Genomic DNA, 288,358 nt, shown 5'->3' with positions numbered 1-288,358 from the left:
GCGAAGCATCTCCAGACAGCAGCAGGGCAGCCCACCAGGAAACCTCCCAATGGGTGCCCCCCAGAGGCCGGCGCCCCAGGCAAATGCCTTGTTCGCCTTAATGGTGGCACCGGCCCTGGGTATAAATGATATATATTTAAAACAACAACAAAAAAACTCTTCAGTGCACATATATGCTGAAATGGAATGTTTCACAGCAGCTACAAGGACATAAAGTTCAAGGACAACTATTATGAAATTTTAACTTCTCTGACCCAACAAGGGCGCACAGCCACATAAAAAAAGTTCAATTTTCTCAAGAAGAAAAAATACATTAATATACATTTATAGATAGTCTGTCATACCCAAATTTTAGATAAGCAGAAACAGCAGGTGTACACACAGCCTCTTATCAGTAATCTCCTGCACTTTCTTAACCCCTAAAACTTAATATTTACCCTTCCTACTCCTGTTTTTGATATGTTTTTAGTTTTTTCTCTCCAAATTAACGCTTTCCCAGTTTAGCAATGCTCTGTCTTCTCCTCCTCTTCATTTCCTCCTTCTTCCTCAGTATCAAAATCTCTGCTACACCCACTTTCCTCATCTTCCCAAAAACGTTTACATTTTCCCCTCTCTGCTACTTGTTGTATAACCCTTCTCTCACCACCAATACTTCCAATTGGTATCCTTTTGAGAGAAATCCACTCTGCGTTGTGTTTTAATAGTGAATGTAATATCCCTGTGTCACCTCTTCCAAGAACTAACATATATCTTTATCCCCTTGTCCAGATAAATATATGACTAGCACTACTAAGGTATTCTACCCGATTTAACAAATAAACAGCCAACACCATAGTTCTTACCATCTACTGTCCCCCTTCTCTCAACTCATGCCCTGCACTCATTTTTCTGCTCCCTCTTTCCTACCCACAATCGATCTCATCCACAAAAGCCACGATCAAATCCTGTCACTATCTCTCCTCCTTCTTCTAGCAGCTGGTGATGTCTTTCCCAACCCAGGGCCCTTCGCCTCCTCTGCACACACTAAGACAACCAGAAACCACACAAACCTCATCACAATACGTGCCGTTTACCCTCATTTGCCAACCTTCAGTGTGAAAATTAGGATACAGGGCCGGTGCTACCATAAGGCAGAACAGGTGGCCGCCTTAGGGGCGCAGGATCCATTTGACTGTCAGGAAGGGAACGCACAGCGCAGTTTTTCCCATCCAGCCGTTTGCATAGGGCACATTGAGGGTCTTGCGGTTTCCTGAAAAGCCTGCTTCTAAACAACTTGATTGTGACATCTGGTCACCTAAGCCAGGTACATGTCTCCCCAACCACCATTCCTCTCTTAAAAGACTATTTTAACTACGAACTGACCTTCCAGTCCATGACCAGTCCAGTGCCTTTTCTTAGCTGCTCATGTGTCTTCCTGCACTGGCCAGGGGACCACTGAGGCACAGCCTTTAAACTTCACGAAACTTCAACAAGAGCGTTCTCGGTCCCAGAATCATCAATCATGGCACTTTTTGTAGGGTTTACAGAGGGAGTGGCAAGGCAATCGAAAGATACCAAGGACTTAGGAGAGCTTCATGTACCCACGGAACCACGCTGTCTTTTTCGGTGCCCGGGATCTCTTCCAAACTCTCTGCCGGATCGGAGGCTAGCCGCATCCCACTGAAACTTTGGACTTCCATCTAATTCGGGCTAGCCACATCCGACTGGGCTCTTTTTGGACAGAATGAGTGCTCCAGAGAGATCTTTCCGGGGATGGCACTGTTGTGGGGATGTGGGTATGGGAACCATGTATTGTAACCAAATTTTGTTAACCCGTTGCCAAGGTGTTTGGCCACTAATTCAATTACAGCTCAGACACAGACACCAAGGCACCGGGTATGTCAAAATTCCATATCCCAGGGATAACAGTGTGAACTGAATGCCAATAAAAAAAATCTTATTTACCCTTTACTAAGTCTCGGCTAGTTTGGGTGAGACAGCTATACACTCTGCAAGAGAGGCTTATTACTCTGGACCTTCTAACACAACCTTCCTGGTGGCAGCGGTTGGATGGTCCCTTTCCTTGGAGTGGAGTTAGCATCGCATGGAGCAGTGCTATGAGTGGTTGAATTGGACGACTCTTATGGCCTCCAGGAAATGCGAGGCAGACCCACCAGCAAGAAATCTAAAGTGGCACTGCGAGCCAAACTCATTGAGCTGGACAAAGCCAGCCCAGCATCATCGGTAAAAAGTATACACCAGAGGTGTCAAGACTCGGCAGGCCGACTCCCAACCCCTCACCGGAGATTGTACTGCAAGTAATTGCCAGTGTGAATACAGCGGTTAAAGCAAAGGGGGACTACGATTAAAACTGGGAGAAGCTCACCGCGCTATTCATGTCAGGCTCTGAAATGTAAGGCTCCATAACGATCCTCCAGAAATATTAGATCATTATATTTTATCATGAATCCAGCAATCCAGCCACTCAATATCCTCTGGGGTAGGATGAGGCCTTAAGATGAAGGGACTCCATAGCTCTCTCCTGGTTACACCACATGCATTAATCTATTTTTTTTTTTTGCTAACTCTTCCCCTGCTTGGTCATGGCTGGCCAGGCAGAGCTGCCTCTGTGGGCACATTCTCCCAGATCAGTTGCACTAACCTCTGCTGATGTATTGACTCTGAGGAAAGCCAATCCCTCTAACACGCTCCTCTGGAACTCCTTGTCAGATGCTGCACGGGTGCTAGCTCTATCCATCTCCCAGAGGTGTGCAGGGGTCCCGGTGCTGTTTGGATGTTTCCCAATAGCTAGGAAGCCGTCCCACATCTAGCTCCATGTGTGGCAGAGCTCCCGTACAATGACTGAATACCTCCGTCAAGTTTACATCCTCACTCTCACAGGGGACTCCGGAGCACTTCAGACCCAGTCACCGAAGCTTGACTGGGGTCTCTCAGGAACTATTCCACCTGATCAGTCTGCAGCTCTATTCTTCTAGGCAGGTATTGTCCCCTCTGCCTCTGCTTCTTCTGTTCCTCTAACAGCAACGTATCAACAGCTCTGCATGCAGTGTGATCAGTTGCTGTCTTTATAAAAGGCACTTGCAGCTCTCAGGCCTACCTCTTTTTGACCTGTCCCAAGCTACAGGGACCAAGCAGCCAGCCAACAGGTCAGAAGACTTTACTTGTCCCTGAACAAATCCACACAGGACACAAAGTTCCAAAAGGAACTAACATGCTATACTTTATTTTAAACAGGGACTAGCCGTTGCTGAGTTGTCCTTACGTATACAGTCTTCTATATTTTACCTAAGGTCCATAAGAATACGGAAAACCCTCCGGGACGACCTATCATATCTAGCATAGATTAAATTTCCACAAGAATCTCAGAATACATTGATACCTTACTCCAACCGATAGTCATCAAAAATCCTTCATATCTTAAGGACACCATCCGTATCGTACAGATTTTGGAAGAAATAAAATGGGTGGAAGGATATCGAATGGTCACATGTGATGTGACCTCCTTGTACAGTATCATTCCACACGACAAAGGATTATTAGCAGTCAAATATTTTTTAGAAAAATCCAATTTCAAGACGGAACAAATAAATTTTATTTTAGAAGTGATTTTACTCAATTTAACTAACAACTATTTTTGGTTTGAAAATACATTTTATCTTCAGATCTGTGGTACAGCAATGAGCACCAAGTTCGCTCCCAGTTACGCCAACCTTTTTATGGCACTCTGGGAAGAAATATTTGTGTTACAGGGAAACAGATGGGGGGCGAGCTTGGTGTCCTATTGCCGGTTCATATACAATATCTTTTTTATACGGACCGATACCACAGAAGTACTTCAGGAATTTATTTTATATTTAAATACCAATGACTACGGGATCAACGTAACCAGCCATGATAGCCACCTGGAGATCGAGTTTTTAGTTCTGCATATAAGTATCCATGAGTCAAAAATAATAACCAAAAATAATTTCAAACCTGTTGACGCAAACAGTTATATTGAAAAAACGAGTTGTCATTACACCCCATGGCTCAACAATGCCTCTAAAAGCCAATTTTTAAGAATTCAACGTAACTGTAAAATAGCTTCTGGTTACTTTGAACAGGCTAACTACATCCAAAAAAAATTCTAGAAAAGGGTTATGATAAAACAATTTTAGAGAAAGAAGTAGAGGAAGTAGGAAGATTACAAAGAAAAAGTCTTATACAATACAAGCAAAAGAAAAAAACAACTCAGACAAATGAAATCCCCTTCATTTGCAATTTTAATAGACATAATGGACGGATACAAATGATTATCAAAAAACATTGGCATTTGTTAAAGGATGACCCTATTTTAAGTAAGATTTTACCATCAAAACAAAAAATAACATATAGAGGAGCCAAGAATTTTAAAAGTATTTTAGTTAAAAGTAATTTAACCCGCTAGCCACAGAAGCAACCGGTCGCAGGATCTCGGAGCTTCGAGCCTTGCAGCCCTTAAGCAGCCAAAACAACCGGCAATCCTTCTTTAACGGACACGGAGAAAGCCCCCAGGCCTCTGTTGACCCAATGGGGCGAAAGACAAACAAAAAGAAGGCGATTTCACCGCCCAGAGAGGGACTCACAATCGGTGACCTATGGCGGCAGGCCCAGGGCGCACATGAACTTAAGATGGCGTCCCTTGCAGATGGCGGGTCGGACTTCTCGGACGATCCTTCTGTTGATACAGAGCTAGATATGCTACCTGCTCTGACCCGTCACGCACCGCACAAGCCAGCAGCCCCACGATCAAGTCCGGACTCCGCTCTGGTAACCGCAGCTGTCCTGAGGGATCTCCTTGCAGAACACCATGAAAAAATAGCAGCCGACGTGAAAGCGCTGCGGGGAGATTTACAAGGCCTAACGGGCAGAATCAGCAAGCTGGAACAAACCTCCCACACGGGAACACAGCACATAGCCTCACTGCAGCATGCAGTGAAGGAATTACAGCAGCAGAACCGCTCCTTTGAACACCGTCTCGCTGCCCACGAGGATGGCAAGAGGAGAAACAACGTAAAGATAAGGGGTGTCTCGGAAACAGTAGGGGAGGCTGAGGCGCCAAATTTTATCAAGCGTCTTATGGAGGCCCTGCTGACACAACAGGGTGCCAAATCGGTGCTAATCACTGGCATTTTCAGAGTGCCCCGACCTGCCAAAGCGCCAGACACAGCCCCGAGAGACCTGGTAGTCCAATTTCAACACACTAAAGATAAGATAGCGGTGATGACGGCTACCAGGGAGAGGCCATCTTACCAGTTTGAGGAGATGTTCTTATAATTCTTCACAGACTTATCGGGCAGTACAATAGCATGGAGACGCACTTTGAAGCCGCTTACCACCCTCCTGCGGCGGCAAAACATCCGCTATCAATGGCGCCCATCCAGAGCCATCACAATCTTCCACGGAGATGCCACATACACGATTCAGGAGCCAGACGAATGCGACTTGATCCTACATAAAATGGGACTTCCAGTTGCCGCACTAAACCAACAAGTCCAGGAGGCTACCCCTAGACAGAGACACCAATGGAATCCGGCAGGAGCCCCAGAGTTCGTACTGCACACGTCCACGCCGGAATCATATGTCTTGGCTACAACCTGAGCAACGGACATTCTTACCAGAGAAGGGGGAACGTTCTGGACACCTGTGGAGCTCACCACACTGGTGCAAGTTGACTTTCACATCGCCTTGTTTTTCGTTTTGTTTTCTCTCTTTCACCTAGTTCTCACTTCTTTTACCTCTGTTTTTACTGTCACATAACACTTTGTAGCTGAACCACGCACGCACATCACCCATGCAAACTATAGGATGAGAGAAAAGACGCATAGCTTCCACGACACTCAGCACACCATTACCATTACCACCGAGCCCCTCTCATAGTCCATCAGACTCAGCAGGGCGGTGGAGCAGACATCCAGCTCACCAAGGAGCAACAACTCGAGGGGCACATAGCACACGCGCCTACCTAATCACTTCTGACTACCCTTCTCCATACAGGGGACAACGTGATCGGTCGCCTCACCCAATGTATTCCTACACTCACGACTTCACAGGTGGGGAACATCCTTACGGAGCCTAAACACCCCATAGGCCACTAAGGGGATGCCAGATCCAGGAACACCTCCACGGGGAAATCCGGAGATCATGCAGAAGCCATGACACCCTAAATTCTAGCAAACTACAGCTATCCCTTGCGTGGTTGCCAGAGCCTACTAGACGCCACTACACGAGCCATAGCTCACCTAGCCGCAACATCTCATGACTTCAACTAACCTAGATCTCAAATAGACACGAAACCCAGACACTGAGAGCAGTGTAGAGACACAAACGCCACACACGCATGTTACTTCTGCAAAATTTAAAAAAAAAAACTGTGTAGAACCATCAGATGTTATGAGATATGTTATTTGTTAAGGGCCTTATTTATCCAGACACAGCCGGTGCGGCAAAATGCTTAATTTACTGAATATTTTATGTCCCTACCTTGCATAGAAGTATGCTCATGTAACCTTCAATTGTACTATTGTCTCTACTGTTTTAGTATGTCTTGTCAGGGATCCAGCGTAGGGAGGCGGCTTACCTTAACTAGCCTACCTCACTCTCCATTAGACCGCAATCTTTACCCAGCACGGTTAAAACAATCACCGCCAACAAGGATGTTATGCTTTGAACAGATACAGTATATACTCGAGTATAAGCCGACCCGAATATAAGCCGAGGCCCCTAATTTTACCCCAAAAAACTGGGAAAACTTATTGACTCGAGTATAAGACTAGGGTGGGAAATGCAGCAGCTGCTGGTAAATTTCTAAATAAAATTAGATCCTTAAAAAATTATATTAATTGAATATTTATTTACAGTGTGTGTATATAATGAATGCAGTGTGTGTATGAGAATGCAGTGTGTATATGAGTGCAGTGTGTATATGAATGCAGTGTGTGTATATGAATGCAGTGTGTGTGTATGAGAATGCTGTGTGTATGAGTGCAGTGTGTGTGTATGAGAATGCTGTGTATGAGTGCAGTGTGTGTGTGTATGAGTGCAGTGTGTGTGTATGAGTGCAGTGTGTGTGTATGAATGATGTGTGTGTGTGTATGAATGCTGTGTGTGTGTATGAATGCTGTGTGTATGAGTGCAGTGTGTGTGTGTATGAGAATGCTGTGTGTATGAGTGCTGTGTGTGTGTAGGAATGCAGTGTGTGTGTGTATGAGTGCAGTGTGTGTGTGTATGAGTGCAGTGTGTGTGTGTGTATGAGTGCAGTGTGTGTGTATGAATGCTGTGTGTGTGTATGAATGCTGTGTGTATGAGTGCAGTGTGTGTGTGTATGAGAATGCTGTGTGTATGAGTGCAGTGTGTGTGTATGAATGCAGTGTGTGTATGTGTGTGTGTAATGCAGAGTGTGATGCAGAGCCTTGGTGGGGGGTGGGCATTTTTTATTTTTTAATTATTATTTTAATATTTTTTTGTTTCATTACATTTTTTTATTTTATTATTTTTTATTTTATTATTTTTATTTTATTATTTTTATTTTTTTATTATTATTAATATATATATTTTTTTGTCCCCCCTCCCTGCTTGCTAGCTGGCCAGGGAGGGGGGCTCTCCTTCCCTGGTGGTCCAGTGGATGGGCACTGTGTAGGAGGGGGCTGTGGGGGCTGCAGAGAGATGTTACTTACCTTTCCTGCAGCTCCTGTCAGCTCTCTCCTCCTCCGCCGGTCCGTTCAGCACCTCGGTCAGCTCCCAGTGTAAATCTCGCGAGAGCCGCGGCTCTCGCGAGATTTACACTGTGAGCTGACAGAAGAGCTGAACGGACCGGCGGAGGAGGAGAGAGCTGACAGGAGCTGCAGGAAAGGTAAGTAACATCTCTCTGCAGCCCCCACAGCCCCCATTGTCTGTATTATGGCAATGCAAATTGCCATAATACAGACTATGACTCGAGTATAAGCCGAGTTGGGGTTTTTCAGCACAAAAAATGTGCTGAAAAACTCGGCTTATACTCGAGTATATACGGTAGATAGGAATTCTGAACATGTGTATGTCATTCTATAAAAATTGCGCTGATCAATCTCCACGCTAACCTACTGTTAACATATATCTGGTTATGTACTTGTCCATGCTGTTGGGGCATGACGAGTCGTCTTGTGCTGATAATGATTGACATATTACTGATAATACTGTTTTTAGCCTTTTATCGTTGTTACTGTTGTATATATTACTTTTCTGAAGCAATGACAGCATTTGTTTAGGGAGACCGTTAAACGCATGCTGGTTCTATTTTTCTTTTATTTTAATTTTAGTATACGATGCTTATAAATCAACCAGATTTTATAAATGACCTCTAGCGGTACCATATTGCATGTTTGCTGCAGCGGACATAATATTGTTATGCCTGTACTTAAAAATAAAACTGCCCCGGGGGCGGGGCCTGATACTCAAGCGGAGCGGTCGCATACCCGGCGAGCTCCTGCTCTAAACGCTGAAATAAGGCATTAAAAACGCCGACAATCTACAGATCAAATCCTGCAAAGCACCAACGTGAACAAGGGCATCCAGGCGAACCCACGAGTGTCAAACTATCTAAGTTAATCACCGGATCGCCCAAATCCTGACTTTGCGGCCTACAGGCAGACCTGCCGCGGGAGGGACGGCTGCTCTCCTAGGGATCTAGTCGGCCAAACGGACCGCGCAGAATTGATCTTTCCACACCCCCCCCTCTGGACCGGCGGGGGATATCCCAGTCCCCGCCTGGGAACACCACCACACCTTCCAGGTATTAAAGCTTTCAGCCACCACACTGACAAGGGGTGCGTGGCGAATCCAACATGGCCGCCGCACCGACCGACCACATGTCCTGCTGGGAGATACGGTTCCAGGCGGCTTTCGACGCCCTATGTGCAGCGTTTTGGTCCCGGATAGAGGCCCGCCAGCACCAAACCACCCTCTCCTCATCTAAGCCCACGGAGACCATGAACGGGATACCATCTCCCTGTGCCCTTGGAGGACTGAGGGTCAAGAGGAGCAAGTACCCCTCGCAGCCTACACCTGGGATTAAGCATACCCACAGAGCTCCAGCACGGACACAAACTCCCAGACGGAGACCTCGGCGACCTAGCAAGCCTGCAAGATGCTCGCACACTCGAGCAGCCCAGTACTTGCCAGCACCACAAAGACCCAGCCTGACTGCAGCGAGAAGAGCCTGTGACAATAGAAGATGGCTGACAGCGAAGACACGCGCCGGTTATTTGGGTCACAAACAGCGAGCGCAAAGAGGGTGTCCTCGGGCACAACGATAACACAGCCAAGTACCCCTACTCCACGTAGCCCACCTGGGCTGATGGCCACCAGGGCTAAAGCCCGAAAGCATCTTCCACAGCTGCGGAGGTCACAGCGCCGTAAGCGGCAGCAAAACACCAGACCCCCCAGCACTCCCACAAGAGGAGGAAACTCGGACTCTGGCAGTCACCGGGTTTGTGGCACAGTGATGCAGGCCTGCTCACCAGCCTGGGGCTGGAGAATCACCTCTTACCGCACCCGCACAGCAGCGGCCCTATACAGCCCGCCGGCGCACACCAGCGTTTTCCCAGAGACGAATGCCAACAACAAGAGGCACATTCCTGCACTGGGCATAGGCTGAAGCCGACTACTATGCCTCTCAGTGGACATGCAGTATTTGCACTCAGAGTAAGCGAAGGACCTCAGGACTCTACCTGCATATTAAGCGTAATTAACAAGGGCAACAGCTCAAGGGCATGATATAGCAACAGCCAACCCATGAGTGAATACCATAGTACTATAGTTCACAAGCTTGTGTTACAATAGAGAATTGATTACTAGTACTGTTTTCATGCTTACACGTATGCCTCATGCTATACTATAAAAGGTGCAATACATACTGCAACATCCTACGCAGGAGTGGTGTTATCAGTTCATCTAATTAGACCAGTTACCCTGACAAAGCAGATAATACTTATGTTTAGATTGTGCAGGGAAGCTACCTAGACCTTTAGGCAAGATGAAGCAATGTTTTACGTTAATTAGTATCTTGCAGCTTAGGTTTGTACAGAACAATACGTCCAGGCATCACACACAGACCAATTTCTGCTACACTATGAGGCAAGCTCCCACTCATCAATCACACTACCTTATCTAAACTAGAGATGCTGAACATCGCCTATCCTCCCTCGCACTACTCTACTCTACCACAAACACTGTTTAGTTAAGCTTGATATATATACATAAATTTATAAAAACATTTCACATAATCTTAAACATGACTAAACCATTCATAAGCTTGTCTAGTCTAGCGTGTTTAACCCTACCTACTATTGTTATAAAGCCAGTTATTTTCATGTTAAATCAAAACAAAAATGTGCAATCCTCTCATGCCACTGTTAATCCTATGTTTAACTATTCACGCACTCTGTTGTGGCGTATGTTATGCTCTGTAATTACCTGCACGACAAAAATAAAGAATTTAAAAATAAATAAATAAAACTGCCCCTGTTTAGCTAGTTTATATACATGTAAACGCTAGACACGCAGGGTCAGTCTACTTAATACCTTTAGCATATGTTATATTTTACTGAAGCAATGAAAATTTTGGCTAAAGAGGCCGCTTAACATGAGAAGCCAGGTTTTTATTTATTTTAATTTTAGTATCTAATACTTAAACATTATTTAGATTGTATGATCATTGACCTCTAGCGGTATTATAGTTGATTTCTCCTGTTACTAACGTAATTCTGTTAAGCTTCCACTTAAAAATGTAAAATGCGCAATTGTCCCTGCCACAGTTTAACTTGATTATACCCACATGTAAGCTGTTGTGGTGTTTATTGATATGTTGTACTCACATGCGCAATAAAAATAAAGAATTAAAAAAAAAAAAAAAGTAATTTAACCCCCAAAAAGCCTAAGCACTTTATTCAAGATCTAAAAGGATTTTATGGATGCGGCATGTGCCTTCCTTGCAAAACAACAAAAAGTAAAAAGAGACATCTAAAGGACATAGAAAATATTATTAAAAAAACATACACGGGGGCGGGGCCTGACCGCCAAGCTGTAGAGACGCGACTCGCATGAGCTCCTCACTACACTGGCAGAAAAGCAATTTATTTAAGCGGAATTAAAACAGACAAAAGCCTGCTACAGCCTTACCTACCTCGGAACAGAGCAGCGAGGTACTGCCGACGGCAGAAGCTCGACTGGAGCCAACAAGAGGCACACTCGGAGCAATGTGGCCTGCTGACCACCGGGCGGGAGGGGCGGCCGACCTCCCAGCTCTGAGAGGCACAGGGGCTTACAAGGTAGAACAGACACCCCGCTACCCCCCCCCCCTCTGGACCGGCGGGGGTAATCCCGGTCCAACCCTGGGGGAACACCCTCACCCACAGCACAGGAGAGACAGAATGTCTACAGTTGAGGGCACGGCCTCCGACCTAGCCAACATGGCGGATGCCACGAGGCACCCTGACACTGCAGCAGTGTGGGCGGACATCGGGGCCAGGCTGGACAGAGCCTTTGCAACCTTCTGGCACAAACTGGAGGAGAGGATGCAGCTTAATGCCCAACAGCAGCCAAACGAACACTCGCCTCCAACACCGCCAATACACAAGCGACGGATGCCTGTAGTCCAAGCACGGATGAAGGGCCCAAAATGGCCGCGAGGCTGGAAGTCCCCAACGCAACGGCTCAGAGCTGCACACAAAACACAGCCACTCAAAACCAAGCCTGGGACCCACGGAACATCCACAGCACTTGTGGTAACACCAGCAGCCACTGCGGCGACCCACTACCCTGGTACAGAGGCGAAACGAATACTCACCCCTCCGGCCCTTAAAAATCAACATGGCTCCCAAAACGAGAACTGGGGCTGGAGAGCGACCATGCGATGCCCCTGCCCAGCCCTGACATACTTCACGGAGCTGCCCAACACCGGGATACCTGTGACGGGAGTCGGCTGATAAGAGTCCAGGAGCCAGGGGTGCTGGGACTTCCTCTTAAATGTCTGTGCCCCTCTCAAACACACAACGCATAAAGAGAGCCCAAATCTTAATTTTGCCTCCCTGTCTCCCTGCTTCCAGGACTTGATATGAGGGGGAGCCCCCTGGGACATTTCAGAGACCTACCTACCTACCAATGCCTCAGCTGAGCAGCTTATCTTTAGGTGCACTACCAATCTGCACCTAATATGTCTCCCACGACAGCATGTCAACCAAGTACCATGTGTAATATGCCTCTGTTACCTACTATGTCTGTTTATATTATCAGTTAATCAACTAGCTAATCGAACCACTGTTTAAACACTGAAGTGATAACATTCAATATATGTGTTGGGCTGACAGCTAGCGATATAAAGCAAATGTCTCACTGTGGCAACCAGCGATATATTTTGCGCGTTTTGTAATCCTGTTCTCCTGTTATAATTCTATAATTTTAATTCTATAAGCCTGTTATTTAACTTCATTAAGCAAAATTTTCATTATTAAGCGATGCAAACACGCTACACATATTTAGCATATGCTGGATTTATACTCTACGGCTAGCATAACAACCACTTAGTCCATGCCTAACAAGACTAGAGATATGTCTGACCATCTCGCTAGTCAGCTTAGATTATGTTTAATTGTACAGCTTCGCTTGTATAACGATTACACGTGTCATGTTTTCCCTCTTTGCCACCCCTCTGAACACCCTCCTTTGACATGAGCAACTCGCTAATTCACTTAACCCAATTGTGAACCTAAACTACTGAACTATTGATATATAAAAAAAAAAGTGCCTGAATAGCAAATGCCATGACTTGTATTATCAATGTTTACTAACTGTCCCTGATGTCGCTGTTGTGGCGCACCAAGGCTACACGTTAACGCTGCGCACAAATAAAATAAAGAATTTAAAAAAACATACACTATTAATGACCATTTAACCTGCCATTCAAAAGGCATTGTATATACATTCTAAAATGCCCATGCAACTTACTTTATATAGGCAGAACCATCCGACCCCTGAAAGTTAGGATTGCCGAGCATTTAGAAATATAAAAAACGGCTTAGAAACTCACAGTGTGTCATTACATTTTAAACAAGCCCACAATCAAAATCCAGAAAACTGTTTTTTTGTGCAATAAAAGAAGTAAAAAGGGAGTGGAGAGGGGGGAATTATATTAAAACACTAGGAAAAGAAGAAATGAGTTTAATTTTTCATTTTAAGACTCTTATTCCTTACGGTTTAAATTCCCACTTTGAAGTTTGTCATTTTTAAAATTAAATACTTTTACCCTTTCAATATATATATGTATGATCTACAATATTTAAAATTCTTTTGAAAATTCTTTTTAATCATACATTAATTATTTTAAATATCTTTCCTCTCATCTTAATTTAACCAACAATTCCCGTCTTTTATCACCCATTTTTAGGCAATTTTACAGCACTCCTTTCACTATTCAAGTTTAATTTTAAATTGGTATGTTACTATAGGTTGGCTATACTGCCTATTTTCCAACAAATAATATTTTTTTTATTCACTCAGCACTTTTCATGAAGAAAGCAAGCATTATTTCACCATAGTAAAAGGCAATGTACCTTTAAAAAACAAATGTGCAAATATTTTTTGCTTTTATAATCATAAATGCCCACTTTTTGCCATAAAACACTCTTCTTCATGAATAACTTTAGAAATATATTGTTTTAAATTCTGTAAAAGAACGTCAACATATGAATGTTATATTTACACGTTTCTTCCCTTCTATTGTTCCCAATACATGTAACTATGAACTTTCCCAATGCTACATACCCTGAAAGATCGCATTTCCAACAAACTAACACCATGGAACACATGGATGCGTTCCAATACACATCACGTGACGAATCACGTGACGAATTAAGTACAAGAAGTGTCATGGTATACTCAATAATTGTCTCGTGGCAAAGCTCTGCAGCCTCATGGCTTCTCCAATATTTATTATAAAAGATTCAATGTGATCCTGGTTCCACATATGGTGTTCAACTGTGCCATGTATCTTTAAACTACACCAAATATGTTTAGAAATCAACCTGTGGAAAAAAAGATACTTTGATCTTGTTACAAATTACATTGCAAATGCAGTTGTATAAATTGTTATTAATAAGTCACCTAAAATTTCTGAGATCATTCCTGTCCCTGGCCAAGCCCTCACTCACTCACTCCCCAAAAATGAATGTGTCCATTTGAAATTTTGGAAGGTATGCCAATGGGATGCTTCTCATAGAGAAGCATTGGGACACTTGCTGTATGCACAGAAAACACTATGATACGCCGACAACGCTTCTAATACAGAAGCATTAAAAGTAAGTGCTATGAGAAGCACTCACTTCTGCTTTGAAAGATAGCTCAATGTGAGTGAGACAGGGAACCCTCCACGAGGATTTATAAAATGTAGCTCTCTGGCTAATTTTAGAAAAGTACAGATTTCAAAAGAAATCATCAAACAGTCAACCTCTAAAGCCCTTCAGAAACTTGAAGAACGTTTGGGGACTGGGCTGTCACTTTAATGTCTTTAAATAACAATTTTCACAAACACAGCTTGGAAGATGGGGGAAATATTTTTGCTAGACAAGCTGAATCCATTACCACTTATTAGAATTCCCAGAGGTTAGGTTAAACTTGGAAACGTCAACGTTATTATTAATAACATAATACCACTGCACTGCATTCCATTCCATCATTTTATCCCAGTTCGTGTTCTAACTTCACAGCCTGCGGTAATTCTGAGGTAATTTAGATTTTCCAAATATGCAGAAAATAATCGTCTATTGTTTTTTTCCCTGAAAGGAAGGAAAGCTTCAATAACTAAAGTATGCTATGTGTGACTTTCACAAATAATGCACAGTGGCTTTTAAAATTTTGGCTGTGTTTGCAAAGACCCCCAAATGTAGCATGCAGGCTGGGAGTACATCTCTTCCACATGCACCACCATCTTTCTTGTCTTGTCCTTCCATCAAGCACTTAATTTACCAGGAGATACATGAAAGCCATACTATCACTGATGTGGAAGAGTACAGAACAGGCTGTCCCCTATCCCCCCTCCTTTTCACCCTCACACTGGAACCGTTTCTGGACAGGATAAGACAGACACCAGAGATACAGGGGTACAAACAGAAAGACCAGATGCACAAGGTGGCCGTGTATGCGGACGACATGCTCTTTTTCATTGCAGAGCCCTGCTCCACACTAACAGCCCTCATGGATGAGTTCGAGAGATACGGCCGGATCTCGAGACTTAAGCTCAACCAGGCGAAATGTGAAATACTAGCAGTTTGCATCCCAAGGGACACACAGATGAGGCTCCAGCACAACTACCCTTTTCACTGGTGCCCGGAACAGATGCGCTACTTGGGAATATGGCTCCCCCGCGAACCGGGTGAAACGTTCACCAGGAACTACACGCCTCTCCTACACAACGTACTACAGGACCTAAAGAAATGGTCATTTGACTACATCTCCTGGCAGGGCCGCATAGCGGTGGTTAAAATGAATATTCTACCTCGCCTTCTCTATCACTTTGGCACCATCCCCTGGCACTTGCCCCCAGACTTCTTTACCAAACTCAAAACGGCAGTAACGAAATATGTCTGGAGGGACGGGAGACCGAGGCTCAGACACGACAGATTGTGCCTACCCAAACCGTGGGGAGGCTTGGCGCTGCCGGACTTTCGGAAGTACTTCCAGGCGACCGTGCTCCAGAGGATCCGAGAATGGCACACGGCACCCGCTAACAAGCTATGGACAGCTTTGGACAGGGAAAGCACGAATAGGGTGCTACACGCATACATCTGGCACCACCCGACAGGAGCTGCCCACGCTCTGGGGGTGGAATCCCCCATCGCGCAGACGCTGAAAACCTGGTCCACCCTGAGAAGGTGCACATTCATCTCTCCGCAACCTAGCCCCTTGATCCCTCTGACGCACAACAACGCCTTGGGAGGGGGACTGCGGATGACTGCGTGGCCGATACACAACGAAGGAGACTATGTACCCCTATGCTCCGCCCTGACCAACACTAGCCTATGCAGCCTCCGAGACTGGGCCACCATGTAATGCACCACGGTGGCCCGACGGTAATGCACCAATTTCACTACGCGCAGCTGAGGCACTTCTACTACAACTTACCCAATAGAGAGGCGGTACATAGGGAACGGTCCTGGTTCGAGCACCTATGCGACTCCTCCCCTGAGGCGGACGCTAGAGTGTCGGTCTTATACCAACGTCTACTTATGGGGGACTTAACCAGAAATACTGCCTTCCAGAGGCAATGGGAGGAACTGACGAGTCGAACTTTTACAGACGCCCAATGGACACAAATCCTCATTCTACAACATAAAAGCTCAATAAGCACCAGGTACCAAGAGGTGAACTACAAACTGCTCTCACATTGGTACAGGACACCAGCGAGGTTACACCAGATTTTTCCGGGGGTCCCGGATACATGCTGGAGGTGTGACACGGAGCGGGGAACGCTCCGCCACATCTAGTGGGACTGCTCAAAGATCAGACCATTTTGGGATGGGGTGAACCGCGAAATTGCCTCTATTCTGGGAAACTTACCTGACCTCACCATCGAGGCAGCGCGCCTCCATTTCTCTGCAGGTACACTAGCGCAATATAAGCGCTCAATCCTGCGGCACCTGCTGAATGCAGCCAAAGCACTGATCCCGGCGAAATGGAAACAACCCCAACCACCCACTACAGTGGAATGGCTCCAGAGAATTGAGGAGATCCATACAGCCGAGGCGAGATACGCTGACATACTCGGGAGGAGGGATAAACATCTTGAGCTGTGGATGCCGTGGTACCTGTACACGTCCCGACCGGAGACAGGGGGAGGTACACAGGGACACTAGCTACCGAAATCGACACGAGCACTCCGACAATGCCCCAGTAAGTTGCCTCGAGAGATACCCTAACACTATCAGCTAGTACAGTTCAGCTCACTCTTACCACTTCCCCCCCCTCTCTCCCTCCCCCCCCCCACCCCTCCCCTCTTCCTTTTTCTGGCGGAGCCGGGACCCACCTAGTGCAAATTGAATTCGACACTATGCGGCCCTAAAGGCTCATTGGGATCTCTAATAGAGCGTAAGGCTTGCGTGACGTCGCATTACGCATTAGTGAGGGAACCCTAGATTGGGGGATCACATAAACAGCACGGCAATCGACTGCCAACCTATGAGGGTCGACATGACCAAACACTGCGACATCACGACACATCAGCCCTAAAGGAGGCGGACACGTGAGACACAGCACGTATAACCCACGCAGCTGGTAACTGGACAACCACACTAAACACAACATATGAGGAAGCAAGACAACAACGCTGACTACACACTTTACTGAGCCTCCTCCATACGGGCAACATTCTGTGACTGAGAAGCAGACGGGGACACATACCAAGACAGTGGACACTCCGGAAATGGCCAGGGTGACCTCAGGGACGCGGGAGACGCTGGGGGAGGTCCGGGCATGCTGGGGGGACCTAGCCCTGACACGGAGCGAGGGGGACCTGACCCATACGCCCGACCGGCCCCTTGTGCCCCGCATAAGTAGAGACTGGCTAAAAACCCTGCCCCGCTATTGCACAACCCGTGAGAGACTGAGTACACGAATGAACGCAGGAACCATGTGTCCACTGAAGCTGTGGGCCAGAGTAACTTCATATTCTGAAACACTACAAAAAATTACACTTGATACTTGTTACGCTCACGTCATTGCTGTTAAGACGCAGGTTGAGACCTACGAGCCTCACTGTTGACATCTGCATAGATACCCAATTATGTGTGCACTACGAATATAGGCGACATTACACTAAACCTACTCACGCTCACCTCACAGCGCTAGGTTAAGTGCCCTTCTATATAGGGACAGGGCAGCTATTTGAACATATCCCCGCTAACATTGTGCTCATGTCCTGATCATATGTTACACCTTCTTATCTGCAATCACCTAAGCTGACCACGCAGTGGAATCTGATGTTTTGCATGTTTTATCCTGTTTCACATAAAATGGTAGTACACTTTGTACTTATTCTTGTTATGTAGTAGAATTACTATGCAGAGATGTTTACCTAACAATTGCGCAGTTCTCTCAATTGTCATGACACTGATTAACCTACATTGTTCTTAAATGCCTGTACATGTTGTTGTGACAGTACATGCCTGCTTGATTGATACTCTATGCACAAGAAAATAAAGAATTTATAACAAAGAAAATACAGTGTGAACTTTATAAAACTTCTCTACGGAGGGATTAAGATAAATTGGAGGACTGGGCTAGCAATGAGTAGATGAGATTCAATAGAAGTAAATGCAAAGTAATGCATTTTGGAATAAGGAACCCCCAAGAAGCCCACAAATTAAAGAGACACTATAGCATTAAAGGGACACTATAGTCACCAGATCAACTACAGCTTATTGCATTTGTTCTGGTGAGTAGAATCATTCCCTTCAGGCCTTTTGCAGTAAACACTGTCTTTTCAGAGAAAATGCAATGTTTAACATTACAGCCTAGGAATACCTCAACTGGCCACTCCTTAGATGGCTACTAGAGGTGCTTCCTGGGTCGGTGCTGCACAGTGTGCACTGACATTCAGAGTCTCCACCCTCTGCATGCAGACACTGAACTTTCCTCATAGAGTTGCATTGATTCAATGCATCACTGTGAGGAGATGCCGATTGGCCAGGGCAGTGTTTGGCTTGAGCTGGCTCTGTCCCGATCTGCCTCCTTGGAAATCTTAGACAATCAATTGGCTTTCATCAACACTTTTAAATATGTAAGCCAAGCAGGCAGAATAGGGGCAGAGCCAGCAGCAGCAGACTGGAGAAAATGTAATATTTTACTATATTTAGAAAGGATGGGGGTGGGGGCAATGGGGGTAGATGGTGGTTTTAACACTATAGGGTCAGGAGCTTAACTTCCTGTGAGCTTAACTTCTGTGGCTGGAAAAGTATTTGAAAGGTTAGTAAGGGATAATATTCAAGAATTCCTTGAGAAGAACATGGTTATCAGCAAAAATCAACATAGTTTTATGAAGCACAGGTCATGTCAGACTAACTTGATTGCATTCTAAGAAGAAGTAAGTAGAAGTATAGATCATGGTGTTGCAGTGGATGTGATCTATATGGATTTTGCAAGGCATTTGATACAGTTACACACAATAGATTAGTGTTCAAACTCAAAGAAATTGGACTAGATGAAAATGCTTGTTCTTGGGTAGAACATTGGCTTAAAAATAGAGTACAAAGAGTTGTCATTAATAGTAAATTTTCAAGCTGGGCAGAGGTGACAAGTGGTGTCCCTCAGGGTTCTGTTCTGGGACCCCTTCAATTTAACATGTTTATAAATTATCTTGAAAAAAGCATTGAAAGACTTGTTTCAGTGTTTGCAGATGACACAAAACTCTGTAAAGTAATACAATGTGAGCAAGATATTACTTTGCTGCAGAGGGATTTAGATAGACTGGGGGACTGGGGGACTGGGCACTCAAATGGAAGATGAAATTTAATGTTGAAAAATGCAAAGTTATGCATTTCAGCATTAAGAATGAACACGCAACATATACCCTTAATGGAAGTGAATTACAGATAACAACACACAAAAAGGACTTGGGAATTGTTATAGACAACAAACTATGCAACAATGTGCAATGTCAATCAGCAGTGGCTAAGGTAATGTATTATCGTGCATGAAAAAGGGCATTCATTCTTTGGATGAGAATATAATTTTGCCTCTTTATAAATCACTGGTAAGACCACATATTGAATATGCTGTGCAATTTTGGGCACCTGTTCTAAAGAAGGATATTATGGCACTAGAAAAAGTGCAGAGGCGGGCTACAAAATTAATTAAAGGAATGCAACATATCAGCTATGAAGAAAGGTTAACAAATTTAAACCTCTTTAGTTTAGAAAAACATCGCCTGAGCGGGGATATGATCAGTGGCGTCTCTAGGATTCATTTTTAGGGGGGGCACATGGTGGGCCAGGGACAAAAGTAGGGGGGCACATTTAACCCCGCCCTCACCGCAGTTTGACGCCGCCCCTGCTGCATGTTAAGCCCCGCCCCCGACACAATTGTTTTTTTTTTTTATAATCCCTTGTGGAGAATTCATTATTTTCCACCAAGGATTATTTAAAAACAAACACATTTCCCTTGATACAGTCCATACACACACACACACACACACTGCTGAGTCCTTACACACACAGAGAGACAGACTACTCACCATACACACACACACACACAGACTGCTGAGTCCATACACACACACACACACTGCTGAGTCCATACACACACACACACTGCTGAGTCCATACACACACACACACACACACTGCTGAGTCCATACACACACACACACACTGCTGAGTCCATACACACACACACTGCTGAGTCCATACACACACACACACACACTGCTGAGTCCACACACACACACACACACACTGCTGAGTCCATACACACACACAGACTGCTGAGTCCATACATACACACACACTGCTGAGTCCATACACACACACACACACACACACACACACAGACTGCTGAGTCCATACACACACAGAGACTGCTGAGTCCATACACACACACACACACACACTGCTGAGTCCATACACACACACACACACACTGCTGAGTCCATACACACACACACACACTGCTGAGTCCATACACACACACACACACTGCTGAGTCCATACACACACACACACACACACTGCTGAGTCCACACACACACACACACACACTGCTGAGTCCATACACACACACAGACTGCTGAGTCCATACACACACACACACACACTGCTGAGTCCATACACACACAGACTGCTGAGTCCATACACACACACACACACACACAGACTGCTGAGTCCATATACACACACACACACACAGACTGCTGAGTCCATACACACACACTGCTGAGTCCATACACACACACTGCTGAGTCCACACACACACTGCTGAGTCCACACACACACACTGCTGAGTCCACACACACACACTGCTGAGTCCATACACACACACAGAGACGGCTGAGTCCATACACACACACACACACACACAGACTTCCGAGTCCATACACACACACACACACAGACTGCTGAGTCCATACACACACACACACACACACAGCTGAGTCCATACACACACACACACACACACAGACTGCTGAGTCCACACACACACACACACACTGCTGAGTCCATACACACACAGACTGCTGAGTCCATACACACACACACACACACACACACAGACTGCTAAGTCCATACACACACATACACAGACTGCTGAGTTCATACACACACACTGCTGAGTCCATACACACACACACTGCTGAGTCCAAACACACACACACACACACACACACACACAGACTGCTGAGTCCATACACACACACACAGACTGCTGAGTCCATACACACACACAGACTGCTGAGTCCATACACACACACACAGACTGCTGAGTCAATACACACACACACACACAGACTGCTGAGTCCATACACACACACACACTGCTGAGTCCATACACACACACAGACTGCTGAGTCCATACACACACACAGACTGCTGAGTCCACACACACACAGACTGCTGAGTCCATACACACACACACACACACACACAGACTGCCGAGTCCATACACACACACCCACAGACTGCCGAGCAGTGGCGGATCCAGAACCAAATCTCGGGAGGGGCACTGGTGGTGGGCTAGAGCGGGGTGAAAAGGGCTGCAGCGGAGGAATAGGGGACTCTTGTTTAGGGGATAGGAGGCTGTACACATATGCGGCCACACACAATGATATGAAAACACAATAACACACTGGCACATACACACAGAGAAAAACATATACCTTCACACACATACACTGGCACACCCACAGATACAAACCTATACCTACACATTCACACACAGATATACATATACACACACATACCTACACATGCACACACACACACATCCCTAAATATACACAAAATGACACACATACCTTAACATCCACACACACAGATACAAGGCAATAGAATATACAGACAAAACTCCAGGTACTGAAGATATATTTATTGGAGTATAGATCACCTTAAAAGTGCAAACGTGAAACGTTTCGGCCCTAGAAGGCCTTAATCATGTTTAAGACCGTCTAGGGTTGAAAAGTTGCACTTTTATGTGGTGTTCTACCCTTCAATAAATACACCTTCAGTACCCAGAGTGTTGCCTGTATATTCTATTACCTTGTATTGTTGGACGGATTAGCAGTGTCTTTCTAATGCAGAACACCTCTGAGGCTGTGGTCCAGAGTGAAAAGCGGAACCTGAGTGCAGTGGTACACACAGATACACACTAACACACAAACATACTCACAGATACACACTGACACACCCAGATGCACACATACTCACAGATGCACACTGACACTCACAGATACACACTGACACTCACAGATACACACACATACACACACACATACACACTGACACTCGCAGATACAGATACACACTGACACTCACAGATACACACACATACACACTCACACATACACACTGACACTCACAGGAACAGATACACACTGACACTCACACATACACACTGACACTCACAGATACAGATACACACTGACACTCACAGATACAGATACACACTGACACTCACACATACACACTGACACTCACAGATACAGATACACACTCACAGATACACACACTGACACACTGACACTCACAGATACAGATACACACTGACACTCACAGATACACACACATACACACTGACACTCACAGATACACACATACACACTGACACTGACACTCACAGATACACTCACAGATACACACTGACACTCACAGATACAGATACACACAGACACTCACATATACACACAGATGTACACATACCTAAACATACAAACTGGCACACACACAAGTTGCAGCTTCCACAATATTACCACCCACCCTGCCCCTTCCATACCTTTTGGTTGCAGGGAGGTGACTTTCTGGGGCAGGCTGATCCTGGTGGGAGTCGAAAGCTGCAGAGCTCTCTCTCCTCCCTCCTCCTTCTCTCTCTCCTCCCTCCTCCTTCTCTCTCAGCTGCCTGCAGCCTGTGTCTTCTCAGCCCGCGCGGTCTGTATGCTGGGAGGAAGTAACAGTCACTTCCTCCCAGCACTCCCTGCAACTTTAAAGGGGCCCGGTCTGCCAAAGGGCTGCAGCACCCGACCAAGCCCCTAATGAGGTAGGTCCACAGATGGCAGCTGCACTATTTTCTGGGGGGGAGGGGCAAGTTGCTGGCATTTGAGGGGCATAAAGGGGGGGGGCACAGCATGATGTAGGGGGGGCCATGGCCCCCTCTGGCCCCCCCCCCCCCAGCGACGCCACTGGATATGATAACATTATACAAATATATTCAGGGCCAATACAAACCATTGTGTGGAAATCTATTCACAAACCGGACTTTACATGAGACACGAGGTCATGCGTTTAGACTGGAAGAAAGAAGATTTAATCTAAGGCAAAGAAAAGGTTTTTTTTTACTGTAAGAACAATAAGGATGTGGATTTCTCTGCCTGAAGAATTGGTTTTGTCCATACAGATGTTCAAACAGCAACTAGATGCATACTTGCAAAAACAGAATATTCAAGGATATAATTTTTTAATGTTGGGTAATAGCTGCTTGATCCAAGGATAAATCTGACTGCCATTCTGGGGTCAAGAAGGATTTTTTTTCCTAGTTTGTTGCAAAATTGGAAGTGCTTCAAACTGGGATTTTTTTGCCTTCTTTTGGATCAACAGCAAAAAACAAATGTGAGGAAGGCTGAACTTGATGTACGCAAGTCTCTTTTCAGCTATGTAACTAGGTAACTATGTAAGGAATACATGTTTTTGTTCCTTTAGGACTCCATAACTGAATTATCTGCCTGGCACCAGGAATCATTGCACAATAGCTATTATACAAAAAACTAATTAACTTCTGTTGTACCTTTTATGCAAAAACTCAACTCCCAGACACACAGGTTCTAATACAATTATCCCCTGAACATAATAAAAACCTTCTCTGTTTTACCTTTTGTACAATAATAGAACAATGACATAATGTATCCTCACATGCTATATCTTGTTTGAAAATCCTTGACCTAGCACGCATATTGTCGAAAAAGCGCCATGTTTAGAAAATCCTTGCCCAAGTTATTATTATTATTATATTTATATAGTGCCAACAAATGCTGTAGCGCTTTACAATGGATGGACTAACAAACATGTAGTTGTAACCATACAAGTTTGACGCACAGAAACAGAGGGGTCGAGGGCCCTGCTACGTTACCCTACTCCCACTAGCTTACATGCTAGAGGGAGTAGGGTAAAGTGACACAAAACGTAAGGGAAGTATTAGGGAAGTAGATTGGTAGAATTGTATTCAATGAAGACTTAGTGTCGGGTTTTGAAGTCATTATCAGTTTAATTGATATGCTTTTGTGAAAAAAGTGAGTTTTGAGTGGAGACTAGGAGAGCATCTAACGGAAAAGGGAAGGGAGTTCCACAGGAACGGTGCAGTCCTAGAGAAGTCTTGAAGGTGAGCATCAGAGGTGGGGGTACGAACAGAGGATATACGCTGGTCTTCGGCAGAACGTAGTGGCCTAGACGGGACATATTTGTGTATTAGGGAGGATAGGTAGGTGGGAGTAGCATTATGTAGAGATTTTTAAAGCAAGAACCAGAATTTTATATTGAGCCCTATATCTTATGGGAAGCCAATACAGGGACTGACAGAGGGGTGAGGCATGGGAGGTGCGGGCAGACAGGAAGATGAGCCTCGCCGACGCATTCATTATAGACTGCACTGTAAGACCACTGAGAAGCGGATTGCAGTAGTCAAGGTGAGAGAGGACAGTGGTATTTACCAGCACCTTAGCCGCATCGGTCGTTAAGTAGGAGCAGATGCACGCAATGTTTTTAAGATAGAAGCGGCGGGATTTAGCGATCGACTGGACATGAGGGGTGAAGGAGAGGTCGGAGTCAAAGAGAGCACCTAGGCTGTGAGCCTGCGTGGTGGAGCTGATGGTAGCACCATAAACGTGGAGGGAGACAGAAACAGGGGTAACAACAGTGGTGTATTTAGGATTTGTGCTGCCCTAGGCAGGACGGCTATCTTCACCCCTTCCTGTCAAGGCCGCACTTTGACTGACAGACGCTCACTCACTAACAGACGCACACTCACTGACAGATGCATATACTCATTGACAGATACACACTCTCATATACACTGAAGAACAATGACATACACACACACACTCACCGATTTGACACACTGATAGACAGACACACAATATTACTCGGACACACACTGACAGACGCATGCACTCACTGACCGACACATACACACTCACTGACCGACACACACATTCACTTAGACACACATTCACTCACATTCGCTTAGACACACACACACACACACACACACATTCACTTAGACACACTTACAGACACGCACATTCACTTAGACACACACACACACATTTCCACCAACACTCGCAAACTAATATTTTTTGAATTTTATTTTAAATCCACCCAGCCTCCCTGGGAGAGCTGGAGTGAATTGCTTACCTGCGGTCCAGTGGGGCTGCTGGTCAGGCAGGCAGGGGGCGAACAGGCTGAGTAGGCAGTGAGGGAGCTTTAATCTACCTACTCAGCTCCCTCGCACGCCGCTTAGTGATGCCGGGAGCCGGAGTGACTTCATATTCTAGCTCCCGGCTTCATTAAGCGGCGCGCACGGGAGTTAAGCATGAAGAGCTCAGTTGAGCATGCTCCCTTGCTGCCCGCCTTGGGGGGGGCTCAAAAGTGGCCAGCCGGCAAGCTCTTGAGCTCCCCGGGACACGAGGCAAACAAGTGATATGCCTGGGCGTTTGGGGGCGATTTTTTTTTGCCGCCCCTTGCAAAGTGCCGCCCAAGGCAGATGCCTTGTTTGCCTCGTGTAAGATACGTCCCTGGGTAACAACACTTGAGGAGGAAAGACCAGAAGTTCTGTTTTGGACATGTTGAGCTTAAAGAAGTGGGCAGCCATCCGGTTAGAAATAGCAGAGAGGCAGTCAGAGACAATAGTCAAGAGGGGAGAGATCAGGGGAGGAAAGATAGATTTGCATGTCATCCGCGTAGAAGTGATTTTGGAAGATAAAGGAGCTGATGAGTTTACCAAGAGAGGCAGTATAGATTGAGAACAGTAGGGGACCAAGGACTAAACCTTGGGGAACACCAACAGAGAGAGGTTGGGAGGAAGAGGCATAGCCATAGAGACACTAAAAGAGCGCTGGGTGAGGTAGGAGGAGCACCAGGAGAGAGCAATATCTCGTAAACCGAGATTGCGGAGGATGAGAAGAAGCTGTTTATGATCAACAGTATCAAATGCAGCAGAAAGGTCAAGGAGAATTAGGATAGAGTAGTGACCATGAGATTTTGCAGCAAGTAGATTGTTTGATACTTTGGTCAGAGCCGTTTCCACAGAGTGCTGAGTGCGGATACCAGACTGAAGTGGGTAAAGCAGAGAATTGGACTCGATGAAGTCTGTCAATCTCACATACACAAGTCTTTCAAGTATCTTGGACGCAAAAGGCAGTAGCAAAATAGGGCGGTAGTTGGACATGGAGTTAGGGTCAAGGTTGGGCTTTTTTAGAATCGGGGTTCCAGTTGCATGTTTGAAGGGTAATGGAAATATGCATAGGGCAGCGAGAGATTTAGAATTCGAGTGAGAGGCAAAGCAAGAGAAGGAGACAGAGTACGGATGAGATGTGAGGGAATAGGATCAAGGGAGCAGGTGACTGGAGCATATCAGAAACCTTCCGCGGGTGTGAATGTAGCGGGTGTGAATGAACATAGAACAGCAGAGGGAGTGAGGTTGGGGAAATTATTGTAGGGGGAAATATTGTAAGGGGAAGGAGAGAGATGAGAGATCTCTTCCCTTATTGCAGAGATCTTGTCAGTGAAGTAAGTTGCAAAGTTTGTGGCGGTTAAATCGGTAGGAGGAAAATGAGCAACAGGGCAAAAAAAAAAAAAAAACAGTTAAAAGTGTGAAATATTTGTTTTGGTTGGCGGGAGAGTGTGGTTATGAGGGTATTGAAGTAATTTATGTTTGCAGAGAAAAGAGCCAAGCTGTAAGAGCGCAGCATAAATTTATGGTGGAGAAAGTCAGATGCGGAGTGAGACTTTCCCCAGCAGCGCTCAGCAGTTCTAGAGCATTTTTGAAGGTATCGAGTCAGCTTGGTGTGCCAAGGTTGTAGTTGGGGCCATTTGCTGCATTTAAGTGTAGGAGGTGCATAATGTCTAGTTGAAAGGAGAGGGTGGAATTGTAGAAGGAGATTGCAGAGCTAGGGCAGATGAGGTTTGAGATAGATAAAAGGAGAGTTCGGAGGTTAGTGGAGTAGTGCTCTACTAGGTGAAGACATTGGAGTTTTCTGTGATATTGTTGTGCCGAGGGTGATGTCAGTTGGGTCCTGGGTGTGCTTACGTCAAAAGTCAGCAGATGATGGTCAGATAGAGGAAAAGGAATATTGGAGAGATTAGAGGCGGTACAGAGGTTGGTGAAGGCGAGGTCAAGAGTGTTTCCCGCTGTATGGGTTGCTGAATTAGACCATTGCGTGAGACCAAAGGAGGAAGTTACAGAGAGCAGACGAGAGGCATCAGTGCAATTGGGGTTGTTGATTGGGATATTAAAATCCCCAAGTATAAGGGAAGGAGTGCTAGAGGAGAGCAAGTGAGATAGCCAGGAAGAAACGTGCTCAATAAATAGCCTAGGATGACCGGGAGAGCTGTAGATGATTTCAATTCTTAAAGGAGTGGGTTTAATTAGGCAGACAGTGTGAACTTCAAAGGAAGTAAAGGATAGGGCAGGGGAGATTGTTTGAAAGGTACATTGAGGGAAGAGAAGGATGCCTACAGCCCTCATTTACAGTTGGGAGAATTGAAGCCCACCAAAACATAAAGAAGCAGGAGTAACACTATCAGAGGGGGAAAGCAAGTTCTCTGTGAGTGCTAGTAGTGTGAGTTTGAGTGGAAAAGATCGTATATGGCTGTTGATTTCAGATTGCTGCACATTTACTGTGTCGCGGCTGTTCTCTGATCTGGCCGTTTGTGCATAAGTCCCGATCATCCTCTCAGGTCTCTAGCGGGTCCAGGGCAAGCAGCTCCCTCAAGTCCAGGGTGTCCTTTAATGCCTCTCTTCCTCCCTGATCTATAAACAGCGCGTTAGTAGGTGGCTCTAGGATCGAGAGCACTCTCTACAACATTTAACTGGCAGAGGCAACTCCATGATCCGACCGCGAGTTCTATAGAGTTTGAGGGTTGCTCCCAGTCAGGTGCGTCGTGCCTTTGTAGTTGTGGTAACTCATGGGCCCCAGGAAAAAGGAGCTGCAAGGCATGGACTGGAAGGGAAATTGTGGTGACTATAATCCTTTCAGGAAGGACGTGGCTGGGAGTCCTGCACCAGTTGTTATATAGCAATGTGAACACACACAATGGATCTCTGGATCCAGGTCCCTAGTCTTTGGGCAGGAGGAAAGCTTTCGCCACAAAGATGTATTACATTGGCACTCACCTCTCTCAAGTGCCAGTTTTAGCATCATGCCATTTTCCTAGCTGTTATTCTATTGTAACACCCAATGTAACATATGTGTATGCACCATGAAATTCTCTCTGGGAGCATGTTGGGGTATCTCTGTGAGAGTGTATCGCAGTCTGGGAGTGTGTTGGGGTATCCCTGTGAGAGTGTATCGCAGTCTGGGAGTGTGTTGGGGTATCCCTGTGAGAGTGTATCGCAGTCTGGGAGTGTGTTGGGGTATCCCTGTGAGAGTGTATCGCAGTCTGGGAGTGTGTTGGGGTATCTCTGTGAGAGTGTATCGCAGTCTGGGAGTGTGTTGGGGTATCTCTGTGAGAGTGTATCGCAGTCTGGGAGTGTGTTGGGGTATCTCTGTAAGAGTGTATCGCAGTCTGGGAGTGTATTGGGGTATCTCTGTGAGAGTGTATCGCAGTCTGGGAGTGTGTTGGGGTATCTCTGTGAGAGTGTATCGCAGTCTGGGAGTGTGTTGGGGTATCTCAGTCTGGGAGTGTGTTGGGGTATCCCTGTGAGAGTGTATCGCAGTCTGGGAGTGTGTTGGATGGCACAGGCAATTGGTTAATAGGGGGCACCTAGAACTCTAATAGTGCTACTTGCCTGTTTTAATACACTTCTCAATGAGCCGCATTGCAGCTCAAATACATGACTGGTCAGTTGTGCTCATTTACAATTTTTCTGCAAGGCTTCTTAAAAAGAAACCTCTGCTTGGACCAATGTCCAGCACAGGTGAGGGATAACAGTAACTGTAAAAATATGCAACAACAAAAAATCTAATTAGTTTTTTTGAGGGGGGGTTTATATTAACTAAATATTTGGATTTTTTTTTTTTTTTTACCACATGGGGTGTTTATTTAATAATTACAAACAGGTGAGCAAGTATGCATTATGTCTAAATATGAATAACAACTAGACACTGTGACCCAGAGGGGCCCACAGACACTGTGTGATAATTGGCTGGGGGTAAAATGATGAAAATATCCAAATTAGACCATTATAATTCATTTTCTTTCTTTCTCTCTCTCTCTATTATATAACATTTTTATTTTGTCTCAGTGTTCTTGCGTATCACTTATCTTACATGTTTGTTTCTTCCCATAGTAGACTTGACTACCAGAACTACACGTCCCGTCGATCCTAACGCTCTGACAGGAAGTGATGTAAGGGAAGTTGTCCTTGGACTAGCCTAGCGCTGTAAACATGGCGGCGCCTATACAGAACCACGTGTGGGTCGGTACCGAGACTGGAATATTAAAAGGTCAGAGGTCACGATCACAATACCGATTAGTTGACAATATGAGTCTGGGCATGGTGATTGTAATTTCGTATAAATAAGGGGCATTTATATTGAGTATGGTATGTATGTATTCTGTTTTGGGAAGGGAAGGTGTATTCTAGATCATTGATGTACTTTTTACTTGTGACAGTTTATATCATTAAAGTGTTTAAGATTTGCGTTCTAAGCAGAAAGGTGTAATTACTGTTTAGACGCATTTAACTATTAGCCGTAACATGCTATACTGATAAATGCACATGTGAATCAGTGAATATCCTGTCTGGATTTGTATTTGAATGCTGTTCGTTAATAACTATATTCCTAAACATTATAAAAATCCTTTAAAATACTATGAGCTATAGTGTAAACATAACTTCCATGTGTATTACTCAGGCATAAACCTTGTGAAGAGACAAGCCGCCAATTACACAGATGTCTCATCTCTCACCCCTGGACAAGAAGTAAATGTTATGTGCTGGGGGGATCCTCAGGAATCCGAGGTGAGTTAAAGCAGAACTGTTGCTTGTGTGATTTTCTACAACAGAATAACTAAGTTAACTTTTCGTTGTGATGTTCCCATTTTTATATTTGCATGCCCAGTTGGGCATAGCTGTAATAGCTGTATGCACTAGCCATGTGCCCATAAGGCACCGCTGAAGGAATCCCTGAGTGCACATGCACTCAAATTACATTTCTGTGTAAATGCTCCAAAGGCATCATGGGGCAATGAAGTTGTCCACAAAGAAGTGCAGAGGAGGTAATTTTTTTAATTTTTTTTAATGGTTACTCCAGTGGATATTGCCATTTAGTGGCTGAGAGCATCAGCTGACCTCTCTCAGCCAATGAATGACATGCTGTGCAAAGCCTAGAGTTCAGGGTAGGCTTATGACACTAAGTGACACTGGCAGATGTTTTCACCTCCAGGACAACAGAAGGGTTAAGCTCAGTATGTGCGTTTCAAAGTTAAATGTTACACAGACTAAAAGCACTGTGAACACCTCAAATTACTGAAGTGGTCATGGCACTTGGAGTAACTCTTCAACTCCACTGTGTTTTTGTTTTTTACCTTGGTGAAATACTACATTTCTGCGGTGACAGAACAAGGAGTATCACTTTATAAGAACAGACAGTTCTGCTTTAAATGGGCAATCTCAATACACTTTAGTGGTTATGGTGCCAATAATTTAATTGCATTGGGTGCATGCATTAATACAAATATCAAATTGTTGTCACACTCTCCAATATTGGGGCATTCAATACCTTCCCTAGGTGCTTTATAAGAGTTTGGCACTTACCTAGGTGCCTGCAACCTCTCTCTTCTTCTGATATGGCTTGTTTCAAAGTTTCTGCTTCCACTTTAAATACATAAATTCTACCCCGTGTGGTTCTCATTCAATTAATTTTGTCCAAATAGAGACTAAATTGATATTTATATTGTGGAGGAAAATCTTCCATTTTAGACATACTAGAGAAGACTATAGAAGAAACAAAACAATCAAATTGTTCGGAAACAGATTGGATTATTACCCAGGAACATCTGGCATGCTATACTGGTGTAATACATGCATAAGCTAGACAATAAAATTGAATAGGGCTTTTATAGGTGTGTGCAAGCGTTTACCCAGGCACGCATAATTGTCCATCGTGCCCTGCTTAGGTCCCTATGCACATATATTTGAATTTGTGTTTGCGTGCTATGTTTTGAAGGAAAAAAATGTTTGTGTACTTCTGGTTCTCTGTAAAAATGTACCCAATTTCTTTAACCCCTTAAGGACACATGACATGTCTGACATGTCATTATTCCCTTTTATTCCAGAAGTTTGGTCCTTAAGGGGTTAAAGGATCACTATAGGATCAGGAACACAAACATGTATTCCTGACCCTATAGTGTTAAAACCACCATCTATCCACCCTGGGCCCCTCATGCCTCCATAAATATAGTACAAATCTTACTGTATTCAAGCTTGAAGCTGTAACTCTGCATGCTGTTTGACTCAGAAAAACAAGCAGTGTGCTGACATCATCAGAAGTGGTAGCCTGATCCAATCACAATGCTTCTCCATAGGATTGGCTGAGACTGACATGGAGGGAGATCAGGGGCAGAGCCAGCATGATTCAAACACAGCCCTGGCCAATCAGCATCTCCTCATAGAGATGAATTAATCAATGAATCTTTATGAGGAAAGTTCAGTGTCTGCATGCAGAGGGAGGAGATACTGAATGTTTGGATGCAATTTAGGCAGCCATGAGCCAGGAAGGATCTCTAACAGCCATCTAAGGAGTGGCCAGTGAAGTTATCAAAAGGCTGTAATGTAAACCCTGCATTTTCTCTGAAAAGACAGTGTTTACAGCAAAAAGCCTGAAGGTAATGATTCTACTCACCAGAACAAATTCAGTAAGCTGTAGTTATTCTGATATAGTGACGATAGTGTCCCTTTAAATTGGTAAATTGTAAGTAAAATTAAGGATGTGATTTTAAGTCTGGAGCCATCAGCATAGAAATCAGTTCTCCACATAGGTTACAGTGTCTTTCTCTTCCTTTTTTTGTTTTCCCGCCCTGCTAAATAGGTGCTGTAATGAATTTGTTGGAATAAGGCTCAAAAGTAGATAGCTGAAAAATGTTTAATGAATAGACTCATCTGGCGTTTTCACTTATCATTAAAATGTTGTGTTCTTGTTATGTTCTCAGAAGTGTCCTGTAAAAGCCCAATTCCTTATCTTTCCAGATCCTCATTGGCTGCAAAGATGGGACAGTGAAAGTCTACAGCGCAGAGAAATCTAAATTCACAGAATTTCATGATTGCGGAGGAGGAGAGGGTGTGTTCCGTGGCCTTGGAATCTTAGATAAGTGAGTCAGAGCGTTACTGTCCATTCAAAAGGGTGGCTAAACATTATGACAGTTGTAGTTCTATAGACTTGGTTCAACTAGAGTTTCCAATATTGGTTCCCTAGGTGCTGTTTGTCTACATTTCTAACAGTTTTTTTTATAGAAAGGGCCACGGCTCTGTACCTATTATCCAGTGGTGGGACTAATGTAGAGAGGGACCTGGTGCAAGAAATGTTTTGGGGAACCCCTCTAGCTTAGCACAAGGGTGGCCAAAGGGTAGATCCCCATCTGTTGTACAACTAGAGATCTACCATTTGCCCATCCTTGCAGGTGTGTAGTTGCAAGCAGTGTTTGCATTTGAATGTAAGCATGTTTTTGAATAGAGTATTTGTGTGCATGTAAGGGTTTGTTTGTGTGTGGTGTTGCCTTTTAAATGCAGTTGTTCATGTTGTGTGTAGTGTTGATGTTTGAATGAAGGGGTGTTTGTATATAATTTGGGCATTTGAATACAGCGGTGTGTTTTGTAATGTTTGCAATTTGATTGGAGGAGTGTGTTTGTGGTGTTGGCTTTCCACATTTGTGTATAGTATTAGTAATTTAATTAAGTGGTTTGTTTAGATATGTTTGGCATTTGATTGCAGGGCTTTGTTTTTATATGTACATGCCTACACAGATATAAATACATGCACACATTATAATTCTTATATGTTCACTCACCCTCCTGTTACATACTTTTGTGTGCAGTGGAGTGGCTTCACGTGGGACCTACTGATGGCTCAGGCTGATTGGAGCGTAGGGCTGGAGAAGCTCTGTCCTTCTCAGTGTCCTTGGTTTCCATTGATTTTCTATATAAATGCATTGGAAGGCTATTGCGCATGCGCAGCAAAACTCCATACTGTGCCATTCAGCATTTCCTTATATAGATGCTTTCAATCAATGCAACTCTATGAGGAACGTTCAGCGTCTCCATGCAAAGCGTGGAGACGCTGAACGTCAGTGCTGCACTTAGTGCAGCATTGACCCAGGATGCACCTCTGGTGGCTGCCATGGCAGATGACATGTCATAGTAAGTTTTGAGTAACCGTTCACCATGATGGAGTTAACCCAGCCTTGTCAGTAAGTGATTCTTTGCAGTTCAATGATGTTTCTCATTTTCTGTTTTAGTGCCATCATAACATGCGTGGAGTCAGGATTACTCAAGGTGTGGCAACAGGGATCCTCTGAGAATGTGAGTATTACTTGGGTAGCTAAGTAGTTTAGCTCTCTACGTGAAGGTTCTAAGGTTGAAAAATGCATCATACTAAACATCATATGATTTAAAAAAAAAAAAGTTTTAAATGAGGCATGGTAATTGTATTAAAAAAAAAAAAAAAAAGTGCAAAAGTAATTGTATGTTTTCTGCATGCAGTTTGCTCTGAAAGTGATCACATTGTGTGAAGGATACCGATCCAAACTGTTCTGGTTCTTTAGCATTTAGGATCTATGTTTTGCCAGTGATTTTAGTGCTGAGGGCACCTAAATGTGTTACATACAGCAGTGATGCTTAAAGGGACAAACCTATAAGTAGAACAATGAACTGTGCTTTCCCTGACCACTTAAAGGACCACTTCACTGCCCACATGGGAGAGAGGGGGGAGGAAACCACTATTTAGCAGATATACCCCCAATGAATATGTATGAATTTCCATACATGTATTCATTGGGGTATATCTTAAGAGCTTTCCAAGACTGCAGATCTTATGAACTGCAGCCATAGCAAGCCCTCCCCTTTTTTTTCCCTAAAGAGACTTGCTGTCTCTTTATAGGAAAATAGCCAATCAGAGGCTTCTCATTGAGAAGCCTCTGTATTTGTTCACACGTGTCGCACATGCGTCTGGTCTGAGGTCTAGAGCTGAGGAGCTGGTGAGTGGGGAGGCAGGAAAATGGAGCGTGCCTGCTACTTCCGTTGGCCCAGGGGAGCTAACGGAAGGAGTCTGCAAACCTCCCGGGCTGTTTGACAGCTGCGGGGAATGTTCCCTATAAAATTTATAAAAGTGCGGATTTCTCATAGAAATCAGCACTTTTATAAACTAGGGTTAAACTATGCTACTCACCCATAGAGCTCTTCAGCAAGCTTTTGGGGTTCGGAGTGGTCCTTTAAGTCAAGTCTAGCACATCAAACCTAGTGCAAGCGAGGGCATAAATCTGTTTCCTGAGAAATAAGCTTTTTGAAGTGTTTGACTTGATTTGCTGTTAGGTGCAGATTATGCCAAGTAAAAGTGTTTACATTTTGCATATTGTTATAATACAAGATTGGTATTTAAAGCACCTACAATTTTTTTTTCTTGCATGTCTGGCCTGGGACCAGTTATGTCTCAATGTGTAAATTGAGAATGGCACAAGGACAAAGACTTTGCCTAGGGTTTTTTATGGTTGGGCACTATTACAGTTTTAGAATCATGCAAGGTAGTAGAGTGAAAGGTCACGAGCTGGTGTTGACATCTTCTAGAAAGAATAATAAATAGTGAAGCAGCTATAAACCGGTGGGAATTAATGGAATAAATCGAATCTGTTGTGGTGTTTGTTCTGGATTTGTCATTTACTGCACAACCCTAATAGACGTGTATATTTTTTATTTTTTTATTTTTTTTTAGCTAGAGCTGCAGGTTGGGCCCGGAGTGAGGAAGATGCGCCAGTGTGATGCTGATCGTAACAAAGTAGGAACAGGTGGAAAAGAAAATGATTTGAAAATTTGGGACCTGCAAAGAACAGAGGAACCAATCTTCAGAGCAAAGAATGTGAGACTCCTGTGATGTGCAGCACAAAATTAGCAGCCAATGGATGATGTTAAATGTTGGCCAAAATTGATATTGCTTTAGTGAAACGGTTGCTTCCTCAGATGCTTGAGGGATTGAAATGTCAAACAGTTAACATGATTTGACTTCTTACTAATGGGTTGTATGTATTCCTAACCCTATAGTGTACTCCTCAACATTTGGATTCAGGGTCCTCCACTCTCAAATGAAATAATTGGAACTTATGCTTGTTCGAGTGTCAGGGCTCACTTCGTACAGCTACCTCTGGTGATATCTTCCTGGGGATTGGGGTGCACACCCAGAACATGTATTTCTCAGCAATGGCGCTGCTGTCCAGACAAAAAATATATATAAAATACAGATTAAATTTTACAAGGCTACTTAGTCACCTATCTTAGAAAACATATATGGGACTTGATTTACACTATTTGACATTGTGGTTGGCTTAACACAATGTGGCCAAAGTACCCCATTTACTATGATGAAGTACCCCAGTATCAGTGGAGCCAACACTAATTTAAACATGGAAAATCGTTGGATTGGCTGAGCTTGTTAGAGGCATATCAGGGGCCGAGCCAGCATAAGCCAAACACAGCCCTGGCCTACTGTGCAGTACTGACCCAGGAAGCACCTCTAGTGTCCGTCTGAGTGACTACCACTGGAGGTATTCCTAGGCTGTAATGTAAACACTGCCTTTCTCTGAAAAGAAAATGTTTACTGCAAAAAGCCTAAAGGGACTGATTGTACTCACCTGAACAAATACAATAAGCTGTAGTTGTTCTGGCGAGTAAAGTCAGGCTTTTTGCAGTAAACAAATACAATAAGCTGCATATAAGTGCATTTATTTAATTAAATCAATTTGGATTAACCCCTTAAGGACCAAACTTCTGGAATAAAAGGGAATCATGACATGTCACACATGTCATGTGTCCTTAAGCGGTTAAAGTAGTTGTTAAATGCCTTTCATCATAGCTATAATACAGCAACATATATGAACAAAAGACTAAAGAAATAGTGATGCTGCCGCTGCTTAGCTGGATTCTAGTAGGATATTAGGTTGCCCGTAAAAAAGGACTGCTTTGAGCATGGTGGTCAAATGATGGCTAAATCATTGTAGTACACATTGAAATTTGAGAATATTTGACATGTTTATGGGTGAGCGTTGAAGGTTGGGTTTATTGTGCTGTGAGATAGGCTTCTTGAAACAAACAAGTCTTATGGTTTTTCATCAAAGGTGAGGAATGATTGGTTGGACTTGCGAGTACCAGTCTGGATTCGTGACCTAGATTTCATTCCAGGAACAGACAAGATTGTCACTTGCACAAGTTACCATCAAGTAAGTGTCACTTTTGTTTTCTCTTTTATCTCGAAGATTTAGTTTGATCCATAACTTCTAATATTAACTTGTGCCTGTCTCTCTGTCAGGTTAGAATCTATGACCCCAGTTGCCCTCAGAGACGACCAGTTTTGGAGGCTTTATATGGTGAAGATCCTCTAACTGCACTGAGTGTCACACCCGATGGCATGTAAGTTCAGAGGTGTGATGGATCCCTCACGTCCATAACTTTAAGTAATGCTAACTAATACTTTTTTGTATGTTCTCCAGCTAGTTACAACCTCTTTTAAACTGTGTGTGACTTATGAGCTTGTAGTCTGCGTTTTCTCAAGGCGAATAATTTTTCACATCAGGTTTTTCTATTTATCATATTTTCCTTTATAGGTCTGTGGTGGTTGGAAATTCTCATGGTAACATTGGAGTGATCGATCTGCGGAAAGGTATATACTGTATTTATTAAAATAGTATATAGAGCTTGAATACGAGAATTGGACTCTGGGTAATTTTTTTTAAATCTTGACTTCAGATGTCACCTTCCATGAGATGACGACATAATGTAAACAATACCAGTTTAATTGCTGGAACTTGTTCGTACATGAACATGATGTGGAATACAAATGGAATGTTTTGTGATAGACTTTGTAAATGACAAAATTCAAACAAACCCTGAACATACAGATTCCTATCACCATAAAAGCAGAAGTGGCTATGGAGGTCTGAGTTAATCTTTTTACATAATTGATGGCAATATAAAACACGATGGCTTCAGCAATTTGAACATCCAAAAGTTCCAAGAAATCAAATCTAGCCTTTCCATTCACCATCTGGTTTCCTTTTCTTTTGGAAAATACAATGAGAATGGCAATCAGTAGTGCAAAAAGATCCTCCACCTGAGTATACATGCAGACAATGCACAGATGCTTCCAGTAGTTTGAACAACATTTGTTCGAGTAATCAAGACCAGAGAGAAAAATCTGTCTTCCACTAGAGGGCTCCACCACTCTATCAAAATGGATAACAAATGTTTTTAGCCTTAAACTGATAATTGAGGGGATTTGGGAATGGAGCTGCAAATCTAGGCCAAAATAACTGAATGTTTTTTATAAATTGTCTGATTTGCCCTAAAATTTGCAATCCTTGTATTGGTCCTCCATAATTCACTGTTGAATGAATAAACTGTAAAGTATAGGTCCAGTATGTCATCTTTGATATTTTCTTCACGTACCAGTGTAATTATTGTAATCTATATTAACAGAGATTTACAATTGGGATGTTTTTTTTTTTTTCTTGTTTTGTTTTTTTTTTGCTCCTGCCTAATTTCTTTCTTCGTTCTCACAGGCAGTCTTCTGCGTGCTCTGAAGGGATCTGCAGGCTCTATTCGTTCTATACAGTGTCACAAATCAATGCCCCTTGTGGCCTCGTGTGGTTTAGACAGGTTCCTGCGGGTACATCACTTGAATGACAAGGAACTTTTGCACAAGGTACAAATCTGAGTAGCTGTCCCCATATGTATCTGTATGAAGGGTGGATGAGTTTGTAATCTAGCCAGGGATCATCTAGAGTTGATGTCTTCTTTAGTGATAGATTAGATCTACAGATATAGTGTTCACACATCAGTAATGGTTTTAAATGGGAAACAGAGGAAAATTATCGCATAATGGGGGCATACAGATACTTGGCCTGCATATAGAAATGTTGCTTATAAACTCTGTAACTTCTCCTGACTACCAGATCAATTAATGACCTGGGTGTCTGAAAATGCCCTTCCAGTTGTTTCTACATGCATTAGCAGACTAACAGACTATGCACCCAATGAGAGGTGTGTGAATCAGTGTTTTTTTTTTTTTTTTTTTATCTCAATCATTACAAGCATTATATATATATATTAAACTTAACATTTATAATACAAACACTAAAAAACACATTTTGATCTACTGAAAAATTATTAAGATAACTAAATTACGAAGGATGATGAGTTGTATTATATTGGGATTTAGATGGCAGTGTCCACAATTTAGTTTGGCTTTGGGATGTGCCTGGTACACTCCTTGTGCACGCTAGTGCTCCCAGGGCAGTCACGTTTGACTGAGTTAATGAGCTATTTAAAAAAAATTCTCTGCTATTCTTTATTGGGCATCATTTAAAAAAAATAAATAAAAAAGGTACAGTTTGTGATTCTCAAATATATTACAGTTGACATGTAATTTACCTGAAATGCTTAAAATTACATTAGAGAATAACAAAAGTAACTTATGAAAAACCCTTTTGAAAGCCTTTCCCCCTAATATTTATAAATTTTCTTTTACTACGTCAGGTGTATCTCAAGTCACGGTTAAATTGTCTTCTCTTGACGTCACGTGACAAATGGGAGGTGAGTAGCGAGTTAAACTCGGGGTGGTGGGCAATAGGCAAGTAGCCATACAGTAGAAAGTGTCATCTGACAATTTGCTTAACCTTCAGGAAGAGGAATTGGTTGCAACTACTGAACAGGAAGTCAAAGATGAGGAGGATGAAGTCTGGGACGCTATGGAGACTGTGGTGGAGAAAACTCCAACTATACGGCAACCGGTCACAAGTGATTCTAATGCAGAGGATATAACTAAAGTCTCCACGTCCAAGAAGCAGAAAAAAAAGAGGAAAGTCATCTGAAATGTACCAAGCTCTCTTAAAGTGTCTACAAGTAAATGCTCAGCATGGAAGCTGTTGTGCTTTTCCCAAGTTGCTGATGGACATTGTTAGAGCAAACTGTCATTAATGCACTTTGCTCATTTTAGAACTTTGTCCACTTACAAGTACTGTAATTAAAGGATGGCGAATACTGGCTCTTCTAAGCTGCTGGGAGACCATCTTGTGAAGAAGAAACCTGTTGCAGATACTTCTGCTTCCTCTATAGGGACAGTGAACAATAATCTGACATATATGTCTTTCCTATTTTTGACTGGATCCCAATTATTTTATACAAAAAACGATAGAGGATAAAATATATATTCTAATAAATTGTTCCAGTCATTGGGTGCAGTGTTTTGTATTGGCATATTCCTAATGTTAAAGAAATACAGAGCAGGAGTGCTCATTGACTTTAGTGATTTATTTCAGAAAGGAAGCACGATTACAGAATTAAAATTAAATAAATAACTTTTTTTTATCAGGGTATAAAATATCCATGGATGGTTGCCTTGTAAATTTTAGATGGTAAACACAAAGATTTTTTTGTTTTTGTTTGTTTATTTGTTCCCACCACCTCCCCCCAATTGAAATGTTTTAACAAGGTCGCAATTCCATTCTATTGGCAAAACCCAGTCAAACGTTTACTGGATTTTGCTGATATTTTTATTGGGTTTTGACCGGATTTAATGCCAGCTGAATTTCTAGCAGCTGGACCTGATAATGAATTAGCTGCTTGATATATTTGCTTCTAAAATTTAAACTAGAACCTATGGTGTTACTATGATCCCTATATTGGTACAAGAGAGGTTTTTAAACCTATCACGTTGCCCTGACCTGCCAAGCTGAAAGTGGAGGCATGTCCACTTAATAGTGAGCAGCTAGGGGGTTGTGCTCTTTGATAAAGACTACTGGCCTATTGCTGCCCAGTCGCTAGTAATGGACAGGGGAGGACCTGTGTGGTTAATGGAGTTAAACTCTGTGAAACTCCAGTAAGCCACTAGTGGTGGTAGACCGCAACTAGAGGCAGTCTTAGTATTGCAATCTTTTACATTGCAGGACTAAGGGGGACAGGGACAGTGCACCCAGGGGGCTATAATAAAAATAAGCAAGGGGAAGACTCAACTGTGTACCCTACCTGTGGTTAGTGAGTTTGGGCTAAATTTTATAATAAACACTCATTAGAAAAAATGGGAGGCAGGTGTGCATTGGCTCTGTAGAAGTTTCAGGTGCATTTTACTAACTGAAGCGGAAGGAAAAACTCCTACCAGATACTTTTATAGACTGTCAAGAAATTGGCACACTCAAGACACATATAGCACTTTAGCCAGCTGAAGTACTTTGTGTGTAGAGTGTTTCTTTATTGCATTAGCTATATAACAGGGAGAACTTTTACCCCATGGTTTTCCTTTAATGGGTGCTGAGGGCTAAAATATGCAAATTATATGAGAGGAGACCATGAAATTTATACAGCTCAAGTTAGTGGAGATTGTGAAAGTGAAGCAGGGCTGATGGACACTACAGACACCGAAAATACCTAATCTCAATGCAGTGGTCTGTGTGCCATATAATACAACTAGGTATGTGCACAATATGGAAGTGAATCAAAGATAAAACAAACAGGGAGTAACGAAAGAGCCAAAAGAAAGGTACACTTTAGAGAACGGGGGGTAACCCCAAAAGTAACATAGCAAAAAGAGGGCAAAAAGTGTACCTATGTATACTGAGTTATTACTCAAAGATGCATAGATTCAGAAAGGACTTTGGTAAACTATACAGAATATTCAACTGTAAGACAGAGTCTACCACTGGTCAATTGCTCAGCAAATTAAGCAAAGAAAAACAAATAAATTTTATTAATTGATATTAAAACCACAACGTGCTAGTGTACATAAGTGTTAACCTAAAATGGTGATAAACTGAAAACCCAACATAGGTGTAATAAATATAAAGAAGAAAGAAGCGGGAAGCATTTGAATCAGCGACCACGCTATTTATTTCTAACTATATCCAATTTCGTCTCAATTTGGAGGTTTCCAGTGTGCCCATTGATCTCTATTGCAGCACACCAGTAGTTAGAATCTACTATTAGTTTCTCATTTATTTAATTTTTATGATTTGTATCTCTACCAGGGGGGTTAGATTTGAGGTGCCCTCGAAGGCACAGTTTCTAGCGTTAGCAGCAGGGCAATTTTGTTCAGCAGCGCTCTTCACTTCACTCTAGCTAAACCTAGCTCCTGCACCAACTATTCTTCCGTTATACCTACGATACTTTGGTTGATTGAGTGGAATAATAGTTAGGTGCCCATGAAGGCACGGGGACTAGCTTTTTCCTTTCCTAAAGACGACTTCATTAATACTGTTCTGTTTATCGTATAAAAGCAAGTGTTCCTTAGAGGAGTTCGTTAGGGTGCAGGTAGCTGATACTTTACGCTACATTAGATCACCCACGATTTCAGGCTGCTACTGTCATATGGGTAGATTTACCGCTGCCACTGCTATAGTATACGCAGAGACAACAGGTCACGAAGCTGTTAACACCACTGCTGGTATCACATTTGCAAAACAAGTTACTTTGCTACGGGAACCAGACCATGAATAATTACAAACTCCAGTTACATTGTGGTCTATAATACAGCCGTGACCGCCACTATCTTTCCGTGTTTACGGGGAGAAAGTGCTCTTTTCTCCTTCTATCCCCACCTATATATTCTTCATCTCAGGACGGAAATTTGCCTTATCGTATTGGCCTGTTCCCCCTACACTATACGTACTACCCTTTGTTGCCGCAAGTAGGGTTTGAGATTCCCTCACACCTACCTAGCGGCCTGGGGGTCACTTACCAGTCCTGATATTATTATTAATATTAATATTTATACGTTATTACGTTATAGATATATAGGTCCTGGCTGAGACTTTTTTCTTTCTTCTTTATATTTTTTTTTTGTAATTTGTATTTTATTGTTTTTTCCAACCAAATGGGATGGGGGAGGATACAGAAGGGAAGAGGGGGGGGGGGGAGGGGGATGATACAACTCAATACAATGGTTTATACCTTTATCATAACATATACATAGTTCGTACATACTGAGGTGTTGAGAACTTTGGTGCTACATTATACACATTCTACCCGCAGGAGCCTGTCTACCCATTCATCGCAACCTGCTGGTATCCCCCTGCCTTTCTTTGTCTCACTTCTATTTTCTTGGGAAGTACTCCACTCTCCCTACAAAAAGTTCGCCTATTAGTTCGTTTTGGTGAGTGCAGCGCACTGGTGCAGTGCTTCTGCGTTTAAGTGTCTTGTGTCTCGTCTTAGACTACGTCTAACGTAGTATTCCCCTGTTTGGTTGAGCTAACCCCTCTCCATTTGCGCCATTTTTCCCATGACCCTTGGACATGATGTGATTGGGGAGATAGTTTACCAAACTGTGTTTCGTAGGACATCTGTTTGTCTAGTTCTTGGACGAGGTGTGGAATCAAAGGGGCTGTGGTAGATTTCCATGATCTAGCTATTAGTTTTTGTGCAGTCAGTAGTATGTGGTATATCAGCTTCTTTGTTGTGGGGGGTATAGTTTCGGGGAAATCTAGTAACAAGCAAGTTGCGGGTTCAAAGTCGATTACTACGGTCGTGACCTCTGCTATAAGTTTATGAACTTCTTTCCAGAACCTAGCTAACCGTGGGCATCTCCACCAGATGTGCAAGACCGTGCCCTGTTCTCGGTCACATCGCCAACATGATTGGGTTGTGTTCGGGTATATTTTATGTAATCGTGTCGGAACCATGTACCACCTGTATAATGTTTTCTGGTGCTGTTCTAATAGTGGGGCGGATTTAATCAATTTCCTCACCGACGAGGTGATGTGACGGCATCTGCTATCAGGAATGTTTAGATTTAGGTCCGATTCCCATTGTTTAGCTTGGGTCGAACTATGGAAGGGTTGATATTGTTGTAGGAGTTTGTAACATTCTGAAAGTGGTTTAAACTTAGTTGGGAGTTTTCCTGCAATACCAATTTTTTCCCATATGGAGAGGATATTTGGTCCTTGTGTGTGTCTTATTTGGGGTTTTTCTTTGGGTTGCTTGTTGAGGAAAGATTGAAGTTGTACATAAGAGTAATGTGATGTGTTCGGGATATTATAGTCTGAGCTTAGTTTAGTGAAATCAATCAACTTGCCCTCTTTACATATCTGCGATAGGTGGGTGACCCCTTTAGCAATCCATGGTTTGGCGTGAAATGTCGGTATGCAGTAGGTTATGGCTTCTAGGGGAGTTGCCAAGGAGAGGGGTTGCCCAGTGTCGAGTTTTGTTCTGTGCAAATCCCAGGTGTGGAGGGCAAGGGCCAGTTGTGTAGGTATGTCTGGTGTTTTAGGTCTAGATTTTTTGTTCAGCCAAAGTAAGTTGGAGATTTGAAAGGGTTCTATTGAGTCTGATTCCATTTGCACCCATTGAGGTTGAGTCTCCTTATTAATGTGGGTCAGCAGGGAGGTGAGTACTGCTGCTTGGTGGTATGATTTGACATGGGGGAATGCCATCCCACCCTGTTTAATCGGGGCCATCAATACCTTTTGGGAGATTCTAGCTCGGCCTTTTCCCCAAATGAATTGCGTCAGTTTAGCTTGTATGTCTTTGAAATATACTTGTGGCGCTCGCATGGGGAGGTTCCTAAAGACATATTGCAGTTTGGGTAGGATAGTCATTTTTATCGCTGTTATGCGGTCCGACCATGTCAGGAAGAGTCTGTCCCAGCCCCTGAGCACTTCTGTGCATTCCCTCCACACCCTGTTATAATTAGAGGGGAACATATCTGCTGTGTTTTTAGTAAATGTAAGGCCTAGGTATTTTATGTTGTTCTTTCTCCATTCAAATTGGTATTGTTTGCGTAGATTGGAGATCGTTTGTGTGTCTAGGCGGAGACCCATCGCCTGTGTCTTGGTGGTATTAAGGGAGTAATAGGACAGCTCTCCATAGTCCTTAATGATTTTCATGATATGTGGTAGAGAGCTTTCTGGTCTGGAGACGTATAGCAGAATGTCGTCCGCGAATGCCCCTATACGTATTTGGCGATCATGCCAATCAACACCTGTGATCTCCGGATGGGTTCTAATTGCTGTAAGCAAGGGTTCTAAGGCCAGTACATAGAGTAAGGGGGACAACGGGCATCCCTGACGTGTGCCGTTTGTAATTTGGAATGGTTGCGACATAAATCCCGCTTGGAGTACTTGGGCTGCGGGGTGGGAGTAGAGTGCGAATATTTGTTTGATGAATTGGGGTGGAAGTCCGTATCTTTCTAATACCTGTCGGAGAAATGGCCACCTCAGACGGTCGAATGCCTTTTCTGCGTCTAACGCTAATAGCAGGCCGCCTGGGCCTGACCTCCTCATTCTCTCTAGAGTAAGGGATAATTTTCGGGTGTTGTCCAGTCCTTGTCTACCCAGCACAAACCCAGTCTGGTCGTCATGTATGAGTGATGGTAAGATTGGTCCTAGTCTTGAGGCCAGTATCTTTGCGTAAATTTTGGCATCCGTGTTTAGGAGTGAGATGGGTCTAAAATTTTTGCATTGATCTGGGGTTTTACCTGGTTTGGGTAGGGTAACTATTGTTGCTAGTAGCATTTCCGGGGGGAGCTCGCCAGTATTTGTCGTGGTCTGGAATATCTTTACTAGCCACGGACCTAATATCCCTGCAAATTTTTTATAGTACGCATTAGATAGGCCATCTGCCCCCGGGGATTTCCCTGTTGGGAGTTGGTTTATGGTGCGCAGCACTTCATCTAGGGTGATAGGTTTAACAAGGGCGTCAAGTTGGTGTTGTGTAATAGTGGGGAGGGGGAGATGGGTCAGGTATTCGTTAATGGTCTTTACATCCCGGGCAATGATTCCCGGTTGGTCTTTCAGGTTGTAAAGCCCCGCATAATAATTTGCGAATTCTTGGGTGATATCCGGTGGGTTCAAAAATTTTTTATTATTTGGGCCTAGGAGGTGTGCTATCTTAGAGGCCGTTATTTTGTCTCTTAGTCTGTTAGCTAAATATTTGGTGGCTTTTCCGCTGTGGTGGTAGGAGGTTGCCTTCATTCTGTGGAGGAAATATGCTGTCTTTTCTGCTTGTAGGTCCGTAAGTTGGTCGGACAAGGTTTGGATTTTGGTCGCCAGGGTTGGGGAGGGGGATTGTTTGTTTAGTGAATTGAGGATTGCCAATTGTTTCTGACAATCTATTAGTGTCTTTTGCCTGTGTTTCTTAAGGTAAGATGCACGTCTAATAAATAAGCCCCGTTCTACTGCCTTGTGTGCTGACCACACCGTCGTATCTAAAACATCGTCGGTCGCATTGGTGCGGAAAAATTCTGTGAGGTCTGCCCTCATCTGGTCTACGAATGGTTGGTCATGCAACAGAGATTCATTCAGTCTCCACTGACTCCTACCCTTAAATTGGAAGGAATCGTGCAATTTCAAATAGATTGGGCTGTGATCGGACCAAGTTATGTCTCCAATGGTACAGGCAGAGACCTGTGCTAGGGTGGGTTGATCAACATAGAAGGTGTCTATACGGGTATACGTGTTATGCACCGTCGAGTGGAAAGAGTAGTCTCTCTCGTTTGGGTGTAGTACTCTCCAGCTATCATACAGGTTATGCCTCGCCAATAGTTTTCCTAAAGTTTTACCTGCGGCCAGCATGGTTTTTTTTTCTCACCTCCTTGGGGAGGGCCGAAGTGTATTTCAGGAGATGTAAAAAAATTAAAGTCCCCACTCAATACCAGACCTCCCTGTTTGTGTTTGTCTATTTCTATAAGGAGCTGTTTAAGGTAGCGTTCCGCCCCTGTGTTAGGGAAGTAAACGGACACAAGGGTATATTGTACGTTGTTGAAAAGGCCTACTAGTATAATGTATCTACCCTGGGGATCAATGGAGCAAGTTTGTTCTTGGAATGCCACATCTTTGTGTATTAGTATGGAGGTACCTTTCGATTTGTTTTCTGAAAGGGCGTGATATTGGTTCGGGAATAGCTTAGTGAAGATTTCAGGGTTTTTTTGTTTTTTAAAATGAGTCTCCTGTATACAGGCAATGTCTATCGGCTGGTCTTTCAGTTCTTGTAACAATAATCTACGTTTGCCCGGGGAATTAAGCCCCTTAACATTGTATGTCAACACTTTCATACTAGGTTGATAGTGGGATAGTGGACGCTGAGTTTAGTCCCTGTAAGTCACTTGGTGGGTGTAATTGTTTAACATCTTGGAGCTTCGGCTCATGCAGATGAAATCTTATCTCGGTACATGAGAAAGGTATTTGAGTTTTTGGAAGGTTTGTGGGTTTTGGGGGGGGACAGGGAAAGTAGGGGTTAACCTGTGGGTCTCGTACCCAAATCGGCTCCCAGGAGAGGTGCCGTAACTCGTCGCCTGGTGGGCAGGCGCGAGGTGTGAGGGGGGTGGTGGTAACACTGACTATTGTGTAGTGCCAATCACCGTAAAACCTCGAGCATTTGCATCTCAACTATGGTACAACCAATAAACATGTCATGGTTCACAACTGTACTACTATTAAAACTTGAAACATTATTTTGCGGTGCTTATTTTCATAGTTATGTATTAATACTAATTGGGCAGTGCCGGAGTCTAGCCAGCGAAGTCGCTGCCTTCAATAAAGTTAGTAGTGTCCATGAGAATGTCTCTGGTGGGTTCTCATTGTCCCTGGAACTGGGCGAACGTGGCAGCCCGTAGAGAACTAACTGGAACAGTCATTAGTTTAACATGTGTAGTGTGTGGTTCATAGTTACGTGTCGATGAGCAGGAACGATGAACTTAGCGAGTCGCCCATTCCGGTGACATCCGCGAAACAGTAGTCGCATGGGTTGGGGCCGTAGCCGGGATTGGGAGACCCCAGTCCTTCAATCTCTGGAGTCCTTGCGTAGCGTTGTTAATGGCGTGTATTCCATCTTGATAGGAGATCAGCAGTTTGGCCGGGTATCCCCAGCGGTAGATTATGCTTTGTTCTCTCAAGATAGAGGTTATACCCGACATAGATTTTCTGAAGTGCAGGGTGTCCGCCGATAGGTCCGCGAAGATTTTAATGGTCCCATATTTTCCCGGTAAGTCTGCATTTCTGCTGGCCTTTATAATCCTCTCTTTTGCATGGAAAAAGTGAATCCTCGCAATCACATCTCTCGCCGCTGTCGGTGGAAGGTGTTTCGGCCTGCGTAGTCTGTGGGCCCTGTCAATGATGAGTTGGTCTGGGTGAATTTCGGGCGTGAGTTCGTGGAACATGTCTAGGAGGTAATCGTTCAGGTTAGCGTTTTGTACTGTCTCCGGGATTCCCCGGAACCTAAGGTTGTTCCTCCTAGATCTGTCCTCCATATCTGCTATTTTCAGTCTCTGCGTTTCCAGAGTTTCCTCCATTTCTTGGAGTTTGTCTGCTAGGCTGTTGTGTGCTCCAGCGTATTCGTCCATCTTGGTTTCAATTTGAGATGTGCGGTTACCTATTTCTTGTATATCTTTGTGGAGTTCAGTTGCCAGGGACTGGATCTGTTTTTGTATGTTATGTTGTAAGGATTCTGAGAATTCTGCCATGAGTGCACGAATTCCCTCCATCGTGATAAGTTGTTCCTCTGGCTCCCGAGTTGGGGACGCTTGTGGTGAGAGGGAGTGTTCCCGCTTGCTGTGTCCGCCGCCATCTTGCGCAGGCTCCAGTTCTTCTCTGAGCTTGGAGGCCGCATTCTTTGCCAGGAAAAATGAGGCACGTTCTGTCTTCCCTGACTTGGTTTTTTGGCGCTGGGACATTGTGGGATCTGTCTCCTAGCTGTTTAGGTTGGTTTTGCTCTGTGTACCGCTTATTTTCTGCTCGTTTTCGGTTTCACCGCCGGGAGCTACTCTAACATGCGGCTGCTCAGCTCCGGCGTCAGGCCACGCCCCTTTCTTCTTTATATTTATTACACCTATGTTGGGTTTTCAGTTTATCACCATTTTAGGTTAACACTTATGTACACTAGCACGTTGTGGTTTTAATATCAATTAATAAAATGTATTTGTTTTTCTTTGCTTAATTTGCTGAGCAATTGACCAGTGGTAGACTCTGTCTTACAGTTGAATATTTTGTATAGTTTACCGAAGTCCTTTCTGAATCTATGCATCTTTGAGTAATAACTCAGTATACATAGGTACACTTTTTGCCCTCTTTTTGCTATGAATCAAAGATAATGCTCAAACACCTAAAAAGTGGTATCCCGGGGGCGGAGCCTGGCTACTGACCAGACCAGAAGCATGCTACACGAGCTCCTGCGTTTGGCATCATAAAAGTTGTAAATTTACCGAGCAAAAAGAAATCCAGACACAGCACAATAAGCTCATTGTTCCTGACACACTGACGGTTCCGAAGATACCTCTCGTGGGCCGACCCGCCGCTGAGAAACTGGACACAAGGCTTTGCGGCCTACTAGCGACCGAGCTTAGGAGAGGCGGCCGCTCTCCTACAGCTTAAATCAGCGGTAGGAAATCCGACCTGAGTTTCCCCCCCCCCCTTTGGACCGGCGGGGGTTATCCCGGTCCCCCCAAGCTAGCCCTGTACACCTGCACAGCAACTTGCAGTTTGATACAGCCCACAGAACACACTCAGCCTACTTAGCCACGATGGAAGTGGGGAGCTCGACACAGAGGCACAAGCTGCACAGACTAGAGGCGGTCATACCGAATCCGGTGGACCTCATGGTCCAACGCCTAAACAAAGCGTTCCAGAGACTTTGGGACAAGCTGGAAGCTCAGATGGCCACCCAGCAGACCCCACAAAGAAGAAATGCAGGCAACGGCACAAACCGCAGAGATCAAAGGCCACCTCGTGGGAAGGCGACCAAACGAGTTTCGGAACAGCTTAACTCAGACCCACGAGGGCTACGGGCCCCCCTGACCACAACCCCAAAGCAACGACCGCGAAAGCGGAGGCCAGGTGCCCACAAACGACTGCGGATCATCCGCGACCCCAGCAAAGCCCCAACGAGTAAAGTTTCACCTCCCCAAGACGCCTATGTCCACAGACCCCAGAAGCAGACTTCCTCTCAGCCACGGGGAGAAGGGGGCGACGGTCCGACACCGCCTCAAATAACACGGCAAAGTGCACCCATACCCCGGGATGGCGGCGCCTGCAAGAAGGCTCCTAAACCGACTACACCGGAGCGAAGTAAGCCACGGAGGCAGCGCCCTGGGTTGGGGATACGGGCCGCAGACCGGCGTCCTGCCTGCTGTGGAGTGCGGAGCCCCACTATACCTATGCCCGCCCTATGCTACACGAAGGGACTACCACAATCACCTATGAACCGCCTCTCAGACGAACTGCGCCCGGGCATCACCTCACCAAGTGAATGTGCCGCCCTCAGGCGAGTCACCCTCAAGCTGGACAGGTCGGTACGCCAGGTGGGCATAGGCTGAAGGGGCTAACTTAAAGGGACATTATCACCGCTGGCAGCAGCCCACAGCCCGGACACCCACCTTGCAATATGTGTACCTATTGAACTGTAAATGACAAATCTCACCTGGCATTACTCAGACATGCATGTTACTAGTTTTATGCAGCATGTTTAGCCTGTGACTAGCTTAACTAACTCACCTGCACTAACCTGCTTAATTAACTAGCACACTGTACTCACACTTTGCATACTATAGCTAGAGCAGATTGGGTATTAGGAAGTGTCTAGCATGTTACTCAACATATAATTAATAACCTGTTACATGTTTAAGCTACTTTAACCCTTATAATGATCTTGACTTGTCAGAGTTTGCCTAGACCTTGCCAAAATGCTTAATCAGTATGTCTAAACTTAGCATGACTTATTATACAAAAACAACAACAAACAAATGCAAGGACTAAGCTAACTTATCCTCTATTTCACGACTTAAGTTTGACTATCTACGATTCTCATATTAACTAAATATAAAATGTGCAGTCTAAATAAAGCCATGTAACTGTTTTATGCCGATTGTTTGTGATGCGCTTGATACAGCTATCGTGGCGTTTCAAGCATGTTTGTCACCCTTTGCACGTGAAAAATAAAGAATTAAAAAAAAAAAAAAAGTGGTATCCCCTACACTACTTAAAAACACAATGATACATACATATAAAAAGGTGGAGCTCCTAGAAATTCAATACGGTCAATGTTCTGTAAAACAAAATTATACAGGCAATAGTGCAACACAGTAAACAAGAAATTAAAGTATGTAAAATAGGATAATATAACTCACAAGCCTAGAGTCATACCCTCATATGACTCAGGTGGTATGCGCCTCTGGACCATTCAAGGATGTCCAAATCCTTTTTCTTTCCTTAACCCCTTAAGGACACATAACATGTGTGACATGTCATGATTCCCTTTTATTCCAGAAGTTTGGTCCTTAAGGGGTTAAAGGCTTGGTGGTTTCTTTAAAAGTGCTTTGTGCTTTATGCTCCCTTTCTTGGAGTATTTGGTGGTCCCTTTTCCTTTTTTGGCTGGCTCTCAATAATAATGCCAGGTCCAGATGGGTTGGTTCCAAAAAGGTGCTTTATTGATAATAAAAATCAAGATATAAAGTAAAATCAAAAAATTTGTATCAGATTTATGTCTGGATAGTCAGTAACAGTAGTCCAATACGCGTTTCGCCTTATGAAAAGACTTCCTCAGTTGGCTGTCAGATATTTTCCTTTCTCCTCTTCTTGCTTTAAATTGCCTGCTTGCCAGGTTCAGTGCGCCTCACTTCCGCTTCTGGGTTGCGTCTCGTGGAACGCAACGTGCGTTCCAGCGTGTATATCGACTTCCGCGTTCGTCACTCCAGTGGAACGCACGTGCGTTTCCAGCGTTTCGTTGTGTGGATATCAACTTCTGCGTTCGTCATTCCTGTGGAACGCACGTGCGTTCCAGCGTTTGTGCTCAACTTTATTTGCAGAATACAATTTGTTACAGTTAGCAATACAGTGCAATTTTATTTCTTTTTTCAATCAGCATGTTTTTTTACAAAAACACAATTTTAAAGAGGAACAAGTTTTATATATTTTAGAAGGTATTCATTTAATTTTAACCAATAATTTTTGGGGGTTTAACGAGACCTTTTTTTTTTTTTTTTAATTCTTTATTTTGGTGTGTGCATGAAATAACATTACGCCTTGGTGTGCCACAACAGCGACATCAAGGTACATCAATGAACATTTGCGTTACATGTTGTGGCAATCGATTGTCAGGCACATTTTTTTTTTTTAGGTTGCAGAAAACAAAATTTTAACGGTTTAGATTCTTTTTTTTTTTTTTTAAATACTTTATTTTTGCATCCTGTCGGACATAGAGAAATGAAAACAATGCACAGGCTTACGCAGAAGCCATAAAGTATATATAAACTTGTAGAAATAACAGCCAGGAATTACTGTACATAAACTTTAAAGAAGAAAATGCCACTTGTGGCTTGACGTCATCACTATCTCAGTCCGCCAGGGGTTTTTGTCTTTTTATAAATCCGCAGGCTATCGTGGTGAAGATACCATTCGGAGAAAGGAACAACCGTGTAACACAACATAGTATACATAACTTCGTGCATTGTAACCAACGGTTTAGATTCTTAATTAGCAGTTATGTGCAACAAGAAGTACTAGCAAGCTGGTTAGAAATTGATACTGGCATGGTATGCACGCTTAATGAAAACATCTAAATACAATCTAGAACACATGCCGTATGACTGCATAACATAGGCTGGTCACATTTAAGAGTAAAGTTCTGCTGGGCGAACAACATAAAGGCTGAAGGCCTGTAATTATGAAGCAGTAGGAACACAGGAATATGTTGATGTGGCACAAAGAGAATGGCAGGCATGCATCATAGAACTGTGGTATAATAACAAAACATAAGAAGACCGCTGGTACTGCAGCTATAGCATATGGGAATGTCTAAGCCTGGTAGGTAGTGGTTAACAGGCTTAATAACAGCATGGGTCTATCCCAACCCATGCTAGCTAGGATTGCGTCCTGAGCATGAGCAGAGATCAGACCCAGAGGTACAGATGAGAGTAGTGAGAAACCTTAACTAAGGGGTTAGTCATAGTGCAGTACTGTGGTTGCTGTGTTGTTGAGTCCTGCTTAACCCTTGCCAGTCCTGGGCGTGATAAAGTCTTGTGGTATAGCTAGTGTCCAAAGAGCCCGTGGCTCAGCCATGAAGAGGTGTAAGGGGCGATCAGTAAGCTCATTGAGGTGTAGTGCTGGGTACTGCAGCTGTAACCCGGGATTTCCGCTCACCCGTCCGGGATTTGGCCCCTTTCTCTGGTATCTCCATGCTTTCTGCCTCGTTTTGGTGTCGCTCTCACGCGGGATAGCTGGGTTGTCCGGCTGGATTACGGCCATCCCAGATGCAGCGGGTACTTGTGGGATTCTCCTGCTTGACTTCTGCAGTCCCCTCCGCTTTGCTGCTTTGCGTGTGCGAGGTGAGTGTCGGGTCCTCTTCCGCCATCTTGCAAATTTGTTTACCACTGGAGTTGCTGGCTTTTGCTGCGGGGCTTGTAGTGGTTGTCGAGGTAAGTGGTTTATAGTCGGTTTTGAGGCCCCTTGATGCATTTTGCGCTCGAGCTTGAGCCAAAAGTCCGCAAATATTCGGTCTAGGTTGGACCTTGGGTGATATTGTGCTTCGCGGGCGTTTAGGGCCTGCATGGTCGCCGCCATCTTGGGCTGGCCCTGAGGCCCTCCGGCTAGCCTTCCCGGGGTTTCTGCCATGTTGGACAGGGCTCTCAAGGGCGGACCGGGATCACCCCCGCCGGTCCGGGGGGGGGGGGGGGTTGTGGGGTACCCGTTTGTAGCAGCCTGTCCCCGGGGAGCCCCAGGCTGGGAGGTCGGCAGCCTCTCCCATCCGGTGTCCGCCAGGTCGTTTGCCCTCATGGGTATTGCTGACTGTCTGGTGTCCGCTCATGGGCCGCATCACCGGTTCACCACAGGGATTGGTTTCTGGAAAGTCGTTTGGAGTCTTGCTTTTGTGGATTTTATGGGCGAGAAATGCCGTTTTAGCTGGATTTGGTGAGGAGCTCCAGCTCGGCACGTCTTCCCTCCATTGCAGTCAGGCCCCGCCCCCTAACGAGACCTTTTATCTACAGATCAGGGGAACTGCGATAGGCACCAAGTTTGCCCCAAGCTATGCCAACTTGTTTGTGGCCTATTGGGAGGAACAATTCATATATCAAGGACACCCATGGGGGGCGAACTTGGTGTCCTATCGCCGTTTTATAGACGATATATTTTTTATCTGGACGGGTACCAACACAGACTTAAACGATCTTATTATACATCTAAACAACAATCAATGGAATATTGTTTTAACCGCACAGATTAGCATGGTCAATTTTTTAGACTTCAAGATCAATATAATAGATACCAAAATTATAACTAAGAACCATTTCAAAGAAGTTGATGCTAATGGATACATCAGTAAGGAAAGCTGCCATCATGCCCCTTGGCTAATGAATGCCCCTAGGGGCCAATTCCTGAGAATTAGGCGAAATTGCACAAATGATCAGGACTACATAACACAAGCAAACAAAATCAAAAAGCAGTTTCTACAAAAAGGATATAAGGAAATAAAACTCCAGACAGCTTTAGAAGATGTCCTAAAAATTCCCAGAGAAAATACCTTGACCTATAAGGTTAAGAAGAAAAATACAAAATGGGACGGTAACAATGTTCCATTTATATGTAGTTTTAATGGAAACAATAGAAAAATAAACAATATTATCAATAGACATTGGCACATTCTGAAAGACGACCCTGTTCTGAAAAATATTTTACCAGATAAACCCAAAATAATTTACAGAGGGGCTAGAAATTTAAAAAGCACTTTAGTACAAAGTTGCAATAAAAATAAAACACCAGCCAATAAAACTTTCCTAAATCTGAGTAAAGGTTTCTACGGATGCGGACAATGTCTTTCATGCAAAAACACTAAAAGCAAGAGAAGACATATCATAGATATGGAACACATTATAAACCAAAAATTCCAGATAAAAGATCATCTAACCTGTCACTCAAAGGGAGTACCGTATATACTCGAGTATAAGCCGAGTTTTTTAGCACATTTTTTGTGCTGAAAACCCCCAACTCGGCTTATACTCGAGTCAATAGTCTGTATTATGGCAATTTGCATTGCCATAATACAGACTGGGGCTGTCAGAGCTGTACTTACCTTTCCTGCAGCTCCTGTCAGCTCCCTTCTCCTCTGCGCCGTCCGTTCAGCACCTCGGTCAGCTCCCAGTGTAAATCTCGCGAGAGCCGCGGCTCTCGCGAGATTTACACTGGGAGCTGACAGAAGAGCTGCACGGACGGCGCAGAGGAGGAGAAGAGAGCTGACAGGAGCTGCAGGAAAGGTAAGTACAGCTCTGACAGCCCCCTTCTCCCCCCACTGAACTGCCAATGCTGGACCACCAGGGAAGGAGCCCCCCTCCCTGCCATGAATCAAGCAGGGAGGGGGGACGAAAAAAAAATAAATGAATAATAATAAAATAAAAAAGTTAATTAAATTAAATAATAAGAAATAATAAATAAAAAAAATAAAATATTTTTTTTTTTAAAATAATAAAATTGCCCACCCCCCAGCAAGGCTCTTCAACACACACACACACACACACACACTGCATTCATACACACTGCACTCATACACACTGCACTCATACACACTGCACTCATACACACTGCACTCATACACACTGCATTCATACACACTGCACTCATACACACACTGCACTCATACACACTGCACTCATACACACTGCATTCATACACACACTGCACTACTACACACGCTGCACTACTACACACGCTGCACTACTACACACGCTGCACTCATACACACACTGCATTCATACACACACAGTGCATTCATACACACACACACACTGCACTACTACACACACTGCACTCATACACACACTGCATTCATACACACACTGCACTCATACACACACTGCACTCATACACACACTGCACTCATACACACACTGCACTCATACACACACTGCACTCATACACACACTGCACTCATACACACACTGCATTCATACACACTGCACTCATACACACTGCACTCATACACACACTGCATTCATACACACTGCACTCATACACACACTGCATTCATACACACACTGCACTCATACACACTGCACTCATACACACTGCACTACTACACACACTGCACTACTACACACACTGCACTCATACGCACACGCTGCACTCATACGCACACGCTGCACTCATACACACACAGTGCATTCATACACACACACTGCATTCATACACACACACTGCACTACTACACACACTGCACTCATACGCACACGCTGCACTCATACGCACACGCTGCACTCATACGCACACACTGCATTCATACACACACTGCATTCATTATACACACACACTGCATTCATTATACACACACTGTAAATAAATATTCAATTAATATATTTTTTTAGGATCTAATTTTATTTAGAAATTTACCAGTAGCTGCTGCATTTCCCACCCTAGTCTTATACTCGAGTCAATAAGTTTTCCCAGTTTTTTGGGGTAAAATTAGGGGCCTCGGCTTATATTCGGGTCGGCTTATACTCGAGTATATACGGTAATCTATATTTTAAAATGCCCATGCAATCTCCCATATGTAGGCCTAACAATTCGCAATTTAAACACAAGAGTGGCCGAACATGTAAGAAACATAAAGAGTGGTGTAGAGACACATAGTGTCTCAAATCACTTTAAGAGAGCTCACAATTCAAACCCTGAAGGAATGTTCTTCAGTGCGATTAAACTGGTAAAAAAAGATTGGAGAGGGGGATACTACATCAAAAAAATAGGAAGGGAGGAAATGAAATTCATTTATAACTTTAATACAATGATTCCACATGGATTGAACAATGATTTTGAATTGTCATTTTATGAACTAATATTGCTCTCCAAATATGTTTCTTCCCCCCTTAATAACTAGTTCTATTTTTCTTTTTAGAATAACTTTTCAATTTCTTAATTAACACCACTTTTTAAATTATGTATTCCGCTTTTTTAACTGAATTCAGTTTATATGCTCTTATATTTCCAAGTTTTACAAAGAGTTTGCACTGTTATTTTATGAATTACAGGTTTTTATATACTTATTTATTTCTTTAAAATGAGGATTAAAATGAATTTTATATGCCATCCACAATAGCCAAGAGATTGCTGCACTAATGCAGCCCGTTTCATGCTGAAGAAATAAAATTGCACTGTATTGCTAACTGTAACAAATTGTATTCTGCAAATAAAGTTTAGCACAAACGCTGGAACGCACGTGCGTTCCACCGGAATGACGAACGCAGAAGTTGATATCCACACAACTAAACGCTGGAACGCACGTGCGTTCCACCGGAGTGACGAACGCGGAAGTCGATATACACGCTAGAACGCACGTTGCGTTCCACGAGACGCAACCCGGAAGCGGAAGTGAGGCGCACTGAACCCGGCAAGCGGGCAATTTAAAGCAAGAAGAGGAGAAAGGAAGACATCTGACAGCCAACTGAGGAAGCCTTTTCATAAGGCGAAACGCGTATTGGACTACTGTTACTGACTATCCAGACATAAATCTGGTACAAATTCTTTGATTTTACTTTATATCTTGATTTTTATTATCAATAAAGCACCTTTTTGGAACCAACCCATCTGGACCTGGCATTATTATTGAGAGCCAGCCCAAAAAAAAAGGGACCACCAACAGGGCTGGATTAAGAGCACAGTGGGACAATTATGATGGGCCTAATTACGGAATCTTATCGACCACAAACACTAAAACAGTCATACCTCCCAAGCGTCATGTATCTGATGGAGATGGTGCTGGAGGGAAACTCATAGAATGCAGCTATAAGAAAACACATACTCTATGCTAATCTCTCTCTGATTTATGCTTTCATCTTTCAAGTAAATCCATAACCCCTAACAGCAGTGTCCAGTGAAGCAGGAAGTCAATGGGCAGGGTAAAAGGGTGGGCCACTGGTGTGAATCACGTGACCAGACCTGCCAAAAGGGGGTGAACATGCCCAAAAAGGGGGCATGTTTGTCCAAAGAATTGGAAGGTCAGCCTGGCATGAATGCATGTCAGGCTGCCTGCCAATCATACAGGCTGTCCAACTAAGGGCATACTATGCAGGCAGCACCCTGAACTTGACATAAATGCGTCTAATGATGCACTCACTCCATGCTTCCCAAGGACTTTACCCTAGCACTCGCTGGTCCACTTGTCTCCTTACCTTCTTACTAGCAGGCAGAAGTTCCTGGTATATAGTCTGAGACAGAGACAATGTGTATGTAGTGAGTATAGAAGAAAGGGAACATGCCACAGTGTTAGAGAGACCAAAGTCTGCATTACCTAAACTAATTTTGTCAGCCAGTCCACACAAGTTTGTTCCCATACATCCCTCTTAAGCTTCCAAACTTAAAGGGACACTATAGTCACCAGAACAACTACAGCTTATTGTATTTGTTCTGGTAAGTAGAATCATTCCATTCAGGATTTTTGCAGTAAACACTGTCTTTTCAGAGAAAATAACTAATTTGGCCGCTCCTTAGATGGCTGCTAGAGGTTCTTCATGGGGCAGTACTGCCTAGTGTGCAGCACTGCCATTCAGTGTCTCCACCCTCTGCATGCAGACACTGAACTTTCCTCATAGAGATGCATTGATTCAATTTATCTTTATGGGGAGATGCTGATTGTCCAGGGCTATGTTGGACTTGTGCTGGCTCTGCCCCTGATCTGCCTAGTTGACAGTCTCAGCCAATCCTATGGGGAAGTATTGTAATTTGCTCAGACCACCACTTCTGATGATGTCAGCAGACAGTCAGTTCAGAGGCAGAGCCAGCAGCTGCAGACTTGAATACAAGTAAGATTTTACTATATTTAGGGAGGCAAGGAGGGGCCAGGGTGGTGGTTTTAGCATAATAGGGTCAGAAATACATGATTGTGTTCCTGACCATATAGTGCACCTTTAAGCAAGAGTATGTGAAGAGTAGTTAAGGTTGCCACCTTTCTTGGAAAAAAATACCAGCCTCAATCATTGGTTTAATTAATTAGTTATGCGTGACATCACATGATGTAAATCACAAGGAGTGACATCAGAGACAATTCTGTAAAATCAACAACAAACTACTCACAGTTTGATTCTGTGGTATAGATGGATTGCTCCCAGTGTCTCCCTGTCTCCCAGTCTCCCATTGTCTCAGTCTCGCAAGTCACCCAGTGTCTCAGTGTCCCTATGTATCACAGTGTCCCCATGTCGCCCAGTCCCCTAGTCTCCCAGTGTCTCAGTTTCCCCATTTCTCCCAGTGTCCCAATGTCTCAGTGTGTCCCCATGTCACTAGGATACTGGGGACACTGAGAGACATGGGGACACTGAGACATTTAGGGAAACTGGGAGAAATGGGGACACCGAGACACTAGGGACACAGACACTGGGAGACATGGGGACACTGAAACATTTGAGGACACTAAGACACTAGGGACACAGAGATATGGGAACACAGAGACACTGGGAGACTAGGGGACACTAGCTGGGAGACCAACACTTGAGGACACTGGGAGGCATGGGGACACTGGGACATATAGGGACACTGGGACACATGGGGACACTGAGAGACATGGGACACAGACACTGGGAGACTTGGGCACACTAGGGACACTGGCTGGGGGACATGGGGACACTGGAAGACATGGGGACATAGTGTCTCCGTGTCCCAATGTTTCAGTGTCTCCGTGTCCCAATGTTTCAGTGTCTCCCAATGTCCCTATGTCTCACAGCATCCCCATGTGTCTCAGCATCCCCATGTGTCTCAGTGTCCCCATGTTTTCCAGTGTCCCCAAGTGTCTCTGTGTCCCCATGTGTCCTAGTGTCTCAGTGTCCCCTAGTGTCTCAGTGTCCCCTTGTGTCTCAGCATCCCCATGTGTCCCAGTGTCTCAGTGTCCCCATGTTTTCCAATGTCCCCAAGTGTCTCAGTGTCCCCAGGTCTCCCAGTGTCTGTGTCCCCATGTGTCCTAGTGTCTCCATATGTCCCCTAGTGTCTCAGTGTCCCCTAGTGTCTCCATATGTCCCCTAGTGTCTCCATATGTCCCCTAGTGTCTGTGTCCCCTAGTGTCTCAGTGTCCCCTTGTGTCTCAGTGTCCCCATGTGTCCCTGCTGCCTTTCCCCCCATCCCTCACTTACCTGAGCTGTAGAGCTGCTGTCTGGACTATGTGCTGTGTAGCTGCTCCCCCACGGATCAGTGAGTAGTAGAGAGAGGCAGGGATATGCTGTAACTTCCTATCCCTGCCTCTCTACACACACAGTGACCCCTACTGGCTGTTTTTATTTTTTATTTTTTTTTAAATGGGCCTATTCCATGGGCCTGGGCCTGGAGCTGCAGCTCCATCAGCCCCTATGTTAATCCGGCCCTGACCACCAAATACTCCAAGAAAGGGAGCATAAAGCACAAAGCACTTTTAAAGAAACCACCAAGCCTTTAAGGAAAGGCGCATATCACCTGAGTCATATGAGGGTATGACTCTAGGCTTGTGAGCTATATTATCCTATTTTACATACTTTAATTTCTTGTTTACTGTGTTGCACTATTGCCTGTATAATTTTGTTTTACAGAACATTGACCGTATTGAATTTCTAGGAGCTCCACCTTTTTATATGTATGTATCAGTCTCTGTGCCATGTACCGGTAGGCTGGCAGCTGCAAGCATTGTCGTTCCACAGTAGAACTTTATTTCTGTCAGATGGTAATAGAGATTTTGCCAGGTTGAAGGTGATTTTATATTTTTGCTTTTTTGACCGAAGTTTCAAGAGACTTGTTAAATCACTGTTTTTATAAATAGACAACCAGGTATTTTTTTGTTTTTTTTAAGAAAGAGATTGGGCAACATGGAAATTAGACTTTTAGAGTATAGTAACACACTGCCTAATACATACCAACTGACATAAGTTAGAGCTGGGGGCAATGGAAGCAACCCATTTCAGTCAGTGTGGTTGCTCTTGGTTGTCTGGGCATAGTCTTGAGGCAGTAGGTCAACAAAGTTGCTGCTGTTGCTTGTGTTCAGCATCCAGGGCCGGACTGGTAATTAAAAGCAGCCCTGGAAAAAATTCTATACCAGCCCAATAATGCATCGCGCCAGCATAGTGTGCTGATATAGAGGTGGAAAAGATAACTTCAAATTGAAAACTATTACTCCAACAAAAGAAAGCATTCATAGGGATTCAAAATAAACAAAACAGCGCCTTTATTTTAAGCAGACGTACATTTGCATGTAATCAATGTTTTAGTCCAACTACCTTGACATATTAAGGAAATTTTAGTAATGGGACTGAAATGGTGAATGTATGCGGTTGCGCAGCTGTAAGAATTAAGTTATCTTGTTTATTTTGAAGTCCTGTGGGTGCGCTCTTCACTTTAATCCCTTAAGGACAGCGTGCGTGCTATGCCATCCTTAGGGTCCTGGCTCTAAACGCCGGCGGGTGGCATAGCACGTTCCCACCGTCCTTTGTACTTTCCCGGTCGCTGGCGATCGCGGTGTGGGGTCTCACCTGGCATCCCAGGGAGTCCCCAAATGGCACTTACACTGCCGATATTGTAGTGATAGGTTTTACTGTTTTGAAACACTAATATTTGTGTTCAGCGAAGTCTCCTGACTATAACAGTACCCCCCAGGTACAGGTTTTATGGAGTTTTCAAAAGTTACAGAGCCAAATATAAGGCTTGCGTTTCAGTTTTTTTACATTGAAATTCGCCAGACTGGTTATGTTGCTGCTTATGTTGAGACCGTATGGTAGCCCAGGAATAAGAATTACCCCCATGATGGCATACCATTTGCAATAGTAGACAACCCAAGGTATTTCAAATGGGGGTATGTCCAGTCTTTTTTAGTAGCCACTTAGTCACAAACTCTGGCCAAAATTGGCATTCAAATTAGTTTTTTGCATTTTTCACACAAATATTAACACTAAATTTGGCCAGTGTCAAAGTGGCTACTAAAAAAGACTGGACATACCCCATTTGCAATACCTTGGGTTGTCTACAATATCAAATGGTATGCCATCATGGGGGTTATTCTCATTCCTGGGTTACCAAACGGTCTCAAAGGCAACGTAACCAATCTGGCGAATTTCAATGTGAAAAAACTAAAAAATGTAACATGCTATATTTGACCCTGTAACTACCCAAAACACCATAAAACCTTTACCATAGAGGGTACTGTTTTACACTTGAGACATCACTGAATACAAATATGTGTATTTTATTGCAGTAAAAGCAAACCGTATTATGACATTCACAGTTAAAATGTCACGAAGAACTAAAAATATTTTTTTAAATATTTTTTTCTCCCATTTTTTAAATATTTTATTCATATTAAATTAGGTTTTATACCTAAATATTTGATGTTAAATAAAGCCCCGTTTCCCCTGAATAAAATTATATATAATAAGTGTGGGTGCACATAATATGAAAGAGGTGAATTACGCCTGAACAGACATATAGCTCAAATGCCAGGTTTTGTTTACGTATTGTTTTGATCACAACGTGTACATTTGGCTCAGTCCTTAAGAGGTTAAATGTTATTGTGCTGGCGTATGCACCTAGCAACAAGACTGGGCCAATACGTGCTTATTACATATGTTATATATTAATTCCATTTCTCTGTGTATTATACATGCATATTAATATATGTGTAAATATTATAGGCATAAATATATATACATTACTAATACACACATTAATATACATACAGGTATATTACTGTCAATGACGTGTATCTGTACATTGTGTTAGCAAGATTGCTAGCAAAATGTATATATTGGAAGGAAAATCTATTTAATAGGAGGTCTCTCTCTCACCTGTCAATTAGCTGTTCAGCATAAACTCCTGTGCTGAAGAATTGAGTTACAGGGAGAGCAGGAATCACAGACAAAAAAAAAACACATGCAAAAATGCATCTTCTCTTGTGTTTCTCTTAACTCCCTTATGAATTTCTTGCCTTTGTTTTGTTTCTTATTCTGCCTTTGATTTTTTTTTTTTTAAACTCGTTTAGTGTATCTTGTCTCCAATTTTCTCTTTTGTGTCTCTTACAGCCACCCTTGTAATGCTCCCCTTGTGTGTCTTTTACTTCATCCCAGCCTCTGTATATCTCTTTCCACCAGCCCATGTTGTGTATGTCTTAGCCCCATCCCCTTTGTCTCCTTCTCCCCTTCCAAATCCTGTGTTTCTTTCTAACTCCAGACTCTGTGTGCCTCTTTCTCTTCTCCCAGCCACACTCTCCCCCTCCCAACCTTGTGTGTCACTTTGTTCCCCTTTCCCTTCTGTATGTCTTTGTCCTCCTAACAAATCTTCTGTGAGTCTCTTTGTGTCCCCCCAGTCCCTCGGTGTGTCTTTCTCCCCCTCACTGCTCCTCTGTGTCTCTCTCCACCCTTTCTCCCCCCTTTCCCTGTCACTTTCTCCCCCCCCACTGTGTCTCTCTTTCTCCCCCCCATGTCTCTCTTTTATCCCTCTCTTTGTTCCCCTCCCCCTGTGTCTCTCTCTTAACCCTCTGTCTATTTGTTCCCCCCTCCCCCTGTGTCTATGTCTACCCTTCACCACCCCCTGATGGCGGCAGAGCTGACTATCATGTCCCTTGTGGTTCCCACAATTCCCAGCATGGACATATCATAGAGTAATCACTACTCTATGATGTGGTTGTGCTGGGAATTGTGGGAACCGCGAGAGAGCATGATAGTCAGCTCTGCCTCCTCCCTCAGTGCTACTGTTCTGACAGCTGCACGGGTGTCAGCATTAGTGAGTGTGCTGCCAGACAAGCAAGGCTGCCACCCGACCCGGCGGCACCTCCATACACAATATGAGATGCGGCCACGATATTACTGAAACCGGCCGCGGGGCTCCCTATCAATAGGGAATTAGAGTTGTGTAGCCCCCAGGTGCCGCAGCCTATGGGGAAATTTCCTGGTATCCCGGTGGGCCTGTCAGCACCCCAAATTTTGATTCCATTCCACTTGATGTATTCTCACATAAGATGGTCCAGTTGGGCAGTACAGACACAGTGGGCACCACCTCTTAAAGCACACACTAGGCCTTTACCTAATTGAAGCTCTAGTCCTACTTCCTGGTTCCATATCCCAGGTCTAGATTCTGTGTGTGTATATATGTTTAAGGCCGTAAGGCCTGTATTTGTGGGAGGAGTTAAGCGTTCCATATAAACGCTACTCCCCCCCTTCCTACCTGCCGTACGCACGCTGTTCACCCCACCCACCTCTCCCTCTTATACAATTCATTCAGGGAGGCCCTCTTTTTCAGGCCTACCCTCTACGTCGGTTCCGGCACACCACACCGACTTAATTCCAATCACAAGGTATTTCACTATACGATATTAACCGACCACAAATATATATATACACACACACACACACATTTTTATTGGAAGTTCCGAATATGTTTATATTACTGCCTACACCCCCATTTCGGCATTGAAATTGCTATAAAGAAAGAAAAACAAATCGTAAATTTACCTTTATTCCAGTGTCAGGAGAGTCCTTGCTGCAACTTCTCATAGAGAAGCATTGAGACACAGTACATGCATGGCAATGGCCACTGTCAGGCAACAATGCTTCTTTATGAGAAGCTCTCACCTCTGCATTGGACAGAGTGTTTACATTACAATCTGCTTGCCAGCCAAGAGATGTGACTATGGTTACCTATTGATCTTGTAATGTAAAGCATTGAGCTGTAGTTATGTTGCTTAGAGTCTCTTAAGACTATCATAAGGGCTTTGGTTACCACGTATTTATTTAAATACAGTAGACATATGCACACAGTACTGGCCCCCCCACATGACAATCGCTTAATCACACAATTTAAGCTTTAGATCACTGTGTTGCAGTAACCAAGAATATGTCTCTGAAAAGGCAGTGTTTAAAGCAAAAAGCCTGCAGGGACATACTATACTCACCAGAACAACTACATTAAAGGGAAACTCCAGTGCCAGGAAAACAATCCTTTTTCCTGGCACTGCAGGTCCCCTATCCCTACCATCCCCCATCCCCAGTTGCTGAAGGGGTGAAAACCCCTTCAGTCACTTAACTGAGACCCCGCCGATGTCCCTCAGCGGTGGTTTCTTCTCGCCGCCTCTCCTCCCAGTCTTTACAGCGGCCGGTGAGCGAGAATGATCCCGCCCACCGGCCGGGGAGACCGCGGGGAGACCGCATGCGCATTAGAGCTCCCCATAGGAATGCATTGAAAATGCTTTTCAATGCTTTCCTATGGGGAATTGAGCGACGCTCTAGCACAGGTTTTCTGTGCTATAGAGCAGGAAGTGCCCTCTAGTGGCTGTCTAGTAGACAGCCACTAGAGGTGGAGTTAACCCTGCAAGGTAATTATTGCAGTTTATAAAAAACTGCAATAATTACACTTGCCGGGTTAACGGTAGTGGGAGATGGCACCCAGACCACTCCAATGGGCAGAAGTGGTCTGGGTGCCAGGAGTGTCCCTTTAAGTTGTTTTGGTGACTAGAAGGTCCATTTTAAGTGAGACCCTTCGAAACAACAGGTCTGGGCTGGAGCAGCCACGTAAATGTGTCTTACAACTTGCATTTACAAAAAAAAATAAAAAATCTTGTAGAGATATATAGGCACTCCTATATCCAACTACAAATGCCAAGCGGCCTCTTTAACTCCAGAAACACAACTTTTATTATCTCCAGATCAGTTATATATTTAAACATTGAGCAAGGTTAATGGTATGTTTAATTGTTGAAGAGCTACACGTGCATATTACAGAGTTAATTAACATGTCTCATACCTATGGCAAACACACTGCTCATGGAAAGTGCTGCACAGTTTCTATTAGCTCATTATCTCTTTGGATTATCAGGACCACAGCAGCTGCCAGCTGCCACAAAAGTAATGCTTGCTGAATCAGCATCTTGTTTTAATCTCTGATTATTACACAGCCATCACATTGATAAAAAAAAAATAACAACGTTATACTGGCTAAATCAGCATGGGTATCCTAAGCTGACAGGCACTAGCGATATGCATTGTGATTAACAGATTTATAGAGCTCTGTAAACAAGCAGATATATCTATGTGTTCAATAATATCAAATACTGGTCTATTTGAACTTTATTCAACACCCTTTATTCAAGGAATATTGAGCAGCAAAATAACCTGACATAATTTAGCTCCGATCGTTTCTTTTTTACATTTAGCCTTATTTTACCTTTTAGAAAATAAACTGAATTTCAGTAAAGAAACTTAAAAAAATGAAATATAAACCAAACATATTAACCCCTCAAGGACCAACATGTTGACAAGGAATTTGTGCCAAAAGGACCAGATCTTTTTTTTTTTTTTTTAATCACATTGGATGTATATTCCTTTCTCTCACAAGAGTTATAATGGCCACCAACCTAGGCAGGCACTGGGTAAATTCATAAAACTAAATTAAGGACACAACTTCTGGAATAACATGGAATCATGACGGAATATTTCCGTCATGTGTCCTTAAGGGGTTTTAAATTGGAGGTAATCATGTGTGGTGTTTTGGTTGTTGACCTGAAATCAGTTTGGTGAAGTGCCAGTTGGTAATTTTAAATGGTTACTCCAACCAAAAACAGTGTTTTAATAATACACTGTTTATGAATACAGTAAGCCTTGCTGGCATGGCCCTGCTTGTAAAGAATAAAAGGAAATAGAAGGCAAAGATCTCCATGAAGCCGATCTTCTGTGACTTCACCCCGTCTCCCCCCACAGGAGGAGAAGGTTGTCCCAGAGGACAGGCTAAGGGACAGACTTGGTTAACAGAGGGGGCGAGGGGTGGAGGTCTGTTCCGCCAGTGGACGTTGTTGTCAGCATCTATGCGTGCTGACAACAGATGCCCAATGTGCACAGAATTAACATTAGCCAGCCCAAAACTCTCATTCCAAGCTTGCTAATGACACTGCCGGAGGTGGACTTATGACTCTAGCAGGAAGCTGCAGTATTTCTCTGTGTGCATACAGACTTCGAGTACCATGACCACTTTAAATTACCAAAGTGGCCATGGTGTTTGAAGTAACTCTCTAAGGTTGAGTTAAGAGAGATTATGTTAGGAAGACAGAACTGCAAAAATTAAATTACAAGTAACTTGGCTTGCATTGTTATTTGTTTTTTATGTAATTTCTAAACCCTCAAGAAGTTTTTATTTGTATTTTATGTTGGGTTTTGTTATACAGCTGCACCAATAAATATTGTTTGTTTGACTGTTCTATGTCGCTGGAGTTCCTGTGAGCCATTGTCAAAGTTTTTATTTTGAGCTCCTGGCTGATGTGACCCCCACAATATAGGAAAAGACACCTTGGAGTGGCTCATATCATCACCATCCTGTGAAGGTATTTAAAGGACCACTATAGTGCCAGGAAAATATACTTGTTTTCCTGGCACTATAGTGCCCTGAGGGTGCCCCCACCCTCTGGGCCCCCCTCCCGCCGGGCTCTAGGGGGTGGAAGGAGTTACATTTACCTAATTTCCAGCGCCGGGCGGAGAACTCTCCAACTCCTCTCCTCCTCCATATCGCCGTCATCGGCTGAATGCGCATGTGCGGCAGGAGCCGTACGCACATTAAGCCAGTCCATATGAAAACATTCTCAATGCTTTCCTACGGACGCTGGTGTCTTCTCACTGTGAAAATCACAGTGAGAAGCGCGGAAGCACCTCTAGCGGTTGTCAATGAGACAGCCACTAGAGGCTGGATTAACCCATAGGTAAACATAGCAGTTTCTCTGAAACTACTATGTTTACAGCAAAAAGGGTTAAACCTAGATGGACCAGGCACCCAGACCGCTTAATTAAGCTGAAGTGGTCTGGGTGCCTAGAGTGGTCCTTTAACTTGCCTGCTATACACTGCTTTAACTAATATTTTAACTAGAATATTACGCTACTGTATATTCATTATTTTTTAGATTTACAGCTGTATTACCAGTTAGTGTTTTGTCATATATATGGTGCTTGGAGTGTTCCTTTAAGATGAAAATGAAGTAAAGACAGCTATACTAAAATGTAAGTTAGCAGGGAAAGCTTACTAGCACCACATCCCCTCCAACAAGCTATAATGGGGCTTGGAATTGTGGTGGAATCTCGGTAAAAATAAATTTAGTAGGCCGAGATTACCACGTGGCATGTGTACGTGCATATGCTGACGTATCGATCAGTTGGTTGCACGAGGCAAGATACGATCAGTAGTGTACGGAGCATGTGCAAGAATACAGGATGTAGTATTCCCCCTCCTCCATTGTGCTGGACAAGCCATGCGGTCAAGCAGGAAGTTAATTCTTATTTGTGTTGATTGGTTAAGAGAATGTGCGGGTGGAGCTTAATATGGGAGGAGTTATGTGCCTATATAAGGAGCCTGCACTATTGTCCGGGGCTCAGAACTTGCTGTATTTTGGTGACGCTAGTCCCTCTGAGTCCCGATCGGTGATCCAATAAAGAATCTCTTCCTTCCTGAAGAAACCTGTGTCCATCTCTCTGTGCTTGGCTTCCGTCAGTTTCTCCGGTATCATTTGGTGCATTGGCCGGGAAGCTCATCGTTCAACGGTAGCTGAGAGGCAGAGGCGTGAGACGGTCTATCTTTGCCCACGTTCTCTACGGCTGCACCCCTGAACTTCTGCGTGGACCTCCCTTCGTCTCGGCGCCACTGGTCTGTTGTCCAGGAGATCATCGGCCTCTACGTGAGAAGTGCTGGGGTGTCCCCGTCGATGAGTGTGAACTCAGGTTCAGGAACGAGGAGGTAAGACAACTGCTGTTTTAGACGGCAGGACCCACTAGGGGTATACCGATTGTGCGGTAGGCCCAAAGGGGTTTGAATCTGTGTATCTGCCCCCTCTGTCGGAGGGAAGGAGCGAAGGCGCACCGCTCGATCGAACGCTCTTTAGTCAGACCGTTTGATTTTGTTAGTCAGGCGGGGCTCTGGTGTAAATACCCCTAGCCGGACACCGGTGTCTTGTCTAGACTAGCGTTCTAGGGTGTATATTTTGTTCGCTAGGTCGGAGGGACCGGGAGACTAAGCGGCGTCTGTGTAAATTCGGTTCGCTAGCTCTCATCCTATCTGGGCTAAGTGGGAAGGCGTGTAAATTTGGAACCCACTAGACTTTTGATAGTGCGACTAAGAGGCGTCTGTGTAAATTCGGTCCTCTAGCTCGCTATATATGGTGATTGGGCAGTGTGGCTAACCAAAACGTATGTAGATTGTTTTTAGGTAGTCCATTCAAGGTACTGGCCAATAGTTTAGTTGGGAATTGTAAATGTGATAAAGATTGTTTAGTAAAGTGTATATCTTGTTAGATAGCGCGAGCTCAGCCGTCTAGCGAGAGTGTTAATAGTGTGTTGCTGTATTATAGTGCACGGTACCATAACCCTGTATATTTACTGACACTGTATATAAGTACTAATCATTGTCGTCCATTGCATGTTTAACACCATAACCACTAATAATTGTATTGTGACCTTAACTTGTGCTTTGACCTATGCTAACCGTACTGTAACCGCTATTTGTAAAAGACGATGTTACTGGGTGTGTTATAGACGGGTAATTCGTATATAGAGAATTATAGCGTGGGTGACTGTATAGTTACGCCAAAGGGCATAATATTGATTATCTAGTGACTGGTGTAACAGCTGTGTGTGTACGGGAATTCCCTGAGTGTTTATTGTGTTATTGTGTACGTTTCACTTGGTAACCGTACCACGTGGTGCTGTTGCCAGAGGAAACGGGTGTGACTGTTGAATAGTACGCGTGTATAGTATTCGTTGTCGACGACGTTCCATTGTTAAGTATGGGTGCGTCGCAGTCAACGATTCCGGATCCCTTAGGTTGTATGGTGAAGAATTTTAAAAAGGGATTCAAGACATGTGATTTTGGGGTTAAAATGTCTCCTGTACGTTTGGTCACTTTGTGTACTAGGGAGTGGCCCACTTTGGTTGCGGCATGGCCGCCACGTGGCAGTTTGGATCCAACTCTGGTACAGCGCTTACACGTGGCTGTATCAGGTAGGGCTGAACTTTACGGCCAGTTTCCTTATATTGATTGTTGGAGACAGGCCGTAAATGACTCGCCAAAATGGCTCCGGACATGCCACGAGGAGCAATGTCGCCTCATGGTAGCTAGGACTTGTTCGTCCACTAGGACTGGTGTTAGGCCCATTTTGGACACGCCCCCTGAGTCCGAGATCCCTTTGCCGCCCCCTTACTTTCCGTTAAGAAGAAGTGACGCAAATGCAGGAAGTCCTGCAACCCTCCCCTCATTACCCCCTTCCACTTCCGCTTCCTCCTCCAGCACAGGATCCACCCCCCCTCGTACTAAATCTCCCCTTCCTGAATCAGAACCAACCCCCATTAAAAACGAATATCCTGATTTGGCGCCACTTCAGACTTCCGGTCAAGCTTCATCTAGCTCGGCTCGAAGTGTTTTATTTACAACCTTTTCCCAAAACCAAGCTCCCACATCCCCATACCCTATTTCTCCCCGACTGGAACCTATGACTGACGCCCCTCCACGTAGCCCCATACAGACCCGACAGTTGACCGGTGCCCAACAATTAAAACACTATCAGATGCCTCTTCGTCTGAATCCTGGGTCAGCCTATATCGATGCCGCAGGCCAAATGGCACATGCTGACCCAGTCTTTGTATATGTCCCATTCACGACAACCGATCTCTTAAATTGGAAGACCCACAATTCCTCGTATACTGAGAAACCACAAGCTATGACTGATCTGTTCACCTCAATAGTACAGACACATAACCCGACATGGGCTGATTGCCAGCAGTTATTAATGACTTTATTCAACAATGAGGAAAGGACAAGGATTAACCAAGCGGCCATTAAAGCACTAGAGGATAAAGCCCGTACTTTAAACCAAGCCAATCCATCAGCATGGGCCGCAACACATTATCCCAACACCGATCCCGATTGGAATGTAAATGGTGCTGATATGGTTCAACTCAGAGCCTATAGAGACGCTATAATTGCTGGCATGAAAGCCGGAGGAAAGAAAGCTATTAACATGTCAAAGACAGTTGAGGTGATTCAGAAAAGTGATGAAGCGCCCAGTGTCTTTTATGACCGATTATTGGAGGCATACCGCTTGTATACCCCCTTTAATCCGGAAGACGCAGACAATTCCCGAATGGTGAACTCCGCCTTTGTCAGCCAAGCTTACGGAGATATTAAGCGCAAGCTACAAAAGTTAGAAGGGTTTGCAGGTATGTCAATCACCCAACTAATGGAGGTAGCGAATAAGGTTTATATGAATAGGGAAACAGAAAGTAAGAAAGAGGAAGAGCGCAAGATGCGTAAAAAGGCTGATATGCTAGCGGTAGCGATCGCAGGCGTAGATAGACGGGGCCCAGATAGAGGCTATAGTAGATGGAATGAGGAACCTCTAAGTAGAAATCAGTGCGCATACTGTAGGGAAGAAGGGCATTGGAGAAATGAGTGTCCTCGAAGAGAACAGTGTGAGAGAGACAGACCTAGGACAGGTTACGGAAACTTTAGAGGCAGAGCAAGAGGTAGAGGAGGCCCCGGAGGGAGTAATGGTAATAGAGGGAGTAATGGGAACAGAGGAAGTGTTAGGGAAGACAGGTATATTCCAGCAGCGCAAAGGTCCCGCGATAGAGAAGGTAGGGACTTTGTGGGATTGGCTGACACGGTCATGGAGGACTATTGATACCGACCGGGCTCCATCCCCCTTGGTCGAGCGGAGCCTATGGTCGATGTATCAATAGGGGGAAAAAGGAGTGCGTTCATGATCGACACTGGTGCTGAACATTCAGTGGTGACTAATCTAGTTGCTCCTCCATCTGGAAGGACTATTACTGTGATAGGAGCAACTGGAAGAAGTGCTGAAAAACCGGTTCTTAAAAGTCGACTCTGTACATTGGGAGGCCACGTAGTAAGACATCAATTCCTTTATATGCCTGAATGTCCAGTCCAATTGCTGGGACGTGATATGCTATCAAAATTACAAGCGCAGATTACGTTCCTACCAAATGGAACAACATCCTTAAAGTTTAATGGACCTTCAGGTATCATGACATTATCCGTACCAAAGGAAGAAGAGTGGCGACTTTATACAGTGTTGACTAGCCAAAACCCTAGGAGTGATGAGACATTATTTAACATACCAGGAGTTTGGGCAGAGAACAACCCACCAGGACTGGCCCGCAATATTCCACCTATAAAAATTGAACTAAAACTTGGGGTTTATCCAGTGAGCCTAAGACAATACCACATCCCGCAGAAGGCTAAGAAGAACATCCAATCCTATCTGGATAAGTTCATACGGTATGGTATCCTAAAATTCTGTACTTCCCCCTGGAACACCCCATTGCTGCCTGTTCAAAAGCCCGGTACAGATGAGTATCGACCTGTGCAGGACTTGAGAGCAGTCAATGATGCGGTTGTTAGTATACATCCAGTTGTACCCAATCCATATAACCTGCTTGCTTTAATTCCGGGCGGGGCTACCTACTTTACAGTCTTAGATCTCAAAGATGCCTTCTTTTGCCTCCGAATTGCCGCAGAAAGTCAATGTATTTTCGCTTTCCAATGGGAGAACGCTGTAACGGGCTCAAAACGCCAAATGACTTGGACAAGACTGCCCCAAGGGTTTAAAAATTCACCTACCCTATTTGGTTCAGCCCTAAGTCAAGATCTACTGGATTTCGAGTCCATCCCAGGAGAGTGTGTATTGTTACAATATGTAGATGACTTGTTGATAGCAGCAGTTACAAAAGAAATCTGTCAGCAAGCAACGCACGATCTACTACACATTCTCTGGAAGGCAGGATACAAGGTGTCTAGAAAGAAGGCTCAGTTGTGTTTGCCAACTGTCAAATATCTGGGATTCCATATCTCTGAAGGTCAAAGAATTATGGGGCCAGAGAGAAAAGAAGCTGTCTGCCAAATACCAATACCCAAGAATAGAAGACAAGTGCGAGAATTCTTGGGGGCAGCAGGCTTCTGTAGGATATGGATTCCCAGCTACGCGATACTGGCAAAACCTCTGTACGCAGCTATCAAAGGTACAGAGCACGACCCCTTCTTATGGACCCAAGAACAGCAAACGGCATTTGAAGATGTGAAGAAGGCTTTGATGAGTGCCCCAGCATTAGGTCTACCTGATCACACACGACCATTCTACCTGTATGTACACGAGCAAAGAAGAATGGCTGTGGGAGTATTGACACAGTACTTGGGATCATGGCAAAGACCTGTTGCCTACATGTCTAAGCAATTGGATGCAGTGGCCAGCGGACTTCCACCTTGTCTAAGAGCCGTAGCTGCAGCCGCCCTGCTAGTAGCTGAAGCCGATAAACTCACTCTGGGTCAAGAACTTTATGTACGAGTCCCACATGCAGTACAGACGTTGTTGGATTACAAAGGAAATCATTGGTTTAGTAACAGCCGTATGACCAAGTATCAAGCAATGTTGTGTGAAAACCCAAGAGTGCATTTAGAGACTGTAAACACCTTAAATCCAGCTACCCTTTTGCCACAACCTACTGAAAGTCAACATGATTGTTTGGAAGTAATGGATGAAGTATTCTCAAGTAGACCAGATCTTCGTGATTTTCCCATCCAGAACCCCGATGTTCAATATTATACCGACGGCAGTAGTTATGTGAAAGAAGGGATCCGCTATGCAGGATATGCAGTGACAACAATAGACAAGGTGATAGAAGCTCGGCCACTGGCGAAAGGAACATCAGCACAAAAGGCAGAATTGATAGCACTGACACGAGCGTTACAATTGGCTGAAGGTTTAAGAGTAAACATCTACACGGACTCCAAATATGCGTTTTTAACCACTCATGCCCACGGAGCTTTGTATAAAGAAAGAGGACTACTGAATTCAGAAGGCAAAGAAATCAAATACGCAGCTGAAATCTTACAACTATTGGAAGCAGTGTGGGAGCCGAAAGAAGTCGGTATCATACATTGTCGAGCGCATCTGAGAGGAGATGGTGATGTAACTAAGGGAAATCGGATGGCAGATAGTGCAGCTAAGCGTGCTGCTGAATCAGGAAGACAGGAGTATGTGGGGCATATAGCTGCTCTTATACCAACTCCACTGTCCCAATGGACTCCAGTTTATACAGCTCAAGAAGAGGAGTGGTTAAAGACTGAACCAGGAAAGTATTTGGAGAACAAGTGGTATCAGCTAGAAGATGGAAGAATAGTCATACCAGCATCACTAGCGGTAGAAATTGTCCAAAATTATCATAACGGGACACATTCTGGGAGAGACAGTACTGAAGAATCTCTCAGAAAACATTTCTACATACCAAGATTGTCCAACTTGACTCAGGCCATTGTACGAAGATGTGTAACGTGTGCTAAAAATAATGCAAGACAAGGACCAGTAAAGCCACCAGGAGTCCAGTTTATGGGGGGACTCCCCATGTCCGATCTACAAATAGACTTTACAGTGATGCCTAAATCGGGTGGACATCGTTACCTGCTGGTAATTGTGTGCACCTATTCAGGCTGGGTAGAAGCATGTCCTACTCGTACAGAGAAAGCAGGAGAAGTTGTGAGATTCCTGCTACGAGAAATAATACCCCGATATGGACTACCCTGTTCTATAGGATCGGACAATGGTCCAGCTTTTGTTCATCAGTGCCTACAACAACTGACTCATATGCTTGGTATAAAGTGGAGGCTTCATACTGCATATAGACCCCAGAGCTCTGGTAAGGTAGAGAGAATGAATAGAACTATTAAGAACCAGTTGGCTAAAATGTGTCAGGAAACCCAACTTAAGTGGAACGTTCTTTTACCCATAGCTCTATTGCGAATCCGCAGTACCCCTACCAGAAGGATGGGCCTCTCTCCTTTTGAAATCATGTATGGGCGACCACCTCCCGTACTTGGTAACTTAAGGGGGGATTTGAGTCAGTTGGGAGAAGGAATTACCCGGCAGCAGGTTGTAGAGTTGGGTAAGACTATGGAGGAGGTACAGAAATGGGTACAAGATAGATTACCTGTGAATATTTATCCCCCTGTTCATAGTTATCATCCAGGAGATCAAGTGTGGATTAAAGAGTGGAATAATGTACCGTTAGGGCCCAAGTGGAGAGGTCCTTATGTTGTTCTTTTGTCTACCCCTACAGCGATAAAAGTAGCCGAAGTGACTCCGTGGATACATCACTCCAGGGTTAAACCAGCAGCAGTCGATTCTTGGCAAGTTACAGCAGATCCAGAGAATCCCTGCAAGATCCGGTTAAAACGCACTACTCAGTCGGAGTAACGAGGAACTATTGTGGATTACAAATTTTATTATTTTTGGGATTTGGTGCGTGAGTGAGAAGGCCATAATAAAGCCTGTCCGCCCACCGACGTATAGTTTATAAGCCAGGGAAAGTCTCGAAGGGACTCCTGTGAAGACGAGCAGAACTCCATTCCCTGCAGCCCTTACATCCTGGAAGCTGAGGTGCCTTCGCACGGACGAAGACTGAGGATGACGGCGAAAGATGTGTTTTTGATAGTGTTTATTTATATGTGTTTTTATATTCAGGAAGGTAGAGGTACCGACACTCCTAGCTGTGAGGTATGCATTAAGACTACGAGAACAGGTAACCATATTTCCCAAACCCTAATTTGGCATTCACAATACGAGTGTAAAGGAGATGTATCAAGATGTAGATACTTAAATATAGAATATAGTGTGTGCCATTTAGGAGTAGGAGAACCTAAGTGCTTCAGTCCGGAGTATCAACCTTGTACAATTTGGTTGACTCTCAGGAATGGAGATCCTCAGGGGACCCTAATTAATAAGACGGTGTTAGAATCCGTACATTCTTCGGGTGTTCTGCTATTTGATGCGTGTAAAGCGATATCGAGTGGTAGAAAGCCGTGGAATGTATGTGGGGATCTTAGATGGGAGAGGACGTATGGGTCTAATGATAAATATATTTGTCCCAGTAGCAAAAATAAATATGTGAGTCCTAGATGCCCAAATAAAGACTATAACTTCTGCCCATATTGGTCTTGTGTGGGGTGGGCGACTTGGGGACAGACAGTAGACAAAGACATGATAGTGACTAAGTTGCCGACTAGCCCATATTGTAAGTCTATGGAATGTAATCCCATCCATATACTTATAAATAACCCCGATAAGTTCTTAGACAAATATGGCAATTTATTTGGGTTTCAAATATACGGGACGGGTTTAGATCCTGGGACAGTATTGTTCATAGGGATAGAGACTGATACGGTATCCTCCCAAACTCATCAAGTATACCATTCCTTTTATGAAGAGATGAGTATAGATAATAAGATCCCCCATAATGCTAAAAACCTGTTCATTGACTTAGCTGAAAGTATTGCCGGTAGTCTTAATGTTACCAACTGCTATGTGTGTGGAGGTACTAACATGGGAGACCAATGGCCTTGGGAAGCAAAGGAGGTAATGTCCGGTTCTGAGGCAGTTGACCAACTAATATCTACACAAGCCGATTATCATATGAGTGTTAGAGGTAAATCTGAGTGGAGATTAAAGACCTCCATCATAGGTTATGTTTGCATAGCAAGGAAAGGAATAATGTATAATACTTCTGTAGGAGAATTAACTTGTCTAGGGCAAAAAGCTTATGATGATGATACAAAGAATACAACTTGGTGGTCGGCTTCAAATGTCTCAGAACCATCTAACCCGTTTGCTAGATACGCCAATTTAAAGGATGTGTGGTTTGATTTATCCATCACATCTACCTGGAGAGCCCCAGCAAATTTGTACTGGATCTGTGGTAAGAAAGCCTATTCGGAGTTGCCACAGGACTGGGAAGGGGCATGTGTGTTGGGTATGCTCAAACCATCCTTCTTCTTGTTACCGATTGAAACAGGTGAGACTTTAGGTGTTAAAGTGTATGATGTGAATCATAGGAAGAAAAGGGGACCCATAGAGATAGGCACCTGGGAAGATAATGAATGGCCTCCCCAGCGTATCATAGATTATTATGGGCCAGCCACGTGGGCTGAGGATGGTACCTTTGGTTACAGAACCCCTATTTATATGCTCAACCGTATTATAAGATTACAGGCGGTGGTTGAGATTATTACTAACGAGACATCACAAGCGCTCAATCTTCTAGCGAAGCATAACACCAGGATGAGGACAGCAGTCTACCAAAATAGATTAGCCTTGGATTACCTTTTGGCAGTAGAGGGAGGTGTATGTGGGAAGTTTAACCTGAGCAATTGCTGTCTTCAAATAGATGACGAAGGGCAAGCAATAGCTGAGCTTACTAGCCATATGGTTAAACTAGCGCATGTGCCTACTCAGGTATGGAAAGGGTATAATCCAAGTAGTTGGTTTGGTAGCTGGTACGAGTGGTTTGGAGGGCTTAAGGCAGTGGTAGGTGGAGTCCTACTGATTTTAATGTTGTGCCTACTCCTGCCGTGTCTTATACCCTTAGTAGTTAGGTCTGTGCAAAGCCTGATAGAAAATATAGCAGAGAGGAAGGCTGCTGCACAGATAATGGCGATTTATAAGTATAAGGCTTTAGATCAGGGAGAACCAATGCAGGAAGATGAGTGTTGAAGATTCACATCATAAGATAAGTCTGGTCTGGTTCATGGTAACTTGCGGTGTATGCAAACCAAGGTTAAGTGATGCCTCAAGTAATTGTGAAATATCAAGAGGCATCAAAGGGGGGAATGTGGTGGAATCTCGGTAAAAATAAATTTAGTAGGCCGAGATTACCACGTGGCATGTGTACGTGCATATGCTGACGTATCGATCAGTTGGTTGCACGAGGCAAGATACGATCAGTAGTGTACGGAGCATGTGCAAGAATACAGGATGTAGTATTCCCCCTCCTCCATTGTGCTGGACAAGCCATGCGGTCAAGCAGGAAGTTAATTCTTATTTGTGTTGATTGGTTAAGAGAATGTGCGGGTGGAGCTTAATATGGGAGGAGTTATGTGCCTATATAAGGAGCCTGCACTATTGTCCGGGGCTCAGAACTTGCTGTATTTGGTGACGCTAGTCCCTCTGAGTCCCGATCGGTGATCCAATAAAGAATCTCTTCCTTCCTGAAGAAACCTGTGTCCATCTCTCTGTGCTTGGCTTCCGTCAGTTTCTCCGGTATCAGAATGTCTCTTTAAAGATATCAAGACTGTACTGGTTGTTATGACACTACAAGTTTGATGTTTCAGTGGGTGAATTGAGATAATGAATGCTTTGTGAACAAACAAAGTATTCAGGAGTCACAAACATTTTCATAGAAATTGCAAATCATACAAGACTCTTAAATGGTGTTTGTAAAAAGAACTGTAAAAAAGGCCATTGCAGTTTTGTTTAGTTTTTTTCTTCTTGTGTTAAAACAGATCTTGTACATTATTTTTCCTCATGTACTCAGACACACTGTAGCAACACGCAAAAGCCTTTGCGAAGAACATATATATCCCAAAAATATATAAAATGCAGTTATACCTTTGTGGGCAGAATAAAGTATAACAAACCGGGGTTAAACCTATACTTCCTAAAATAACAATTGTTGTTTTCCCCTCTTTCCACCCCCTTTGCCTTGAAAAAAAAAACATTAAGTAAAACAAAGTTTACTCAACTCCTTGAGGCCTTCAGTTCCACCTGTGGTGATATCAGCAACCATGCCAACAAAACAAGAGAGGTCCATGCACTCAATGAGGTGAAATTAACAGGTTTTTAATGACATATTACAAAAGGCAACGTTTTGGTCACCATCTGTGACCATTATCAAGCCACTTGACGAAACATTGCCTTTTGTAATGCTTCGTTAACCCCTTAAGGACACATGACATGTATGACATGTCATGATTCCCCTTTATTCCAGAAGTTTGGTCCTTAAGGGGTTAAAAAGCTGTTAATTCCGCCGGCTTTTCTCCATAAGAGAAACGTTGCAGCTATCTTGCCATTTGTTCCCAAGACGGCCATGCCAATGCAGACGTCTTCATCTACATCTAATGTGCCTTAGGGCGTTTACTTCTTTTTTTTGGAAGTGAGATCAGATCACTTCCTCCCAGCTACAGGAAGAGCCACGCAGGAGGGGAGAGAAGCCACAGTGAAAGGGTTAATGCTGTAATGGACTCAACTCCCCTCGGTTCTCGATCCCTCGGTCACCATAATCAACGTTGATGGAGAATCATTGTCAGCAATAAGACACGGACAAAATGCTTTGACAAGACTCTCAATCTGTATTACTGTTTTATACAATTTTGTTACATGAGTCATGAGATATGCCATACTATAAGATTTATTGCTTCCTTATAGAAAGATTATTCTGACAATGGAAAGATAATATTTGAATATGTCTGGGGAGGAATATCCTGGGCAAGACATCCTATAGAATTGTATAAGTCTGTCACAGTCAGCATTTCTAACACTGTCACACATCCTATAAGGAAGAATGTTATTGTTTAAGTCTTGCCACAGTTAGCAGAATTGAGTTTAAACTGTTTCATATCCTTTCAGTCAGCAATATTGATTATAAACCTTATAAAATCATAAAATACATATGAATAAGAAAAGGTAACTATCTAATATTCCTTACACACAGTAGGAGTGGAAAGAGGCAGCACAAGAGGAGGGGAAAAAAACAGCTCCAGACCCACACTCCCATCAGACTGAGCCAGCAGCAGCACTCTAGGTAAGCCTTAAAATTCTGACATATTTGTGTGTATGTATTTGTGTCAGTGAATGTATGTGTGTGCCAGTTTCTGCGTCAGTGTGTGTATCTGTGTGTCAGGGTGTGTGTATCTGTCAATATGTGTATGTGTCAGTATGTGTATCTGTGTGTCACAGTGTTTGTATGTTTCAGTGTGTGTATCTGTGTCAGGGTGTTCGTATGTGTCAGCGTATCTGTGTGTCAGTCTGTGTATCTGTTTGTTAGGGTGCTTGTATGTGTCAGAGTGTGTATGTGTCAGTGTGTTTGTATGTGTATCTGTGTGTCAGGGTATGGGTACCTATGTGTATGTCAGTATGTCTATATGTGTGTATTGGTGTACGTTTATCTGTGTATGTATGTATGTTGCAGTGTATGTGTGTATATGCCAGGGATAGACAACCTTCGGCACTCCAGATGTTGTGGACTACATGCCCCATAATGCTCTTACACCCATAATCCTAGTAAAGCATCATGGGAGGTGTAGTCCAAAACATCTGGAGTGCCAAAGGTTGCCTATGCCTGGTATATGCATACATCCCAAAAATCAAACACCAACACAACATGCAAACACACCCCTGCAAACACAAACATTACAAACACACCCCTGCATTAAAACTCCCAAATTATATACAAACACCCCTTCATTCACATACCAACACTACACACAAATGTACACCTGCATTTAAAAGCCAACACTGCATACAAACACACCACTGCATTCAAACACAACACTAGACACAAGCACACCACCACATTCCAATGGCAACAGTATATACAATTGCACCTATACATGCAAACATATACTCTATACAAGAACATGCTTAAATTCAAACACACAAACATTGCTTAGAAATAAAACCGTGCAAGGATGTACAAATGGTAGATCTTCAGCTGGCATAGCATCGTGGGAGTTGTACGACGAATTGGGGATCTATCTTTTACCCACCCTTTCACTAGTAGGGGGCCCAAAGACATTTCTTGCACCTTGGCCCTCTCAAGGAGTGGAGGCAGACCCTATATGATATAGCGAAATAATCTATATACAGTGGGGATTACATATGTGAAAGTTACAAGCACATCAAACAAGAACAGCACATATAGATTATTTTGTTATATCATATAGGGTCTGCCTTCTCTCCTTGAGGCAGCCCTTTCTGGGTCTCGATCTTGTATCCTGGCAAATATAGGAATATCATGCGCTGTCTGTGCTGCCATATGCACAAGACAGCACATCAGTAAATGTACTACGCTGTTAGTCTCGTCACCCCGAGTATATGACTCCTCCTACGGGGTGACGCGATGATTAGCCACCCCTCCCTAACCGCATATGCGTCCCAATGATCTATGATGCATACTGTTCACCGATATCGTGACGCGGAAGTAAGTTACCGCGCGTCAGGTGATCAACCTTTTATTTTAATTACCAATGTCTAAAATCTTCGTTTTCAATTATTTACAATAAGTATAACCCCCCAAACATATGACAATGATGACGTCATTTTTGCCAGAAATTTAAACTTGTAATGCAATTATATTTTCCCTATATAAACAGTGTCTGTCAGGTCCCATATTCTTATTTGTTTCTACTTGATGAAGCCTGCTGTGGCGAAACGCATCTAGAAACTTTTTATTTTTCTGTGTTAATAAAGGAATTTTTGCCTATATTCCTTTTTTCACTTTATTATTTTACCTATTTTTATTCTTGTTTACGTTATTTTTTTTCTTGACCTGACATCACTGTTTTATCATCTATAAGAAGTACCAAGAATCCCTAGGTGGGGATTGTACCACCCACACGCTGTACATCGAGCAGTGAGCCTGCTCAATATACTGTGAGTATATTTTATCCTTATTCTTTATCCTAATTAGAAATACAGGGAGCACTAAATATATATATATATATATATTTTTTTTTTTTATTCTTTATTTTTGCTGTGACGAAAAATACATAGTTGCCTGCAGTGCCACAACAGCATATACAAGCTCAAACACATCATAAGTAATGGTATATAAGCATGGCATCTGGAAGGACAGCACAATTTTTAAATTAATAATTAAGAAGGTAGGGGAGCACTATATTTTACTTTCTCTCATCCCGAGCTGGACTATTCTACTGAAGTACACACCTGAAAACCAGAGGAACTCTACATATCCTTGAGTGGGGATTATTCCACTTCACACATTCCAAACCAGAGCTGGATTTAAGCTCTGGATATTGTGAGTAGTTCCTTTTTTTTATATACTTAATATCCTATAAATACATACATAAAGGATGGAGTATCTTGGTTCTCGGTGACAGATGATATTTAAATACACAGATGGAATAACTGTGAAGACAAAAATAATACAACAAGCACCTAGTGCAATAATGTATGGTACATAAAATAAAGTGCAAGATGTGTAATCAGTACTCACAAAAGAAGAGCCAAAGGAATATGGCTCAATCTGGATGCCTGTGGTATAGTTTGGAGGGATCCCACTCCCTTAAGTTAAGTAGATGGTTCTTTGGAGTTACCACAAAGAAAATGTCCACACAGAAGGTGAGGACTATATTCCTTTTAATGAAAAATATAAGTAAAAGTAGATATAATTCTCTCCACACTGTACCCACTTTCGTATGGAAGCGAGAGGGGTTGGAATTAATAAAAAAACACTGTACCTATGGTGCAAACCTGTCTACATTTATCTTATTTAATCTATATTAGATAATTAGAGGTTAGAAGTTTAAATTAAGTTTGAATATTAACTTGTGTATCCTGAAAGTATCAAATTATTTAAAAAACATAATACGTTCAAAGATACTTGACATAATTAGATGTTATATCATTATAATACAATAATACTCTGAATATTATTCAAAAGGGAGCTTTGGCAGGACGTAAGAGACTAAAATATATATTGCTTCCCTTATATATATTGTATCCCCTATTATATTGATTTTAAAAGCCCCATTTCCCTTTTCTTCTTCCTCTACCTTCTCCCCTTTTTCCCTTCCCTTCAACCCTTTTGTTTTAAATGGATTTTTATTTTGTTTGCAGTAGGGTTGCATGCATAGTGCGAGATCCGAAAATTGGTGCAACATTGCCTACACAGAGGCTCAGTATTGCAAAGAATGATACATGCATATGTGCCTACGCAGAGGCTAAATACATTTTTACAATCCAATATCGGTCATCTGTATGTACTAAGCTTATAGGATCTGAGCCGCTGACCTGCGATGCTTATTGCCTAGTGATGTTATTGTTAATCATATGCAGTGCAAAATACAGGCATCGGGCAAGTTAGTGTGTGAAGCACTTGGTTGCCTTCACAGGAGCATATATATATATTTCCCAAGTAAGTGGATTAATCTCATAAGAGCAAGCATTAGGCTGCTAGAGTAGGACCTGCCAAGAATGGGGTACTTTGATGCAGTTGGCAGGCTTATGCAATGTATGATCATATAATGTAACCAAACCCCCATTATTTGTTGCCTAGGTGAGGTGTTTTTAAATAGTACTATGTAGGATTTGAAATCACTGTTTAGTTAATAAGCGAGTGCACTGGTTTGTGTATTTTATATATATATATATATATATATATATATATATATATATATATATATATATAGGGAGTGCAGAATTATTAGGCAAATGAGTATTTTTTTTTTTTTTTTTTGTAAATCTTTCTTTTATTAAGGCATATATGAGGGATACAGAATAAAGAGAGGGAAATGCATAAGTAGTACATATCTTTGGTGGTAAAACATTGAAAACATAGTTAGGTACATTTCCAGGAAGGTAGTGCCTTGTTTTTATATTTCGTTAGTCGCTTAGTAGAGACGTGTTTTAAGCAAGCTGAAGTAAGATGCAATACAGCAGGTAAGGGCTTTTCATTAGAGAGTATTATCATGTGGGGCATCTTTAGGTTAAGTAATATGAGTTAAGGCTTTCAACAGTGTAGGTTGTGGCTCATGTAACCGCGAAACATCATTGAAATAATACTGAGGCAATGCTTGTGACAGTACAATAAATGTTGTATCAATATAGTTTGGTGAAAAACAGTAGTAGTTAGCCACATATTAAAGGTACTCGTACCGTGTATGTAGGTGATAGGTCATCTTGTTGGGGCATACAGTCACACATAGTGTAGTAGTACATACAGGTACATTGCAAGCTTCTGTTCACATCTATGCGTGTGAAGGTGTATGAAATTATGCGTTGCCTAGCCGCTGTATGTGTGACATATTTAAACATGAAAACTAACAGGTAACTTGGGGGTGAGGTTACAAACATAAGTCCAGCAAAGAGAGGTCGTGTAGCTGAGCAGGTAATGTCCCAACAGTCCTTAGCCAAGTGTGGTGGTAGTGAGACTGTCTGCTAGGGGGGTTTGTAGGTTTGTTCAGCCTATACCGCTGCTTGGTGGTGCAGCCGCGCACGTCTGAGGATTGGGAAAAATGGCCCCGGCAGCTTGTAAAATCCACAGGGGTATGACTTGGTGCGGACTAGTGGCAGCCGTCTGCCAGCCCCAGGCCTCCGTGAAGGCCCTCACCTGTGTTCCACTGACACGGTTGCTCAATGAGGCCGGGTCGTCCCTTCTGCGGGCGTCATGTGGGGCTCGGATGTTCTGCCACCGCGGGCGGCGGGTGAGCCTCTGACGGTGTGGTCGGTGTCTAGGAGTCTGACTCCATGTGGTCTTCAGCCTGGGAAGGCATTGTGGGCGGCCTTCAGTACCGCGTCCCTGTCGTAGGTTGCGCTTTGGGCGTTGGGGCACATCTTTGGGCCTGGTAGCAATTCCGTCACCCAGTTGAGGTGGTTTTGAGTATGTTTTGTGCTTCACCCGTCCCCTCCGCCGCTTATCATGGTGTGTCTCAGGAGCTGTCTGGCAGAGCAAGCTTGGTGCGTAGCGGGGAGGGTACATTGGGTCAGGCGGCAGTTTCATGGTTCGCGGTTTGCTCTTAAGCCTCTTCCAGAAGGCTGTGAATAGCCGATCAAGGCGGACCTCCAGCGGCTCCGTTAGGTCCCATGTGGTGAGGGTCTGTGTGGAGTCCGCCATCTTGTCTGCTACTGCACAGAGTGGTCGTCGTTTTCGGGTTACCCCGTCATCGTTTGGCATCGGGTAATGGTTAGCTGGGACCGGGATAACCCCCACCGGTACATAGGGGGGGGAACGTGGGCCTAGTCTCTGTCTGGAAGCCATCGCTGGCGGCGGAGGAGCGGCCGCCTCCTCCGCGCTGGCCATGCTTGTAGGCCTCGGGTTGCTTTGCCGGGTGTGCTGCAGTCGGTGCCTGGTGTGTGGCACCAACGTGTAGCCCTCGTCAGCAGCTCTCCGTTGGTGGCCCATTTGTCGGGTTTTAATGTAGATTTGTGGCATTTTATTCGCCAAATTCGTCGTTTGGAGCGGGAGCAGCTTTGTCCCGCGCCCGCTCAGCTCTGCGTCCAGGCCACCCAAATGAGTATTTTGACCACATCATCCTCTTTATGCATGTTGTCTTACTCCAAGCTGTATAGGCTTGAAAGCCTACTACCAATTAAGCATATTAGGTGATGTGCATCTCTGTAAGGAGAAGGGGTGTGGTCTAATGACATCAACACCCTATATCAGGTGTGCATAATTATTAGGCAACTTCCTTTCCTTTGGCAAAATGGGTCAAAAGAAGGACTTGACAGGCTCAGAAAAGTCAAAAATAGTGAGATATCTTGCAGAGGGATGCAGCACTCTTAAAATTGCAAAGCTTCTGAAGCGTGATCATCGAACAATCAAGCGTTTCATTCAAAATAGTCAACAGGGTCGCAAGAAGCATGTGGAGAAACCAAGGCGCAAAATAACTGCCCATGAACTGAGAAAAGTCAAGCGTGCAGCTGCCAAGATGCCACTTGCCACCAGTTTGGCCATATTTCAGAGCTGCAACATCACTGGAGTGCCCAAAAGCACAAGGTGTGCAATACTCAGAGACATGGCCAAGGTAAGAAAGGCTGAAAGACGACCACCACTGAACAAGACACACAAGCTGAAACGTCAAGACTGGGCCAAGAAATATCTCAAGACTGATTTTTCTAAGGTTTTATGGACTGATGAAATGAGAGTGAGTCTTGATGGGCCAGATGGATGGATTGGTAAAGGGCAGAGAGCTCCAGTCCGACTCAGACGCCAGCAAGGTGGAGGTGGAGTACTGGTTTGGGCTGGTATCATCAAAGATGAGCTTGTGGGGCCTTTTCGGGTTGAGGATGGAGTCAAGCTCAACTCCCAGTCCTACTGCCAGTTTCTGGAAGACACCTTCTTCAAGCAGTGGTACAGGAAGAAGTCTGCATCCTTCAAGAACATGATTTTCATGCAGGACAATGCTCCATCACACGCGTCCAAGTACTCCACAGCGTGGCTGGCAAGAAAGGGTATAAAAGAAGAAAATCTAATGACATGGCCTCCTTGTTCACCTGATCTGAACCCCATTGAGAACCTGTGGTCCATCATCAAATGTGAGATTTACAAGGAGGGAAAACAGTACACCTCTCTGAACAGTGTCTGGGAGGCTGTGGTTGCTGCTGCACGCAATGTTGATGGTGAACAGATCAAAACACTGACAGAATCCATGGATGGCAGGCTTTTGAGTGTCCTTGCAAAGAAAGGTGGCTATATTGGTCACTGATTTGTTTTTGTTATGTTTTTGAATGTCAGAAATGTATATTTGTGAATGTTGAGATGTTATATTGGTTTCACTGGTAAAAATAAATAATTGAAATGGGTATATATTTGTTTTTTGTTAAGTTGCCTAATAATTATGCACAGTAATAGTCACCTGCACACACAGATATCCCCCTAAAATAGCTATAACTAAAAACAAACTAAAAACTACTTCCAAAAATATTCAGCTTTGATATTAATGAGTTTTTTGGGTTCATTGAGAGCATGGTTGTTGTTCAATAATAAAATTAATCCTCAAAAAGACAACTTGCCTAATAATTCTGCACTCCCTGTATATATATATATATATATATATATATATATATATATATATACACACAACATATCATGTTAATAAAATTGGAGCAATATGTTAAGCAAGCATGTGTGTGCTTTGCAGACTGACAGGCTAATTGCCGGGAAAAGGTAGAGCATGGTTCAGCACGTCTGGATAAATGTACATGTATACCTATTTCTTATGGTAAGGTCATTCACGTGAGTTAGGCGTAGTAATCATAGTGTGTTCAAAACATGCATCATATGCACGGCGACAAGTGGTCCGAGCGTGACTAATAAATCAAAAACTCAGCGGTCAGTGGCTATGCGGCAATAGTGTCTGGTAGTGATGCGTGAAAAGAACTCCAACGTTAACTGTGTATTATGGCAAGTATCTAATGGCCTGCATGTGGTGCCGCATGCGGAGAGATGACTTTAACTATTTAAATTAGCCCGTGGATAGCGCGTTGTAATAAAAAAACACATTAAGGGTCGTAAGAATAACGGCAATGCAGGTAATACAACTTAACAATTATGCGCCTATGTAGTTCAGGCAGTGGCCGAAGCAGGCCTCCGCAATGGGTAAGCTTTATACAGTTTGTAAGTTAGTAAGCAATAATCAACGACAGTAAACGAAATCCCCTGGGGGCAATGTAAAGCAAGAAATAATAAACTTGTTCGTATTAAAATGGCATTATCCAAAACCCCTAGATATGCATTATACAAAGCAGAGTATAATTGTGGAACTTCTTAAGCGTTCAGATATGCAAGTGAGCTAGCTTATATGGTTAGTCCCGTAAATTTTTGCATTGCAAAGATATAAAAAGCATATACGCCACTGTTCATTACACTTAGTTACTAAAACAAGAGGACAATTTAATCACACTGTTACTAAAGCTAAATATGATCTCATTGTTTGTACTTCTTGTTAAAAACCAATGAAAAATGGCAACAGCAAAGCGACTGTCCATAGAATATACTACGTTGTGAGCCTATGTTTTCTGTTCTTGACCCGAATACACAGTTTTGGACCACAAACAGGCTTTTGCATAAGCCACACTTCACAAAATGTATTACCCACCTTAATTGCAAAAATACAGAATTATAAAAAAAATCTAAAAAGCGTATACGGTGTTGAACTGGATTATAAAATGGTAAGTTGTCAGCATACAGGGCAGATAAAAGGTCCCTTAGGATGCCGATCCTCCATCTGTCCTCCCTGGGCTAGGCCCTTCTCCCAGCGGAGCGTTCCCTGACGCCATGGGCACTCCGAGTCCAGACCAGTCCATTGGACCCCCCACCAAAGGTCCAAGCACCCGCTGTCCCCTGCACCTCCCCAGCATCACTCACACTGCCATAAAGCACCTGGGCCCACATGTCACACCCAGCACCGGCCTCACACTTAGGGCTGGTGCACCCCCCTCTCCCCCGCGGCCACGAGTATACCGGAGTGGGTTAGTGCTCTCCAGTCCCACAGGACTCACTGCGCCACGAACATCCTTCTCAGGGCCCCCCACAAACCCAGATGCAGGGTCCAGTGCTGTTCCTGGGGGGACAGGCCACCCAGGGCATCCGTCCGCGGGTTGGCAGCCGTCCAGGCCCTCTGTGCTGCATGCGGAGGCATCCTCCTAAAGGCGCGTAAACTCCTCCATGCCCGCTTACAGTTCCGGCTGTACGCTTCTGCTGGTGGGCTGTTCTTGGGAAGCCTTTGCCAGTGTAGGCGATCGACTCGGTACTGGTGCGAGGGCTCCCGTTGAAGGTAGTCACCATGTGGCTGGATAACCCCTGCCGGCCCTGGGGGGGGGGGGGAGAGTGGGCCCGCGTCGCCGGCAGGCTTGGTCTGTGGGGTATCGGGCTCAGGGCTCTCTCGTGGCGTCCGCCCTACCGGGCCGCAGCATGTTTCAAGGCTCCCGGTCGTGTGCAGGCCGGGGTTGTCTGCTTACGCTCTCCCGGCGTGTAATCAGTGCCTTACGGGTATCTTTCTGATGCAGGGTGTGCACTCCACTCCTTAATTATGGAAATGTCCACTTTGGGATGGTTTACACCCGTTTTTAAGCCAGTTTCTTGTATTTTGGGCCGGAGCTAAAACTCATGACCGCCATCCAGCTTGGTGGCCCGGCCCCACCCCCGTTCTCCCCTTTTCTCTTTATTTTAAAGAGGAACTCATGATCATCCAATCCTTTAAATTTATCGTACTTCCCTCATTTTTATTGTGAAGTTTTACTCATTGATTTTATATCACCCAACTATGTTCATTGTAAACAATAAATTAACTTTTGTCTTAATAGCTCTAGAATAATATGAACTTTTACATCATACAGGTTATTAGCCCCTGTGACTACCCCTCTCATTAGGGTTTATTATGTATTATAAAACACGAAAACAGAAATGAAAAGGGTGCGCCTAACTTACATAAAAATAATATTATGCATGAATAAAATAATAATAAAATAATAGTCCAAAGTCCTACAATAAGTCCGAAGTGGTAAGTTCCACAAAGTATGGAGGATGCTTGAGGATGATGTCAGTCTTTACGCCTATGCACTTGTAGTTCGGTGATGATATGTGAAGATAAAAGCAGGAAAACGAGGGGGGCGGAGCCTAACTGCCGAGCCAGCCGGACGCTTCTTACTCGAGCTCCTGGGGAAAACTACCCAAATCAGCGTAAAACTACGAATTACATAAAAACAAAAGAAAACAAAGAAGATTGAACTGCTCACAACGCTCGTATGAACCCTCACACTTATTAAGCCACCGGAGTTTGACTGGCGTCTGGCGGTTCTGGACCGCGGGAAGATGGAGGCCTACTACATGAGGGAGAGGGGGAGGCGGCCGATCCCTCTACCCTCGAGCTCCCATGTCCTCGTAGGGCCCATCAGAGCACAGCCCACTCCCCCCCCCCTGCCGGTGAGGGAAATCCCGGCACCTACCAGCCTGCTGAGGGGTCTGGGGGCAAGCCTGCTCACCCACGAGAAGCGACAGATAGCCCCCGACAAATGGCGGTACAGACCTCCCCTGAGACAGGAGGACAGCTGTCTGACCTCGAGCTCAGACTAGACGAAATCTTCGCAAAATTTTGGCGCAAGCTAGAGAGCAGAATGCACCCATCTGCCTCTCAAATGCCCAGCAGCCATCCACACAAAAAGCAGCCTCGACAAGGGAGAAGGAATCTAAAAATCACAACAGCAAACCGGGCCTTAACATGGTGGCGGGCCAAGCGACGTACCCAACCCCTGCACAAGAAGCCAAACATCCACATGACACAGGGACACAGGGCACAACTTAAGAGCAAGACCACACAAATGTACCTGACGGCTCCGGAATCCAGAGTAGCGCAATGCCCCACACAACTCCAGCTCCGGACACTGCATGCAAGCCAGCCACCACTATTAACATACGGGCAGGGAAACCTTTACGGCCCGGCTACGCTACAGAGATGTGGGGTACCCCTGACAGGCATTGGATGAGCGAGCTACCCGGAACAGAGTACACAGCCCTGGCAGACACGCATTGCAGGGACCCACATGCAGCGGACGCCAGAGAGAGGTTCCATCGCACATACCACAGAACTGTATTATGTTTATGTCTATGACTAAGTTCTAGTTCACGATTTCTCACTCTGTGAAATAACGAACCATGTGCATCTTAGCCCCCTACCCCCCCAGTTTGGAATGACTAGCAACTACTCAGGGGCATAATGCCCTCATTTTAAGCAGATCACACCAGTGCTTCTCTTTAAAAATATAGTTGACCTAAAGTTAAAAAAAATATATATGCATAGATTTAGCATGATCTACTTTACCAAAATAGTGCAGTATCTCTTGATGTTTTGTGTATCACTGTTATGACTTGTATTGTCTCTTTTCTCACAAAATGTCCTTCAAAACTTGTATGCCTATCTATGCACTCAGGGCCGGTGCAAGGATTTTTTCCGCCCTAGGCAAAAGTAAAGTTTGCCGCCCCCCCCCCCCATATGACATCACAATGCCCCATGTTAACTAACGCAAGTGCTGCAGTGCCGCCGTGTTTACATTAAAAGGCCTGCAGGGACAGGCTATAGACACCAGAACCACTACATTAAGCTGCAGTGGTTCTGGGGACTAAAGTGTCCCTTTAATGTGAGGTAAATTAGAGATTAGTGCCACGAATAATATACTAGATTGCCTACTTACAATCAGATGAGGATGGTGATGGGCTCTAGCTGCAGTCTGGCTCCACTCGTCTAGTGTATAACAGGCTCTCTGGAGGCTGTTTGTGTTCTGGGAGAACGGAAAGCAGCTCCATTTTTTTAAAGGCCCTTTACACAGCTCATGGTCTGGGCCCCAGGGTCCACCTTCATGTTCCACCAAATAGTTTGTTCACAGGAGTAGGGGATGTCCTGATATGTGTGTAAGGAATGCATTGTGTGAATCTGTGTTTGTATGTGTAAGGGCTGCAATGTGTGTTTCTGTGTATGTACGGGATGCAGTGTATGCGTCTGTAAGGGGTGCATTGAGTGTGTGTAAGGGATGCATTGTATGTAAGGGTTGAATTGCTTGTGTGTGTGTGTCTGTGTGTGTAATGCATTGTGTGTTTTTCTGTGTGCAAGGGGTGCATTGTGTGTGTGTGATGGACGTCGATCTCTCCCTCCTCCCTTGTCACTCTCTTCTCCCCCTCTCCCTCCCTCGTCACTCTCTTCTCTCTCCCCCCTTGTCCCTCTCTTCTCTCCCCCCCTTGTCCCTCTCTTCTCTCCCCCCCTTGTCCCTCTCTTCTCCCCCCTTGTCCCTCTCTTCTCCACCCTCTTGTCCCTCTCTTCTCCACCCTCTTGTCCCTCTCTTCTCCCCCCTCCCTTGTCACTCTCTTCTCCCCTGCGTGTCCCTCTCTTCTCCCCCCTCCCTTGTCACTCTCTTCTCCCCTCCCCACTCTCATTCCCCCTCCTAACCCCGTCAATTCCACTCCCTGTCAATTACTTCCCCCCACCTTGTCAATTTATTTCCCCTCCCTTTCAATTTATTCCCCCACCCTGCCTGTCCATTTATTCCCCCACCCTCCCTGTCCATGTATCCCCCCCTCCCTGTCCACCCTTCCCCTCCCTCCCTGTCCACTTATCCCCCCCTCCCTGTCCATTTATTCCCCCCCCTCCCTGTCCATTTATTCCCCCCTGTCCATTTATTCCCCCCCCTCCCTGTCCATTTATTCTCCCTGTCCATTTATTCCCCCCCTCCCTGTCCATTTATTCTCCCTGTCCATTTATTCCCCCCCCCCTCCCTGTCCATTTATTTCTCCCCCCTCCCTCTCCATTTGTTTCCCCCCTCCCTCCCTCTCCATTTATTTCTCCTCCCCCCCACTCTCTCTCCATTTATTTCCCCCCCCTCCCTCCCTCTCCATTTATTCCCCCCCCTCCCTCTCCATTTATTTCCCCCCCTCCCTCCCTCTCCATTTATTTCCCCCCCCCTCCCTCCCTCTCCATTTATTTCTCTCCCCTCCCTTTATTCCCCCCCCCCCCCCTCCCCTACCTATGTTGTAGCGTGGCCGAGCTCTGTACTGTCCGCGGGTACAGGGAGCATTTGTTTCCTGTACCCGGCCGGACTAAAAGGAAGTGAACACTCAGTGTTCACTTCCTGTTAGTCCGTCCGGGTACAGGAGACAAATGCTCCCTGTACCGGCGGATCATACAGGGCTGGCCACGCTACAGTGAGGGAGTGACAGGAGGGAGCGCTGAGCGCTTCCCTCCTGTCAGCTCCTCTCTTCATGCTGCGCCCGGGCGGTGCGCCCTCATGGACGCACCAGCCCGGGCGAAGCTGCAGCTGCCTGAGGCTCTCTGCAGAGCGCTCGGGCGGCTGCAGCATTAGGGGGGCCGGCGCTCCTGGCGGCGCCCCTTCCTAAGGGGCGCCCTAGGCGGCTGCCTAGTCCGCCTTAATGGTAGCGCCGGCCCTGTATGCACTACAAAAATAAAGAATTAAAAAAAAAAAAAAAAAAAAAGCAGGAAAACAAAAATCCCAATGGTACAGTATGTCAGCAAGGTGAAAGGGGATAAAATAGTGATAATGAAAATTACTCACAATTTTCAGAGCTAAAATCCAGCTCTGATATTATATGCGTGAAGTGGAATGATCCCCACTCAAGGATATATAGGGTGACGCTGGTCAGCAAGTAGTGCAGGTGAAAAGTCCAGCGATGATCCGGCTCGGCCGATAATAAGAGAAAATATAGTGCTCTCTGTATGGCAGATAAAAATGCTAGAAGAAAATAAAAATATACTCACAGTATATAGAGCAGGCTGAACTGCTCGGTGTAAGCGTATGGGTGGTATAATCCCCACCTATGGATTCTTTGCGCTATTGCGTGGGTTATAAATTATAAGTAAGGTCAGGTTAGAAAAGGTAAAAAAAAAAAAGGATATTTAAAGGAATATGGCAAACAAGATATTTTGGTGCCAAAAATTCCTTTATTACAAATATAAAATATAAAATGTATAATATCTAGACGCGTTTCGCCTAAAGAGGCTTCTTCAAGTAGATAATAGAAAACATAACCTGACATACATGAACTTATATAGGGTACAATAGTATTAGTAAAATTTGAATATCCCGCCAAAATGGCGTCATTACCATAATTAGCATAAAACATCAAATATAATAAAAGTGTTTTTTAAACACAATAGGATAAAATATTATAAGAGGCCAATCTTATGGGACCAGAAAGAACAGGAAAAGAGGCTTTAATCCTGTAAAAAATGATATATTAAGAACGAATTCGGAAATTAGCATAAAAAAATAAAAATGACTTTTACAGGTATAAAAGTGAAGCTATAACCCAAACTAACTGAGTGGTAATATTGGTTTATAAAAACAAAGCTTGTAGCTTGATAAATTAAAGAAAGAAAACGGGTCATGTGACGCGCGACTAGAATACTTCCGCGTCACGTGACTGATGTTTAGATAAATTAGCATACTCCCTGGAGGGGATAATGGGGATATAAACAGGGAGGGGGGATAAAACTTAGGCACAGTGAGGGAAATTATAATTGTCAACAAATTTGATTAAGGTTAACATCATATATGTATATCTTGGGGAAGGTTAACTAAACTGTGAAATACAAAGTTTATAAAAACATAATAAAGATAATAAAATTAATAAAAATATATATGAAATGTAGTTAGTACATACTCATATAAGTAATATTTGTGTAGATAAACAATGATTGGAATGAGGAGCAGAAAGTAGTAGAAAAGTTATTGTTGCTGTGTAATAAAAAAGTTATTGTTACTGTGTAATAAAAAATGTATTGCTACCATCATTAATATCATAAAGGATTAGAGGGGCATTTTTATTTTTATAAAAAGTTAAAAAGGTCAAAGTCTATATTGAGACCTTTTGGAGTAAGGGTTTTTAGGTTATAGACCCACTCCATTTCTTTTTTTCCCAGAATCTTTTTGATGTCACCTCCTCTCCATGGGACATTACATATATCTATACCAATGCATTTTAAAAGTTTTGGATTTTTATCGTGTTTCAGAAAGTGCTTAGATACCGAATGGTTATCATAGCCTTTTGCAATGTTGCGACAATGTTCGGCCAGTCTTGTTTTTAGATCTCTAGTGGTCATACCTACATATTGTAAGCCACATGGGCATTCTAATAGATAAATGACGTTTTTTGTATTGCAGTGAATAAAGTGTTTTATCTGATAGTTTTTTTGTGTAATTGATGATTTAAAATAAGTAGTTTTAGACTTAATAATGTCACTGGTGCATTTACATACTATGCACTTGTTGCATTTAAAAAAACCACTGGGTTTAGGTAAAAAAGTAAGAAGGTTAGGAGGGGGTTTATCGTATTTTTGTTTGGTATAGTTAGTTGTGAGGATGGACTTAAAGCTGGGTGCCCCTCTGAATATGACATGTGGATTATCTGGGATAACGCCAGCTAGAGTTTCATCCTGTTTTAATATATGCCAATGTTTCTTAATAATCTTCTTCATAACATTGCTTTTGTTATTGAAGTCGAAAATAATTGGCAAAGATGGTGCATCTTTAGTGTCTTTTATTTTTGTATTCAAGAAGTTCTGATCTGTTTTTATCTTTAATATTCTTTAGAGTAAGGTCTAAATTTTGTTTGGGGTAATTTTTCTCAGAAAATTTGTCTAACAGCATCTGAGATTGGGCTTCAAAGTCTTGGGTAAGGGAGCAGTTCCTCCCAATCCTTGATGTAGAGATCAATGATCTAAAAGAAAAAATGTCATCATTTACAGAAACACAGGTCTTTAAGCAAAATTCTATCCTCATCCAAAATAAAATAGAGAAGGTGGAAATGGATACGAAACACATCAAGGTAAAAAAGTATATGAGAGACAAACAGGACTATTCCAACAATCAGATCCGTTCTTTTCATAAAAAACATACCCCAGACAACATTTCTTATCACCCCTCCAACACTTATCAAAACGACCGCACATTCAAATCCAACTATCCATCTAGAAAAGAATCGCACTACTCACTGATTCACTCTGTTAGAAATCAACCCTCTACTGTATCACACAACTATCACTCTTACCGGCCACAGAATATCCGGAATAACCACAACCACCACGCCCCACTTAGACATTCATACCCATCCCGGCCATACCAAAATGCACCCAAACCAAACACTCCAAATCACAATGTCAATGCCACTTACTCCCCTGGAATGTACCAAAATGAAAGAGGGGCAATACCTAAGACCCAAAGGTCTAGATATGCACACAAACACTTTGAAAACACTAAATCCCCTGTAAACTACATTCACAATAATAGATATCAACTATTATCTATAGACTCGGAGACAGACAATGATGACTATTTTTTAGAATTGGGGACACAAACAAATGTACATATGCAGACACCGTATCCTACAAAAAACAGAAAACGAAGTCTCAGTTTAGAGGAAGGCGAAGTGGCCGAAGAGTCCAAAAGGGAAAGACTAGAACGATAATAAATCAGAAAAACGAGACAGAATTAGGCATTTTTAATCTATCACAAAAGGCATTAACATCCACCCAAATGTCAGTACTTCAAAAAGGTCTTAAATATGCCCATACAAACCCATTTAAAGCATTCCAAGCATTTATTGATGTTAACAAATTTGTCAGGAAAGCCACCCTCAAAAGGTTCTTTGCCAGTAAAAATATAGAAAATTCTACCTCACAACCCCTGGCCACTCCACTCTCAGAACCCCCTAATATCATATCCACTTCATTAAAGAAAAAATCAACCTTTTTTCCCTCCAGTTTTAAATCTGGCCCCCTAGAAGTCTTTGAGAAGCTAGTTTTAAAGGATTTTGAAAAAATTCAAAAGAAAAAATATGATCAGGATAACCTTACAAAATTAGAACGAGAAGCACTACAACAATTGCAAAAAGATGATAACATTGTTATCAAACCGGCTGACAAGGGGGGAGGTATAGTAATATTAACTAAAGACATGTATATAGAAGAGGCTATGAGACAAGTTAAAGATACAAATGTTTATGAAAAACTTACACAAGACCCCACCCCAAAAAACCAACAAGTCTTAAACTCCTTTTTAACCAATGGCCGTGACTCTAATATTTTAAGTAAACAAGAATATGACTTTTTAAACGTATCCCATCCCAAAATCCCCGTAATTTATTTTTTACCAAAAATTCACAAAAATGTGACAAACCCTCCAGGCAGGCCTACTGTGTCAGGGATTAATTCTATTTTATCTAACTTATCTGAATATCTGGACATCCTTTTACAACCTTCAGTTAAACGTATGGAGTCGTACTTAAAAGACTCCATGACTCTCCTTCGCTTTTTAAATAATTTTACTTGGAAAAACACTTACTTTTTAGTTACATGCGATGTCCAATCTTTATACACAATCATCCCTCACAATAAAGGTTGCTATGCAGTTGAGAACATTTTAAGAACTGAAAATAATATTCCAGACCACCAAATTGATTTTATTATACAAGGTATTAATATTATTTAAAAAAAACAACTATTTTTGGTTTTTAGATTATTTTTATTTACAGAAACAGGGTACGGCTATGGGGACCAGGTTTGCCCCTAGTTATGCCAATCTCTTTATGGCAGATTGGGAATCCACTGCCATTCTGGGAGGGCATGACTGGCGGGCAAACTTGGTCACATATTTTAGATATATAGATGATCTGTTTTTTATTTGGGAAGGGACGGAGGATTCCTTGAACCAGTTTTTACAGCATCTAAACAAAAATGACAGAAGTATTATTATTATTTTTTTTTTTTTAAATTCTTTATTTTTGATGTGCACAAGATGAACAGATAGCCTTGGCACGCCACAACAGCGACACCTAGGTGAATTAGCAGACATTTGCTTTACAATGTGTGGCATTAGTTAGTCTGGCACATTTTTGTTATTTATCAAAGTTTAACATTGTAGTGTACATTGATGGAGAGGTCATAAACATTTTTATGAGTATAGTAACATAGGCTATGGTTATTCATGCTTGACCTGTGGCTAGACGTCGAGTACGTCAGTAAGCTGGCAACATGAAATCTAGATAACTGGCGCATAGCTGGCCTTAAGGGTAAGTAGTGTGGGCCACAGTAAATATTTACATGCATAGATTATGGGCTAGGCTGATTAGCGTTTGACTCTTGGTTAAATGTGGATTAAGACAGTAGGCTGGCTACATAAAACATAAATACGCGGCATTCAAACTGGCACAGAGGGTAAGAGTTGGGAACCACAGTAAAAAAGAAGAGAGACATAGCTTGCAAAATCATTTAAGCATCAACTGATGGCAAAGAGAACTGGGTTAGTTAGTCCTACAGCACTGGCATTGTAGGAGTGGTCTGCCCTGGCAGTAAGCCTGGCATGTCAGTACAGTCAAGCAGTCAGTCAACCAATTCCCTGGCTGGGCTGTAAGCTTCCATGTGAAGATATTTCGAGGGCCTTGGCCTTGCGTGTCAGGTAGGCTAGAGGGATTCCACCGCTGCTACCCTGACTTCTGTGGGTATCGTGGGTGGCGGTGATGCCTCCTTGGTGATGTGGCAGCCTCTCCGCTCCCCGTGTTGTTTTGTGGGTCTGAGTCCCTGTGTGTCTCCATGGTACAGAGGCATAGTCCTTCTGTGTTTGGTTTGCGGCTTTGCGTCGCTGCTTCTGGGCGGTGCGCTGGCAGGTCCTCTTGGTGTCGCTTGGTGCAGGCCGTATCCTGGCCCCTCGGGTGCGCTGTTTTAGTTGGTATGGCTGCAGGTCGCGTTCAGAGGCCATCCGAGTTTGGCGGGACCCGGGCCAGCGGTGTCGGATGCGCAGCCTGTGGTTCAGGAGTCTGGGCATGCCGCCCCCTGCTGTTTCATGCCGGTCGGTAGCTGAGCTGTACGTTGCAGAGTTGGTCTCCGTGAAGGCAGGGTAGTGGGCAGCCGGGGGACCTCTGTGGTTGCTTGGGTCCTCACCATTATGGCTTGCCACCGTGCCCAGAACAGGTTGAAGGCTGCCGTTATGCGGTCCTCACAGGGGGAGTCGCTTGTCCGTTGCGTTGGCAGGGGTTGGACGGGTGGAGACCCAGTGGCCCAGTCAGAGGACGCCATTTTGGCTTTTGGGTGCGGAGGGCTTGTGTTCTCTAAGGCTCGTAGGGTCCTGAAGCCCTGTGGATTTTGGACCGGGATGACCCCCGCCGGTCCATGGGGGGGGGGGAGCAAGGGTCTTTGTTCCATGTGGTAGCTTGTCGTGGCGGTGGGAGAGCGGCCGTCTCTCCCGCGCTCGCCACGTGAATAGGCCTCGACCGCCTGACCGGCGAAGGTAGCTTGTTGTGCCGCTTGTGGGGTACCATATTGCTTCGCTTGACGTTCCCTTTTGGTTGCTGCCCGTTGTGGCCCGCTCAGTTGCTGTTTGAGTCGTACAAGTAGGTTTTATCCGTAGATTAATGCCGGAGCTCTGGAGGTTCACGTCCTCTCGGCTCTGCGGTCAGGCCCCGCCCCCAGAAGTATTATTTTAACTTGGGAATACTCTTCCATTCATTTTTTAGATTTAGAAATTTTTATTAAAGATGATGCAATTAACACCAAAACTTTTTTTTAAGAAAGTATGCACTAATAATGTTATTGATGTTACTAGCTGCCATCATAAACCCTGGCTCCAAGGCATACCAAAAAGCCAGTTCCTCCGTCTTCGGAGGAACTGCTCCCTTACCCAAGACTTTGAAGTCCAATCATAGACGCTGTTAGACAAATTTTCTGAGAAAAATTACCCCAAACAAAATTTAGACCTTACTCTAAAGAATATTAAAGATAAAAACAGATCAGAACTTCTTGAATACAAAAATAAAAAAGACACTAAAGATGCACCATCTTTGCCAATTATTTTCGACTTCAATAACAAAAGCAATGTTATGAAGAAGATTATTAAGAAACATTGGCATATATTAAAACAGGATGAAACTCTAGCTGGCGTTATCCCAGATAATCCACATGTCATATTCAGAGGGGCACCCAGCTTTAAGTCCATCCTCACAACTAACTATACCAAACAAAAATACGATAAACCCCCTCCTAACCTTCTTACTTTTTTACCTAAACCCAGTGTTTTTTTTAAATGCAACAAGTGCATAGTATGTAAATGCACCAGTGACATTATTAAGTCTAAAACTACTTATTTTAAAGGACCACTCTAGTGCCAGGAAAGCATACTCGTTTTCCTGGCACTAGAGTGCCCTGAGGGTGCCACCACCCTCAGGGACCCCCTCCCGCCCGGCTCTCGAAAGGGGAAAAGGGTTAAAACTTACCTTTTTCCAGCGCTGGGCGGGGGGCTCTCCTCCTCCTCTCCGCCTCCGTTCCTCCCCGTCGGCTGAATGCGCACGCGCGGCAAGAGCTGCGCGCGCATTCAGCCGGTCACATAGGAAAGCATTCATAATGCTTTCCTATGGACGCTTGCGTGCTCTCACTGTGATTTTCACAGTGAGAATCACGCAAGCGCCTCTAGCGGCTGTCAGTGAGACAGCCACTAGAGGAAAAAGGGGAAGGCTTAACTAATTGATAAACATAGCAGTTTCTCTGAAACTGCTATGTTTATAAAAAAATTAGTTAACCCTAGCTGGACCTGGCACCCATACCACTTCATTAAGCTGAAGTGGTCTGGGTGCCTAGAGTGGTCCTTTAAATCATCAATTACACAAAAAAACTATCAGATAAAACACTTTATTCACTGCAATAAAAAAACGTCATTTATCTATTAGAATGCCCATGTGGCTTACAATATGTAGGTATGACCACTAGAGATCTAAAAACAAGACTGGCCGAACATTGTCGCAACATTGCAAAAGGCTATGATAACCATTCGGTATCTAAGCACTTTCTGAAACACGATAAAAATCCAAAACTTTTAAAATGCATTGGTATAGATATATGTAATGTCCCATGGAGAGGAGGTGACATCAAAAAGATTCTGGGAAAAAAAGAAATGGAGTGGGTCTATAACCTAAAAACCCTTACTCCAAAAGGTCTCAATATAGACTTTGACCTTTTTAACTTTTTATAAAAATAAAAAATGCCCCTCTAATCCTTTATGATATTAATGATGGTAGCAATAATTTTTTTATTACACAGTAACAATAACTTTTTTATTACACAGCAACAATAAATTTTCTACTACTTTCTGCTCCTCATTCCAATCATTGTTTATCTACACAAATATTACTTATATGAGTATGTACTAACTACATTTCATATATATTTTTATTAATTTTATTATCTTTATTATGTTTTTATAAACTTTGTATTTCACAGTTTAGTTAACCTTCCCCAAGATATACATATATGATGTTAACCTTAATCAAATTTGTTGACAATTATAATTTCCCTCACTGTGCCTAAGTTTTATCCCCCCTCCCTGTTTATATCCCCATTATCCCCTCCAGGGAGTATGCTAATTTATCTAAACATCAGTCACGTGACGCGCGTCACATGACCCGTTTTCTTTCTTTAATTTATCAAGCTACAAGCTTCGTTTTTATAAACCAATATTATCACTCAGTTAGTTTGGGTTATAGCTTCACTTTTATACCTGTAAAAGTCATTTTTATTTTTTTATGCTAATTTCTGAATTCGTTCTTAATATATCATTTTTTACAGGATTAAAGCCTCTTTTCCTGTTCTTTCTGGTCCCATAAGATTGGCCTCTTATAATATTTTATCCTATTGTGTTTAAAAAACACTTTTATTATATTTGATGTTTTATGCTAATTATGGTAATGACGCCATTTTGGCGGGATATTCAAATTTTACTAATACTATTGTACCCTATATAAGTTCATGTATGTCAGGTTATGTTTTCTATTATCTACTTGAAGAAGCCTCTTTAGGCAAAACGCGTCTAGATATTATACATTTTATATTTTATATTTGTAATAAAGGAATTTTTGGCACCAAAATATCTTGCTTGCCATATTCCTTTAAATATCCTTTTTTTTTTTTACTTTTTCTAACCTGACCTTACTTATAATTTATAACCCACGCAATGGCGCAAAGAATCCATAGGTGGGGATTATACCACCCATACGCTTACACCGAGCAGTTCAGCCTGCTCTATATACTGTGAGTATATTTTTATTTTCTTCTAGCATTTTTATCTGCCATACAGAGAGCACTATATTTTATTTTCTCTTATTATCGGCCGAGCCGGATCATCGCTGGACTTTTCACCTGCACTACTTGCTGACCAGCGTCACCCTATATATCCTTGAGTGGGGATCATTCCACTTCACGCATATAATATCAGAGCTGGATTTTAGCTCTGAAAATTGTGAGTAATTTTCATTATCACTATTTTATCCCCTTTCACCTTGCTGACATACTGTACCATTGTTTTCCTGCTTTTATCTTCACATATCATCACCGAACTACAAGTGCATAGGCGTAAAGACTGACATCATCCTCAAGCATCCTCCATACTTTGTGGAACTTACCACTTCGGACTTATTGTAGGACTTTGGACTATTATTTTATTATTATTTTATTTATGCATAATATTATTTTTATGTAAGTTAGGCGCACCCTTTTCATTTCTGTTTTCGTGTTTTATGTTACTTATATAAGGGGATTAGGGGAACTCCCCTTTTAAGGTGTGCAGCCGTTCTAAACTATATTTCTCTGTGGCTACGTAGCGCTGACTCTTCACCCCATTCCTTTTTATTATGTATTCCCTATTTTATTTATCACATTTTGAAAAGGGGGGGGGGCGGAGCCTAACCAGCGAGCTGGATGGACGTGCTCTGCTAGAGCCCCCGCTACACGAACCCTAAATCTGCGTATTACCCAGGCTGCAGAGCCCCAAACCCTCCATGAACAGGCCCACGGCATTGGGCAACCCTGCCAGAACCGAACGATGCCGCACTCGACACCGGGGATGACCGGGCACCGCCACGGCAAGCTGAGGCCTACCAAGGGAGGCGGAGAGGAAAGACGGCCGCTTTCACTCCGATCACAACCAGCTACATGCGAATATGACACACTTCCCCCCCCCTATGGACCGGCGGGGGATATCCTCATGCCCTACGCCCCCGGACCAAGCCTGCAAAACCTTTAAGCAAGGCAGGCTTTTGGGGCCTCCAAGATGGCGGACAAGCGTGACCTAACAAAACGCACTGAGCAACCACTACCTAGTCTGGGCACAGACATAATCGAGAGAGAGACTCAACTGACCTACTTTTTGATGACTTTTGGGCTAAGTTAATGGCACTCTTACAGCCAACTAGGCTATGCAAAACAGAGCATATGAGACGCACGGATCAAGTAGAGGGGAGACCGAGGAAACTCCCACGAGATGACTCGGCACCCCTAACTACAACACCCCGAATCCGGGGCCCCACCGCGCCAAGAGCATCGGGGTTAAAACACAAAGGGGGGCAACCACACCAGCGGAAGGTGGCACACCGCAAAAGCCAGAGACTGGGTGAAAATACACACCGCACCACCCCAACGGGGAAAACCCCGGGCCGTACTAGAACCCAAGCCCGTAGTGCAAGGCCACCAGCTCATGCACAGCACCAAGGCAGGACGATGCAAGCAGCCTACCACAGACCTAGGCAGCCCCCAGGAGCACTGGACCCAGGCTCCCTCCCTTCATACCAGGTCTTGGGCGCACTGACTCAGGCCCACAACGCAACATGGAGCACGGGGGAAGGCAAACCCGACCCACATCTACAGCCACCGCAGGAACACACCCAGTTGCAGCCGTTGGCGCCCAGGGGCCACACGACCACACCAAGCCGAGGCATTGGCTGACAGTGCCACATGTCCACGAGCGCGGTACACATGTACATACTCAAGGACTTGTGCCTCACTAGAGTTTGTCAGGTTATAGTCCAACTCCAAAGTTAATTTTGAGTTTTGTTATTTTTTCTGTTGTTTAAATCTCTTATAGTGAACAGCACAAACCTATGCTTACACCCAACATACTAACAGATCCTAGCCTAATGCATTTTATGCTAACATGACTGTGTAGCTTGAGGCCATCTTGTCTTTACCACATTATAACATGGTGGTCATACTTAGCAATTATAAGCGCAAGAAATTAATCCAGTCTACTCCTATTGTACTCAACACCAGACCAGGTGCGATTTTGTACAAGTTTCAGGGATGTGCTGTTTGCTCAACCTAAATGCATGACTTTACTTTAATTTTAATTTTCGTTTGTTTGACGTAGTCGAACTACATACTAGCTACTCGCACTAGAACTGACCTCACTTATTATCATAAATTGTGCAAAAGTTACCATGTACCCCATTGTAATAATTGTCGTTGAAGCGTACTTGGATTGCCGTTGGGGCACCACATACGCGTCGTTATATCTATATGCACTACAAAAATAAAGAATTCAAAAATTTTTAAAAACACGTGATCATTTAAATATATCTTACTACACACTTTTATAACATCAAATTGTGACTTTATGTGGCACATATATATACATTAATACTTTGTGTATATACATATTATTTTGGATCATTTATGTATTATGTTTTCTAACATATATGCAATATGATGGCTAAATAAGTGTCATTAATGATTAATATTGATTTCTATATTTTCTATATTCTATGCCCTCAACCAAGATGGCCGCCGCACTATTACTATTAGTATGGAGAGATGAGATAAGCCCACTCTCCATACTCTCTTTCTTGTGAAGCTGGCCACAAATGAGCGCTTTTGGAACGCAACGCACGCCGAATTATGGGCGTTACGTGCGTTCCAGCGCAATAGTATCAGCTAATGCCGGTCTCCAGTAAAACGCGAGCACCGCGTCATTTCCGGTACGACGCGAGTGCCGCGTCACTTCCGGTGCGCCGTATGCGTTCCACCGGCACCCGGAACCAGGAAGAAGAAACACACCAGACGGAAATCTGCCAATTTATCACCATGGAGGCGAAACGCGTTAAGTGGGACATTAACTTTTTTTTTTTTTTTTTTTTAAATTCTTTATTTTATTGGTGCAGTTGAAAGCTGCGCATTATATTGACTTTTACAGGAGGTAAAGCATATCGTTTTACAATGGTGTGTACATCGCAGTAATGTCAGGTGAAACAGCACACGTTTTTCTTTTTTCCCATGTTACATAACAATTGTCAACAATAGTGCTTTTGATCGCTCCTTGATTCACGGCCCTCCACATTATAGTGTCATCCTATACGTGGTGTGCTTGTGGTACTCTGGGTTATTAAGAGCAATCAATTGCAGATTGTGGTGTCAGTGTTTTTGTACAAGGTAGTGTATTTCCAGTTTTGCACTAGCCTTCCGTTTTGTGCCCTCTGGAGGGGGAGTTGGGGTCATGTGTTAGGTCCCGGCTACTGCTAGGGTTGTGATTGCCCCTGCTAGGGTTGTGATTGCCCCTAGGGGGCAGCGGGGGGGGGGGGGGGGGGAGAGAGAGTGTGTGAATCTAATGTGAATCTGTGCGGTTATCCCTGGAACAGGTCGTGGTGTTAGTCCTAGCCTCGTGAGGTGTGTCTGCGTACGGACTACGGCATTGAGCGATGAACGTTAACAAAAACAAAAACAATAGATTATAACAAAACAGCATGCAATAACAGTGGGTCCGGTTTGTCCGGAGTGGTTGGTTTCACTAGTCATGTCGCTAAGTCCTTGCGTGGGGTGCGGGGGGCAAACGGTATTGCGGTAGCTGGGTCCCCCATTTTGGATAGCCCCGTCTGTGCAGGTGTCTGGGTGGTGTCTGGAAGTCCTAGGCAAGTGGAGAGTGCAAGGACGTCAACCTCTGATGTGGCTCTGTGGGTAGTCCCGTTGTGGGTGATCAAGAGTACCCTCGGCAGTCCCCATCTATATTGTATGCCCGCCGTCCGTAGACGGCTTGTTAGGTGTTGGAGCGATCTCCGCCAGTGCAGAGTTGATCTGCTCAAGTCCTGAAAGAATTGCAGGTTGGATCCTTCAAATGGTAAAGGGGTTTTGCCTCTCACTGCTGCCATTATTGCTGCCTTCTCTTGGGAGGTGTTGCATCGCAGTATGATATCTCTGGCCTCCGCTGGGGCTGTGTTGTTCCCGGCCGGTAGGCGAAATGCGCCCTCCAGGGTTATTTTCCGGGCCATGTTTGGAGGCAAGATTGTGGCCAGAAGTCTTCTTGTGTAGTGAGGGAGCTCCTCTGAGGAGATGGTTACCGGCACTCCTCTGAGTTTAATGTGATTGCGGCGCAGGCGGTCTTCTTGGGTGGCCACCTGTATCGCCAGCGCCTGATGGGCTGACTGTAAAGACTGCAGGGTATCGGTAAGGTTCGACACGCCACCGTGCAATGTTTGAATTTCTCCCTCCACAGCACTCATGCGCTCTGTAGTTTGACGTACCTCCGTTTTCAGGGTTCCGAGGTCCGCGGCCAGCAGGGATTGTATCTCCTGCATCCAGTGTTGCAGGTCTTGTTTTGTGGCAAAGGTGCCGTCCCCAGAGCCTCCATGGGCCGGGGATGTGTTTGTTTGCGCGTCCTCTGCTCTTGTCTCTGGTGAGTGAGCTTTCTGCTGCTGAGCGGGGGAGGCCTCCGTGGCGGCCATTTTGGACGGAGCCTGTCTCTGTAACATCTCCCCGATGTTCGGCTGGTCTGCCGCCGCTGCCTGTTGCGGTTTCTGCGTGCGGCGTCCCATGGTTGCAGAGATGTCTGTGTCTGGTGGGATGGCTGTCTCTTCCCTGGCTGGGTGGTAGTACGCCCCTATGCCGTCGAGGAGAGGCTCCAGGCCTTGGGTCGCGGGCCTGAGGTAGGCCCGGTTGTATCGTTTCGCCTTTCCAGTCCTAGTTTGCTGGAAAAAAGGCATTGGTCGGTTCTGCACGGTGCCCCCGGTCTCGTGGTGTGCTAGTATCGATTGTGCGGGTATTGAGATTCGGGATATTTAGGAGTTATGTGCCGCAAGGTTGGGAGCCGATGGAGATGGCGTCCGTTCAGTTTCGCTCCCAAACCCCGCCCCCCCGGACATTAACTTTTTATACCTTTTATGGTTTTTGTTTATATTAAAGTATACTTTTAAGGTTACTTTTTATATTCATTCTTTTACCTCCTGGATCCTGTATACCCTTGGTGGGGATTATACCACCTAAGCTGACCACACTAGAGCAGGTTACATGCTCTAGCAATTGTAAGTACAATACTATCCATTATTTACACCATTACTGGTACTTACTTCACCATTGGCTGCCATTTTTCCTTTTTTTTGCATATACCACGCATATTGCACTTTGGAAGCACCTGTATATACCACAACAACATATCCCAAGACGGTGATTGTACTGTCCAAGCGCTGCACAGCTGAGCTCTGTTATAGCTCGTATAAATGTGAGTGGATTATATATAGCTGTACTCACCACCGTCAAAAATATTTTAATTACTGTATTGCACTATTGTTTTTTATTCTCTGTTTTATTCTGAGGTTCGGTTTCTTCTGGATATACTTGAGAACATATGTATGTATATTTTACACATATAATATACTAGGCGCGGGATACACCTTTCTTTTTTTTTATATATACATAGTGTATAATATAAATTAGCTTATATCCTAATAACCCCAAAAAGATAATCACTAAAATAATAATCCACATTATATTATAGTATTCATTATTATTTCCCTTTTCTTTTCATCGTGTACTCGCTATTATAGTCATGTATCAAACCTTTTAAAGAAAACACGTGATTATGTGATCATTTAAATATATCATACTTCTCACTTTAGTAACGTCAACTTGTGACTTTATGCGACCCATCTATATACATATTAAAGGACCACTCTAGTGCCAGGAAAGCATACTCGTTTTCCTGGCACTAGAGTGCCCTGAGGGTGCCCCCACCCTCAGCGACCCCCTCCCGCCCGGCTCTGGAAAGGGGAAAGGGGTAAAAACGTACCTTTTTCCAGCGGTGGGCGGAGAGCTCTCCTTCTCCGATCCTCCTCTTCTCCTCCCCGTCGGCTGAATGCGCACGCGCGGCAAGAGCTGCGCGCGCATTCAGCCGGTCACATAGGAAAGCATTCATAATGCTTTCCTATGGACGCTTGCGTGCTCTCACTGTGAATTTCACAGTGAGAATCACGCAAGCGCCTCTAGCGGCTGTCAGTGAGACAGCCACTAGAGGAAATAGAGGAAGGCTTAACTAATTGATAAACATAGCAGTTTCTCTGAAACTGCTATGTTTATAAAACAATTAGTTAACCCTAGCTGGACCTGGCACCCAGACCACTTCATTAAGCTGAAGTGGTCTGGGTGCCTAGAGTGGTCCTTTAAGTAGTATAAATGGACTTGTGTCCTAATAACCCTTATAATCCTTATAAACACTTAAAATAATAAGAATCCACATTATAATATAGTATTCACTATAATAGTGCCTATTAAACTATACATTTTTCTCTGTCTCTATAATTTTTCAAACATTTATCCTATTATATTCATTTAAATGCTGTGGCTAATACATTATCAATTTATGGCTCATAGATTCTTATAGAGACATAGAATTGTGATCCTCATGTGGCTTCACTAATTCTGAGAGGAGAGAGAGAAGAGAAAAAAAAGTCCAAAGTCCTTCCCTCTTCCTTGTTCATTTCTTCTTCTTCATCCCTAACTCTTAATATCTTCCTATGCTGCAGGATTTAGTTCCAACCATTTATGACCATCTTCCGCTGACAGTATACTGTGGCGTTGTTCTTCATGCCAGATTATTTTAGTAGGGAAGCCCCAAATATATTTAATATTCCTAAATGTGAGCCTTGCATTAAATTCTTTGAATGTGGATCTTTTCCTTCTTGTATTGTTTGATAGATCTTGATAGAAAGCGAAATTCTTACATTTTTCTTCTTTTGATATATAATTTCTTGAGGCATGGAGAATCTTCTGACAACTGTAGTACGAAGAAAACCGGATAATTATGTCTCTAGGGCCAGCTTCTGGAATAGCCTTAGGCTTTGATGTTCTATGTGCCCGTTCAATTGTATCTTCCTTCGCTGCTTCTTGAACTCCCATATCTTGAAAGAGATCTAGCAGAAATTCTGTTATTTTGTGGGGTTCAATATTTTAATTTATGACTTGAACCCTTAGATTCTTCCTTCACATTCTATCCTCCATGACACAGCTTATGTTTAAGAATAGATTATACAGTGAAGTAACCACTTAATGGATATGTCCCTCTTTGCTTTCCTTTTACCTCTAATTTTCCTTCTCCCTTTTTTTTTCTCAATAGAAACATAGGCATAGAATATGACGGCAGATAAGAACCATTCGGCCCATCTAGTCTGACCAATTTTCTAAATACTTTCATTAATCCCTGGCCTTATCTTATAGTTAGGATAGCCTTATGCCTATCCCGCGCATGCTTAAACTCCTTTACTGTGTTAACCTCTACCACTTTAGCTGGAAGGCTATTCCATGCATCCACTACCCTCTCGGTAAAGTAATACTTCCTGATATTATTTCTAAACCTTTGCCCCTCTAATTTAAGACTATGTCCTCTTGTTGTGGTAGTTTTTCTTCTTTTAAATATAGTCTCATCCTTTACTGTATTGATTCCCTTTATGTATTTAAATGTTTCTATTATATCCCCCCTGTCTCGTCTTTCCTCCTAGCTATACATGTTAAGTTCCTTTAACCTTTCCTTGTTTTATCCTGCAATCCATGAACCAGTTTAGTAGCCCTTCTCTGAACTCTCTCTAAAGTATCAATATCCTTCTGAAGATACGGTCTCCAGTACTGCATACAATACTCCGAGTGAGGTCTCACCAGTGTTCTGTACAATGGCATGAGCACTTCCATCTTTCTACTGCCAATACCTCTCCCTACACAACCAAGGATTCTGCTAGCATTTCCTGCTGCTCTATTACATTGTCTGCCTACCTTTAAGTCATCAGAAATAATCACTCCTAAATCCCTTTCCTTAAAAGTTTGAGGTTAGGACTCTATCAAATATTCTGTACTATGCCCTTGGGTTTTTACGTCCAACATGCATTATCTTGCACTTATCCAGATTAAATGTCAGTTGCCACAACTCTGACCATTTTTATAGTTAACCTAAATCATTTGCCATTTGCCTTATCCCTCCTGGAACATCAACCCTGTTACATATCTTAGTATCATCAGCAAAAAGACATACCTTACCATCAAGACCTTCTGCAATATCACTAATAAAAATATTAAAGAGAATGGGTCCAAGTACAGATCCCTAAGGGACCCCACTGGTGACAAGTCCATGCTTCGAATATACTCCATTGACTACAACCCTCTGTTGCCTGTCACTCAGCCACTGCCTTACCCATTCTACAATATTGGAATCCAAACTTAAAGATTGCAGTTATAGATAAGCCTTCTATGTGCAACAGTGTCAAAAGCCTTACTGAAATCTAGGTAAGCAATGTCTACTGCACCACCCTGATCTATTATTCATGTTACCCAATCAAAAAAATCAATATGATTAGTTTGGCATGACCTCCCTGAAGTAAACCCATGTTGTCCCTGATCTTGAAATCCATGTGATTTTAGATGTTCAACAATCCTATCCTTTAACATGGTTCCCATTACTTTCCCCACTACTGAAGTAAGGCTTACTGGCCTATAGTTGCCCGACTCCTCCCTCCTACCTTTCTTGTGAATGGGCACAACAGTCGCTAACTTCCAATCTTCTGGGACTACTCCTGTTAACAATGATTGGTTAAATAAATCTGTTAATGGCTTTGCTAGTACACCACTAAGCTCTTTTAACCCCTTAAGGACCAAACTTCTGGAATAAAAGGGAATCATGACGTGTCAGACATGTCGTGTCCTTAAGGGGTTAATAACTTTGGGCGTATTCCATCAGGTCCCATTGACTTATTTGTCTTTACTTTTGACAATTGAAATAGAACCTCTTCCTCTGTAAACTCACATGTAACAAATGACTCATTTGTCCTTTTTCCTAACTGAGGTCCCTTTCCTTCATTTTCATCTGTAAATACTGAACAAAAATATTAATTGAGGCAGTCAGCTAGACCTTTATCCTCTTCTACATACCGTCCTTCTTTTGTTTTTAATCTAATTAATCCTTGTTTTACTTTCCTTTTCTCATTTATGTATCTAAAACATGTTTTGTCCCCTTTTTTACTGATTGTGCTATTTTCTCTTCTGTATGTGATTTGAAAGCTCTTAGAACTTGCTTAGCCTCTTTCAGCCTAATGTTATAGATCTGGCTATCTTCCTCACTATGTTTTTTTTTATAATTACTAAATGCTAACTTTTTTATTACTATTTTGGCCACATCAGTGGAGTACCACAGTGGTTTCTTGATTTTTTTGCTTTTACTGAGAAGCCTAATGCAATGTTCTGTTGCCTTCAGCAGTGCAACTTTCCCATTTCTCTTGGACTCCATTTAACCCCTTAAGGACACATGACATGAGAAATGAAGCCAAATCCTTGCATAGACCCCCAGAATGGGTTCTCAATTCATTACATACAGATCCTGCCCAGGCGCATTTGTGTCCGGGAGATAATTGATTCAAGGCTCGCTAACTTCATGAAATCACATAAAAACCATTAGGAACCCCCATAAATCTTATATTCCCTGATAGCTCTGAAGGGAGCGCAAAATGTGGCCAAAAAGCACCTTGATCCATGTAGGTTTGTGGAAATGCTACCCCGTTAAAGTTATGGATATTTGCCGGTACTTTAACAGGGTCTCTCTGCTCCAGACACTGTTCACCAAGCCACAAGTTAAAGTCCCTAATATGTATCCGCCTGTCGTTCTGAGTGTTATGCACAGGCAGAACTTCAGAGAATGACAGTGTGGAAGCAACCTGTCATATATCATTGGCAAAAACACAAAAAACTTCCTTTACCTCTTAAACCTCATTGCAAGCCAAGTCATTTGTCCCTAGATGGACAAGTACATCCACGTCCCCTTCCTGCTTTGCTCGCTTAACAATGTTATAAATATGTCTCCTGTCTCTGTGAGCAGTAGCTCAGGGAAGACATCTCACAAGACCACTATTGTCCAGCTCCACAACTCTTATGATAGAATCCCTCAACAACAACTGCTTTCTATTAGGCCTCACCATAGTGTTCAAGTCTGTCTCCATAATACACTATGGCTTCTGCTTGTGTGCCATTTATCCCTCACAGTGTTAATCAGTTTTTATAACTGCCAAGCACTATATTTCTCTTCTCGTCAGCTCACCGATTCTCCTTATTATCAAAAGAGCTTCAGCAGTGTTTCACCCCTCCTGCCTCCAGCGTCCACACTCTCCAACTGTTTAAGCTTCTCAGGCTTTCCCCTTCTCTCTCAAATCCACATGTTGAGCTCTTCCGCATGAACTACTTAATGTCTGCTTCATGAGCTACTTACTTGGGGAAAAAAGTCCATCTGGAGTTCTCTGCAGTACAAGGATAAAAAGGGCCCAGGGATGAGGCACCTGTGACAGGGAGGGGTGCAAAACCACAAACATCCATGGCTTCCCTTGAAACTCTTGAGTGCGACCTATTTTTTGACCGAGCTGAAGAAGTCATAAGGGGACCAATAAGCTAAAAACAAAACAGCCAATTGTGGCGAATACCACCAATACTACACTAAAAACTATAACACTACCCTGGCCCTCTGTCCCTCCTCCGCTCCACAGGAATTCAGCATGAGCCTCTCTCTGCCCCCGTTCCCAGCTCATCTCCAAAGCTGGGATATACCAAACGCATCAGCAGGACTTATCTGTTGTTGCACTGTAACTCCGGCTCAGCCACAAGTATCACCTTGTCCCGGTCAACTTGCACCCTGGTTTTCACCCCTTTCTCAATGCCTAATGAGAGCGCTCTTTGGAGGGGAGTTACCTCAGGAGGGACAATCGCTACCAGGGGGGCACCGTTACCCGACTGACCAGAGAGACCCTGTTAAAGTACCGGCAAATATCCATAACTTTAACGGGGTAGCATTTCCACAAACCTACATGGATCAAGGTGCTTTTTGGCCACATTTTGCGCTCCCTTCAGAGCTATCAGGGAATATAAGATTTATGGGGGTTCCTAATGGTTTTTATGTGATTTCATGTTTCTGGCTCTCCGTATCCGGGAGATAACTAATTTAGCGAGCCTTGAATCAATTATCTCCCGGACACAAATGCGCCTGGGCAGGATCTGTATGTAATGAATTGAGAACCCATTCTGGGGGTCTATGCATATAAGGATGCATTTGGAGCAATAAAATCAGATATACTGTCGGAAAATAAAATCAGATATACTCTCGGAATAATAAAATCAGATATACTCCCAGGACTATGTGTCATCTAGTTACTAGGAGAACAGAGTTATATTTACTGAAGCTTCCATTTCTGGCTGAGAGGAACCGAGAGCACAATATACAGTAAAAAAACTGAAATATCCTGTAGAAAACCTATCTAAACCAATACATTTTTGGATAACAGAAACTCTGTTTTAAAAAAAAAAAAACTCCCAGAAAAAAGGCAAAAAACATGAAAACTGCATTGAAATATACCAAGCACTGAAAACTGGTACACATAAAATCAACAGCAACTTAAAGGGACACTATAGCCACCAGAACAACTACAGCTTATTGAATTTGTTCTGGTGAGTAGAATCATTACCTTCAGGCTTTTTGCTGTAAACACTGTCTTTCCAGAGAAAATGCAGAGTTTAGATTACAGCCTAGTGATAACTTCACTGGCCACTCCTCAGATGGCTGTTAGAGATCCTTCCTGGGTCATGGCTACATGGCTACATTCAGTAACTCCTCCCTCTGCATGCAGACACTGAACTTCCCTCATAGAGATTCATTGATTCAATTCATCTCTATGAGGAGATGCTGATTGACCAGGGCTGTGTTTGAATCATGCTCGCTCTGTCCCTGATCTGCCTCTTTGTCAGTCTCAGCCAATCCTATGGAGAAGCACTGTGATTGGATCAGGCTACCACTTCTGATGATGTCAGCAGACTGCTTGTTTGTTTGTTATTTTAGGCAAACAGAATGCAGATCTACAGCTTCAGACTTGAATACAGTAAGATGTTGCTATATTTATGGAGGCATGATGGTCCCAGAAGGGCTAGATGGTGGTTTTAACACTATAGGGTCAGGAATACATGTTTGTGTTCCTGACCCAATAGTGATCCTTTAACAAAGGCTATGAAAACTGAATTCACCTAATTAGATCGGATCAACTAGAAGGTCAGACTTAGGCCAAAATAAAAAAAACTCCCCCCAAAAAGAACAAGTGTGTGTGTGTGTGTGTGGGGGGTGAGGTGGGGGGAGGAGAGCAGAACGTTTAGTCAGCCAGAGAAATGCTGCTGAAAGGAGCTGAAACAGATGCTAATGATGCGCCCCGTAACAATTATACAAGAGGAGGAAAAGGGACCCATAAACCTCTTCTTAACTGGTAAATAAATATAACAGTATGAATAGGACTCCTTAAAAGGACTAGAGGATAGTGTGTATATTGTAGCAAAAGAAACAGTCTGTTCCTGTGTACAAAGCAGGCATTGTTGTGCTGTGCCTAATGTACACTGTGTCAAAACCAAATGTTGCAATAGGCAACACTAGGGGGAATTATATATAGAACAATTGATACACCAAGTGTAAAGAAAAAGTGGAGATTTGTAATTTCCCTCAGAAAACACCATGAAGATCAGCTGCAAGGCAAATTATATCAATATATGGATATCTAATATAACTACATATAGCTCAAGTAAATCTGAGTCATCTAAATAGTCAGAGAGATGATTAAATAAATCGCCACACCTCTGGGGTAATAAACAGACTAGCATAGAGATAGGATGAAGATGAACAAAATTTCTCCTATAGTCCTCAAAGGGTAAGGAGCTGTGGGGTACAGGAAAGGCATCTTAAACCAATGTCAATAAATATATATACTCCTAAAGAAATTATAAAGTTCCCTCAATGACCACAGAACCCAGACAGGGGTACAATCCGGCGCGAACCCTTATTGGTGGGGGTGGTCCCGGTCCTCACCCTGTGGCCCTGACCGTGACACCGCAAACAAGGCCGGAGAGCCTGACCGCCGCAACCAAAATGGCAGGTGCCACGTGCGCAGACGGCAAGGGGAAGACCTGCTCCCTCCTCGCGCTCACAGCTACTAAGGCGGCTCTTACCTCCCGATCCTACCACACAGAGAGGCGGCAAAAATCGTGCCTAACCTCGCAGTCACTCAAGCCAGCGCTGAGCTGCTCAGGCGACACAAGTAAGCAGAAAACAACGGCTGCACTGAGGGGAAGGAATACCGGGAAATGACTATTCCCGCCTGGGGCAACCACGCCAACCGCCAAGCGAGACACCTCTGCAAGTGTATAGGCCCTGCACTCACATACCACCCAGCCTGCAGCAAGACGATCAGGAAAGCGGCAAACTCACGTGGGAAACACCCGGCTCCAGACCATGGCGGACACCAGCCTGCGGACAACCGAAAGCGGCAAGCCCAACAAACCAAAGCGGCAGCGGGGGAAAACACAGCGAGGACTGCAAAATACAACAGGGACACACTATGTTCTGATGCCTGCTCTGATGGACGCTTGCCCCTTTCTAAACAGACACAGCAGAGCAGGTATTGGATAAATGCGGGACAATCCCTATCTGAAAGCTTTAATGTCTCTACAATGACCTAACTAGACCTAGCTTAAAAGTTATACTCTTACTAGTCCTAATTAGTAACCACATGTTCGTGAATCATATATAGCACTCAGTCAGCTGTTATGCCTATCTCCTAACTAATATGTCTAGCGTGCAAAACACTAGTTAGTTCTATTTCTAAAACTTACACTCATATGGTCAGCCAGTATAGCCTATGTTTTATCATTTGCAGAGTTACAGCACCACTGACTATTACCTTGCTTTCTTCTGAGGTCTTTATTAGATTAAAAAAAATAAAAATAATGTGCACTCATTTTCAATGCCACAACTGTCATGCTTTGTTTCCTCTAAAACATGTTACTGCTGTTGGGGCACGACATGAATGTTTGTTATGTTAAACTCATGCACGGAAAAATAAAGAATATTAAAAAAAAAAAAAAAAAAAGTTCCCTCAATTAAAATAATAAAACGTAATACCTCGGTTGTTGACAAATATAGAGCAAGTTAATACTAATCTATATGTAGGAAAGGATATATAGACAAAGAAAAGCTGCAAAAATCCACTGGTAAAAAAGATACAAGAAGCCTAAGTATCTCGGTTGATGTATTGACAGCAACCTACTAACACTTAGTCCTAACCTATTGCTACATCAGATTACACTATTGCCAAACTAAATATCCATAGTGAACTGTCACTTGTGCAAAAGTGAGGTAAAATAAAATAAACAACCCAACGCATGTTTTGGTGCGTCAATGCATCTTTGCATCAATGCATCTTTGTCAGGGGCTAAACAGAGACTGAGGGGAAAAATGCAGATTCAAAAGGGGATTCAATTCCCTCCTACTTGGGTCACCAACCTATCACATCCAACAGAACAACGTAATGGTGCATAAAAGTGCCTCCCACAGACATGCCAAAATCCATACATGTGTGGCAGCTTCTCCTCTGTATGTGCAGGAGCAAGGGAAATACTCGCTCACCCTCCAAAGGGGTGATCGCCAGGCATGAGTCCACCCATATCAATAAATGGCAGCACTCCAAACCAAACCACAGTTCAAAGGGGGTGCCGTTCCATTCCTCAGCTATGTAAAAACAGAGCACCGCAGCACAACAGATATATATAAATATACATAATCAAAAGGGTTGTGCTGCAACCCACACTACCATCCCTTGAATTTAATTCAAGGGTGTGACGAGCCACTTGGTCACCTCGCTAGGCTACAGGACTCCCCAACATTCCACCTCCTTTCAAAAGACTAACATCACTATTCCCTAACCCTCCAGCCTGTGGCCCCAAGCCCAGCGTTACTTTCTTGCAGACTCAGAATCACCAGTTGTCCGCCACTGATGTACAGTGCGCTTGGCCGAGAACTACCTTGAACTACCTGGAACGCAAATCGGATTGCAGCGACTAAAATTAATAACTAATTGAACAGAACGTTCTCTGTCCCAGGACCATCATTTAGAGCACTTTTTGGAGGGTTAACAAAGGAGGTGGAGAAGCATCGAATGACACCTAGGACTTGGGGGAGCTCCTTCTATTCGCAGAAAGCACCTTGTTTTAAGGTGACCAGGAAACTCTACCCAACACTCTGGAACTCTGCGCCGGATCAGAGGCTAGCCGCGTCATGTTTAACTTTGGACTTCCACCTAATTCAGGCTAGCCATTTTCAATCCGGGCAATTTTTGAACAGATTTGGTTCTCCAGAGAGACCTTTCTGGGGATGTATGGCATGTGGAGGTGCTTTACTCTATTATGTGTATTTTTGCATGTTTGGCTTTCTGTGTCGAGGAGATAATGAGTTTAACCGAGAGCTGACACAATTATCTACCAGAAACAGAGAAGCCTGGGAGGGCTTATGTTACTTAATAGAGAACCCATGCTGTGGGTCTGTGTATAAAGTCAGTGATCCTTGCCTTAATAAACCAGTTCTAATTCACCCTTCACTAAGCCTCGGCTAGTGTTTGGATGAGACAGCTATACAACGGTGACCTGTGCAGGAGGGTATAATCACTCTGAGCTAAACACAACGTGGAAGGGATGACCTAGGCCAGGGGTAGGGAGGGGTTGTGTATGGTCGGTTTGTATTATTTGTATGAGAAAGAGGCATCTTCTGCAGCTCTGTGTATATCTAGCAGTGTGGACTACTTTCCTAGTGTCCATTGGGAAGCTGGGCTGACCAGGTACAGGTCAAGGAAGGAGCTGCGATGGAGTAGTTGTGATAACTGCTGTGGGCTACTCTACTACAGAGCATATTTCCTTTCACAAGAGCTTGGAGGAAATTATATGAGATCACTTCCTCTAAGTGCTGCAATGTATAGATTGAGTATTGTATCTGCATTCACAGGTCGGGTTGCACTCGCAATATATGAAGTCCCACTGGGACTCCTGATTTACTAGAACCTGTTTGTCTCTGGCAGCCTTGAGTGATGTGCAAAGGCACCTCGAGTGCCATAGGTTGCGGACCCCTGACCTAGCCGGTAGTAACCATAAAGGGATAGTATTGAGATTTGGTGTGAGGCTCCTCTAGAAACCTGTAAATAGAAAACAGAGAATCTGGTGTCCTAGTGCCAAAACATCCCCTTTGAAATGACGTGCCTGAAGGGGCGTGTCGATCTCAATGGTGTGCCTGTTGAACTAGGGGAGAGATTTGCTATACGGAATGTGTGGGTTTATACAAGACACATGAAAAACCCAAATTGTTGAGTTATAATGTTTATGTGCCAAGATTCTACGGAGAAGGTAGTTGCCATTTAGAAGGCTTAAAGAATACAGATGTGGGCATGATTCAAATCCCCAAACATAAATAATACTTGACATATTATGATCACCTATTTGCATGAAGTGGATTGAAATATATGGTAAATGGTAAAGGATGTAAATGCACATATTTTGGCCTGGATAAATCAATAAAAGAAACTGCATATTATAAAATTTCAAAGGTATTAGGAAGGTTCTAAGTTTGGTGAAGGAGTAGTTCTTTAATCTAAAGGAAGTAATTTATTTTGTAAAGAATTACACACATAATAGGGTGTTGTGACTAATATAAATTATGTAACCTATAGGAGCTGAAAAGCTGTGTGACTATAAAGACCTCAATCGTTAATAAATGAAGCATTAGAGAAACCTACATTAAAGCCGAAGTGCCCCTAACATCCATGGCAAAGTGCACAAAATTGGAACCCTAATTCTGCGCATGCACAGAATGGTGCCCTGAAGATTATACAAAAGTACAACATAAAAACATTTCCCTGACTTACAACCACCACAGAGGAATGGAAAAAAATCAATCAAAAATAGCATTCCACCGATGAAATCAGCGACATATTACCCAGCACTCCCTGCTAGAATACATTGCAGCAAACAAGAACGTTGAAAGCACAAATAGAGAACAATAAAGCATTCCTGGAACTGCTCTCAAAGGCCACATGAGAACCTACAAAGACTTACCCAGACCATACAAGTTCCATGCTGCCACTCACAGCATTAGTGCAGCTTAGCCCCCGGCCACTAAGGGGAGCATGTACTGCAACTCACAGAAGAGAGAGGCTGAACGCCCCCTGGGTAAGGAACTAAAATGTTCACAAGGAAAATATGGCAGCCTAAAATCTAGTGTTCAAGGGGAATGTAGACAGGACAAACAAAATAATTATTTTAAGTATTCCTGTCCAAGGGAGTGGTGGAGTGAGTGCTGCAATGACCAGGAAATTATACTCCTAATATAAAGGTTTTGTTTTTTTACAGAGCACAAAGAGAGAAACTGCTATGTTTACATTAGGGTTAATCCAGTCTCTGTGATTTTCACAGTGAGAAGACGCTGCCGTCCATAAGAAAGCATTGAGAAATGCTTACCTATGGACTGACTGAATGCGCTCACGGCTCTTGCCGCACATACGCATTCAGCAGATGATGTCGGAAGAGGGAGGAGAGTCTCCAGCGCCGAGGAAGCCCGGCACTGGAGAAAGGTAAGAATTTAACCCCTTCCTCCCCCTTCAGCCTGGCGGGAGGAGGGGACCCAAAGACCCTATAGAGCCAGGAAAACGAGTTTGTTTTCCTGGCACTATACTGGTCCTTTAAAGTCCCTTTGAATCCTGGAAGCGCCTCTGGTGGCTGATAGTGCTGCAAAATAATTATTGCAGTTTCTAAAAATCTGCATTGTTGTATATTACAGGACTAAGTGGGACAGGGACACGGCACCCAGACCACCTCAATGAGATGACGAGACCTGGACACCTATAGTGTGCCTTTTATGTTTGGTGACCAGTCCCCTATATCCATATAAAGCGTGTACTAAGCTCAGTATAGAATACAGTGACATACGCCCCATATTGTACACAGGGTGAGATACTAATCCTATCAGGACCATCACCCCATAGCAATGAGTTATTTCTGAGCCAAGCCCTTGCCATGGACACACATTCAGCCTCACACGTACAAGCCTCAGTTTGTGTACGTTTCCAAGAGTGCAATGCCCTGCTCTTCCGGTGTACGTCAGTGACGTCATCGGCGTGCGCCGCCGGATGCATGGAACCTGGTGACGCGTGAGTACGTGGCGCTGACGTCAGCGATTTCCCCGGCTCAGACGGAGAGCAGCTGAACTGGTGGCCGGTGAGCTAGACGGTGAGAGAGAGCCGGGGGGTGGGGAGGGGGTCTGACGGTCCCAGTGTGGCCCCATAGTCAGGGCCCCTGGGTCCCATGTTATGAGAGCCCATAATAACGGGCTGGGGGCAGCCTGGGGCCACAGGGAGAGAGGTTGTGGTGACCAGTGATTGGCTCCTCCAGTGACGTCATGATTGTAGGGCTCTGAGTGGGTTTTAGTTGTTTCCAGGGGCCGTTTTATAATGTGGGAGGGCGTGGGGGCTCTCTGTGTATTAATAATAAAATGTGTAAATCCTTACATTGGTGTCTGTGCCAGCAGTGTGTACATAACTGCAGAAAGTGTTTATAAAAGTATATGGAGAATTCCCAAGCCTTAAATTCTTAATAATCCCCTCAACCTGGGTAAATATTAAAGGGTGCCCACCCTTACAGAGGTTGTAAGATCATGAATCTTAAAACAAGTCGAAAGCAATGTTAATTTCACTTTTGGTTACTATACTAACACAGCTTTACTTTAATAATATTTATATAATATTATTATTATTTACTGCTCAGTTTAATTCTGGGAGGTCTTACGTTTGGTTTAGTGCTTTTCTTTTCTCTCATCAGTCAAGTTATTTGTTAACAGACTGAAAATATATATATATATATATATATATATATATATATATAATTTTGTAGGGTTCAGCAGGCATGTTAATCATTTTTAGAGGTTAGGAAAGAAGATTATTAATAGTGGTTGTTAATAAGGCTTCATCATAATAAAGACAAAAACGAGGTACTTTACCAAATATTTTGGGTTCTTCTATCTTTGTAGGTTGCGAAGCCCTCAATAAGATGTATTCATGTAATCTCACTGGGCCTTATGCTGATTTATTTTTATATGATCTGGTACTATTTGGAGAAGTAATTAAATGTCTCTCTGGAATTTTGCAAACACACAAACATCTGGAACAGTTATCTATTTGCTATAGTCAGACTAAAGAATTTAGTCTCCTATCAAGTAATACTTAGAGGTCTATTTGTGAAACCTAGAATTTTACCAAATTGAGATACAAAGCGCAAGGTTTAAGGTAAACTAGCCTATCTTCACGTATAGCTGAATTTAATTTTTTACGGAGTACAAATTGTTGCCTAAACTGTGTCATTTTAATTTCAGTTTGCTGTATTCCAGCTTTGTATTCCTGTCACTTTAGTATCACTTTAAGGCAGCTCTATTGCCCTCCCCCCATCCCCCAGTAAATAAAGCATAAAAAACCCTTTATTTGCCATTTGCTTACCTAATCCCAGCGTAGTTGTCTCTCAGCGCTGGGCCAATGCTCTGCCTGCTCCGACGGCCCACGGCGAGCTTGCACTATAAAAACGGTTTCCTGTGGGGAAAAATCAGACGCTTAGTGTCCTCATGCAGAACGTGAGGACGTCCAGCGTCAGATGCCAGACCAAAGGTCCGTTTCAATTCAGGAAGCCCTCTAGTGCTGATGTAGTACTGGAATGTAAACCTTGTAGTTTCTCTGGAACTGCAGTGTTTAACATTGCAGCACTAGGTGCAAAAGGGACAGTGTACCTAAACTACTTCAATTAGCTGAAGTGATCTAGGTTCATACAGTGTTTCTAAGTCTCAACATCTAGGGATACATGTTAGTCATCCCTACTTTACTTTTTGTGTAAATTTGCCTTACTTCCTTTAGTCTGTGAATTTGCTAGTGCAGATCCTTCATTTCCTCTTGTTCCTGTATGCCAAACCTGTTTTGTCATTCAAGTTCTAGGAGCTATAACAGAACGTTTAAGTCACAGCTAATGACTAAGTAAAACACCTGACAGTCTGGAATCCCTGGTACATTTTTTCAGTGGGTTACACAATGTGAGTTTGTGTGAAACATGGCAAACCGTGTAATCTGTCTGTCTCTAACAATTCTATTACATTGATGTTATCCCACAGATTTTTGAAAAGATTGAAATTTTATGACCGCATTCTATGTCCTATGTTTGAGAGATCTGTGAATAGTGCTTAACTAATGTAGAGAGGGCCCTAATGCAAGACTGTTTTTTGGGCCCCTCTCTATTGCAAGGTAAATGTTGGATCCTCAACTGTCTTCCACTCCCACGGTGCTTTGCCAGCTGAGGGTCTTCCATTTGTCTATCTTTACAGGGTTGTGTTCTGCAGTTTTGTGTGTTTTGAATGTAAGCTTGTGTTTGTATGTACTGTTGCCATATGATTGCAGTGGTTTGTATTTGTGTGTAGTATTGGCGTTTAAATGCTGAGATGCATGCACGTAGAGTCTCACTCTCCATGCGGCGCTTTTAAAGCTGGGAGAAAATGGGTACAGGCCACAGCATAGTAGCAGATCTGACAGGGGCCCAATTGCGCTGTTAAAGCCGGGCCCCTGATCAGACATACCCATCATGTGACTCCAAGTACATGGACCACCCAATGACTACCTTTAGTTTGTGGGCCGACACAATCCCCTCTGAGACACAGAACACCCTGGTCCTGGTCACACTTGAAACCGTTGCGACCATGGAACACTTGTCTGTGTCACTGTTGTGTATCTCTTCCAAACATAGCATGGAATGCTATGTTTTTGAAAACAGTGTTAATACTCTCTGAGCATGATCTGCCACATTATTTCCCTTTTTACTATATTTCATAGCTATAGGATTGCCAAAATTTGAAGGTTGGAATTGACAGTCTATGAATCATGGGTTTCTCCAATGTCTTGTTGGTTGATTCAACAAACTCCCACTGATGACAGGCTCGTCACATTTTTTACTACATTGGATAGACCTATTTTTGTATTAAGTTGTTATTAATTATATATAATGACTTTTCCAGATACCTTGACAGATCATAGGGGGTTAAAATCATCTTATTTGTAAGGTTATTTACTAAAGTGAGATTTCAGAGTGAATGTCAACTGAATTTCAAATTTTAGGCCAGAGAAGCCAAACTAAGAGCATAACTGACTGAGATAACTTTTCACTTATGGCCATTTTGACCTAAAAGTTTAAATTTACCTTGAATTCTCACTTTAGTGAATAACCATTTTAATGTTGGACATAAAGGAAGGAAAATATAGTTCTTGAAATGCAAGTGACAAATTTGTTATATGACAACAGGCTTAAGTTTCAAAAAGTGTAGTTTTGCAGGAAGACGGGATGTTTTACAGCATGTTAAAACACCAGAAAACACACTTCACAGTGAGCAATTGCATTTTAAAGACTGTAATTGCAATTTACATAACCTGTTGGTTCCTAAATTCTCACCTTTCCAGACATATATTGTAGTGAACAATGGGGAGGTGACTGAACCTAGAATGAAATTCAAACAGTGCAGACATACCCAGTCCTAAATGGGATATCTTATTCTGCCATAAAAGGGGAATCCTATTTTAAATAGGAAAGCATATTGTTTCTTTATTTTGAAATTAGATAAGTGTTACATGAATGCGTTTGCAATCTTATTATGTCAGTGGTGTATTGCAGATATTAAGAATGAAAACTGGAATAGACAGTGGTTTATGGGTTTCATTGGGTTTTTGTTTTGTTTTTAATTTCTTTCTATATATAATCTTCAACATTCCTGTGTGCAGTGCAGTAAAATTGTACTGTTTATGCTAAAGAGACAATAAGCCGCAAGATTTTACTTGACTCTCAATGGTTTAACAATCTGCCAACTTTTCCTCGCCAACCCCACTCAAAAAAACCCAAACTATCTATAATTGACACCATCTTGCAAATTTGCAAGATGATTTCCTCTTACCAAGTTAGTATACTCAATTTCCCAATGTATTTTGTACACATGGAGCGAAGTTTTAGTGTTCTCATCCTTGTGTGAGAGGGCTTCAAGCCATTGAAGGCTTAGAATAATTTGGAGTGAACAAAGGCATAGCTTGGGGCATTATCGTGAATCCATTTGTAAAGCAAAAAACTCCTGGTTACCACCAAGACAACTTTTTTACTTCTTAATATTTTTTAACCCCTTAAGGACCAAACTTCTGGAATAAAAGGGAATCATGACGTGTCACACACGTCATGTGTCCTTAAGGGGTTAAAGGAACACTCTAGCACCATAACTGCTACACCACACAGTAGTGGTTTTGGTACTAGAGTGCACCGACTCCCCCCTCACCTTTTGTAGCATTTTAGAATTATTATTTTTCAAGCGGCAACTAATTCTGATAAGCTTTACAATGGGACTTCTTCCGTAGGGTCTGCTAGGTGGCGCTCCCCATCTCCACTACCTCAGCCAGAGATCTGGAAGCTCCTGTTAGCATTCTTAATGTAAGCCCTAATTTCAGTGCTAGTTCATTGGCTTTGAGCGTCAACTGATCACTCTCAGCCAATTAACTAAACCCTGCACTGCTGAACTTAGCTCAAAAGAGCTTCTGGCTCTCTGTGACTAAGGTAGAGGAAGCATGAATCAGCATCCAGCAGACCCCAGGTAAGAAGTTAATCCATTCGATGCTCTATGTTGTGCTGTAGTAGTTATGGTGCTTGGAATGTTTCATTAATGGAATTTTTGTGATATATAATTTCTGTCTCTGGTGTAATGGGGACTTGGGAATATAAAGTATTGTTAAAATGTGTTGTGACATCTCTCCTTAATTGACTTACTTTACAGAGATAATATGCCACTCATTATATATATATATATATATATATATATATATATATATATTATATATATATATATATATATATATATATATATATATATATATATATATATATATATATATATATATATATATATATATATATATATATATATATATATATATATATATATATAATATATATATATATATATATATATATATATATATATATATATATATATATATATGTGTGTGTGTGTATATATTTCTCAGACTATGCCTTGTTGGCACATGTACTTACATGATTATGTAGTTCTTCTACTGAGACTAACATTCTTACTGTCTCCTACAGGTGGTCCAGGCCCCATGAACACTCGCAAACGTCACGGTTCCCGTAACACAGAGAACGGAGTATACGTAGGACCACCCCAGACCCAGGTCCTGCCCTCCCAGATCACTTCAGAAGCACCCACCCCAGTACTTCCTGTTCCTCCTGCTGAAATTATGTCCTGTCGTGACCGGACTGCGGAATTCATCTCAGCTTGCAAGTCTTTACGTGGTCGTCAGGTTAGATTAATTACCATGGGGAAATTTAGAGGTTTCCATTGCATGATTAGATGGTTAATATTACGGTTGGTGACTCGGGCATGTAAAATAGATCTGTGAAGTGGACAGGCTTTCACCAGTTTCAAAGTCTTAAAAATATGGGAGGTTGTATGTAATTTAAACTTCTTCATGGTCTAAACATGATTCACAATTTAGACAATATTGTCTTTTTTTTTTTAGAATGGTGTTCAGTTGTCCACACCTTCTCAAAATGCGGTTAAACAGAGAAGCGAGTTCACACTTATGGCAAAGTAAGTTCTGATTAAATGTTTTCTCCTGGTAGTCTGCTCTTTCTGTCATATCCCTTTTTAATTTGTTCTTTGGGTACACTTGGCCCTGATCTCAGAACTCCTCATTCCATCACACTTTTCTATGTCTTTACTATTCAGAGAACCTCACTCGCCTCACCCCACGCCTTCACAAATGGCCTTATTTACTAGTGGAGAATTGCATAAATTCGGTCAAAATAGCTAAGATATAAAATGCCCATGTTCACTCTGTATGCTCCTCTGATAATCTTCCTCTAGCTCACACCCTGTAAACATTCTCACTTCCTTACCATTTGTTCTTCACTCTCTTTATCTACTCAAGCATATAGTCTTATTTTGTCTCCTCACATTGTGTATTATAAATTCCTTTATAGTCATTCACCCTTTCTCTCTTCTGCAGACGCATTGGAAAGGATCTTAGTAACACATTTAGCAAACTGGAAAAATTGACAATATGTAAGTATTTCTTGCAGAGTGTGTGGTTTTTTTTTTTTTTTTTTCGAGGATATATGGACAGTCGAGTTGTTTGCTTTCAGTATTTAGAAAAATAATGGAACATGTCATTGGATAGGCTTGTTCTAGTCTATCTAGCCAGTTGTTTTACTGCTAGAATATCACACATTATTAGTTTGGGCAAAGTACTAGTACATGGTAGAAAAGAAGGCTATTTATAATTTGTCTACTAAACAATTGCATCCGTTAAAAGTATAATGTAGTCGGTAGACCTTTATGGCTGCATAACCCTTCTTCTGGGATCTGTTTACATTTTGTTTTCTTTTTTTCTTTACCTTAGTGGCAAAAAGGAAGTCTCTCTTTGATGACAAAGCAGTGGAGATTGAGGAGCTGACCTACATCATTAAACAGGTAAGCAAATGTGTTTATAATTTCTATCTCTATTTTTGGATTAGACGACCAGTAGCTGTCATTGGTAAACTCGAGATTTAAAGTCCCCCAGTCAACCTTGCCAGAATTAAATATTTATTTTTATATGAAATAGCATACTGGGATCAACGAAGGTGAAATTTAAAAATAACGCCATTAGCAGGCTATTCATTTTACTTCCGCAGGAAATGTTTGATTTCAGAGAGGGGCTACAGGGAGGATGCTTATAGACTATAAATCCTAGTCAGTAACAAGAAAATCCCTAGCTTGATGTTAAATCAATGGCAGCCCTTGGGATGTTGAAAGGTGCAGACTTCCTTGGACAATAAAAGTACAAAAAGGCGACAGTGACATTGTTTGTAATGCCCATAAATGTTCTCTTTTATGTCAAAAGAATATAGATTGAAGTTTTGCAATTATCTTTAACAAAAGTTCTAGCTGTTGGATGCCCTTGGTGCTTTCAGTCATTCTCACATTTTTATTTCTCTGTTTTCAGGACATTGGCAGTCTCAACCAACAAATTGCTCAGCTCCAGTCATTTGTCCGAGCTCGGGGCAGTCAGAGTGGACGACATCTTCAGACTCACTCGAACACCGTAGTAGTCTCTTTGCAGGTGAGAGAGGGATCACAGAGTGTGACTAATCTGGAAACCGTCTTCCATTATTTTGGTGTCCTACCAGTGGTTCCTATCAACTTGCAGCTAGCAAAATATTTAAAGCATTATTGTCAGTTGTGTATATTCTTATCCAAGAGGCCTAATAAAATAGGTTTAACATAATGAACACCAAGAAATGCTTAGGCGTGTGGTCACATATTAGTAATATTTGGCCTTTTCTTACACATAATGATTTACTGCTCAGATGGTAGTGGATTTAATTGGTCTGTTGCTGTTCTTCCCCACAAACACAACTCTTTTTTTTTGTTTTTCCTTATGCAGTCTAAACTGGCGTCCATGTCGAACGACTTTAAGTCTGTATTGGAAGTAAGGACAGAGGTGAGATGCTTTGGAGAATTCTTGATAATGGATATAGACCATTGAATAACTTTAATAAGAGGATTATGCTTTGACTTTTTTTTTGTTTTTGTTTGTTTCTTAGAATTTGAAGCAGCAGAGGAGTCGCAGAGAGCATTACTCTCAGGGCCAGGTCTCCTCTCATCCCTTTCAGCATAATAGTTTGGGTAATATGAACTGTCTGTCTGTTTTATGCTTTCTGTATCTATATACATTTTCTTAATTTCTTTGGGTAATGGTGTGTAATTGTCTCTTTTCCACTATTATTGCTGTTGTTGTTTTACCTTCCAAGCAGATCTCTCTCTATTTTCAAACGTGCACTCCTATCCCTGTCTCTCTCAAGTATCCTATTTATTCAAATCCTGTTAGCTATGTTTTGAGCAACAACCTCCCCTTGAAGTTTTTTGGTGTTTACGTGTTTCTTTGATATTTTCAGGTCCCTCTGTTCTGTTACAAGATGATTCTCGCAGACATGGTGAAGTGACAATAGAAATGGATTCGAAAGTCAGCCAGCAGTTGCAGCTCATAGATGAGCAGGTAAGACTTGTAATAAATAGTACACGGTTTCAATATGTAGTAACATAACTGAAAAGAGAAATGTGTCCAAGTTCAGCATTTCTCACATTTGTTTTGAAGCACTTCCAATTTTGCAACAATCTAGGAAAAAATCCTTCTTGACCCAAGAATGACAGTCAGATATCTCCTTGGATCAAGAAGCTATTACCCCACTAATTAAAAATGATGTCCCTGATTATGTTTTTGCAAGTATCTATCCAATTTCTGTTTAAACATCTGTATAGACTCTTGTAAAACAACCTCTTTAGGCAAAGAATTCCACATCCTTGTTCTTAGTGTACAAACCCCTTTCCTTTGCCTTAGACTAAACCTCCTTTCTTCCACTCTAAATGCGTGACTTTGTGTCCTATGTATAGTCCTGTTTATTAATAGATTTCCAGACAATGGTTTGCATTGGCCCTAAATATATTTGTATAATGCTATTATACCCCCTGTAAAATCGTAATGTTTATAGTCTAGTACCCATTCTGGAAATATGCAATAAGTTAGTCCAGACTAGCAGAAAACTCTGACTTTGCCAGAAAGCCAACTATAAACACACCTTTAATTTTTTTTCATGTATCTCCCTTTATTAAGGACTCTTATATTCAGAGCCGAGCAGACACTATGCAAAACATAGAATCCACTATTGTTGAGCTGGGTTCCATCTTCCAACAACTGGCCCACATGGTGAAAGAACAAGAGGAGACTATACAAAGGTGAGAAATTCTAGCTGTGGTTCCTCCACTGAATCAGTCACTAATATGATTACCAAACCTATATTTAAATAAGAAACTCAATTCAGAGAAGTTACTTGTCTTCTTGTCTTACCCGTTTTCATTAACACTCCAATTTCCTTCCATCTGCAGGATTGACGGTAACATTGAAGACACCTCATTAAACGTGGAAGCTGCTCACTCAGAAATCTTGAAGTATTTCCAGTCTGTCACATCAAACCGTTGGCTCATGATTAAGATCTTCCTTATACTCATTGTTTTCTTCATCATTTTTGTAGTTTTCCTTGCCTAAATCCACACTTACAAGATGAACTCTCTGCCCACCTCCATTAACACAACGGATTACATACTCTATTTTTGCTCCACTGGGAACTCCGCTACCAATTAGAGGGAGCCCACTGACCAGCTATTGTCACTGTGTGTTTACATAAGAGCTAGTGTGGTAGAAGGCAAAGTCACGAGGATGTGTGGGGTTGTACAGTGTACATATTTAAATATATATATGTATAATATACAGAGTGACAGTATGATCTAGATGCCGAAGAAAACAGTATGTGCTATCCCAGTTGATCTTTAAACCATGCCAAATTTTAAGCAATCCCCTTTATTTAGTATAGACAGCTGGAATGCCACATGTTGTTTGTCTATGATCTAAACATTATATACGTAGATTGTGCACTCTTTCCAAGCTCTATGTATGCACAGAGTTGAGTGTAAATTTGGTAATGTGTGTCCTTTGCACATGTATATAGGCGAGTATGTATTCATGCATACACAGATCTTACCTAAGTTGGCTGTGCTTGAGGTTTTAGCCAAATATACACAGTGATATGAGCACATCCAGACCACTAACGGCGTGTGTTCACAAGGTCATCTATCTTGACACTCTTGCTGGAACGCCCCAAAGACTGATCCAAGGCAAAGGAAATCTGGCAGAGGAGCTGTGATTGCATTCATATCCCTCGTAATTATTTTAATCTATTGTAAACATTATTATTTTTTTTTTTCTTCATTTTTTTTTAAATTATTATTCTCTTGCATTAAAATGCCCCTCAATCCACAGAGAATTGGGTCATCTCTGCTGGGAGAGGGCTTGATCACTTTTTTCTCAGCAGGACTACATGTTATGTTGTGGGAAGGGTTTTTATAACACATTCTGTAACCCTAAACACAAAAGGACTGTCACCCTCCCACAACCTTTCTGATTTGGTCCTTCTGAGTATGGCTTTTGGCCTTAGCCCAATGTAAAAACTGTATATAGTGCAGAATGCCGGAATTATACTCAACATTTCAATTCAATGATTTCTGTCTGACTTTTGTACTGTTTAAATTGTGTTTGTTCGGATGGGGATGGGGTGGTTAATGTGCATTTGTGTGAAGTATGCATGCATGTCTCTGGAATGTATGTAGGTTTGTTTGTCTTTTGTTTCGTGTTTAAGTACATTTTATTGTAAATTTAACGTATTCTTATGGGTGTAAAATTAGAGTAACATTTTGGTTTTGAAAGAATGCCTTAAAGTGGTTGTTTGATGCTAAAGTGTTAGTGCGCGTGTGTAACACTAAACTCTAAAATGCTATTTGTCTACTCCCTGATTGACCAAGCTTTTAATACTCATATATATGACCTTTTACATAAATAGGCTCCTTGTCAATTTTTGTTTTGCCCTTTTCTGTCAGTGAGCACAGTATGTGAAGGTGAAGACAATGAAACTATTGTTTTACTTATGGCTAGCCATTCTATTGTTTTTGTACATTTTGGGTGCAGGAGTGTGGCTTTCCTGGGGTCCAGCGGTAGCAGGCTGGCTAAGACTGATTGGAGTTTTGAGGTGACATGCTTCCACAGTGTCCCCCCCTCTTCTCTCTGTGTCTCGTCTACCTCCCTGTGCGGCTCTCTGCAATCTGGGAGGAGGTGACCTGAACTCACTTCACCCCAGCAGAGGCTCAGTCCATTTTGCTATTAAAGGCCATGGGGCCTGTCCGATCAGAGATGCCCAACAGGTGGCCCTAATTGTGCGGGACACCCAATGGGGTCCCCCAGATGGGCCTCTTGTGAGACCTGGAACACCTTGGGCCTGGTCGCACTTGTGACCTTTGCGACCCTGGGTGTTCTGCTCCTGCCTCCCATGCCTTTTTAAAATTTTGTTTCTGTAAGCAACTGATTCTTTTTAACGTGCATAAGGAATGAGTTCTATGCTTACACAAGATAAATTTGTATTGATCTTGTATAATGGTGTGATATTACACATCATGATTAATTAAGACTGCCCCTTGCAAAGAATCAATATCCTGCTTAGACTTCATTCTCTCATCCAGGCCACCCACTCTTCTTGATTTTTGGAAGGGCAGTCCTGATTTTAGATACCTGTTCCAACTTTGTTCCTTCTGGGTATCTTCAAATTTGTATGGTGGTGAATCCATATGGAAAATATGAAGACAGAAAACAGAATATAGTGTAGTATATTCTATAGGTGATGAAGTAAAATAAGAGAGATACCACTTACATTTTTCTTGAGCTTATGTTCAGCTCCAGATATATGCACCTGGGTGGTATAATCCCTGCCTGTGGATATGTCACTCAGCCATTGCACGTATTTAAATGTTTGTATTGTTTGCCTATTGTACAGCGCTGTGAAATATGTTGGTGCTATATAAGTAATTGTAATTGTGTTCCTCTTTTGGGGACACAAGGAAAATGTCCCTGAAAAGCGTAATGTGAGCACATTATTAGACGTGCTTAGGGCATTAAGACACTGCATAGAGCACTGACACCGTGCTCTCTCTCAGTAGTCAGCCCTTAGTTGGCTGGCCTGGATAATTGACAGGCAGCCTGGTGTGCAAAGTTGTCCTTTCTAGGCAACCTATGGACAGAGCCAGTGGCGCGCATCACTTCACAGGCATGATGGCTTTTACCTACCCACCTGTGTCCTGCTTTACAGTATGCCGAGGTTCGGGGTGTGCCTTATCTTATTTTTGCCTCAACTGTACATACTTCGTTGTGGCCTTCAATGCCCTTTGAAGGACCGGCCCAGGCTGTGCTTATGGCTGTTTGTGTAGGGTTTGGTACTGTGAATCCTGCAAGTAGCTTTGGAAATGCTGTATGAGGCTCAGGCTATAAGAGAGAATTAATAAACAAATAGAAGTGGTCCCTAGAATGGATCCTTGGATACAAAACTTTCACTGTACACAACCTTTATCATCTTTAGCAATTGCATTTTATCTCCACTGTTTGTTTCTGCTTTGGGCTTACTTTGCACTTTCTGCATCCTGGAACTTTACATTGGTTTCCTGGTTGGTTTGCACATATACAGATTTATTCTGCAGCTGAAACTTATAATGCACGGCTATTACATGGGAAAATAAATATTACAACCTTTACATCATATCCAGTTACAAGCCAACCAGAAATCTTTGTGACACGGTTGCAGGTCTAACCCTTCAACTTCTCCAGGAAGTACTACAGACTTCCACTAACAATCTCTACTTGGCATTATTTATGCGCAGGACTATTTGCTAACGTGAGCATTGAAAGTAAACTTCAAATTTAAGATAACTCAATAGAAATATTTATCCAACTCCGTTATGTTTCTATTTTGGCTACTTCGGTCATAAATTTGAAATTAACTTTAAATTCTTGCTTCAATTAATAACCCTGTTAATCTATTTTTCTGCAATAATGTAAAAAAATATAGATTTTTACCAAAATAATTTTGAAATAGAGACTTTTTTTTCTCCTATATTCAGCAGACTTTGTCTTGTTCAGAAGAGCTTTAACCCCTTAAGGACCAAACTTCTGTAATAAAAGGGAATCATGACATGTCACACATGTCATGTGTCCTTAAGGGGTTAAAAGGTCATGAAATAGTCTATGAAAAAAAAAAAATATTGGCAAAATATCACACGGGACTTAGACATTTCTTTCTTTATACCCCAAGGTAAAGAATTGTATATATGGACCTGTGCCTTTTTTTTTTTTTTTTTTTAATATATTTAAGGATTGCATTCAACAAAGGAAAGTGGGTCCAACTGTTTAAATGTGTTTTACCTCATACATAAACTATTAAGGAATCTATTAATAGCAGCTATCACCTAAAGTTTTAATTGAACCTCTGGGAGTAAATCTCAATTCAAGATTGCTTTTTCAAGCCACAATTGGGTATTTCATGTGTCTTGCTCACTTTTTATACTCTCTCTGGTACAATTTATTTCCCTTATTTGTGCCTAAATATTCCTTCCTGGAGTGAGCCATCTGCATTTTCCAAAATGAAGAACACTTATGTATTTCAGCATGCTCCATTCTAGGGCAGAGTTATGGTATGAGTGAGGAGCAAATTGTTTCCCACAACTATTTTCTAAGGATAAAATGAGAATGTAGTATAGGTCTCCAATAGGTAATTGGTTGTCCCCAAATGATAAGCAGTCAAAGTACAGGGAATAGCTACCAGGGAAAAGAGGAAAAGATGGAGAGGTGCTGGCCCGCAAACTGGTGGTACACTGGTGTAGGTTTACAAGCCAAGGAATGCATCCATCGTCAAGTAGAATATTTTCTTTTAATCTTCTCATGGAGGCATACAAGATCCTCCCGATGTCATTCTTAGACTCATGCTGCCTGTGGATTTAAGGCCCATGCATAGGCCTGTGAAATGAGAATGAAGTAGATGACTTCAATTCTGTTATAGTGATATCATATTTCTATGATTCCCCTCCCAAGAAGTGACGATGGGTGAGCTCAGCAGAGAATTTGTATGTGCTACTAGTGTCACTCTTTACTGAAGTAGTAGTGCAGAATATTCAAGTAGTGTCCCCAATGGTTGATCTTGCTGGGGCTGAGGAATTTAGTGAGGATATTGTTTTTTCCTCCACCACTCCAAACATTTGTTGGTCTGTCCCAGGAGGAAATAGACTATGATACAAAGGAATTAAGAGTCTGGAGAGCAGAGGCAGCAGTCCACTATTTTATGCACCTACTGTGCACTTGCCACTTTGTCTAAGTCCATCTCTGCCGGTAGTAGAAATAGCCTCTGTGGCAAATTTTCCCATGGCACAGACTCCTGGACGTGCAGGTTAGCCTCCTGTCCAAAGACTATGGGCCTCGCCCTAGAGACTCCTCTCCCGTCTAAATTATACTAGTTTCCCTGTCCGGTCCCCTTACCAAGCTATACCAACCTTCCACCTCCTCTGGAAATAGCTATTCAGAACTGGACAAACTCAAAGTGCCACTGTTTTGGGTGACTGGGACTTTAACACCATCACCATGGAACTCTGCACGCTGGATCGGAAAATAGCCGCAGCCTGCTAAAACTTCGGTCCAGCCACCTCTGATCCGGGCACTATTTGGACAGATTGGGTGCTCAGGGACGAGTTATCTGGGGATGTATGACCTGTGGGGGTGTTTGCTTATATTGTGTGTGTTTTAGAGTATTTTGTGTGTTTACACTTTCTGTGTCCAGGAGATAATTAGTTTAACAGACTCAATTATCTCCCAGTCACAGAGGCGACTGGGCGGGCTTATGCTACAATGAATGTTGACCCGATGCTCGAGGTCTGGGTATAAATCTGTGGGCTTTGCTCAATAAAAATCAGTTCTTCACCCTTGAGTAAGTCTTGGCTAGTGCTTGGGTGAGACAGCTACACACTCTGCAGGTGTCTGGGGGCTAAAGTGCTACAGGTGTCCCGGTTACAGCTAGGAAGCGTGCGTGGCGGTGGTATCAGGCAGTCCGGCTAGGGTTGAGGCTAGCAGATTGCACAAAAGCAGTTTTGAAACTACTTTAATAGTGTGACGTTATGCTTGGCCTTAGTCTAGGCACTAAAGAAGCTCACCCCCTACCTCTAAAGACGCTACTTTACCATTATTACAGAGCACAACCCGTTGGTATGGCTGAGTCGATGAAGACAATGCACGGTTGCTGCAGTGGAGCCTAGACTTTACAATACATTATTGACCCAGTTAACAAAACTGGAATCCTGACAGGTAGGCCTTTCAGACCGAGCTTGTGACCCAGGACTAGAACTACCCGGACATTCCCAAGTTCACCCAAAAAGGACCTTCAGGTCACCTAATCCCGGTGCTTTTCTCCTAACCCTCACCCTCTCTAAAAAAACTATTTTCACTAGGTATTGACCCTCTATCCTATGTCTATCGAGCCAACTAGACTTGTTTGGGGCCCCAGAAGTAGCCTCTACTGGCCAGGAAGCCAAGAAGACATGGTACGCCTGACCGGGAGTATCTCGTAACTCATTTGCAACTCTAGAGTGGATTGCTGAGTTGACACGGTCCACTGAAACTTCAATCAGAGCTCTCTTGGTCCCTGAACTAGCAAACAGGACACTTTTTGGAGGGTTAAGAGAGGAGGTGATGAGGCATCCAACGACACCAAGAACTTGGGGGGAGCTTCATGTACCCATGGATAGCTCTATGGTTTTAGGTGACTGGAGATCTCTACCCAGCACTCTGGAGCCCTGTGCCTGATTGGATGCTAGCCGCATCCTTCTGAACTTTGGACGTACATCTAATTCGGGCTAGACCTATCCGATGAGGGGACTTCTTGGACAGATTGGGCGCTTCTGAGAGACCTTTATGGGGATGTATGATATGTGCTTCACTGCATTTTATATGTTTTCTGGATTTTTAAATATTCGTCTTTCTGTGTCCAGGAGATAATTAGTTTAACCGAGAGCTGACACAATGATCTTCCAGACACAGCGGCACCTGGACGGGCTTGTGTTACAGTGAATGGAGACGCCATGCTGACCTAATAAAACTGTTCTTCTGCACACTTCACTAAGTCTGGGCTAGTGTTTGGGTGAGACAGTGGTATCCTGTGCAGGAGGGTATAATCACTCTGGAGTTATTCACAACTGGAAAGGGACAACCTAAGCGGTAGTAACCCATCTTCTCGAGGAAATACTGCCATGAGCAGCGTCCCAGAAGAGCAAATTGTACAGCAAAGATATTAGGAGGAGAGTGAAGAATCATCACCCTAATGTAGGTCTGAACCAACATATGCAAAGACATCACAAGTCTATATTACTGAAGGAAGAAGCAGAAAGAGGAGGTACTAAGGCAGCCAGCAGACCCATTGGTACTGTATATGATTCTGCACAAAATAACCTTCAACCATAGGTACCTGATTTACTACATCGCCCTTAGGCAAACCACTAGGCAACAGGAACAAACATACATTCCACATTATGGACACTAATGGAGGTGTCAGTCTTGAACATTTTGTTGTGTATGTGAGGGAGGTAGATATATGTGGATTTGTATTTTTTCCTCTGGTGGTCCACTGGTCGTTTTGGCATTGAGATCGCAGGAGGGTGATAGTGTGGGAGATTTTCAGTATTGGGTTGAAAGATTATAAGAGGTTTTGTCCCATACCCATGGTGTAATAAGAAGTATGGGTACAGTGTAGTGCCTTAGGGAGCCATGAACCCATAAACAACATGGAGAGGCTCATCAGAAAGGATGGGGGCCACGAGTTAGACAGCATGGCCATAGGTGTGTGCTGTGGGTTAGACAGTGATCTGTCCACCTCCCATTATTTAATTTACAGCCTCATGTGCAAGGTCCTTTTTCATTTTATTAGTATAGTATTATAATAGCTGCCCAGTTGCCATTTTTTTTTGAGACTGTAAGTAGGCACTGCCTGCTCACTGTTTAGTAGACATGCTCCTACCCACACCATGGTGGGTGGGGACATAAGGCAGGATTAAAATCTATCTAAGCTATTATTAAAAAGGCCAATAATAAACACTTAATATATTGTTCAAGATTGGTGACATACCATGTGGATGATAACTATAGGCACTGTATAGGAGTGTCAGAACATATAACTAAAAAAGGTAGTGACCACGAGTAAGGCCAACGCCATATTGAAACGAATTGTTTCATAATGGAATGTTCAACAAGCTCATATAGGTGTGATGGTCAGCTGTCCACATACCTTTGACCATATAGTGTGTATGTATAGCTACAGAGCAAGGGTGGCCAAACAAAAGCTAGATCATCAACTGTAGTAGAACTCCCACAAAGCCAGCTGGGGTTCTACGATATCTCCATCCTTGCATCATATTGATTGATCAGGGTGGTGCAGTAGACATTGCTTACTTAGATTTCAGTAAGGCTTTTGAAACTGTCATACATTGAAGGCTTATCAATAAACTGCAAGCTTGTGTTTGTATTCCAAAATTGTTAAATGGGTTAGGCAGTGGCTGAGTGACAGGCAATAGAGGGTTGTAGTCAATGGAGTATATTCAAAGCATGGTCTTGTCACCAGTGGGGTACCTCAGGGATCTGAACTTGGACCCATTCTCTTTAATAACATTTTTATTAGTGATATTGCAGAAGGTCTTGACGGTAAGGTGTGTCTTTTTGCTGATGATACAAAAATATGTAACAGGGTTGATGTTCCAGGAGGGATAAGCCAAATGGCAAATGATTTAGGTAAACTAGAAAAATGCTCAGAGCTGTGGCAACTGACAATTAATGTGGATAAGTGCAAGGTAATGCATCTCAGACGTAAAAACCCAAGGGCAGAGTATAGAATATTTTAAAAGGTCCGTATCTCCAGAAGGAGATACTTTGGAGAGAATTCAGGGAAGGGCTGCGACACGGGTTCATGGACTACAGGATAAAACTTACAAAGAAAGGTTAAAGGATCTTAACATTTTAGAGGAAAGACGAGACAGGGGAATATGATGGCAACATTTTAAATACATAAAGGGAATCAACACAGTAAAAGTGGAGACTATATTTAAAAGAAGAAAAACTACCATAACAAGAGGACATAGTCTTAGAGGGGCAAAAGTTTAAAAATATCCAGAAGTATTACTTTACTGAGAGGGTAGTGGATGCACGGAATAGCCTTCCAGGTAAAGTGGTAGAGGTTAATACAGTGAATGGGTTTAAGCATGTGTGGAATAGGCATAAGGCTATCCGAGACTCAAGATAAGGCTAGGGACTAATTAAAGTATTTAGAAAATTGGGCATACTAGATGGGCCGAATGGTTCTTATCTGCCGTCACATTCTATGTATTTCTATGTTTGTTTATTTGTTCAGTGTCTTCAGATTGATGCATAACTAAGTTTGCTTGCTACTAAGTAGCTCTCTCTACAGTTTCTAATTAACTATAATGTTGAGTATGAGACATGTATAGCTTTTAAATTGGGTTCAATTAAAGGTAAATGACAGTCTGTATCTACTATTAAAAAAAATATTTTATTAAAAAAACAGTAACAATTTGTTAAAATAAAAAAATACAGTAAATCTATTATCTACAGATGGAGGAAGCAGCGACATTACATTAGAGCTTTGCGTCCCAACAAGCAATAGCGGTTATATTTTATAAAAAAATATTTTACATATTCATTGTTAAATAGATTATTGCATTTCTGAAAGTATAATAACGGATTTCTTTGCGTATTTCTTTGCGCAGTCATGTTCTAATAGCGTGCGTTTATCTCCATAGAAAATAAATGATTATGCGCAAAGGGTAGGACATTATAAAACATTATATGTATGCATTCACATGCTATTGCATTATGTAACATATGTGACCAGACACTTAATGTCAGAAATACATATTAGTTTCTGGCATTAAAGGGACACTATAGTCACCTGAACAACTTTAGCTTAATGAAGCAGTTTTGGTGTATAGAACATGCCCCTGCAGCTTTACCGCTCAATCCTCTGCCATTTAGGAGTTAAATCCCTTTGTTTATGAACCCTAGTCACACCTCCCTGCATGTGACTTGCACAGCCTTCCATAAACACTTCCTGTAAAGAGAGCCCTATTTAGGCTTTCTTTATTGCAAGTTCTGTATAATCAAGTTCCCCTGCTATGTTAATAGCTTGCTAGATCCTGCAAGAGCCTCCTGTATGTGATTAAAGTTCAATTTAGAGATTGAGATACAATTATCTAAGGTTAATTACATCTGTTTGAAAGTGAAACCAGTTTTGTTTTTCATGCAGGCTCTGTCAATCATAGCCCGGGGAGGTGTGGCTAGGGCTGCATAAACAGAAACAAAGTGATTTAACTCCTAAATGACAGTGAATTGAGCAGTGAAATTGCAGGGGAATGATCTATACACTAAAACTGCTTTATTTAGCTAAAGTAATTTAGGTGACTATAGTGTTCCTTTAATTTAGATTCTAGTTCAAGAATGTTTGACATAAAATCTTTCAGGGGCGTTTTGTTTGTTTTTTGTGTTTTCATTGTCGTTGACCGTATGTTTATTTTACATGAAAACAAACGTACAAATCAATAATACATTGCTTGTGGATGTAAATGTTCATTAGATGTAAAAATAAAGTATTTCATATGCTATCATAATACATCAGCAATAGAGAAGAGGACTGGTGGAAAGGTAGTGTCCGTTAGAGATGTACGTGGTGTATTTGAGATTTCTGTATGTACTACAGTAACATCTTCTTCCACAAGTTAACATGAGCAAAAAACATTTATGTGCATATTAAGTGCATTTGTTTATCTATGAGAAGTGCCTTTTAGGAAGACGATTACAGCCCAAAGGTGCGTTTTTTAAAAAAATACATGAAGTAAGCTCTTTGCCTAACACACAACATTTTTAAAGGTGTCACGCCATTCAGGACATGCCATGTCATTTTTTTTCCAGTAACAGCAGCTAACAGCTCTTGCTGGTTGCAGAATAGTGGGATTAGGACTGAAGAGGCTCTTCATTTATTTATCTATTTTAGTGGTACAATCTACGTAGCTGTCAATATGAAGACCATCGTTCTTTGTTCTATACCTAAAATACATTATCGTTTGGGTACCACAGCTAAATAGGAATTGGCTGGCATACAGGTCTAAGTTCAATAGGCTTCTTCATTCTTCTCCTGCAAACAAGGCACCATGGTAAAAGCCTACAATTTTACTGGTAGCAGCTATTTTTTTTTCTAGAGGATCTTGAGGAGTCACTGCTACACTAATTTACTGCCAACGTTTGGGAGCCATATTATACAGATAACCTTTTCGCTTTGGTTTAGCTTGTGAATATATGAATACTGAGCTCACGCCTTGTACACATAGTTTACACATACACAAAAAAACATTTCTGTGCTGGAGATGTGTCCATAGAGAATTGTACATGCAGGACTTCTTAATGGACCTCCCCTGTGGTACTGAACTCTGGCATACTTTTGCTCCTTGCTCTCCCAGAAGCAGCTAGCTCGCTCTCTGTATCGGAGCCATGAGCATCCTCCAGCTGGAATGGGTTGACGCGCAGGCGAGGAGGGTTGTAGTGGACTGTTGCCAGACTCTTGGCTCTTCTTCGTTTCTCCCATGGACCTTCCAACATTTTTTTCCTCTGCTCCTCCTCCTCCTTAGACACAAAGTCCTGTAGTACTGATCGGAAGAGACGTGGGATCTCAGCACCCTCGGGCTCAAACTCTAACATTAGACGGCGGAACCTGCAATGGGGAAAAGTCTAGTTTACATTGCGTCTGTTACCTTTATTTTATTTATCGCATTAAATTCTGTTTCTTTTGCAAATGGTGCCATTGCTTAGGGTAAATTATAATTTTGCTAGAATTATAATTTTTGAGAAACATTATAGGACATTTTTATCATGGAAAAATATCCTATAATGTTTCTCACAAATGCAACAAAAATATAAATGAATGTGTTCTGAGGTCAACTTTCTTCTACTCAATCATCCTTCTGATTCCAGCTAGTCACTTTAGTTTTAATCAAATGAGTGAAATTGAAATATTGGAACCAACAATCATGCAATTCAAGGCAAGATGACTTTCTCATTACCGTACGCATTTAGGAAGGACGGGTGTACTTTAATACATTTTACTATTTTAATACACTTGTAAGGTGAGGATATCCCTGTAGAAGATTAACAGGACCCTCAAGAACTGGCCATAAGTCCTTTTTTATTTTTTTTATTTTTTGCACAATTGCAATGTTATATTTGGTGCATAGGCTTACGTTGATAAAGAAGAACATAATGGCAATAATGTTTTTTTTGCACAGATACTTACCTGCAGAGTTATTCTCTAAACCAAGAATGTTGTGCACTGACCAGAGAATTTCAACATTCAGGTAAAAATAGGCAAAATGCAAAAAGAGCTGTGTTCAAGAACTTTTTTTTCCAAATTAAGTGGGCTATTTTGGCATTAAATGTGTAATTCCTTTGATGGGTCGTAGCAAGTCCTAGTTTGGTGAATAATTCTGATTACATTTACCTGTTATTGACTACTATTGCATCTACTTAAATAAACGTAATGGAAATGTTAACATGTTTGATAAGCATCCAAATAATAATAATAATAATAATAAAGTATTTAACCAGATAACCAGATGTCTCTGGTTTCAAAGTACATCCCGGGGATGTTACTTTTGCCCAACATCCAGGGGTTGTTACTATTATCCAATTTAATGGTACTCATTTAAACTAAGTCGTAAGGATGAAGGGCTGAATGAAACCTGCTGGGATTTGAACCTGCGACCCCCAAAGGTTGAACAGACTCTACTGATGATGCATTAGCCCACTTTATTTAAGAATTGTGGTGAACACTTTCACTATTGTTGAACATAATAAATATATTTACCCATCTCTAGTGGGATATCAATCTGTGGGTACAGTGTTTGTGTGCTAAAACAAACTTTCTGTATTTATGATACATCGTGGCATAGAATTGTCTCTATAATTTTTTTTTTTAAGACAATCTTTATTTATGTAGTTGTCCGTTTTCCAGTGCATAACAAAGAGTGAGAGTTAGTCAACAGTGGAACATCGGGTTTGGTGAATACAACAATGCAATCATTAACATTTAAATATTTATGGTTATTGAATAGTTTTAACTTTGAGGGAGCTCCTTACTTTAGATATTTGGTGGGTGGGCTTTGTGTGGTTAGTGTTGTTGGTTGTCGTGTGTGGTGGCACTCCGTTATGTCGTCGTGTGGGGCGTTATAAAGTGGTTGATTCCAATTGTGTGTGTGGTGTTCGGGAATAGGTACACAGATCTGGTTGGTGTGGTTCTTTTTCTAGGTAGGAGGCTTTAGTATGTTGGGTCGAGTACCAGTCCCAGGGAGTCAGAGTCATATGTTTGTCCGCCTGGGTCACGAGAATTGTCTCTATAATCTTTTTGCTTTTAAGATTTCCTAATTATGAGGATCCTTAACAACTATTTTTCTCCTGAGTGATCACTTTTACAAATGTTTTTATATATATATATTGGCAGGTTTTGGGCCTTGGTTAAAAATGAAATATACATATTTAAAGGAGATATATTAATATGGAAAGAGCAATATATAAAGGTGACGATGTTGGATACCAAGTGAGATAATAGAGCCATTGCAGAGATTGTGCATTGCTTATCAAACTATGACACTATTAAACTGATCACTGTGTTTAAAATCCAGATTTCCTTATATATTAAAAAAAAATCTTCTGTATTTACACATTCCTGACACCTACAGGAATTACTGTATTACTACATTGTGTGTTCACCTGCTGAAGCAGATTAATAGTAAAAGATCCCACAAAAATACACTAATCTGTATGTCGTCAAGATACCTTAAACAGCATTGTTATATTTTTTTCGCAGGGTTACCAGTGGATAATTCTCTGCAGGTATATCAAAACACTAGTAGGATGCAAATATTTTAGTACCTGAGTATAGCAGGTCCACACTGCGATGGATTGATTTTAGAGCAAATATCCCTGAGTTCCAGTTCGTCGCCTGGACTTATTTCATAGGCCTGACGTGGGATAGATGCCAGCCATGTGTAGTCCACCCCATTTTTGACCCGTCTGTACTCAATGAGACGCTCTCGCTGATGCCTTTCTGAGCGTTTTAGGTGGGAGTTCAGTTCCAACATCAGGGTCTCTGTTACTAGTTCTGCACTGCCTCTTGGTGCCAATTTCATGACAGACCCACCTGCGTCATTCCAGCCAAAGAGACCTGCCAGGAACATGATGGACCCCTAAAAGAAACAAAGAGGCGTATAGAATAAATAATGTATATAGATCCACTCTCTAAATAAACGGTAACATATTAAAGTGATCTAGCATTCCCTTTAATCCAGAGACAATAGGAAAAATGATTTTTTTAAAATCAAGTTTCCTACTACACCTTGAGATGGTCCATTTATCGTGGTGGTCTCCATAAATAATTTTATTGTACGATTCCACCACACAATACAAAACATCACAAGAACTAAACCAAACAGAAATAAGATTCTACCTACAGTCTACCACTGTTTTAACCCATACACACAAAGCTAGCTTTACAGTGCAATGGTTGTTTTATAACCTGTTATGTGTTTGCTCCTTTCAAATGATTGTCCTTCTTCTTCTTCTTCTTCTTCTTCTTCAGTTACAATTTCCAAAGCTCAGTTTGTAGTCTTCCTTTTCCAAATCAAAGATTCTCTTGAACTTTTTTTTTCTAATTCTCAGGCTCTTTTTTCAGTTCTCGTCTCCTGTGTGCCTTTTTTCTCTCTCTTCCCCTAGCTCCTCTCCCTCCCCTATACTCCTGTGAGGATGCTAACACTAGCTTTATTAAAGCCTGAGTTAATACTCTGTAATCCAGGAATTCCACACTGTCAGCATTATTCTCATTGAGACGTGTGGACAATCTTATATAACTAAAAGATGATAGGAGGTCATATAGAGAGCATTTTGTTTATATCACACACGCAAGAGTTTACGTCACTACTCTCTAAATGTTACTGAAACTTTAATCCAATAAAAAGGTCACACCATTATGCAATTTTTTTTATCAATACAGGATTGTCTATTTCATTAATAAAAAAATAATAATAATAAAGTAAATAGACAAATATTGCCAGTTAGCTGAAGGGTACAATGACTTTAAATGTGGTACTGTCATAGCATACCACCGTTGCCTCAAGTTGGACTGTTCTAGTAGATCTGTCATAAGTGATATTATTGTCAAGTAGATGCACCTAGACACAACACCCTTGCCAAAAATGGTAGGTGTAGAAAGATGGACCGAAATTGAAATTCACCTATTTTTATTAATCTTAATTTTATATAGAAAATACTGATTCAACTGACAGGAACCAACACGAGAGTTGACCCAGACGATTCATTGTAGGCGTCCCCCACGGAGTAAATGCCAGATGCCCCCCTCTTTCTTCTCTTTCCTTTTCTTTAACCTTTTTCATCCTCCACGGACGATAAGTCTTTCTCTTTACTTTTTTTTTAATATCTTTCATTTTTCTTTCTCGTTTTTTCTCTCTCTTCCCTTGGTTTTCAAGGGAATGATGTTTTTATCCTTTACCAGGCACGACGCAACTGCTGCAGGAACAGGGAAACCTATGAGCAAATGTAGTCTTTGATAAGTAAGGGCTCCATCAAGTCGCTTACCTGCCTGGATATAAACAGGTGTGTATATATAGGAGGAGTTTATCAATAAAAACCCTCGGTGGGGGGGCGGGGCCGGACCGCCGAGCTGGCCGGCCGCAGGAAAGCTGAGCTCCTGCAAATTATTATGATTTAAGCCTGTAACCTACAATCCCCGACCCAGAAAGAAACCCGGCAGCACTGGACCTCTGTGCAACGGGGCACTGGATCTAGGGAGAGGCTGGCTCTCCAAGTTGCAGTCCCCTGGAGGGGAAAATGTTCACTGCCACAGCTGGGGCCTTCCCCGGCGGTGAGTGGGGCAGACGGCCGCTGCTCCGCTATCCCGCCTGATAGTGCCCAGCCGGAGGCCCAAATCGACGTGCAGCTGGCCCTATTCCCCCCCCTCTGGACCGGTGGGGGTCATCCCGGTCCTCACCCCATGGCCCAGACTGCTGCAAAACAACTAAAGCCCAGTGACAACATCCTGATCGGCGGGCCGGGCATCTCAACTAAAATGGCGGATGCCATGTGCGCTGGAGATACACCTTACAGTAATGGCGGACGGAACGCTTCAGGTAAGAACCTCCCCTCCCGAAGAGACGGGGAACCGGTCTCCCAAGCAAGGTGTCACATACTTACTCTGGATTGACACAGCACACCTCCCATCCAGCCCGGACAGAGCCGTGAAGCACACCGACAGCTGGCTACCAGCAGGACCACGCTAAGCCCACATGGGATAATGGCCAAGCAGAGTCATAAGCGGACTTTAGTATGTGTGCCCCACTGACCCAAACATACCCAGCACGGGTAGAGCACCAACGAGATCCACCTAATCACGCTCAGCCACCCTCATCAGCCATACCCAAGCGAGGTTATAAGGGCATGTAGGGTGACTCACTGCCCCTAGCGGTTAAAGCAGCCACCCAGCCATACATAAACAGCATGAACTGCCTCTATATAACGTTTTGAAGCTGGAAAGATCAAACTACATTATAGCTTGTAATCAACCTTCCTAGCTATCTTTTAAGATATCTTGAGCTCACCTTCATCTTGTGTAACATGCTTATAATAATCTGAATGATAGGACCATTTCAATCTTAGAGAGCCCTCATCGTTCTAGCCTGTACTACTGTTGTCCTAGCATAACAATTAACTGAGAATTCACTAACTAGAGTACCAAACCTAGATTTACCTAGGAATGCCTTATGTCTGCCTAGAATGTAACAAAACTTGCTATTTCATATAAAAATGTGCTGTTTCTGAATGCCACTCATTGTAATGCCATGAAAATGCCTGCAGTTGCTGTTGTGGCCCTGCAAAATTGTCTGTAACTCATATGCACATGCAAAAATAAAGAATAAAAAAAAAAAAAAAAAAAAACCCTCGGTGGGCTGCAAGTCTAGAAGGCTAAAGGTGTTGGCTTGTTTATATTTACTTGAATTGCATTGTACGTTGTAAAGAAAATACTCATGTTAAGGCTTCTGCGCAAGCCAAAAGTTGCTGTCTACTTGCAATGCCTATCGAGTGAAAAATAAAGAATTGAAAAAGGAAAAAAAAAAAGAAAATACTGATTCATAGACACTTAATTTAGGAATCTTTTAACACATAAAGGTCAAATGAGGTAATGTTTTCTTAATAACCATATAACAAATGATAAGATAATTGAATCAAGACTTTTTAATTCACCTTTGGTATTATTGATCTTTTACTGCACACTTAGTAGGGCACTGTTGTTTGTCTGATTAGAGTCAAATTGAGAGAGTAATTTCCCTATACTTTACAGATAATTTACAGATATATTAAGTATCACATTTTGAGTGACATTCATGCACTGTTTATAAGTATTTAAGGGAAAAAGAGAAATCAGGATTGGTCTGTAAGATTGCTATTTGTAAGTTTAAATTTATGAGTTCACAGGTATAACAGCTTTAAAGATAAAAGTTAAGTGTATAAATGGGCATCAGTTTTCTACAGTCCATTTTTATTTGATGTCGATAAATAACATAAAAAGCAAACCTGGAATTAAGATCAGCACGGTCTGAAAAAGATATAGAGAGCAAAAAGTAAATTAGAGGTAGATGTCATATAGATAAAGAATTTACAATAATGTGCCAGTAGAGGCCTGTATACACCCTTAATTGGACCTAAGGCAGCATTAGGTGAAATCAGAATTAGCTGTTTTGGATTATACAAGGAGTCACCTTGTAGTATGAATATGGAATGAGAGATTTGTATGTTTTGTCTATTATATTGATGTTGGTCATAACAAGAAATAGAGTTCAACAGGCGTCACAATGTAGGGTAAGGCAAAAAAATATATTTATTGGCGATAAAAAAAGACAACAGAAGATACAACGTTTCGGCCTAAAGGCCTTAGTAATCATACATACATGTTGATCTCCAATAAATATATATTTTTTTGCCTTCACCGTACATTGTGATGCCTGTGGAGCTCTATTTCGTGTTGTTCCTGGTGGGCTGCCCGCTTTACAGAGCTCCCACGTAAACGTATTTGTGTGCAGCACTCCTTTGACTTTATGCATTGATGTTGGTCACAGATATTCAAAGAAATGTATGTCAGATGGAGGTGTAGCAAGTCTAGAAGGAACGAAAATGACACATAATTTCATATCGATCAAGGCTCAGGGTATGAATACAAATACAAAAAGAAAAGTCCTGGGCTCACTCCCATCACTCCTGGGCGGCAGCAACGACCACAGTACACATCAGCCCCAATACATACAGTAAAAAACAAAGAAAAATTTACCTGCACTCGCTCCTTAATCCCTATGTATATTTAAACAAATGGAGGTCATTTAGTTGCTCCAATGGCCATTGGAAGGAATGCCTGCCTGCCAACGTCAAGGCAGACCCACCTAGGGGGGTCCTACACTGACCTTTCACCTTCCTTCCTCGAACAAATTGGCAATTAAATGACTTTATGCTCTTCTGGACAATATACGGAGGAGTTAATAGAACATGCAAAATATTTTATTCAGATTAGTGTTGGGGAGAGAGCAACTTCAATATGGTGTACCTTTAAGTGATTTATGCACGGTCTTTTCATCAAACTCGGATCCCATCTAAAAAGAGGTAGTGGAGAATCCCTATCGAATCTTTATATTTAATTGGCTAAGCAATAGCAAATAAATGAAGCAGTTCCAAATGTAAACACTTCTAAAATCATCTCAACTATTCAAAATCTACTTACCGTGACTTGAAGAAGGATACTAATGAATTTACGCAAGACAGTCTCATTAGAGAGTTTCTGCATAGATGGCATCTAACTCCACACAGAATTAAGAACTTTCAACGCATCTATTCTGACTCCTTTTGAGGATGCACAAATTCTAGGAATACAGATACGTATTCTTAACGCTACAGTGTTCCTTTAAGACTCCTCCATCAGTGGGAGGGCAATTCACAAGGCACAGTAAAACCCGCAGCAAATCTGAAGTGCCTAATTAGATCTGCAAGTTCTGACTGAGAACTGTGTAGGATATTATAAATAAAAATACAAAACATCAAATATGGAAGCACAAATATAAACTCTGACAACTTGATAGCTACAATGCAAAAACTGTCCAAAAGGCCAAATTTATTTGCGTAAGTAAAGCCTCATAAATCAAGGCTGTAAGGAGTAGAGACTTTGCCCTACATATTTTTTTATAACATATATTTTTTTATTGAAGTTTTCAAATACATAATATACAGTTCATTATGTCATAGTGTACATTTGAGTTTAGGTTTTAACCCCTTAAGGACCAAACTTCTGGAATAAAAGGGAATCATGACATGTCACACGTCGTGGGTCCTTAAGGGGTTAAACCAAAATCACATAGAGCAAAATAAAATCAAAATCAAAAAAGTCAATAATTAGTTAACAAAAGAAAAAAATTAAGAAAGATTAAGAAAAAAAATGTATATTAGATTTTACATTTGAATTTGCATCCTGTGTTTCTTTTTTTTATTTCTTTTCTTGTTTTGTTTGCATCCTGTTCTTTTAGTTTTTGTTTTTTTTTGTAGTCTTATTAGTTCAATTTTATAAAACACAATCTGTCCTTTTCTACATTCCTATTAGCTATAGTGCTTACTTTGGCCATCTCCCTGGTTAATTCTTCTCCTCCTACTAGAACTTTCCCCCAGATTCTTCGGAATGCTATTAGAGTGTCGCTGGCTTTATGTGCCATATATTCCATTTGGCAAATATATTGTAGCATATCGATCAGAATATTTTTATTTGGAATCTTTTCATTTTTCCAATTTTTGGCAATAAAAGTTTTCAATGTCAGAATAAAGAAAGATATTAATCTTTTTTCATATAAACGTATTATGGTTGGGTAATTGTTCAAGATCACCACTTCCATTAAGAAGAGAATCTGGAAATGTATTTTAGATTCAATCATATCACATACCATTCTCAAGACCGTAGTTATTATTTTGCATGTCCACCATATATGAATTAACAATCCAACCTCTCCACATTGCCTCCAACATTTGACTTTGCTATACATATTAAGATACTTAAAGCGGCACTGTCACCCCCTCCAAAATTACTATTTCTTAAAGATAGAACTTTTATGAAATACCCAGATTCACTGTGTTGGAATTTCACTGAAATTCCAACCCAGCCAAGAGATTTACTGAGACAAAATAGGGACTAGCCACCGGACCCGGAGCCACAATATCACCATCGGAGGTCTTTCCAAATTATGCAAAGACCCCAGACTTGGCAAAGGCAAGACCACCTCTCTGTAACTGGGACAGACCAGACTGTAAGAGATATGAAGCAGCTGGTTGCGTACAACATCATAGTGGAAGGGCGCCGGGAGATCACCAACGCCGAGAGGTGAACTTTCTCACACCACTCGGGAGGGGTGAACACCCCCACCCTAATCTGGCACAGGTTAAGGCCAGATTATCACCTTATGTTTATTTTTCATGTTTATTTCTATGTATATTGAAATTGTTACTTGTTACTAATTTTCTTTTTTTCTCACTCTCTCTAATGACAAGTACTGATCTCCAATCCCGTTGCGCCGCCTGGATGCCGCCCGCGCCGCCGAGGGTAAACCCCACACCAGACCCCACACACAGTGCGCACAACAGTCCCCGGATGCCCAGAGAACCTGTAACACCAGCAACGCCGCCTATACCTCCTCATGGCTCTTAAGGTACTATCACTTAACGTCAAGGGCCTAAACTCCTCAAACAAACGAAGATTACTAGCGAGAGACTTAAAGACTAAGAAAATAGATATTGCACTGATACAGGAGACGCACCTCCCCAGGTCGGCACTCACCAGACTGACTGACAGGACCTACTCGACAGTACATGAGGCACGCACACTACGTAAGCGAGCGGGGGTGGCGATCCTCATCCATAAAAACTGCCCGCTACAAATAACTACCACCCAAACTGACCCGGAGGGGAGATTTCTATATATAGGAGGCACCCTCTTTACTACAAAAATACATATCATAAATGTCTACGCACCCAACGAGCTAGACCAGCAATTCTGGAGGGCCTAGAGGTACTGGTAGCCGGGGTTAGGGGGGGGGGTGTCTTGCTGGTGGGTGTTGACTTTAACGCAGTGCCAAGCCCAGCAGCTGACAGGAGCTCAAAATCTGGCACTGTGAGATCCCAGGGCAGAGGGGGACAAGACAAGCTGCTACACACATTTTTGGCACACACGGGCCTACTGGATGTATGGCGACTGCAACACCCGACCACATCTGACTACACATTTTATTCCGCACCGCATAACACATATTCCAGAATAGATAACATTTTCCTCAATGGGGCGGTGATGGATGAGGCGGTTTGGGCAGCACACAAAGCAGTCCTGCGTGGGCACTTTATAAAAATTGCCACGCATAAAAAGCGAGCTAAAACAAAACGGCTACTCGAGCTACAGTCAGCCCTACGTAAGGCAGAGCAACAACACAAAACCAACCCGACTGAGGGGGCGGAGTCTAACTGCAAAGCAGAGAGGTCGCATGGCGCCGGAGCTCCCGGGCAACAAACGCGAAATAAGCTGCTACGGACCGACAAAACCGCCCAAAATAGTTACAGCTACCGGCAAAAGGTTGCAGAACGAACATGGGTCGAAAATAAAAAAAATGAAGCCACATCGGCCAAGCCAGAACCACGATATTGGGACAATGTGGAGACAAGCCCATGAAGCCTCAGGGCCCAAGATGGCTACCTTCACCGACACATACTCCGACCTATCCGACGAATACTCCCTGGAGGAAGACACGCTAGTAACACCGAGACTACCGGTGGCCGTGTCCAAACCCCAGGACCCTGATGGGGCACCGATTACAACAGCGGTACTAAAGAATCTGCTGGCAGGCCTGCAATCCACGCTCCAAGGAGACATAGCCACCCTCCGCGCGGAGCTACAAGGTATCACCTCAAGGCTGGACACCCTGGAAGTCACCTCTGCAGCACACGACTCGAACATCACCTCCATGCAGACGGAGATTGCTAACCTCAAGCATAAGACCGCAGCCTTCGAGCGGCGGTTCGCCGCGGCGGAGGATGGGCGCAGAGCTGTCAACATAAAGGTACGGGGGATACCCGACGACGTGCCCACCGAAGAGCTGCCTCACTACGTGCGCAGGCTACTAACTGACCTACTCACACCAAAATCAGCCAAAGCCATCCCACTCAAAAGCATATTCCGGGTCCCAAAGCCGGCCAGAGCCCCAACAACAGCTTCTCGCGACCTTATATTTCGCTTCCAGTTCCGAAAAGACAAGACCGCAACCATGGCAGCGGCTAGGGACCGGGCGCAACTCACGTTTGAAGGCCACCCATTATCATTCTTTCCGGACCTGATGGGCGACACCTTGGCCTGGAGAGGTTCACTAAAGCCCTTTACCACACTCCTCAGACAGAGGGATATACCACATAGATGGCGCCCAGACCGCTCCCTTCTCATCGTGAGGGGCGAAGACAAACACGTGGTCCACGACCTCCAAGAAGCACGAGACATACTACACATCTTAGGCCTACCCCAGGACACCATGCACCGCACGGAGCCCCAGAAGACCACAAGACCTACACATAGCTGGAACCCTGAGTGTGTTAAAACTTTTGTGCCGCGACAACCCAGGCAGGAACCCTCTGACGGGGATGGTGCACGGGGACCCTGAAGGACCCACAAGCCGCGTCCTGACTTTAATGGGACACTGCATAATCTGGTGTTTAACCACAACCCCTTGGCACCTTGATCTGCCCTCTCTCTAGCCCATCACCTGTTTTTGTTACCATTACCGCTCAGTAGATACGGGCCCTACCTTGGCTGGGAGTCCGTACGCACAGATGACTCTCTGCTCCCACCACACAGAGCCAACACGTTAGGACATACTCAGATACCCTCCCCCTCCCCCCCCCCGTTGGTCAAGAGGACCCACGGGGAGACACACGAGAAAATAGCAGTAAGACGCACTACCACTACTCATGCAAAGTAGCAGGATAGACGGTAGAGTTTCCACATGACCGCCCATACAGCACAGACGCACACTATCATTTTAAAAAAATCACCGACCCATAGTATGCAGAGCACTGACACACTAGCCCAAACTGAGCACGACTGAACCCGACGCATATTGCACAGTCTAAGTCTCACTCCCAACATATTATGATAGCCAGCAATGACTGCACTACAACGCACACAACCGCAAGGCAGGATTGTTAACAGCATTAGATTGACTAGCCTAACAATGATCAGCTTTGCTGCCTGTTCTTCTATGCTCTTCTTATCCCTCCACAACTGCCCTCACTATTTAACCAAGCTGACACTTTAGCCTAACTTCAGCTACCACTGTTACTTGTATTGAGCAACAAATGTTAACTCATGTTTAGTTTCTTATTTTTCATTACATTAATATAAAAATGTGCAATGCCTGTATGTCACTATTATATTACACTGTGAAATGTTCAGGCTTACGATCGCTATCGTGGCAGAGTAAGCAGTGATGTATACCCATGCACTCAAAAATAAAGAATTTAGGGGGGCGTGGTTTGCAGCTGGAGCAAGATGGACGTCTCCATGTGAAGCTCCGCTGGGACCACACAGCCAATAGCCTATTTTAGCGCATAAACTCACGAAGAAATCTGGGGTGCTATCGGGGGAACAGTCATGGAGAAGCGGGCCCTGAAGAAACTACCCAAAAAGCAGACGGAACAGGGCACCACCGTCTCTGAAATGTTCGCGGCCTCCCGCGCCATGAGATCCACGCCTCAAGATGGCGGACGGGAGAGCCCGCGAGTGTCCCACTCACCTTCCAGCCCTGGAGTGGCAGCGACGTCGGAGGTCTCAGACACAAGCGCCGCACAGATCTTGGCGAATCTGGCGGAGGTACGTAGCTACCTAGCCACCGAAATCGCCAGAAACACGAAGGAAGTAAAAGCGGAAATACAGGCCCTAGGCGCGAGAACGGCCGAGCTGGAAACGCGGGTTGAGTCCACAGTAATGGCTCACAACACTGCTACAGCTCACATCAACACACTGACCTCGCGACTGACTATGGCAGAAGCTGCCCTGGACGACATGGGGAACAGATCCCGCAGGAATAATATCCGACTGCGGGGTCTGCCAGAGAAGGAGGGTGAAGGCCCCCTGTTGGAGGTCGTAACTGAGATATTGAAGCCGCTTCTCCCCGGGATCCCTGACTCCCAATGGCATATCGAGCGGGCACACAGGGCACTTCAGCAACAGCGGGCTGACGATAAACGACCCAGGGACATCATCATTAAGTTTATGTTCTTCCGAACGAAGGAGGCCCTTATGAAGCGCAGCCGTGAGGGCCCTATCAGACATGGCGGTGTTGAACTTACCCTTTATCAGGATTTGACGCCGGAGACCCTGCAAAAACGGAGGCGGTGGCGGCCGGTGACAGAACTCCTCCAGAAACATGGAGTGCGGTACGCATGGGGCTTCCCTTTTCGGCTGCTGGCGTTCCGGGACGGACCAGAACCCTGTACCCGGAAGGAGATCCGGTTGCCTTCTTGCGGAGCGTGGGGATCCAGGACGACCTTGAGGCAGCAGCGTTGCCCCCGGTGGCAGAGGAGCTCCGACCCCTCCCGCGAGAATGGTACGCGGCGGGTGACTGAGGCCAGACGGGATAGCGGTCGGCGGAGAGATCCCGACTGCATTATTGGCTGGGTCGGGTAGGTGAATGTCCGTTGGGGGGGCTCCTGCAGGTGTCGGGCCTGTCCTAGGGGGCCCCAACGGGTAGGGATCCGATTTTTTCTTTTTCCTATTTTTAGGGGGGGGCATTTGGTAGAGCTCCTGGGGCTAACGGGTGGGGCGTACCCGGGCCATCGGATCCCGTTTTTGGGTGGGCTAGGGTTGAGATCTTATGCTACCTGCTGCCCACATGGGAGGGGGGGCAGCCCCCCCCCCATTGTTTGGGTTTTTGGCCTGAGCCGTGACCTCTTTCCTTCGTTTGGGGGGGAGGTAGGCCTCGGGGGGGGGGGGTCCCTCCACCTGCTGGTATCATCCCCGCTGGGCTGCCCCCACATTTGGAGGCCTAAGGGGTTTTATGTGGACTGAGACTTCAGAGTCCTTATTCCCTGGCGGTGTATTTACTATGTTTATGCTTGTTCTCTACTTAACCCTGCGTGTTTCTCTTGGGATTTCTCTCCCTTTCAGCGGGAGGGTGGGGGCGGAATGGTAACCGAGCAGGAGTTGTGGTTCTCACGCTCGGTAACCCGCAGTCTTTAATGTCATTTCGCAGGCCCAGACCTCATGGGATACACTGGGGTTTTCCTAATGCTGCTTGGTTCCTGAGGAGGAGGCATGTAGGGTTTCGAGTAGACGGGGTCACGGGCCAGGGGTGGGGGTGCGGGGGCGGAGGCCTGACACCCCGGGCTCTATGTTTTAGTGCAGGTTTTCCATGATGTTCGGGATGTCTGCTTAGCTTGTCGGGGGGGGGGGGGTCGAGGCTTTTGGGGCCCGGATTATCATTATCATCAATATAATTTTAGCGCGGGAGCCCGCTAGGGGGCGCCTGCTTACTCCGGGTCCCGAGGAGGGTCGGGTGGCATGCCGGTCCAGGGGGGTCACGGCGGATAGGGTGGACGTGCCTCCCCTCCATTACGGATCGACACGTTGTCACCTGAGTTTACCGTATCCCCCTGAATCGCCTAATAATACAACAGCGCGGACTGCCACCACCGCCGCGGCTAGAGGTCGGCCACCCCGATGGGGGACCTACATATAATTATTTGTGGGAATGCATAATATCGGGGGTGCTGCAGAGGGTGTCCGGACGTGTTAAACAAGGGACGGCCGAGCCGGCGACAGGCTTCTCGCATGCTAATTTAAATGGGAGATGGTGGTGGCCGGCTTGGCTGCATCCCATGAGACTGCACTCCTACGCGGCGGCTCCTCCTCCACGCTAGCGACTTACCGGCAGCACTACCAATATAGCGTGACTTCCCATCTGGTCCAGCCCCTTCAGGAATGGGCATTAAATGTTTTCTCCCTATTTCGGATATAGTTTCTGTTTGCCTCCTACATTGTCGGTCTGGCCAGGGTACTGCTGCTAAAACCAAATCTCTAACGGTGCAACAGTTTTAGCGAACGCCATGCCTTATCGCTTCGTTGATATAAAAGTGTATAATGTTGAGGCGTTTGGTGTGTGTTTGGTGCAATAATGTGGATGACTGATGCTTCATGACACCTCTCCTACATACCCGAAGGCATCACACATGGTTGTAGGTCGCATGCCACTATCATATACGTTTTTCTACTTTATGAATAATTGCATTTGGTTCGACTGAGGCTGCCACCTCAGGCATGGACTCTTGCTACCCAAATTGTGGAGTTTATCTCTTTAGTTTATAGCTGGCACTGGAAAGTGCCCGCATTGGCTGGTCCATGCTCCTTCTGCTCCAGGGCTTTCTCTTCAGGCGCTGGGTGGAATGGGACATTTACCCCAATGTGGCCTGGCTGCAGGTAAGACCAGGCGATTTCTGTACAAAGTTCTAATTTCTCTTTCTCTAACCCTCTTCTATTTTTCCTTTACCCTACTCTCTTTCTCCTTGACCTTTCTCTCCCTCTCATTTCTTAGGGGGAGGCGGGAGGAGGCGGCCCGAACTCATAGCCAAGAAACGGGGAAGGGGAACGGTCTATACATAGCGGTTCACCATAGACGGACACATGCCCATTAAACTGGTTTCACTTAATGTTAAGGGCCTCAACGCACCTAAGAAAAGGCGGCTCTTATTTAAGGAACTTAAACGTTTAGACCCGGATATAGCTTTTATACAGGAGACACATCTCCCCAGATCGGCCAAATTTGCACTTAAAGACCACACTTATAACACCACTTTTGAATCGAGAGCCCTCAACAAGAGGAATGGCGTAGCCATCCTAGTACATCGGAGATGCCCGATTAGCATTCATAGGGTGAATACAGACTCAGCAGGGCGTAGCGTACACCTGTCAGGCTCCCTGTTTTCCCACACGATTCACGTTTCCAACGTTTACGCTCCCAACGACCCTTCCAAAGAGTTCTGGGCAGTCCTCGCCAACGTTGTTAATACACTCCCGAATGGCATGGTGATAGTGGGCGGAGATTTTAATGCAGCTCCTTCCCCGGCGATAGACAGGGGGCCATGCAGGGGACTCCCACGGTCCCATAGGAGAGGAGGCCAGGACAAGCTGCTTCACACGTTTATACAACAGTCGGGCCTTATAGACATCTGGAGAGCCCAGCATCCGGACATGAACGACTACACGTTTTACTCGCAGCCCCATGATACGTATTCCAGGATCGACTTGTTCCTAGTTAACCCCCAGACTGTTTCTAGGATTTCGGACTCCACGGTGGGGTCCATATCCTGGTCAGATCATGCGGATGTCTCCATTACCCTGGACAAACTGAGCGCGGCAACACCATGGACGTGGAGACTGAATAATTCCCTGTTGCGGGACCCGGAGATAGTTGAAATTGTCCGCAGGGAATTAGTCGATTACTTCCTTAGGGAAGCCGCATCGGGGGTATCTAAAAACCGTAATTTGGGCGGCGCACAAGTCTGTCATCCGGGGTATACTCATCAGGGAAGCGACCTTAAAGAAACGCTGAAAAACCCAATTGCTGACATCGCAGATGAGCGCTCTGAGATCGGCGGAACAGAGACACAAGTCGGACCCCACGCGGGCTAACTTGGAAATAGTACAACGTTTGAGGCACAGCATACGCGACATACTTATGGATGACACCACGAGAGCTGTCTTGTGGTCCCGGCGGTCCTTTTATGAGAAGGCCAACAAAATGGACACCTTGTTGGCAAGATCCCTCAGGCCGCGTCCGCGGAACACGCATATTACAAGGCTTAAAGATGCTACGGGAGTTTACCGGACGGACCCCGATGATATCGCCAAAATATTCTCTGAATTTTACTCTGACCTATATAACCACTCAAGGGGTGAAGACACGGAACCTCAAAGGCGACTGGAAGGGGGGGTCTGGGGCTGCCAAATCTTTATTATTACTATGTGGCGGCCCAGTTAGCCCAGATAGCGTTGTGGCATACGCCTCCTGGCGAGAGGCGGTGGGTGGACTTAGAGTCCTCTTTGTTGAGCCCGGACCTCCCCCAATTCCTCATATGGACCCAAAAAGAATTTAGACCTCTAGACAGAGTCCCGTGCCAAGCGGTTCAGACCTCTTTGAAGGTCTGGGACACGGTCGCCCTTAAACATGATCTGACTACCGCTTTATCTCTGATGACTCCGTATTTGAGAAATAGAGATTTCCCCCCAGGTATGCAGGCCCGAGACTTTAGAGGTTTGGAAACCGCGGGACTGCAGAGACTGCACCACTTATATGTCAACCAGTCTATGGTCTCCTTCGAGGATTTAAATGGCAGGACCCCGCTGAAGCCTTTCGACTACTTCCGTTATATTCAACTTCGGGATTATGCCCGAGCTGTCAGGATCAAACAAGCGGCACAGACGCCCTTTACATTCTTCGAGAAGATGTGCTCTAGGGAACAGTTTCCGAGTGGACTCATCTCCTGTATATACGCCCACCTGAGTACGCACACCTCGGAATGGGGGACCATAAAATACACCGATCAATGGGAAGCGGACTTAAACGAAGTGTTGGGAGGAGTCGAGTGGCAAGAAATATGGGAGGCAGCCGCGACTTCTTCGGTGTGCGTAACCCTGCAGGAGCAATCGTACAAGATCCTTTTTCGATGGTATACCACCCCGGCGACACTTTTCCGCATGGGTAAAGTTCCGACGGACGTATGCTGGAGAGGCTGCAGCCAGAAGGGTACGTATATTCACATGTGGTGGGAATGCCCGATAGTGCAGACATACTGGAAGAAGATAGCGACATTGTTAGGAGACGTATTTGACAGGGTAGTAGAGCTAGACCCGTGGGTGTTCCTGTTATCAAGATCCCTGGAAAATTGGTCATGAACAGAACAAACCCTCCTCCACAAAATAACCCTTGCTGCAAGACGAGCCTTAGCGCAAACGTGGCTACAGAGTGACGCCCCTACCATGGCATTCACGAAACATAAAATAAAGGACACTTTTTTGATGGATAAACTGACGGCTCAGGTCAGGGGGACTATCAGGAAATTTGAAAAGATTTGGGATCCGTGGGTTAATAGCATAGTAAACGACTGAGACGCGACCTGATTCGATCGTTCCTGACCTGGGCCTCACCACACTGACGAAGCCGGGGGGATTGGACTCCCACCACCCCCCACGCGTCTCCCGTGCCACAGTGGGATTGCTAACAGTGGCGCCTAGGACGGGTGGATGGTGGAGGGGGTCTCCTTCCCTCCCCCCAGTATCGCTAACGGTATAGAGGTGCTGCTCGGATCGACCTTCCTCCCATAGTCCGCCCCATTCGCCTTCCCTCCCCCTCCCCTTCTTCTTTCCTCCCCTCTCTCTCTCTTCATATCTCCTTTTCCTCGAATCTTCGAGGTAACTTACCCTCTTTCTTTCTCTTGAATTTCATATATTTTGAACTATCTTACGTAGCCGGTATAAGGGATTGCTGGCAACCGCCGGGGTTATGAGGGGCTTGCCGTACAGCTAGAGAAGCAAATGCGATTATTCATAACCCCCCTAGTGGTTCGGAGGTGTGAATAAGTCATGATAGTTCTTTGTTTGATTTTATTTTGTTGTTTCAAGATTTAAAAAAAAAACTAAAAACACTTTGTGAGATGTACAGCGATACTCAAAAACGCTTCAGCATGACTGGAAATTACGGGCACCATCATGTTGTACGAGCAGGGACATTGGACTGTGACACACTCGCACAGTGCGTCTTCACGGAAGCGGTTTTCATGGAATACCATTACATAGATGCATATCAACATGCCGAATTCCTGTACTGTTTTGTTGTTTTTTTATGTATGATATGTATCTGCTGTCTCGCAAAGCAAAAAATAAAGAATATATAAAAAAAAATAAAGATTTTAAAAAACAAACAAAAAAAAAACAACCCGACTGAATCCAAACTTAGAGAACTTAACGCCCTTAGACACTCTATTAGGGACATATCCCTGGAGGCGGTGTCACGCTCCATACAATGGTCAGAAAGGCTCTTCTATGAGAAAGCTAATAAAACAGACACACTTTTAGCCAGAGTGCTCCGCCCGAGACCACAAGGCAAAACCATCACGAAGATACGCACGGTAGCCAATACGCTAGTAGAGACCCCCGAGGCTATTAACGAGGTATTCACCTCCTACTTCTCCGGCCTCTACAATCACTCCCCCCGCCTCCAAGCCAATAACACCACTTATGTAGCGGACATACAACAATTTCTCTCTGAACTTACCATACACAAAGTGAGCGAGGCAGAAGCAGGCTCACTACGCGAACCGATCACACAAATTGAGGTAGAATCAGCCATAGCATCTCTTAAGGGTAACAAGGCCCCAGGCCCAGACGGATACGATGTCAATTATTACAAACAATTCAAAGAGATACTGGCCCCTCCCCTTACAGCACTTAGTAATCACTTTATGCAAGGTGTGGTGGCCGACAGGGACATGGCAACAGCAAATGTGGTACTACTGCCAAAACCAGATAAAGATGACACACTAGCCTCTAGCTACAGGCCAATATCACTCATCAATACAGACCTCAAGATCTTTGCTAAAATACTAGCATCCAGACTCACCTCCCTACTCCCGCACCTGATCAACAAGGACTAGGTGGGCTTCATGCCCGGACGCCAACTATACAAGAATACCAGACGGGGGGTGGACACCCTATGGTACATGACGGAGTCCAAAACGCTTTCTCTAGCACTCTCTTTGGATGCGGAGAAGGTGTTTGACAGGGTGCTGTGGCCTTACCTTTTTGAGCTACTCCGGTTCCAGGGGTTTCCGGGAACCATTTGTGACTGCAATACAAGCACTCTACACAGACCTGAGGGCACAAATACTTATAACAGGGGCGCACAAAAAGCCATTCACCTTAGGCAATGGCACCAGACAGGGATGTCCATTGTCCCCTTTGCTCTTCGCCCTAACCCTAGAGCCACTCTTACAAGCTATCAGGCAACACCCATACATCAAGGGAATAGAGATCAGTGGCACACCATTCACAGTCTCGGCGTATGCCGATGATGTCATGCTGACACTCCGGGACCCACTGGACTCCCTGCACCACCTAACACTACTACTAGAAAGATTTGGGAACATCGCAGGCTATAAAATAAACTACTCCAAATCAGTAGCAATGCCCTTCCATCTACAGCCCCAAGACATAGCGCACATACGCAGCCAATATCGCTTAAAAATAAACACAGAGGAATTTATGTACCTAGAGGTCCGTCTAACAGCAAACGCATCATCTCTCTATGCCCGCAATTTCAAACCACTGCTCCGGACCCTGATTACGGAAATGGAGCAGTGGACAAATAGACCCATATCCTGGCTGGGACGCATAAACACTATAAAAATGAATGTGATGCCGAGGCTCCTGTTCCTCTTTCAGACACTCCCGGTAAAAATTTCACGGGGGGACCTGACGGGCATACAGCGGGCAATAGACTCATTCATTTGGCACAACAAACGTCCGAGAATGGCACGCACCCTCATGTACAGACCAAAACCCAGGGGCGGACTGGGACTACCTAATGTATATAACTATTACTTAGCGTCACAGCTAGCTCAGGTCATACAATCGCACACAGCCCCCGATACAAGACGCTGGGTCGACATGGAGTCACTAATGACGGGACAGGACCTCCCACAATTCTTCATATGGGCACCGAAAACACAAAGAGCCATGCTGAGAACCATGAATCCGGCCATACTAAACTCCATACAGATATGGGACCAAACTAAAACAAAATACTCCCTAAGCTCCCCGTTGTCCCCCATGACACCGGTCTTTCAAAATAGGGCGTTCCCACTGGGAATGAGGGCCCGGGACTACAAAGGGATAGAAGCCACGGGGCTACAAAGATACGTCCACCTATTCATAAACCAGGAAATAGTCACATACACTCACCTGAACACCAAAGCCACACTACAAACTAGAGACTATTTCAGGTACTTGCAAATCCGAGACTTTGCGCAGAGACCTGACGTAAAGAAGGCAGCCCTGACACCACTAACCTTTTTCTAAGACTATGCTATACGGAGACTACACAATCTAAGCTAATTACATTACTGTACAACCACCTCAACATGACCCCAGATACAAAGGGCGCACTACGATACGCTGACCAGTGGGAAGCCGACCTGTGGGAGGTCCTGGAGGGAACGGAGTGGCAAGATATTTGGGAAGCATGCACCAAAACCACTATCTGCGTAACACTCGTAAGAACAATCTTATAAAACGCTATTTCGATGGTACATGACTCCAGTGAAACAAAAACACATGAGATTGAGCCCTACAGATGATTGCTGGCACTTATGCGGGGGGAAGGGCACATACATACACATGTCCGAGGGTTGCGACATACTGGCGCAGCATAGTAGACTTCAGCTCCCAAATCTTACAAAAACGGATGACATTAGACCCATGGGCATGCCTTTTGTCTAGACCCACGGAGGGCCTCCCAAGACACGAACAGAAACTCCTCAACATGATTTACCTAGCGGCCCACAGGGCCGTAGCACAACACGGGTCATGCCCGGAACACCCGCAGATATCTCTGGTCAGGACAAAACGACGTGACAATTATCTGATGGATAAACTCACGGCCCAAGTGCGGAACACATTGACCACGTTCCACACGGTGTGGGATCTATGGAAGCAATACAATACATAGAACCAAGGCCCGGGGCGAGGGGCGGCATCCACGTGGTACATTTCAGTGGCGATAACTGGGAATCACCCAACGGCCACTGTCATACCAGAACCCGGACGGGTGGAAGCGGCACCACTGCAGAACGGGTAGATGGTTAAAGCCAGAACACGGGGCGCAGTCCACTGAGACGGGCAGTGCCTGGTTCTAGGCCCCCAGGAGATCACTTCATCTTAGAACTTCACTAATTTTACTTGTCTCTACATATCTATCCTTTTCTTGTATGTTTTTTTATCTATTGCAAGCACACTAGACCTGTAAACAAACAGGAGGAGAGAAAGGCTCAAACATGCATGAGACGCGCGGACAATTTCAGGGGATGGGGGTGCGTTGGCACGCGTAACTGGCCGGCGACACGTACCCCCACCAGCACTACCACACTATCATGCTCTGCCTGTCTGCGCACCTAGCGGAATGGTGGCACCCAGGGGGTGGTATGGACAGAGCAGACAGGAGGGTCATAACGCCTGAACTAACCAGGCAAGCTCAGAATACAACATACATACGCTCGGGCCACAACAGCATAACATACTCATCAGGGCCAACTTGAGAGTTCATGACACTCCACCTACAAAGCCCACTCCTCAACAATACTACCACTGTACATAGTTACACTTTGCTTGCCAATGTAAAAGAAAAACTCTGACGGCAATACACACAAAGTGCACAGTATGTGAATGATGCCTGTACTAACCATCCTACTCTGCATTCTGTAATACATGACAAAAATTGTACGGTTATCTCCATGCCTATGTTTGCATTATTGTAACAATGCTTGACTGTCAGAACGAAAAATAAAGAATTAAAAATAAAAATAAAAATGTTCCTTTGCTTTAGACGAAATCTTCTTTCTTCCAGTCTAAACGCATGACCTCGTGTCCTATGTAAAGTCCGGTTTGTGAATAGATTTCCACACAGTGGTTTGTATTGGCCCCAAATATATTTGTATAATGTTATCATATCCCCTCTCAGGTGACGTTTTTCTAAACTAAATAGGTTTAAATTTGTTAACCTTTCTTCATAGCTGATATGTTCTATTCCTTTTATTAATTTTGTAGCCCGCCTCTGCACTTTTTCTAGTGCCATAATATCCTTAATATGTGGATTTGCTGTCCCTGGTTCCTCCAGATAGGGAATCGGTGGATAGGCCGCAACGTGGTGACATTTCGGATGGGGAAAAAGGTAAGCAGCTGCCACGTACCTTTGGCAACTGGCTGCAGGGGTTCTCCATGTTTGCAAGCATTTTAACATTGAGTTTTCCAGAGAAGGCGCCAGCGTACCTAGACCTGATTTGGGGCTGTATAAGGTATATGGGGGTCAATGCTGGTTTAAGCATACACACATACATACTACCCCCATACAGACACTGCCTCCATTCACACACACACACACACACACATACTGCCCCACACACACATACTGACCCCATACACACACACACACATATTCTGCCCCCATACACACTACCCCCACACACTGCCCTCCTCACACACACACTGCTCCCCATACACACACACACATACTGTCCTCACACACACATACTGCCCCTTCACACAAACACAGACACACTGCACCCCTCACACACACATACTGCGCCCCATACACACACTGCACACCACACACACACACACTCACTGCACTGCCCCATACACACACTGCATCACTGACACATGCATGCTGCCCCCATGCACACACTGCACCCCTAAACACACACATTGCCCTCCATACTAACACTGCCCTCCATACACACACTCTCCCTCCACACACACACACTGCCCCTTCACACACACACACACACACACACACACACACACACACACACACACTGCTCCCTATACACACATACTGCCCCCATACACACACACTTCCCCCTCACACACACACACACATACTGCCCCATACACACTGCCCCTACACACACACACACACACACACATACTGCCCCCATACACACACTGCCCCTTCACACACACATACTACCCCCATACACACTGCTTCCCTCACACACACATACTGCTCTCATACACACTGCCCCTTCACACACATACTGCCACCTCACACACACATACTGCCCTCATACACACACTGCCTCTTACACACACACACACACTGCCCCTACACACACATATACTGCTCCATAACACTGCCCCACATACACACATACTGCCCCATACACTGTCCCTTCACACACACACACACACACACACACACACATACTGCCCCATACACACCGCTTCCCTCACACACACCAACACACACACATACTGCCCCCATACACACACTGCCCCTTCACACACACATACTACCCCTATACACACGGCTACCCTCACACACACATACTGCTCTCATACACACTGCCCCTGTACACACACCCTGCACACCATACACACACTGCCCCTTCTCTCTCTCTCTCACACACACACACATACTGCCCCATACACACACTGCCTCCTACACACACACACACTGCCCCTTCACACACACATACTGCCCCATACACACTGCCCCTACACACACACACACACACATACTGCCCCCATACACACACTGCCCCTTCACACACACATACTACCCCCATACACACTGCTTCCCTCACACACACATACTGCTCTCATACACACTGCCCCCTTCACACACACACACACATACTGCCACCTCACACACACATACTGCCCTCATACACACACTGCCTCTTACACACACACACACACACACACTGCCCCTACACACACACATATACTGCTCCATAACACTGCCCCACATACACACATACTGCCCCATACACTGCCCCTTCACACACACACACACACACACACACACACATACTGCCCCATACACACCGCTTCCCTCACACACACCAACACACACATACTGCCCCCATACACACACTGCCCCTTCACACACACATACTACCCCTATACACACGGCTACCCTCATACACACATACTGCTCTCATACACACTGCCCCTGTACACACACCCTGCACACCATACACACACTGCCCCTTCTCTCTCTCACACACACACACACACACACACACTGCCCCCATACACACACTGCCTCCTACACACACACACTGCCCCTTCACACACACATACTGCCTCCATACACTGCCCATTCACACACACACACACACTGCCTGCTACACACACACACACTGCCCCTTCACACACATATATTGCCCCATAACACTGCCCCACATACACGCATACTGCCCCCATACACTGCCCATTCACACACACACACACACACACACACATACTGCCCCCATACACACTGCTTCCCTCAAACACACATACTGCCCCCATACACACTGCCCCTGTACACACACACTGCCCCCCATACACACACACATACTGCCCCCATACACATACACTGCCCCTTCACACAAACACCCCTCACACACACACATACTGATTTAGATCAAAGCAAACTTTGATTAATTGTCTATCTACTCCTTTCTAAATTGATTGTGCGCATGTCTTCTGGAAGTAAATCACACCGGACACATTGCAGGTTTATGAAGAACTCCAGAGTGGCCTTTATTGCAGGGGGTGCAATTCCCTTTTAAAGCAGAAATACGTCATGTACAGAGTCACAGTTAACATACAGTATACATTCATCAATTGGTTAACAGTCTAAGGGGTCTTGTCTAAACCCACCCTACTGGGTGTGACCCCAGCATCATCAAATGACATTTCTTTGTATCCCAGCCCCATTCCAGCTCCATTTTACTACACGTGGCATGTTTATATAGAGCTTTTAGTTGCACAAAGGAAGTGGGGGAGGAGTTAGTAAAGGAAGCTGTTCCTTTAACACAGGAATTTGTTACACGAGGCTTGCTCGATGGGAAGGGGGAAGGGTAGCCGGATGGGAGGAATTTACAGAGGAAATAGTTACTGAGCACACATGTGTAAGAAATTATGACCCTCTTACAAGGATATTCTTTTAGGGAATGTGTGACAAAATAAGATATAAACACAAGTGTATAATAGTAAAAAAGACATTTTAGTATTTTGTCCATAACAGTCCCCCCTTAAAATGACTATTTTACTAACAACTACTATCTCTAACGCTAATACTGTCCCTATAGAAAAATAACAAAAAGGCTATCTTGCACATCTGTCTGAACAGGCCTCGAACGCTTCACTGCGCGGGTGACCCGTAGCAGCTTGTCCACTACTTCTACCGCGACAGACTTCTGCCCGTAGAGACAGACGCTATCCCTGAATGTCCTTAAGAGGAAGTAGCTGTTGATTTAGTGCGGTGGGACTGTAAGGGTGTACGTGGTGTATCACGGTCTATGTCGTCAATCTCTTGGTGAAGGAAGGTCGGGGTGGTCTGGTCGATTGTCTGATCAACTGTCTTTTGTAGGCATTTCTTAAGACAGGGTAACACACAACAAACAAGAAGAGCGAGGATGATTATCGTTATTAAAAATGGCAACACCTATTTGGGCCAGAGCACCTTCCCATCCAGTCATCCATCCAAATCATCTTTCCCATTGATCCGTGGCCCCAAAATTTTGTTTCAGCTCATTGGACAAACTCTTTAACTTTTCTATTGCCAATGTTACGTTACCATTAGGGCCTGTATTTATCTGGGATATAGGTACAGTATGTCATGGTGTCTGGGAGTATTTTACATACTCCACCTTTGTTCGCCAGAATCATGTCTAAGGTCATTCTATTCTGGAAGGTCATCTGGGAGGTGGCTTGTAACCTCCCTATCTCACCATATATCCCATAACAAGTAATGCCTTCATCTGGGTTAAGATTTTTAGTAATGATTGGGTATTCTTTTTCCATAACTCGCATGCTGACCGATTAGGTTTAAATATAGTGTAGAGACTTAAAAAGCATACCTCATATCCGGAGGAAGGTTCAGGGATACAGTACCTGGGTGAGGCCTCGCTCCTCCGCAGACATAGCAGTTAGACTTGTTATGTTTAGTAGCATTGTATTTCATCCATTCAAGTCACAAGTTAGTGTCAGAGAAACCTGTCTCTACAGCCATAGTATCCTCCATAGTATCCTCATATATGGGATGACTACTGTAACAGATCCCTGTTTTGCATTGGATCTGCAATCTATGTTGTATCAGCCAACGTCCATGTTACCTGGGAACCTCTACCCTTTGTTTTATTCTATGATGTCCCATCATCCACCTTGCCTTGCACCTAAAGACAAAAACTGTTTCTGGCCCTTTAATTGTGTTGTGCAAAGAATGGGTACGTTTGATATGGCACTTCGGATACAGCCAAAGTGCCGAAGTAGTCGAAGTGGCCGCCATTAGACAGTCGAACACGTGGCGGCGGCCATTTTAATGCAGTCTAACGCGGTCAGCGGTGTGTGCCGTCAAATCCCTGGAACGGAAATCGGCCACACATTTGAACGAACGCCGCTGACCTGTACCTTCCCTTACCCTTCGACACTGCAGCTGGAGACTAAGTCCCGTACGAAGATTCGAACACCCGTTCGAATGGGACTTTGTCATCTTTTCATGGGAAATAGACTGCCACTCGACTAACGACCACTGCAGAAGTTTAACCCCGGTCTACTTCGATGCTTCGACAGAAGTCGAAGTGCGTTCGACTAGTCGAACGCCGCATTCGGGTGGGACTTTGTCAATTTTCAAGGCAGAAATAGACCGACCACACAGCCTGAATCTGTGGAACTGTTTTGGGCATGCAAACAGGCGTGCGGTCGGTCCAAAGAGACTTTTTCAATAACTCTGGAACCACTGAACCGATTTATATGAATTTTTGATATGTTTGTCCCCAAGTTGTGTGGTTCATAAAAATATAAGTTTTATTCATGTGTGATACAAAATCATAAAGTTATAAAAATTTATAAAAATGTATAAGTTTTAGCTTGGAGATAATTGAGTAGATACAGTAAGAAACTCAATTATCTCCCAAGCAGGGGGGAGGGAATCTGTGGGATGTAACCATTGTCTCATTGGTTAATGCCTAATTGTCTGTGGGTGTCTCCCTTGCAGGGGAGCACTGCATAAAAGCAGAGTCCCTGTCATTAAACATCAGTTCTACTTCACCCTCAATCTAGAGTCCTGTCTCTTATTGGGGGTAACCGCTATACAGCTATTCACTCTAGCTCTTGTAAGAGCTTCTTCACTTGGAAAATGACTGGATGCTGAGAATCCTCCTACTGATCGAGAAAAGGACACCCTCCAGCGGTTGAAACCCCTCTGCTACACGGGGTAACTGCTACAACTACCATGTCTTTTAAAGTCCTAATGTGTGGTTTGAGGGGATTAACAGTCATGTGCATGGCACCTACCCATTCAGGTGAGTCCTTCATGTCCCATAAGTACAAGGTGGCCTGTTTATTGTATGAACCTCCTCCCTTACAATTCAGATTTTATTAGCTGTAATGCTTGGGAGAATAGATTCAAACTTAGTTTCTTACCTTAAAATAATTTGGTACCCCCCTTGATTCCCTATGGCATTAAAATATGTGTGTGGGTAAAACCGCCCTTTATAGGGGTGCTCCTTTTTGTCATGAAGCATGAATGTGGTGTGTCAAGAATACCTTGGTGATTGTCATGTATTATGTCTATGGACATAATAACCTTGGCTAGGGCACATTTACTTATTCTTAATCTTATAAATCTTGTCTCATGCTACCCTAGTACTGGCAGACTCAGATCATTTAAAAATTCAATATTAATATCACCAAGTAATATGCTACTTCCCATGAAGCAGAGGCAGGCTTGATTCTGGAATGATGAATCCACGGGGTGATCTATGTAACTTTCACGGTGCACTACTCAGCATGTGGTCTTGGTTATCACTTTGGTGGCTGGGTAGGCCTCTGGCCATCCTGAAAACATGTCTACTATAACTAGTGCATATTTGAACCAGCCACTCTTTGGCATTCTGGATGTAGTCAACTTGACTCCTCTGGAAGAGATAATGAGGTTTGGCTAGATGTTTGGGGCTTTCCTTCATTCTTCCTGAGTTGCCCTTGGCACAAATGGCACAAGATCTACAGTAACTGTTGGTCAGAGAGGCAATTCCTGGTACTTCAGAGTATTTATTGATCAAAAGAGTTCATGAGGGTTCTGGACATGATGCTCTGTAGGCCCACTAGGCCCACTGGACCACTTCTGAGTATATGTTCTTGGGTAAGCAGAACTTGAAATTGTTGGGGTACCGTCTGCAAGGGTTGCCCTTTTCTGTTTCCAGCTTGTGTTTCTTCAGGGTCAGTAGCTGCTTGTTATTCTTTCAGGAGCTTGAGGTCTGTGGGTAGGATCTTACATGGTGAATATGGGAGTTTCTTCAGCAGACACTCTTCTGTCCACTTCCCTTAGTGCACTTACAACTTATTGGACAACTTGGTCAGCCAGATAGTTGCCACATGCTTCCTCTGAGTTCAGTCTTCTGTGAACCTTTATCTTCAGTACGGCCACTTCTTCAGGAAGGTGTAGGGCATCCATCAGCTCTTTTTAGCCGTGCTGTACTTAACTGGTGTGCCAGTTGCTGTAAGAAATCTTCTTACTTCCAGATTCATTCCAAAGTCATGTGCCTTGTGGCAGAGTAGATATTGGCGTGTCTTCCTTCAGAAATCTTGCATGCTGTGCCTATAGCTCAGCTTCTTGTGCAGACATTGTTGAGGTGAGATACTTGGTCCACTGTAGTGACAGTGTAACGGACCGTTTCACTTACAAGAGGATAAAACCCAGTTTAGGCGATAATCCCCTTTCCAGATGCACAGGCAGCTACTGCAAACACCATTCTCCCGACTGGAACCACACGAACACTGGAACAGCTGAACAAGAAAAGCAGACATCGGCTTACACTCTTGGCAGTCAGCATACAATCCCATTCCCCCAAAGACCGAGACGACACATCGCTTTGAGGGTTAAGCAAGAACTCTGGACTGGGACACCCAGTCTGGCTTTTATTACAAACAAGTACATACAGGACACTCCCAGGGGGAGGATGAATTTAACCAATCACATGGATGTACCTCCCACACATTTCCTCCCCTTAGATTAGCACTTAACATAATTATACCGTACACCCTTTTCCCCAATTCCTGGATGTACCCCAAATACATATGCTACACCTCCAAAACAGGTATCCCCTGATAGCCCTTATTCAGGGGGACAACATATCCAAGAATCAGGTCAATCGGGTGAATGGTTCGGGAGATATGAGGTTCCAAAGATTTGACCGACCGCATGGGTAAAGTATCCGAAAACAGTTCCATGCATTTTGGCCCTGCGGTCGGTCACAAACAAGTGAATGAAATAGACGAATTACTGGTGTTATAGAGACTAAGGGGGATTCGCATGAATCCCCTAGTTCGTACGTTTCTTTCTACCGAACGGCGGGCCGTTCGGTAGTTTCCCCACGAAATCCTGGAAGTCTGGAGGTCTCAGCGGTGTTTGCCTAGTCGAGTGTCCGATTTCAGTTCCAGACACTCGACGGCAAAACACCGCTGTTCGGTAGGTTAAGATGGCCGCCGCCACGTGTTTGTTTCCCGAATGGCGGCCACCCAGAGGACAAAGACCACACTACACTGATTGCCAATTACCCGTTTGCAACATTGTTGCAAACGGTAATTGGAGGCACACTTAGTCCTGGGTGGTCTGGTTGTTCAGTAGTTTCCTCAATACAATGAATGGAGTGATTCTACCGAACAATCAGATGAATGCTGCATATATATATAACCCAGGTTAACTGCATCCAAAAATTCATACATGACATTAAAGTATTAAAAGGCAGGATTACTGTACTACGCTCCACAGTCTTAAAGGTACAGTATCCCAAAAGTCCCCATAGATCCACGGATGGCCCTTAAAGGCCCAGTAGCAGTAATATACATTATTACATGCCCAAATATAGTTTTTCCAGTACAATATGTCCAGGGGCCATAGTCGCAGGGCAGGAGGCTAGCAGCCAGGCCTCTCCAGTTCACAGTGGCGAAGCTGGTTTCGCCACAGACAGCAAATCTGGAACAGATCTGTTATGGTGAGTTGCATCTCCACCAACTGAAACAGGTCTTCTTCATAATGAGGTTCAGGTCCTTGTATATTTCTGAACCACAAGATGCAATGAGGAAAAGGCTGAAAATATTAGTCAGGGTCTAGGTCTAAGCCAAGACCTTATCATTTCCCCCCCTGGGAAGTGGCAGAAGAGTGGCCAGGTAATAGAGTATCATCTCTGCAGGGTGACAGTATCCTGCACAGAATTCGTCTATTACAGGGAGAAGTGGGATATTACAGGGAGAGTCTCAGGGAACAAGGGCACCATTTGACACCAGCGCCTTAACCTGTTAGGGAATAGCAGGAATAGCAAGAGCTTGGACAGGCTTGGGGGGGGGGGGGGTGGGGGACGTGGGGGGGGACATGGAGGTGTACAAAATCTTCGGGGCCTGTATAATTCAGGTAAAGGTATTGGGGGAACTAGCTAGGACCCTTGCCTCCTGGTCAGGTTTCACTGTGTGGAGCAGAAGAAATAATAAGGTGATAGAGGCCTGCAAGTGGGGGAAGGACATCTGCACCTAGCAGATTGATTGGACAGGTGGAGGTAACCACAAAGTAAGGCTTAGTTAACAGGGTACTCCAAGGAGAGCCATCTACACTTATGCAGGAGACAACAATATTAGACAGGAATGAGGAGTCAGGCAGGCCTTGCTTGCTACAAATAGATTCCATGTGGCCTGCTATACAAGGCCGCATATAGCCGTTGGGTATGGGCCTTAATATGTACTAAAACCTAAGTCAGAGGAAAATGTGGGACAACCTGAAGTCATACTTCTCCACGGATGCTAACTCATCGTGGATGACATTGGTAATACAGGTAGCCTGATCAGCCAATTTATCTTAGGCTTAAACAAGTCATGCCATGTAGTGGAATGGGTCATTAGGATTCGGCCAATTCTACAGTAAAAGGGCATAGTAAGAGTGGAAGTGATGTTACGTTAGGAGTAGGCGTGGCTGTGGATAGTGGTAAATCTGCCTTATCCATTCTCATATATTATTCCTTTTGTCTGCTGTATATCCAAAACACGTGTATGTCCAGGCGTTGCAATATACAGTAATCCATTATCGGTCATGATATTAAAATTTCATTCTCATGAATTAAATCAAAGATTTTAATTCAACCCCAGAAGTAACAAGGTTTTCCTTCCGTAAAAAGGATTGTAGTTACTGTATAATCGCGTACACCCAATATAACATACATTGCATGTTCCTAAGAACTGCTACATTAGTGTATTTCATTCTGAGACACTTGCAACCTCAATGTAAATTTATTTTAATTAATTAACCTAGTACTTTCCTATAACATACATAAAAACAATAAAAAAAAAAAAATACAGTACAGACTAACAATTTAGTAAAACAAACAAACAAACATAGATCTCTATTCTTGTGCTGGTTTTAACTCTGGAATCAAATATCTGCAAGATCTTAAAAAATGTTGGTTATTGCACCAAACACAAATAACTGTAGTAGTTATAGTCTGCCTTCGAGTGTTAACTCTGCAGTTTATAGTTGAGGCAATTGGGAGTGGCTCAGGTGTCTGTATCGCTCTTTCACACAGTCCTAGGGAAAAAAGGAGGGGGTCAAATCTGCACTCCTCTCTCTGCCTCTGACAAGTTAGTGTAACCCCTTCATTTATGGATACCTCCTTACTTTATGTAAGAATAAAGCAACTTCCTTCAAAGTACTTTTTTCTCTAGCAATTACAATTAATTAATTAACTGATCTTCAGGTAAATTAGAATCATTCCCTGTTGTTAATTTTATTAATTGTGTTACAATTCAAATAAACATACAAAAGTCAACCAATTCTTTCTACCATTCAACATCCATTAGCTTCTCTCCATATGCCAACCTAGTTATTCCAACAAATTCCCCTCTCATCCATTTAGCTTATAATTCCAACAAAATCTCACTTGCCTTGTTTGCTTTCCTTACTCCAATATGCCAATAACCTCTTACTTAACAATATATACACGATTACATAAAATTCTTAACTAGGATATTTGTCCAGCAAAAATCCCTTTTTTTTTTGTTCAGCAGCTAATAGGCATGTCACGTTTAAACATTTGTTATGAAGGAATACAACTGCAGATTTCATATAGTTTGGGTCTTTATTATAAAAAGTAAAAGGTATTGACTTTAAGTCCAATTTACAGGTACTGTAGCTTTAATTAGTAAACGATAACTGAAGTTTCACAATTACAGGTACTGTAGCTTTAAGTAGTAAACGATAACTGAAGTCCACAATTATAGGCACTGTAGCTTTAAGTAGTAAACGGTAGTAATTAGCAGACACTGAATCAGAAAGAGTCTCTTAGTAGTATTAATGAATTAGTTGATAAGAAGTTACAATAGCTGTTCCATAGACTTTAACTGAAGCAAGACAGATGCAGCTAACTAAGATAAAGTATGAGTTGAAGTTAGCTGTAACGGGTTTGTTTTATCGAAAGACTTTGGAGACAGAAAATAACAGCTTTGAGATGCAACGCTTATCACAGAGGTTTTACTTAGCTTCCGGCACATAGAACACTGGTTCCCGAGATCTCCTCAGAGGCGGTTATCCTGGAAGGAGAGAGTTCAGCTTTAGTCGTGGATGAGGAGAGGTGAAGGGAACTTGAAGTCTTCCAGTCCGGTCCGGTAACAGAGGGCTTTCACAACGATGTTGCAGCCGGTTCGTGAGTACGGAACGTAGTTCAATAATCCAGCGTCGCTCAGCTGGTGCGGTCGGATTAAATAAGGAGACCGTGTCATAAAGGGGTGTGGCTAAGCTCCGTGGAACCAGGAAGTAAGAGGATACCATAGTTAAGGCATGACAAGGCAGCAGCTGGAAGATTTCCCCCACATTCCTCACTGAGTTTGACAAGCATATCACCCATTCACCCCCCACCCTGTAGCCAATAGTCAGAGCAGTCAGAGCACAAGAGAAAGCGAACAAGGGGGGGGGGGGGGAGAGAGTGAGGAAGGGGAGAAGACTTGCAAGTACGAAGTTTTTTAACCATGTGATTGCCTAAGCACAGTTCTCCTTAGGACAAAAGATAGAAGAGGAGAGTGACAAAACGTAGATTTATAGTTCACAATTAACATATATTGTACCCAAAAAGACAGATACAGGTAAAAGCACAATATACAGAAGTAATTAAATCACAAATTCCTTAAAATAAATGCCGGCTAATAATAAACTCTGGTCACACACATAAACACTCAATCACATATACAACAACTTAACTCTTTGTTTTTTACCAAACTAGCTTAGCTAAAACAAATTACGCCAGTTTCTTTACCAAAGCGTAGCTAAAACAATTAATTACGCCAACTTCTTTGCCAAAACTTAGCTAAAATAACAAACCAAGCCAGCTTCTTCACCAAAGCGTAGCTAAAACAACAACAAAACAAAACCATTAAACTCTTTATAGAGCATGATAACGCCAGTTCTTCACCGAACTTGGACTTGCCGGGCAAGCTATTCACCTGTCATTTTTTTTTTGGTTTACCTTTCGATAGCAGTCATGGACAGGAACCAGGCCAGCCCCGAAGATAGGAGATATATGCAAGTTGCTTACGCATTCCTTACCATATATATATAGAGGTGATCAATCTCGTCCCATCAAGGGGGGGGTCTGCTCTTCGGTGTCCCCAAGGACTGCTATTCGCCAGGAAAAAAACGCGGAGTGTCCCTGTTCGGGCGACAACTGATTTAGATCAAAGCAAACTTTGATTAATTGTCTATCTACTCCTTTCTAAATTGATTGTGCGCATGTCTTCTGGAAGTAAATCACACCGAACACATTGCAGGTTTATGAAGAACTCCAGAGTGCCCTTTATTGCAGGGGGTGCAATTCCCTTTTAAAGCAGAAATACGTCATGTACAGAGTCACAGTTAACATACAGCATACATTCATCAATTGGTTAACAGTCTGTCAGGATCGGGACAGGGATCCAACACGCAAAGTACAAACAGGTACAGGGTACGTATACCGGTCCTTAGAATGGCCGGGCTAACGTACAGAGAGTATAGAGAATGGTCAGAGACAAGCCGAGGTCGAGGGAACGAGAAGACAGGTAAGCGAGGAACAAGCCGGGTCAAGGATAACGGAGGTAAACAGAGTAAGGAAACAAGCCGGGTCGAAACCAAAAGGATAACTGAGAAACACCAGAGCACTGTGTGACTAGACAGGCTAGAACCACGACAGGGCAATGAGCAACAGGGCGAAGTATGTTTAAATACCCTGGCTAGAGAGGATAGACACGCCTCCGACGAAACCTGATTAGTCTGTCTCGGACTGAGTGACAGGTCGTTCCGGATTGGCGTGATGACGTCGGCCTCCGGGCACCATGCTACAAAAGGAAGAGACTCCCTCGCGGCCGGCGTTTGTGTGACCGGGTCGACCGCGAGGAACAGAGGAAACATGGCGTCCGGACGGATGAACGTCTAAGTCTCTACCTCTCTCGGAGGTAGAGACTTCAGGTACCCTGACAGTACCCCCCCCCTCAGATACGCCCACCGGGCGGAAAGAACCGGGACGAGATGGAAAGCGAGAGTGATACGCCCTGCGGAGACGAGGAGCATGAACATCCTCCTGAGGTACCCAACTCCTCTCCTCAGGACCGTATCCCTTCCAATCGACCAGATATTGTACTTTCCCCCGGGAGATACGAGAATCAATAATAGAGTTAACCTCATACTCCTCCTGACCCTCCACCTGAACAGGACAAGGAGGGACTGTTGTGGAGGAGAACCTGTTACAAATAAGAGGTTTCAGCAACGACACATGAAACGAGTTAGGGATGCGTAAGGTATCAGGAAGAGCTAGACGATACGCAACTGGATTGATACGAGACAACACCCTGTAAGGTCCAATATAACGGGGAGCGAACTTCATGGAGGGCACCTTTAAACGGATGTTCCTCGTGCTCAACCATACCCTATCACCCGGAACAAAGAGCGGAGCCGCCCTTCTACGTTTATCAGCATGTTTCTTAACCAGCATAGAATTGTGCGTAAGGATTTGCCGAGTTTGATCCCACAACTTCCTCAAATTAGCAACATGAACATCAACCGACGGCACCCCCTGGGAAGGAGAAGCCGAAGGAAGAATAGACGGGTGAAAGCCATAATTCATGAAGAAGGGGCTTGAACGAGTAGAATCGCAAACGAGATTGTTGTGTGCAAACTCTGCCCAAGGAATCAAACCGACCCAATCATCCTGGTGTTCGGAAACAAAACATCGCAAATATTGTTCAATTTTCTGGTTGGTACGTTCAGCAGCTCCATTAGACTGAGGGTGATAGGCAGAAGAAAAGTTCAATTTGATACCAAGTTGCGAACAGAAGGACCTCCAAAAACGGGAAATAAATTGGGAACCTCTGTCAGACACAATTTGAGAGGGTATCCCATGTAGGCGAAAAATCTCCCTAGCGAATATCTCGGCCAATTCGGGAGAAGATGGAAGTTTAGGCAGAGGAATGAAGTGTGCCATCTTAGTGAATCTGTCAACCACGGTGAGGATAACAGTCTGTTCTTTAGAGATAGGTAGATCGACAATAAAGTCCATGGCCAAGCAGGACCACGGCTTCTCTGGAACTTCTAAGGGGTGCAGGAATCCACAAGGAAGCGTATGAGGTTGTTTGGTCTTAGTACAAACCTCACATGCAGCGATGAAATCTTTAGTATCCCTACGTAAAGCAGGCCACCAGAAATCCTTAGAGATCAACGCAAAAGTCTTGCGAATACCAGGATGTCCCGCCATCTTGCTGTTATGGAAACACTGCAACAGTTCCAGTTGAAGAGCAGGAGGAACGAAATGTCGACCCACAGGAGTCTGTCTAGGTGCTAAATGTTGTAGCTTAACGATCTCGGCCAGTAACGGAGAATGAATCCTGAGATTCGTATTAGCAACAATATTGCATTTCGGAACTATAGAGGAAAGAACCGGCTCAGGTACAGTAGAAGGTTCATACTGGCGAGATAAGGCATCGGCTTTAGAATTTTTTGAACCAGGTCTATAAGTCAGCACATAGTTGAAGTGAGTCAGGAATAAGGACCAACGAGCCTGCCTAGAGGACAGGCGCTTAGCCTCCCCAATGTAGGACAAGTTCTTGTGGTCCGTCAGGATAGTAATAGGGTGTAAGGTTCCCTCTAATAAATGTCTCCATTCCTTTAAGGCTTTAATGACTGCTAAGAGTTCTCTGTCGCCGATGTCATATCTGCTCTCAGGGCCCGAAAGTTTCCTAGAAAAAAAACCACATGGGTGCAATGGTTTATCTACCCCCAATCTTTGTGACAGAACCGCCCCAACTCCTGTCTCAGAGGCATCGACCTCGAGCAGGAACGGTAAGGTCGTATCCGGATGGACTAGTATTGGAGCAGAAGCAAAAAGTTCTTTGAGACTCTTGAAAGCAGCTAGAGCATCAGTAGACCATGTCTTAGTATCCGCCCCTTGTTTGGTCATATTGGTGATGGGCGCAATAATAGACGAGTAGCCCTTAATGAAGCGTCTATAATAATTAGAGAAGCCAATAAATCTCTGAATAGCTTTGAGTCCCTGAGGCAATGGCCAATCTAAAATAGACTGGAGTTTGTCAGGATCCATCTTAAAGCCCTCCCCAGAAATCACGTATCCAAGAAAGTCTATCTGGGTCTGGTCAAAACTGCATTTCTCAAGTTTACAGTACAAACCATGTTGTAAAAGTTTGTGTAATACCTGTCTGACTTGTCGATGGTGGGTCTCAATCTCTTTAGAGTGTATGAGTATGTCATCCAGGTAGACAATAACACAATCATGTTGAAATTCCCTAAGAACTTCGTTAATCAAATCTTGGAAAACTGCAGGTGCGTTACAGAGACCAAAAGGCATGACCGTATACTCATAATGACCATAGCGGGTATTAAACGCTGTCTTCCACTCATGGCCTTGCTGAATTCTCACCAAGTTGTACGCCCCTCTGAGGTCCAACTTGGTGAAAATCTTAGAGCCCTTTAACCGATCAAAGAGTTCTGTAATCAAGGGGATAGGATAGGCATTCCTGATGGTTATTTTATTCAACCCTCGATAATCGATACAAGGTCTGAGTGACCCATCCTTCTTCTTAACAAAAAAGAACCCAGCCCCGGCAGGAGATGAGGATCTCCTGATAAATCCCTTGTCTAAATTCTCCTGAATATACTCCTCTAAAACAGCATTCTCTTTAGTGGATAGAGGGTATACATTGCCCCTAGGAGGCATGGTACCAGGTAATAGGTTAATTTTACAATCAAAGGACCTGTGTGGAGGTAGAGTATCAGCGTTCTTTTTATCGAATACTGCCTTTAAGTCCATGTACAAAGGAGGTATCTGTCTCTCTTTAGGCTGGGTAGTAGTGTCAGGTGTGTAAATTACAGCCAAAGGGGATACCTTCTGTAAACACCTCTCCTGACAACCCTGACCCCACGAGAGTATCTCCCCTAACTCCCAATCGATAGTAGGGTTATGTCTCTTTAACCATGGATACCCTAGGACTATGGGAACGGAAGGGGACGAAATAAGCATAAGAGATATACTCTCCTCGTGTAAGATACCAACAGACAGGCTCATGGATATAGTCTCACGAGTAATAACAGGCTCGAGTAGTGGTCTACCATCAATGGCCTCAACGGCCAAGGGGGTCTCTCTTAACTGGGAAGGAATAGTGTGCTTAGTGGCAAAGGCTTGATCGATAAAATTCTCAGCAGCGCCGGAATCTATCAATGCCACGGTCTTAAGTACTTCCTTCTTCCATGTTAAAGAAACTGGTAGTAAAAGCCTGTGATTTTTGTAATTATGCGTAGAGGACAAAATAGAAACACCCAAGGCCTGTCCTCTAGAGAAACTTAGGTGCGGGCGTTTCCCGAGCGAACAGGACAATTCAGGCGTAAATGACCTCTGACTCCACAATACATACACAATCCCTCCCTTCTCCTGTACAGTCTCTCCTCTTCTGAGAGATGAGTATTGCCTATCTGCATAGGTTCAGGAATCAGTGAGGTATTGGACTCAGGACTTAGAAATGCGGGTGCTAATTTAAAGGCAGGTCTTAGGTTCCTCTCTCGAGTGTTCTGTCTTTCTCTTATACGTTCATCAATACGAGAAATGAACGAAATTAAGTCCTCTAAATTCTCTGGTAGCTCCCTAGTAGCAATTTCGTCAAGGATAACATCTGATAACCCGTTCAAGAATACATCCATATAAGCCTGTTCATTCCACTTAACTTCTGACGCCAGAGACCTGAACTCTAGTGCATAATCCACTAATGTTCGGTTCTCCTGTCTCAGGCGCAACAGTAATCTGGCTGCATTGACCTTTCTACCAGGGGGGTCAAAAGTTCTTCTAAAAGCAGCTACAAAGGCAGTATAATTGTATACCAACGGGTTATCGTTCTCCCATAATGGGTTAGCCCATCTCAGAGCTTTCTCAATGAGTAAGGTGATAATAAACCCAACCTTTGCCCTATCGGTAGGATAGGAGCGAGGTTGCAATTCAAAGTGAATGCTGATCTGGTTTAAAAAACCACGACACTTCTCAGGTGACCCACCATAACGTACAGGTGGAGTAACACGGGAAGAGGCACCTACAGTAGCTACCTCTAGGCCTGAACCTACAGAGGAAATAGGAGTAGGACGCGTCTCCTCTGGAGGATTATTAGCACGAGACAACAATGCCTGTAGTGCTAAGGCCATTTGGTCCATTCTGTGTTCCATGGCGTCAAACCTGGAATCAGAGGAACCAACCTGACTGTTTGTACCTGCAGGATCCATTGGCCCTGTCGTAATGTCAGGATCGGGACAGGGATCCAACACGCAAAGTACAAACAGGTACAGGGTACGTATACCGGTCCTTAGAATGGCCGGGCTAACGTACAGAGAGTATAGAGAATGGTCAGAGACAAGCCGAGGTCGAGGGAACGAGAAGACAGGTAAGCGAGGAACAAGCCGGGTCAAGGATAACGGAGGTAAACAGAGTAAGGAAACAAGCCGGGTCGAAACCAAAAGGATAACTGAGAAACACCAGAGCACTGTGTGACTAGACAGGCTAGAACCACGACAGGGCAATGAGCAACAGGGCGAAGTATGTTTAAATACCCTGGCTAGAGAGGATAGACACGCCTCCGACGAAACCTGATTAGTCTGTCTCGGACTGAGTGACAGGTCGTTCCGGATTGGCGTGATGACGTCGGCCTCCGGGCACCATGCTACAAAAGGAAGAGACTCCCTCGCGGCCGGCGTTTGTGTGACCGGGTCGACCGCGAGGAACAGAGGAAACATGGCGTCCGGACGGATGAACGTCTAAGTCTCTACCTCTCTCGGAGGTAGAGACTTCAGGTACCCTGACACAGTCTAAGGGGTCTTGTCTAAACCCACCTTACTGAGTGTGACCCCAGCATCATCACATGACATTTCTTTGTATCCCAGACCCATTCCAGCTCCATTTTACTACACGTGGCATGTTTCTATAGAGCTTTTAGTTGCACAAAGGAAGTGGAGGAGGAGTTAGTAAAGGAAGCTGTTCCTTTAACACAGGAATTTGTTACACGAGGCTTGCTCGATGGGAAGGGAGGGGGGTAGCCGGATGGGAGGAATTTACAGAGGAAATAGTTACTGAGCACACATATGTAAGAAATTATGACCCTCTTACAAGGATATTCTTTTAGGAATGTGTGACAAAATAAGATATAAACACAAGTGTATAATAGTACAAAATACATTTTAGTATTTTGTCAATAACAATACTGCCCCCCATACACACACTGCACACCTCACACACACTGTACTGCCCCCATACACACACTGCATCACTGACACACACATACTGCCCCCCATGCACACACTGCACACCTCACACACACTGCCCCCATACACACACTGCATCACTGACACCCAGATACTGCCCTCAATACACACACTGTCCCCCCCCCCACACACACATACTGCCCTCCATCCTAACTCTGCCCTTTGTACAGGCACTGCCACCTCACACACACATACTGCCCCCATACACGCACGACCTCCTACACACATACATACTGCCCCCATACACATGCTGCCCCCCATACACACACACTGCCCCCTCACACACATACTGCCCGCATACACACACTGCCCCTTCACACACACACACATACTGCCCCCATACACTTTGCTTCCCTCACACACACATACTGCCCCCACACACTGCCCTACACACACACACACTCAGCCCCTGTACACACACACACACACATACTGCCCCCCATAAACACACTGCACTGCCCCATACACACACTGCATCACTGACACACACATACTGCGCCACATACACACACACTGCCCCCATGCACACACTGCACCCCTAAACAAACATACACACTGCCCTCCATACTAACACTGCGCTCCATACACACTGTCCCCCTCACACACACACACACACACACACAGACTGCCCTCCATCCTAACTCTGCCCTCTGTACACACACTGCCCTCCTCATACACACACATACTGCCCCCCCAAACAGACACTGCACTCCTCACACACAGACATTGCAACTTACACTGCACCCCTCACACAAACACTGCAGTCCTCACACGCACACATACACACTTCCCCGCTCACACACACATTGCACCCCTCACACACACATTATTGTCCCTATCCCCTGCTACAAGCCCTATCCCGGCAGACCCCAGGTATGTTGTCAAACTGTTCTTAAACGGTTTGACTGCTTACTCTGGGATGGTGCCACGGCACTCCTGCAACCATAACCATAATACGTAGTTTAGTTAGTGTCTTTATTCACACTTTCTTTCCTTTCTTTCCCTTCTTCTTTTATCCTTCCTTCCCTTGCACTTATGAAACCCAAATGAGTGAAAAACAAACATGGCAAAAAGTTAAATAAAATGAAAAGGAAACAGTCTCATTAGAGGCCTTTAGCACCTGAGATGCTTACACCTGCTCTGCCAACTAAACAACATCTCCTATAGGATTTGGCACCTTTAGCTATTGTTGCTGCTTTGCCTGTTATTCACTGCTTAGATTAATATTGACATTTTATAGCTATGCATTGGAAAAGGGGGTGAGAGGGAAGATATATGTAACTTTTTCATTTTTCCTTTGTTTTCGGTTATTATTCTGCTCCCAGCACTCTTGCCATTATCTTGGCATCCAATAGCGCTGCTCGGCATCTTTCATTGAGAGTTGCTACTGCTTCGTTTGCAGCTGGGTCTGGGCTGAATCCCAAACATTCGTAGGTACACATATTCTAAAAAAAAAAAATGAAAGTGTAGGTACACTGAAAACAGAGAGGGGTGTGTTAGTTAATGAAGACCAGTGTCGAAAAATTGTGATTGCATGACTCAAGATAAGGTGCTGCAGCAACAAAATAAATTAATGTAAACAAACCTCCGTACTTCACCTACGGGTACTTAAGGAGCTAAGTGTGGAAATAAGTAAATCTCTGTTTTTAATTTTTCAAGATTTTTTTCTTTCTAGAATTGTACCTGAGAACTGGAGGAAGGCAGATGAGGTTTCTATATTCAAAATGTGTTTAAGGACAGCCAAAAGCGTGAAACAAAGATGGCGGACGTGCTCCCTGAACAGGGGCGCAAACTGCATAAACTGGCGGATGATCGGCCGGGCTCGGCAGAAGGCATGTTACAACGCCTTGACAAATTGTTTGAACAGTTCTGGCAGAAGATAGAGGATCGAGAGCAGCACTCAAACCCCCAACAACAAAGGAGGAGGCGAAGCGACGGGAACCGCAAAACGCCTGGGTCTCCCATGGGTGATGCACCCTCCAAAGCACCAGGGCACCCTCAGCCTAACTCACCAAGACGAAAGGCCGCTCCGGTAACAGCCACAAAGCATGCCCCACGACGACAGGGTCACAACACCCGTGCCCAGAAGCGGACCACTCCGGGCCCCCGCAGCTTTTTAGCGGAGAGGGACCTGATGCATCCCATAGCCAGGCTCCACAGATCCCGAACGTGGCCCCTCCAACAGACATGGAGGGAGAGAGGAAACAAGCCGGCACACCTACCCCAAATATCGACACCCAGAGACTCTCCCAAAACTCTGAGCCGAGGCATTGGCTGATCTCACCATACCACCCTGGGAGCGGCACCCGTAAAATCTGGGACATGTCTCCTGGTGCAGCACCTCCATACCAGAGCTGCTGATGCCGCTAAACCAATTTATTTTCTTGTTATGCCATAACTGAAGTTCTCTTTACATGCCTTCACTTGTATGTACTCCATGACACTTTGGGACAGCCCAAGGGTTTGCTTTACTGGTATCATTGTATTAGCCACCTTAAAAGCGACTCTTATAATCAGGGCCGGATTAAGAGCCCAGTGGGCCTGGTGCTGATAATTATGATGGGCCTAATTACAAAATCTTATTGACCAAAAACACTAAAACAGTCCTACCTCCTAAGCGTCATGTATCTGATGGAGAAGATGCTGTAGGGAAACTCATAGGATGCAACTATGAGAAAACACATACCCTTTGCTAATCTCATGCTTTCATCTTTCAAGTAAACCCATACCCCCAAACAGCAGTGTCCAGTAAAGCAGGAAGTCTATGGATGCGGTAAAATGGTGGGCTACTGACACAAATCACCTAACCAGAACGGCTGAAAGGGCGAACATACACAAAAAGGGGGAATGTCTGTGTCCCTATGTCTCCCAGTCCCTTAGTGTTTGTGTCCTCATGTCTCCCAGTGTCCCTATGTCACTAGGGGACATTGAGAGACATTGGGACACTGGGAGACATGGGGACACAGATACTAGGGAACACTGGGAGACCTGGGAAATCTGAGACTCTTGGGGACACTGGGTGACAGACACGAGGGGACACGGGGAGACATGGGGCACTGAGCCACTGTGATATATAGGGGACACTGGAGACTTGATAAAAACCTGGGTACAGGTCAAAATGTTGCGGTGTCCAATAAACCTGCTTAAAGCTATCACAGTGAGTGCCTGAGATTTTTTTTCTTTTATACTAGGGGACACAGACACTACGGGCACAGAGACACTACGGGCACAGAGACACTATGGGCACAGAGACACTATGGGCACAGAGACACTATGGGCACAGAGACACTATGGGCACAGAGACACTATGGGCACAGAGACACTATGGGCACAGAGACACTATGGGCACAGAGACACTACGGGCACATAGAGACATGGGGCACTGAGACACTGACATAGGGGACACTGATACATAGGGGACATTGGAGACTTGATAAAGACCTGGGTACAGGTCGAAACGTTGCGGTGTCCAATAAACCTGCCTAAATCTATCACAGTGAGTGCCTGAGATTTTTTCTTTTATACTAGGGGACACTGAGACACTAGGAGACATGGGGACACAGAGACATTGGGAGACTAGGGGACTTTGGGAGTCTAGGGAACACTGAGACACTAGGGACACTGGCACACTACAGACACTGAGAGACACCAGGGACACATGGGGATACTGAGATACTAGGGACACTGGCTGGGAGACATGGGGACACTGCCATGTCTCCTATGTCTCAAAGTCGCCCAGTGTCCCCATGTCTCCCTGTGTCTCCATGCCTTTCAGTGTCCCCATGTCGCCCAGTGTCCCCTAGTGTTTGTATCCCCATGTCTCCCAGTGTCCCTTAGAGTCTGTGTCCTCATGTCTCCCAGTGTCCTGATGTCACTAGGACACTAGGGGACACTTAGAGACATGGGGACACTGGGAGACATGGGGCCACTGAGCCACTAGGGACAGTGGCTGGGAGACATGGGGACACAGACTAGGGGCCACTGGGAGACATGGGGCCACTGTGTCCCTAGTGTCTCAGGGTCATGGGCGTCCGAATGGGGGGGGGGGTAAAGGGGGGTACTTGCCCCCCCCCCCGGATTTTTCAGCTTGTGCTGCTATTTTTCATTTTAGTGTGAGAATACAGTGCAATACCAGCGCTGGCCAGTAGGTGGCGCTGTGAATTGAGAAAGGCAGAAAGCTACAGCTAATCCCTGCCTCTCTCTCATGACTGAAACCGCAGGGGAGCAGCACAAAGGCAGCCTACAGAGCAGGTAAGTGAGGGATGGGGGGGTGGGGGAGACCGCATAGAGGAAGGTAAAGTAGAAGGAGCAGAAAGGTTCTGCAAGGGGCAGGAGGGGTCAGCAAGGAATAGAAAGGGGCAGCAAGAAGCAATAAGGGGTCGAAAGGTTTTCATGGAGCAGGAGGGTAAAGTAGAAGGAGCAGCAAGGAGCAGGAGGGGTCAGCAAGGAGCAGGAGGGGTCAGCAAGGAGTAGAAAGGGTCTGCAAGAGGCAGGAGGGGTCAGCAAGGAATAGGAAGGGGATGCAGGAAGGGGTAGGGACAGTCTGCAAGGAGCAGGAGGGGTCACCAAGGAGTAGGAAGAGGCAGCAAGGAGTAGGAAGAGGCAGCAAGGAGTAGGAAGAGGCAGCAAGGAGTAGGAAGAGGCAGCAAGGAGTAGGAAGGGGCAGCAAGGAGTAGGAAGGGGCAGCAAGGAGTAGGAAGGGGCAGCAAGGAGTAGGAAGGGGCAGCAAGGAGTAGGAAGAGGGAACAGGAAACAATATCAGTGTTAATGTGTTCACTTTTATTTACTGAGTGTCAGGAAACACAGAGGGCCGCTGGGCAGGGGTTCCGCTGATTGGCTAAAACATTGTTGGCTAAAACATTTTTATGAATCGGGAACTAGCGATTGGCTTAGAGTGTCAGCTGACCACTCTAGCCAATCAGCGGCACCCATGCCCAACGTCAATCTGCACTTCCTGACACTCTGTTTCAGAAGTCGAATACCACTGAGCGACCTGGAGATCTGGAGCTGAAGGAAGCCTTTGGGGGTAAACCATTTGAGAGCAGTTTCACCCCTTCAAAGAAAGAGCACGCAGGGGCCTCTTTGCATCACAGCATTTTCATTTAGATAAAGTTGTTATGGTGACCAGAATGTTCCTGTAATTTGATGAAAGGAACACTATAGTGTCAGGAATACAAACATATATTCCTGACACCATAGTTGTGAAAACGCTATTCATCCTTGCTTTATGTGAAAATGACTATGCTCCTTCCCTTTCATGACACTGTCAAAAAGGGGCCAAGCATGGATGTCATTACAATTATGCCCCCCCCCCCCCCACGGAAAAATTCCTGCGGACGTCCATGCTCAGGGTCCCCATGTTCCCCAGTGTCCCAATGTATCAGCGTCCCCATGTCTCGGAGCTGCTGTCTGGACACTCTGTGCAGAGCTGCTCCCCCACGGATCAGTGAGTAGAGAGAGGCAGGGAGGGAGATGCCGTAACTTCTTATCACTGCCTCTCTCCACACAAACAGCGACCCCTACTGGCCGGCGCTGGTATTGCAGAATAATCTATGTTTATACTGAGACAGACATTTGTGTTGCCGGTATTACTGCAATACCGGCACCAGCTAGGCAGCCTCAAATACCTGAGAAATACTTCTGAGAAATACCTGGAAACCCTAAGAAATACATGAGAAATATCTGGCAACCCTAAGAGTAGTGTGTAAAAAAAAAAAAAAAAAAAAATGTAAAAAAAAAGATTTTTTTTTTATTTTATTTTTTTAAACCAATGGGCCTATTCCATGGGCCTGGGCCTGGAGCTGCAGCTCCATCAGCCCCTATGTTAATCCGGCCCTGCTTATAATATATTCTATAGATACCTGCACTATGCTATAATGATTTAACTGTGTCATGCATTCGCCCATACTGACAAACAGCCACGCAGGATACCATTTAAAAGCTTGTAACCAGCCTAGTTAACATAAGCTACTACCGTGTAATATTCTCTTGTATCATATATATACTAAGGAATCTCATTAGTCACCACAAGCCTGTTCATAACACTATTGAAAAGCTATCTTGTAATCTACAATATGCCGAAATAGCATGATTTAAGCCTGTTTATATGCCGAAATAGCATGATTTAAGCCTGTTTATAATTATAAAAATAGTGCATTGTACTACCATACCCTAATGCTTTCCATGTTACACACTCTCTGTTTTGAATATGCATGCGGATTGCCTTTGGGGTACCACGTGCCTGAATGTTACCACCATATACACTGCAAAAATAAAGAATTCAAAATGTGTTTAAAATCTTTGCCTGGAAATTATAGACTTTTGTGCTTAACTTCTGTGGCTGGAAAAGAATTTGAAAGGTTATTAAAGGGATTCTATAGTGCCAGGAAATCAAAGCCGTTTTCCTGGCACTAAAGATGTCTACAGTGCCCGCCTCCCTTGCAACCCCCTCCTGCAGCATTGAAGGAGTTAAAACACCTTCAATCACTTACCTGAATTCAGTGCCGATGCCCCTCGGCACTGGGTCAGGGTCCACCCACACTCCTCACGTCCTCTTGATGTCGGCAGGGTAGACCTAATGCACATGCACGGCACTGGCCGTGCTCGCATTAGGATTTCTCTGTAGGAAAGCATTAATCAATGCTTTCCTATCGGGATTCCGGTGACACTGAAAGTCCTCATGCATAGTGTGAGGACGTCCAGTGTCATTTAGACAACCAAAAGTCGTCTACGCACCCAGAAGGTCCTCTAGTGACTGTCTGGTAGGTATGTGCATGGGGAAAATATTTGGTTCAGCATTCCGAAATTCGGCACTTCGGGACTTCGGCACTTCAGGTAAGTGTAGGGTTAGGTTTGGTTTAGGGTTATGGGTACGGTTAGGGGTAGTTTAGGAGTAGGGTTAGGTTAGGGTTGGGTTAGGGCAGGGTTAAGGGTAGGGTTAGTTTAGGGGTAGGGTTAGAGGTAGGGGTAGGGTTATGGTAGGGTTGGGATAGAAGTAGGGTTATGGTAGGGTTAGGGGTAAGTTTAGGGTTAGGAGTACAGTTAGGGTTAGGGCTAGGTTTACCCTACCCCTACTCCAACCACTATCCCTACCCCATCCACTAACCTTACCCCAACCCTTAACCCTACCCCTAAACCTAACCCTACCTTTACCCCAACCACTAACCCTACCCCAACCCCAACCCTCTTCTGTTTTGCCACTTTTCAGAAATCCAAAGCACTTTGGCACTTCCGAAATATGGCACTTCGGTAATTCGGTTCAGCATTCAAAAATTCGGCACTTCAGAAATTCAGCAGTATTCCGAATTTTCCGAAATTTGTCCGAATTTTCATTCGGAACGAAACAAATGGCACATGTTTACTGTCTGGCAGACAGCTACTAGAGGTGGAGTTAACCCTGAGAGGCAGTTATTGCAGTTTCTCAGAAACTGCAATAATTACCACTGTAGAGTTAAGGGACATGGGACATTGCACCCAGACCACTTCAAACGCTGAAGTGGTTTGGGTGCCTATAGTGTCCCTATAAGGGATAATATGCTGCAATTCATTGGGAAGAACATTGTTATTAGCAAAAATTAGCATGGGTTTATAAAACATAAGTCATGTCAAACTAACTTAATGGCATTCTACTAAGAAGTAAGTAGAAGTACAGATCAGGGTGTTGTAGTGGATGCGATCCACTTTGATTTTGCCAAGGTGTTTTACGGTTCCACACAATAGATTAGTGTTAAAAGTAAAAGAAATTGGTCTAGATGAAAACTCTTGCTCTTGGGTAGAACACTGGCTTAAAGATAAAGTACAGAAAGTCACTGATGGAAAGTTTTCAAGGTGCACTAAGCTTGCAAATGACACAAAACTCTGTAAAGAAATACAATGTGAGCAGGATATTACTTTGCTGCAGAGAGAATTAGATAGATTGGGAGACTGGGCACTCAAATGGCAGATGAAATGTAATGTAAAAAAATGCTAAGTTATACACTTCGGCGTAAAGAATGCACACGCAACTTACACCCTAAATGGTAGTTGTGACGGACCGTCCGCCAATCGATGCTCCTAGCGCTTACCATCAGTAACGCACCGGACATCATAACCACCGCAGACTCCACGAACCACCGTAGCTTAGTTGGGGTATCGCTGACTACTTCCCACCCTGGTCTAACCTCTGGATCCAGGACCGTGTGGGAAGGACCTCTCCTCCAAGAGAGTATAGCTGTTTAGCTGAAGAGAGGTCTTACTAGAGCTAGCAGTGATATAGCAGTTATAGCCGTACAACACGAGACGAGGCTGCGAGTTGAGGGTAAGAAGGTCTGGTTTATTGAGCACAAAGGCATTTCTTTTATACACATTTTCAGCCCAGAGGCACACCCCCTGGACCTGATGGAAAACAAAGACAAAAGGGACACAAACCAATAGGAACACTAATTATCACAATAACACTCCCACATACAGTCAGCAAGCCCTCCCTTCTGCCTGTGATATAATTAAGCTAGCTAATGGATTAACTCAATTATCCACAGGCAGAAAATATAAATTTTCACACAAAGCAACTCCCCAACAACTCTCGTGGGACCCGGAGAGATCAATCCCGTTCATGCCGACCGGTTGCACACCTGACCCGTACGTGGCACTCACTACTTGAACGAATACACGGTCTAGCACAGAAACGAACTGCAGACCTGATAAGCTGCTTGCCAAAGCAAAAATACCTTCATGTGAGGGACATTGAACCTAGAGACTTTGGTATCAGAGACTTTGACAGGTATCCGAAAGGGACTCAACCCATGCACCAAACCCCCACTCTCTCAGCATATATATTTCAGCCGACATACACACCTAGCCATGGCCTCCACCCCTTCCAGCACAGGGACACACGACCCCATTCACACACAACACACCAAGCTATATACTCACTCTCTTTTACCCAGCAAAGAATACATAACACTCACGGCACAGATCAGACCCACCATATTAAACTCATAACAGGGTGCAATCAGACGTGAAGATGGGAATGACTAGGTCTGATGTGCCATGCAATGCCTTAACCTGACTGTTCACCTTAGGGTGGCTACCGGGTAACGCGAGCCTACGAGCAACGCAACAGCAACCACTGTAGCCCTGAAATACCAAGATGTCATGGTCAAACATAACAGTGCTTACACACTTATTTGCTGGTTTTACACCTACCCATCAAATTCGTGATCATGATTATAAGTAGATTCCTTTTCCCTACCCAAAAATGCAGCATTCTCCAGACAGGAGCCGTTACTCTCAGGAAAAAACCTTACTTTCCCGCCTTACTCACCAAAGACAACAGCACCGCTTCGCCACAACAAAGTAACCCACTTCACCCACATTACACGTTACCCAACAACAGCAGTTTGAATAACTCCTCTCTCCTACACAATATGATTACTAAGCTTAGGTTTCACTATTACTATGCTTAATTATTCCAGCATGTTACACTATATATGCAAGGTTTTATTAGCCTGTTATTTTCTGGTTTAAAAACAAAATGTGCAAGTTATCTAGCATGATATATGCTTCATTAAAAATGTGCAACTTATCTAGCATGCTATATGCTACCTTAAAAAATGTGCAAGTTGTCTAAAATGAATGCTCACTCGAGCGGTGCTAGCACTGCCAGCCTGATAAGCAACGTTTTAAGTTTTAGTATTAATCTTATGTTATCCCATGTTGAACTGTTTTACCTAACCTTGTACCACATCTTTCCTGATCAGAACTGGAGAAACTAATAGACAAGTGACAACAATACATATAAAAATGTGCAGTCTCCTCTAATGCATAACAATTGTAACAATATGTTTGAATATCTGCTTACCCTCGCTGTTGTGGCATCGTAAGCCTGATGTGACATAACCTTGCACAAATAAAAGAAAGAATTATAAAAAGAAAAAAAAAATTCACACAAAGTTCAGATACACCCCAAAACTCAAACATATCCTCATAAATTATACATCCCTTGATAGCTCTGATCTGGGCGAACAACATATCCAAAAATCGAATTGTTGACTCTCGTCGAAGGGGCGAAGTTCTGGAGAAGGTAAAGTTCAGCGGTGTTTCTGCCGTCGCGTGTCTGATTTAAGTTCCATGAACTCGACGATCAAACACAGCTGAACGCATTCGACTGAATTAAAATGGCCGCCGCCACGGGTTCGTATGTCGAATGGTGGCCACTTCGACTACTTTGGCACTTCGGCTGTATCTGAAGTGCCACTTCAGAAGTGCAGATCCTTTCCAATAGAATTTAAAAGGGGCAGAATCCAATATGCCCAAATAGTGTTTTTAAAGGGCAATCCATCCCAGGGGCCATAGTCACAGGGCAAGAGGCTGGCAAGCAGGCCTCTCCAAAACCCAGTGGCGAAGTGCAATTCGTCACAGTAGTACATAAGGTATTTCAACACACAAGAAGGATTTAGGAATAGTTATAGATAACAAACTAGACAACAATGTGCAATGTCAATCTGCCCTCGCTAAGGCCAGTAAGGCATTTTCATGTATAAATAGGGGTATTCATTCTTGTATAACAATATAATTTTGCCTCTTTATAAATCCCTGGCAAGACAACACCTTGAATATGCTGTGCACTTTTGGGCATCTGTTCCAAAGAAGAATATTAAGGCACTAGAAAAAATTACAAAATTAATAAAAGAAATTAAACATTGTAGCTATGAAGAATGGTTACAATTTTTAAATCTCTTTAGTTTGATAAAACGGTGCCTCAGAGAAAATAGGATAACATTATACAAATATATTGGTGACGAATACAAAGCATTGTCTGGAAATCTATTCATAAATGAGACTATAAATAGCACACAAGATCACACATTTAGACTGGAATAAAAGTGATTTAGTCTAAGGCAAATTAAAGTTTTTTTCACAGTAAGAGCAATAAGGATGTGGAATTCTCGCCTGAAGAAGAGATGGTTTTATAAGAGTCTGGACAGATGTTTTAACAGCAACTGGATGAATACTTGCAAAAACATAATATTCAGGGATATAATTTTTAATTTGTGGGATAATAGCTTATTGATCCAAGTGAGAGATCTGACTGCCATTCTTGGGTCACGAAGGAATTTGTTTCCCAGTTTATTGCAAAAGTTTATTAACAGCAAAAACAGATGTGAGAAAGGCTGAACTTGATGGACACACATCTGTTTTCCGCTATGTAACTATGTAACAATATAAAGTGCAGAAATTTGATTAGTGGTATGGAGAGGAGGTGGTTAGGATGGCACTCACAGACAGAGAGCAGTTATATACTGCTCAGAACAATGCATCTCCTCAATGAATTAGATTTACATGGACGGTTGTATAGGAAATTACCTTTGTTAAAAACAGTCAAACCAGGACAGCCCACAATGCGCCTCCAAATTCAGTATAATGTTCACCTCAAAATTCAGCATACAGTTGGGTGAATGTGAAAACCAGAAAAAAGGAAGAAAAGCCACAAGGCAATTCACCTATCAGAGTGGAGAGTATGGTGATAAATTGGACACCTACCCTGTGTAGGGAGAGAAAACATAGAAAGGGATAATAGTGTGTAAATCTGTGTGGTTGACCTTTTCCGTGAAATAGTTGTATAGATTGTCAACTCACATGTTACAGAGCCTAGGGTAGGATAGGCTCAAATCTCTTCCGCTTTAGTGCCGTCTGGTGGCACTTTCCCCTTTAAGAATATCGGCGTTTTTTCTCAATATGGGGAGACAAAAAATGGTACAATAGTAGATAATCTAGTGTAGTATATTTGGAATAGAGGTGAGTGATATGTAGCTTTAAATCAGTGCTCACCTTATCCAGAGCCCAAGTACCTGGCTCTGGGTTGAACAGCTTGGGTGTCTGTAAAGAGGACACCACCCTTCTTGGAGCAGATTTATGAGGACCAGGAACGGACTTGAATAGGAAATAAAATGTATTCTATTAAAAACAGTAAAAAATACAAATAAATATGTGAAGAAAAATGTACAGCAAGATCCCTGTCATCCGAGACGCATTTCACCCTTCCTGAGGGCTTTCTCAATCGGCATACTCTGCTCCACTTCATCGTTGGCTTTAAATGTGCCGGTCTGGCTTGCCATTGGTGGGTCATGTTAATCATCATCTAATCAGGCGTGCCATCCGAGAGGTGTGTGTGTAAAGATAGGTCCAAACGACCATTGTACGGCTTAGGTGTCCAATTTATCACTATACGCTCCACTCTGATAGGTGATTTGCCTTGTGGCTTTTCTTCCGTTTTTCTGGTTTTCATATTTAAGGTGGGTGAAAGGGATCCCCACTAGAGTGTTGTAGCGGTACTCTATTTGATATATCTGTATGTTTAAGCTCCTCTATTACATAGATACATAGCTGAAAGGAGACTTGCGTCCATCAAGTTCAGCTTTCCTCACATTTTCTTTTTTTGCTGTTGATCCAAAAGAAGGAAAAAAAAAACAGTTTGAGGCACTTCCAATTTTGCAACAAGCTAGTAAAAAAAAAATCCTTCTTGACCCCAGAATGGCAGTCAGATTTATCCTTGGATCAAGCAGTTATTACCCTGCATTGAAAGATTATATCCTTGAATATTCTGTTTTTGCAAGTATGTACAGCAACAATAGGTACAAATACACCTGTGTGCAGATAAAACACACTTAGTGGGTAATGAGTGAGAAACACACAAAAAATTACCCTTTGTTATATAGTATTGTAGATAAAAGGACTCCTCATATCCTCATAACAAATATTGACAAAATACCAGAACGGCAATCTACAATACAATAATAGAGGCAGACACAGGGCAATATTGTTTGCAAAAAAAAATATAGGTTTATAAATAAATGTTGATTGCACTCACAAACCCAGTTTGATTGTAGGCATATCATAAAAGATAAATGCAACAGCTTCAGGACTTTGGAACATCAGTGGCATGTATAGGAAAAAGAAAGAGAATAATAGTGCAGAGTATCTCAATAAAAGTTAACACGTTTATTAATAGTAACACTTACAAAACCGAAGTGTAAAATAGGCACATCACACTCAGGTGGAGGTATCTCTTATTCCAAGATCCACAGGAGCAAGAACAGCCAGATGAATAAATAAACAAATAAAAACAAATAGAAAACAAATACTCTGTACACTACCGTAGTAGCCCTACGCGTTTCGTTCAACGTTTGAACTTCCTCAGGGGCACCTACTGGGGTGTTGTCCTCATGCAGGCATGAAGTGAAGTCCCAGTCTTCTTCTTTTAAATCCGTCTTTGGCGCGAAGCGATCAGCTGTGCGCTGTACTTCCGGGTCCGGACTTCGGCGCACTTCCGGTTACGTCCATATTACGTTTAAAAGCTGTTGCATTTATCTTTTATGATATGCCTACAATCAAACTGGGTTTATGAGTGCAATCAACATTTATTTATAAACCTATATTTTTTTTGCAAACAATATTGCCCTATGTCTGCCTCTATTATTGTATTGTAGATTGCCGTTCTGGTATTTTGTCAATTTTTGCAAGTATGTATCTAGTAGCTGTTTGATAGGCATGTGCATGGGGAAAATTTTTGGTTTCTCAATTCGGAACTTCGGCAGTTCGGCACTTCAACACTTCGGAATTTCGGCAACTTCGGAAGTTCGGCACTTCGGCAGTTTGACACTTCGGAAATTCGGCAACTTCGGAACTTCGACACTTCGGAACTTCGGCATTTTGGAACTTCAGAATTTCGGGACTTCGGCACTTCTATTGCAGCCGCTTAGTAGATAACTCCTTAATTCCCACGATATTAGGGAGTTATCTACCAAAAGGCTGAAAGACCTAAATTGGTCTTTCAGACAAATTTACTAATACTAAGTAAAAATGACTTAGTATTAGTAAATTTTGCCCCTACTCGCTATAACGCGAGTAGGGGCATGTCTAGTAAACAGTGAGCAGTTTAAAAAAAATAAAAAAAATAGGCACCCCCCGATGGGTGGGGGCCCTAAAGTAAAACGATGGGGGGGGACCTATTGTCCTCTCCCCCGGACCCCACCCCTAAACGGCAGGTGGGGGCCCTAAATTGGTATAAGGGTGGGGGACCTAATGTCCTCCCCCTGGCCCCCACCCCTGAGCGGTGGGTGGGGGCCCTAAATAGTAAAATGGGGGGAACCTAATGTCCTCCCCCTGGCCCCCACCCCTGAGCAGTGGGTGGGGGCCCTACAGTAAAATAAGGGGGGGACCTAATGTCCTCCCCCCTGGCCCCCACCCCTGAGCGGCGGGTGGGGGCCCTAAATTGGTATAAGGGGGGGACCTAATGTCCTCCCCCCTAGCCCCCACCCCTGAGTGGCGGGTGGGGGCCCTAAATACTAATAAGGGGGGGACCTAATGTCCTCCCCCCTGGCCCCCACCCCTGAGCAGTGGGTGGGGGCCCTACAGTAAAATAAGGGGGGACCTAATGTCCTCCCCCCTTGCCCCCACCCCTGAGCGGTGGGTGAGGGCCCTCAATTCTAAAAAGGGGGGGACCTAAGGTCCTCCCCCCTGACCCCCACCCCTGAGCGGCGTGTGGGGGCCCTAAATACTAATAAAGGGGGGGACCTAATGTCCTCCCCCCTGGCCCCAACCCCTGAGCGGTGGCTGGGGGCCCTAAATACTAATAAAGGGGGGGACCTAATGTCCTCCCCCCTGGCCCCCACCCCTGAGCGGCGGGTGGGGGCCCTAAATACCAATGGGGGGATCTCTTGTCCTCCCCCTGGCCCCCACCCCTGAGCGGCGGGTGGGGGCCCTAAGAAAAAGGGGGGGGCCGGGGGGGAGGACATTAGGTCCCCCCCATTATTAGTATTTAGGGCCCCCACTCGCCGCTCAGGGGTGGGGGCCAGGGAGGAGGACCTTAGGTCCCCCCCTTTTTAGGATTTAGGGCCCCCACCAGCCGCTCAGGGGTGGGGGCCAGGGGGGAGGACATTAGGTCCCCCCTTATTTTACTGTAGGGCCCCCACCCACTGCTCAGGGGTGGGGGCCAGGGGGGAGGACATTAGGTCCCCCCCTATTACTATTTAGGGCCCCCACCCGCCACTCAGGGGTGGGGGCAAGGGGGGAGGACATTAGTTCCCCCCTTATTAGTATTTAGGGCCCCCACCCACCGCTCAGGGGTGGGGTCAGGGGGGAGGACCTAAGGTCCCCCCCCTTTTAGTATTTAGGGCCCCCACCCGCCACTCAGGGGTGGGGGCCAGGGGGGAGGACCTTAGGTCCCCCCCCTTATTAGTATTTAGGGCCCTCACCCAACGCTCAGGGGTGGGGGCCAGGGGGGAGGACATTAGGTCGCCCCCATCGTTTTACTTTAGGGCCCCCACCCGTCAGGGGGGCCTATTTTTTTTATTTTATTTATTTTTTATTTATTTTTGAGCCACTGACATGCCCCTGCTCGTGGTATAGCGAGCAGAGGCAACATTTACTAATACTAAGTAATCTTTACTTAGTATTAGTAAGTTTATCTGAAAGACCAATTTAGGTCTTTCAGCCGTTTAGTAGATAGCTCCCTAATGCCGTGGGAATTAGGGAGTTATCTACTTATTCATTCCTGTCATTACATTGACTGGTCAAGTAACTTACAATTTATATGAATGTGTGTTACTTGATTGTTGTAAGTGTTGCAAATGCTTACAGGTGAATCCTGGGTATGTTTGTATACTTTTTATGTAAAATTGTATACAATGTAACATTTTTCTTCTTTCACTGGGTAAGTATATTAGTACTTTGGTAATACTGTGCTTCGGAACTTCAGCACTTCGACACTTCGGAACTTTGGCACTTCGGAACTTCGGGACCTCGGCAATTCGGCAATTCGGCACTTCAGCAATTCGGACATTCGGAAGTACCCGAATGTCCGAAATTGCCCGAAATTCGTCCGAATACATATTCGGACCGAAACGAATTGCACATGTCTACTGTTTGAACATCTGTATGGACTCTGATAAAACAACTTCTTCGGGGGGGGCGGAGCCTGACAGCCAAGATGGCCGGTCGAGTCTTTTAAGAGCTCCAGCACCGGGGGGCTAATAAATGCCAATACTGGCCAAACTACAGACGAGACCGACCCACGGTGACCAGAAAGCGACTAAGGAAGCACCGGGGAGCAGGATGATACCTGTCCCGGCCCAAAACGAGACGAAATCGCCTGAACCGGCCATGCGGCCTAAGCCAGAGCGGAGCCAGAAGCCTGGGGGAGGCGGCCGATCTCCCGGTGGAGGGCACGCTCACAAGCCTGACACAGCTCTGCTACCCCCCCCTCTGGACCGGCGGGGGTCATCCCGGTCCCCGAAGCACACACTCACTCAGCCACCCAAGCATACGGTGGAGTTTTTCGACCGGCTTTGCTCCTACCTCTGGATGCAGTTCCAAGCTCAGAGACGGTCCTACAACAAGGCCGTGAAACAGGCGGCGGCGTGGATCCGCCCGGCTACCCGGCGCTACCTGCGGGGAAACCCCCCTCATGTCTCAAGAGCAACCTCACGACGGCACCCTCGACGGAGATCGGTGAGGCGGGAAACTGCACCAAGTTCCCTGGACAGCAGCACTCACGCCATCACCCATCAGGGTAGGACCCGCCAGCATCCCCGACCTGCCTACCGCTCCGCGTTCCCAGCAACGGTCGACCACCTCAGCGCAGCCCAGCACAAAGGCTTAACTACTGCGACACTGTTCATGATGCAGCAGGGCCGTCAACCGAGGAAGGGGCCCTGGGGAGACACCTGTCCTGCCGCGCAAGCAACCTCTCCACCACCTCACCAGGCGAGCATGCCGCCCTTAGACAGGTCACCCCCATGCCGGACAGATCTGCACACCCAGTGGGCATCGGCTGACGGAGTCGTTTTGAAAAGCATGCAGTGCTGGGCTCCAGCCTCTACAGTCTGCACCTGAAGGGACATTGTTACTGCTGGTAATCACCCAGAGACTCGAATCACAGCATATGTCTATGTCTATACTAAACTGTGCCAATATAACTAATCTTGAATCACTAGAATGGTGCCCGGATAGGTCATACAGCTATAGAGTGTATTACATGTTAGCTATAACTTCACTACACCGTTAACTGAGCTTTATACATACTGGATCTAGGACCTATGCCTATACTTAATGATGCCCACCATACTTTATTTTCTTGTTGTAACAGATTACTTATTGTTTTTATAAGTCTACATAGCCTTTATATAGAAAAGTTAATTTGTTTAGCGGGCAATTTGTTTAGCGGGCAATGTGTTTAGTGTGAGATTTCAGCGAATAATGCACAATGTACCAATACCACAGATGAAAAGCAAAAGCCTAACTACTATATATTCTGACAAAAACAAACGAAGTAACTTCTTAATGTTGATACTGCTCTCATGTTAAGCTTTATGTGCTCAAGCTACACACGTCTGAGTGCTAGCATGATGCGAAACCATTTACCCACTTGGGCAGACAAGTGAGATGTATCACCACCCGTTCCTCAGCTTAGCGAGAGCTACCTAGTATAATATTGAACGTAGATTGTATGCTCAAACCTTGTTCTCCTCCTTTGTCTCTCTTCTACCAACTTTTCCATGATATGTACGTTTTAATACGCATAACTTTCAATAATTTGCACACTGTTAATGTTGATTGCATGTACTAGTACGCATACCTACTCTCAAAAAATGTGCAGATTAAACCTGTCATGACGATGTTAACGTTGATATACCTGTGACTGCTGTCGTGGCATAACAGGCTTGCTTGTAACCCATCATGCACAACAAAAATAAAGAATTAAAAAAAAAAAAAAAAAAACTTCTTCAGGCAGAGAATTCCACATCCTTATTGTTCTTACAGTAAAAAAAAAACTTTCCTTTGCCTTAGACGAAATCTTCTTTCTACCAGTCTAAACTCATGACCTTGTGTCCTATGTAATGTCCGGTTTCTGAATAGATTTCCACACAACGGTTTGTATTGGCCCCGAATATATTTCTATAATGTTATAATATCCCCTCCAGACGATGTTTTTCTAAACTAAATAGGTTTAAATTTGTTAACCTTTCTTCATAGCTGATATGTTCCATTCCTTTTATTAATTTTGAAGCCTGCCTCTGTACTTTTTCTAGTGCCACAATATCCTTCTTTATAACAGGTGCCCAAAATTGCACAGCATATTTAATATGTGGTCTTACCAGTGATTTGTAAAGAGGCAAAATTATATTCTCATCCCGAGAATGCCCTTTTTCATGCATGACAATACCTTACTGGCCTTAGCCACTGCGGTTGACATTGCACATTGTTGCATAGTTTTTGGTCTATAACAATTCCCAAGTCCTTTTCGTGTGTTGTTATCCCTAATTCCCAGATTTTACTATCAACATGACGTAAAGTCATGATTTTATTAAAGACACGGAGGCTCCTATTATGCATATCTCTTTCTTTATTACTCTCAGCAGCAAAAAATAGAGATAAATAAATAACTGAAATGAACAAAAAAATACAGTGCTCAAGCAACCAATCACATAACACAGGAAGTGACTATAATATGCTTGAAGCACCCACAATCCCCCTCTTTCTTGCGGATAACGAAGACCAAAATGTAGAAAAATCAAACTTCAGCTAACGTAGCCAACAGCATCTCCAACATGGAAATCATGAGAAATTCAGGCTAAAGGAGACATAGAAAAAATATGGTAATATCTGGGCTCCAAACTGTATGTGCATACCGACAATCAATTAAATCACTAAGTCAAGCCCAACTCCTCACACCCAAAATATGTTAATATATCAAGCGGTAGCATAAACGTATTTCTCCAATACATATAATGTCAGATACTGAAACATTAGAACCAAAACTTCCAATAGAGAACTTACCATACTTACCCACCATACCAGCCAATTTCCAACCACAACCGGGTGGGTGGGAATAATACTCGCCTCCGTGTCTTTAATAAAATCATGACTTTACGTCATGTTAATAGTAAAATCTGGGAATTTTATTAAAGACACGGAGGCTCCTATTATGCAAGTTCAAAGCTTAGAAACCACTTGAGATGCAAAATGGTCAATCGGCTTGAAGTAGAAATCACGAAAAGTCGATTCCCGTGACCAATCCGCTGTGCGTAGAATATCTTCCAAGCGGCAGCCCATAGCCGAAGCCTTGGAGGCCATAGCTCCACGGACTGAATCAGGGGTGAATCTGGACGTATCGATCCCGGCCAGAGTCAACAACTCCCGTACCCATCTTGCCAACGTAGGGGTAGACACCGGAAGGTGTGGGGCTCAAAACGAAATGAACAAGGGGCATAAATCCGGGGATCGTAACGGTCGAGTAACCTCCAGATAGGCCTGAAGGCATTCAACTGGACAGAGAGCAAGATTATCCTGGATTCTAGGGTAGACGAACACTTTTGAAGCCGACTTCGTCCTTCTGGATATGTTAAAGGAGATGCCAGATGCCAAGTGCTCGAACATCCGACACCCTCTTACAAGAAATCAAACATAACAGCATGACCACCTTAGCCGACAGCTGTTTCAGTGTCAGATCTGGATTTGGATACCAAGATGACGAAAATCGTAGAACCACATTCACGTCCCAAAAGGCAGTGAATCTCGCACAGGGTGATCTAGCGAGACGAATCCCTTTGAGTAGCCGGCATACGAAGGTGTGACGCCCTACAGGCGAACCATCCAAACCTTGATGCCCAGCTGATATAGCGGATCGGCATAAATTAATGGTGCGATAAGCCTTCCCAGATTCAAACATCCCAGTAAGGAATTCCATGATCATATGCAAAGGGGCAGATACGGGATCCACTGACCGTCCCACGCACCAACTAGACCAGATTCGCCAGGCGGATCGGTATGCCACTCGAGTACCTGGTGCCCATGCATTGTCGAGGAGGTTGAGAGTTGATTGCGGAACTCCCGCGATAGTCCAGGCTCCCCTGAAAGGGGCCATGCCATCAGACGTAGAAGGCCGCGGTCCACTAACTCGTGCGAGTTGCCATCCGGATCCCTCAGGAGATTCGGGAAGGTTGGTATTAGTCGTGGGTAATCTGCGGTCAACTCCAGTAACCGAGGGAACCAAGGTCGAGACCGCCATAGTGGCGCGAAAAAACGAATTCAAAATAAAAGCAGTAGGCTCCCAATAAGCCCAAGGGCTAAAATCAGGAGTTTATTTATCTCTATTTCTTTGCTGCTGAAAGTAATAAAGAAAGAGTGTCTTTAATAAAATTCGCTTCCATTAAGGGTATAAGTTGCTTGTGTATTCTTTACACCGAAGTGCATAACTTTGCATTTTTCAACATTAAATTTCATCTGCCATTTGAGTGCCCAGTCTCCAAGTCTATCTAAATCCCTCTGCAGCAAAGTAATTTCTTTCTCACATTGTATTATTTTACAGAGTTTTGTGTCATCTGCAAACACTGAAACGTGACTTTCAATGCTTTTTTCAAGATCATTTATAAACATGTTAAATAGAAGGGGTCCCAGAACAGAAGCCAGAGGGACACCACTTGCCACCTCTGTCCAGCTTGAAAATTTACCATTAATGACAATTCTTTGTACTCTATTATTAAGCCAGTGTTCTACCCAAGAACAAGCATGTTCATTCAGACCGATTTTCTTGAGTTTGAACACTAATCTATTGTGTGGAACTGTATCAAATACCTTGGCAAAATCCAAATAGATCACATCCACTGCAACACCCTGATCTATCTGTTATAAACCACCAAATGTAAATATTAATGAGGAAGAACTGCTGTTAGAGCAAATAGGTAAAGTTGCAAATCGGGGTAACACGTTAATTATTGGAGATTTTAATTACCCGGACATAAATTGGGATAGAGGGACTAGTACTTCAGCTAGGGGAATCCGGTTTTTGAATGTGTTAAATGACACGTTTATGTCACAACTGGTACAAGCACCAACTAGAAAGGATGCTTGTCTGGATCTCGTTATAACAAACAATGTTAATCTTTTTTTTTATTTTTATTTCTTTATTTTTCACTTGACAGAGCTTAGGTGAACACAGTTGCATTACGGCTTTCACCGACATAGATAAAACACAGTTGCAATATGGCTTTTGCCAACATGAATACACACAGTTGGATCATGGCTTTCGCAGAAGCCCAAGTAATCACGGTTCTGACCAGCATGTGCTTTTCCATAATATAAACCTTAAGCTGTGTAGCTGTAAGTTCTCTTGTCTCCGTGTCAAGGGTTTTTTTTTTTTTTAAATAAACAATAACTGAATAATATCATACATAACTTGTAAGCGCTTTATCATTAATATGTATAATAAACAATGAAAATCAATAAATGTGTCACATTTGCCGACCTCGAACGTGGGCTTAATATAGTGTACAGGTAGGCTTATAACCTACTTTTGCTTAGCATATTTTAATTTATGTTGTCACCCTGAGTATATAGAGAAAGAATTAAGAAGAGTAGGAAGTTAAGTATACTAGTAAGGGGCAGAAGAGAAGATTGAGTAGAGGAAGAGTGCAGGGAAAAAAGGGGGGGGAGAGAGGGGGAGGGGGTCCTGCAGCGGTGCAACGCATCCATATACGTTATCTATGTCCGCGGTGGTATGTCCGGTACTTAACTGGGGTGCTACTTGTGTTCTGTCCTGGGTCGTTCCCCCCCTTTACGCAATTGGGTCAGGGTGGGTGGGTCAGACCACGTCACTACTGTGCCATGGGTCCCATAATTTGTCGAAACTAGGTAATGTTCCCTTCAATCGAGCGGTTAAGTTGTCCATGAGGTGTATTTCTTTTAGGTTGGATATAACCCTCTGTATGGGTGGTAGTGTCGTTTGTAGCCAGACCTGTGCCATTGCTTTCCTTGCTGCTAGAGTGATCTTATGGATCAGTTTTTGTTCCCGCCGTGTCCACCCATCAACCGATCGGTTCAGTAAGTACGTCCAAGGGTTCAGGGCCGGCGCTCTGTGGAATATCCTTTCTATTAGGTGGCGTATTGTTAACCAATAGGAGTGTGCTAGGGGGCATTCCCACCACATGTGGACATAAGTACCCTTTATTCCACAACCTCTCCAACAAGTGTCAGTGGGTGTTTGTCTCATAGAGTGCAATTTAGCAGGTGTGGTATACCACCGAAACATAGTTTTATACGCCTGTTCCTGGTGGGTGACACACATGGATACCGAGGTGTTGGCCTCCCATATTTCCCTCCATTCCACTCCCTCCAGCACCTCCCCCAAGTCTCGTTCCCATGCGTCTGTGTATTTTAGGGTTCCCCATTCTCGTGTTTCTGAGCAGAGGTGTGCATATATAATAGTGATGAGTCCTCGTTGTGCAACTTCTTTAAGACACATCTTCTCAAAGAAAGAGGGGGTACCTCGGGCTGCCTGCTGTATTTTTGGTTGTTGTACGTAATCCCTAACTTGCATGTACCTAAAGAAGTCTGTGGGGGTGAGGTGTGCTAGTTGTTGTAATTGTGCAAAGGGTACCAATTGGTCTCCGTTGTACATATGACAAATTCTTTGTATGCCCACCCTCTCTATGTTCTTATAATCCCTTGCCGACATTCCTGGCGGAAAACCCCTGTTCCTCAGGATGGGAGTGAGTGGTGATGGGGACGATGCCAATTTGTATTTTATCGCCGTCTGGTCCCAAATTCTCAGGGAGTTTAAGATTGCTGGGCACGTGGCTCTTAGGATAGGCCTGTCCTGCTTTGGGAGCCACATGTGATATTGTGGGAGATCTAGGCCAGTCATCAGGGATTCTAGGTCCACCCACCGTCTCTCCTCCAGAGGCGCGTGCCACATTGCCACCTGTGCCAGTTGGGCTGCTAGGTAGTAATAGTATAAGTGTGGTAGGCCCATCCCACCTCTCTGTTTATGTCTGTACAGGATATTCCTGGATATCCTATGGCGCCGATTTTGCCAGATGAAGTTCCCTATAGCCCTTTGTAAGTGGCCAAGATCTGATTTTAGGATCTTTACCGGTAGTGCTTGAAAAAGGAACAATATGCGGGGGAGGACATTCATCTTAATGGTATGCAGGCGGCCTATCCAGGATATGGGTTTATCCTGCCACTTATCTATGTCTTGAATCAGGGTTTGTATAAGTGGGGCGTAGTTGAGGTTATAAAGCTTATCCGGGTCACTCGGTAGTAGTACCCCCAGATATTTAAGATGATCTTTAGCTATGGGTATATGGTAGGTGTCCCCCAATGCCGCCACGTCCCCCGCTGGAATCCCCAGCGGGAGTGCGCTGGATTTGTCTAAGTTGGCTTTGTAGCCGGAGAAGACCCCAAATCGGGCGAGAGTTTCTTGTAATGCTCTCATGGATTCCATCGGGTCTGTGAGGGTCAGTAGGACGTCATCCACATCCGCTGAGACGAGAAACTCACTGCCTCCCACCTTTATCCCTTTGATGTGTGGGTGTAGCCGTAATGCTTGTAGTAATGGTTCCAGAGTGAGCACGAACAGGAGTGGTGATAGAGGGCATCCTTGGCGTGTCCAGTTTCCCAGTTTAAAGGGTTCGGGGTTTGCACCGAGTGTTTTAACTTGGGCAGAGGCATGGGTGTACATCGCCTTAATTGAGGCTATGTATCTGTCTGGGAAATGCAGATGTTCCAGGAGGCCGAAGAGGTAGGGCCATGCGACCCTATCAAAAGCTTTTTCCGCGTCTATAGATACAACCAGGGTTGGCTCTCCAACTTTGTTTTGTCTCCATATGAGGTCGACGTTTCTCCTGGTGTTTTCGAAAAGCTGTCGATCAGTTATGAACCCCACTTGATCTGGGTGTATCAGTGTCTTGAGATGGGGGTTGAGTCGGTCCGCCAGTACTTTTGCTAAGATCTTAATGTCTTGGTTAATCAGGGAGATGGGTCTGTAGTTGGTCGGTTGGGTTTTTGTAGGAGGATTATGTTGGCCATGGCCATTTCACCTTCCGCCGTTCCTCCGTCCATGAAATGGTTAAAGAGTTTTTCCAGTCTTGGTGATAATTCTTCGCGGAAAGTTTTATAGTACGACCCATCAAAGCCATCCGGTCCTGGAGCCTTATTGCCCTTCAGTCCCGTGATAGCCTTATCAATGTCTTCTGTCGTGATGGGTTCGTTTAGTTGTGCTGATGCTACTGTGGGTAATTTCGGTAGCTCCAAGTCGCCTAGGAAGGTTTGCATGTTTTCGAGCGATTCGGCGTGCGCGCTCGTGGTCCCAGGAGAGTGGTTATATAGTCGTTTATAGTAGTCTGTGAAAATCTTGTTGATATCTATGGGCGATGTCTTAGTCGTCCCGTCAGGGTGTTTGATCGCTGCGATGGGAGTTAGGTTTTGTCTGGGGCGCAGGGTTCTGGCGAGCATTGTGTCCATTTTATTGGACTTCTCGTAGTATGTCCTTTTTGTCCACGCCATTGCCCTAGCCGTATCATCCAGGAGTAGTTCTGATATGGATCTCCTGACCTCCTTCAGTTGTTCATACAGTGGTGGTGTAGGTGCCGACTTATGTTTATGTTCAGTCTGTCGCAGAGTCTCAAGGAGCTGTTTCAGGGTCTTCATTTTTCTTGCTTTTTTTCTTGTTGCTAGTTTGATGCAAGTGCCCCGGATCACCGCCTTGTGGGCCGCCCATACAATAGCAGGGGCCATACCTTCAGTGTCATTTTCTTGGAAGTATGTGTTGATCTCCCTCCGGATTTCTTCCTGGGTATTCTTGTCTTGTAGTAGACCCGGGCTCAGCCTCCAAGTCCATGGGGTTGCCGTTGTTAGGTTTCCCAATGTGAGAGATACTTCTGCGTGGTCAGACCACGTGATTGACCCTATCTCCGATTTTATCGCTCTTGCCATACCAGCGTTATTTAGAAGGAAGCAGTCAATCCTCGAGTAGGACCCGTGGGGAGCAGAGTAAAAGGTGAAATCTCTCTCACTGGGGTGTTGGGCCCTCCAGACGTCCATAAGAGCCGTGCGTCTAATGAAGTCGTGAAGTAGTTTGTCCTGGCCCCCTCTGCCCTGTGATCTCAGTTGCCACCCCGGGAGCTCCTGTCTGCAGCTGGGGACGGTGCGGCATTGAGGTCCCCCCCCAGTACAATCATTCAGTGGGGCAAGGCCCTAATTTTAGTGGTTAATTGGTCCCAAAAGGCAGCTACCGGTGCGTTGGGGGCATAGATATTAATCAAGTGGATCAGGTGGGAATGGAGGGTGCCTGTTACTATTACATATCTCCCTTCCTCGTCTAGTTCGGAAGATTGTATGAGCATCGGGCATGTGTTGTGTATAAGTATAGCCACCCCATTGCGTTTGCAGTGTGATCTAGCTTCGAATGAAGTGGTGTATGCTCGGTTACTAAGGTGAAATGTTGTGCGCTTGGTTAAATGTGTTTCCTGCAAAAAAGCTATATCCGCCCTCAGCCTTTTCATTTCCCTAAACATGAGCCTTCTCTTTTTTGGTGCATTAAGTCCCTTCACATTCAATTATGTTAGTTTTAGAGCCATCTACATGGGTCTGTATCGTGCTGATAGTAGCCTGGGGATCGTTTGCCCCCGTTCCGTGGTCTGTCAATAGGAAGCCTATAAGGTTCCTGTCGTGGGTCTATGTCATTTTTGCTCCCCGCCGCAGGGTAGGGGTCAGGAGGGGGAAGGAGATGGAGGAAGAGGGAAGAGAGAGAGGAACAACAGAAGAAAGAGGTAGAAAAGAGACTGGTCTTACTAATCGCCAGTCCGATGTGGTGCGTGGGACCCAGATCCATTCTCCCGTTATACCGGGGAGTATAAGACATGGATACCTGTACCAAGAGGGTGTCTACACCGGTGAGAAAAAGCTAATCTTGAGCAAGTTAGGGAGCTATTGGTCGAGTGTGGAAGGCGCAATTGTGCCCATCCCCGTGAGTAAAATCCCCGTGAGTAAAAGGCTCCGAGATGGCAGGGGGTGGGAAGGGAGAACAGGGGTGTGGGGGTGCAAGGGGAGAGGAGGTGCACATGGGGATCACATGGGGGGTCCTCTGACGTTCCTAGGTGATGCGTGCCCTGACTTGTGCGAGTATGGGGTATCCCCTCCATGGGGGCCTCTGTGAACGATGCCCACCCTAGCACTGGGTTGGGATGTACCCATTAGGGGGCGCCCGCCTCTGGTTTAGTGGTCTCAGGCCATAGCTGCCCATGGACACTGGATATGTTAGTGCGTGAGCGTGAGAGAGAATGTGAAACATTATCAATTATAACAATTATAACAAAACTGTGCCCCTCCCCCAGCTATTGATATCAGTTTTGGTGGACCCCAACCGCTACCGGGATTTATGGTTCCTTTACGTGTCCACCCTCCGTGTCCTGAGGGGCCCTATGGGGCTGTTGAGAGATATCTCTGTTTACACTTAATACCACCGTGAAGTGGGTAGTATAGGTAGTCCGATAGTGGGCACCCCGGACTCCGGGGGGCGTCAAGTCTCAGTGTGCCCACGGTCGGAGTCCCCAATAGGACCGAGAGAATTCGCTACGTATGCATACACACCCGCGTCTAGTACGCCGTCAGAGTACTGTAGCTTGCTGTGTGCGTATAGACCTCTCGTGTACCTTAATCTATCTGCACGGTTGAGCATGCTGCGTAGGCCTAGAACACCTTGCGTAGAATACTCTAATATAACCAGATGGCTTACAATGGATGCATAAAGTACTAAATGCGGAACATCCCCTGAAAACAACATAACATGTTACGTAAGCATGTGTATAATATTCTGACGAACTCCTTGTAGTCTGCTATGTTATGCAGAGACGTCCCGCGCTGAGTATGCTACCCAAGCAGTCTTTGCTGCTATTGATGTATATAAACACTCCGTGTAATAGGAACAGTCTAAGCAATATATCATGCTGCAAGGCCCGTGTGCATAGCAGTCCACCTCAAGACAATGTACGTCATTACGCCTGTATGGTTACTATGTGCGGCAAATTCCATCTAGTTATCCTGCCAGGGAAGTATAAGAGCACTATGTGCAGCATGATTTTCGGATAGGACAGTTTATTGTGCAGGCCCGCATATCTTATGCTCTTTTTAAGCTCTCTAAAACCATAAACTATACCACGTGTGCATAAACCCCATGAGTATTTTATCTAAACAGCCTATCCCACAATGCATGCTTGCGCACCAAAAGCACAATATGTGATTTAGACAATAGAGCTGGCTGCGGGGGCACACGGGCCGTGTGCATAACATTCTATTTACAATAGAGAGCTTGCTACGCCTGCATGCCCTCTTCGTACAGAAATAGTAGTTAAACAGTGCATCCCTTTAGTCATGCATGAACCCCCGTGTATAATAGCACAGTCAAAAAGCTCAGTCTACTAGGTAGGCTCACTTGGGAGCGTATTGAGTCCCAGATCCATGACAATCGTTGCCCAAGCCATGACCCCAGAGTCCCAGAGGCTGGTTCCTGGTAGGAGGCGAAGACTGTGATATGTCCCCTGTGGCTTTTGTGAGGCCCTCCCTTCACAGTCTCTCTAAGCTACCGGGTGACCCTGTGTCCCGGCCTGTCCCTCCCCCAAGACTCCCCCCCTCCCCAAGTCCCCGTAATGAGGGGCTCCGGTACCGGACCGGTGAATGTGTGCCCTTCTCGCATAGGGAAAAAAAAAAAAAAGGAGAAAAATGAGAAGTAAAATAGAAAAAGGCAACTGCGGGGGAAAAAAAGGGTCCTGGCGGCTGCCCCACGCCTCCCTCCTTGACATATGCATCCCCACCCCCCCCACCCCATCCAGCACTTGACCCCCCCGCCATTGCCACCAGGCTCACAGTCCCCATGTGTGTGAGGGACACAGAGTTCCTCCATATAGTATGTCCCCGTTACCTCATTCCCCGACGGTTTGCCATTCTACAGGTAGAGGCTGGAGTTCAGCGGTACTGCCGAGCGTGGAGGGCAGTCTTGGTGGCGTCTGGATTCCCAGGTCTGCAAACAGCGCTGAGGCCTCATCTCCTGGCTGTAGGAAATGGGTTTTTCCCTTGTGAAAAGCCAGCAGCTTAAATGGATATCCCCATGCATATCTTATATTCGCCGCTCTTAGTGCTTCCGTGATCGGTTTCCATTCCCTGCGGTGTTGCAGCGTAGTTGGGGCGAGATCTTGGAAGAGGGTCAGGTTGGCGCCTTGGTAAGTGATAGGGCCTTCCCTCCCCCGCTGAAGCAGCGCCTCCTTGGTTTGGAAGTGCAGGAATCTTATGATGATGTCCCGTGGGACATTAGCATCTGGTCGCCGGGTACGTAGCGCCCTGTGCGCCCTCTCAATGTGCCACATGTGGTCGGGTAGGCCAGGTAGCATGGGTCTCAGGATGGTAGTGACTATCTCCGCTACTGGGCCCTCCCCTGTGTTTTCAGGCAGGCCTCTGAGGCGCAGATTATTGCGGCGGGTTCTATTCGCCATATCTTCTACGGCTAATTCAGCTGTTCTCAGTCTTGCCGTAAGCAGGTTTACATGCTGTGTCATTGTGTTGTGAGCCTGGGTTGCCGTTTCTTGCCTTGCCTCCAGCTGCGCGGTACGGTCTCCTATGGCGTGGATTTCTCCCCTCAGGACCCTCATGGAGCGCTCTATTTCCCCTGCAAGGTAGGCTTTTACCTCTGCCAGGGTGTGCAGGATTTGCTCCGTGTCTGGGGACGGATTGTTAGCCCCTGGGGACCTCCGGTTCAAGGCGTCTGCCGGATCAGGGTGAGTAGCTCCGCCATCTTGGGAGCCCGCCTGGCCGCCACGTGGAGTAGTGAAGAACTCCGCTACGGAGGCTGAAGCTCCTGCCTCCGCGCCTTTCTTTGGCGTTTTTTTCCCCGGTCGCTTCTCCATCTCTCCCGGGCTGTTCAGACGGTAGGTTGATGGGTTTTGCAGTCTTTCTTGCTGGCTAATGTGGGCTATTCTCTGTGTAGACGGAGCGGAGCTCTAGAGAAACGCGTCCAGCTCGCTCCGTCACAATGTTAATCTTTTAACCAACATTCAAGTAGGGGAGCATTTGGGAAATAGTGATCAAAATATGGTAACTTTTGAAATAAACTCAAAAAAGCAAAAGCACGTGGGGTATATTAAAACGTATAATTTTTAAAAAGCCAATTTTAATAAGATTAGGGCAGCTCTACAACATATCGACTGGCATAAACTCCTTAGTGATAAAAACACTGAGGAAAAATGGAAACTATTCAAACAAATATTAGAAAGGTACATTTCACAGTATGTACCATTGGGTAATAAATATAAAAGAAACAAATTAAAACCAATGTGGCTTAGTAGAGAAGTAAAACAAGAGATTAAAAATAAGAAAAGGGCTTTTAAAGCATTTAAATCGGACAAATCAGAGGCCTCCTATATAAGATATAAGGAAGCCAATAATACTTGCAAAAAGGCAATTAAAGTGGCTAAACTAGAAAATGAGAAATTGATAGCCAAAGAATGCAAAACCAACCCCCAAATTGTTTTCAAGTATATTAATTCTAAAAAAATCAAAAAATGACAGTGTAGGTACACTGAAAACAGAGATGGGTCTGTTAGCCAATGAAGACCAGGAAAAGGCAGAAATTTTAAATAACAATTTTTCTTCAGTATATATTAATGAGGATCCTATGGCAAGAGATATGCAAATGATTGCTGCAACAAACTTGCAGATAACTTGTGATTGGAAAACTCGAAACAAGGTGCTACAGCTATAAAAAATTAATGTAAATAAAGCTCTGGGGCCTGACGGTATCCACCCACGAGTACTTAAGGAACTAAGTGGGGAAATAAGTGAACTTCTGTATTTAATTTTTCAAGATTCTTTTGTTTCAGGTATTGTACCGGAGGAAGGCAAATGTTGTTCCTATATTTAAAAAGGGTTCAAAATCCTTGCCTGGAAATTATAGACCTGTGAGCTTAACTTCTGTGACTGGGAAATTATTTGAACGGCTATTAAGGGATAATATTCAGGAATTCATTGGGAAGAACTGTGTTGGGAATTCATTGGGAAGCACCCCTACCCCCCCACACAGCAGCCCTACCGCCCCACACAGCACCCCTTACCCCCCACACAGCACAGCACCCCTACCTCCCCACACAGCACAGCACCCCTCACACACAGCACCCTTCACACACACACGGACAGCACCCCTCACACACACACACAGCACCCCTCACACACACCCCCACAACACCCCCCCACACACACTACACACACACACTACACACACACAGCAACCCTCAGACACACACAGCACCCCTCACACACAGCACACACACAGCACCTCACACAAACACATACATTACACCCCTCAATGCAGTATGTGTGTGTATTCAGCAGTCTGTGTGTGTGTGTGTGTGTGTATTCAGCAGTCTGTGTGTGTGTGCGTGTATTCAGCAGTCTGTGTGTGTGTGTGCGTGTATTCCGCAGTCTGTGTGTGTGTGCGTGTATTCAGCAGTCTGTGTGTGTGTGCGTGTATTCAGCAGTCTGTGTGTGTGTGTATGTATTCAGCAGTCTGTGTGTGTGTATTGAGCGGACTGTGTGTGTGTGTATTCATCAGTCTCTGTATTCAGCGGTCTTGTGTGTGTGTATTCAGCAGACTGTGTGTATGTATTGCATTTGTTGGAGATACTAATAAATATAAGCTTAATTTTATCTATTTATATCATTATTTAAAATTTGTATCATTGAACTCTCTGTTGTTGTGTTCTTTTAAAACAAAAGTTGTTAATTAGTTTGGACAACAGTACGAGTTGTTTTTTCTAAACTTAAACCTCAGTATTAAGGTTTAATTGCCACTTGTTGGCACTTTAAGGAAAAAAAAAGTTGGCATATATTGCAGTTTGGGCACTCGAGCTCAACAAGGTTCGCCATCACTGGCTTAGAGGCTTATGCCAAACTGTATGCTGAATTCGGAGACATTCACCGAACTGCATATTGAATTCAAAGGCGAAATATAGTTTATTTCCTATACAATCGTACACGTGGATCTAATTCATTAAGGAGCTGCATTGCTCTGAGCTGTACATAACTTCTCCCTGTCTCTGAGTGCCATCCTAACTCCCCCCTTCCTTTTATATTTTTATACAGTTTTACACTATGTTGTTTTTCTTTTTTTATCATTTGTAAGTCAATTTATGACAGTGATCACTATCACTAATCACATTTCTTTACTTTATATTGTTCCCTCTTGCTTGTATTTGCACATAGGTTTTTTTTTCAATTAAATTGTTTTTATGTCATTTGCACTTTTTTTTTAGATCCTATTTGTTGTTGTTATTGAGATACATTTCAAATTAAATTATCAATTTATATATTGTTTTTACTCTATTAAATGTATATAGTGTATTTTAAGGCAAAGCAAACCTTAATTTTACATGTATATGCTCACACACAACTACATGGAGATCCTTGAAAATAAGGACATTAGGATAGAAAAGAGAGACAGATTGGATTTGGCTGCAAAATAGGGACTGACCCTCCTAAATAGGGACACTTGGAAGCTATGCATTATAGAGGGCGAAAAAGCAAGTGCTCGTGTCACTAACGTGTGTATCAATAAAGATTTACTTTATCTGAACGATAAACGTGCAGCCAGATGTTCACCGCACACGAAATCCAATAGGCTGCCTCGCAGGCGGTCACGCGCATAGACTGTCTATGGTCACGCGAATGTTTGTGAAGGTGTCGCGGAGTGACGTCGGCGGGCACTGTTGGCTCCGCCCTCTATGGCGCGTGCGTCACTTTATGCCTGAAACCTGATTACGTGCGGCCTTCTGCTGGGTCTTTTCGTTGCCCGGGTGATTGGTGGATCGGCGCAGGAGGCCGGACCCGAGAGGAAGTGACGATAGACTGGGCGAGTTTTACAAAATGGCGGAGGGCGGTCGATCGTTTTACGGTAAGACTCGTTTTAGGGGATTAATTAACGGTATTTGTGGACTCCCCCGTCCTCCCTCCTCATTCAGTGCTGAGGACTGCCCGTAATGAAGGCGGTCTGGTGGGGGTGGCGGGCCCGGTAACACGTGAACTCTGTTTATTATGAGCCTATAGCGAGCCGTTAATTAACAGATCGGCAGACTGCGTGAGTTGTACATACCGGAGGGCTGCGAGCTCCAGGAACGATATTCTGTCTGTACATATTATTGTAATGCACACCGCATGGAAGAGTCCTATTCACTTGGAATTACTGTACAGAACACAAGGGTGGCCCTGTGTGGGCATATGGACGGCGTGAAGGGTGGCCCTGTGTGGGCATATGGACGGCGTGAAGGGTGGCCCTGTGTGGGCATATGGACGGCGTGAAGGGTGGCCCTGTGTGGGCATATGGACGGCGTGAAGGGTGGCCCTGTGTGGGCATGTGGACGGCGTGAAGGGTGGCCCTGTGTGGGCATGTGGACGGCGTGAAGGGTGGCCCTGTGTGGGCATGTGGACGGCGTGAAGGGTGGCCCTGTGTGGGCATGTGGACGGCGTGAAGGGTGGCCCTGTGTGGGCATGTGGACGGCGTGAAGGGTGGCCCTGTGTGGGCATGTGGACGGCGTGAAGGGTGGCCCTGTGTGGGCATGTGGACGGCGTGAAGGGTGGCCCTGTGTGGGCATGTGGACGGCGTGAAGGGTGGCCCTGTGTGGGCATGTGGACGGCGTGAAGGGTGGCCCTGTGTGGGCATGTGGACGGCGTGAAGGGTGGCCCTGTGTGGGCATGTGGACGGCGTGAAGGGTGGCCCTGTGTGGGCATGTGGACGGCGTGAAGGGTGGCCCTGTGTGGGCATGTGGACGGCGTGAAGGGTGGCCCTGTGTGGGCATGTGGACGGCGTGAAGGGTGGCCCTGTGTGGGCATGTGGACGGCGTGAAGGGTGGGTATGTGGACGGCGTGAAGGGTGGCCCTGTGTGGGTATGTGGAGGGTGGGCGTGTTGTGGAGTATGTTTCCTTTATTTAGTTATTGTGGTAATCATTCAAACTAGTTTCCAGGTGTTGATCAATTTAAACTCTTAAATCAGGAGTGGCCAAAAGGTTGATTCACTCCCGTGGTGCTTTCCATGCCTTTTGAAGGACATAGCACCATGGCAGCTGTAGTTTGAAAACATTTGGGGATCTACCTTTTGACAACTTCTGTCTTAACCCCCTTAAGGGCCAAACTTCTGGAATAAAAGGGAATCATGACATGTCACACATGTCATGTGTCCTTAAGAGGTTAAAGGGATACTACAGGCATCCAGGCCACTTCACCCGTCCCCCTTAGTCCTGCAGTGTAAAACATTGTGGTTTTAGAGAAACTGCAATGATTACTTACAAAATAGAGTAGGGGATTATCTGCTAAACACAGATAAAATGGAAAAACATAGCGTTTAACTGTGTGGGAAAAATAAGGATGTATAATAAGCAATTGGCCACTCACAAATTTTCAGATGTAAAAAAGCCTTGAGTGTAATCTTTTTCCTCCAGATTTTCTATGTTCATCCTCACACTCCCATCAGTAGTTTAGAGATATTTGCTCCAAAAGAGAAAATATATACAGAAAAATAAGGACGAAACGCGTAGGACGCCCAGTGGTGATATGCTGATTGTTTTAAATATACATGTAAGTTATTAAATCTTTTTTACTACACTCTGGATTTGCACCTTATTTTTCTGTATATATTTTCTCTTTTGGAGCAAATATCTCTAAACTACTGATGGGAGTGTGAGGATGAACATAGAAAATCTGGAGGAAAAAGATTACACTCAAGGCTTTTTTACATCTGAAAATTTGTGAGTGGCCAATTGCTTATTATACATCCTTATTTTTCCCACACAGTTAAACGCTATGTTTTTCCATTTTATCTGTGTTTAGCAGATAATCCCCTACTCTATTTTGTATATATGCTGAAGACAAGAGGAAGTCTTTGGGGATCTTTTCCAGGAAACTTCACCTTATACAGGGAAGCTCCGTTTTTTGTATATTATCACTGTTTCTCACTGGGGTTGTGATCACATATTTTGTTTGTATGCAATGATTACTTTGCTGGACTAAGAATTCCTCTAGTTACTGTATGTCAGCCACTAGAGAAGCTTCCTTTATTCTAACGGAGCAGGACGTCCTCAAAAGTTTGTGACTATAACTTAATTAGATATTTTTTTAATTTAAAGGAACTGTATTGGTACCATAACAACTTAATCAATATAAAGTTGTTATTGTGCACAGAGATCCCTGGCACTTTATTTCCTGACTGCGTTAATCCTTTCTTGAACGGTTTTACCACAAAGGCTTCAGCAGGATCTCCCTATTCCCTGCAGCATCTGGTTTCTCCAAAGCAGTTTGAGGAAGCGTGGAGTGCTTCTGTCCAGGGGCACTACTGTTTGGCTTAGAGCAGTCAGCAGTCATACTAAAATAAATGTATGAAAATTCAGTTTAGTTAATTAGTGTCATTTAAAAATCTATATATTTTTATATTTTTCACACCCCTGCTTTACTTTTAATTTGCACTTCTCAACGCTGCCATCTACTAGCTGCCTGCTAGCATAAGCGTACATAACACGAAGTATGAAAGTTAGTCTCACACTTGAATAATAAGATTCCATATACATTCAATGTTTAAGATGTTGCCTGCTTCCATCAGCCATTATGACCAATAAGTTGAGGCAGAATCTCAGCATATTGCCAAAGATTGTCATTTATATGAGCCAAAGTAGTTAAAAAGTTATTCCAACCCTTCGGAGGAGGGGGAGGACTTTTCTGTTTAGTATGTCTTGTTGGGCACCGTTTGGGTCCATCTCGTCCGTTTGCCCTCCAACCTGCAAAAAAGTTTTACATACATGGGATCCAGCACCGGGCATAGGTCCTGATGCTGCCTTGCATGCTCCTTCCTGGTGTAACAGGGGCCTTACGTGGTCCACTCAAAGGCTTGGACCGTCTTGCTGGCTCCGCACATGCTCACAGTCTGACCTGGCATAGGGGGGAGGATAGGGTTGATAAAAAAAAAAACCTATATCTGCAACAGAGGGAAGCCAGATGAGATGATCATGATCCTCCCCTTGCAGGAACTCTGCCTGCAAGGGAGAAGATTATCATGTTTATAGTTCGCTTGGTGAGGATAGACACAAAATATGCACAGAATTAACATTAGGCAGACCAGAACAGAGGTGGTATATCTACTAAAAAAAATACTTTATGATATTTATCTGGTTTATAAGGTTTGTTTATAGTGAGTTTGAGGATTTATAGGATGAGCAAATATTAAATGAATTGGTTAGCTATTTTGCAGGGAGTCATCTAACCTGTCCTTGGCTTGCTTGTGTATGGTTTTCTTTTTCTGTTTCTACATAATTGCCAATGCTTACCAGAGTATGCAATACACATACAGCTGAATATAATTATCAAGATCACCAGTGTAAACACTTTTTCTAAATTTTTACTTTGCGAAATAAATAAACACAAAATGTAAATGTGCTACTTTTGGCAATCTAATGGTTGATGTTGGTTTTAAGAGTCTTGTCTGTAAGTCTGCAGGCTATAGTGGAAGTCATGAAAGTAACAGATAAAATGGAGCCATAGTTGAACAACAGTTGGTAGATTGTAGATACCATGGAACTAGTGTTGTGTTTAGTGGAAGGATTATTTCTCTGCAAAGAGATGAGCTGTTGATGTATAATTTCAACCTGTGCTGAAATTTTGACATCCTATCATACGAGGCATACTAAAGAGTTACTTGCCACTGCAAGACTGGAGGCACACTTAACAGTAGTAAATTTCTACTCACATGGATGAATTTACTTCCCTATGTCAGGTGAGTGAGATCAGATGTAAAGGAACACTCATAATTTGAAATACAAATGTTTATTCCTAATGCAATAGTGCCCTAGTCACTGTTTAGGTCACTGCCCCCACCTGTGAGAGTTTTTGATTAACTCATCATGCATCCCTCACCATGCTGTTCTGTCAGCCAATCCAATGCCTTCCCATAGGAAAGCATTAGGAGGCTAGTGTGCACGTGCTGCAAAACTCTGAGGCCATCTGATAGAATAGTGAAGTTTTACTCAATTTTGTGTAAAATAGTGAAGTTTTACTCAATTTTGTGTAAGTGCCATTGGCTGTCAGTATGCCAGCCACTAGAGGCAGGTTAACCCGGCAATGAAAAGTTGCCGTTTTGGCAGAACAGTAATATGCGGGGATGGGAGAGGGCGTAGCACTCAGACTACTTCATTGAAATAAAGCAGTCTGGGTGCCGATAGTCTTTTTAAAGATACTAAGCATACTAGAGGCATGCTTAACCCTTTAATGTTTTTACAAATGGCAATGTTTTACATTGTAGGGTTAAATCTACAGGACCACTGCACCCAGACCACTTCCTAATATCAATCTACACACACGTTAAGTACTTTGAAAAATGGGGAGTATGTGTGTTTTTTTTTTTGCAGCCAATAGCATTGTAGACATGGGAAGTAGATTAAAGTGAAACATTTACATTTGCCAGGTGTGCATCAGTTTAGAGTAAAATGAGATTGGATAATGTTAGGGCTTGGTAACTGTTTGTAATACAATGACTAGTACATCAGTTAGGATTGTCTGTAAACTGGTCAGCAAAAGGGCATCCAGTGGTGTGTGTTTGGCGGATACGTAGGTGTTGTTGGAGTAACCTATTTTACAAATGTTTGCACAGTCTGCAAAAACAGATTTAGTAGCGGAGTAATGGAACCATGTGTGTAAGCTCCCATTATTAAAGCCTTTTTATATAACACAAGCCTATTTAAACCGATAAACCTTCGATGCTGAGTCAGTGCACCCACACCCTACTTACCGTCAACAGGTTTTTGCTAGCAAGATCTACCTGATATTGGTCTTTTACACGTGGCTCTGAAGAAAGGTAAAGCACACCAATAAATTACTCACAGTGCCATTAAGCATCACGTGGAACACTTACAAATTTCATAGATGGCCAAGAACTAAGGTGCTAATCAGCATTTTAGTCAAAGCACTTCTGCATCATTGTGAAAGTTTTACTAGAAAATGTTTCAGTTCACCTCTGGGAAACATGAGGAATGCAACAATTCTAATATACGCACACATTCCATGTTCATTCCAGCATGTAAAGTGCTGCCATGCCATATGTATAAGTTATATGCTGTTAGTCAAATGGCTCTCAAAGAAACTTTCCCTGTTACCTAATTACCGTATATACTCCAGTATAAGCCGACCCGAATATATACCCCCCAAAATTAGGAAAACTTATTGACTTGAGTTTAAGACTAGGGTGGGAAATGCAGCAGCTACTGTTAAATTTCTAAATAAAATTAGATCCTAAATTTTTTTTAATAATTGAATATTTATTTACAGTGTGTGTATATAATGAGTGCAGCGTGTGTGTGTGTGTGTGTGTGTGTGTGTTGCAGAGCCTTGGTGGGGGGTGGGCAATTTTATTATTATTTTTTAATTATTTTAATTTTTTATTTTATTTTAATTATTATTTTTTTTTATTATTATTTATTTTTTTTCGTCCCCCCTCCCTGCTTGATACATGGCAGGAAGGGGGGCTCTCACTCCCTGTTGGTCCAGTGGATGGGCTGTGTAGGAGGGGGGCTGGCAGAGCTGTTACTTACCTCTCCTGCAGCTCCTGTCAGCTCCCTCCTCCTCCGCACCGGTCCGTGCAGCTCCCAGTGTAAGTCTCGCGGCCGCACTATGACCCCGCGGCTCTCGCGAGACTTACACTGGGAGCTGACAGAGGTGCTGAACGGACCGGCGTGGAGGCGGAGGGAGCTGACAGGAGCTGCAGGAGAGGTAAGTAAGAGCTCCCTGCCAGCCCCCCTCCTACACAGCCCCATTGTCTGTATTATGGCAATGTAAATTGCCATAAAACAGACAATTGACTCGAGTATAAGCCGAGTTGGGGTTTTTCAGCACAAAAAATGTGCTGAAAAACTCGGCTTATACGCGAGTATATACGGTAAACGTTTGTGTAAATTTTACACACAAAAAAAGACATTAGGGGGGAAAAAGCCCACTCTTATCTTTTTAACTTTAAAGTGACACTATAGTCACCAGAACTACTACTGGACCGGGGGGGTGATCCCGGTCCTCACCCTTAAGCCACATGCGGATGCACCACAGGGGCCTAAGGCCCAACTCTAAGATGGCGGAGGCCACGTGCGAAAGATCCGGCAAGCAGAGCCCGCAGCGTACCGCTGACTCTACCTGGCCCAACATGAAAAGCAACAAGTAAGCACTGCGGGGCCCCAACGTGACACTTGCCCCCAAGACAGGAGGGAGAAGAGGAGGGGAGACAACTCTCTGCCGGCGGCCTACCTCGAGATACATGCCCTCTGGGAGCCCGGGGCAAAACGCTGGGTCCCACTCCAGCAGCCTTCAGACGGAGACTGTGCCGGAGAGCTGGATGGCGGGAAGCAAAGGCAAACTCCTCATGCACCATCAATCACCCTCGCGCACAACTGAGCGAAACCGCCAGGCAGACCCGACCCAAATACCACTCAGCAGGACCAGCAACCTCCGAACACCGCAGCTTGCAAGCCACCGCACGCTCAGAGCTGTCTACTGCTCGCAGCCACGCCAACCGCCGGAACAGCATGACCTCAGTCCTCACCCCAGCCTGGCGCAAGCCGCATGGCGAGAAATGGAAGGGTCGGTGCCTGCCGCGAACCATCACGCCGGTCTACCCCCTGAAGCACATCAGTGGCATCAGTCTCACGCACTTACCTGCTAACGGCCTCCCGTCCCTGGGCATTGGCTGAAGTTAACATTTTGTTTTTCCAGTCCCTTTGCCGGCAGATGTGACTCACTTAGTGTATATACCGACATAGTTGGACGCCCACATAACGGTATTCTTATTTACCTCCTTTTTAGATTAGCCGGTTACAGCACACATAACACTGCCCCCAAACAGTATATCTCACTATGTTATATTTGCCTGATATGCTTGATACTTAACCAAGCGAGACTTTAAGCTATTTAATATGCAAACACATCTTGACATACTCACCTTGGCTAATCACTCACACGCTGCCAGTTAGCCTAGCCTGTTGTTTCATAATTTACTGACAAACGCTTATTGTGTCTAACCTAGCTGTTTTTGTTTGTTTGTTTATTTATTTTAATTTTCTTTTCCATTTAATGTTATCTACACTGTTAATCTTTGATAAATAACATAAAATGTGCCTGACTAACAAATGCCACACACTGTAATGCAACTGTCTGCCAATTCGTCCAGGCGTCGCTGTTGTGGCGCGCTAAGGCTACTTGTTCATTTTGTGCACAACAAAAATAAAGAATTAAAAAAAAGAAAAAAATTAAAGAAAACAAAAACTACAAATCCTTGATTCTTATGCTGAGTGCAGTAAATGAAAAGGAGATTGCTTTAGAGTTTAAAGGAATATTTAAATGCATTCATTTTTTTAAAATTGGTATCTAGAAACGACTTGCAGAGGCTGCAACCGTTGTAAGCCCTTTCCATTCTATCCCGCCCAGACTTTCTGTGGCTACTTAATCGAAGTCTTGCCAATGCAGCTAAATGAGAAATCTTAGAAAGGCAGGAGTACTGAGCAATTGCCTGCCTCTTGAGGTTTAGCTCCACTGAGCTAACCAAACCAGGAAGTAACAGGACAGTTTGTCTGACAGCCAGGGGTGTAAAGGAACCATTATATCGTTAAATATACCGTTTTGTATTCCTAAAACTATAGTGTCCATCTCCCTTTGTGTTCCCCCACCGTTGATCAAAGGGGTAAAAAAAAGTTTTTCTTCTTGCCTCTTTCCAGCACCACTGTCTTTACCCTTGCTCACATTAATCATTCCTTATAGGAAAGCAATTAATCAATGTTTTCCTATTGGGATTTTGAAGACTCTGGATATCCTCATGCAAAGCTTGAGGATGTCCAACATCTTTTCACTGCGTTAAACTTAAAGGGACACTCCAGGCACCCAGACCACTTCTGCTCATTGGAGTGGTCTGGTTGCCAACTCCCACTACTCCTAACCCTGCAAGTGTAATTATTGCAGTTTTTTATAAACTGCAATAATTACCTTGCAGGGTTAACTCCACCTCTAGTGGCTGTCTACTAGACAGCCACTAGAGGGAACTTCCTGCTTCATAGCACAGGAAACCTGTGCTAGAGCGTCGCTGGACGTCCTCGCGCTGTGAGAGGACCTCCAGCGTCGCTCAAATCCCCATAGGAAAGCATTGAAATTAGTTTTTAATGCTTTCCTATGGGGAGCGCTAATGCGCATGCGCGGCATTAGGTCTCCTCGGCCGGTGGGCGGGATCAGTCTCGCCCACCGGCCGACGAAAGCACAGGGAGGAGCGTCGCGGAGGAGGAGACAGCGGCGAGGGACATCGCCGTTGCCTCATGTAAGTCACTGAAGGGGTTTTCACCCCTTCAGTAACTGGGGATTGGTGGGTGGGGGAGGGAGAGGGACCCTCCAGTGCCAGGAAAACTGATCGGTTTCCTGGCACTGGAGTTTCCCTTTAATGAGATTGCAGCAAGCGCCTCTAGTGGCTGCCTGGTAGACCGCCAATAGAGGTGGACTTACCCCAGCATTGTATGCATTGCGATTTCTCTGAAGCAGCAAGGTTTTTTACATCGCAGGGTTAAGGGGACACGGACACTGCACCCAGACCACATCAATGAGATGAAATGATCTGGGTGCCTATAGTGGACCATTAATTTACAAATGTGCCAATTTCTAAAAACAAAATTAGGATAGTGTTAACAAATAAAACTTCAGCAAGCAATATATACTATTAAACCCTGGTTCAATGAAAGGAGACAAGTCATTTTGTAAAACCTACAGTGTCTCTATATTAGGGATTTTTAACTTTGTAAACCACATTTCCCATGACGCTCAGCTGAGAACTCATAGGAATATGTACTTCACAAACATCAAGGTTGCCAAGACTACCTTCAGTGCTCTAGAAGCACAGGTACGATATTGCACAGTGAAACTGAATTCTCAGTTTAAGTAACCTGGTTATTTCTTAATAGTCTGAAATGTACAAGAGGTACATGATTAAGGCAAAAACATTTTTTTTTTTTTTTTTTTTTTTTTTTTTATAAATATGTCACATATAGGCATCAATTGGGAGTAGCAATAGCAAAGGTCATGAAAGTTTACATTGTTTTAAATTCTAGATGGATACATTTAGTCTATACCAGGGGTTGGCAACCTATGGCCCTTGCGCGGCACTCGAGGCTGCTAGAGCCAAACAGGTTCTGGCCTATCAGGAGTCCCAGTGAAACTTCAGATATCTGCTAATACGAAAAGGTGGTGAAGGACAATCCTCAATTTATGCATTGCAGCACGTAGAGGAAGTGATTTCAGATCACTTCCTCCCAGCACTTGTGAATGGGAATCAACACTGTTGTAGAGCAGCTCCTGTACTTGAGCTGTACTTGGAACACAGGGAAGCCACCCACACTGCTAAATATACACAGCTGCAGAATAACCCCCCCCCCCCCCCCCCAAAACAAATAATACAAACAGCCCATACACAAACACTATTGACAATCCACATACATGCAGCCTCTCACATGCAATACCACATACACACACTACCAAATGCACAATGTGACATATCCATCCACACATACAATTCCACAAGCAACCCCCATACACAGCCCACATCCATAGGTACACAATACCACAAACTACTCATGAACACATACAATATAATATTTTGTATATGCACAAATACAACGATACAAAGCAACTGCAGTATAATAGCACAAGCAGAATACGTCAACATGCACACCTCAATTTAAAAGAAATAGGACCGGCACACTGCGGGACGTCACAATCTTATTTCGGCACAGTGCTGCTAAAAGGTTGCCTACCCCTGGTCTATACATTGTGCTTGCAGACTGGTTGGTAAATCTAAAGATTTTTTTCCCTGCAACTTAATAAAAAAAAACCTTCAGTTAATGCTTGACAAGGCTATGCTGAGAATTGAGTAACAGGAGAACCCTCCTTTTCAACTTCAGTGCCCGCACAAGCAAATCTCACACTGCATTGACTGTGAAACCAGTGTTCATCTAATCTGCTTCTTTACAGTTACCTATATCTGAATCAATTTTACTTTATGTACTGTGTTTACTTTATGTACTGTATGAAAACAAAGTAGTGACTACTTTTCCTTATGTAAAGCAGTCAAGTTGACAAAACGTGACAATGAGTCAGCTTAACGGGACACTATAGTCACCAGAAAACTACAGCTTAATGTAGTTGTTCTGGTGAGTATAATCAGTCCCTGCAGGTGTTTTGCAGTAAACACTGTTTTTTTTTTTTTGTTTTGTTTTCTGAGAAAATGCAATGTTTACATTACAGCCTAGTGACTCCTCTACTGGCTACTCCTCAGGTGGCTACTACAGGTGCACCCTCTGCATGGAGACTCTGAACTTTCCTCATAGAGATGCTAATTAACCTTGGTAGCTTTGGCTCAGCCCCCTGGCCTGCCTCCTCGACAATCTCAGCCAATCCAATATTTTCCTTTGGGAAAACATTTTGATTGGCTGAGATTATAACTTCTGATGTCAGCTAAGGAGGCAAATCATGGGCAGAGCCAGCACCAGGAGACTGGGATAAAGGTAAGATTGTACTATAGTTAAGGGGACAAGATAGTAATTTTAACACTATAGGGTCAGGAATACATGTGTTCCTGACCCTATATTGTTCCTTTTAAAGCAATGTTTTGTTTCAGTTGCCAGTCAAATTTTACCTATAATTCATCAGTAAAATCAATCACTCTGAATGCAAACAGTTGGTGTAAGAAACAAAAGATAAATAAGGGCAAGTGAGACAGTATAATCATTAAGATGCAGGGATTATAAGGAGTGAAAAACCAAAATAGATCAAAAATGAAAGGGCTGGTTTAATATCTTCCAGGACAACGAAATAATTTATTTATTTTTTATGGTAAATGATCTATTTATAGCTTAAAAAAATGTTGACAATTCACAAGAACATGTCATGAGTTTCCTTAAAAAAAATAATGGTAATAAATAATCCATATGGATAGGGAATTCCTAGGGAACAAAATCAGCCAGATCAGTCTGTCATTTCATAATAATGCAGGCTACATGTATCACCAATGCTGATCTGCCCTCAATATGTGTTACAAAAGTAGATGCACAATGTATAATTGGATTATTTTCTATACAGTACTGTCATGTTAATCCTGTCTATTCCAATATTTGCATTCAAACAAATAAGTAGAAGTCCTTATTTGTGTATGGTGGGTGTGTAACACTGTATTGTATGTGGCTGCCGCTGTATATACAGTATTTACACAAGTGTTAAAGGGAAAGTCTAAGTTCCAAAATCACATAATCTTAATCTTTTTGTAGCAGTGAAAATAGTATGCCTTTTTAAAAAAAATTACACCCCTACTTTGATGGTTCATCCTCCTTTGACAGTATAACCAGCTTTCAATGTATTACCAGAGTATCTGGCATGATACCATAACCTCCAGATGTTATAAAGGCTGTATTCCTGACACTATATGACACTATAGCTCCCTCATGCCCCTCCTCCTCTGTAAAGAAAGGGTTAAATACCATTTGTTTACTTTATGCCAGCACCGATGTCCATCGATGGGTCACGATTCTGTCCCACGACGGGCGGGTGCTAATGTGCATGCGCGACAAATGCTGCGCGCGCATGGAACCTCCCAATAGAAAAGCATTGAATCATGCAGAGTGTGAGGACGTCCAGCGTCTGATGCTGGACCAAAGGTCCGTTTCAATCCAGGAAGTTCTCTAGTGGCTGTCTGGTAAATAGTCACTGGAGGCAGACTTAGAGCTGCAATGTAAACGTTGCAGTTTCTCTGGCACTAAGTGCAAAAGGGACACTGTACCCAGACCACTTCAATCATCTGAAGTGGGCTGGGTGCCTATAGTGTCCCTTTAAGACTACAACTATCATATCTATACCTCTCGTTTAAAGAGACACTATAGTCACCAAAACAACTTTAGCTTAATAAAGCAGTTTTGGTGTATAGATCATTCCACTGCAGCCACACATTTCTCTGCTATTTAGGTGTTAAATCACTTTGTTTATGCAGCCCTAGTCACACCTCCCTGCATGTGACTTACAGAGCCTTCCTAAACACTGCCTGTAAAGTGTAATCTACTGTTTTACACTTCCTTTATTGCAAATTCTGTTTAATTTAGAATTTCTCATCTCCTGCTCGGTTAATAGCTTGCTAGACCCTGAATTAAGTCAATTTACAGAGCATGAGATAAAAACTTCTTATGTAAATTAACGGATTAAGCTGACTATAGTGTCCCTTTCAAGTACTTCAATTGACTTTTTTATAAAAGGTTTTTATGTGTGGGTATTTATTGACTTTTCTAGAACTTTACTCCTTATTCTACAAACTTAATAGCTATTGTTTGCTCCACCTTTTCATAGTTCTTTCGTGTTTATATTTATCTTTACATGTGGGGGAAAGGAGATCCCACACACGTGTTTGAGAAAACCCACTCTGTGCACAAAGTGTTCTATATTGTATATATTTTTGAAAATAAAAATAATGTTGACCCCCAGATGCTGGCTGTGATTCCTGTGTAGAAAAATGGGGAATAGTAAAGAAAAGCAGTAAAGCCGTGCAACTGTTTCTTAAAAAAATAATCATAAAAATGTGCTTGTTAAAAGGAACACTTTATTATGTTACTCTGAACCTACAGGCAGCTTGCCATGCACATTATTATTCTGTGAGTTCCTGTTATTAGAAGTTCCTGTTATTAGAAGATCGACACATGGTAGCTGAACATATAATTTTTCACAGATATTCTTTTATTTTTTTTCTGTGTCTTCATAACTATGCACTTTGATTTTATAATAATTTGTTTTGAACCTATCAACAACATAAGAGGTTCAATGTAAAGGGCTTGTAGAATAATACAGTTAGAGGAAGGTTAACATTTTAAAAGATTGATTTGCAATCAATTGTACTTGTGCTAAAACACTTGTTTAACAAAGCACTTTACTAACTCTTTCAGAACATGATGACCGGTTTGGTGGGTTCTCCCATAAGAAACATAAAGGACGAGGTCCCTTCAGAGCCAAAATGTTCTCAGAGGGACCCAATAGATATCGAAAAGGTGGATATGGACCTAATCCACGATCTCGTTTTGAAGATGAAGATGGAGATGTTGCTATGAGTGACGCATATGACTTGTCACATTCACGATTGTGAGTATTATATGATGGATCATCTGTATTTCTGAGTTTTATGATGGGGAAGAGTAATCTTTATGGCTTCTGCTATTTTTCTTTTAGTGCTCCATACAGCCGCGGGGGAAAAAGACGTGATGAGAGACCTGGAAACACAAAGGAGAAACACCATGTGGGAGTACACATTGACAATTCTTCTCACAAGAGAGTCGAAGGCAATGATGATAAAAAATCCTGGTTCAAAGTCACGGTATGTGTCTTGCTGCTTCATAATCTGGAAAAGTAAGATTTCTTCGGTATATTAAGGTTATCTCATGATTTGAGACTTAAGCAGAACATAGAGCTGTGACTGAGTCCAGGGGCGAACTTTAAAATAATGTGAGACTTGGCATGGAAATTGGTTTATTCACTAAACGTCAATTTTTAATGCTTTGAAAGCTGAATTGCAAAAATAGCTAATTGTAACTAAATCCGTGTTTTGGTGAGAATATTCCCAAATTAGCTATTTAAAGCTCCTTTAGTATTTTACAAAGATAAAATCTCACATTGACTGTTCACTGAAATTCAAATGCAGTCAAAATATACCATAAGACAAAGTAGGGATATAATTTATTCCTGCACTTGACAAAAAATGGAGCTCCCACCGTCTGATTTTGTCAGTTCCCTCAGATGTCAATACTACAAAAAGGCATTGTCTATGGAAGCTGCTACAGTCGCATGGGGTCCTTAATAGAAGTTAGTATTGTATTCTCGGGCACGCGCGAGATGACCGCTTTGATGTGGGCTCTGGCAGATGAAGAGACAAGAGCTGAAAAGAATCCTCTGGATAGAGATGGCGGCAGCCATGAGGACACCACACACCCAGGGGCAATGTTATCATCAGGGGTCTTTGCAATATACGCACAGAGCTTCTTGAAACTAAATCCTTTAATTCTGATATTAATTCAGTGTCTAGTGAAGAACCATCATTGTCACAATTGCACTGCTTTTGAAAAGATAACTTTCTGCACAAGCTTGAAAAAGGATATGGCTGTACAGTGGCTAATGTATATTTTGAAATCTAAAATAAAGGCCTTTTGAGAGTTACAATTTCTCTCTTCTCCAATTAACCAGATCCCACATGGGAAGAAGTATGATCAAAACTGGCTGATGAATGTCTTGCAAAAGGCATGTAGTGTGCCTTTCACTGCCATACAGGTATATGATACATTTCTAATTGTGACTATGAAATCCCTATAAATATATATAAAACAATATAGACCTTCTGGTAACTGAATTGCATTGTTCCACCAGTATCATTGTGATCAGACTCGTGCCTACTTTTATGTGGATGACCCAAGCGCATCTAAAGCTTTGAAGCAGGTGTCCAGAAAGTGCACCGACAGAGACAACTTTAAGGTACTGATCTTTTTATTTTTTTTGTTTACTCAAAGCTCCCTGCCTTTTTCTTGTTGTCATGGTTCCATATCCCTCAATAAGTGGAGGAAAGGCTCTCAGGGATCAGCTCTCACAGGGGTATTCACCAAAGAGAGATTTCTTGGGAATCCAAATTGAATTTCAAACGTAAGACCGAAATAGCTTTGTTATTGGTTCAAGGTGAATTTCAAATTTAAGGTCAAAATAGCTGAACTCCTGATAATTCTACCTTTAGTATATAACCCTGTCAGTGTTTCATATGTAACCTTTGTTTATACTTTGCAGCCAGTCCTCAGATTCAACATCTTAAAGAGATTTCTGTTCCTTTTCAGATTACTGTATTAACACGTCCATCTGCACCACCTTGCATAGCAAAGGAAATGAAAGATGAAGATATTGAACATTTAAAGGTAACAAGGCAAAAAGTGCATGTCCTAATTCATCCCATGGTAGCCCCAGAACCTTTGTGACAGGTTGCATCCAAGTATGCATAGAATGGAATTGTGATAGTCAGAATCACATGCTTTATATGGCTATGGCAGATGTCTATTTTGGGTGCACCTCATAAAATAAGCATATTGAAGTACCTGATCATGGTTATCAGCAAGTAGGAAAAGACTTTATGGTCTCTACACCTGTTCAGCAGCCATTTAATTAAGGAACACATGATGCCAAATCAAAATATTTTATTGTCTTCAGGGTGCTACCTGCAGTTGGATAATATCATTGAAGCTACAAGCATTTCACTCCATAATTAGGGTGGGTGGGTTGTTAAATCAGAAATGCAGACATAAGCAGCTGATGTTAATTGATGTTGGTATATCTTGTAACACACTATTAGCTTTAAAATATGTCTTTAAAGTCGTCAAAATATCTAGCATAATATATAACTTTATTTACAGTGACACTATAGTGTTAGGAATACAAATCTGTATTCCTAATGCTATAGTGTTCCTGTCTCTGCTTCTGTAGTGCAGGGATGGATAGGCAACCTTCGGCACTACATCCCCCATAATGCTCTAACACACATTTTGCTTGCAAAGCATCATGGGAGGTGTAGTCTAAAACATCTGCAGTGCCGAAGGTTGCCTATGCTTGCTGTAGTGTGTTCCCTCCATTCAGATTACAAGGGTTAAAAAAAACAAACAAAAATACTTTTAACTTACCTTTTGATCTTCTCCTCCTGTGAAAGACCACCGCTAGAGGTAGGGTTAACTCTACAATGTAATCATTGCAGTTTCTCAGAAGCTGCAGGAGGTTAAACGGACAGGAGCGCTCCAACCAGACCACTTCAATAAGATTAAGGGGCCTGGGTGCAGATAGTGTCCCTTTAAGCTTCTGCATGCTTTATGGCAGCAGTGCAGACAGACTGAGCTTGTTTAGACAGGGTTCACATATTTCATGTTATCCAAACTAGCCAAGTCTGAATAGTAAGGCCTTTTTATATATTTAGTATACATCTTTTAAATTTTTTTTTATATGTTAGAATTGCATGCAGAAGCGGTATGATGGATCACAGCAGGCACTGGACATGAAGGATTTGCGCAGGGACCCAGGTACTAGTCTTTTCACTTCTTTCATACCTTTCTTGCTTTCATATTGCCTCTTTCTCATTTTGGTTTTATTTTTCTCTAGACTTAATTGCAAATCATGTGGATTTGATTCTCGGCAGGAAAACCAATATGCATGCTATGCTGCAGATTATAGAAGATAATGTACCAGAGGTGAGTATTGTTCCACTCTGTTTATTGTATATAGAATCAAACTTTGTAATTTCTTTGTATCAAGATACTAACTGAATAAAATTTGTCGTGAAATATATAAATGCAAATGTCTACTTCAGCCACACACAAATATTATGTAACTGTTATAAATGTTCTGTGATTATATATTGGATACTTGTAGTGTAGTGTTTACCTTTTCTACTTTCCCAATTTCTTTCACACATGCTTTTCTTTTTATACATGGTATACTTGTTGCATTGGTCTCTCACAAAGTATCTTCTGCTTGTAGAGCTCTCTCTATTTTACCTTCCTCTAACACTTTTTAATTGTCTAATTTTTATTACATTATCTCTTTCCACACAGCTTCTAGCATTGGATATTAGCAAAAATAAACTCTTTAAACTGGATGACATGAGTTCTATTCACAACAAAGCACCTAATCTGAAGATCCTAAACCTGTCCAACAACCAGGTGAGAAATTAAAGATTTATTCCTTATTTTCTCTATAGGTGACTCGAAAGGAAGATTTATAATCCATGAACAAAAATTACTTGCCTTTAATGCTCTAAATGACCACTAAAGTCAATCAGTCAAATAATTTGATTGGTGCCGCACAACGTTTGCCGAGCATGTGCATTGGCCTCTATGGGGAAACAATGGATTGGCTCATCAATCTTAACACAAACCTCAACTTACATAACGAACTGTAATTGATATGGAACTTAAAGGATTACCATAGCATTCAGAATACAAATGTGTTTTTTAAGCATTATATTGCCTTGTTAAAGTTTAGTTCCTTCAGTCTTCTGTACCCCTGAAAATGAAAAAGCAGTTGTACTTAGATACTCTCACAGCGCTAGTCTCTTTGCTGCCATTCTGCCTCCTTGGCTGAGATCATTTGTGAGGGGGTCAGAGTGCTGGCACCAAGATTCCCAGCCTGTGCTCTGCCTTCCTCACAGAGCGCTGGACCAGAAGGAGCAATTAATATATGACCTGCTACACCACAGACCTATGGCTAAAATAATAAAAATTAAAAGGCATTTAAGTGTGAGGAGACTGTGTTTAACACCACTTGCACACACTAAGCCCCCATACATTGTCACCCACTCACTCACCCCCAATCATGTCAGTCTCACCACCCCTCTCACCATGCAGTTTTAACCCTGCATTGCTTAGATCCCTCACCATGCCATGTTTAATCCGCTCACTTTGCCATGCTATGCTCCCATCCCAACCCCTGTCTCCTTGAAACACAGCATCACCATAAACACAACTCACAGACCGCAAGCAACTACCCCACACACATACGCTCACAGACATATACATGCACCAGAGATTCTCAGGCTCATACACAGGTACACAATTCCTGAGACACAGACACACACACACACAGTCAGAAATGCGCAAATATTCTCTCTCCGGCTCATACACAGGTACATAACGCTAGAAACACATATCCCCATATAGTTTCAGCCTCCTCCACACACAACACTTCTCAATCACAGAAACAGAACCCATGGCTCTAGATGGGGGCCCTTGACAACCTTAATCTGGGCATGATTGCAATCTTTTATATTGGAGAAGCAAAAAAACTATAGAACATGCCATCCAGACCATTTGCATCGAGATGAAGCAGTCTAGATGCCTATAGTGTCCCTTTCTGGAAAGCCCCTTTAATTATAAATTTTGTCGCTTATGCTAAAAAAAAAAAAACTGAGAAAATGAGAGCTGTCATAATACAGATAGAGTAGTTAGACAATTTTCACACATGCGTACAATGGAAAGCACATTTTTGTTGTTCATGTTTGCAATCCAAACTGAGATCAATCTGTAAAATCTGGCTGGACCGTCAATGTTAAATCTTCTTAATTTCTTCTAGTTGGTTTATTTATTTATATATATATATATATTATAAGTCTTTTGTATATATAGTCTTGGGCCAAATGCTCGCCTCATTAATTTATGTCTATATTAATAAAAAGTACTAATACGCAAATCTGACTTACGGTTTCTTCAGGTTTATTCTTAGTTACTGATACATAATTAAACAACAAAGGATGTTACAGGATAATAGACGTTTAACAGCAGATGGTAATTGCTGGACTTCTGATGGGAGAGTTACATTGTTGTGCAGGAAAGAGAGCAAAGAAAGCTTGTGTCCCTTTGTTCAGTTAACTATATAGATGTGCCCATACTGACGTCAGAGTTTAACTCTAGCCATATAAGGACAAGACCCTCAATCCACATTCCAGATCTCTCATACAAAGAAAGCCATGTGACTTGGACCATCTGTTACTTATGTCAATACACACATCCATATCTAATCAATGAAAACGTAGAATATGCAATATTCTACACAGTCACTTGTGAAATTCAAGTCATAAGCACAACTAATTCCGGTCCTGTTGAAAGCACATTTTTTAAATTTGTGTTTTATTTTTTTAAAGGGGAACTGTCACTTCCTAGGATTTTTAATATTATGTTTACTTACTTACCCATGCTTTATTTATTTATTTAAACAATGTATTTATAAGATGTGAAGGAAAAAGCGAAAAATCCACTATGTGGTTGCTGGCCAGCTTTTGCTAGGTGTTTTTCCTCCTTCAATTGTATTATGCCCCCACTCGCAGCCCATGGTTGGGGGCCTAAACGGGGGAGAAAAGTACTTCCTGTCTAGCAATTTTTTATTTTTTTTTTAGAATTTTTTTTTTTTTTTTAAGGTCCACCCATATTATTATTTGTAAACAAAACTAGATGTTTGTTTTTTCAGTTGCATCGTTAACTCTCAAAAATAAAAATATTTGAACGTGTCTTGTATTTCACATTAAAGACATTTTTACTTTAGCATACTTAAAGCTACTTATAATACAATTTCAATAGAAATGTTTACATTCTTGAATGTATAAAATGTTGCTTAATAGAAATTGGCTCAAAAGGGCATTCCCACTTACTCCACCATTTTGTTTGGCAGTTAAAGTCTGACCGGGAACTAGAAAAGATAAAAGGCTTGAAACTCGAGGAACTGTGGCTTGAAGGCAATCCTCTTTGTAATTACTTCCGTGACAAAAACATGTACATTAGGTGAGTGCAAGGGTCTTAGCCTTTACAACAATACCTGAGACGAGAAGATTAGAATATATGAATTCTGAAAAGGAATCATTCAGCATGTAAGTAATAACTAAACAGCTGAAGGTTCTGGGGGATGCCAACAGACTGTGCTTTATAAGTCAACGCCAGTCAATGGAACAGAAGTCAATCCTCCTCTCTAGGAATCTATTTGTATTTTATAGAAAGGACACCCACTATATATGAATATAAAACTATATTTGAATTGTATCCAAAGTACACATACATTAATCGTACAAGATCAACTGCCAAATATAACTTAAGATGCACGATGCCAGGTTAAAATAACTGCTTAAGCACCAACATAGAGCTGTGTTATTATATTAAGTGTGTAAAATAACAGTTTTGTGTATGTTTATTCTGTGCATCTGTCTAACAGGAAGTGGGAGCTCATACACAGTTTGTGTAACATTCTGCCCCCCCCCCCCCCCCCCTTGTCTAATCTATCACCTGATTTCCATGCAGAGTTGAGGTGCAGGTGTTACTTGGGATGGTATTGGTTTGCTTGTATATGTGTGTATATTTATATTTTTCTTTACCCAATCTTTTCTATGTTCTCTTACACAGTCCAGAGCAAATTAATTTCCAGTGATGTTTGTGCTTTTTCTCCGTGACAATCTTTTAGTTATAAATGTATATATGAAAAATAACGGAGGCAAAAACGTGTATATATACAAAACATTATATATAAAAATTATATTCCTTTTAAATCCCTCTTAATCCTTTTTTCTTTTCTCATGTCACATCACACCTATTCTCCTCCATAACATTCCATTTTGCACATGCTGCACTTACCATCTATGCCATGCTCATATCATACAGCACAGCCTCATTTAGCCATTTAAGAACTGCAGCTGCCTTCTCCACAATCATCTTATGCTTCATTTTCTTGTACTGTACTCGTGGGGCTGGTTACCAATAAATAACCTTCCACATTACTATTTTCCACCCCTCCTTTCGTAAACAATCGCAGTGACCTAATGAAACTCCTTTCCTACAGCACACACCCACCTACCCTTCTTTGGATTAATGTGGATGTTTGGTCTATGACGGGTAAGATCTCCTGAAGGGGACAACCTAAGGCAGACCTGAAAACAGCCACGAGAAGACTTTCTGATGAGGCTTTTTGGGCTGGGAGAGGCGTAGCTTTAGACGTGCCTTTTCCCCTTCCCCCTGCCCCACCTCAACACAAACTCTCACACACCCTCCTAAATCCCCTTCATGCCAGGAGGGGGGAGGAGTTCAACTGAAAGCCTGAATGAATCTAGAATTTAAAGAAAATTAAACTAGAGTAATTCCTCCTGACAGCGGACTAGTGCAATGTGCCACGGTGCTCCCTAGGAGAAGTTGTAGAACCGTGAAAAGGAAATTACCCACTTGGAACCCCGTTAATGAAGCTGGAAATGGAGGATCTAGATGGTAATGGGTTGGTTGGCTGCAGCAATAGCTCTGAGGACTGAAGCTGTGCCTCTGTTCACCATCCACCTTACCATACCTTCTCACATTTTGTTGCCCACATTTCCCCACCATTCTATTTAATACATACTGCACACTATTCTTTCTTTGTGTCTCAACTACCATTTCATCACACCATTACATTTCCTGTTCTGTGTATGTTTACTTGAGGCAGAAACCATTAAATTGTCAATATAAATTGTCGATATTATGATGTAAAACCTGGGCTTCTTCCAGTCTTTGAAAGCCTTTTGCAATCTCCAGCTGGACTGTTTTTTGTTGTTGTTTTTTTTAAATGCAAAGTGCCACACTTTAATTGTATGTGGTATTATGTTATGGCCATTTGGAAGACATTCATTGTAAGAGGGTAATAAATACCAACCCCACTGCCCTGCTCCTCTCCACTGCATGGTGATCTTATAATACAGAAAAAGTGTTAAAGTGTATGATCTCAGGTGTGGGTAATTAAAAAAATAAAAAAAATATATATATATATATATATATATATATATATATCAGGATGCCACATTGTTGATTTTGTAGGCTAATTCGAGTTTAGGGGATATTCCTCATGAAGTGCTTTAGATTAGATTACTTTTGACAAGAATGCTAATTTACACAATGTTGTTGTGGCAGTAATGGTATCTCTTTGATGAATTTGCTGGGTGTTTCATAACCTTACAAGCAACCTGCACTTTCCAGACCACATAGTCACATCTCTATTGGTGATGCAGGCCATGATGGTATGTTTCCATATTCTCACTTCAACGGTTGTTTGAATATCACCAGTCCATGTGCTCCAGTATGGTGGAGGGGTTCATCATGGTGCATGGAGGGTGCGGGTTGGGGATTGCCACCTGTTTTCGCTGACATGTGTTTTGTTTTTGTTCATCTTCTGTGGATCTAATCTGACTTGGTTGACAGTGCCATCCGAGAACGCTTCCCAAAACTACTGCGACTGGTGAGACTTGTCTTTTACCCTTAACTATCTACGTATTGTCTTTGTGGTGTTTGAAAGCTTCTGGCAATGTAATGATTGTCACCTCAACCTTTGTCATCCTCTTTTATGTTTAATTCTTGTTTACCATTTTCTGTCATTCTGTCTTCAGTTACAATTTTTTAATTTTAATATATACCTTTTATTCTTTTTCCTTTACATTCTGTCACTTATTTCGTGCTTGCTTTTTATTTGCTGCTGTTTGTTCTCTCCTTAGGATGGACATGAGCTTCCTCTACCAATAACATTTGATGTTGAATCTCCCACTGTACTTCCTCCATGCAAGGTAAGATTGTTGGTCTGTCCAGCATGTGGGCGCCTGCATTTAATCTTACAATTTTTTTCACAGCTTTGTTTCTTTCTCCTCTTAGGGAAGTTACTTGGGAAATGATGAAATTAAAGTGTTAATCCTACGGTTTTTGCAGCAGTGAGTATATACCAAACTGTCATGCATCAGTTATTGCACTTTTCCTACATTTGTTTATGCTCGTCTTCTTTTTCTTAGAACAATGAAATCACAAAACCATCCAGAAAATGTCTTACTAGTGTTTTGCAATATACTCTACATTCTAAATTTAGCTGCCATAGTAATCGAATCACTTTAGCTTTAAAGTTCATGTGTATCTGTTTTTGTGTGGGAGAGCTTTTTATATATATATATATATATATATATATATATATATATATATATATATATATATATATATATATATATATATATATCTCTTGCAGGAATGCTTTAATTTTAAAAGGAACTGGATAGAACTTGGAAAATATCATCATTTTGTTTAGAAAGCTATGTTCTGATTGACTTAACCCCTTAAGGACACAGCTTCAGAAGCTTGACTTACGCTTAATGACACAAGCAATTTTTGCATTTTCTTGCTGTTTGCGTTCAACTGCAATTTGCATCTCTCTCATTTATTGCACCGGCACATATTATATACCGTTTTTTAAAGGACAGAAAGGGCTTTAATTTGATGTAACATATATTTACATAAATGCTTATTTATTATTAAAAAAATACAGAAAAATGCAAAAAAAATGAGATCTTGATTTTTTTTTTTTTTTACAGTTTTTGCAATAATAATGTGTGCACAATTAGTGCAGGTTACGGAAAGTAATTAAAAATAAATTAATTTAGTTGTTCTGATTTACAGAATATATAATGTGTCTGGGATTTAAAGTTTTTTTTGGTAGTTACAGGTCACAAAGCACAAGGAGTAAAATAAACTTTTAATATGGAGCGATTTTAGAATTTGGTATGTTTGTCTTGTAAGCTTAATTGCCATAAAAGAAAACAAAATTGCCACACAAAAGTATATATTTATATAAAGTAGACACCACAAGCTATTTACCTAAGGTTGTTTTGACACTTTCTACGTAGCCATTTTACCGCCAACCTCTGCTAAATATTGGAGTAAAATTGTGTTTTTTGGGGGTTTTCGCACACAAACTTATAACAAAGAACTTCTCATGTGTATTTTGTAAAGTTGGTGTGTGCTATTCCTGTACAAAGTTTTATTATTTGTTCAGTTACTTCTGCTGAGTACAACGGTACCCCCATTGTATGTCGTTGGCACTATTTTGTGAAGCTACAGTGCCATATAGGAGACCTGTCCTTTTCAGTATTCACAGTAGAATTTTGAGAGACGGATTTAATGAGCCTATGCTTCCATTTGGGGTATTATAACAGTTTGACTGTTCAAAAAAAACCCACAAAGGCCTACCATTTGTAAAAGTAGACACTCCAGGGTATCTCATAAGGTGCATATTGTGCCTTAACATGCCCCCATTTTTTTACCATTACATGCCAAAGTATGTGGTAAAAAATAATTTTGTGCATTTTTTACATACGGATTGCATTTTTGCTGGGCATTTTGTATATTTCATATGCGCCACTAAGTTCAAACCCCCCAAATTATGCTCAGCTAAGTCTTCTGAGTAAAAGGACACCCCCATTGTATGTCTATGCCACTATTTTGTGAAGCTACAGTGCCATACAGGAGACCTGTCCTTTTCAGTATTAACAGTAGAATTTTGAGAGACGGATTTAATGAGCCTATGCATCCATTTGGGGTATTATAACAGTTTGACTGTTCAAAAAAACCCCACAAAGGCCTACCATTTGTAAAAGTAGACACTCCAGGGTATATCATAAGGTGCATATTGTGCCTTAGCATGCCCCCATTTTTTCACCAATATATGCCAAAGTATGTGGTAAAAAATTATTTGGGGTATTTTTTTTACATACGGATTGCATTTTTGCTGGGCATTTTGCATATTTCATATGTGCCACTAAGTTCAAAACCTCCAAATTATGCTCAGCTAAGTCTTCTGAGTAAAAAGACATCCCCAATGAATGTCTTTGGCACTATTTTGTGAAGCTACAGGGCCATATTGGAGACCAAGCCATATCAGCTTTTACAGAACTTTGAATTTTGACGCTGGGCCTATGTGCAATTTCCAAGCATCTTCGCAGGTTTTAAATTCAAACTACCCCACAAAGGCCTACCATTTCTAAAAGTAGACACCCCAGGGTATTTCAAAAGGCATATTTCGAACCTTGGCGTGGGATAATTTTTCCGCTAGCTTGTACCAGGTGTAGTGGTAATAAGCGTATTTTCTGCCTTTTTGACACACAAAGTGAGTTTGCATAGTATATTTTGCAAACCTTATGTGTACCACCACTCTATAATACTTTATATGTTGCTCAGCTATGTCGGCTGAGTACAAAAATACCCCCGTATGTACCTTTGCCAGGTATATGTGGACATCGGAGGGGCACATTTGGGACACAGCCATTCCATTTTTTTTCAAACTTTTAATTTTTACGCTGTGCCCATGTCCCATTTTAGAGTATTTTACCAGGCTATATAATCCAAATACCCCATAAAGCCATACCATTTCTTAAAGAAGACATCCCAGGGTATTTCAAAAGGCATATTTTGAACCTTAGCGTGGGATCATTTTTCCGCTAGCTTGTACCAGGTGTAGTGGTAATGAGCGTTATTAAATGTATTTTTTTACTTTTTAAAACTATTTTTTAAACTTTTGTTTTGCTTATTAATTTTTTTTAAGTTTCCTAAACTTTCATAAAACTTTTTTTACAGATTTAACATTTTTCTAAGCTTTTTCTTTTACCGTTAACCCCTAACTAGCAGTAAGCAGCACTAACAGTAAATTCCCCATTTTCCCATAACTCCCACCAACCCCAGCTAGCAAAATATTTAATTATACAATATTTAAATTAGTTAATTAAATAAATTTAACCCCTGAGGGTTAAAAAATAAATAAAAGTTAATCGTCAGGGGTTAAAAAAAAAAATTAGATCACAGTATAATACTGTGATCTGTATTTTGATCACTGTAGGCAGTGATAGACTGGCAGGGAAGGGGTTAATTTTTATTTGGACTGGGTAAAGGGTTTGTTTATTTTTAGTTTTTAACTTAAACGTTATTAAAACTTTTTTTTAACTTATTTTTTTAACTTTTTAAAGCTTATTTTAAAACTTTTTTTTAACGTTAAACCCTAGTTAGCCTAACACTAAATCCCCCAATTCCCCACTAACTTCCACCCTCCCCAGCTAGCTAAATTTATAATTGTAAAATATTTAAATTAATTAAATAAATTTAACCCCTGAGGGTTAAAAAAAAAAAAAAAAAGAATTAACCCTCAGGGGTTAAAAAAAAAATCAGATCATATTAAAATGTAATCCCTGCCAATTGATCACTGTAGTCAGTGATCAATTGGCAGGAAAGGGGTTAATTTTTTTATTAAAATGGGTAAAGGGGGGTGGGATTTTAATTTTACTTTTTTTTTTTTTTTACAGCAGGGGGCAGGATCATCACTGATCCGTCTCCCTGCACTTCAGACTGAACCCGGAAGTGCAGGGAGGCGGAGGTAAGTATACAGAGCACATGTGCTCGCTCTGACATGCTGTCAGAGCGGGCACATGAGCTGGGACAGCCCGATCCGGTGCTCCCGGTCTGCCTCTAATACAGAGACAGACCGGAGCACCATTAACCCCGCGATCGCCGCAATTGCGGCGATCTGGGGTTAATTTTACCGCGTGACGGACGAGGTCCGTCACCCGTCATTAAGGGTATCCCCTGGATGACGGACCTCGTCCGTCACCCGTCGTGAAGGGGTTAAAATGCCAGTAGTTATTCATTACACAGAATAACATGCACAGATGAAATCGTAAACTCTCTTTCTCTAGTGAAGTATGTAGTCTTCCTGGAGCAATGAATGTTTATTATATTTGATCAATATGAGCTGCGAGTTGTTGTTGTTTTTTTTGGTTATTGATCGTCCTTGCTGTTCTGGCACAATATTTTAATTTCTCTAACTTCTAGCATCTGCTTCAGTGTTTGTACATTTTCCACCCTAAACTTTCACTGACTTTATTTTTTCTTTTGCCCCTTGTCCCTATCGTCTTCAGGTATTATACCATTTATGATGGTGAAGATAGACAGGGCTTGTTAAATGTTTACCATGATGAAGCTTGCTGCTCCCTTAGCGTTCCTCACATTCAAGGGCAAAATCCCTCCAGGTTAGTGATGCTCTTGTCTCTTTAGTTTCATTTCTAGATCTAATTTCCTTTTTATAACATGTACTTTATTTTTACAATTTTTTTCCCCTCCTATAGGAGTAGCCTAGGAGAGTACTTTAAAGACTGCAGGAACTTAAGAAAGCTTAGAGACCCAAGTAAGTACATTGCATGTGGAATATTTGCTGTATATTTGTACAAGGCTTATGTGACTGACAAAATAACTTGTATTTTTTTTATTCTTTCTCTCTGTCAGCAATTCGCCATAAACTTCTGAAACACAAACGTCTCAATGTTGTTGGCTTTCTGAATGAGCTCCCAAGGACCCAACATGACTTGAACTCTTTCGTTGTTGATGTTGCTGCTCAATCTGTGAGTTGGTTTTTGTTTTGTTTTTTTCTCTCTTTGCTGCTTTTTATTCATATCTCCTTCACCATCTGCACCATAATGCCTAAAATATTTTTTATATAGCTGCACAAAATTCTGATGGTTCTATAGAGTAGGATGACATGGTTCCTAACTACTTACATGACATTTGACCTACACATATCTTCAAACTGGTACAAAATGATTGGGAGATCTTCTTTTTTGCAAGATTGCCATGTAGTGGGCACTCAATGTTTTTTTTTTTTTTTTTTTTTTATATAAAGGGGACCTTTCTTGGAATGTCGACTATTACATTTTAAGTTTACTTATCCCTATATTTAACAAACATGTGTTTGTAAGAACTGAAAATAAAATATAAATGTAGGAAAATGTTCTGCTGCCTATTCTGCACTTAACTTTATGTATTTGTTCCTGTTACAGAATACACTGCTTTGCTTTGTGGTTAATGGAATATTTAAAGAAGGTGAGTAGCTTATTACTGCTTAAACCTGTATACATCTATGTGTGTATCCCAAGGAAAGACACACACGGAGGATTTATATCTATCTATTTATCTTAAGCTTTAATTCTCCAAAAAATTAAATATCTGTACCATTTTGAATTAAAAGAATCTGTTTGACATATATTTATAAATAATATAATATAATCAGGCTTCCTCCATTATAAATTAATTTTGTGTTCATATAGCACAGCCCTCACCATTGCTAAACTATCCTACTTCTCCTCTCTTTTTCATGCTCACGCAATCCCAGGCATTTCTTTAATACCTTCAACTCTCTCCTTCACCCACCTCAAGCCACCCTTCAAATTGACCTTTTAGCAGATAGCCTTGCATGCTACTTTACCGACAAGATTGAACAAATAAGGAAAGAATTCTCCCCCCTTTGCTCCTCCCTTTCGCAACCACACATGGACCGTACCTTCCCGACCCTACAGACCTTCTTCCCAACTACAGAACAGGAGGTGGCTTTGCTTCTCCTCTCCTCCCACCACCTGTCCACTTGATTCAGTACCTTCCAACCTTATCAGATCTCTCTCCCCTTGTCTTGTACCATCCTTAACACACATCCTAAACTGCTCTGTTTCATCTGGTGTTGTCCCTGCTACTGCCGTACCCATCCTTAAAAAGCCATCCCTCGACTGGTCTTCCCCTTACAACTATCGTCCCATATCCCTGCTTTCTTTTTCCGTAAACCTTCTAAAAAGACTTGTCTTTACTCGTATGACTCACTTCCTAAATTCCAACTCCCTCCTCGATCCTCTTCAATTTGGCTTTCGCCCGCTCCACTCTACTCAGACTGCTCTTTTTAAAGTTACAAATGACCTAATCACAGCTAAATCCAAAGGCCACTACTCCATACTAATTCTTCTTGACCTCTCTGCTGCCTTTGACACTGATAAAGTCCTCCTTCTCCAAACTCTTCAATTACTCTGCCTCTGTGACACTGTATCTCGTGGTTCTCCTCCTATTTTTCCAAACGCTCGTTCAGTGTCTCCTTTTGCACTGACACCTCCTCCTCTCGCCCTGTCTCGGGATCTGTTCTTGGTCCCCTTCTGTTCTCTCTTTATACGGTCTCTCTTGGCAAACTCATTAACTCCTTTAGATTCCGCTACCATCTGTATGCCAACGACACCCAGATTGATCTCTCCTCCCCTGATCTCTCCCCCTCGGTCCTGCTACGTGTCACTGCTTGCCTTTCTTCTATTTCTGATTGGATGTCTTCCCGCTTTCTGAAACTCAATCTCTCTAAAATTGAGTTTCTTATTTTTCCCCCTCATAATGCTGATCCTCCTCCTTTGCTCTCCCTGCAAGTTGATGGTGCTTGCATCAGTCCGTCATTGCAAGCTCATTATCTTGGTGCTATCTTTGATCCTGGCCTCACCTTTGCCCAACATATCCAGTATGTTGCTAAAACCTGTCGATTGCACCTTAAAAACATCGCCCGCGGGGGCGGAGCCTGACTGCTGGACGGATCAGACGTGTATCGTCTGAGCTCCTGCTTCTGTAACCTAAAATCCGGGGTTAACTGCGGGCCACACGTTAAATCTGACCCTACAAGGTACTCATCCTGCTAAGCTGAAGCTGGGGATTTCAGAGATACCTGACCCAAACCGATTTAAAGCTGTATTACCCAGACTAGGGGACCGAGGCCTTCTTGAGCTGGGGTGAGACGGGCGCTCTTCCAGTTCTCTGACCGGCGCCTGGCTGTGTGTCGTCGTCGTCCCCTCTGGACCGGTGGGGGTTATCCCGGTCCCCACGGGCAAACACCAGTACCCTCTGCAACTTTTAAGCACCCATACCGATGCAGGCCCAGGGCGGGACAGTACACCCCAAGATAGCGGACACGCTGCCACCTCATGTGCAGGAAAGCGGCACGACCACACAGGGCTCATCTGAGCAGGTACAACGACGCCTGACCAAAATCTTTGAAATCTTCTGGGCCAAGCTCTCAGCTCACCTACGGACGCCAACAGCTCCGGTGAAGGTGAGGAACGGAGGGGGAGAGGCGGGAAAAGAGCAGGCCCCCCCCAGTGCGCTCCTTCCACATCAGCGGCACACTCACCCTCACGTGGTCTATCTGGGCCGAAAACCAACAGGGATGAAATCCAACCGCATCGAACGCGGACGCGGAGGGTCCATCGCCGCAGGCAGCAATCCATCAAGACCCACTGTCGTCCCCTTACAGATACAAAATCGGTCTCCAGTGTGAGCTCCCCAGCTTGTGGACTTTGGAAGCAGGCCTTCGTGACGGCCTTGGACTCTGGGGCGACCCGGTTAAACTTCTGTCTCATACTGCCGCTCAAACCACTTCACCTACATCCGAGCAGAGGCATCGGCTGACTCACGACAGTTCACCCCAAACCACCAGATAGTCTCACTTAATTGACTGCTGCACTGTTTGCTTACCTCCCCAAGTTTGTTCCTTTTGCTTATGCTGTTCACCATTTTATTTATTTTGCTTACTGTTGCTGCAACTATGAGGTGTCACAGCTAACCTCTTATGCTAAAATATCAGGAGAGGATGTTAAGCTTCAGTACATCTATGATTGCGCAGCTTGATTAGATGCACACGCAATATGATGGTTGAAATATCACTACCTAGCTAAGGATATTACTCATTGCAAATGCTTACATTTTATCACCTAAACAAATTTCCAGGAGCCATGACAGGACACCAAACACATCAGTTGCATAGGCATCTACCCTCATAACCATCCTGGGGAAGCAGAGACCAAGTATGGTACACGGTTATGATCCACAGTGGTCTTCTACCTATTACCCTAGGCATTTACCGAAACGTATATACAACGCCAGTATTCCCTCTAACGACTAACCTACGGTACTCCTACCTGGCATCTATTTAGTTCGTACTATCAGGCACCTATTTATGTCAGTTACCCCGCTACTGTTTAGCGTAGGATGTCTTATCTAGTGTATTTGTTATCAAAACTTTCCACTACAAAAACAAAAATGTGCTGTTTTATCAACTGCCCTTTACTGTTGAACAATGTATGCCAATTCTCTTTCTACCGCTAACCCGCGCTTGCAGGACATCTCACCGGCAGCTCCCTTCTTTTGGAACAGCCTGCCTACCTCCATCAGACTCTCCCCTAGTCTTCAATTGTTTTGGAAGTCCCTCAAAACAAATCTGTTCAGAAATGCTAATGGACTCCCAGAGTAACTTACCTATACTTACCCAAGTCTGTCTCTTGCTCTCCTAAAGAGCCATACTCCACTCTCACCTCCAGCTCTGCTACTTTTCCACCTTGTTTGGTGGCTGTCACCCTCGCTGCCCTTTTTTCTAATTGTAACCCACCTCATCTAGACTGTAAGCTTGTTTGAGCAGGGTACTCATTGTTCCTGTGTCACTGTGTAATTGTCTCATGTATTGTAAATCCCTCCCCCCTTCTAATATTGTAAAGCGCTGCAGAATTAGTTGGCGCTATATAAATATATATACCCAAGGCAACACTTGCACTCTGACTTTAGAATTTGGTACCTGGTGCTCTGGTCACATAATTAATGTTCAAAGAAATACTGTCACTCTAGAAATTTGTAAGTCTGTTCAAGTAGATCCAACCGAGGTCGACGTTTCAGCCCCTAAACGGAGCTTTCATCAGGACATAGGAAACATACATTACAGTAAATGGCTTTTAAATAGAAAAAAGAGCGGGTACTCACCAAATCAGCTGTTCGCCATTCACACATACATTAATTATGTGAGCAGAGCACCAGGTATTAAATTCTAAAGTTGAAGTGCAAGTGCCTTGGAGAGAGGGAGAGAGAGATGTGTATGTGTGTGTATATATGTGTGTGTGTATGTATGTATGTATGTATATATACATATATATATATATGTGTGTGTGTGTGTGTGTATATATATGTGTATATATGTATATATATATATATATATATGTGTGTATTATCATCTGTGTGCACCCTTATGCAAAATGTATTTACTGTCTCTTAAGTGCCACACCGAGGTTTTACACTGCAGAGAAGCAGAATGATTGGTCCATGGCAATTTATTTTAAAAAATATTGTTTTTTGTTTTTTATATAAAGATATATATATTTCTTTTTTTAATACTTCTTTGCTTGATTCCTTTTTATCTAATCTTTTTCAGTTGAGGGGCAATCAAGAGACTCTGTGCGAGCATTCTCTCGGACGTTCATAGCTATGCCAGGCACTGATGGAGGGTAAGTTTGAGCCCTCTGTATAATCAGTTCCCCAATAAATCTGTTTGACTTATGCTCTAAACATACTGTTCTTTGTTAGGCTTCTTCTTGTAAATGATGAACAGTTTATAAGGAATGCCACAACAGAAGAGATCCGTAAAGCCTTTGCCACTCCAGCACCAACGCCTTCCAGCAGTCCTGTGCCTGCCTTGGCCTCTGGGCCCCAGGACATGATCCAAGCATTTGTTCTGTTTTCTGGCATGAACGCAGAGTGGTCTCATAAGTAAGCAATACAATATCATGTTTCTGTATTTGACATTTAATTTTTTAGTTTCTCTACTAGCTAGTGTGTAGCTTTCTCCTTGTTTAACTGTAAATCCCACAGCCTGACTCTTCATAGCCAATCACCGGGTAATAAATGCTTTATTAATGGTCCAGTTGTACCTTTTCTTTTTTTTTCACGATTTTTTTTGTTTTAATTCTATAACTGGGTATTTTTTGGTACTATTCTATCAAATAGTTTCTCTAACCATTCACTCTTTATTTCTTTTTCCTCCAGGTGTCTTCAGGATAATGGTTGGGATTTTGAACAGGCAGCTCAAATTTTTCTGAAACTTAAGGTAATATTTATGAACAGAAAGCCATTGTCCTTGTTCAATTTCTCAGATTCATTCCATCATCTCTTCGCATGACAAAACTTTTCAGTTTTTTTTTTCTTTCTTTCTTTATTTGTAGGCTGAGGGGAAAATCCCAGAAGTTGCTTTCATCAAGTGACATGCTCCACCGTACTCCATTATGTTTGAAGACCGTACTGGAAACACTGTTTGGTCTTACAGTATCGTTTCCCTACATTGAACTACTATGAATTTTGTTTTTAAAAAAAAGAAACTTCCCACTGAAAGAATTTTTTTCCATTTATTTTTTGCTCTGCAGGCTGTGTATGCGACTGATCATAATAGGGTTGTATTTTTATGTAGTGAACTTGCCTCGAGTGCTGATTATTACCAGGAACACAATGGCACAAGTTTGTAGGTTTGCCAATATGGGTTCATATACATGGACTTCTGAAGTAAGAAGGTAACTGCACTTGTACCTATACAGTGAAGTATACTCTCATAGTCCTGTAAAGCAGAATCCAGCACATTCATTAGTCACTATTTTTATAGAGCTGTAAAGATCCGTTTTTTTTTGGGGGTGGGGTGGGGGAGGAGGGGAGGGGAGAGGACAGGACGGGAGGGTGTCTGTGATATATATATTTTTTTTTCGCTCATTGTTTTTTTTTGTGTTTTGTTTATGTGCATATTGAATCTGTTTTATACGAAAAATGAGATTTAGATTCGCATGTGTGTAATTTCAAGCAAATTTATAGAGCAGGTGCTTGTTATGCACCCTGTAAAATCTTGGTCAGTAATGGAAACTCAGTGTCTTTGCTCTAATTTACATTTATATTATCGGAGCTACTTTTTATAGTTTCTGTGCTTTCTTTTTATTTTATATTCTCTGTATTTTAATTTAATTTTTTTTTATTTATTTTTTTGAGGTATGTGTGTGACTTGGAGGGAAAAAAAAAGTGTCTACCGTATTCAAAAATGCTGCCATCCAGCTAAACAAAAAAAAAAATGCAAGCCTGGGCGATGGTTAACAGAAGCAGATTGTTGTAACAGAGTGCAGGACAAGAGGGTGTCTCTGTACATTCATTCAAGATCTGTGATTTAAAATTTGTGCACAAGCAGGAATTGCCTTAAGGCACTGGTGAACTTGGTGTAGATCCATAGATGTTGCAGAATACAACTCCCATGATGCATTTCCAGCATTTTTGCTGATGAAGCAACTAGGAGATAGTGTTCTGCAATGTCTGGTGATCTAACATTTGTCCACCCCTGATCAGGTATTCCCTTAACATGACTGGAAACGTGTACATGCATCTAGAACCTGGAGTATTCCAGCGATTCCTGTCATGACTGGAAACCTGTGCTGAGGCAGTCATTCCATGTTTTTTTTTTTTTTTTTTTTTTTAAACTATAAAGTGCTGTTTTTATTCACCCTCTTTTTCTGCATGATAGTACATTTATAGAGAGATTACCTATAAGCATGCTTCGTCTCTTCCTGTCATGACTGGAGACCTATACAGCAACAGCTACACCCTGGGGCTTGCTCATCGCTCCTTTCCATGACAAAACAACTGTGCAGAAGCAGGTTTATTCTGATGGTTTTTATATCGTTCACCTGTCATGAAAGTAAACTTGTGCAGAAGCAGCTTGATTCTCAAGGGAAAACCAATGTAGTTTTCAAAAAATGCTGCCTTGCTGTTAAACCGAGGGGGAAAATAAACACTATTCTTGTAGATGTGTGTCTGGGTACAAATGATGTTACAATTACAGTGCAGGGAATAGGGATTTCTGCACAGTTATAGCATTCGTATACTTGATATGCTTTAATTGTATACCTGTGTAGCCACTGCCAAGCCCTGGGGTGTGCACAGCTTTCCCTCCATGAAAGAGAATTGTGCAGAAACTCAGTTGTTCCTTATGAAAAGATGTGCAGAAGCCGCCATATACTGAGCACTGCTTCATTGTTCCCTATCACGAAAGGAAACCTGTGCAGAAACTGCCATATTGTGAGCATTGCTTCATTGTTCCCTTCTTGATGTGCTTTAATTGTATACCTGTGTAGAAGCGACCATGCCTTTTATGTGCACAGCTTTCCCTCCATGAAAGAGAATATGTGCAGAAGTTTAGATGTCCCTTATGAAAAGATGTGCAGAAGCCGCCATATTCTTTATTGTTCCCTCTCATGAAAGGAAACCTGTGCAGAAGCTGCCATATACTGAGCACTGCTTCATTGTTCCCTATCGTGAGAGGAAACCTGTGCAGAAGCAGCTATAATATTAAGGTATAATCTTGCTAACTTGTTCATTATTGTAGGGAGCTAGGTACAAGCATTCTGAGAGGGTTTATGTTCTCTGGATAGATTTGAGAGCATGTGAAGAAAATAGAAGCTGAATACATTTACTGTTTTCATTTTGGCAATTGACCTGGGACATATGAACAATGTTAATAAAAAATTAGCATGTATTTAAAAAAAAAAAAAAAAAAAAAAGATTGCTCTATAGGTATGTGGGCAGCGTAGTTCAAGTTTTGTAAATATATTCTGTTGCACCAGCTAGTAAAGAAGTGGCTTATATATCCAAATGCCTATTGAGGAATTTATATTACGTCACCAGTGTTTAGTAGATTTATCAGATCCATGTATAGCTAAATGACATGTTTTGTGTGTGTGCTGGAATGAAGCAAATGGTCGAGGTTGGACTTGCTTGTTATGGGAGATTGTGTGCGTTTGAATTGTATATGCTATTTTTCTTCTACTCTGATTTTGCTCTACTTGATGTTTTGATTGTGTTATGTGTGTTTGGGTGAATGTGTAAAGAATGGCTAACAGTTACATACAGAGTAGGATATTCAGGTGGAGCAAACTTTATTACTGGTGAATGAGTCGGGGTAGTCTGTAGCTGTAAAACTGTGTGTTTGTAAATCTAGTGTCATTACCCAACCTTCCATAGTTTCATCGGATGGAATAGTCTTTTAAGGGAAATGTGTGGGACACTTGCTTCTTAAATTACTGAGCACATTTTTTGTAGGGTACAAGATAATTGAGTTACTGTGTGTGATTGCCTGTGGATGGGGGTGGTATTGGTTACCCTTGGAAGTGTGTGTGGGGGTTTTTCTTTTCTTTTTTTTTTTTTTTGTAATCTTTATGATCGGGTATGGGTCAAATTTAGGTCAGGCATACTACAGGTTAAGAGTAAGGTTTTATGGGATGGGGACAGAAAGGTTCCTGTTATTCGTATATCTGTGTGTTTATCTCTTTAGGATGGGTGGGCGCTGTTTAATTTGGCCTGTGCGGATAAGGGTAAATATTTAATCCATGGGAAGGGGTGGGCTAAGTTGTTCCGGGTAGCGTGTGTGATTTGGCAGAATGGTGACCTTAAATGTAGGTAGAGGGTAGGGTAAAAGCTATGATAATAAGAGGTTTTGGGTGCATGTGACGTGTGCAGGGTGGTGTTTTAGGGTTTTTGGGGAGGAGGGCTGTATGGAAGGGGTGGGTTTGGGAATGGTTCAACAAAAATTGGGATCATTTTATGTCTTTACCAAATTAAATCTTTTTGTAGTAAATGGCTTACATTAGGGCAGGGGGAGGTAAGGGAGTGTGTAAGGTACTTAAGATTCCCAGGATTGCCTATTTCACGTTCTGTGTATGATAAATTGACATTATAAACTGTTTGTTTGATCGTATCCTAGTTCACATTACTGCAGCTGCTTGACTACACGCAGCAAAAAGGACTATTCGCTTTTTCTGAATATTAACACAATTTTGTGCTCTTTAAATAACCTCAGCAGAGCTATACTTGGCAGTATCCCCTGTGTAACAATGTCAGTGTTGCTTTGGACACTTTTCTTAGTCCCACCTGTACATCAAGTTGTTTTCCTATATTTTCTCCACAATGTGTTGTCCGACTTTGTACATTATTGATGCTTTATAAATAATTTGTGTTGATTGAATATTGGCTCACTGTGAATTAATGTTTTTGGTAAAACGAAAAGAAAACCATGCTGTGTTTCATTTGTGTTTGCATGTTGCATACAAATATTTAAAGTTTTAGGGAATATATATTATATTGATTAAAGTAGTATGAGCTATCTAGTGTAATTTTATAAGAGCTGGCAATGGATTGCTATTTATAATCTGTTACGAATAATAAAAAGAAAAATAATTGGAAAGACTAAAGTGAAAATGTTTAAATGACTGCCAGGCCATATTTTGTTGAAAGGAAAAAAGGGAGATTTAATCTTTCTTGCATTATTTTCCATTCTTTGATTCCAACCACAACTGCTATTGTCTTTCTATTGCCCCAGATCAGTCCAAAAGCCATAATCCAGCATGGGTGTGTAGTGCTGCCATGGCCTATCACTAGGAAAGGGAAATAATGGTGCATAGGTATGAATTTTCATTTTCTGCACTACTGCAGTAAATGCAGGGATTATACAGTCTTTGATTATGCCACTTGACATATGAACTCTGTAAACATTGGTTTCTTGTTGAATATACCAAATGCCATCTCTTGAGTTTAGTATGTCTTAGAAGTGGCTGATTTTAATAGTTGAGGGTGTAGCCATTTTTCTTTTCCTGTGTCCAGAGTGTTTCAGCTGAGGTGGATTTCTGCAGATAAGCACCCATATCAAGTATTTGCTACCCTTTCTCTCCTGAAGATGGAGATGTCAAGCAGGCTGGTAACAGAATATCCTCGTTGCTACGGAACTTTAAAATCACTTTGGGACTAATTTTGTGTATTGTGCAAATCACTGCCCAATTATGGTGGAGAACAGTACAAGGTTCTAAACTTGGAAATTCTACTCCCAGGCCTAATTTCAAGCAAGAGGGCGATCTTTTACCGTTGCTACTACCGTTGGTACTTCTCCAGAAGCTCTTTCAGAACGGTTCAAAAGATAACATTTTTTGTAACTAATAACAAAGTCTAATGAAGCAGATAGAGGCATGGGAATGTTTAAAACTTTAGCTAAAAAAAGTTTAACCACAAACCATTGTCCAATAACGTTCTGTTTGTTAAGGCCCATGAATAACAATGGACCAATGACCAATTCCTGGAAATGGTCCACCCATTCTTTGACAAACTCGCCTAATCTACTTACCTGTATGTGCCAGCAGTTTGTTTCGGAGGATAGCTACCAAGCACACAGCACAACTTGCCCCTGGAGGCCTATAGTGTCATATTGGGTGGAGGGGATGGCCACTCCACCTCATGAACTAACCTTGTTTTGGCCCCCCTTTGGACCGGTGGGGGTTATCCCATCCCTACTGGCGTGCCTACATGACGCACCTACAAACATGTTGCTGACCAGCTGCAAGCCCTGTGGGACCCGAAGCCCCAATTCCAAGATGGCTACCACAAAATCCTGACCTTCCATGAGGTGCGGGTCAAGCTGGCCTTTGAAAGCCTACGGATGAAACTATGTGCTACACTCACACGAAGGGTAGAGAGCTGAGTAGAGCAGAAAGCTTTCCTACGGCTGAACCCTGGTGGCCTTTCAACACAAGGCCTGCTTTCACTCATCCTGCCTTGGTGCCATAGGCTAGGAAGTGGAGGAAGCCGAAGCAACGAACACCCCAGGCGGCTCACTCCTACAGGCAGCCGACACCTACATAGGCCGCAGTCCAACTGGAGACTAATCCATCTGCACGGCTCATACTCTCGGGAGGTCAGGAAACTCCAGGCTACATATTTGGATCACAGTAAGCGATCTGACCCATGGGCAACGTGCTCTAGACTGTGCTAGCGCTTCAGGCTGTTGGGGCAACGCTGTATGGCCCTTCAGTACTATCACGCTGCTGGGTTCACAGTGTTGTTTGTGGGGCATAGGCTGAGCATCTTAACTAGTATGGGAGCCGGGGGGGGGGGTTCCATCTCCATTCCATTACACTGGTCTCTCAGCTCATAGTGGGTGGATGTTTATTTGTTTTTTTTTATGCTTAAGTTTTCTGCTCCCCATATTGGTGGGTGCTAGTGGGTTAAAAATCGTGGCATTGTGCCTTCACTATCTGAGATACCAATCACATGCTTTGTGGTTAACTGACCTAGCTCAACTGTCTCACTATCTACTTGAATGCCTTTTGGCATACTTTTCTTGATATTGTATTTTTTTCATACCAAAAATAGTGCATAATTTACACGTCAACTATCACTTTAGCTACTACTCTTACTTTGTACAACTAACTTGATGTGCTATTGTTACCATGATAATTCATTGCACTGCTAAAAATAAAAGTTTAATAAAAAAAAGATGCACAACAGGCAATTTAAAAAAAATATTTTTTTTGTGTGTGTGCAGCTCTTTATTCACAGATACTGAGACATTTTCAGGGTATTAGACGACCGTAAAATGGAATAGCATCCAGTACAAGAAAAATAAGATCTGTCTGTGTATTGTACAAGATGGTATGAAGTAATACACGTCGAAATGCACATTTTTAGAATTTTGTGAATTAGACTGTCAATGCTTAAAGCAGCACTTGTCGCCCCACCCTCTTGCAGAATGAGTATGAAGATATATAATCTTCCTAGTCAAAAGATGGGTCTACTGCGACAAGGTAGGGACTACTTTGTCTCAGTATTCTTTCTACTCATGGAGTTACCAGTGATGGCTGCAGGGAAATTATCTGTCTAAACCTCTATGCTGTATTCTTGTGCGAAAGGTTTAGCCGTGACGCCTGCTCCTCTCAGCTGAAGCTCTAGGAGCATAAGAGGACCAGTCGGAAGAGGATGACTGTGCCCTCGAGGGATAGGTTCAAGAAAGTTTGAAACTAGGCCTCTGCTACATACAGATGTTTAATATACGAGAATTCTAGATAAGTTATGCTGCATTTGGCCTTGATATAGGTCTACAAGGTAGACATAGATATGTTAGAACTATTACTGAGTTTGCGAAAGCAAAAGATTAAGACAACTGAAAAACTTCTGTCTGAGTATATTCTTTAATGATTGGGCACAATATAGTAGTCCTTCATCCTATACCTAGGCAAGCAACTGTAGAAACAGAAAAATTGACAGGTTTGGCTGAGATCAGTAGAACTGGCACATTTATGCCCCAAGCTTGAGCCAACACACTGCCCTGTGCATATGGAATAGAGAGGTAATTGGAAAAAGTCCCCTGGCAGTCCTTTGTTTCCAGGTTGTGGACTGCATTCTGGTGTAGGACTAGGATCGAAGTGTTTGGAAGCCAGCTTAGTAGCAGGTAAAGTGAGCAGTAGAGCCTGCTCCTCAATTTTCTTCCAAAAATGATAACAGATCTCATCAGATGCCAAGAGGAAAGCTCCTTCCTCTGCGGTGTCTTCACTGCTTGTGACTGTAGTAAAGCATCAGTTGCTGTCATTATGGGTAGCTCATGTTCTTATAGGTCTCCAGTACGCTGTGTGTACAAAGTACAGTAAATAACTGTTGGTGAGGACTGGGATAACCCCCACGGGTCCAAAAAGAGGGGGTGCTCTGCTAAATAATCCATTGGAAAGCGGGTAATCTGCCATATCCCCCAACTCAAGTAAATAAGCAGGTCTCCGTTGCAAAGTCTGAGGGACACCCAGGGCCGATCCAAAGGTCACAGAAGCCTCGGTGCATTATTTTTAATTTTTTTGTGTGCCCCATTTGTGGGCATGGTCATCTTACTGACTCCTTCCCTTTACAACAAACCCACCTCTCCATCTAGACACACTCACTGACAAGAATTGTAGAGTGGACTAGTTCCCCTTGGGGAGCTAGCAAGTGTGTGTAGGAACAACCTTAACCCCTTAAGGACACGTGACATGTCATGATTCCCTTTAATTCCAGAAGTTTGGTCCTTAAGGGGTTAAAGGAGGTAACCCTCACCAACATGTGAAAACTAAAGAGCAAGAATGACCCCTAGAGGATAAACCCCAGGGGTCACAAAGGAGGAAGTCCCTGGGGTAACTGTTGTGTATTTACAATTGTGTTTAAAAAAAAAGGGGGGGGGGGCGGGGCCTGACAGCAAAGATGGCCAGTCGCACATGTTAAGAGCTCCTGCAACAATGGACAAACGTGTGAGGCTACCGACTGACATAGTGGCACTAATGGCATATGGAGATCGGAACCACACGCGGAAAAGCATTCTGAACACTCCGATACAAGTCTGACACCATTACGCCACAGAAAATCTTAAATCGACCATGAGGCCTAACTCAGAGAAGAGCCTGAGGACTGGGGGAGTCGGCCGATCCCCCGTCACGGGACTCGCTGCAAAGCAGAAGCCCACCGCAGCCCTGCAACCCCCCCCCCATGGACCGGCGGGGGTCATCCCGGTCCTCGCTGGGGACGATTACCCCCCACGCCCATACCGGCACAAGCGGAGAAATCAGTAACCACACAAAGCTTACAAGACTCAGCCAAGATGGCGGCGCTGCCAAGGCCTAAGCCTAAGCACCCACGCATCGCACCACCCAAGCACACAAGGGACTTCATGGACCTGCTGCGCACCCATCTCTGGGCAAAGCTCAAAGCCCGGAGACACTCTTACCAGCTGGTGATGAGAGAGGTGGCGGCGTGGATCCGCCCGACCACCCGGCGCACCCTGCTCTGGTGTCCCCCTCGCAGCTCCAGAGTGACCTCCAAACTAAATAGGGGCCGAATCTCCAGCAAGCAGGAAATGGCGCCGGATCCCTCAAACGCTGACACTTACGATCCCATGTCACCTAAGAAGACCCAGCCAATCTCTCACTCAGCGGTCCCGGAAGCCAGCAATCAGCACGGCACAAACCCCCACATAGATCGCCACAAGGCCCAACGCGAGGCGGATAGAGATGCAGACACACAGCCGAAGGCAGCAACCCTCGAAGCACTGGTACGCAGGGGAGACAGACACCCGCACACCTGCAGCCTTCCACTACAGGGCATAGGCTGAACAGCCTACAGGACTGCTCGCAACATACAAAGAGCACAGGAGGAAGCCACAATGAATGGAATATACAGGAACGAACGCTATCCTGCCTCTACCCATCTGCTATTTCTATTGTTTATGTATTGCAGTTGCACAATTTTCCTCTGTCTGTTTTTTCCTTTTTGGAGAACCAGGTCAAATGTTTAGCCAGATTGTTTAATGACTAAAATTGTTCCTCCTTATCCATGAAACAATGCGGTAATATTGATAAGATCCCAGTGATATGCCCCATGCTTTTCTAGTTTCACATCATATCCCTGAGATCAAGGCTGCAAAGTTTTTCTTAGGATTTAGGCGAACGGATCTGGAGATCTTGATTTAACAATTGTAGATTTGCTGACTTGACTCCCTGCAGAAATGGTGTGTTAGCCGTGAACTACACCCCCACCCATATACGTGCTATGTTGCAACTTATTCCCTTGAACCCATATCTCAAAGGCACTCCTATACCTGGCATGTGCGAGGGGGATGTCCTTGCCCCATAGTCAATACACAAGTTGTGAATAAAACCCTGTGTTCTAGATGTCACCTAATAACATGAAGCTTGTAGCCTGCTAGTTACAATTATGCATGTTACAATATGCAACCTGGCTGTGTCTTAATATGCATGGGGGATATAGAGTACAGCTTAAAGCAAACGTGGTCCCTATCTGTCCCTGCTGTCCCAGCGTGCTGTGAGTCTGGCTTTTAAGCCTTGTTGGGCAACGCACTGATTGATGCCCAAACGTTGAAATCTCGACTCGTTCACTATACATAACCTTCTATTACCATGCAATACCATGTACTGTGTATATCCTAGGTTAATCCTATTTGCCTCCTCCAGCCAACATGATATGATGCCCAATAACCATGTTTATTGTATTAACTATAAAACTGTGCTCCAACTCTGAAATGTCACGCTCTAATTGAACATGTAACCTGTTTAAAATACGCTTGCTGTAATCATACAGCTAGACTAGACCATGCGGGCTCCTTTCCCGGGTGGCACACCTCTGAGGTCATACCAGTCTATTTAGCTGACATCCTCCCTACTGCCGTGATGGGCATGATAGGACAAACATTATTTTATGCCTTGCTGGCCTCCCAGACGCATTCACCGACCATAGTGCCCAGCGACTACCCGGCTGTAGAATCAACCACAGTTTAGCGTGCTATGTTATCTTGATTTATTACACTCGACTAAGTTAATGCCAATCCATATAGTATGTCTCAAACCATCTTACTGTTTTATTAAGCGACATTATATGCATCAATAAGTTTATCTTTTAAAAATGTACAGTATTATCACATGCCACAGTTTTATGCCTCTTGACATATCTGTATTTACTGTCGTGGCACGGCAAGCCTGTCTGTCAAACTTTTGCACAACAAAAATAAAGAATTAAAAAAAAAAAAAAAACACAAACTTTTATTGCGAAACTTGCAATTAAAAACGTGTATAGAGTTGTCAGAAAAAATCCAAACGGAATTAATAAACAAACTCAACTTCTATTGGATAGGTGCCTGGGTGACACGCTAGGATCATGTTATCTGCTACAATAGTCGGGCATGTTGCTCTTATTAGGGAGCGAAGGCAGCGAATTGTACAGTCGCTGAAAACTTGTTAATTATATCTACAGGTACTTCCAATGTACATAGTGAGTCTCAAAAATGCTCTGTACTTGCCTATGACATCTAACTGTTACTCTCAGTCCTAAATCTTCATTAGCTGCTGCAATAGCAAAGTACTGAAAGCACACAGCAGATGTCTGTATGCTTCAAGGGGCTATAGTTTTTAGGTCTAATAACTGTGCTTGATATAGAGAGATCACTTGGTGCTCCTGCAAAAACAAGAGCTAAATCTCGAATGAAGCTAGATTGCAATCAAAAACTCATGGTGAGAAAAATACTTCTACCACTGTTTAACACATGGTTACTGTATCAGACTGGACTGAAAACATCCTGTTGCTAATAAATGTGTGCAAAGTATCCACACAAATCTCGTAGTGAATCTTCTCTTAGGTGTTAACAGGTGCGTGCAGTGTCTAAACAATGAGTCTAAAGAGTGCTCTGTTATTGACTATAACATCTCACGGATACTCATGGTCCTAGATCCTCGAAGGCTGCTGCGGTAACACAATCCTGAAGACACAAAATATATCTAAATACTTTGAGAAGTTATCATATATAGGTCTAGTGACCATGCTAAATATTCATAGAACACTAAATGCTCCTGTATTAAACTAGAGAAGATAAGTCGAAAAAAGCCAGATGGCAATCCAAAATCGATAATGAAGTCATTGATTCTAACACTATTTAGCACTTTGACAATGTAGCAGGCTAAACCGGAAACCTACTGTCACCAGTGATAATATACAAAGTTCCCTTGCAAATCTCTTGATAGATCTTGCAAGCAGCTTGATAAGTCTAAACTACAGTCATACTGGTGGAGCGTAGCGAGAGGTATAGCTCTCCAGAGGTACAACCTTGTAATGACTAACCACATCCCCCGCCCTCACCCCCTACCATGCTCCCAGATTGAGGATAGTGCAGTACGGTTAAAAAATAAAGGAAAAAGAAGAAAAGCCTGCCTGACGTGCGTTTCGGCACTGCTAAAGCGCCTTCGTCTGAGGCTCCACCAGTATTACTGTAGTTTTGACTTATCAGGCTGCTTGCAAAATCTATCAAGAGATTTGCAAGGGAACTTTGTATATTATCAATGGTGACAGTAGGTTTTAGGTTTATCCTGCTACAGTGTCAATGTGCTAAATAGTGTTAGAATCAATTACTTTATTATCGATTTTGGATTGCTATCTGGCTTTTTTCGAGACTTATCTTCTCTAGTTTAATACAGGAGCATTTAGTGTTCTATGTATATTGTTGATAATATTCACATAGTTACGTGTGGAAGCATTTTTTCAAGATTTTTTGCAATACCGGAAGTAATGATATCGGGTGATAGATACCAAAGTATTGTCACCACTTTTATGGATAGGTACTACGTTTGCAGTCTTCCAAAGTTTGGGTATGTATCCTGACACCAGGGATTCATTGATAAGGGTAGTGACAGGTTTAGCAATTGCTGGCGCACTGAGCTTCAGCAACATTGCTGGAATTTGATCTGGTCCACACTGGTTTTTCATTTTTAAACTATGAAGATGTTTATTAACGACACTAACAGGCACATGTCCAAAATTTAATTACTCTATAAGAGAATTTTGAAGATTTGGCAGGGCCTGATCTTTATTTGTGGTATGAAAATGAGTATAATTTGTTATCTTAGCAACCAGGGTGGTATCACATCCAACAAAGTAATTATTAAAGGCATTTGCTACATCTAGGCGGTGTTGAAGTGTTTGGTTGTCCATTTTGACAGTGGAGGGTTGGGAGTGTATTGTGGCGGTTTGTATGCTATTTATGATTTTCCAAGTTTCTTGGGTTTGATATATTATTGTTTATATTTTCACTTAAATATTGGGCCTTTGCCACTTTTGTTTTCTTTTGTGCATGCATTTTGCGATTGTCTGTAGGCACAGTGATCATTCATGGAGCCAGTATGCTTGATCTTTGAATCTCTAAACTGGTACATTTGAATGAGGTCATCTCTAACTCAGGGCAGGTATGTCCCTTTTCATATGCACTTTACGTAGAAGGGCATGCAAATTCCAAACACGCAAGAGCTCGAACTGAAAAAAGGCTATTGCAGAGTCTAGATCTGGGATTCGGCTGAATATTTGCAATGGTATGTTCTTGAGATCGTTTAAAAAGGATTCAAGATTCAATTTCTTGAATGATCTGGTGATTATAATCTTGGGAGGGGATTTAGTGACCTTTATTTTGCGTATGCTGTATATTAGACAGTGGTCACTGAATCTGTTAGGGAGAACGCCCACCTCCTGGATTCTCTCAGGACAACTGGAGAGAATCCAATCAAGCAAGATATGCTTCTGGCTTTTAATATTGATGTGATTTCTCTAACACCTCCTCAACCCCTTGTACGTTATTAATTAATGTCTCTCCTAATCCCCTCTTTCCACCTTGTGTGTCTAATTCCTTTTACAGTCTTGTCTATGAACCCACTGTTACTTCTTATGTGTTCCTTAATCCCTTGTAAACCCCCTTTTTCTTTGCCCCCACATAAATATTCACATACATAGATGCCTAGACATGCAATCACATATATATGGACATAACCATAATCGCAAACTAAACACATCAATATCAAATAAAGGGGACTGCACTATAATCACAGAATTTCATTGTTTTGAATGATATAAAAGGCAATACACAAACAAAAAAAAAAAAACAATGTGGTTCTCCAAACTAAGGAGGTGACCACATCTTCAGATATACATAGTTACATAGCTGAGAAGAGACTTGCGTCCATCAAGTTCAGCCTTCCTCACATATGTTTTTGCTGTTGATCCAAAAGATACATGGTACATGAAACAAGGAAGTCGAGCACTCAGCATTCTAAATCACAACATTCATAATTACATAATTACACACAGCCCCATGCATACCTAGACAGTCATATGGACACTGTATTGGTTACATGCACAAGCTCACTGAGCAGGGCACTCAATCCCTCTGTTCCTGTGTATCCAACTCGTCTGGTTACAAATACGTGTCTGTTAGTCCACCCATTGTCCAGCCCTGAGGAACTTGTTGGCGCTTTATAAATATTAATAATACTACACACACAGACACACCGCCAGTCACATGCTGACAGAAAAGCACTCACAGTCACATACACACAGTCCTTGCTGTCATGAGCACCGGGAGGAGGAGAGGAGGCCAGGGTCCCTACTGTTGGGGAGGCAGGCATTCTTTAATGCTACACAAGATAGTGAGGGGAAGTCTCCTCGTGAAAACGGGGGAATTCTCCTCAAGACCGCTACCCCCTAATAGTAAATCAATATTAGAACTTACAAAATAATAAACTTTATTGAAAAAAACCAAAATAAAATCCAGTCCAGGGGAGTCCAAAGTAAAAAAGGAGACCCCACCACTGCACAGATTCGCTTATAACCGACCACCGTGGTATAGAAAGAGACCAACCGGCTGAAGGTCTCTAAATTTAGGGCACAGAGCAGGTTGTCAATCCAGTCCCTGGAGCTGTGCTGTTGTGCGACCTGCCAGCATGGCGGTCCGGCCCTGCCCCTGTATAAATTATTTTTTAATGAAAGCTTCTATGTCAAATAGTTTTCCTGATTTCAGTTTGCTGTATATGTACAACCCATACCAACCCATATACCAGTTAGAATCCCTGAGCCTGCGCTCTTACGCACTAACTGAGCACATTGTGCAGGAGGATGTCCAGCGTCTTTAAAATCTCCATTTAAAAAAAATCAATGATATTGAGCAGTTCTAATGCATGTGCGTTAGATTCTCCATCGGTATGACATCATAGCTTTGTATTCCCAAAGCTATAGTGTTCCTTTAACCCCTTAAGGACCAAACTTCTGGAATAAAAGGGAATCATGACGTGTCACACATGTCATGTGTCCTTAAGGGGTTAAAGAAACTCTCTAAGCACTGTAACCACTACAGAAGATTTTGTAAATAGTCAAACCATCTTAGTATGGTTTGACTTTTGTCACAGGGTTTACCGGGTGCCACTCACCACCCTATTATTTCAGACAGAAAGCTCTCTGTCTGTGTTAAACCCTACAGTGTCCAGCTGTCTATCAGTCTGTCCAGCAACCTCTCTATCTAATTCCCTGCCTGATTTACTACTAAAGAGACTGAAGAGAGATGCTAAAACAAGAAGGAAGCGACAATTTGGTAGAGACACTAAAAAGGGTTATAAGGTGAGATACCAAAAATGAAGTAGATGGGACTGAGAAAAAAGGACTAGAGGACCTACTTTTAGGTGAAAGTTGTAGTTTGCTGTTAGTCATCATGGAGCAGACATTCTAGAGCCATTTGAGGAACCACGCAGGAGATCTGAAGAGCCTTTAGAGGAACTGCGCAGGAAATCTGAAGAGTGCTAGAGCAGGGATGCACAAAAGGTATATCCCTAGATGTTGTGGAACTACAGCTTTCTAATGCATTCTAAAGGCATGCAAAGCATCATGGAATTTTAGTTCTACAACATGTGAGGATCTACCTTTTTGGCACCCCTGTGCAAATGATCTAAAGAGCCAAAGAGGAACCGTGCAGGAGATCTATACTTTTACTACAGCCACTATCCTCCCACTACAGCCCCCTATACCTCAAATACAGACCATTCTGCTGCAGCCTACTACCAGTGTCCCTCCTAACATTATGATCCACCCCTGATCTTAACAGCTGTTAGAGGAACCGCGCCGGAGATCTGAAGAGCCACTAGAGGAGCCGCGCACGGAATCTGAATAACTATTAGGGGAACCACGCAGGAGATATGAAGAGGAACCGCATGGCACACAGGAAATCTGATTAGATCTCCTGCGAGGTTCCTCTAGCAGTTAAAGAGCCACTAGAGGAACCAGGCAGGAACTTTGAATAGCTGCTAGAGGAACCACGCAGGAGATCTGAAGAGACACTAGAAGAACCGCTCAGGGGATCTGAAAAACTGCTAGAGGAACCGAGCAGGAAACCTGAATAGCTGCTAGAGCAGGGATAGGCAACCTTCGGCACTCCAGATGTTGTGGACTACATCCCACATAATGCTCTTACACCCATAATGCTGGCAAAGCATCATGGAAGGTGTAACGGAGCTTCCTGTACCCCGGTTGGGTACTTCCACCGATGGATGCTCCTAGTACTCACCAAGGACTCCAAGCACTTCTCCAGACACCATAAGTACTGCAGACCCCATGAACCGCCGCAGCTAAGTTGGGGTCTCACCGTCTCCTACCCACTCTGGACCTACCACAAGGCTCCAGGTTCCAGTGGGTGAACTTCTATTCCTCCAGAGAGCAAAGCAGGAACAGCTCTTACAAGAGCTAGTGATTATTCAAGGGAGTATGAAGAGCATAGCAATCCCTTGTAGCAGTTTCCCCCAATAAGAGAGAAGACTCTAGATTGAGGGTAAATCAGGAACAGAAAGTTTAATGGCACACACTGGTCTTTTATACAAGTTTTACAGCAAAGGTGCCGCCCAGGTGGACCTAGTTGGGCACTGAATACAAAACATACAAACCAATAAAAACAGAGGTTTACATTCAGACACTCCCATACAGTGTACACAATCCCTCCCCTCTGCCTGTGATATAATTAACGAAGACAATGGACTAACTCAAATAACTCTAAGCAGAAAAAACATAATTTTTTACAAACCCCAAAAAGTACTCCAAAATATAACATATCCCCACAAAAGCCCCGATTTGGGTGAGCAACATATCCAAAAATCACCCAGATCGGTTCAGGGTTTCAGGAATTTCCTGGAAGTCTTATTTTTGCCCCACCGTGCACATGGTCCCATGCCTAAAACAGTTCCATATACTCGACGACAAAACACTGCTGGAAAATTTAAGATGGCCGCTGCCACATGTTTGAATCTGTTCCAGTTAACCCCTTAAGGACTGGACTGTTTTTGCGATGTTGTACATTTGCGACCAGGCCTCTTTTTACACTTTTGTGGTGTCTGTGTTTAGCTGTAATTTTCCGCTCTCTCATTTACTGTTCCTATACAAATTATATATTGGGTTTTTTTTAGGACAAAAGGGGCTTTCTTTACATACCATTATTTATATAATCCCATGTAATTTAATTAAAAATAAATTTTAACAAAATGCTGAAAAATTTAAAACAAATACATGTTTTTTGACTTTTACTTGAAAAATCTTTTACTCATCTACAAAAGCAAATGAAAAAAACTGCTAAATAGATTAAAAATGTTGTCCTGAGTTTAAAAATACCCAGTGTTTACGTGCTTTTTTGCTTTTTTTTGCAAGTTATAGGGCTAAAGGTACAATTAGGATATTGCGGTTTCAAAACATACATTTTTAAAATTTATCAATAGTGACATTGTAACACTATTATCTGTCATAAACCTCTGAATAACACCCCACATGTACATATTTTTTTTAAAGTAGACAAACCAGGGTATTCAATATGGGGTATGTCCAGTCTTTTTTAGTAGCCACTTAGTCGAAAACACTGGCCAAAGTTAGCGTTCATATTTGTTTGTGTGTGAAAAAAGTAAAAAACTAAACTGAACTTTGTGACTAAGTGGCTACTAAAAAAGACTGGACGGGGGGGCGGAGCTTGGACTCGAAGCGGAGCGGTCGCCATCTCTGGGAGCTCCCAATCCTCCTGTTACAAATCCGACGCCATCCTGAAACAAAACGGACGGATCACTACACTTACCCCAAAAACGGCTTCGGGAGGGAGAGGCACACACTTTCATGCCTTTTTTCCAAACCCCACGATCCGGTAAGGTGAAACGGAGGCTTAAGGCCTACCCCACGCCCAATACCACCGGACTGGAGTACTTCCTCGACGGGATCTTCACACGAGGTGAGCCAGACCTAGCAGGCAGCCCCCAGCCGACCCCTGACACTGCCCCAACTAGAATGGGGAGACGCACTCAAAAGTCACAGCAGGGTATGCCAGCAGAGCAGGCCGACATCGGAGCTCTACTGCAGCGGCAGGCGCAATCCAAAATGGCCGCGGAGGCCTCACAGGCCCAGACACCACCCCGCTCCCAACCCCAAACACCCGCTCATGCAGAGAGGGAGGAAGAACACATAGGGGCACCAACCCAAGCACCTCCAGATAACACCCTGGCCACTAAACAGGACCTGCACAACTGGGTACAGGACATAAAACAAACACTAGCCACGGATGTGGGCATACTTAAAGGAGACCTACAAATGGTGACGGAGCGAGTAAGGGGGACAGAAGAGACCATCACAACCCTGCTAACCGACATGACACAAATAAAAACTGAGCTCCAACAAATGCAGATTAATCAACAGGGCCTCGCTTTACAAATGTCGACCCATGAGGACCGCGCCCGTCACAATCACATAAAAATACGCGGGATACCCGCTGACGTCACACCTGACGAATTACCCCACTATGTAAGGAGGCTCCTGGCCACTATCCTGCCGGCCGCAACAGCCAAGAAAACCACTCTTGATGGGATGTACAGGCTCCCGCCTACACCCAATATGCCCAACAAAAGTTCCAGAGACGTCATCCTGCGCTGTGCCACCTCACGGGACAAACTCAACATCATGGCGGCAATACGGGGTAAAACCCCCCTGGACTTTGAAAGTGCACAATTATTATTCTTTCAGGACCTGACTAGAGCCACGCTCCAATGGCGCCGTACATTGCACCACCTCACAAGCCAATTGCGCACCGCTGGGGTGCAGTACAGATGGGGCACACCCAGGGTCCTCCTGATCACCCACAACGGAACCACTCATAAGATCTCCTCGGACAAAGAAGCTCCTGCTGTGCTCGCCAAACTGGGACTGTCGGACAGTGGCCATACCACACGAGCACCTACACAGACATGGGACCCGGACACCATAATACCTTTTATCCCGCGATCACCGGAACCAACAAACAGAGTCACCTGACTGGACACCGCGCAAGAGATCCTACCAAGAGCCCGCGCGGATTTTGGCGCAGGACGGAGATGTACAGAATCACACTGACTTTTATGACTTTTATATCTTTCATGTTTTCTTTTCTTTTAAATCCCGTTGCTCTCACTCTCACTCTTTTGCCTTCTAGTGAAATACCAGCATGTACCTAATTATCGTTATACCATCCCACGAATTAAACACACCTAAATAAGGCTCCTACAACTGACAACATATAAGACAACTTCACCATGTGGGAGCCCATTAGATGGTAGCAGCGCCACTTCCCTCAAGGGAAAAGCAACTAACACCCCCCCGCCACCCCCTTGGTCAGGGGCTACTAACCACCTTTGGGGACGTGGGCCACCGAATACTTTGGTGTCCATTTCCTCAAAGCATCCTCACCTGAATCTATCACGACTCATTTACCAACCCTGAACTTACACAAGATATCTTGTCATAAGACTACCCCGTGAGTTAGCCTGCACTACCCCACTTCAAATTAAGTGGACATCCTAGTCCACATATTTCCCTGAACCATCACGAAGGGTACTGCCTCCCGGGCTAACACTCCCATGTGCCGACCCAGTTTAACACGAACCAAACCTCAACCCAACATGCATACACCTTAACCGCCGACTATGGCAAATTGGACACACAACCCTGTAGTAACCTTATGCCTGTCTAGTTACTAAACACTTGTTAATTGAAGGTTTAAAACATGTTTAAAAAAGAAAAAATGTGCTTGGACATCATATGCCACAATGCTATATCACTTGTACTGACGGAATGCTTTAAATGCCTGCTGTTGCGGCAGAACACACGTATATGTACCTTTAAGCACAAAGTAAAATAAAGAATTTAAAAAAAAAAAAAGACTGGACATACCCCATTTGCAATACTTTGGGTTGTCTTCTTTTGCAAATGGTATGCCATCATGGGGGTAATTCTCATTCCTGGGCTACCATACGTTCTCAAAGGCAACGTAACTAACCTGGCCATTTTCAATGTAAAAATATTTGACCCTGTAACTTTCAAAAACGCTATAAAACCTGTACATGGGAGACTTTGCTGAACACAAATATTAGTGTTTCAAAACAGGAAAACGTATCACAACAATTATATCATCAGTAAAAGTGCTGATTGTGTGTGTATAATGCAAAAAAAAGTCACTTTCACTGACAATATCATCGCTGTGACATGTTTTACTGTTTTGAATCACTGATATTTGTGTTCAGCAAAGTCTCCCAAGTAAAACAGTACCCCCCATGTACAGGTTTTAGGGTGTCATAGAAGGTTACAGGGTAAAATATAGTGCTAGCAAATTAAATTCTCTGGACTTTTGGCCTGGGTTGGCAGGGAGTTCCCTCAAATTGCAATCAATAAAATTACTTTATGATGTAAAAATATTACATAAATACGCATGTAGAATTTAAATATATATGCATATTTATATATTTGAAGTCTACGTGTATATTTATATAATTATTTATACAATTTTATATATGGACATATGTATATTTTGTATTATTTTTATTTATTTATATATACATAGATATATATATACAATTTCATTCTAAGTGTATTTTGATATAAATATATATATATTACTATCAAAATACAGTTAGAATACATTTTCATATAGATATATAATTTTTTAATTTTTTTTATTTTTTATTATTATTATTATTTTTTTTTTTTTAATTCTTTATTTTTGTTGTGCATAAAGATATAACAACGCGTATGTGGTACCCCAACGGCATTCCACAAACTTTTCAATGACAGTTATAACAATGGGGTACATGGTAGTACTTGCACAATTTTATATTAACATGAGAGGTCAGTTCTATTTCTAATAGCTTGTGTGTGGGTATATTACGTGCGACAATAGAGTTAATTAAGGTCATGCATAGTGTTTAGTCGATCAGTATTTCCCTGAGACATATATAAGATTGGGACTGTGCCTGTTTTAAGTAATATGGGAATTAACAGGATTAACAATTCAGGCATGTAATGTAGAATGATGAGTCGAGTATTATGCAACAGTAGTACAAACTTTGCAGCGTAGAGCAAAATAGGTAGACGTTGCATGCTGCTTGTAAGAAGCTGGGTGGTTGCTTTAACTATGCAGGATAAGATTCACCCCTTAGGCCCCTGTGGCCACATATGAGTATGCTTAGTAAGTTTGGCTAATCCTGACAGAGTAATTTACAGTTGTGCTACATACATGCATTATGCTGTTTAAAATCAGTGGGGCGCTTTAGCAGAATGTCCTTATGAGTCCCTGGATATAAAGAACATAACAAAATAGTTGCCACTTTAAACGAGGGAGCAGATGGCAATCGTTATAAGGGCATAGCGTGTCACAGCCGGCATCCAGCATGTCCTCAGAGAAAATAGTACAGGCGCTAGATAAGCAAGTAAGAGACCTAGCTGGCTCAGAGTGCAGGTAAGACAGGAGGCAACAAGGGATAGTGGGACAATATTTACATTTCTAGCCCAGTGGTGCTAATGGGGCCCCCTGCAGCACCTTTATCACAGTCCACAGTCACCCTACGCCCTGTATCGGTAGGGCATAGTCCCTGTCTGCCCTGGGGCATGTCAGGCTTTGAGGTGCTGATGATAGGCAGTGTGGTTTGGCTATCAGGGTTTGGTCTCTCTGTGGCTTGTCAGGCTTGGGCTTGTGCCATGTCGGTTCTCGCCTCCGTGCCACTGCCGTTGGCTCTTTGCCGGGTCGGCGTGTGGTAGAGCCTTGCTGACGTGGGTAGGCAGGTCTGCGTTGGTGCCGGACTGTGGATTGGGTATACTGTGCCTTGTGCTGGGTGATAGTCGCTGGTGTGCGTTTCCTCACCTGTGTTCCCGCCGGCGGTGGAGCGTGTCGTTTGAGGCGCCATTTTTTGGCGCGCTTGGTTTGGATGAGCGAGCCGTCTTGATGGGAGCTGCAGGGTAGAGCCATGGGTGCACTTGTAACCTGAGCTTGTGTATTGCTCAGTCTGTCTTCCAGCTTTTTCCAAAACGCTTCAAATATAGCGTTGATCCGTGACAGGATGTCGCTTACATGTGAGGTGTCAGGTGGCCCGGGTGCTTTCTCCGCCATATTGGAGTCAGCTTGCCTCCGTTGGGGTTGTTGCCGCTTCCTCTGGAGGTGCCCACCTGGGACCAGGATGACCCCCGCCGGTACATGGGGGAAGGGAACGATGGCCCGTGCTCATGTTTGTGGCTGTTGGAGGCAACACAGTGAACCCCTACGGCTGTATTCCTTTAACCATATTTGCGGTATATAGATTATCCCTGTTTGTGGATGAGTAAAGGCTGTCTATGTGTTGAGCATTGCAGCCCTGTGGCCCGTGCATATTAGTGTATGAGGACATATATATATAAGGTGCATTCGACATGTAAATTAACTTAGCTTGGTACATTGAGTCTCTCATACTTGGACTGCTTTGGTAAACTAGAATAGCGAGAAAGCTTTAGCTGAAAGAAGGTTCACTCTGCCAACTTGTGAGCATCTGTAATGTAGACGGCAGTTAGCTATGATGCTCTCTGTGACATGGGGGCACCTGAGGCAGCAGACAGCGTCCACTAGACCCCCAATGCCTGCGTTTCAACCTATACCTTGTGCAATCATCTCCCAAGTTTGCGGTGTGCCAGTCTCGATGGCTTAACCAGTTTGAGATACAGCTCCAGTGGCTTTCCGCGGTGTGTTCACCTGTGTGGCACCTTGGCTTATCTTCCCGGTGTGTGAGTGCGGGTATGAGAGATGTTGCTGCATCCCTTCTTCGGCTTGGTTCTGCAATGATTCCTTCTACACATCAGAGTGATGCACAGATATGGCCCTGAGGTGCCGGAAAGGATCTCGCTGGTCTGAGGTGCCTGAGCATGAGAGTTGCCCGGTGGACTTGCTCGCTTGTGAGTGGGAGCAGTTACGTGTGTCTGGGTAGCTTGAGTTAGTTTCCCACCTTGTCGGCTTTGGTGCCTGCGTGGCCGGGTGGCTGCTTTGTAGGCTAGTAGAGGGAAGTCGTAATGGCGTCGGCGTGTAGTGGGCCGGATCCATGAGGCCACCATGCGGGCTGCTCGGCTATAGGGTACTCCCTTGTCACATAGGGTCGTACAGAAGCTCAGGTATAACTGGTCAAGATTTTCCAGGGGGTGCGAGGGTAAGTGACCGCTTGTGTTTCCTTTCTGAGGGCCATGCTGGGCGGCCATCTTGGATTAGGCCCAGCGGTACCGTCTCCCCGCAGGCCTTGTAACTAGCCTCACTTGTCCGCAGGTTTAGTCCACTTGTCAAGTGGGGACCGGGATGACCCCCACCGGTCCAGAGGGGGGGGGGGGGGTAGGAGAACAACGAAGTCTTGTGGGGGTTCCGGTGCCGGAGTGAGCGGCCGCCTCTCTCCGGCTCATGCTCCAGTAGGCCGCAACCGGCGTTTCAGTCGCTTGATTCCGATGGGCTCCAGGGAGGTATCACCCGATACAGGAGTGTACCCCCGGCTTGGGCAATGCCCCCAGTGAGAGTTTTGGGCTTTGTAGCCGCAGTGTGTGCCCTTTATGCTGCCCGCCTGACAGGAGCTCTTCTTCCCCACGTCTGTTCAGCTTGGCGGTCAGACTCGCCCCCAAGTGTATTCTTATATTAATATATGTACATATTAATATAAAAATACACTTAGCATGACATTATATATATGATATATAGACATAAATTATATAGATATAATATATGTCTATATATCATTTGTGTACGGCACATTCCGAGGACGTAAGGAAAACAGGGTTTAAAATAAGTAGTTCCTTAATAGCAAGTCAGTTGAGGTGTGCCGAAACTGACGTAAGGTTAGGCCTGTAAAAGAGGGCCCACCTAGGAAAATGATAAAATTGAGGGTGCGGTGGGAGGGGCACTTCCGAGATCGTCGAAGACAGGTAAGCAGGGGCTCACTGGGTTTAAATAGGGAAATTAAGTGCCTCCCACAATTACAGGCCAAGCCTTCTATTTGTGTACGGCACATTCCGAGGACGTAAGGAAAACAGGGTTTAAAATAAGTAGTTCCTTAATAGCAAGTCAGTTGAGGTGTGCCGAAACTGACGTAAGGTTAGGCCTGTAAAAGAGGGCAAAAATAATAACCATTAAAAACAAAATGCGTTTATTAAGCGGTACATCATTTAGTCATATCACAGAAAGCCAGCCTTATCTCTTTCTCTGGATTGGGAATGTATCTGTTGTATGCGGATGATTTCCACCTCCCCATGTTTTTAATTATGTGTGTCGGTACATGATTACCTGAGGCAGCTGTGGCTGCTCCAATGCGAAAAGAATGGCCCGAGAATGAACGTGGGTTTTGTCCCAAGCGGAGTAAAAGGGTGCGTATGTAAAGCATGAAAATTTTTGTGGTCAGGGGTTTCCCTAGTATAGCTAGAAGTGGGCTATCAGGAGCGGAATTAGCTTGGGCTGCTACTAGCTTATCCAATACACGGACGGGACACCATTTGGTTGAAGTGGGATAAAAGTTAATTTCCACTGGTGGGCCTGTTTGGCTTGTTTTGGTACGGGTAACGGACAAAGTGTAGTGATCTAGATTTTTAATTAAGTGTTTCTTTTGGAGGCACGAGCTGAAATCAGAAGCTCTCTCTACAGTGAACTCTTTGGGTCTCAAGAAACCATAAAAGGCTAGATAAGCCGCTGATTTGATAACGAGGTTTGTGATATGTTCGAAAGGGGACGTGTCGAGTACATCGGACAAATTCTTAAACAGCTTACTATCTATGGGAAGGCGTTTAGTGGGTATGTGTACTGACAAGTTATGAATGCCTTTGAGGACACTTTTAAGAGGGTAGGAAGATAGGAAAGGAGACTTGTTGGGAAAGGAGGTTAACATGTAGTGTTGGATTCCCGTTAAGTAGAGTTTGATTGTGTTGTAAGCTAGATTAAGAGAAAAGTGGCAAAAAGTTGTGAAAGCAACCATGGTTTCAACAGAAAAAACATTTATTACACAGTAATTACGAACGAAACACATAAACAGTTCATATGCTCTGTAATAGGCTTTCCTCGTGTTAAGGGATAGACCTGCCTGAGCAAGCGTGCCGCTTAGTTGTAAGAGAGAGCTTAACGCATTACCAGGTCTCCGAATTTTGGAGGTACCCTGGGTTGCTGGGAAGCTGTAGGATGTAGTCTGAAGAACTCCTGCAAATTGAAGCGTGACAGAGCATCAGCGGCAGTATTTTGTATACCTGGGACGTGAACACAGGATATGCAGAACTGGAGATTAGCTGCTAGCCAAGTGAGTCTCCTGACTAGGTTCATGATCGTGAGGGACTGAGAGCGGCCCTTGTTGATGATGTTACAGGTAGCTAAGTTGTCACAAAAACACCTGACTGACTGCCCCCTCCACTCTACCCCCCACGTGTAAGCTGCTGCTACGATAGGGTAGATCTCAAAAAGAGAGGAGGTGGTACTGAAACTCTCGAGTGACGTGGTTTCGACCGGCCAGGAGTCGTACAGCCACTCGTCTCCAAATATGGCCGCATAGCCTAAGGTACCTGAAGCGTCAGTCCAGAGTACTGGGGAATCGTCGGAAACGGGGGGAACAAACAGTGACCTGCCATTCCACGAGGAAAGGAACAGCTGCCACATTCTCAGGTCAGCTGTAGCTGACTCGTCTAAGGGTGTAGTGGAGTCATCGTCAGGGAGACCGTGCAAAAGTGAAAGGATTCTGGAAATGAAAGACCTACCCTGTGGAATTATTCTCATGGCGAAATTAAGTGAGCCTAAAAGTGACTGTAGCTGTTTCCTGGTGCAAGTGCCTAGTGACATGCAGGTGCTAATGTAAGACAGAATTCGGTCTACTTTCTCCTGGGGCAGGCTGGCGTGCATGGTGACAGAATTGAGTGTAATCCCCAGAAAAGTAATTTCGGTTTTGGGACCTTCAGTTTTGTCCTGGGCTACGGGGACACCTAAATCTTTGAAGAGCGTGAGCAAGTGATTAAGGCTGCGTGGAGTGCAGTGGTGAGGTTCAATGGTGAGGAAGTCATCTAAATAATGAATGACAACTGGGCATCTGCAGAAGTTCAGGAGAAGCCATGTTAAGGTTTCGGCGAACAGGTCGAATAACTTGGGGCTACTTTTGGAGCCGAAAGTAAGCCTGGTAGCGAAATAGTAGTTGTCTTGCCACTTAACTCCGTGCAGATGCCAGAGTGATTGATGAATGGGAAGTAACTTAAAGGCGTTAGTAATATCTGACTTACTTAACCAGGCTGCCTTCCCGGAGTTAATAATCGCTTGAATGGCATCATCGATTCTAGCGTACTGAAGAGAAAAATCTTCTGACGGGATTAGTGCATTCAGGCTAGGTGTGGGAGAGGCGTGTGGTGCAGAAAAGTCAATAATAAGTCTCTTTTTGTTGTTAAACTTCCCAGTGGCGATACCTAGAGGGTTAGTTCTCCATGAGGAGAAAGGAGGAGTAGTGAAAGGGCCTATCATGAAGCCGTTATCTACTTCTTTCTGTAAGAGTACTTGTAGGGTGTCGGGGTCTGTGAGAGCTGACTGAAGGTTGGGGCACTCCAAGATGCCTGAGGGGAGAGAGACAAAGCCTGTGTGAAACCCGTGAGTGAACCCTGACGTGAGAAATTCCACCAGATGTAAAGAAGGATGATTAGCCAGGTAACGTTGCAAACTCGGTATGTTCATTGGAGTGGATGCCTTTTTAGGGTACAATTTGTTAGGGCACATTGTCTTGGCATGTGCCCTGAAACAAAGCGAGCACACATGCAGCAGTCTACAAGCACTGTAACTACAACCCCCAGCATTAAAATTATTGCAGACCTGAGCTTTGCCCAAGAACACTATTGGCCTGCCTAATTTGTCTCTAATCTCCTTCTGGTTGGAAGTTGACTGAAAATCGGAGTTGGCGTTACTGGTAGAGGGGATAGCTACATTTTCAGGACAGAAATTAATGGAGTGAGCTGCAGACGAGCATATGGCACAGGAAGGGGTTTTGAGACCTGCAAAATGCATAAGAAACAACTCTGTGTCTAGCTGACCCCAGTCCGTGACTGCATTATATTGAGACAATGAAGCGGCTGACCTAGAGGAGAATGACTTGTGATAGTCGTAAAAGGCAAAGCCCCCGTACTTATAAGCTAGCTCTATCACCTTGTGTAGGTACAAATCTAGCTCCTCTCTGCGGAGGGGAAAAGCAGTACAGATAACGTCTCTGTATAGGCCAAATGCCAAGACAAACTCAGGAATGTTAAGTTTCCTATTCAACCTAGGATCTCTGGCCCTCATTACTACTGATAGATCCTCAAACGTGTACGCCCTGTTTTCTACCACGTCTTGAGCCGCTATCAGTAGCGAGGCCAAGTTAACATCCTTTCCCTCTATGATGTCACGTCTGAGAGACTGCGGTATTAGGTGAATAGGATTAATAACGTTAGTAACTTTCCTAGCCGGTGGAGGGTTACTGTTACCTCCTAGGGCGGGTGTGGGTTGGACAACCGGCCCGGGAATCTCGGGGACTGTAGGAACATTATTAGCTACCAGGTTATCCAATCTGTTATTGATGGTGGCAACTGAGGACACTAGGGAGGCCATCATGGCGTGTAATTCAGCCAGGCTATTAAGTACATTAACCTGTGAACTAGGGCCAGGCCTTTCGTTATCCTCAGTAGAGTTTAATAAACGAAAAAGTTCATTCTTCCTAGCTGAAGCCGGATAAGGGATATTCCTCTTTTTAAGTTCAGCGGTAATCTTAGGGACAGTCCAGGAGCGATAGCTGGAAGCTGGACTTGGAGGGGTCGGTTGCCTTCTCTGCGTGCCCGACCTGAGAGGGGTGCTGGTAACCGACAGATTGTCTTCTAACACCGAAGCGTTGGACATTCTAAGGGGGGCAGAGAGGGTGAGTTTAGTACTGAAAAATAAATAGCTGGAGGGACCCCACTTACTAGGCTAGTGCCCATAGGCGAAATTGTATTAGCTTAGCTTTCGTTGGTGGCAGATGAGGCCCTAACTACTTGCCAAGTGGCTATGAGAGGCACTAACTATGATTTGGCTCGTGGGGCCTTGGTGCCACTGAGGTGGGTGGCGGGGTGTTGGCCTCTCGGTGACATGAAAAAGAAGCAAAACGTTTGGCCGTGACTGGTGAGGCCCTAACTAAGTTTTGAAGCAAGGCTATAGCTATGCGTTGGGACGATTGGCCTGAACCTCCGAACGTAAGGGCTGACCTATGCCTTGCGGGACCTCTAAACTTATAGGCAAAGAGGCCTATGGGAACATACCTAAGTTGGCGGGAGAATTACAACTAGTCCTCGAACCCCCCCCCCCCCCCAGGACACACCAATAACATACCTGCAGAGGAAGGAAAACTTTACTTGACCTAATAAAGGAGTATTATCCTGAAGGGAACCAACGGAACTAAAGGAAAAGAAACGTGACCTATTTATGAAACGTACTATTTAACTACAATATACACACAAATGAACTGGGTGACACAGAGGCCTACCTCTTTAACAAAGCTGCGAACACGTATACCCGCGAAGGGCCACTTGCGAGAAGTGTCAGTACTAGTAAGGACTACAACAAAAAATAGGACATGAACAGCCATTTAAAACAATGGAACAACATACCCCCTATTTAATCTACTTAGCTATTTATGACTTTAAGGGGACCATATAAACTACTTTAAATACAGAAGTTTAGAATACTGGGCAATACTACAAACCGCCTAAACCCCTTTTATAAAACGTAACTACTAAATTATTGCTTAAAACGTGAACAATATCCAGAAAACGGAACAGAATGAAGGTATTGCACCAACTGAACGAAAAACGTATGGCAACCCGGTGCGGCTAAACGAGACTACGAGGTGTAAGTGTAACTGAACGTGTTACACTGACCGAGAAAATGCAGGAGCGGAGTGAAGCCGAGCCCGTGAGCGACAGGGCTAAACTTACGATTTCGATGCCGTCCGTGTAAGGCAAAAGCGTTATACTCACGAATACAGCTGCAGGGCGTTTGAACCGGGCTGCCGGCGGGCGGGAAACTGACGTCACGGATCTGTAAACCGGAAGTACACTGAAGCACTTCCGAGATCGTCGAAGACAGGTAAGCAGGGGCTCACTGGGTTTAAATAGGGAAATTAAGTGCCTCCCACAATTACAGGCCAAGCCTTCTATATATATATACACACATATATAATATTTTTTATTTTTATTAACATGTACCTTTATTTATTTTTTCTGATTTTACACTAGCATGGAGACTGCCTGTCAGCACAGACAGTCCCCCTGCAGGCAGACACATGGACACCTATTGTGACCATGTGATCGCTCTGTTGAGCGATCACATGGCCCCAGGGATCCTAATCCGCCATGGGGAGACTGTCTGGGCTGCAGGCAGTCTCCCCACACCGAGACCAACGCCGATCGCCGCCGGGGGAACGACGGCGATCGGGTAAGTACATATTACCGTTAGGACGGTTCAGGACCATCTCCGGTCGGCAAAAATGGCAAAAATGATGATGACGGTCCTGAACCGTCCTCGGTCCTTAAGGGGTTCAAAGTCCAAGGGGCAGAAACAGTACTTTTGAACATGGGTTATCACAGGGCCCATAGTCCCAGGGTAGGAGGCTGGCAAACAGGCCACTCCAAAACCAGTGGTGAAGTTGCTTTCGTCACAGAAGGTGTAGTCCAAAACATCTGCAGTGCTGAAGGTTGCCTATGCCTGTGCTAGAGGAACCATGCAGGAAATCATAACAACTGTTAACGGAACCACGCAGGAGATCTGAGGAGCCACTAGAGGAACCATGCAGGAAATCTGAATAGCTGCCAGAGGAACCGCGCAGGAGACCTGAAGAGCTGTTAGGAAAACTGTGGGCAGAGGCCTGCTAAGCATGGCATTTTATGTTGCACATCATTACAAACAACTTTTATTAAAATACTGTATAGGGAATTATTATCTTTGTAGCTTCCTCTATCAGGGTTTTTTCGACTACGTGTTTGACATCTGCTTTTTAGTCAATTAATTGTCGCTATTACTGAAACAAGTCATATTGTACTATTTCCCATGCTACTAATATGAGCAATTATTTTCACTATATCTGTGACACAAACTGTGAGCTAGAAGCTAGTTTATTTTAGTATTTCAAATGCTTTATTAAGGTTTTGTAACAGCATGAAGATATAGCATAAATGAGACTCGCAGGTCTCCGTCTCAGAAAGTAACAATGCGGCCTCGCAGGGCCTAGTAACTAAAGCAGGTATTTGTGCGTTGAACATAAGTGGTGTATGCGTGTACCTCATGGTGTATGTCTTTCCATTCCCCGTGTGGTAATCATGTGTTATCTTATTTCGGTGAGGTTGAGTTCTTTGAGCGCTTAATTGGAACAGGCTTTCATACTGGTGCTAATATGCTCGCTGTGTTTCTTGCATCTTACAGCTTATGTCTCGTGCTTTCTATAGCAGTTCAGATAGCTGCGGTGGAATGGGATATGGGTGTCCTCTGTTAGGTACGCCTCCCCTCTCTTTATGAGTTTTTCGTGTCTAGGGGTATGTGTGTGCATTGCTGTGTCGCCCCTGTGGGTGCTTGTCGCCCCCTTGTTCCCCCCTACCCCCGCCCTTCCTTAGATAAGGTCCTTACCCTAATGCTGGGCCAGGTGCTGTCCTAGTGTGGGCTTGAATCCTATGACTCCTCCTCCCTCCCCCCCACCCCCCCGGCTCCGAGCCCCTGCCAGTTTGTCGGAGTTTATGTGTGTGGACTATCGGCCCTGGCTCCTTGGGTTTCGGGTCCCCTGGTAGCGGCAGGCTCTCCCTCCCCCCTCCCCCTCCATCCCTGCTTAGTTCCTCTAGGTTTATTTGTGCGTTGCTTTTTGATGCCTCTAAGTTCCCGTCAATACCTTTTTGTCTGAACAACTTTGTAACCTATAATGATAACTTTGATAATAATAACTTTGATACTATCCGGACAGTAAGGTATTACCTCCGTCTCTCCCCTCTTTCATCTCTTCTCTCCTTTCGTGTAGTGTAGGCTAGTCCATTTCCTTTTCTGTATTTGGGTCTGGGCGATTTTCCCCCTGTTCCCCCGTCCGCCGCGGTCTATCCCATGCAAGTCTGGGTTCCCCTGGGTGTCTGTTTTTCGCCCCCCCCCCCTGTTGTTTCTGCGGTCCCCTCCCTCCCCTCGGCCCTCCTGTAGGTAGTATGAACTGTTCGTTTGTCCGTCTGGAATTAGCGGTCATGTTTTCCATCTGTTAGTGTATGTGCTGCTCTGTCTCTTTCGGGTGGGTCCCTGTCAGGAGGTCTCATCAGTCTCGGCGCCCCCCCCGCTCCCCCCGCGCCCCCCTGGGTGGGGGGTAGGGAGACCCCCTAGGCCGGGAGACCCCAGTTAGAGGCTGGGGGTCCCCCCCGCCCTGCCGCTCCGGGTCCGCTCCCGTGGACCCTCGTCCCTCCGTGCCATCCGTTCCCGCTAACCACTTCGTCCAGTGATACCAGATCTGGTGGTATTTCTGAGCCTTATCTGCCTCCGTCATGATGAGCTCCTCGATTTCTCGGATGTCTTCCACCCTTCTGATCCAGTCCCTCATAGTTGGGACTGTTGTCTTTTTCCAATGGTTGGGGACTAGGCTGCGCGCCGCGTTGATCAGATGTGGGATCACTGTTTTTTTGTATCTCTTAGGTGGTATGTCCGTGACATGCAGTACGTATGCCTCGGGTTTTAGTTCAATGTCTGCCTCTGTTATCTCGATGACGGCTCTATGTACCTGTTCCCAGAAGTGCTGGATGTTCTGGCATTTCCACCATATGTGGAATTGGGTGCCAAGTTCCCTCCCACATCTCCAGCATTCTGGTTCACATTGACATCCTGCGTTCGTGAGTCTTTCCGGGGTCCTGTACCAATGGCTCAGTAGTTTGTACCCTGACTCGTGGTATTTCGTACTGATCGAGGATTTATGGGTGTTTTCGAATACTTGTTGCCATTGGTCCTCCGTCAGGGGGTGACCTATGTCCTTCTCCCAATATCTGGTGTAGTATGGTAATGAGTTGCCTCCTCCGTCTGGGAGGATCATTTGGTATAGGGCCGCGATGCAGTGGTGCGGGAGGGTCTCCTGGTCACACATTGTTTCATAGGCCGTCAATGGCCTGTTCGCTGACCCCGGGTTTGGGATGGATTTCATGAGACTCTTCAGTTGGTGGTACCGGTATTGGGTCAGGAATCCTTGAGGTTCCGGAGCTGGCAGTTCCGCTAGGGGTTTCAACCCTCGTTCCGTGTTTACGTGTTGTAGCCTACACGTCTTCGGTAGTCCCAGCGCTGTTAGAAACTGCGGTGATGCTGCCGGGGGGAAGAGCGGGTTTCCCGCTATAGGGTACAATGGGGATATCTCAGGCGCTAGGTGTTTCCCCCGGGTCAGTGTCTTCCAAATGGTTATCGTGGCTTTGATAGTCGGGTGGTCTTGCGGGATCGTTCCCTCTGCCCCTTTCGGCACCCATGGTAGCGCTGTCAGTGGGGTCGACGAGAAGCTCCCCTCTATCGCTATCCAGAGCTTTCCTGAGGGGGCCTGGGTCCATTCCACGATTCTCTGTAGATGTACCGCCCATCTGTATTTCGTCAGATCCGGTAGTCCCAGGCCCCCCCTCATCTTTGTCCGGGTCAGGATCCCATGATTCAGGCGTGCCTGTTTCCCTGCCCAGACGTATTGGACAAACGCTCTGCGTGCCTTAACTAGGAACTCCCTGGGGATGTCCACCGGTAACGTTTGTAGGAGGTATAAGAGCCTTGGCAGGGCGTTCATTTTCAGAACATTTATCCTCCCCAGCCATGTGATATGTGGAAGCGTCCATTGTTGGAGGTCCCTTTGGATCCTGTCCAGGAGCGGTATGAAGTTGAGCTTGAACAGTTCCGATAGCTTTCCTGGTATACGTACCCCCAGGTATCCGAGGGCCTCTGTGCACCATTAAAAGGGAAATGCTGAGCGTATCCTTCTTTCCGTGCCGGCGTCACACCCTATGTTCAGGATTTCCGATTTGCTATAATTTATCTTCAAGTTTGAGTAGCTGTGGTATATTCCAAATTCTTTCATGATCTCCTGGAGAGATGACTGCGGCTCTGTAATCGTGAAGAGGAGGTCATCGGCATACGCCGAGACTTTACTTTTCCCCCACGTCCCTCCTATTCCCCGTATACTGGCGTTGGCTCGTATCGCATTGAGGAACGGTTCCAAGCTGAGGACGAATAGCAGGGGCGACAGGGGGCATCCCTGGCGCGTCCCGTTTCGTATTTCGAATGGTTGGGACAGTACACCATTCACTAGGACCCTTGCCGCCGGATTCCTGTAAAGGGCCCCAATCCAGGCCATCATATATGGTCCGAAACCTACTTGCGTCAGCGTTTCCATGAGGAAGGATCAATCTACCCTGTTGAACGCCTTTTCCGCATCCGTCGATATCAGCAGCGCCGGGGTAGTTCGCTGTTGTGCTGCGTGCACCAGATTGATCACTTTCACCGTGTTGTCCCGTGCCTCACGGTTTCGAACGAATCCTACCTGATCCGGGTGTATCAGTTCCGGCAGATATGGCTGGATGCGAAGCGCCAGAATCTTTGTGAAAAGTTTCAGGTCGGCGTTCAGCAGGGATATCGGTCTATAGCTGGCGCAGTTCTTCCCGTCCTTCCCCTCTTTTGGCAGCACCACCACGTGCGCCATGAGTGTGTTAGGTTCCAAGTAGCCTCCTGTTCTGATCGAGTTGAGTGCCGCCGTGAGGTGTGGTGCCAGGACTTGTGCATATGTCCTGTAATACTTGGCAGTGTACCCGTCCGGGCCCGGGCTCTTCCCTGCTTTGGCTAGCTTAATCGCCCCCAGTATTTCCTCCGTGAAGATGGGTTCCTCTAGGGCTGCTGTCTCTTCCGCAGTCAGTTTGGAAGTGGTGTGGCGCGTCACATATTGCCGTTGTCCCTCCTGCACATTTGGGGGCTCCCCATCCGCATGTCCTCTTCTTGGTGGGAGTTGATAAAGCGCGGCATAGTATCTCCTGAAGGCTTCTGCGATTGTCTTGGGGGGTCTCATGGACCTTGTTGTCGTACTGAATGGTGTGTATCCAGCTTTTCTGTCTTTTCGCTCTCAGTGCTCGAGCGAGCATTTTGCTGCACTTGTTCCCGTATTCATAAAATGATTTCCTGGCAAGCTTAAATTGGAATTGGATCTTAGTCATGAGTTTTGATTGGAGTTCCGCTCTGGCTGCTGTCAGGCGTTTGTATGTTTCGTCGTCCATCGTTGTTTTGTGTTCAGCTTCCAGGTCTGCGACTCGTGTGATGAGCTCCGATATCTCTTGCGCGCGGATCCTTTTTTTGCGTGCCCCGTGTTGGATCAGAAGGCCTCGTATCAGACATTTATGGGATTCCCATACCACTGCTGGGTTCGATCCTTGCGTGGAATTCGTCTGGAAGAACTGCGTCAGGTTCTCGAGGATGTCGGCTTGGATTGCTGGGTGCTCGAGGAGCGTTTCGTTCAGTCTCCATATCTACTGCTTTTGGTTAGGTCTTGGGTGCTTGATGGTAATGAGCCTAGGAGCGTGGTCCGACCACGTCATTGGTGGTATTCTAGCGGAGAGGAGGTTGTCTAGCGTTCTGTGTTGCAGAAAGAGGTAGTCTATCCGCGAGTAGGATTTATGCGCCGTCGAGTAATATGTGTAGTCTTTAGTGTTGTGTTGTAAGGTGCGCCAACAGTCCATGAGTTGATGTTCATGGAGGAGTGTTTTAACGCCACGTATGACGTGGCCTGGGAGTGTCGATGTTCCGGACGACGTATCCATCCGTGGTACCAGTGGGACATTCAGGTCCCCCCCCATTACTATCGTGCCCTCTGCAAATTGTTCCAGCAAATCCAATGCCTTTTTCAGGAAGGTCTTTTGCCCTTTGTTCGGGAGGTAAATATTTGCAAAAGTGAATTTCATCTGGTGTATTGTACCTCTGAGGAACAGGTATCTTCCCTGACTCTCTCTCTGTTCCGCCTCCACCTGGAAGGGTGTCCCCATCGAAAAAAGGATCGCCACGCCCCTGGGCTAGTTTATTTTAAAGTTACACTTTTCACACTTATTGTTGCTTTTGTCTCATACACGAAGGGACCTTGCAAAACTGGTTACAGTAAAAAAAAAGTGCAGCTACAAAGTGTAACCGCAGCTGTTTCCCTTATTTACCACTATAACGTCTTAAAGCATAGAACTTAGCAGGGCTAACCATACAGATATCTTAGCCATAATTTTATATAGTTAGTAAAAGATACTCTATTTAAAATATATAAATAATTGAGAATACAATATAAAATAAGGATTGTCATGGAAGCAATCCAGTTTTGTCTTTTAGATATTTTATTAAATATAATATAGACATATAAAATCCATTACAATAATTTATAGCAGAGTTTATAAGATTAAACTGGAGGCTTGCAATATCTTAATAGATTAACATACCCTTCTGAACATGTCATCATGTCAGCCTCTCTGTCATTATAAGAAGGAGCAGTGTCTGTCTCCAAGTCTCTCCTCTGTCCCTTAACATTTAAAAGGTACACCTATTTATGTCTTAGGTGTCTTAATTTTAGGGTCACCGTAGTTCATATATGAAAAAGTAACTTCTTTTGTTTTTGTTCATTTTAGGGACCTCCCTTAACTTGGCAAAAATACAAGGCCATAACTAAAACGTAAGGGTGCACAAGTCATGGGAAATCCCCTGACTTAGGACAAGATGGCATCTTAAAGTCTAAACATCTTTATCTATTTAGGGTTACCGCAGTATATTATTTACTGAAAGAGTTGTAGCATAGCCTTGAAGCTTGTTTATGCATTATTGTTATTGTATTTCGTCTGGGACAAAATGGCGTAAACATATTATGCACTGAAAGTAGGTAAAATGTTATTGCTTAAAGAAACATGTATGAAAAACAATATGTTCCATTTCTAATACCTTGTCAATTTGCAATATCTCTTAAAGACAAAGTACACAGTTTGAGAAATACAATATTTGCATTTGCCCATAACAAAGGTTACTTCAAACACTCCTAGCAGTTTTTACTGTGGTGTTCTACTACCCCCTAGTGACCTAAGTTAATAACTCACATTTCAGTGCACTGAATAATTATGAAATTTCAGTGGGAATTTTAAATGTAACATTTTTATACTTCAGTTTATATATACATGTTTTGCTACAATCTTGCTATTTAATTCACAAAGTAAAAATAAAATGGAACACGTTTCCCTAAATAGCATACTTTTGTTTTGTTTGCTTTTTAGAAAACTTAAGCTGAAAAGCTTTATTAAGCTAAAAGCATAATTGGAAAAAAATTAAAAAGTGCAGATTTCAATAAAAAATTACATTTTTATAAACTATACTGGTTACACCCCCCTTGCTTTCAAGCAGACAATAGGTTCTGTTGCTTCCTGGTTTGGTTAGTGTATTTGCACTGAACTCAAGAGGAACCAATTACTCAGAGCACCTGCCTTGCAAAGACATCTCACTGAGCTGCATTAGGAACTCTGTGATTGGACAGCCACAGAAAGTCAGGGGTTAGAAGGGGAGAACTTACAAAGACTGCAGACAAAAGATCTGCAGATTTTGGACGCTGTTTTTAGATATAACTGCAAGGATAAAATGCATAATTAAATGCATGTGGGGGCGTGGCCGGACCGTGCATGGAGTAGGTCGCATCTAACCGCAGCTCCGTGGCCCCAGCACACTATAGCACCGATATTCGAGCCGGAATCGACCCAAAATGGGTAAATCAAGAAAATTGAACACCCCGGGACCCTCCCAGACTGGCTCGCCGAGCCGAACCGCGGGACCCATGGACGGGTACCTCGGAACCCCGAGAGACTCGCGGGCACACCAGGCCGCGGCCAAAATGGCGCCGACCTCGCCTGAACAGCGCAACACTGAGAGCCCCACGTGCAGCCCGGCCAGAGGGGAATCCCTCACTCAAATGGCGGCAGACATAGCCACAATCACAGCAAACATGATGTCCAAGTCGGACAAAACTGATTTACTGGCAGAAATCCGAACTGCGATCAGAGAAGAGGTCATGGAGGTAAGGAGAGACCTGACAGCCCTGGAGCGCAGGGTGGAAGAGCTAGAGGCAGACAGAGCCCAAAACATACAGCAGCACCAAGCTACTGAAACAGCTGCCACCAGGCAGGGCAATGTCCTGTTGGAACTTAGGAGAAATCTAGAGGACCTGGACAATCGCGGACGCAGAAATAACATCCGCATACGCGGGCTGCCTGAGTCCACCGGGGAGGCACTACCGGAACTCCTACGGGGTCTGTTCACTCTCATCCTTGGGGACAGGGCCCCGGCGGACTTTGGCATTGAACGGGCCCACAGAGCACTGCGCCCTGCATCCGCGGACGGCCCGCCAAGAGATGTCATCTGCTACCTGCTTTCCTACTCGTTGAAGGATGACATTATGAGGGAAGCACGGAGTCGACAAAACCTCACCTACATGGAGGCCCACATATCCCTATACCAAGATCTCTCTGTGCTCACACTAGAAGCGAGGAGGGCCCTGCGCCCACTCACCACCATGCTCCGAGATCAGCGGATACAATATAAATGGGGGTTTCCCTTTAGCCTGCAGGCGAAGGTGGGCAACACATGGCACATCGTGCGCTGGCCAGCGGACGTCCCACGATTCTTACGGGCCGCAGGCCTCCCAGCAGTGACAGTATCTAATTGGATCCTCGAAAGACAACCAACGCGCCAGAATGCACCACGTGAAAGACCGGGCACCGGCCTCACAGGAGTTGGATTCCGCCGGGGTGGCCCGGACAGCCATGAGGAATGATCTACCCTGGGGCCGGGACCCGGAGGGGCGGGGAACCAGCTCTCGGCCCGACACCCCAGCCCTATACATGGACACTCCACTGCACCTAGACGGGCAACCCTACCCCCCCCAGGGTCTACGTCGGAGATCGGCCTGCCTAACCAGCACACAGCTACTTGATCCGGAGCTGCGGCAGACCCTCTGGGTATGTACTTGACCCCTTACTTTGGGCCCCTACTCCTATGGAACTGTCCAGAAGGGCATGACACTGTAACGGGAGGGAACCACACAACTGGGGCGGGGGGCTCTGGTGGGTACATGGAACACCCGGGGAAGCATGAGGGAGGGGACACCCCACGCTATGCATGCCCAACAGTTAGCAATGTGCAGTGGCCCGGGACAGACCCTGAACTCACCCCTAAATGAGCCCTTTTTCGCCTGGAGGCGCATCTCCCCAGACCCAGCCAAACCCCGTGATTGCCCAGTACGTAGGCAATATAGCCTGACCCAAGGCCTGCTGAACGATGTAAGGGTGGGAAAGAAGTGACCCCTGGGGAGGGGGGTTAAAGGGAAAATTGCATGTTGTGAAATGTTATTTACTGCTCTAAGGTTTAAATTGTTTATAATGTTTCTCAGTTTTAAACTGCATTTGGCCGCACACGCACCCACACGGGAGTGAGGGACACCCCACAGCTCCCGTTGGTTGGGGGAGGGAGGGCCGGGACGGGAGCCCGAGGTGACATCTGGTCCCCATGGGGACTATAGAGCTATAACGCTATAACACGTACCCACTAAGGGACCATTACAGCCTGGAGAGGCACATAGGCGGATTACGGGGCACTACCCCAAACGAGTCCCCCGAAACGATGGGGACGATTCCGACTAATCTTGATTAGTGGGCTGGGATCCATGGGAGCAGGGTGACATATACGGAGGCACACACCTGTACGGGCGACCCACGTGCCCCTTGTAACTGACTCGCGCTATACGAATATTCGGAGGCAACTCTGGTGACACACCCCGAGGGGACTTGACACCGGGGGGCGACTAACTCCGAAGCGAGTACCTGTTACCTACCACACGGACAGACTCCCCCACTGACACCGACCCGACTTTACTTCCCACCCCCTCTCATACCCTACCCCCCCCCCCTACTTTGACGACCCTATCCCTCCCCATCCCCTGTGCAGTCGGGGATGGGTCCTAAAGATGAAACGGCACCACTCACTCTTTGGTCAAATAACGTTAGAGGCTTGAACGTGCCCGAGGAACGGACCCAAATACTCCGCACCCTATGGTCGGAGCGTGTCTCGGTCGCGTTCCTGCAAGAGACCCATTTCAGGGGAGCGGACGCACCCACCATTAAGAACGGGAGATACCCCACGGGATACTATTCGAACCATCCAGATGAAAAGAAAGCGGGTGTGGCGATCCTATTCTCCCATAATATCCCGTTCATATGTACTGAACAACGACCAGACCCAGGGGGTAGATACCTGTTTCTCAAGGGGACAATAGCGCAACACTCTTACACATTCGCCTGCCTATATGCCCCGAATCGCAACCAACACGTCTTCCTTACCAAAACTCTTGCAAAACTAGACAAATTCAGGGAAGGACTCTTGGTTCTAGCAGGAGATCTTAACATGCCGCTGGACGCTAGACTAGACACCTCTAGAGGGGAAAGCTCGATACCAGGTCATTGCATACGCGCTGCCGGGAGGGCTCTGACACGATGTGGCCTAGTTGATTGCTGGAGGGCGGCAAACCCTGACTGCAGGGACTACTCCTATTACTCGGCCGTGCACCGGCATTACAGCCGGATTGATTACATTTTCGTGGCACAAGAAGCCCTGCCACTGCTCCGTAAGGCGACTATAGGCCTGATGGCGGGGTCAGACCACGCCCCGATCACTGTCCAGATACAATCACCACTGTACAAACCCACTGAAAGACAATGGAAGCTAAATGAGAACATGCTCCTACACCTAGGGGACACTGACCCGGCCAGACTAACATTACAACAGTACTTTGACACAAACACTACCCCTGATGTACAGCCGCTGACAGTGTGGGAGGCACACAAATGTGTCATACGGGGTCACTATATTAAGGTCTGCACACAGCGAAAAAAGGACAACGCACGCCGACTAAACACACTGAACTCACAAATCGCGACCCTAGAGCAAACCCACAAGCAAAATCAGGACGAGGATATATTCCTCCGACTGACGACGCTTCGGAAACAGAGGAGGGACATACTAGCCCAGGGCCTCCTGCGTACCATTAGGAAATCGGCTAGGTTCTTTTTTGAACACTCCGATAAGAGCGGGAGATTGCTGGCCCGCCAACTCCGAGACCGGAGGAGGGCGAGCCACATCCACAAAATTAGACCCAAGGACGGGACGGAAACCCGTCTACCCGCCGGGATTCAGCGAGCGTTTGTAGACTACTACACTGAACTGTACAATATACCCCAAAACACATCAGACGCTGCCCGTGCACTACGCTCCCGACGGATCACTGAGTTCCTAGAACGCAACATCGATAAAAAATTGACCGCGGAAATGCGAGATGACCTGGAACGACCCCTGTCGGCGGTAGAGCTGGCGGCGCCCCTTAAGCTTTCCAAAGCCCACAAAGCCCCGGGCCTAGACGGCCTTCCCCTACAGTATCTATGCACGTTTAAGGATGTTTTGCTACCACACCTTCTACTGGGCCTCAACTCCATACTGGAGGGGGGCCGTTTCCCCACTGACACCTTAGCAGCCATAGTTACCGTGATACCTAAAGAAGGGAAAAACCCGGCGAACTGCGCGAGCTACCGCCCTATCTCATTACTAAATGCAGACCTGAAGCTGTTTGCGAAAGCCATAGCCCTGAGAATCGCGAGCCACCTCCCACACCTCATACACCCGGATCAGGTCGGATTCATCCCGGGCAGGGAAGGGAGGGACAATACGATTAAGGCCCTGAACATTCTCCATTTAGCGCGGTCGCGGCGTAGGGAACTCCTACTATTGTCGACAGATGCTGAAAAGGCCTTCGATCGGGTGGACTGGTCGTACCTGGAGAGCACCCTATCGCACATGGGCTTCGGCCCCAACATGCTGTCCTGGATGCTCTCCCTGTACACTAGTCCCACGGCACGGATCCGAATCAATGGAGCACTGTCCGCCCCTTTTCAAATCAGGAACGGCACTCGGCAAGGATGCCCGCTCTCCCCCCTCCTGTTTGCCCTCTCCCTGGAACCATTCCTGGGGGCGGTCAGACGGAACGGGGGTATATCCGGCTTCTCCCATGGTCGCCACGAATACAGAGTGGCAGCATACGCTGACGATATGCTGTTTTTCCTCACTCAGCCACTGATATCACTGCCAAACCTCCTCACAGCATTTCAGGAGTTCGGAACACTCTCCAACTTAAAACTCAATACAGATAAGTCAGAGGCCCTCTACCTCCCCCCCCCACGCGGCCCCCCACCCCACCTATACTCCCAATACCGCTTCAAATGGTGTGACACCAAACTGAAATATTTGGGAATCTGGCTGCCCAAAGACACATCCCAATTATACCTACACAATTATCAACCATTGCTACACTCCCTGATGGTGGACATCAAGAAATGGTCCCCATACTATATCTCCTGGTTTGGACGCATTAATGCGATCAAGATGAACGTGTTACCCAGGATACTATACCTTTTCCAAACAGTACCGATCACCGTGCCCAAAGCCTTTTTTAGCTCCCTATCGACTGCTATTCGACAATTCGTTTGGAAATCCCGCCAGACCCGGATTAAAAAATCCACGCTAGAACTCCCAAAGCGGAAAGGAGGCACAGGTCTGCCCTCCATTGAGACCTACTACCGCGCCACACACTTGCATAGGCTGGCAGACTGGCACGTACAATACCCCACAAAGCATTGGGTAACCCTCAAGCTAGATCAAGCGGATAGGAAAATTCCCTCCAGACTGTGGCTACACACCGCCACATACTCTGACTTACGCACCGGTAACCCCCTAATTGACGCCTCGATCAGGGTATGGACAGCCGTACGCTACAGACTTAGGCTCACTACCTCCCCTAGCCCATTAACCCCCATCACCTATAACCCAGACGTGGCAGACGCACTGACACAACGAGATTTAGCTGGTCTCCAGCAGGCTGACTGGATGTACCTGCACCAATGGTATAATACGAGGGGACTTAAACCGCTCACGGAATTATGCCCGGACAGACCTCCGACGTTACTCGAACGGTTCAGATACCACCAAATACACACCTACTATCACTCTCTGCCTGGCCGAGGGCACCTACTCAGACCCCTCACCAACTTTGAACTCCTATGCACACACAGACTACAGGTACACAGAGGTATCTCCACCATATATGCCTGGCTCATGGCCCTGGCCAATGGGGATGTGGAACTCAAGTTCAGGAGGCACTGGGAGACAGATTCAGGGGAAACACTCACCCCACAGGACTGGGACAAGATATACACTCTCACCCATAAATGCTCCATTAGCTCGAAGTATCAAGAGCTAAATTATAAAATCTTGACCCGCTGGTATAGAACCCCAGACATACTACACTCCATGGACAACAACACACCAGACACATGTTGGAGATGCGGCTCACACAGAGGCACATTCATCCACGTATGGTGGGAATGTCCCGACATCAACCCTTACTGGGAGAGAATCAGGGTAGAGATAAACAAAATTACAGGGTCAGGGATGCGCTTAGACCCCCTAACAATGCTGCTACACCATACCCCCGTTCCCATAAAGACCTATAAGAAGTCCTTAACTTTACCATTGCTTAATGCGGCTAAGGCCCTTCTCCCCGCAATGTGGAAGCAGAGGGGGGCGCCAACCCTCCAGCAATGGATAACGAAGGTAGAGGAAATCCACGCGATGGAGTCCCTCACGGCGGACCTTTATGGCAGACAGGAACAGAGTGCATTGACCTGGTATCCCTGGGAGGTGTATCTGGCCAATGGAACCACCAATTCGCGTGGCATATCCCAAGGGCCATAGGGAACAACCAAGAGCAAAGCAAATCTTGACAGACACCCTCCCCTCCGCCCCCCCCATCCCTCACCCCTTTCCCGGACTGGACGACAGACATATCCCCTACGACTGACTCGGACAGACCCTTGGGAGAGACTCACTGACAAATAAACAAGAGACGTAAGACTTGAGGGGCCATGTAGGGCACGGTGGACGTAAGACCTGAGATCACCTGTACAACGCAATTCTCCTGACTACCAACCCAGATTCCAGACCGGCTCGAGTCCCATGATGACGCTAGGGTACGAAACGCAAACATACCCCCAGCCTAATCCTCACTCATGTCAAAAATTGAACGTAGAAAAAGTTAGCTTACAGGACCCTTGCTTACTCAACCTGGAGGTTAACATGGGGCGGAAATATGGGCACACATGAGTACTTCTTACCCCAGAAGTGTTCCCTGATAGGGCGGCTCAGCGATGAGCCCGGTAATACTATGTTCCAAGGGCACACTGATGATGTAGAAAAACTAGCTGGCATTTGAGGTAAAAGGGGGGATACAGCACGACAAACTAAGATTACTCATAGTAGTATTAAACCCACACTAATGTGACTCAGAGTCGTCTTAATGTAGAGAACAAATGGTAGAAGTCACGGATTGAGACCTGGTGATACCACTCAGGTGGAGAGATTCGCTCAGAACACCACCTCCGCTGCACTACACACCTCACAGTCTATACGAATTGTTGAAACCGTTTGAATTATTATGTATATTTTGCCAACTGATCTGACGAACATTTAGTATGTAACCGTTTATTGATTGTGAGTTGCAAATTACAACTGTACATATGTTTACTGACGTCACTGTTCTGTACCTAGCTACTTACCATATGTGTAAAAAACTATTTGAAAAAAATAAAGATTGTCTAAAAAAAAAAAAAAAATTAAATGCATGTAAGTTTTCATTGGGGGTATTTCTACTAATGGTTATTTTTTATTTATTTTGTATTTGGGCAATGGAGTGTCCCTTTAACTAATTACTTACAGTGTCTCCAACCACTGACAGACTGTGTGTTTTACCTTTTAATATCTCTTTTACTCTCATATTCACACCTTCACATGTACTGTCAGTGTCATTTTATATCCTGCCTATCCTTGTTGGAGCACACACTCACACTGATTGCTGCCAGGCCTTTCATCCCACAATGTGATTTTTTTGTTGTTGTCAATCTTTCTTTTATTGAAGCATTTATGATGGGGTACAGAAGAAAAGGAGGGAAACGTATAAGTTGGTTACAGTAAGGGGTTAAGACATTGTCAGCTTTGAATTATTACATTTCCAGAATGGCGATGCTTCGTTTTTTTATTTTTATCTTGTCGTTCAGCAAAAAAATAGTATAACCAAGAGCAATGCCTGTCTTGTTAGGCTGTCAAAGGAGTAATAGTATACAATACAATTTCGTAGACATGCAGTAAGTAAATATAGCGCGAATCAGGCTGGTTTCGCTCCAAAAACAACCGAACAGAACACAACAAAATACAACCAAAGTAGCGTTGCAGATATTCACAGATTGTAGGCGGGTATGACCTTTGTATGGGCTAAGTTAACTGTAACACGACTTCCATTAGTGTCTAGCGCCTCCCTTCCATTAGTATCACCCAGATAGACTATTGCTTAAACGATTGGGTGTTGGACATGGAAACAATAGTAATATTCTTATATGTACCGGTTCCCTGTCTGTGCAGTGTAATGCTCATACGTTGAACAAGTAATATGGTCACCAATGTACATATATGCATCTTGGTTATGATTCAAGTGCATGTGAGCGTGTGCCTTCGAGTGTGTACTAGGCTTGATGGCAGGTATGTGTCAGTATTGCTATTCTGTCTAAGCTCTAGAAATCATTTGTTGGAAGCATATGATATGTGTCATGACATGAAACAGTTTACCTGCGTAGCAAGGTATAAGGCAAGTATAATATTAATCCTATTGTCCACAAGCGTGTCCAACCGTTCGGTAGGATCCGCAAATTCGCTGTTAGAGCATGTTAGCGCCCAAGATATGCAGGGCTAGCAGTGTGACAGTGTCCTATATCAGCGATTACATGTGGCCCCCATCCGATTCTCCATCACCCGATGCCGGCTCTGTACAGGCTAGGCGGTGCGTGTCCGTTTCTGGGTTCCTGTGGCCCGCTGCAATACAGGTGTCAGAGAGGGTGTCCCCCCAGCCCCAGGCTGGAGTGCAGGCCTGCATCTTCTTGCCACAAACTCGGTTGCCACTGGGGTCCGGGTTTACTCCACTTGTGGGAGGGACGGAGGAGCGGGTCGTTGTCCGTCGCTTACGTTGCGTCTTCCTCCGCCAATGTGGATGATGCTTGTGGGCTCTTTGCCCTATGACCTGCCGCCCGGGTGGGCAAGGTTGCGCATAGATGGGTAGGTGAGACGATTTTGTACCCGGGGGTAGTCCCTCCACTCCCCAACACTCACGGTTCCGCTCACCCTTCATCTGTGGTGGAGGCGTTTTGGATCGGGCTGCTTGTTCTCGCCACCTAAGTGAGTCCCAGAGGTGGAACAGGATCGCCTCTGGGCGCCTCAGGGGTGCAGTCGATGGCAGCGTCATATTCACCATGCGGGTTGTTTTGCCGGCCGCCATTTTAGTTGGTCTCTTTAAGGGCCTGCTGGTTAGTATGCCCGGGTCGTGCTTGTGCGGTCTGTTTGGCTGTGTGCTTTTGGAGTAGAGTGCGGACCGGGATAACCCCCACCGGTCCAGGGGGGGGAGGAATAGAAGTGAGTGCTTGAAGGGGTTGATATCTGGCTTTACCATCCAGGAGAGCGGCCGTCTCTCCCTGGCTCAGGCACAGGTGGGCCCCAAAAACGTAATTCGGGTTTCCGGGTAATTTGCGACTCATGTGTTGATTCATTCGATGCCCCATGGTAACCCTGATTCGCTGGGTGCACTCAGGCTCCAGATCGTGTCCGTTGTCGGGGTTTATACCCCCGATTTCGTCGCTTATTGTAGGAGCTGATTTACAGCACGTCTGGTCGGCTCGGTGGTTAGGCTCCGCCCCCCACAATGTGATTTTACTCCCTCTGTATCTCCACCCATCATTTTCTGCAGCACACTAAATTATACTTTTTTTTTTCTCCAATTGACTGTCTCAACTCTGCTACATTTGGCTCTGCTACTTGGTCGGACCATGTTTTCTCCTTGCACCTCCCATGATGGCTTAATAAGAACCTCTTCGATGATCCAGCTGT

General features: G+C 43.9%; 4 protein-coding genes across 5 annotated transcripts; 3 read left to right on the top strand and 1 right to left on the bottom strand.

The window, feature by feature from the left end:
• Positions 1-29,822: 29,822 nt before the first annotated feature.
• WDR74 (WD repeat domain 74) lies at positions 29,823-39,670 on the top strand. Its single transcript, XM_063438725.1, has 11 exons — positions 29,823-29,905; positions 30,317-30,423; positions 32,650-32,771; positions 33,915-33,978; positions 35,384-35,527; positions 36,780-36,881; positions 36,971-37,071; positions 37,266-37,321; positions 38,220-38,362; positions 39,196-39,252; positions 39,342-39,670. Exons 1-11 carry the CDS (start codon positions 29,848-29,850, stop codon positions 39,528-39,530), a joined length of 1,143 nt encoding a protein of 380 aa, XP_063294795.1. The 5' UTR covers positions 29,823-29,847; the 3' UTR covers positions 39,531-39,670.
• Positions 39,671-118,733: 79,063 nt separating this feature from the next.
• On the top strand, positions 118,734-128,769 carry STX5 (syntaxin 5). The gene is made up of 11 exons (XM_063438883.1): positions 118,734-118,832; positions 123,762-123,976; positions 124,196-124,266; positions 124,685-124,740; positions 125,078-125,148; positions 125,663-125,779; positions 126,104-126,160; positions 126,264-126,345; positions 126,615-126,715; positions 127,331-127,452; positions 127,603-128,769. Exons 2-11 carry the CDS (start codon positions 123,776-123,778, stop codon positions 127,760-127,762), a joined length of 1,038 nt encoding a protein of 345 aa, XP_063294953.1. The 5' UTR covers positions 118,734-118,832; positions 123,762-123,775; the 3' UTR covers positions 127,763-128,769.
• Positions 128,770-136,691: 7,922 nt separating this feature from the next.
• Positions 136,692-210,428, bottom strand: LOC134578347 (protein RD3-like). Of its 2 annotated transcripts, none has more exons than XM_063437334.1 (3): positions 210,361-210,428; positions 141,110-141,423; positions 136,692-138,896 (listed from the first exon to the last, which is right to left on the bottom strand). In XM_063437334.1, the coding sequence occupies exons 2-3, from the start codon at positions 141,412-141,414 to the stop codon at positions 138,587-138,589; spliced, it is 615 nt and encodes a 204-aa protein (XP_063293404.1). In that variant the 5' UTR covers positions 141,415-141,423; positions 210,361-210,428; the 3' UTR covers positions 136,692-138,586. The 2 variants fall into 2 exon arrangements, with proteins under 2 accessions (XP_063293404.1, XP_063293403.1); XM_063437333.1 differs by lacking the exon at positions 210,361-210,428 and adding an exon at positions 141,753-141,958.
• Positions 210,429-210,515: 87 nt separating this feature from the next.
• NXF1 (nuclear RNA export factor 1) lies at positions 210,516-243,164 on the top strand. The gene is made up of 21 exons (XM_063438885.1): positions 210,516-210,688; positions 223,765-223,957; positions 224,045-224,189; positions 225,053-225,136; positions 225,233-225,337; positions 225,688-225,765; positions 226,842-226,911; positions 226,991-227,079; positions 227,443-227,550; positions 230,051-230,160; positions 232,585-232,621; positions 232,875-232,943; positions 233,029-233,084; positions 237,102-237,212; positions 237,309-237,367; positions 237,466-237,581; positions 238,017-238,059; positions 242,225-242,297; positions 242,377-242,559; positions 242,836-242,896; positions 243,012-243,164. The coding sequence occupies exons 1-21, from the start codon at positions 210,661-210,663 to the stop codon at positions 243,048-243,050; spliced, it is 1,857 nt and encodes a 618-aa protein (XP_063294955.1). The 5' UTR covers positions 210,516-210,660; the 3' UTR covers positions 243,051-243,164.
• Positions 243,165-288,358: the final 45,194 nt, after the last annotated feature.

Source organism: Pelobates fuscus, chromosome 12 (genome assembly GCF_036172605.1).
Source record: "Pelobates fuscus isolate aPelFus1 chromosome 12, aPelFus1.pri, whole genome shotgun sequence".
Classification (NCBI taxonomy): Eukaryota; Metazoa; Chordata; class Amphibia; order Anura; family Pelobatidae; genus Pelobates; species Pelobates fuscus.
This window is presented reverse-complemented; position numbering and strand designations above follow the sequence as displayed.

Bases quoted from the DNA above. Each gene is read 5' to 3' on its own strand.
- WDR74 (XM_063438725.1), top strand. From the start codon at position 29,848: ATGGCGGCGCCTATACAGAACCACGTGTGGGTCGGTACCGAGACTGGA. The intron at 30,424-32,649 runs GTGAGTTAAAGC...TTATCTTTCCAG, and splicing joins GGGATCCTCAGGAATCCGAG to ATCCTCATTGGCTGCAAAGA. The intron at 32,772-33,914 runs GTGAGTCAGAGC...TTTCTGTTTTAG, and splicing joins GGCCTTGGAATCTTAGATAA to TGCCATCATAACATGCGTGG.
- STX5 (XM_063438883.1), top strand. From the start codon at position 123,776: ATGAACACTCGCAAACGTCACGGTTCCCGTAACACAGAGAACGGAGTA. The intron at 126,161-126,263 runs GTGAGATGCTTT...TTTGTTTCTTAG, and splicing joins TATTGGAAGTAAGGACAGAG to AATTTGAAGCAGCAGAGGAG. The intron at 126,346-126,614 runs GTAATATGAACT...TGATATTTTCAG, and splicing joins CTTTCAGCATAATAGTTTGG to GTCCCTCTGTTCTGTTACAA.
- LOC134578347 (XM_063437334.1), bottom strand. From the start codon at position 141,414: ATGTTCCTGGCAGGTCTCTTTGGCTGGAATGACGCAGGTGGGTCTGTC. The intron at 138,897-141,109 runs GTACTAAAATAT...TCCCCATTGCAG, and splicing joins TGTGGACCTGCTATACTCAG to GTTCCGCCGTCTAATGTTAG.
- NXF1 (XM_063438885.1), top strand. From the start codon at position 210,661: ATGGCGGAGGGCGGTCGATCGTTTTACG. The intron at 224,190-225,052 runs GTATGTGTCTTG...CCAATTAACCAG, and splicing joins AATCCTGGTTCAAAGTCACG to ATCCCACATGGGAAGAAGTA. The intron at 225,338-225,687 runs GTACTGATCTTT...GTTCCTTTTCAG, and splicing joins CCGACAGAGACAACTTTAAG to ATTACTGTATTAACACGTCC.